The sequence below is a fragment of the Camelus dromedarius genome, chromosome X (assembly GCF_036321535.1).
Source record: "Camelus dromedarius isolate mCamDro1 chromosome X, mCamDro1.pat, whole genome shotgun sequence".
Classification (NCBI taxonomy): Eukaryota; Metazoa; Chordata; class Mammalia; order Artiodactyla; family Camelidae; genus Camelus; species Camelus dromedarius.
In genome coordinates this window covers 37,191,308-37,479,665 of record NC_087472.1, presented here as the reverse complement: position 1 = coordinate 37,479,665, position 288,358 = coordinate 37,191,308, and the positions used below count along the sequence as shown (strand labels likewise).

Below are 288,358 nucleotides of genomic sequence, written 5' to 3'. Positions count from 1 at the left end.
TTTTAAGTTTGAGAAAATTCCTCTAAGATACTGTCATTTGAAGAGTCATAGTTTTGAGATATCAATTTCGCTAACAATGATGGCATGTAGAGTATTGCTTTCATTGTACTTTCATCTCCTGACCTGTCTAATAATTATAAAATGAATTCCTCTCTCAATTTCCTTCTGTATGGGAAGAATAGGGAGAAAACTCACCTGTGTTCGGTGAAAGCTGGATTAAATAAATGCAAAGATGGACTCGATTTCTTTTATACCTTCTTGAAAGATAGTGTAATACTCTGGAGAATGCAGTAGAAAAAACTAAATGGTCATGTGATATTGATTACTTGTTTTGGTATTGCCTCATTCTTAATGAAATCTATTCCATCATTCTTGCACTTTCTTTTTTTTTTTTTTTTTTTAGTCTTTTAGTATAGCTGGGAATAATTAGCTAATAATAAAGTAACCCTTAGGATGATGAATAGCAAAATGTCTTAAGATATACAAAAAATAAGATCAATAAGATCCTGTACATTAATTTTACAAAAAAGTTCAATTGTCCCATGTCATGTGTGAAAGATAGAATGGGGTTTATTCTATTTAAAAATAAGAGAGAAATTTCTCCTTGTTCTTTGGAAGATTTCTAAGAAAGAATAGAAACCATAAAATAACAGTCCTTAAAAATACTTAGAAATGCTCAAAGAAAAGCTCAAAAACAAAAATTGGTCCCAGTGAAGCCTGATAGTTTACCAAGAGTTAAATGAGATCCCATCTGGGAAAAACAATCTGAGGCCTAAGATGAACACTCTGCTTCCCAGTAATTATGCCAGCAGTCAAACTGAAGCTATTATAGAAATCTGCATGATAGACGGTATAGAAACAATTTCCCCTAGGAAAACAGCATTTTTAATGAAGTATAGTTGATTTACAATATTGTGTTAGTTTCAGATGTACAGCAAAGTGATTTGGTTATACATATGTATATATATGTATATTCTTTTTTTCAATGCTTTTCTATTATAGGTTATTACAAGATATTGAATGTGTTTCCCTGTGCTATACAGTAAATCCTTGTTGTTTATCTATTTTATGTATGGTAGTGTGTATCTGTTGATCCCATACTCCTAATTTATCCCTCCCCCACTTTCCCCTTTGGTGACCATAAGTTTGTTTTCTATGTCTCTGAGTCTGTTTCTGTTTTGTAAATCAGTTCATTTGTACTATTTTTTTAGATTCCACATAGAAGTGGTATCATATAATATTTATTTTTCTCTGTCTGACTTCATTTACTATAATAATCTCTAGGTCCATCCATGTTGCTAAGAATGGCATTATTTCATTCTTTTGTATGGTTGAGTAGTATTCCATTATATATATATATACCACATCTTTATCCAATCAACTGCTGATGGACACTGTGGTTGCTTCCATGTCTTGGCTATTGTAAATAGCGCTGTTATGAATATCGGGGTACATGCATATTTTCGAATTAGAGTTCTTATCTTTTCCAGATACGTGCCCAGGAGTGGGATTGCTGGATCATATGGTAATTCTATTTTTAATGTTTAAAGGAACCTCCATACTATTCTCCATAGTGGCTGCACCAATTTACATCCCCACCAACAGTGTAGGTGTGTTCCCTTTTCTCCATACCCGCTCCAGCATTTATTATTTGTAGACTTTTTGATGATGGCCATTGTGACTGGTGTGAGGTGATACCTCATTGTAGTTTTGATTCGCATTTCTCTTTAGTAATGTTGAACATCTTTTTATGTGCCTGTTGGCCATCTGTATATCTTCTTTGGAGAAATGTCTATTTAGATTTTCTGCGCATTTTCTGATTGGGTTGTTTGTTTTATACTGAGCTGCATGAGCTGGTTTTTTATTTTGGAAATTAAGCCCTTGTCAGTCACATCATTTGTAAATATTCTCTTTCAGTCTGTAGGTTGTCTTTTCATTTTGTTTTTGGTTTCCTTTGCTGTGCAAAAGCTTATACATTTGATTAGATTCCATTTGTTTACTCTTGCTTTTACTTATTTTGCCTTGGGAGACTTACCTAAGAAAATATCGTTACGATTTATGTCAGAGAATGAGGAAAACAGCATTTTAAAAGAATATGCATTGATCTAAGCATGAGGCACAGGCAGCTTTTATTACAATCATCCAGGGTCTTAAAACTGCAACTTCTGAGATCTTACCCCAGATCTGCTGAATCCTTTCCCTGGGATTTGAGGCTCAGGAATCTGTATTTTGAACAATTCCCCTGGTAGCTTCTGATGTTTACTATAGTTTGAGAATTGCTGGAAAGATAATGTCCAAGATTTCTTTAAATATTTGATTACTGTGATCTCTGATTCCAATATCAGTTGGTTTCGCCACTTAACTTGAATTATCTGTTTTTGTTTGCTGAATGCTTGCACTTTGCTTGGCAGGTTGGCTGCAAGGCAACAAGATAGGAAAGGCCTCTCCCCTTATAGGGCTTACATTCTCTTTTGGATACACATAAAATAAAAACAACCAATGTAATTTCAGTGAGTGAAGAATGCCATGAAGAAAATAAAAGAGAGAAATGGGATCAAAAATAACATTTGCAGAGAGGGCAGTCAAGGATGTCCAGGGCCAACTAGTTTTACAGCTTCAAAGACCATTACTTAGACTACAGCATGCATGATGACCCCTGGAGCTGTGCCATGCTTTATCACTAGAGAAGGCCATGCTATGGACATGACTTTTCAGCTGAGACCTGGATGATGAGAGCGAGCTGTGTGTGTGTGTGTGTGTGTGTGTGTGTGTGTGTGTGTGTGTGTGTGTGTGTGTTTGAAGATATTTTGATATTAGCCTAAGGAACAGCACACTCTGAAGTGGGAGGGAGCATGACTTGTTTCAGAAAAAGACCAAAACCAATGTGGCTGGAGCCTGGTGGGAAAAGTGCGGACAGTTGTAGGAGACACAGCAGAAGGGAAGCTATTGTATGATATGGAGCAGTACTCAGGCCCAGCTGGCAATCTTACCACATTTCCATAGTCAGTATACTTTCTCCATATCTGAGACCACTGTGGCACAACATCTAGCCTCTGCACAAACCTTCGACATGCTTTCACACCTCAACATTCTCAACTGCTCTTTCGACTTCTTGCTTCCTTAGAAAAGTAGATGCTATCACAGAAGAGATTGTCTCTATGCTCCCACCACCAAACCTATCAATTTACCTGCCTCAGCACCCATGCTCCCTATTTCCCCTGCTGTGACAAATCTTAAGGTAGCCCCGTCTCATTGCAGTGGATCACCCACTCCAAGACCCTGATTGTGTAATTATCCCCATTGTCCCTTGCACCAGCAATATTCTTCTTTCTACTAGGTGAGTGAACATATGCATGAAGAAGCAGATGAACTCACGAAAGACTTGAGAATTGGATGGGGGGGGTAAAGAGGGAGGTGTTAGTGTGTTCCTCAGATGTTTCACCTAATTATCTGTGTCATAGGTAGTGATATTAACTGGGATGGGCAACACATGATGGATGCTTTCTAGAGGGAACACATGGGCCATCCTGATTTCTCAATACTTTTGTATACCCAAGGGGAAAATGTTAAGAATGCAGCAAGATATTTAGATTAGAGACTGAGCTAGAGAGAGAAATGCCAAAAACATATGTGGGTGGATGGTAATTAAAGATATTCAAGTATAGATTATATGGCTGCCTAAGAAGAGAATGTGGCAAGAAAGGGAAAGATGGCCAAAAATGGACAAGAAAGAACTCCCAATATATGAACTTCAAGAGTCTTCAGTGAGTACATGGCAGAACCCAGAATTAACAGCCAGGCTGTTTGTCTCCTAATTCAGCTGTGAACTTTCCTCCATAGGATGCTACCCCTGGGAAGAACCTCTTTAAGGTAGGCTCAGCCTTGGGTTTGACAGCCTCAAATAGAATCCTGTGGAGTAACTGTTTATGGGTTCTACCCACTCTGGACAAGTAACTTTCCCACTTCGTTGGACTTATCCCTCCTTTTGTAATGCTCTGCTCCTCTCTGCATACAACCCACTAGGATGTAAGCTCCTTAAGCACTTGGGCACTATCCTGTTCATCACTATGTCCTCCTAGCCCAGGGAAGATGAACACATCCTAAATGCCCAATATGGAGGTCTTGTTGAATACACAAATATGACAGAGTACATAGACACATCAGAACACCATGCAGTCATTTAAGATAAAGGTATAATTTTATACATGGCGCTGTGGAATTAGGTCTTAGATATATCATTATGTAAAGCAAATGCAAAGGGCATAGCAGTGTGTGTAGTATTTGTCTGTCTTCTCATTCTGATGCTGTGGAAAATGTACTAGTTAGGCAGAGCAGAAGTATTCCAGTTCTGGCTGCCAGGCATGTGAGTGAGCCACTCTGGATATTCCATCAACTGAGCCTCCAGATTGCTAAATTAACAAACAAAACCATAGGAACAGAAAAATTGCTCTGCTGAGCTCAGTCAACCCACAGAATCGTGAAAGATATTAATGTATGGTCTTATTTAAAGCTACCCCAAACTTTGTTGTGGTTTGTTATGTGGCAATAGGTAACTGAAACACCCTCGTTTAATGTTGACATTTTAGACACTCAAGTCAACGAGCCCAGCTGAGCTCCCTGCCAACAGTCAGCATCCACTGCCAGGAAAGCCAAATGATACTAGTCTTCAGATGCTCAAAACTCCAGCTGCGATTTAACTCCAACTTCATAAGAGATGCCATGGGAGAAACACCCAGCTGACCCAGTCAATCCACAAAGCTCCAAGAGATGATTATGGAGATGATGATGATAACAACAGTAATAATAAATTGTTGTTTTAAGCTCCGAATTTGGGGCTTTGTTTGATATGCAGCAGTAGATAACCAGCATGATATAGAACGTGAAACAAATTAGTGTGTAGACTTAAAAGTTTTTACTAAGCATATACTAAAACACACATATCATATGTTTCTATGTTTAGTGAAATCACATGATGTATACTGATCTGAAACATTTTTCACTTAAAAATAAGTCTTGGCTATAGTTTTTTTATCACTGAATATACAGCTACCTCTTGCTCTGAAATGTATGAAGATTATTCCATTATATTTTTAAGTATTCACATGAGATAAACATAACTGAGTCCACCTCCCTTTCTATTCACTCTGTCCTCTCCCCAGATGTAACCACACTCCTGAGCTGATGTATATCTTACCACATATATTTCTATACTTCTATTATATATATATACACACACTATATTTAAAATAAATAATACTGAAATATGTTATATAATATAAAATGTGGTATTATATATAAAATATTTTAAAGTATATAAAATTATTTTTGGACATGTAAAAATGTTTACATTGTCAAAGAAATTGACAAAAAATAGTCTGCTCTTCTCATGTAATATTATGTTTAATATTCACACATATTGCTATAGAGAGATGTAGGTAGGTCATTCATTTTAACTGTGCATAGTGTTCTGTTGTGTACATGCCCCAGAATTCTTTATTTCCTTATTAGTGATATTTCTTTATTAATAGATACTTCCATGCATCTTGGTTTATGGATTACATTATTATTTCCCACCTTGTCATTCTTGTCCAAGTCACCAATTCTTTTGGCTCCTGTCTGACATTCCCACCTCATTGTGTATATCTTCTTTTAAGGGAGATGATAATTATTAGTAGTAACATATCTGAATAGTGCTTATAATTTACAAGCATCTTTATGTATATTATGTCATACAATCTTTTCAAAAGCTATTAAACTGGACTTGAGAGAAATTAAGTGGCTTGTTCAGGTTCACAGAGATAGTGGCAGAGTTCTAGACTCAAGTTTAGGTTATTTTCCAAGTCATGCTTTGCCTATTAGGGGACAAGGAAGAATGCTGAAGGATATATGATAACTATATCTCAGGCATTTGTGATATGGAGAATTGAACTGAGAAGCTTACTTGTGTAATGAAAAATATACCGAATTCAGAGTTACGAAACTTGCCTTTCAGGCTCTTCTCTACAGTTTTGGCTGGAAAATAAAGTTGATGTTTATACAAAGTCAGCTAGTCATTAATAACATCCTCACTCCCAAAGTCTATGTGGTGTATTTCAAGTGGTAGAGCTCTGAGTTTTTATATACAAATCCTTCTTTCATTTTGGGTGTTGGTAATTTCTGGATAACTCCAGAATCTGGCTCATGGAGCAAGCATGTTTGTATAATGTGCTGGTTTCCATGTGATTGGGAGATGTTGTTGCAACACAAATGGTTTTTTTAAATGTTGCCAGGGCTAAGTTTATTCCCAAATGATGTCTTATGATCATTTTGGATCTTTTGTGATATGTAGTTATTTTTTTCACTCAGTTTTTTTCCTGATTATTTTTGAGAGATTTGAGGGATGAATTGTTCCTCTGAGCAGACATGATAAGAGCATGAGGTAAAAGGAAAAAAAAAAGTGTACTACTCACATTTTTAAACTTAAAATTTCTTTTGAACAGAAATCATTTTTCTAATTGAGAAGCACTCAAACAGTACCCAAATACTTACTACTCACAAGGGCAACAAAACTTAGCTTTTGGTATTTATCTATCATTTTTAACCTTGTACAAAACTTTTAAACATATTTAGAATTAAGAAATTTCCACAGCTGTATTCCAGAAAGAATGTTTTTTAATCAAGTCAAATATGTCAAATGTTATTTGTGACAAAATATTAAGCATTGTAAGTAATCAAATATTCTATTTAAAAATTCATAGAAGAAAGCAAGCATAATATTGTACTGCTCTCTTGGGATAATTGTGAAAAATAACTGTACATTGACATTACATTGTAGAGAATTTAAAAACATATAGAGAGAAGGTATCTCCAAAAATGGCAGAGTAAGAAACCCAAAGTTTCCATGCCAAAAACTGTCAGAATAAACGTTTGCTGAACTCTGGAATCTAATTTTAAAAACTACAACAAGCAGGGGGAAACTTGTTGAAGAGAGAGGCTCTTGCACTGCAGTAAGAAAGTGCTGTGGTGTTTTAAATTGCCAGCCCACCATCCTGAACACCCCAAATCAGCTGGTGAAAGTTGCCAGTACCAGAAGGTGCTTGATGGATTTTATTCTCAATGAATTGTGGCTATGGGTCTCAACCCATCAGGCAGATTCTCCTCAAGGATAGACACAAATGTCCCTCTTTGTTTTGCCTGACTCAGAGCCTTCCCAAGGAGTGGAGTGGTTTTTGCCAAAAGCATTGAAAGGCTCAGATATTAGCCACAGCAGCCTGGAGCAAAGGACAACACTCAGAACAAACAATAAACATAATGAAAAGCCTGGGAGGAAGAGGCTGTGAAAGGAGATACATGGGGGAATACAGGCTTTTAAAGGTTCCCCAGTATACAGGGGGATTGAGACATCCACACATGTACCAAGGATGGGATGCATTTGCTTTAAAGGCCTGAAGAGACCCAAAGCTTTCACCTCTGGCTGCCTTTCAGATTCTGGGCAAATAGAAAGTGAAAACTAAGGCAGAGTTGTAAATGGCCTGGTTAAGCATTGAGTTGTCAAAACCAGCTGACTGCTAATCTTAGGCAACACAGACTTCAGTGGACACACATGATAAAGAATACAGAGTTTACAAAAATAGTTTAGAAAGATCACTAAACAAACAATCAACCACAAACCACAACAGCCCCCAACAACAAATCCCAGGGAGAGGGAAGAGTATGATTTCCAGAGGTGCCACATAATAATATTCAAAATGTCCAGCTTCAACAACAAAAAATTATGAGGCATGCAAATAAAGTATGGTTTATTCACAGGAAAAAAGAAATTAAGAGAAGCTGCCCCTGAGGAAGCCCAGAGATTGGGCTTACTAGAAAAAAACTTTAACTACTGTTAATATGCTCAAAGAGCTAAAGGAAATAAATCATGGACAAAGAACTAAAATAAACCAGGAGAATGATGTCTTCCCAAATAGAGGATATCAATAAACAGGAAGAAATTATAAAAAGGAACCAACAGAAATTCTGGAGCTGAAAGGTACCATACCATCAGATGTAAACAGGCAGAAGAAAGAATCAGGGAACTTTAAGGTAAGTCTATTGAAATTATGCAGTCTGAAGAGCAGAAAGAAAAAGCAGAAATAGAGAAAGAAAAAAGGTTATTTGAAGAAATGATTGGTAAACCTATGAAATCTAAGGAAAATCACAAATACACACAAAGTAGAAGCTCAACAAACTCCAAGCAGAGTACATTCACCAAGACACATTACAATCAAATTATCAAAGCCAAAGACAGAGTATCCTGAAAGTAGCATTAGGTATAAGGTTTTATTTGGATCCTGGTCCAAACAAACTGTTAAAAAAAAAAACTAACAGAATTGGGAGTTTGAACACCAATTACACATAAAATGATATTAAGGGATGATTAATTGTTAGGTATGATAATGGTATTGTGATTATACATAAAAAATTATAGATGTTTACTTTGAAATACTTATTCAGAAAACGATATTATGTCTGGGATTTGCTTCAAAAATAATCTCTAAGGATGGGAAGTGTATAAGGCTATAGATGAAATAAGACTGGCTATGAGTTGTTCTCTGTGTACATTGGGTGATGAATGTATTGACTTTCATTATACTATTCTATTTTTGCATATGTTTGAAATTTTCAGTAGTAAAAGTTACAGTTAATGTAAACTATAAAGAGAAGGAATTTTTAACCAAAAAAAGAACAAAACAGAAAAGTGTTAAGAAGAATTAGAAACAATTCCGTCTCTTTGATTCATTTCCTGGTCCCCTCCTCCCATGCATTTGTGTATAGAGAAAACGGTGGGCATTGCTAGCAAGAAAGACAACAGCTTGGAAGTGGGGTGGGCGTGGCACTTTGCTCATGATAGATATTCTTGCATTAATTTTGTTTTTTTTGAATATTGCATAAAATGCGACTTCTGTAAGGGGGTTTTGCATCCCCTTAAATTTTGCTCCTGAAACCTGGCAGGTGAGGGTTGTACCCTGGGAGCAGAGGAGGGGAAAGACAAATCCCCAGAGAAGTGGGAACGGCTAACGGCCCTCCGAGAAGATACTGCCTTTCCGTGGCAGGCAGAGAAAAGCCCGGGAACCCACGAGGCCTGCCGGTGCCCTGAGAAGGGACCCGGGTGCCGGGGAGGTAGGGGGGGCGAGTGGGGGCAGGCGGGGGGGGGCGGGCGGGGGCAGGCGGGGGCGTGGCCGCTCGCGGTGACGAAGGCCCCACGTGACTGGCCGGCGCCGACTCGCACGCCCCTCACTATAGCCTCAGAGCTGACCGTCACTCGCTCCCTATTCGATCACTGCTCCCGGTGGCCCTGAGGGAGTGCGGGCCGGGGGCGGCCCCCAAGAGTAGGAGGCGGAGAGGCAGCAGGTAAGGGACCTGGAGGGGGTCCCCGGGAAGGGTCTCCGGAGGTGGCGCGGGCGAACGGACGCGGCTCGCGGACCGTCCCCCGGGGTCCGGCTGCCTCGGGGCGGAGACCGCAGCCCCCACTGCCCCGGCGGCCTGGCGTTCGGCCGCAGAAAGCCGTAGGCCTGCCCGGGGATGGGGGCGGGCTGGACGGCCCTGCGGCGACGACCCCTCGCGAACACCTGCCTCCCGCTGCACCGCGAGCCTTTCCGACACCCCCGCCCCGCCCCCGTTCTTCTCGGTGGGGAAAATGGTGGTCGGAGTCGGGGTTGGGGGTGGCCGAGGGTGGGGGCGCGGGCGGCCCGGGTTGGGGGCGCACGGCCGGGAGGGGGCCGAGCTCCCGGCTGCGGCAGCCCCCTGCCCTACCCTCCGACCCCGGCCCTCTGCAGGTCTGCGGGCCTAAGTGTCGCGGCGGCGCACTCGTGGCGAGCATCGGGAGAAGCAGGAGACAGCAAGGATAGGCCCAGGTCGGTGCGGGGGACAGCGGGGGAAGGAGGGGGTAGGGAACGGGTGGAAAACCCCGAGACCCCAAATGCTGCCCCCACCCAACCCCGTCCTCCATTTTGGTGCCTGCAGAGGCCTGGGCATGGATCGGCAGGGAAAATGGTGGGTTTTGGGTGAGGGAGGGGGGAGAGCTCGGACTGTCGGCCCCCTACCGGGCGTAGGGAGCCTCTCAGGTGGGAAAATGAAAATGTGAAAAGCCGTTGACATCCGGGGCTCCTTATCTTGAGAAGTGCGTAGTAGGGCCTCTGTCCTCGGTGCTGATCGGTCCACCAAGAAAATAGTCCCTTCTCTTGTCTGTTGTCTCCTAGGAGCGATGGCGTCCAAAAAGGAACAAGCAGTAAAAAATCTCAGCATGGAAAATGCCCCACAAGAAAACGAAGGAGAGGAACAGGCCCCTTTGCAGAATGGAGAGGAATCACGCGATTTGGGAGGGGGAGAAGGCCAGAAGCCTGGAGGAAATGTCAGGCTGGGGCGAGTTAGGCGCCTCGTCCCCAGTTTTCGATGGGCCATACCCAACAAGCATGTTGAGCACAATGAAGTGAGAGATAATGTAGGAAAGTCTGTAGGGCAGATGGTGGAGATCAAGAGAAAGACCAGGAAGCAACAAATGAAGCATCATGTGCGCTTCCAAACTCCTGAACCTGACAATCATTATGACTTTTGCCTTATACCTTGAATCTTAAGGCTTTCCCTGAGGTGAATAATGTGGCCTCTGCTCTACATGCTTGTAGTTTTGTGATTTACTTTTTCTGTAAACCTTTTGATGTTTCCACTTACCAGTTTCTAATCGAATATTGTTTTGTCTCAGCGAAAAACTTTCTGTCCAGCAGGGCGATTTCGTCCAGTTATGGGAAAAAAAATTCATTTCATAATATGAAATTAATAAAGCAGTTTAAAAAGCAATCTTCCTCTTCCATCTCATTCTTTATTTTTTGTTAATGTTACCTTTCTTCTCCTACCTACCTGGACTCAAAATCTCAATTGTCTTTGACTAGTTTCTCTTGTCCTCAACCAATTAGGAAGGATCATATTCATGATTCAATATCTAATATCACTCTAAGAATGCATGTCCTAGTTTTTTCAAGGAGTGTGAGTCCACCATCGGCATAAAAACACTTTGATGGGGGAGCTTTTTGAGAATGTAGGACCTCTGGCTCCTATCCTCCAGACCCACAGAGTGGGACTCCAGAATCTCCACGTATTAGTAAGATCTCCAGGTAATTCTAGTGTACATCAAAATCTGAGGACACTATTGTATGTATGTATGTTAGGTATCTGTGTACATGTGTGTATGTCATTGTGTGTATATATATTCCATGTACCTATGTGGGTATCGTGTCATACTACGTGTCAACAAAGTAAGTAGAAAAACAAGATGAATACTTTCCGAATTCAGTGGGCAAAAGCATTAATAAAAGTACAAGATCTTAAAATAGACTGATTTATTGTAAGAGTAGTAGGGACAGTGGCAGATGAGGGTACTGGAGTTTAGAGATGCTAAGTACTAAGGGTACCCTCTATTGTATATTTTAGGAGGGAGCATCTGACCTTGGCCATTTCTTATAGGACTTTGTAATCTGGAGATGGATAATATTTGACTTGTTACTGATAAACTGAGGAAGATCAAAGAGAGACTCAGCAAGACAAGTTGTTTTCTCTATTTCCAATGCAGACACTTTGATTTTTAGAATACAGCAGAAAGAAATCTTAAAGATCCTTCAATCCAGTGTTCTTCAAAGTGAGAATTACCACCCATTATGGCTATTGAAGTCAGTTTTGTGGGTTACAACAAGCAATTTAGAAAACAAAAAGTTCATCTCCCATGAGTAGTGTTAAGAATTATTTTGAGAAAATTGTTTCTGTTCTACATGTAAGAGATAGTCACCTTATAAGATGTATTTATAACAGTAGGTCACAGGGTAAAAAATTGAAAGTCACTTCTGTCCAGACTTCATTTCACAGATGAAGAAACTAGGTAGGAAAGTGATTTTTTTCAAGGTCACACAGTCAGTGGTAAAGCTGGGACCACAGTTCCCAGTTCAGAGTGCTTGTCACCTCACCACGGTGCCTTTATAAGGCATGATTTGGAAAATTTTGCAGAGTGTATTGATTGCCAGTGGTGTGTATGAACAAACATGTACAACTTATACAAAATCACTGTTTATTTGATGTTCACACTTCAGTCATCAGAGTCCCTACATGTTCAGTTAAGAAACATGTTTAAGGAGAACTCTGCCCCTTAATATTTTGAGACAGGAATGATCTTTCATTTTTTGTCTAGAGGAACGGGATGATAGGAGAGTCTGATCTGAAAATGCATGGTGGTGTGAACACATAGGCACTTCATAAAGGCTGGCTGATTGAGTGTTTTTCATGAATGGCCTTTCAGTTCCTCTGAAAATCAATACTGTGCCTTCTACAGCAATCCTAGATTTCCTGAGGTAGCCTCAATTGAAAAAATCCGGGAATGAAATCCGAGCTTGATTGGTAGAAGGAGAACTGAAGGAAGCCTCGCCAAGGTTTCTGGGGGATGGTGGGGATGAGAACAGACTTTCTGGAAGGGCCAATGTTGGGTTCAGAATATGGTTTTTTGGCGAACTGAAATAAATCCCATCCCCTTGGTGTTTCTGAGGGAGTGGGATGATGAGGTCAGAGCTCTCTAGAAGTGGTAAAGTTCAGAGAACAAGGTCATAATGTGATTGCTGAAGGAGAACCAAATTAAGACCCCTCTCTGGGGAGTTTCTCTGATGGTCGGGGATGAGTACAGAACTTTGGAGAAGCAGTAAAGTTCAGGAACCATGATCAGAACATGCGTGTTGAAGGCAAACTGAAGGACGCGCCGTTTCCTGGATGTCTCTGTAAGGGTGGAGGAGTGAGGACAGAACGTTCTGGAAGAAAGTAAAAGGGAGCCGAGTCAGTAGATGATTGATGGAGAACTGAGTTACCACATGAATGCTTCCATCAATTTATACATCCCATAGGAGAGTCAACTTTCCTGATAACGGTGAACAGTACAGTCTGACTTTTTAAGATTATAATAAAGAGCTATCAGTGGGCATGTGCCAAAAGAAGCCTGCAAGAAAATAAAATGAATCTCTTAAAAGAAAAATAGGTCAACCAGGAGCAACAAAATGGACTCATATTCATCCCTATCAGTCATTTATAGTTTCATTTTTGTGAATTTTTAGTATCTTGAGGATAATATGTATATTTTTACACATTTTGAAGCAAAGGTTGGGATAGAAGCTTAGTAAATAAGGAGAAAAAGAGGAATCTCTAAGAAGGGCCTTTCAGTAGCATATGCTGTTTTCTTCAAGTTACAGAAAATGGAAATATCACTCAGGGAGTCTTTAAAGAGGCCAGCAAAGGGGAAAAAATGAACTTACAATGGAAAAAGCAAAAACAAACAAAATGTCATGAGAGCAAAACAACAAAACAGGTTATCACTTTCATCCTTTTCTGTTAGTACCTACATGTGAGTAATTATTGTAGCTTTATTAAGGTATAAAGTTTTAAAAGTACCTGAAGTATTCAATTTGATACATAAATTTAGGCTAATGAAACCATGATCACAATCAAAATAGCAAACACTTCCATCACCTCCAAAACTTTCTTTCACCCCATTTGTAATCCATCCCTCCTTTCATCCCCAATCCCACACAATTTCTGATTGTTTTCTGTCACTGTAGTTTTCATTTTATAGTATTTTTAAATATAGAATGAATCATAGAGCATATACTCTTTTATTTTTATCTGGCCTCATTCATTAAATGTAAAGATTTTGCTTGTAATACTCTTTTTTATTCCTTTCTATTGGTGAGCAGTATTACATGATATGGTGAATGTTTATCCATTCATCTGTTGATGGACATTTAGGTACTTCCCAATTTTTCAGTATTACAAATAAAGCTGATATGAACATGCCCATACAATGTTTTGTGTAGATATAGGTTTTCATTTTTTTTTTCAGGTAAATACCTAGGAATGGAATGACTATGTTGTATAGGAGTTGTCAGCTTAATTTTTAAGAAACTGTCAAACTGTTTTTCAAGGTGATTTCACCATTTTACATTTCCATCAGTAGAGTTTTGGAGTTCCAATGTCTTCTCATTCTCACCAGCACTTAGTATGGTCAAGATTTTTTTGTCAATATTTTAAAATGTTAACCATTATAAAGGGTGTGTAGTAGTATCTTGTGGTTTTAATTTTCATTTCTCTGGTGACTAGTGATGTTCAGCATATTTTCACTATTCATATATCTTTTTTTGTGGAACAATTTGTCCAAATATTTTGCTCATTTTAAAATTTGGATGTTTGTCCTCATTATTGAGTTGCAAAAGTTCTTTATAAATTCTACAATCAATTTCTTTTACATATCTGTTGTGAATTTTTTTCACTGTCTTGGTTGGCGTTATTCATTTATTTAATGGTTTCTTTCAAAGAGCAAGTTTTAAATTTTTATGAGGTCTATTTAATCCACTTTTTCTTTTATAATTGTGTTCTATTTAACAAATGTGCTACCTAATCCAAGGTTATGAAGATTTTCTCCTATATTTTCTTTTAACAGTTTTATAGTTTTATGCTTTTCATTTTGGTCCATGAACCATTTCAAATTAGTTTTTATGTACAGTGTGAAGTAAACTCTGTTGTTCATTTGTTCCATATTGATATCCAATTAATACAACACCATTTATTGAAAAGACCTTCCTTTCTTCATTGCATATCCTTTCTACCTTTGTCAAAAATCAAGTACTCATGTACATGTAGATTTGTTTCTGTACTCTCTATTCTGTTCCATTGATCTACACGTCTATCTTTTCACCAATATTAAACTGTCTTGATTACTATAGCCTTACACTAAGTTTTGAAATTAGGTAGGGAAAGTTCTGCAACTTTATTCTTCTCTACTAAAATTACTGTGGATATTCTAGATCGTTTGAATTTTCATATACATTTTATAATCAGTCAGTTATCTATTTTTTAAGCTTGCAGGAATTTTTATTGGGTTTGCTTTGAATCTGTAGATCAACTTGATGAGAATAGCTATATTAACAGAGTCTTTGAACACATGAACATGGTGTAAACTTCCGTTTATTCAGATCTCATTAAATTCTCTCACACAGTGTTTTGTAGTTGTCATTGTTGGGATCGTGGATATATTTTGTTAGATTTACTCCTAAGTATTGTAAGTTCAGTTCCAGGTCAGCAATAAAGCACAATAAAGTGAGTCACACAAATTTTTTGGTTTCCCAGTGCATATAAATGTTATGTTTATACTATACTATAGTCTATTAAGTGTGTAATAGCATTATATCTTAAAAATATATATACATACCTTAATGTAAAAAGACATTATTGCTAAAAAATGTGAAAATAATTAAAATGGTAACATCAAAGATCACTGATCATGGATCACCATAACAAATATAATAACAATGAAAAAGTTTGAAATATTGCAAGAGTTACAAAATGTAATACAGAGACACAATGTGAGTAAATGCTGTTGGAAGAATGGCACCAATAGACTTGCTCAGTGCAAAGTTGTCACAAACCTTGTATTTGTAAAAAAAAAAATGCAATAAAGTGAAGCACAAAAAAGTGAGATATGCCTGTAGTATACAGCAAATCAAAAAAATAAGGGAGAGAGATGAGTATAGCTCAGTGGTAGAGTGCGTGCTTAGCAGACATGAAGTCCTGGGCTCAATCCCCAGTACCTCCTTAAAATTTTTTTAATTAAAAAAATAATAATAATGGAGACTTCTAATTAAATTTTGCAAATTGACTACAAGTTCTTTTGTCTTCCCTTCTTTGTGAGAGTTCACAAGAATTAAGTAAACCAATAATCTGTTTTTAACTTTTTATTTTGGAATAATTTTATATTCACAGCAGAGTTGCAAAGATAGTACAAGAATTCCTGCATACCTTTCATCCAGATTTCCCTAATATTAACATACTTCACCCAGTAAAATAAAAGAATTAACATTAGTTCAGTATTATTAACTAAGGTAGACACTTTATACAAATGTCCACATGTTTTCCCCAAAGTCCTTTTTCTCATCCTAAGATTCAATCCAGAAACCCGATTGTATTTAGTCATTATGTCTCCTTATTCTGCTACATTCTCCAACAGTTGCTTACTCTTTTATCTTTCCTTAATGACCTTGACACTTTTTGAAGATTACTGGTCAGCTGCTTTGTAAGATGTCCCACAATTTGGTCTTGTCTGGTTTTTTCTTATCTTTACTGAGAATGCTATGGGATTTAGGGAAGAATACCACAGAGTTGATAGCCCCTTTTCATTACTCATATCAGTGATATATCAACATGACTTATGAGTGGTCATGTTAACTTTGATCTTTTAGCTAAGGTGGTGTCTGCCAAGTTTTTCTTCTGTAAGATTCTCTTTCTCCAATTCTACACTCTATTTCTTAGAAATGAGTCACCTAGTCCATCCCACACTCAATAAAAGGAGAATTAAGCTTCATCTCTTGGAGGAGTAAGTATCAAAGAGTTTATGGGTATATGTGTTTTTTTAATGGCCATAACAATTAATTAAAATTTATAGGTGAAGTACTTTGAAGCTATGCAGATATCCTGTTTCTCCTTAAAATTTTACCCATTAAGTTTAGCATTCATCAGTGGATCCTACCTGCCGCAAAGGACTACTTTGGTGTTCTAATGATGATTTTCTATGCCCCTCATACTGTCTACGTTTATTACTTGGAATTATTCTGCAAGTTCTACCTTATTTATTTATTTAATAATTAATTTATATTAGTATGGATATTTTTATTCTTTGGTATATAATCCAATAATATTTTATTTTTCTCAAATTCATCCAGTTTTGGCTTTTAGAAACTCTTTGGTGTTGGCTCATGTCACCTTGACATGCCCAATGTATTAGGCAGACTTTTAAAGATATTCCTGATTCCTGTTTTTGCTTATTCAATAAAATGCTAATCTAGGTATTGCTGTAAGGGGATTTTTTTCAGATGTAATTTAACACTCAATCTGTTGACTTTAATATTGGGAGATTATCCTAGATTATCCTGATCTGCCAAGTAGAATCACATGCACCATTTAAGCATAGAAATTTCTCCAGCAGGTGGCAGTAGAGGAAGGCAGAAAAGAAAAAAGTGGAGATGGGGACATTCAAAGCAGGAGATGGATTCAATTTGTCATTACCAGCTTTGTAAATGGAGGTGGCCAGGAGTTAAGGAATGAAGGGGGTCTCTAGACGCTGAAAACAAACCTCAGCCAACAGCCAGCAAGGAAACAGAGACCCCAGTCCTACAACTGCATGAACTGAATTCAGCCAACAACCTAAATGAGCTTGGAAGCAGGTTTTTTCTCAGAACTTCCAGATAAGAGCCCAAACTGGTTGACACCCTGATTTCATCTTTTTGAGATGCCAAGCAAGGAACCCAGGTGAGCCCACCTGCACTTCTGTTTTAAGTCACTACCTTGGTGGTTATTTGTTATGCAGCAACAGAAAACTAATACACTTGCATATTCTTTTTAAAGCCCTTCTTTACTGTCTAGTACTACAAGATGTTCCATGTTCATTTTCTACTTTCCCTACCCTGAGCCTGGGATCAACTATTTCTCCAAGAAGCCATAGTTCCTTTAATTAGAAAATCGTATTTAGAAACCAAGATCTGGGTCCTATGTGTGTGCCTTGCTCATGGGGCAGCATTGTGTCTAGGCCTTTTCAGAGGACAGAACTAGTAAATATATGTATCTATAGTACTCTGTGTATACATACACACACATGTATGTGTTCATATTGCTATCTCTGACACTAAATCCTTTCTTCTTTGCAACTTCTTTCTCTGACAGTGAGAAACTTGGCTCCCACTACCTACAATATATTAACTTCTTGGTTTGACTCTCATGTACATGCAATGTATGGCTATACAAATAAGGAATTGCTATACCATACTCTGTGAGAAACGAATATATCAACTAGAGTACAGTTCGTTTTGTGTTTAGCTTTGCAGTAACCAGTCAAAATGCCATTGTCTGAAGTTACTTAGGTCAGCTCCATTACTCCCCACCCACTTCAGTGAAGTGATCTATACATTTTGCTATGGTCTGAATCTTTCTGTCCTCCCCAAATTCATATGTTGAAATCGTGATGCTCAATGTGATGATATTAGGAGGTACTCAGTCACAAGGGCAGAATTTTCATGAATGGAATTAGTGTCCCTATAAAAGAGAGCCCAGAGAGCTCCCTAGTCTATTCTACCATGTGAGGAGTACACAGGCAGAAACTGGCAATCTACAACCCAGAAAATGGCCTCCATCAGAACCTGACCATGCTGGCACCCTGATCTTGGACTTCCAGCCTCCAGAACTGTGAAAAATAAATCTCTGTTGTTTATAAGCTACCCAATCTGTGGTGTTTTATTACAGTAGCTCAAATAGACTAACTCACATTTGTAATTCAGTTAGATGCATTTTTTACAGGCTCTGCTCCTTCCTGGATTCTCTTGACTTTCTGGTTGAATTTTTAAATTGCCGTGTATCAGGGTTTCTCAACTTTTGCCCTATTGCCATTTTGGGCTAGATCATTCTATGTTTGGATAGCTGTCCTGTGCACTGTTGGATGTTTATCAGCATTCTGGTCTCTACCCACTAGATGCCAGTAGCACCCACCTCCACCGTGTGAGAACAAATAATGTCTACAGACATTCCTAAATGTCCTCTGATAGGCAAAATCACACCCAACTGAGAACAACTGGCATAGGGTAAAAGTTGCTCTATGGTGCATGGTTTTATGGGTTTGAACATGTATGTTAATCACCATAATAGCATATAAAAGAGTTCTATCACCCTAAAAATTCCCTTGTGCAGACTCTGTTGTTAATCACATCCATCATCTCCAACCCCTATGAGACACTGATCTGATTTTGATTCCATAATTTTGTCTTTTCCAGAATATCATATACATGTAATCATACAGTGTATAACTTTTAGTATCTTGCTTTATTCAACTAGCATAATGCACTTAAAATTTATCCATGTTGTTGCATAAAACACAAGTTTATTTCCTTTTATTGATGAATATTATTCCATTTTATGAATGTACCAAGATTTGGGGGCCATTTAAGAAATATGTGTGTATATACGCACTTTAATGGAGTTACTGGGGATTGAACCCAGGACCTCATGCATGCTAAGCACATGGTCCACCACTGAGCTCTACCCTCTCCCCCTTTAAGATTGTTATTCCACTAGCTCCAGGTTCAATTTTAGCATTATTTTTTTCCCATTTCTTGGTCATTGGCTGTTTTAAGTTTTACTTTAAAACTTTAGAAAGAAGCAAGGGATTTGAAAAACCATTCAAGTTTATGCTCCTACAAAGAAGTAACTTATCATTAACTATGGAACCATAATTCACTTCATTGTAAATGATACCTGAAAATTTTAAGGAGATCAAGAAAGAAAAAAGTTTTAATAGAGAATGTGGCTTTACTGTCACGACATTAAGTGACTATTAAAGTAGAAACAGATATTTCTGCCATCTCATATCCTCAACAAGCTGCATTTTTACCTGTTTGTTCCCAAATGTATATATGTGTGCAGCACACATATGCACATACACCAGTCCAGATGGATGCACTTTATTAATAGTGCAAGCCTTGGCACCAAGCCTCATATAGTCTCTTACACTGCTAAACTGAGCTGGCCAATCTAATAGAACTCCTCTAAAAAATAGCATTCAGCGTTGGCTCATCTCCACAATAAAAGCATTTATTAACTACACAATAATAGCTAGATGTAAATCATGCTTACACATGTGGATCTCCAAAATTACCGTCAGTGAAGTATTTGCTATGTACCAGGTACATTAATTGGATATTCTTCTCAAATCCCTATAAAATTCTTTGAGGTACACTATAGTTTTGCACCAATTTTACATCTAGAGAAACTTAGACATAGAGTTGTAAAAAATGTGCCCAAAGTCATATAACTATTAAGTGTGGAGCTGAATTTGAATCCAGATGTTTGACACCACCACTTGTGGTCATAGACATTAAGCTACATTGTAGACCCCTGAAATACTGGTATCCCTAACAGTTCTTTCAGACCTTGTTTTCATTCTCAAAATGTTTGTATTAGTTTCCTGTTGTTGTAACAAATTATCACAAATGTAGTGGCTTAAAATAACAGAAATGTATCCTCTTAAAGTTCTGGAGGCCAGAACTCCAAATTTTTAGTTTTACCGGGCTAAACTTAAAGTGTTGGCAGGACTGGTTCCTTCTGACGTCTCCAGAGGAGAATCCATTCCTTTCCTCTTCCGGCTTTTGTTGGCTGCCGGCAGTCCTTGGCTTGTAGTTGCACCACTATACTTTCTGTTTCTATTAGCACATCGCTTTTTCATCTTCTGAAGTCAACTCTCCCTATGCCTCCCTCTTAAAAGAACACTTGCAGTTGCATTTTAGGGGCTACTTGAATAATCCAGGATAATCTCCCCATCTCAAGATCTTTAACTTAATCACATCAGCAAAACCCCTTTTACTATATAAGGTGAAATTCACCTGTTCCAGGGATTTGAGACCTAGATATTTTGAGAAATATTATTCAGCCTACCACACTGTTCAAATAATCTTATGATTTTCATTTTCATATAAGCATTGACTCCCAAATCTGTGTCTCTAGCCTCTATATCTCTTTTGAGCTCCATATTATTTTATCCAACTTACTTTTGGACTTTTCCACCTAAAGATCCTACCTTGAACTGTTTTCTTAGTTATTCTCTCTCCACACCCAAAATCTCTCTCTGAGGTCTATATCTAAATTAGTGACACCAGGGTTCAACCACTTCCCCAAGCCAAATTTCCCTTAGTGTCCACATCCAGTCAGTCATTAAGACCTGCTGTTTATACCTCCCTTAAACTAGTGTAACAGTCTCCTTTCTGCTCTTTTGTGGATGAAAAATTAATCAGTCCATCTAAGAAAGAAATGGAAAATTTTATCCAAGCCAAATTGAGGGTTATAACCTGGAAACAGTCTCTCAGAAAGCTCCAAAAACTGTTCTGTCCATTAAAGGTCACAGCATAGTTACATAAATTCTTGAGACAGAAGGCTGTATGTAAGTTAAATGCCGTATTATTGACAGTTCAGAAAATCCAAATCTAAGGGTACAAAATGAATAGCGGATCATGGGTCATCATGGCCTCTTGCAAGATTAAGAGGGAATGTTATCTTTAAAAAGTTGTCTTATTGGTGCTAGAAGAATGCTGTGCTTTATGATTGAGCAGGTATTTCTGCCGCTAGGGAGGTCTGGTCAATGCATAATGCAGATACACAATGCACAGTAGAGGGGAGAGAAAGCCAGAGGGCAGAGAAAAAATTTTATGTTGAAATTTTTCTTGTCTTGCATAAAATAACAATTTTATTTCACACTCCCCACTGGAAGAATGGCCCCTGTCTCACGAAAGGATGATTCCAAAATTCCATATAGATGTCCCATTTAATAATCCTTAAAACAGCCCTACAAAGTCAGCGTATCTTTGGGAAATCTTCATTCTGCTTTTGCAGACTTCTCAAAGACAAGAAGAACCTGACATGTACAGGACATTTTCAAGTATTCTTATATCAGCTTTTAGCTGTTATTGGAGATGAACCCCACTTGTGTAATATTTAGAAAATTGGAGTAAAGTCTGGCTCTTGAGGGGGACAACTTTATGTCCCAAGAGCTCTCTATAGTATAGTTCTGGTATATTTCTAGTCTGAGCCCAGTTTCACCCTTGGCTCTTGTGTAAATACAGAATATTTCACTCTTGCTTTGGATTCTTTTGCTCTACTCCTATTCTTTTTTTTTTTTTAATAGAGGTACTGGGGATTGAACCCAGGACCTTATGTGTGCTAAGCACATGCTCTACCACTGAGCTATACCCTCCCCCAATCTATTCCCATTCTTGCTACATCCTCACTCTCTGTTACCCTATTCCTAGCAGTCCTATGTCTCCTTCCACTCACTTTCTGAGCACTTGCTCTGGGGTTCCTGATCACTGCTTTCATCTTGCAATGGATGGTGGTTGATTAAGACAGGGCCAACGGTCCTTGTGACTCTCTTTTTTTTGATACGTTCATTACTGGCAAAACAGCTCACATAAGTCTTTCCAAATCAAGATCTGATACAATACTGTAGGTTTTTCTTATTAAATTACATCCTTCTTTTTGTCTTAACTCCCTAAGGTTACTCCTAGTCCACCTTAATTGGATATTAAATGCTCTCAAGTCCCTAACTCTTTTCCTTCCTCAGAGGTCTGATCATATCCACAGAGTGTAGACATTGCTATTTTATTTTATTTTGTTTTATTTTTAACTAAACATTCAATTTATTAAAAGGGATCTATTAGCAGGGCTGGAGGGAAAAAAGGCTAATACTGATGCAAAATAGCAAAACCTTTTTAATACTGGGCACACAAGCAGCATCCCCAAATGCAACTGCAAGAACAGTCCTCCTGGAACGCAAAAGGACTTATGCCCCAAGGACTTATTAAACAGAATCTGGAAAAAAAAAAACTGCAAATGCAGTGAGTTGGGCAATGGCCCCATAAGATATTGCTATTTTTAACGCTCACAAAAAAGTCTTGGTGACATGTGGTGGTCTGATCCAACAAGTTGGCCTATGGAATAATTTCTTACACTATTGCAAAAGCAGAGTTCAGCCTGCAGACCCTATCTTTGTGTTCCTTTAAAGTTGTTTGTGTGGACACAGAATGTTGCCTGCCATTTCAGTAAACAAAGAGTGTTGCTTCTAGCAAGCCAACAGCAGCCACCCTGCAACAGTGAGCCCTGAGGGGAGTACAGGATGGAAAAAAAAAAACCCAGGATATTGGCCCTTGCTAATTATGATGCATATCTAAGGAATAATTTCAATGAGCACAGGCTTCTGCGTCTTCTCATATATAGGAGAACACTAAAATCATTAACTTGAGATGTCTGATTTTTTTGTGTGATTAGCAGTATCTTTTGATGTTCGACTACATGTTTTTGTTTTTGTTTTTCAGCAAACACTCCTATATATATAGGCTCCTCCCTTACCTCTTCAGAAAGGTTCCTCAGAGCTATCTGAGAGGCTTTCCCTCAAGCTATAGTTCTCAGTAAGATCTTTGAATAAAATAGAACTCATAACGCTCAGGTTGTGCATTTTTCTTTAGTCAACACACTTCACGCTTGAAGATAACCAAATTTGTCAATCTTGATTCTAGATACTCTTTCAGTCACCTTTTCTTCTGGAGGACTGACCAGGTATCTCTGTCTTTCTCCCACCACCACCAACTTTTTATTTTGAAAAAATTCAAACCTACAAAATATTTCAAGAATAGTAGAGTGAAGGTCCATATACTCTTTTATTTTATTTTATTAATTTATTTTATTTTTTATTGAGTTATAGTCATTTTACAATGTTGTGTCAATTTCCAGTGTAGAGCACAACTTTTCAATTATACATGAACATACATATATTCATTGTCTCATTCTTTTTCACTGTGAGCTACCACAAGATCTTGTATATATTTCCCTGTGCTACACAGTACAATCTTGTTTATCTATTCTATATATACCTGTCAGTATCTACAAATTTTGAAATCCCAGTCTGTCTCTTCCCACCCCAATCCCCACTGGCAACCGCAAGTTTGTATTCTATGTCTGTGAGTCTGTTTCTGTTTTGTATTTATGTTCATTTGTTTTTTCCTTTCTTTCTTTTCTTTTTTTTAGATTCCACATATAAGTGATCTCATATGGTATTTTTCGTTCTCTTTCTGGCTTACTTCACTTAGAATGACATTCTCCAGAGGCATCCATGTTGCTGCAAATGGCGTTATGTTGTCAGTTTTTATGGCTGAATAGTATCCCATTGTATAAATATACCACCTCTTCTTTATCCAGTCATCTGTTGATGGACATTTAAGCTGCTTCCATGTCTTGGCTATTGTAAATAGTGCTGCTGTGAACACTGGGGTGCAGGTATCTTTTTGAAGTAGAGTTCCTTCTGGATATATGCCCAGGAGTGGGATTCCTGGGTCATACGGTAAGTCTATTCCGAGTCTTTTGAGGAATCTCCATACTGTTTTCCACAGTGGCTGCACCAAACTGCATTCCCACCAGCAGTGAAGGAGGATTCCCTTTTCTCCACAGGCTCTCCAGCATTTGTCATTTGTGGACGTTTGAATGATGGCCATTTTGACTGATGTGAGGTGATACCTCATTGTAGTTTTGATTTGCATTTCTCTGATAATTAGTGATATGGAGCATTTTTTCATGTGCCTATTGATCATTTGTATGTCTTCCTTGGAGAATTGCTTGTTTAAGTCTTCTGCCCATTTCTGGATCGGGTTGGCTGTTTTTTTCTTATTAAGTCGTATGAGCTGCTTATATATTCTGGAGATCAAACCTTTGTCTATTTCATCTTTTGCAAAAATTTTCTCCCATTTCATAGGTTGTCATTTTGTTTTGTTTATGGTTTCCTTTGCTGTGCAAAAGCTTGTAAGTTTCATTAGGTCCCATTTGTTTATTCTTGCTTTCATTTCTATTACTTGGGTAGACTGCCCTAGGAGCACATTTTTGAGATGTATGCAGATAATGTTTTGCCTACGTCTTCTTCTAGGAGGTTTGTTGTATCTTGTCTTATGTTTAAGTCTTTGATCCATTTTGAGTTTATTTTTGTGTATGGTGTAAGGGAGTGTTCTAGCTTCACTGATTTACATGCTGCTGTCCAGTTTTCCCAACACCATTTGCTGAAGAGACTGTCTTTATTCCATTGTATATTCTTGCCTCCTTTCTCAAAGATTATTTGACCAAAACTTTGTGGGTTCATTTCTGGGCTCTATGTTCAGTTCCACTGGTCTATATGTGTGTTTTTGTACCAATAGCATGCTGTCTTGATGACTGTAGCTCTATAGTATTGTCTGAAGTTTGGGAGAGTTATTCCTCTAGCCTCTTTCTTTCTCTTCAGTAATGCTTTGGCAATTCTAGGTCTTTTGTGGTTCCATATAAATTTTATTATGATTTGTTCTAGTTCTGTGAAATATGTCCTGGGTAGGTTGATAGGGAATGCATTCAATCTGTAGATTGCCTTGGGCAGTGTGACCATTTTAACAATATTGATTTTTCCAATCCAAGAGCATGGGATATCTTTCCATTTTTTAAAGTCTTCTTTAATTTCCTTCATCAATGGTTTATAGTTCTCTGTGTATAAGTATTTCACCTCCTTGGTTAGACTTATTCCTAGGTATTTTATTACTTTGGGTGCTGTTTTAAAGGGGATTGTTTCTTTACTTTCTTTTCCTGTTGATTCATCATTAGTGTAAAGAAATGCAACTGATTTTTGAACGTTGATCTTGTAACATGCTACCTTGCTGAATTCTTCAATTAGTTCCAGTAGTTTTTGTGTGGACCTTTTAGGGTTTTCTATATACAGTATCATGTCATCAGCATATAGTGACAGTTTTACCTCTTCTTTTCCAATTTGGATCCCTTTTATTTCTCTCTCTTGCCTGATTGCTGTGGCTAGGACTTCCAAGACTATGTTGAACAGGAGTGGTGAGAGTGGACAGCCTTGTCTTGTCGCAGATTTTAGTGGGAAGCTTTTGAGTTTTTCACCATTGAGTACTATGCTGGCTGTAGGTTTGTCATATATAGCTTTTATTATGTTAAGATATGTTCCCTCTATACCCACTTTGGTGAGAGTTTTTATCATAAATGGGTGTTGAATTTTATCAAATTCTTTTTCTAATCTACTGAGATGATCATGTGGTTTTTGCCCTTTCTCTTGTTGATGTGATGTATTACACTGATTGATTTGCTTATGTTGAACCACCCTTGTGTCCCTGGGATGAGCCCCACTTGATCATGATGTATAATCTTTTTTTTATGTGCTGTTAGATTCTATTTGCTAATATTATGGTAAGGATTTTTGCATCTATGTTCATCAGTGATATTGGTCTGTAATTCTCTTTTTTGGTAGTATCTTTGCCTAGTTTTGATATCAGGGTGATGGTGGCTTCATAGAATGAGTTTGGGAGTATTCCCTCCTTTTCAATCTTCTGGAAGAGTTTGAGAAGGACTGGTATGAGTTTTTCTTTGTATGTTTGGTAGAATTCCCTGGTGAAGCCGTCCAGTCCTGGACTTTTATTTGTAGGGAGGTTTTTTTTGCTAATTCAATTTCATTTCTGGTGATCAGTTTGTTCAAGTGATCAGTTTCTTCTTGGTTCAGTCTTGGTGAACTGTATGTTTCCAGAAACTTGTCCATCTCCTCTAGGTTATCCATTTTGTTTCCATATAGTTGTTCATAGTATTCTCATATGATAATCTGTATTTCTATGTTATTTGTTGTAATTTCTCCATTTTCCTTTCTTATTTTGCTTATTTGTGCTCTCTCTTTTCTCTTCTTTGTGAGCTTGACCAGAGATTTGTCGATTTTATTTACTCTTTCAAAAAACCAGCTCTTGGTTTGATTGATTTTTTTCTATTTCTTTTTAATCTTTATTTTATTTATTTCCTCCCTGACTTTGATTATTTACTTCCTTCTGCTGACTTTTTTTTTTTTTTGCTTTGCTTTTTCTAATTCTTTTAGCTGGTGAGTTAGATTGTTCTTCTTTTTTGAGGAAGGCCTGTATCGCTATAAACTTCCTTCTTAGCAGAAGGCCCATACACTCTTAATCACTTCATCTAAATTAGATTCACCAATTAATATTCTGCCATTTGCTTTCTCTCTCTTGCTATATAGTTTTCCTTTCTTTTTTCAATGCTGAACTATTTTAAAGCTAATCACAGATATCATAATACTTCAACATTTTATCTTCTAACAATAAGAACAGTCTCTTAAACAACCCCAATACTATGATCACATTCAGGAAATTTAGCATTGATATAATACAATTATCTAAGCTACAGTTCTTATTCAAACGTTATATTTAGTTGCTATGTCTTTTAGTCTCCTTTAATCTAGAACAGTTCTCTAGCCTTCCTTCTTTCATGGCATTGATATTTTGGTGTGAATGCAGAGCAACTGAGATTCTCACACGTTGCTTATATGAGTACAAAATGGTACAACCAACTTGGAAAACTGGCAATTTCACATAAAATCAAACAATTGCCATTTCTATGCCCTGGCAATTTTACTCCTGGGTATTTACCCAAGAGAAATGAGAACATATATGCACCAAAAATTTATATAAGAAAGTTCATAGCAGCTATATTTATAATAGATTAAAAAATGGAAACAACTCAAATGTCCAAAACATATGAATAGATAATCAAACTGTTGTATATTCACACTATGGAATGCTAGCTACATAGCAATAATTTTAAGGAATAAACAGTCAATACACACAACTATCAGGATGAATCTTAAAAACATTATATTGAGTAAAATGAGTGAAATAAGCTAGACACAAAAGAGTACATACTGTATGATTCCATTTATCTGAAATTCTACAACAGATAAAAATAATTAAATTGATAGAAATAAGCCAAGTGGTTACTTGTGGGGAGAGGGAGGCTAGGAAGAGGACAGGAAACTTATTCGAGTAATGGAAATGTCCTATTTTACACTCATTTAATTGTATACACTTAAGATCTGTGAATTTCACTGTATATAAAATTTACCTCAATTTTTTAAAGTGCATAAATCAGAATTATAAGCATCATGAAGGCAGGGATTTTGTTTTGTTCACTGCTGTGTCTCAAGACCTAGCCAAGGACCAGCGTACTTAGCAAGAGGTCAATAAACATTGGGGAAAAAAGAAGCAGACCTTGGAAATCGTTTACATCAGTGGTGTCAAATGCATAATGGAGATTTTGACCCTCAACTTTAAATACTATAAATATATATCTTGGATTTGATACTTGATATTATTAATCCACTTCTTGCGTTACTTAGAATCCTTTTGATCAATTACAAACGTTTTGAAATAAGAAAATGGATATTTCAACAAAAGTTTTCTGACTCTAAACCTTTGCTTTTTCTGTTTAATTTCTACTGCCCCCAGTTTACATGGTGAGCCTCCAGGATTAAGGAATAAACTGGCTAAAAATGATGAGTATGTGTCCAGACAGAGTTATACCCCTTTAGTTGGATAATGTTTATCTTAGTCTAAGTGGTGAACATCAGCAAGCAGTTGAATATAGAGTCTCAGGAGAAAAGTCTACAATGGATAAATTGATTTTAGCTGACATATAGTAGACATCTAGTAAATATTTGTTGAATGAATAAATAAATGAAATGTATATTTGGGAATCACTAGCAAATTCAACTGAGGGTATATACTTCCAGTATTTTTCCATACCTGTGCATTTTTGAAGCAGAATTAGTAATCAGTTTCATAATGTTCCTTGAAAGTTATATTTATTGCTATTTTATTTTTGAAAAGTTAGTATCATTTTATGAGAGAATATTTAGAAAGTAATTATGAAATGCCACCTTGTGATCAAAGACAGAAATACAGCATAAATTTAGCTGACAAAGGAGAGTGGTAAGGATGTAGCATTAAGGGAGGAAGCTTCTCAGCCAGGACCCACAGAGGTCTGACACTTACACCAGTTTTCTCAGAAGAGGGAACAGAAAGCAAATGAGGAACTGGAAGAGCCAGCAGCCCCTATCTCAGTTAAAGAGAAAGGAGAAACAGAACTATACTATTTTTACCTTTTTGACTTTTTTTCTAATTATAAAAACTCCATGCACTCATTTAAAAAAAGTTAAAATTACAAATATAGAGAAGGATAAAGATGAAGTTATAAATTTCACCTAATAACACTATTTAGAAATATTCACTTCAAATATTTTGATGTTTATCCTTAACCTGTGTGTGTGTGTGTGTGTGTGTGTGTGTGTGTGTGTGTGTGTGTGTGTGTGTGTGTGTGTGTGTTTTGCAGCTGGCTTTTCCATGAAACAGTATGTAAGGATCAACTTTCCATGACAATGATATATTTCTAGATTAAATTTTGTAATTGATGACAGTAAGATTTTCCTCATGATTTCAAATTTTCTGGGAAATAACTAAATAAAATGGAATTGTGGAGGGAAATTTTTTTTTCTCATCCTGCAACACAGAAATGGCTTCAGAGTCCACATTATGTAAATGTATATGGAATTCAATTATTTCCTTTGTAATCCCAAATGAATCCCAAACAATTATTTCATTTAGTTTATGTACTATTTGTTTCTTTTAGGCAACGGAGAAGGTTGGATAAAAGGAATGAGCATAGACTTTTGCTTTAGAAGGGTGGTGCAGAGTCAAGGAAGTACAGACTTTTTGGGTTCTTATTTGAGTGTCAACATCAACTGATGATAACGATGATGATGATGGTGGTGGTGGTGGTGATGATGACAGTACTGATGACAATGATGGTCAAAGATCTAACATTCTCTGAAGGCCTATTATATGCCAGGAATTTCACTGTCTTCTGCATTTACTTCCCACAACAGTCTGGTGAATTATATTGAGCTATACTCATTTTACAGATGAATGAACCAATCTGGCTGCACACTTCTTATAAGCTGAGAATCCAATTCTAGCCAGTGTTTTCTGATTATACTGGGTCCACCCTTGGCCAAATACTATCAAAACTAGTGTTTCCAGTTAGTGAATTTTGAAGTCTTATATCTTCCCTATAAAAAGTTCCCATCAAGCCCCCTTGTGAAGGAAAAAAGGGGGAAAGGAAGTCTAGTGCTCTGATCTGCAATGAGACAGTGGAAGGCCAAGACAGCCCAGCCATCAGCCTAGAAGTCTGGTGTCTGCTGCAGGCTGGAGCAGAGAAGCCAAAGTCAGACCACCCTGGAGAGAGGTGTGGCGGGGGGAGCCCTTCCACGTCCACCCCCAGTGCCACCCCTGAGAGTACCAGGGGGTTGGATTCATCCTGTCCTATAAAACTGGCACAGGGAGTCCCTGGACCCTCATCTCACTCCAGCCGGAATCCAGCCTGACCAGCATCCATCAGGCTGCCATAACCTTGAAGAATGGTCTGGAAACATGAAGATCCTTCCAAATGGCATCACATAGTGAAAAAAGTAAAACAAGCAAAGCCAAAGAGCACAGGACTGGCTCACTGTTTTGTGAGCTGATCACAAAAAGAGAACTTAAATATATTTTACTCATACTGGAAGGAGTGAGTGCATAGCCAAACATGGTGTTCAGTCAAGAAGAACGCAACTTACATTAATTCCGTCCCTTGACTTTTTATCTTGTCTTTTTTTTGTTAAAAGGAATCTTTAAAATTTTACGAATAAACCTGCCAGTCTTTTCCTCTAGAAGTTCATGCTTTTAAAAAATGCTGTTATAGGCTTCTACTTCCTGAATTTCAATAAACATTCACCAGTATTTTCTTCTATTTTATGTTCATATTTGTAATAATGGAAAGTATACTGTATATACCAGTTGTCCTCATGCCTCGGTGTGTATCATTACCTGGAGGCGTTTGTTAACTGTCACTTCTACAGCCTACCTCTAGGCAGTCTTAGGTGGGGCCCAGAAATCAGTATTTTTAAAATGTTCTCAGATGATTCTGATGCAGGTGATTGTGCAAGACTTGGATAAAACACTTGGAGTGCAATTCATTCCATGAACTGTTTCTCTCTGGAATTACTTGTCATAATACTAGAAAAATAAAGACTTGTGAAAGGTAATTGAATCAGTCGCAGAATTTGGACAAACCTACTGGGTTCTAGTAATAATCAGTCAAGAAATCAATTAAATATTAAAATATGATGTGTCAGTTACACACAAGTATGTGGGGACATCAGGAAAAGATAGTCTTGTTCTGTAGGGAAAATATAATTTCTAACATTTATAAAGTAGCCAGTCTACTTCAGGTACATCTATAAAGCTCTTGTCTTTGCAAGTTTTTTTTCACATTTTAACTGGGGATGGAATGAAGTGAAATGGACTTTTCTATTAAATCTGATTCCTGTATGGCTTTGTGCAATTTACACATATTCTGAGTTTTCTGAACTGGTAGGGCAGACCTGAAGGCTCCTACCTAGCCTTCAGGTACAGATAATCTTACGAAACAATTTTTTAAAAAGACAAAATTTTAGTCCTTAGACCTAGGACAGCAATTCTGTCTACACTATGTTTTTCATTCAATACTTGCACCCTGGTCCAACTTCCAAAACAGACTCATGTCTGACTCCTGTGGAGGTGTCCTGTGACTGAAAACGGAAGGGGCTGTTTTACCAAGAACTCTGCAACACACTGTGGCCCAAGCAATCCTAGGACAGTTCCCATCTGTGTTAAGTGTCATTATAAAGCATAGAGGGAGAAGCTTTAGAAGACGTATTAGGGGTTCAACCCACTGGGGACTCCAGGAAACTTAGTAGGGACTGGCACTCGAGGACTCCAGCGCACCAGCAGCAGTGGGGGCCAGCAGAGAGCAAAGGACTCAGCAGAAGAGGCAGCAGGCTTGGCAGGACCCAGGGGAGCCCTGGGTAGGGCTCAACAGCAGAGGCCTGCCTTGGAAGCCCCCACCTCCCTGCCTATTGGCCTTGTTCCTGAGCACTGGTAGAGTGATGCCAGGGCCCTCGCCCAAGTAGCTGATGTTCTGCAGTGGGTCAGGGTTCTGTATGCCTAGGTGGGAACGACAGCCCACCCAGCACAGCTCAGTCACCACACTGCTTCCCCACAGCAGCTCTGAGGGCAAATGTTTTCCCCACGAAAAGATCGAGTCTTAAGCAAATGTATCTGTAATAATTGCCAGTTTTATTCCTCTGGCTAAGACATCCAGAGGTAATTTGAGGTTTACACTTTTTAATAGTTCTTTCATCAAGAGTTTAGGTGCCCCCATTGCCCTTATAAGCTGGTTGCAAATTATTTGACTCTTACTTATAAAAAAAAACTTTCAATTTTTGTGTGTGTGACGTGTTCATTTAAAAATACATATATAAGCAAAAAGAAAAAAACTCATACCACACAGAAATAAACAGTTAAATTTTTGATATATGTATGTATACACACGCACACACACACACACACACAATTTGAGATTTTTATCCTACATATGTGAGTTGATACTAAATATGCTGCTTTGTAACCTGTTACATTTTACTTTACAAGATGGAATGAACATATTTTCATGCATATGTGTGAAACTTCCCAATTGAAAAATAGACCTGGAGAATGTGTCAAAAATACAAAATCCAGATGCTGGTAACAAGGAAACTACCTAAAACCCAAACTCCACCAGATGATTAAAAATAAAACAGAAGTCAAAGATACATCAGAAAACCGCTAACTGAAAGAAAGCAGGGGCCAGATTTTAATATCAGACAAAAACAAAGAATTCAGGGCCTAAAGCACACAGGATAAGGACGGCTGCGTGAATGTCTTTGCTTCCAATGCATCATCACAAACTTGTTTCTTACTCTTCTTATCTCTTCCCTAAGCCTTTCCAACTCATCTACTCCTCTTATCATTTCTTCAGGGTCCAAATGCCTAACCGGAGTGTCCTCTTTATATCCCTGGCCAGGTTGAGTCAGCCCTCCTCTGAGGTTTCCTTCTGCTTCCTGGCTTACAGGAGCTGGAGGGTTTCTTTCCGCCTCCCGCGGTACATCTGCCAAAGGGCGGTCTTCCTCGGCCTTTGGCAAGGTCTGTGCTTTTCCTTCATTTTCTTCACAAGACTTTTGCATGTTGAGTATTTTTCTATTATTTCCTTTTTGAATAAGTTAATCCTAGAAAAGAAGGAAACAAAACGACTAGATGCCAGGAAAGTAGACCAGCGGCCAGAATACGGGTTTCCATAGAGACTGGCCTTTTCTCATTCAGGGTCCTAATTGTCATAAAAGTTTTCCAACTAGAGGAGGCTAGATCCTCAGGCTCAGAACTCCCCTGGCTCCGCCCCTTCCTTCCCCTCCCTGCCGTCCCCCTCCCGCTCCAGCTCCATCTTCTCTCCTCCAGCTCCAGCCCACCATTTCCCAGCAGGCCCTGCTACAGGCCTCTCCTAGCACCGAAACCGGAGCAGCGCGGAAGCAATTAACCCCTCCCTCGCCTCCGGTCTCTAACACTCCCGCCCTTTTGGGCTTTCCCAAGCCATCCCAACCTCCTGCCTCTCACCTGAGACCCACTGGTCCAGTCTCTGGCCTCCCCTCCCCCTTCCACGTCTCTCCCGCTTCCCCCGGCCCTCGCCCCCGCCCCATTTCCGCTGCAGCCTCTGCCCAGGCCTCTGGCGCTTCCATCTGGATGGGGGAGAGGCTGCAGCGACCAGGGATGGGCTTTGGTGTCATCCACACTCCCACCCCCACCCCCAGGGACCTGAGGCAATTGCACCTTTACACTGACCTGCAGGGATCCAGGGGATTTTCCTCCCTCTTCCCTCGCTCGATTTGGGTCGCTCCAAAAGACCAAGAGTCCTGCAGACCGACAGGAGTGCTCGGTGAGGTCAGTACCTGAATCACGGGTCCCTTTCACGATTCTAGGCCTTATTCGTTTAAAGTTTCCCCACGTCCTCATCCTCTCCCTCCTTTTAAGGTAACCCCGCCCTCCCTCCCCAGTGCCTACCGGTTCCCTTCAAGCAGGGAGTGGGAGACTCGAGTTTTATTTCCAGATTGTTTCTATGTCTCTCTCTCGGGACCCTCAATTGGCTACCCTTCTCCCCCTCCACCCCCACCCACTCTCAAACAGCCCCAAATTCCCTTCACAAAAATGGGAGTGTGGCGGAACCGTAGTGTTGGGAAAGCAGTGCCGGCCTCGTTTGATTTTTGCTCTCCGACTCCTAGACCCCAGGGTCCCGAAAGCAGCGCCCACCTTTATACTGACCTGAAAGGATCCGGGGCACTTTTCTCCTTCCCCAGCAATAAGGAGCTGCTACAGGGAAACAGGCCCTGGACTATAAGGACTTCTGCACACGTCGACTCCTGGTCACGTGAGGATCGCGTCATCAATGAGCTCGAGTCCCCGGTTACCCCTCCCATTTAACACTGCAGCCCGCCCCTTGCATTCCCTCCACTTGATACTGTCAATCTTTTTTCGTCTTTGCCAATCAGAGACAATAGAGCTGTTACCTTCTTCCTGCAGCTTCTATTCGTCTTTCTCGGGTTACCAGGGAGGATCAGGCCCTTGGGGTAAATCGACCATCTCTCCTTCTTTGAGGAATCATCTGCTTCCAGTGTCTCCTGCTTCCAGTTCGCCCACCTCCCCTCCTCCCCCAAGATCCTACAGTCCACCATTTCCCTTGGAGTCCTGTCTAGCATTAAAATGGGCGAAGGTGCTAGATGGGGGCGGGAGGGTGGCTAGAAAAGAATCGAGGAGTGGGGATGTGAGATTTTTTTTTTTTACTAGTTTTCTTTAATCGTTTTCTGTTTGGTTTAATCTTTTCAGCAATCAGCATACTTTAAAAAATAATATTAAAAAGAGGCCACATAAACAATGTTTGACACAGTATGGAGGACAAATGAGTTATATCAGTTTTTAAAACTTTGAAAAAGTTTTCTAATGGCTGCAAATGAAATGACAATTTTCACAAGCTATTGATATGTTAGAATAAGTTTTTTTTAATCTTATTAAAACAGTGCCGTTAAAAAGTGACCCCAAATTAATCTGTGGAAAGAGGCCCAGGTTTCTCTTATTAGCAATTTTATATACTTATAAACTCAAGTTATCAAGTGTTAGATGTCTGACCTTTTCCTGATGACTGCTGCTTGGCTTCCACTTGAGTTTCAGATGGAGGCTTCGGACAGACCTCCTCTTCTCATGTCCTCTGTAGGATCCGGTGCCTTGCTAATCAGAGGAGTCTATAGAAAAGCCTCCTTTCTGTGGAGTCAACTTTATTTTGGAACTCAAAAAATACCTTGGAAAATAACTCTCATAGACTCTTGAAGCACTCAGAAAGGAGAGACTTCCCTATATCTCACCATTTGGTGTGTGGCTTATTAGCAGGTGAAATTTTCATTCATTCATGCATTCTTGGGATGTTCTGGTACCATTCACTTTGTTCCGTTAAAAAGGAGAACTACCGACATGCATAACTGTTATGATCAAAAAGCAGCGAAAACATCATTGCTGTCAAAATATTAGTTAAAAGAGGAAACAGCTGGAGAATCAGGGGAAGGAGGCAGAAAAGGGTCTCTTATCTAGGAAGGTCACGGTGAGATGCGGGCAGCCAGCAACAGAGCCCACCATGGAGAAGAAAGGGTTGGAAAAAGGAAATATTTTTGCTGGCTTAATATTTTATAATTTATATTTAAGCATGAAGAATTTATTCTACAGTTGAGGGATACATTTTCTATTATTTGAGGGAGAGTTTTTAATATAAATATAGTCACTGAGTTATAAAGATGTAATCATTAATTATTTCCATTCCTTCAGATGTTATATTTAATGGGGGACAACTCTGATATTTTAAAAATTATTATCATATAGCAAAATTGACCCTTTTAGGATGTACAGTTCTACAGAATTTATTTAAGAAATGTATAGATTTGTGTAACTACCATCATAATCAAGCTACAAATCAATTACCTCCCCCACCAAAACTCCCTAATGCTACCTCTTTGTAATCATACCTTCCCTCTTTCCCTGAACTTCCCTGAACTCTGGCCACCACTGATTTATTCCCAAGTCCTATAGTTTTGTATTTTTAAGAATGTTATATAAGTGACATCTATAATATGTCACATTTAGAGACAAGCTTCGTTCACTCAGCATAATGCCCTGGAGGTTCATTTAAAATGTTTCACACATCAGTAACTCATTCTTTTCTTTTTACTGAGTAGTATTCTGTTATGAGGATGTTCCAGTTTATTTGTTCATTTACCCTCAGAAGGATGTCTCTGTTGTCTGTGTTGTTCCCAGTTATGAGGAATAATGAAAAGCGCTGCTATAAACATTTGTATGCAGGTTTAGGCCCCTGTTGCTTCAAACCTGACTATTAGGGTAACCACTTCTCTGACCTGTCTGCCTTCAGCGCCTCCCTCTCCCTCTTCAGTTTTTCTGGCACATTACCATCAAATTAAACTTCATTCCTCCTTATTTTCAATTTGTCATTCTCCTGCTCGAAGGCCCTGGGTGGCAACCTCACCATCTTCAAAGTAAATCTGACTTTCTGCATTGTTCCATTCAGCATTGATCAGAACTGAGCCACACTTGTCATCTACTTCCCTGCCCCGTCCAAAAAGAACTCTCATTCACTGTGCCCCCAAGTATGCCTTCTCTCTCTTTGTCCTTGCATGCCATTTGCTTCCTCCTGATTACCCTCCTCTTTCTCCAAGATCCTAGTCCTGCTCATTCTTAGGGACCTAACCTTCATCACCCAGCCTCTGAAGACACCCCAGATGGAAGTGATCTCTCCCTCCCCTGTTGATGCTGCCTGTTGGGTCTGCCTCCCTCATATGGCCCTTAGCAAAGCTTGCCTTGTACCTTTCCCCTTTCCTGTGTGTTGGGGGGGGGGTTATCTAACCAGACAGACGGTCAGGTATGTGTTGGGGATGGGGAGTGGGGGTCAGGCTCCAGCTCTCATGCTGCTTGAATGGCTCTTGTTATTTTAAACGGTGCATATCCCAGAAATCTCAGAGATTCAGGCCCTGTATGTCAGTTGGCTCACAGACAAACATTTCTGCTTGCACAAAAATTGGAGCAGAAGTTACATTGTCCCCTCCTCTACTTATTCTACTTACATATAGTCAGAACAACCCTAACACCATTTTTATGGAGCTATTGCCAAAACCTATTGCCCGGTTTTCCTAAATTCTCATAAGAGAGAGATCATTCAGCTCAGTGGTGTACCCCTGACAAAGAGCCAGATGGTACAGGCCCTCCCCTTCATCCTTGTCTCTGAGCAATTTCAGTGCATCCATATAGCATTAGCTGCCTTTGAAAATATGGTAATCACAGTAGCTTTTAAATGGAAGATTTTTGAAGACAATGGCATTATAGTAAATTAAAAGCTATTTTTCAAAAGGAGTGAAAAGGGTGCATGTATTAACTTTAACAATGAAGACTTGAGTTCTGAAAAGTAGACATCCTGAGCCTCCAACCCAATCAATACTCTGTTTTTGCACATCAGGAGGGCACTAGGGTTAGCTCCAAAGCCCAAAGTCTTCCAGGTGGTGTGAGGGGAGGAGAAAAGAGCTCCTATACAAGACCAAGATATCCAGAATATTGTTTTATACATTCCCATTAGAAGTCATGTCCCTAGTTTGGCGTTCTGAGGCTCTATGTTCAGCAACTCCTTTTGCATATTTCTTACTGCTGTTTCAAAGCTTATCCACAGAAGAGTTTGAGATGGCCGTTTCTCTCCCTCCCTTCTCTAGTGCACTATGGCTTGAAAACATCCCTCCCAGCGTGGCAAAATCTGCTCAGGTCCAAAGGTTTGGCTGCATAGCCTAGACTCAAGCAGCTGCCATCTGAGATGATTTGCCCCTTTAGAGTGCAAGCAGACCTGATACATTTCATCACTTTGCTCAACTGAGCGTAGTCCACTGATGTTCTGATGGGAGTGGTGCACACAAAGCCCAGGCTGATTTCCACTTAGATTGTGTGTATCTGCTTCAGAAAGTAAACTTTACTATCCCTCCTGTCACCGTGTTCCCTAACATTTGGAAATTTGGCATGGATAAGTTTCAAAAGATCCGCAGACCCTTCAAAATAGCCTTTGGCCACATCCAAGCAAATTAACTGATCTTGGAGCACAACTTCTCATCTCTTCTGGATAATTCTTCCCACTTCCTGAACTCATAGTTAAATGCTGCACATATTGTGGGTTATTGTGGCAAAGGGTTTCTAGTTATCTAGGGCATAAATGCTTATGAATTGCTGTGAACCTGATATGCTATGTCATAACCATTGCCATTTCAAATATCCCCATGGTGTCTATGTTGGCCACAGTAATAGTAATCCATGAGTTGATCTGCTTAGACTTCTAATATGTGACAAAATGCTCAAGATCCACCTCAGCTAGATTCTGCAGATGGCTTTGCTTAAGGCTTGAGGTTCACATCTACGTAGAGCATCTTACTGGGTTGCAGGAGGAGGCACACTTCGTCTGTACTACAGCTTGAACCAGGCAACTGTTTCTTGTGGCAAAAGCTGAGTTGTTGGGGAGAGAGTGCTGTTGCTGATGGCTGGATGCTTTTAGAAATTAAATTAATAATGGAAATAAAATTAAATTAATAATGATGTCCTCTTGATTCTGCCTTAGTTATCTGTGCTATGTTATCCTTTAGACACTCTATTTATCCATCCTAAGACTTTAACCCTGTTTTGTTGACTTTCTACTTTGTATCCCTCACTTATCTGTAAGTGCCCTAAGGACAAAAACCTTATCTGTTTCAACTTTGTAACCACTCCAATGTTGAAAGGTAAAGTTGGTGAAAACAGTTTGAATTTTCATTAATATGGGAATGGTTAAATGAACTATCCATACCATGGAAATTGTGCAGCTATAAAAAAGGAAATAATGTACATATAGTGACATCAAATTATATTGAAGTTGTATTTTTGAGTGAAGAGAGGGGCAGAACAGTATTAGAGAAGAGCAGTATTTAGAGAATACTGTTCCACATATATATATGTGATGCATACATATATATGCATGCAGCCAGTTTATTAAGTAGTTCTATTTTCTGGTATAAACATGGAATAACTTAATTTTTTCCAGTAATTGATGTCAACTGTGGCCTGTCAGATCTTCCCTTTCTCACTGAATAATGAATTCGTTTGATGACATTTCAATTTGTTTCCTCAACTACTCAATCACTTTCATTCATTAAGAAAGTTTTATTTGGGTTTCTTGAAGCTCAGCCTGGTTTTTTTTTTTTAAACTTTTTGTTTTAAAATAATTTTAGTTCTAAAGAAGTGTTTTAAAGATATTACAAAGCATTCTGTACACCCTACACCCAGCTTTGCCTAATAATTATGGTACATTTATAAAAACAAAAAATTTACATTTGTGCAATACTGTTAACTAAATTACAGACTCTATTCAGATTTCTCCAGGTTTTCACTACTGTACTTTTCCTGTTCCAGGATTCAGTCCAGGATACAATGCATTTAATTAACATGTCTCTTTACTTTATGACAGTTTCTCAGTCTTTCCTTGTTTTCTATGACCTGGACACTTTTAAAGAGTGTAGTATTTTGTAGAATTTTCCTCACTTTGGGTTGTCTTATGTTTTCTTATAATTTCATTGGGGTTATTGATTTGGGGAAAGAATACCACAGAGGTGAAGTGCCCCTTTCATCACAATGTCAGGGTTACATAATATCAACATGACATGATCATTGGGGATGTTTACTGTGATCATTTGGTTGAGGTGATGTCTTCTGGGTTTTTTCCACTTACAAAGTTACTGTTTTTCTCTTTTTGTTTTCTATTTGTTAGAAGCAAGTTATTAAGTCTAGCCCATATTAAGGAGGAAGGGACAAAACACCAAACAAACAACTCAGTCAAAAAATGGGCAGAAGACCTAAACAGACATCTCTCCAAAGAAGGCATCCAGATGGCCAACAGGCACATGAAAAATTATGCTCAACATCGCTAATTATTAGAGAAATGCAAATCAAAACTACAATAATGTATTACCTCTCACACCAGTCAGAATGGCCATCATCAAAATTCCACAAATAATAAATGCTGGAGAAGACGTGGAGAAAAGGGAACCCTCCTACACTGTTGGTGGGGATGTAAATTGGTGCAGCCACTATGGAGAACAGTAGGGAGGTTCCTTAAAAAATGAAAAAAGAGTTACCATATGATCCATCAATCCCACTCCTAGGCATTTATCTAGAAAAGATAAAAACTCTAATTCGAAAAGATACGTGCACCCTGATGTTCATAGTAGCAGTGTTTACAATAGCCAAGACATGGAAGTAACCTAAATGTCCACTGACAGATGACTGGGTAAAGGAGATGTGATATATATACACATACATATACATATATATACACACACACACACACATACACATACACACACACACATACACACACACAATGGAATATTACTCAGCCATAAAAGAGAATGAAATAATGCCATCTATAGCAACATGGATGGACCTAGAGATTATCATACTAAGTGAAGTAAGTCAGACAGAGAAAGACATGATATCACTGATATGTGAAATCTTTAAAAATGGCACAAGCAAACTTATTTACAAAAGAGAAACTGATTCACAGACATAGAAAACGAACTTATGGTTACCAGAGGGGAAAGTAGGGGGAGGAATAGATACAGGTCTGGGACTTGCAGATACTAACTGCTACATATAAAATAGATAAATAACAAGGTCCTACTTTTTAGCACAGGGAACTATATTAAATATTTGTAATAACTTATAATGGTAAAGTATATGAAAAGGAATATGTATGTGTATATATATATATGTGTGTGTGTGTGTGTGTGTGTGTGTAACTGAATCAAAATACAGTTACACCATAAACTAACAGAACATTATAAATCAACTATACTTCAATAAAAAAAAAAAGAGGAAGGGAATTAAAACTCTACCTCCTGGAAGGAGACGTATCAATGAATTTGTGGATATATGTTTGAAAACAACCACAGTAATTAAGAAATTTGGGGTCAGATAATTTGAGGCTATGCAAATATTCTGTGGATTTTGGCTGCAACAATTATTACTGTGACATTCTGATGGTAATTTTTATATCCCTCATTTTCTTCTACATTTAGTATTTCAAATTATTATGTAAGAAAGATTTTCCCCTTCCCCCATTTATTTATTGATACTATTATTTCTATCAGTATGACTCATGGATTTGGGGTTATGATACAATAAAATCATCTGGGTTTTTGTCCAAATTTTCCAGCCTTGGCAATTGAGAGCTCTTTCAGGTTGGCATATCCTTACCCTTTTTCTGCTTCCTTGCTTTCTGATATTACATGATGTTTCAGATTCATCTTGTATTATCCTTTTCCCAGTCCAATAATCAGCCATTTCTCTGAGAAGTCTTGGTTACTTTTACTGGATAATCAGTCATATTCAGTGATTAAGATCTGAGCGCAGAGTATTTTGGTTGCCACTAGGGTGTCTTTGCTTCTCAGACTTCTCAGCTGATAGAGCAGAGAGATACAGGTATGTATACTAAACTGTATATACACATACCTAGATTTATTTATCGTGTATCTGTAACTGTTTCCTTCCCTGAACATACTTGACTTGTTGATTGCTTTATTGTTTTTCACAATGCACTGAGGCATAAATTGCTCCACAGGTTCATAGAATTAAATTTGGGCTCCCTTTCAGATATAGTATTTGAGGTCATTTTTCCACATTTGTTTTGACCCCAAGAGGACTCTACATAGCTGTCTCTTTCCCTAATTCCCTAGTAAACTAGCTGGCCTAACATTTAGCTTATATCTCTAATGAATCTACTGACCTCTTAATTGTTTTTCACCACAACCTCCATTTTTTATAACACCTTTAGCCTTCAACTTCTTCACACTGTATGACAAATGAAGTCAGTTCCTTTGGAAAAGATTTGGGAAAAATCTCTAATACCAGGATCTGGAGCTAAAGATGGTGACAGTGGCACAATTCTCTCTAAGTGACGCTGCTGCTTTAGAAGCTGTGCACTTGACTCAGGATGGGCAGTACCTTCAGGTCATCTTGGCTTGCCTCTCCCAGGAGATTGAGTCCCCAGTATTCTTAGTACATTGTGCTGGAGGTAGAACCTCCTTCTGATGAATGGGTGCTGCGCAAAAGGGAGCCCCCACCTTTCAGCTCCACTCACCCGGAACTTAGCCTGAATGACAATTAACTCAAGGTGAGATGAGAAGTTCTGTCTCTTCTGGGAAGACACTGTGACCCTCCAGATGTGAGCTGTGGGGAGAAGGAGATCTGTAGTTTTGGCTTCACCCTTCTGGAATGGAGTTTCCATTATGCTGAGTTGGGAGTGGGAAGGGAAGGAGAGAATCGGTTCAACTACCACAGGTTCTCATTGTTTTTATTGTTATGGTAGGTTTTCTTAAAGAAATGTTTCTTCATTTGCTGCATGCCCTTAGGACTATTTCCAAAGAATTTAAATGGTTGTATTTTAAGAAAATAATTTTAACAATTTCACTGGGGAAGGGATCCTCAGAGTTCCTCATACTGCCTTGCCAGAAGTGGAAAATCAACCATAGTTATTTTTAATTTCCTGTCTGACAGTGTCAAGATCTGTGTCATTTCCCCTGTTCTCTTTCCCTTTGAAGTATGAAGGAGAATGTTGAAGTGATGGAAATAAAACTCCATAGCATAAAAATGTAAAGCATTGTCCTTTTCACCTACAACCTAGGACTGACCAGATAATTTTGAGTTTGAAGTAAAAGGGTGGAACCCTTCTCTCAGTGTCCAGTGAAATAGTACCCAGAACAATAGTGATGGGGCTGCATTTGAACAATAACCCCAACTAACCTTGCTCAGACTCCCAGAAAGGCATCGATGCTGCCTAGGCCTGTTTTGGTGTTTTTCTGGTGGCTTCAGTTCTGTATCTGCCTGGTGTGGTACTTCTGATGTTTAATTCAGCCCAGTCCCAAAAGTACAGGAGCCACCAGGCAAAGGGAGCTTGCAAAGGCCTGTGGTCCTCCAACTCAGGAGAAAACAGGTGTTACCACCTGTCTGAATACCCTCATGCACTGTAGACACAGCCCATGGTTTAGGTGCTAAGGCAGTCAAGCTGTGACTTGGCATTAAGTGCCTTTTTAAGGCATTAATGGTGGAGGAAGCAATGCTACTGTGAGCCTTGTTATTTAGATCTGTCATCTGAAGAACCATCACCACTATTCTGACATCCTAAAGGACTGGTTGGGCAATACTGCGAAGATAAAATTTCAATCCTTGGGTTCCAGTCTAGGCTCTTCCCCTTACAGGTATGGAACCTTGCATAAATCACATACACTCTTTGAGCCTCAGTTCAGTCACCTATATCAAAGCACAATAATACCTCTTTCAAAATTGCTTCTCAGAATTAAAAGAGCTAGAAATATGAAAAAATGGACTGTGAACATTGATGATTTACATCACTTGTAGACCACAGTGTAGAAGAATGAGTGTGAGAGCTCCATGTACTCTTTTTCCTCTGCTGCAGTGGTATCCTGATTAATTTGGATCTCTGGGAAACCTGGGGTAAACAACCTCTCCATCCCCAATCCTTATGAAGTTTGAAAAATAAACCTTTGTTGTGTGAAGCCACTGATGTTTGGAGGTTGATTGCTATCCTAACATAAGCTTGGCCTAACCTGACAAATGTATAAATGGTCCTCAGTGTTAAGCAACAGTATTACAGGAATGCTTGTTAAAATATACATTATATGTGGTAAAGCTATATTGGGAAGCACGACATTATGATAGTGGCAATTATGATGGTAAGAGAGTACTACTTAATTATCATATCAGAAAGTCAATAGATAGTGACTGAAGTTAACAAGTCAAGAAACAGCAGTTGTTAAGTCATCCATCTGATAAGAAACTCGTGTCCGGAATAAGCAAAAAACTCTTACAACTCAACAATAAAAAGACAGCCAACCTGATTTATAAATAGGTAAAGGATTTGAATACAGATTTCTCCAAAGAAGATACACAAGTGGCCAATAAGCACATGAAAAGATGCTCAGCATCATTTGCCAGCAGGCAAATGCAAATCAAGACTACAGTGGGACTCCACTTCATACCCACTAAGATGTCTACAATAAAACAATATAGGCAATGACAAGTGTTGTCAGGATGTGGAGAAATTGGAACCCTCATATACTGCTGATGTGATTGTCATATGCCACAGTTACTTAGGAAAACAGTTTGGCAGTTCCTCAAAAAGTTAAAGAGTTACCACATGACCCAGCAATTTCCACTTCTAGGTATATACTCAAGAAAACTGAAAACATATTTACATGTAAAAAGTTAACACTGCTGTATAATATATATGAAAGTTGTTAAGAGAGTAAATTCTAAGAGTTCTCATCACAAGAAGAAAATTTTTTTCTTTATTTGCTTTTTATTTTTATTGTATCTATATGAAATAATGGGTGTTAATGATACTTACTGGTAATCATTTCACAATGTATGTAAGTCAAACCATTATGCTGTACACCTTAAACGTATACAGTGATGTATGTCAATTATATTTCAATTAAACTGGAAAAAAATTTTAATTAAAATTTTATTATTGCTTCTTCCAGCAGAAATGATTAGTGTATCAAATACTACATATGTGTGTTTTCTTTAAACCAGAAACAAAACAAAAATAAATTAAGAGTACTTCATAAAATGAATCAAAATATTCAAATGAAGTTAAAGCAACTTTGGATTTAATCATTAGCATGCTCTGAGGTTATTTACATAATAAACTAAGGCAGAACCATCATTTCTATACTTGTAAATTTTGCATTTTGACTTCTCAATAAAGTTTATTTTAAAAGGCAAAAAAAGTACACGAGTGTTAAGTATTGATATATGCTACAATGTGGGTGAACCTTGAAAACATTACACTGCATGAAAGAAACTAGACACCAGAGGCCATATATTGTGATTCCATTTATGTGAAATGTCTAGAACAGGCAAATCCATAGAGACAGAAAGCAGATCAGTGATTGCCAGGTGCTGGGGAGAAGAGGGAATGGGACCACCATTATGTGCTAACGGGTATGAGATTTCTTTTTTAAGGTGATGAAAATGTCCTGTAACTAAATGATGATGGTTTTCAGAACTGTTAATATACTAAAAAACCACTGAATTGTGCACTTTCAAAGGGTAAATTTTGTGATATGTGAATTACATTTCAATAAAGTTGTTAAAAAAAGAAAAGGCAACATAAGAATATTCAGAAATATGGAGGTAAATACCAGAAGAAACCAAAAATGTACATGGTAGTTGCCTCTGGAGAGTGGGAATGTGGAATGATGACAAAGACTGCAGTTTTTAATAATAAATTATTTTACATTATTGGATTTTTAAATTAAAAATGGATTTAAAATGAGCTAAAAACAAAGGACATGTACACAGAGATATTTTGAGGACAAGTTAAAAGAGATTCTGATACACTGGGTCTGAAGTGGGAGCCAGGAATCTGCACTTTCAACAAGATAGGTGATTCTGATGCAGGTGGTCTGCTAGTAGATAGCAAACTTTGAGAAACATTACTATATCCAATGTTAAGATCATTTAGCAATGGACTGTAGTATAATCCCTCTCTTGCTATGATCCTTCTGGAGTGGCAAGTTTCAGTTGCTAAAGAATGAAATTACACGCTCAAAGCTATGTATTCGATCAGGGAGAGAACTGGGCCAAGACTTGAGGCCTCTGACTCGATAATTAATGTATTGAGTTTTTTAACCTTCTATTATGCATCGTGGTTACCAAAATGAGTAAGATAAATTCTTTGCTTTGAAAAGGGCAAGTCTAAGGAGCTAATTATATTGTCTGGAAAATACATTACTTAACATTTTACAAAGCATTTTTCCACATTTCATGTCGGGATTAATAAAACTGTATCATGAGAAGAGAGACCTCCATAGTCTAGGGAACATAGTGGAGTTTAACCTAGGGACTCTGGGGAAATCAAAGGGGCTTTGTTACCTTGAGGACTTCAGCTCACCAGCAGTGGAGCCCTTAGGAAGGTACAGAACCCATGAGAAGAGTCACAGTGCCCGAGTCATGGCATTACCCAGAGGAGAATGGCACCCACCTCTCAGCTGTCTGGACTTATTCCTGAACACACGTAAGACCTCCCTCAGCCCTCTCCCAAACATTTGTTGGGGTTCCAGTCCTGCTAGGGCATGGCAGAGGGTAGGAGCCAGCCCAACACAGCTCACGTACTCAGTACCTCATCTGGTCTTCTCCACAGCCGTGGAAGGCAAGATTTATCCTCAGTTCACAGATAACAAGACTGTTCCCTACAGCAATGGATCCGTAATAACTGCCAGGTTGATTCCTCCAGCTTCAAGTCCGAGAGATAATGGGAGTTTTACGCGTCACTTCACACCCTGACAACTTTGAGAGGCTCCACTGCCTTCATAAACTCACCGAGCCGTTATTTTGATTGCTTGGTACATATTTTCCTATTTTTAAAATCTTTTATTGTTTATTTTATGACAAATATAATCTGTGTTTTTCAGGGGAAAAGGTACAGATGAAAGGATGATCTCTATTGACATCACAGAGAGAAAACCACTATTTCTTTTAGTCTAGTCAGTTTCACAGTTTTCCCTGTGCATGGATGTAATATGTAACTTTTTTTTTCAAGAATGGGATGATGCTATCTACGTGGTTCTGAAAACTGGGGTTTTTTTAAATTATTATTTTACAGTGTACCATGAACATCTCTTCCATACACATGGGTGAAAATCCCCTACTGAAACACAGAGAGCACTGTAGTTGGGTCAAAAGGCTGCTGGTAACAAGAGTGACACCTAGAGCAAAGTATCAGCTTAAGGTTAAAGCACATAGTCTGGCAAATGCCTGCCAGGGAAAGCAGGGTCAGCAATATTTTCATCAGAGGAATTAAAATTGAAGGCCAAAGGCACTAAACATATGGAAGGTCTTCTAAGTCCTTCTGGCCCCTACCTCCGCCCCTCATTCCCCTGACACCCCGTTGCCCCCTTGGGGTGAAGGGATCCTGTACATCTCTTTGCATCCAATTAAAACCACCCATTTTCTGTTTTTTCCTTAGCTCCTCCTGAGCCCGTGACATATCTCCACATTCTCTCATCATCTCCTCACTGCCCAAATGCCTTTCCTGTAAGTCCTCCTGACGGTCCTTGGGGGAATCATCCGTCCCTCGGTCCGTTTTTCTTTTTGCTTTCCGGGGCACATAATCTTCAGCCGGGCGCTTTTCGGCAGCCCTCAGATGGCTTTCTCGCTTTGCCTGGGATTCAGGCTTGCCCTCACCATGTGGTTTTCCCTCATCTTCAGACTTGCCCTGCTTTTCTTGCTTCCCCTCACCATCTGGTGACCCCTCATCTTGTAGCTTTCCCTTGTGCCCTGTCTTCTGCTTTACTTCTGGCTTTTCTTCATCTGAATTTCCTTTATCTTCTGTATCTACTGCATCCACTAACTTGCCCTCATTTTCCAGGTTTCCTTCATTTTCTGGCTTTCCTTCATTTTCTTTATGGACCTTTTCCATGTTGAGATTTGTCCTCCCTTGCCTGTCCTAGGAGACAAAATGGAGACAAAAGAGACGAGGACTTAGCTGGTGAAATACAGGTCCTGATGGTACTTGCCGTTATGATTTAGGGTTTTCCTCAGCCTGTCCCAACTTCCAGGTGCACTCCCGCGCATATGTGTTTTCCTTTCCTTGCCACGCCACACGTTCACATAAGCCAACGTTGCAGAAACTTCTACAGGTGCTTCTCCCTACGTTTAAGTGGGCTGTGCTGATAAGTATATAAGAGCAGGTTTGTCTCTAAACTTTGCTCTGGCCTTGGCTATGCCCATATCGGTTTTAACTGGGTAGTCCCCGCTTAGACCCACCCACAAGAATCTGGGCCAGTTTCTTTTTCCCGTTGCCTACAGTTGCAAGACTTATAGAAGTGCAGATAAAACAGAACAGTGGCCAGTTCTCAGATTTCAGGGATACCCTAATATCTAAGGGGCTGCACAGAAGCCACGCCTCCCATTTTTCACTTCCTTGTTCTCCCCTCTTTCCTCCCCAACTTCTGCTCAGGCTTAAGTCACTCCTACACCCAGGGGTCCTGGGGCAGTTGCCCTCTCCCACTGACCTGCACCGATACTGTAGGTCTTCCCTTTCCTTGTGTGGGTTGGTACCTACAAGCACAAAGACCTGTAGAGAGACAGGAGAAAGACAGTGAATGAGGGCTTGAAAGAAAGAAGTGAATGACTGGCAATGGGAACACTGATTTTCTCAGACTCTAGTTGTCAAAATTTGCCAACTCCTTCCATCCCCTTGCCCTTTCCCTTGCTTCTCTGATCCCTCTCTACAGCCCCACCCTAACAAGCCTCCATTCTTCTACAACTGAGAGGTGGCAGAGAGAGGTTATTTCCAACATGTTTCTATGTTTCATTCCTCCATCCAAGTTTCTTTATCTTACTTTTTCTTGTACTAAAATGAGTGAGGTTCAGGACAGTGATCCAGCTGTGCTCAAGTCTCTGCCTTCCAAACCCCCAACCCTGGGGCACCCAGATAGCACAGAGAACATCACTTATTCGGAAAAAGGTGATGTCAGAGTCAGGGGGCCTGGCAGAAGTGTGCAGAGCATTCCTGCTACCCCCTCCCTCTCCACATATACAGAAAGAGCACATTTTCCTGCAATGCAAGAGACAAATTATTTCCAAACTCAGTAAAAATTTTGGTCCATGTTACCTCCTCTCAACCCTCCCTAGTTCAGAGGCCACTCCTCGCAATAGGGAGCTGGTCTCCAAACTGAACCCCAGTCCTCCTCTGTAGCACCTCTCCTCCCCATCTCGCCCCCCTGCAGTCCACCAATTCCGGCTCCAAAATGAACCAAAGGTGGAGAAGGGATACAGAGAATGCAGGCCTGGCCCATTTGCGAGGGAATCTGCCCTCTCCATCTCGAGCTCACAGGCTGTTCCCTCCTCCCACCGCCCCTCAAGAATCGGGCCATTTCCTCTCCATCCCCCTCCCCTGGCCTTCTCTCACTGTCGCGGATAACCTGCCTCTTAGGAAATCCCAACTAGTACCCATTGTCAACCCCTGGCCCCTCTTCATCTCCTCCCACCAAGCTCTCCTTTTCTTGCATCAAATGGATGGGCATCGGGGAACGGGTAGAGAGAATTCAGTCCTGGACCCGCTCTGGTCTTTGCCCTCTGCCACCCCCACCTCAGTGGTCCGCAGGCGGCGGTGAGTTTGTAGTGATTTCAGAGAGATGCCTCCTTCTCACATTTGTTGCTGCCATAAGCCAGTACTTATCCAGGGAAATAAGAGATGGTTCCCAGACCTCTCCCCCAACATTCACACAATTTTCTGCGCCAAAATGAATGGGGGTGGGAAGAGGGTGGCATCTGGAAAGCAGAGCGCATCCTGTGTAACCTCTGTCCATTACTACCCCTACCTCTGGTGTCCTCCTCCCCGCTCCGGCTGGTACTGACCTGCAGGGCTATAGGGCAGTTGCCCCCTCGGTCCCTCAGTCTGAAATCTATCTTCCTCCACGGAAACAGGGAGCTGATACCTGGAGGAGCAGGACTTCTGCATACGTCGGCTCCTGATCACGTATGGGAAACGTCACCAGTGGGCTCGGGTCTCTAGTTCTCCTCCCACCCGCAGAAAGTGCGTCAGGAGCCAGCCCACTTCTTCCTTTCACTAGCCCCCTTCCGCCTCCCCGCTCCCCCTCCCCGACCCTCCCCTCCCCTCTGCGCTTAAAGCCGTCACTCTTTTTGGTCTTGGCTAATCCCAGAGGTCACATGTGGCCCCTGGCCCGCGGTGGTATGTATTTGTTCTTCTGTCTTATCAGGGGTTGCATCTTCTCCTAGGGCTACTGGCCCCATTGGGACATCTCTGAAAAAAATTTTTTCTTTCTCCCCTTTGATCTCAAAGCACCTACCCCTTTGATCTATTTCTCCACTCAGACACTGATACTCCTTCTGCCTTCCAGACCTTCATGTAATAGGTACAGGGTGGATTGTCAGGTAAGGAAGCAGGTATTAAAATGGGAATTTTAATTTCCTCTAAATAATTTTTTCAGTTGTATTTAATTGATTGCCCTCAGCATGGGTTATTCTTATAAGCAAAAAGTTAAATAAAGCTATTTCCATTTGGGAAAAAGGACGTGTTTAAGATAGAGGAAAAAACCAACAAGATCCCGAAATTCTGAGGGGAAATTAAGTTCCTAATATTAATTTTTACTATATAGAAAATGGATTTGATTGGGTACATACAAAAGAATTTTTAGTTTTATAAATAGCTGGTTCTGTCATGTTCTACTGAAAATACATGTATTTAACATTCCCAAATAATTGCTGAGTGCTACGTGCTCTCGCTGGAATCTGATGGCTAATGTACTGTGTCAGTCTTGAAAATTTGACCCATGGCTATTTTCATTCGGAGGTTTAGCTGGGGACAAAGGCAACTGAGGATCTGAGGGATGCAGGCATGGTCTGATCTTCCCCGCTCTATCAGAGGAAAGGAATATGCTGTCCCCACCCAGTTTCTGGGTTGGGGCAATTTCATTTGAAATGTGGGATTAGAGTATCCTTTCCAAGTGGATATCCACTAGAGTTGATGTGATTCATGTTTTTATAACTTCTTGGTATTGTAAGGAGGGTGAGATGCTTGTAGAATTTGAAGGCTGTGTTGGTCCTGGGAGCTTGACTTGCAAATTTTTAAAAATTATGGTAAATTATCATAACATAAATTTATCCTTTTAACCATTTTTAAGTATACATTTCAGTGGCATTAAGTACATTCACATTATTGTGCAATCATCACCACCATCCATCTCCAGAACTTTCTTCATCTTCTCAAACTGAAACTATGTACACATTAAACACTAATTCCTATTCCTGCCTCCCTGCAGCCCCTTGCAAACACCATTCTGCTTTCTGTCCTTAGGAGTTTGACTACTCTAGGTATTTCGTATAAATAAAATGTACAATATTTGTTTTTCTGTCTGGTTTACTTCACTTAGCATAATATCTTCAAGAGTCATCCATATTGCCACATGTGTGAGAAATGCATTTTTTCAAAGGCTGAATAATATTCCATTTTATATATATACTGCATTTTGTTTATCCATTTCTCTGTCAGTTGGGCACTTGGACTTTTTCCACTTTTTTCCAGTTTTATTGAGAAATAATTGACATCGTAGTCATAACTGATTATAATCTGTAGATTACTGTGTAGATGTACATAAAAGTTATGTGACTTAATTTATCGCTGTCTAGGTTTAAGGTATACAGCATGGTGGTTTGATTTACATATATTGTGGAATGATAATCACAGTAGGTTTAGTTAACATCTATTATCTCATATAGATACAATAAAAAGAAAAGATAAATTTCTTTGTGATGAGATCTCTCAGGATCTACTCTCTTAACAACTTTCCTATATGTCACACCACAGTGGTAACTGTAGCCACCATGCTGTACATTACATCCCCATAACTTATTTATTTTGTAACTGCAAGTTTATACCTTTTGACTACCTTTCTCCAGTTCCCCCTTCCCCTTCCTCTCATCTCTGGTAACCACAAATCTGATCTCTTTTTCTATGAGTTTGATGGGGTTTGGGGGGGACTTGGGTGTTGGGTTTTTTTAAGAGTCCACATATAAGTGAGATTATATAGTATTTGTCTTTCTCTGTCTGATGTGTTTCACTTAGCGTAATGCCTTCAGGGTCCATCCATGGTGTCAAAAATAGTAGGATTCCCTTGTTTTTATGGCTGAATAATATTCACATATATATCACTTTTTATCACTTCACCCATCAATGGACACTTAGGTAGTTTTCATGTCTTGGCTATAGTAAATAATGCTGCTTCGAACATGGGGGTGAAGAGATCTCTTTGACTTGATGTTTTCATTTCTTTCGGATATGTTCCCAGAAGTGGAGTTGCTGGATCATATGGTAGTCCTCTTTTTAATTTTTTGAGGGACCTCCATACTGTTTTCTATACTGGCTGTAACAATTTACAACTCCACCAACAGTGCACAAGGACTCCCTTTTCTTCACATCCATGCCAGCATTTGTTATTGCTTGTCTTTCTGATAATGACCATTCTAACAGGCATAACATGATATCTCACTGTGCTTTTGATTTGCATTTCCCTAATGACCAGTGATGTTGAACATCTTTTCATGTACCTGTTAGCCATTTGTATATCATCTCCACCTTTTGCATCTTGTAAGTAATGCTGCTATGAACATGGGTGTATGAATATCCTTACTTCCCATATATCCTGGACTGGGCACTGCAGAAGCCTCCAGTCAGGAACATCCAACACTCATGGATAAGAAAAGCTCCAAGAAAAATCTATTTCCCTTACCAAGGACTAAGAAAATGATTATCTAAGAAAAGATAAAACATTTTTGGCAGTAACTACCATACGCTAGAAAAATGCCAAAGGAAAAACTGACTCCCAATCCCACAGTTTCAAGGGGGTAGGGCAGAGGGGTGATTTTCCACTTCATTCCACTTCCTACCATGTGGAAGCAGGTGGTGGCTACCTGATTCTCCAGCCCACATACTCTCTCCAGAGTAGTGTCAGACAGGTCCAGTGGTGAGCTGAGTCTCTATTTCTACCCAACAGGACCAAATTGACATCCAAGTCATCCATTTTTTTTCTGTTACCTGTGCTTTTGGTGGTATATCTAAGAAATCATTGCCAAATCCAATGTTATAAAGTGTTCCCCTTATGTTTTCCTCTAAAAGTTCTATAGTTTTAGATCCGATCATTAGATCTTTATTCTATCTTGAGTTAATTTTTGTATAGGGTATAAGGTAAGGGTAAAACTTCATTCTTTTGCATTGAATACTCAGTTTTCTCAGCACCATTAGTTGAAGAAACTTTCCTTTCCCCATTGAATGGTCTTGGCAGGCTTGTCAAAATCCATTTGACTTATATGTAAGAGTTATTTTGGGGCTCTCTATTCTATTCCATCGGTCCATTTGTCTGTCATTATGCCAGTACTATACTGTTTGATTACTGTAGCTTTGTAGTAAATTTTGAAATCAGGAAGTGTGAGTCCCTCTAATTTGTTCTTCAATTTCGAGGTTGATTTAGCTATTTAGGGTCCCTTGAGAGTTCATATGAATTTTAAGATAGATTTTTCTGTACCTGAGTAAAACATCATTGGGCATTTGATAGGGATTGCATTGAATCTCTAAATCGCTTTAGCTAGTTTTGACATCTTAACAATATTATCTTCCATGAACACAAGATGTCTTTCCATTTATTTGTGTCTTCTTTAATTTCTTTCAGCAATGTTTTGTAGTTTTCTTTTTTCTTTTTTTCCAGTTTTATTACAGTTTGACTGCACATACACATTATATTGCATGTAAATACATATATGCAGTATACTGCACATTATTTTTAGTTTTCATATATGTACTAATTATTGTTTCTAAGAGCAGATTAAATCTTTAGCTTTTTAAATTTACAGTTATCAAAGGAATAAAGCCAACTACAAAATAAGAATCAACAGAATGCGGTAATCCAATCATAAAGGACAGTCAAATGTGCTTACACATATTCAAGAAATCAAAATAATAATTAGTTCATTTGTGTCCTTATTATTATTGTTATTTTTTTTAGATTCTTCATATAAATGATGTCATATGGCATTTTTCTTTCTCTTTCTGGCCCACTTCACTTTGAATGACAGTCTTCAGGTCCATCCATATTGCTGCAAATGGCATTATTTTATTCTTTTTTATGGCTAAGTAGTGTTCCATTGTATATATGTACCACCTCTTCTTTATCCAGTCATCTGCTGATGAACATTTGGGTTGTTTCCATGTCTTGGCTATCGTAAATAGTGCTGCTGTGAACATTGGGGTACATCTGCTTTTTTGAATTTTATTTTTCTCTGGATACATGCCCAGGAGTGGGATTGGTGGATCACATGGTAAGTTTATTTTCAGTTTTTGAAGGAACCTCCATACTTTCCTCCACAGTGGCTACACCAATTTACACTCCCACCAACAGTGTAGGAGGGTTCCCTTTTCTCCACACCCTCTCCAGCATCTATCATTTGTAGACTTTTCAATGATGGCCATTCTGGCTGGTGTGAAGTGATATTTCATTGTAGTTTTGATCTGCATTTCTCTGACAATTAGTGATGCTGAGCATTTTTTCGTGTGCCTGTTGGCCATTTGCATGTTTTCATTGGAGAATTGCTTGTTTAAGTCTTCTGCCCATTTTTGGATTGGGTTGCTTGTTTCTTTGATATTAAGGTGTATGAGCTGTTTGTATATTTTGGAAATTAGTCCCTTGTCATTCACATCATTTGCAAATGTTTTCTCCCATTCTGTAAGTTGTCTTTTCATTTTGATGATGGTATCCTTAGCTGTGCAAAAGCTTTAAAGTTTAATTAGATCCCATTTGTTTATTTTTGCTTTTAATTCCAATACTCCAGGAGCTGGTTCAAAAAATATATTGCTGTAATGTATGTCCATGAGTGTTCTGCCTATGTTTTTCTCTAGGAGTTTTATAGTATCTGGTCTTATATTAGGTCTTTAATCCATTTTGAGTTTATTTTTGTACAAGGTGTTAGGGAATGTTCTAATTTCAGTCTTTTACAGTTAGCTGTCCAGTTTTCCAGCATCATTTATTGAAGAAACTGTCTTTTCTCCATTGTATGTTCTTGCCTACTTCTTCATAAATTAATTAACCATACGTGCGTGGGCTTATTTCTGGACTTTCTATCCTGTTCCATTGATCTATGTATCTGTTTTTGTGCCAGTTCCATACTGTTTTGATTACTGTAGCTTTGTGGTATAGTCTGAAGTCAGGAAGCATGATTCCCCCAGCTCCATTCTTCTTTTTCAATATTGTTTTGGCTATTCAAGGTCTTTTGTGTTTCCATACAAATTTTAACATTTTTTTTTTCCAGCTCTGTGAAGAATGTCATTGGTAACTTGATAGGGATTGCATTGAATCTGTAAATTGCCTTGAGCAGTATGGCCATTTTAACAATATTGATTCTTCCAATCCAGGAACATGGTTTATCTTTCCACTTGTTCATATTGCCTTCAATTTCCTTCATCAGTGTCTTACAGTTTTTGGCATACAGGTCTTCTGCCTCCTTGGGTAGGTTCATTCCCAGGTATTTTATTCTTTTTGGCATGATGGTAAATGGTATCATTTCCTTAATTTACCTTTCTGCTATTTCATTGTTAGTGTATAAAAATGCAACTGATTTCTGTACATTAATTTTGTATCCTGCAACTTTGCCATATTCATTGATGAGTTCTAGTAGTTTTCTGGTTGCTTCTTCAGGGTTTTCTATGTATAGTATCATGTCATCTGGAAACAGTGACAGTTTTACTTCTTCATTTCCAATTTGGATTCCTTTTATTTCTTTTTCTTCTCTGATTGCTACGGCTAAGACTCCCAAAACTATGTTGAATTAAAGTGGTGAGAGTGGGCATCCTTGTCTTGTTCCTGATCTTAGAGGGAATATTTTCAGCTTTTCCCCATTAAGTATGATGTTAGCTGTAGGTTTGTCATATATGGCTTTTATTATATTGAGGTATGTTCCGTATATGCCCACTTTCTGGAGAGTTTTGATCATAAATAGGTGTTGAATTTTATCAAAAGCTTTTTCTGCATCTATTGAGAGTATCATAAGGTTTTTATTCTTCAGTTTGTTAACGTGGTGTATCACGTTGATTGATTTGCGTATATTGAAAAATCCCTGCATCCCTGGGATAAATCTGCCTTGATCATGGTGTATGATCCTTTTAACGCATTGTTGGAGTCAATTTGCTAGTATTTTGTTGAGGAGTTTTGCACCTATATTCATAAGTGATATTGGCCTATAAGTTTCTTTTTTTGTGATATCATTGTCTGGTTTTGGTATCAGGGTGATGATGACCTCATGGAATGAGTTGGGAAGTGTTCCTTCCTCTGCAATTTTTTGGAATAGTTTCAGAAGAATAGGTGTTAACTCTTCTCTAAATGTTTGGTAGAATTCACCTGTGAAGCCATCTGGTCCTGGACTTTCGTTTGTTGGGAAGTTTTTAATTACTGATTCAACTTCAGTACTGGTAATTGGTCTATTCATATTGTCTATTTCTTCCTGGTTTAGTCTTAGCAGATTGTACCTTTCTAAGAAATTGTCCATTTCTTCTGTGTTGTCATTTTTGTTGGCGTATAGCTGCTCATGGTATACTCTTATGATTCCTTGTATTTCTGTGGTGTCAGTTGTAACTTCTCCTTTTTCATTTCTGATTTTGTTAATTTGGGCCCTCTCCCTTTTTTTGTTGATGAGTCTGACTAAAGGCTTATCAATTTTTTTTATCTTTTCGAAGAACCAGCTTTTAGTTTCATTGATCTTTTCTATTGTTTTTTTTTTTTAGTCTCTATTTCATTTATTTCTGCTCAAATCTTTATGATTTCTTTTCTTCTACTAAATTTGGGGTTTGTTTGTTCTTCTTTCTCCAGCTGCTTTAGGTGTAAGGTTAAATTGTTTACTTGAGATTTTTCTTGTTTCCTGAGGTATGCTTGTGTCGCTATAAACTTCCCTCTGAAAACTGCTTTTGCTGAGTCCCAGAGGTTTTGTATTGTAGTGTTTTCATTTTCATTTGTCTCAAAGTATTTTTTTTAATTTCCTCTTTGATTTCTTCCTTGATTCACGGGTTATGTAGTAGCATATTGTTTAGCCTCCACATGTTTGCAGTTTTTGCAGTTTTTTTCTTGTAGTCCATTTCTAACCTAATAGTATTGTGGTCTGAAAGATGCTTGGTACGATTTCAATTTTCTTAAATTGGCTGAGGCTAGCTTTGTGAGCCAGCATGTGGTCAATTCTGGATAATGCTTTGTAGTTTTCGATGTAAAAGTGTTTCACACCCTTCCTTAAATTTATACCAAAATATTTTATTCTTTTTGATGCTATTGTAAAGAAATTATTCCTTTAATTTCCTTTTCAGATTGCTCATAGTTGGTGTATAGAAACACAACCAATTTTTCTGCATTCATTTTGTATCTGCAACTTTTGCTGAATTCATTTATTAGTTCTAATGGTTTTATTGAGAATTCTTTAGGGTTTTTGACCTATAAGATCATATCATCTGTGAACAGAGATATTTACTTCTTCCTTTCCAATATGGGTACTTTTTTCCTTCACCTAATTGCTTGGGTTGGGCCTTCCAGTACTGTGTTAAATAGAAGTGGTGAAGGTGGCATCCTTCTCTTGATTCTGATCTTAAAGTAAAAGCTTTCAATCTTTCACCACTGAGTATGGTGTTAGTTGTGAGTTTTTCACAGATGGCATTTATTATGTTGAGGTAGTTTCCTTCTATTCCTAATTTGCTGAGTGTTTTTATCATGAAAGGGTTGAGTGTTGAATTTTGTCAAATGTTTTTCCTGTATCCATTGAGATAATCATGTATTTTTTCCTTTCCTTTTCTTAATGTTGTTTATTACAATGATATATTTTTATATGTTGAACAATCCTTACCCCCCAGGAATAAAGTCCACTTGTTTATGGTGTATACCCCTTTTAATGTGCTGCTGAATTCAGTTTGCTAGTATTTTTGAGTTAATATTTATATGGGATATTGGTCTGTAATTTTCAATTCTTGTAGTGTCTTTGTCAGGCTTTAGTATTAGTATATAGCTGGCCTGATAGAATGAGTTCTGAAGTGGTTCTTCCTCTTCAGTGTTTTGGAAGCATTTGAAAAAGATTGGTGTTAATTTTTCTTTAAATATTTGGTGTAATTTACCAGTGACACCATCCTGTCCTGGGCTTTTCTTTGTTGAGAAGTTTTTGATTATTGATTCAGTCTCCTCACTTATTATTGTTCTGCTCATATTTTCTGTTTCTTCAGTATTCCATCTTGGTAGGTTGTGTGTTTCTAAGAAGATGTCTGTTTCATCCAGTTTATCCAATTTGTTGACATACAATTATTCAGAGTCTTCTCTTATAATCCTTTTTATATCTGGGAAACTAGTAGTAATATTCCCTCTTTCATTTAATTTTAGGTATGTAGATATTCTCTTTTTTCCTAGTCAACCTAGCTAAAGATTTTGTTGATCTTTTTGAAGAACCAACTCTTGGTTTCATTGATTTTTCTCTACTGCTTTTCTATTCTCTGTTGTATTTATCTCTACTCTAATCTTTATTATTCCATTCCTTTTAATAGCTTTAGGTTTAATTTGCTCTTCATTTCCTACTTCCTTGAGATGTAAAGCCAGCTTTTGGTGTGAGATCTTTTTTCTTTTTTAATGTAAGTATTCATAGCTGTAAGTTTTCTATTAAGCACTGCTTTCACTGTCTCCCAGAAGTTTTAGTATGTTGTGTCTTCATTTTCATTTGTCTCAGATATTTTCTAAGTTCTCTTGTGATTTCTTCTTTGACCCATCAGTCAAAGTTTAATAAACTTTTCTTGAGTTCCTTTGGAACCCAAAATCTCTAGGTGGTCTGTCTTCATCTTTCAAGGTTTCCTATGCTTTTTGTTGTGATATGTCTATGGTTTTTTAATTGGAAGAAGAAAGTCATGGAAGGGATAGGGCTGCTCTACCTTATCCAGAACTAGAAATTTGCAGGTCAGATTTCTGCTGTTCAATAAAATTGGATCCAGCTTAGATCTGGCTATGGTCCTGCAGCTTCCCAACTGCATGACTTTCAGGCAAGACACTTGTACTCTCTGCATGTGTCTTTATTTATTGTTGTAGAGAGAAGTCTTGGGATTTCTACAAATTTGTCTCTATCCATCTCTGAGAATCCAAATGTCTTTTGACAAGAAAGGTTACATTTTGATGAAAGCTAATATACCAATTTGTTTTCTGTTAGAGTTTGGTTTTTTGAGTTCTAATTTAATTTTTTTTTACCAACTCAAATTCTCTAAGAGTTTCTTCTGTGTTTTCTTCTAGAAACTTTCAGTCTATGACAGTTTGAGTCAACATTTGTATATGATGTGAGGTAAAGTTATTCTAATTACAATGATGGTGGTCATGATTATGATTATCATCACTGATAAAGTTTCAACTGAAACCAGCTCTTCCAACACCGTTATTGAAAAGAGTGTCTATTCCCCCATTGAATTGCCTTGGAATATTTGTTAAAAGCGTATATGTGTGAGTCTATTTCTTGACTATTCTGTTCCATTGCTCAATTTGTCTGTATTTGTGCTGATACCACACTGTTTTGATTACCACTCTATTATAATAAATCTTGCAGTAAGGTAGTGAAAGTTTCTCCAAAACGTTCCCCTTCTCAAAGTCATTTGGACTATTCTCAGTCCTTTGGATTTTTTAATGTAAATTTTAGAATCAGATTGTCAATTTCTATTAAAAAAAAAACTACTGGGATTTAATTTATGCCATCGATGTTTTATAGTTTCAGTGTTCAGATCTTGCACATCTTTTGTCAAATTTATCCCTAAGTATTTCATATTTCTGATGCTACTGTAACTGATACTGTTTTAAATTTTACCTTAGCTGTTCATTGCTTGTAGAGGGCTGAATATTTTCCCTTTAAATTCATGTTCACCCAGGACTTCAGAATGTTAACTTATTTGTAAATAGGGTCTTTGCAGATATAATTAACTAAGAATTGAGATGAAGTCATACTTAATTAGGATGAGCCCTAAATCCAATGAACATATCCTTAGAAGAGACAGAAAGGACACACAGAGGAGAAGCAGAAATTGGAGTTATGCTACCACAAGCCAAGGAATGCCTAGGGCCACCAAAAACTGGAAGAGGTAAGGAAGTATTTTTCCCTAGAGCCATCACAGAGAACCTAGCACTACTGACACCTTGATTTGGACTTCTGGCCTATGGACTATGAGAGAATAAATTTTTCAGTTTTTTAAAGCCACCCAGTTTATGGTAATTTGTTACAGCAGGCTCAGAAAACTAGAAATACAACTAAATTTGTATATTGATCTTATATCTTGCAGCCTTTATAAACTCACTTATTAGCTCTAGTACTTTTTTGTATGTTACATAGGATTTTTTATGTAGACAAAGATTTGTCTATATTTTCCTTTGCAATCCTGTATGACTTTTATTTCTTTTCCTTATCTTATTGTACTGGCCTTGTACAACCTTGAATACAATGTTGAATCTAATTTGTGAAAGTGTCCATTTTTGCCTTGTTTGTTATCTTGGGGGAAAACATTTAGCTTTTAGGCACACATCATTACTTATGTTTTTCATAAATGTATCAGGTTAAGGAAAGTCTTTTCTATACCTGGGTGCTTAGTATTTTAGTTAATAATTCATTTTCAAAACTTTAGCAAATGTTTTTTCATTCTTCCTTGAGATGACCATATGTTTTTTTCTTTTATGTCAATGTGGTGAGTAACAATTTTCAAATATTAACCTTGCCTTGAATCTTTGGGATAAACCTTACTTGGTGATGGTGTATTGTAATTTTTATACATAATTGAATTAGATTTTACTAAAGTTTTGATAAGAATTTTTTGCATATATATCCATGAAGGAGGTTGGTTTGTAGTTATCTTTCCTTGTAATATAATTGTCTGGTTAGGTATCTGGGTAATTCTAGTCTTGTAGGGTAAGTTGGGAAGTATTACCTTCTTGTCAATTTTCTATGGGTTTTGCATAGAATTGGGGTTATGTCATCCTTAAATGTTTGGTAGAATTACCAGTAAAACCATCTTGACCCATAGGTTTCTTTGTAAGAAGTGTTTTAAATAAAATTTCCATTTATTTAATAGCATTAGGGCTTTCTTCTATTCTAATATAAATATTTATGCTACAAAATTTCCTGAGTACTGCTTTAGCCACATCCCACAAATTATATGTTGAGTTTTCATTTTCACCCAGTTCAAAGTCTCTTGTAATTTCCCTTTTGATTTCTTCTTTGAATTATTTACACTGTATTATTTGATGTTAATTCAAATATATGGGGATTTTTCAGAGATCTTTCTGTCATTAGTTTCTCATTTAATTCTATTATGCTCAGAGAACATACATTTTATTATTTGAATCCTGTTAACATTATTGAGGTTTATTTTATGATCCTGAATATGGACTATCTTGGTAAATATTCCATGTGCATGTGAAACAAATGTACATTCTACTATTGGTGGTAAGTTCTACAATTGTCAACTAGGTAAACTGGTTCATAGCGCTGTTCAAGTTTTATATGTACTTTTGATTTTCTGTCTACTTGTCCTATCAATTTTTTAGAGACGGTGTTGAAATCTCTGACTGTAATTGTGAATTTGTCTGTTTTCCCCTGTAGTTTTGTCAGTTTTGGCTTCATGTATTTTGAAGCACTGTAATATGTGAATATTTACGATTGGTATGTCTTCTTGACAAACTCACCACTTAAAATTATATAATGACATTCTATGACCATAATATCCTTGGTATTATTCTTTCTCTGAAATTTATTGTATCTGATACCAATATGGCCACTCAAACTACATTCTGACTGATGTTAAGATTGTTCATGTTCCTCCTACACTGCTGGTGGGAATGCAGTTTGGTGCAGCCACTATGGAAAACAGTGTGGAGATTCCTCAAAAGACTAGGAATAGACTTACCTTATGACCCAGGAATCCCGCTCCTGGGCGTATATCCAGAAGGAACCCTACTTCAAAATGACACCTGCACCCCAATGTTCATAGCAGCACTATTTACAATAGCTAAGACATGGAAACAGCCTAAATGTCCATCAACAGGTGACTGGATAAAGAAGAGGTGGTATATTTATACAATGGAATACTACTCAGCCATAAAAACCAACAACATAACGCCATTTGCAGCAACATGGATGCTCCTGGAGAATGTCATTCTAAGTGAAGTAAGCCAGAAAGAGAACGAAAAATACCATATGAGATCGCTCATATGTGGAATCTAAAAAACAAAAACAAAAACAACAACAACAAAAAACAAAACGTAAATACAAAACAGAAATAGACTCATAGACATAGAATACAAACTTGTGGTTGCCAAGGGGTCAGAGGGTGGGAAGGGATAGACTGGGATTTCAAAATTGTAGAATAGATAAACAAGATTATACTGTATAGCACAGGGAAATATACACAAAATCTTATGGTAGCTCACAGAGAAAGGAATGTGACAATGAATATATATATGTTCATGTATAACTGAAAAATTGTGCTGAACACTGGAATTTGACACAACATTGTAAAATGATTTTAAATCAATAAAGAAAGTTTTAAAAAAAGATTGTTCATGTTCTACTGCTGCTGGGAATGTAGTATGGTGCAGCCATCATGGGAAACAGTATGGAGATTACTCAGAAAACTAAAACTAGACTTACCATATGATCGAGCAATCCCACTTATGGGTATATATCTGGAGGGAACTCTAATTCAAAAAAATACATGCACCCCAATGTTCATAGCAGCACTATATACAATAGTCAAGACATGGAAGCAACCTAAATGTCCATTGACAGATGACTGGATAAAGATGTGGTATGTATATATATCTTGATAGAAGATATATATATGAATACTACTAAGCCATAAAAAAAATAAAATAATGCCATTTGCAGCAACATGGATGGACCTAGAGATTGTCATTCTAAGTGAAGTAAGCCAGAAAAAGAAAGAAAAACACCATGTGATATCACTCATATGTAGAATCTAAAAAAGAAGAAAAAAGGATGCTATGAACTCTACAAAACAGAAACAGACTCGCAGACATAGTAAACAATCTTATGGTTACTGGGGAAATGGGGTAGGAAGGGATAAATTTGGGAGTTTGAGATTTGTAAATGTTAGCCACCATATATAAAAGTAGGTTAATAAAAAAGATTGCTCTTGTATTTCCATTCTTTTGCTGGTAATCAGTTTGTATTTTTTAATTTAAAATAGGTTCTTACAGGCAGCATATATTTATGTCTTCCTTTTCTATACAATCTAACAATCTCTGCTTTATAATTGAGCTCTTTAGACCATTTACATTAATGTAATTATTGGTAATGATATGTTTGTGTTTTAGTCAACTATCTTGCTATTTGTTTCCATTTGTCCCATCTGTTCTTTGTTCTCTTTTTCCTCTAACACTTTTTGATTATTTTGAAGATTCCATTTTATCTCAGAGGAAGGGTATATATAGCTCAAATGGTAGAGTGCATTTTATCTCATATGTTGGCTTATTACCTACAACATTTTTCATGGTTGTTTTAAGGTTTATAACATAAATTTTTAACATTTCAAAATCTATGTTCAAGTGATATTAACATATAGAATAAGAACTTTAAAATTGCATACTTCCATTCCCTTCTCTCCTGGCCTTTATGCTACTTTTCACATACACTTTACTCCCACACATGTTATAAATCCTGCAATACACAGTAAGTTGTGGGCAATCAGAAAGCTCACATTGTTTCCCCTTTCTCAGAGAAATTTTTCCTCCACTGTCTGATGTTCAGTAACAGAAAACTGTTGCTTCATCTGTCTTGTCCAGATTTTCATTGTTTCAGTTAGGGAAGTAAATCCAGTCTCTGTTACTCGATTTTCATTTGAAGCATAAATGTGTCTTGATGTCTTAAATAATGGTTAATCCTGAAGGCATTATTTCACTTCTAACCAAAGTGCATTTCCTGTGCTATCTGGACTTCCTGGAAGAGTCTAGTGTGCACTCTTTCTGCTCTGCCTCTGGTTAGAAAATTCAAACTGCATTGCTTTCTTTGGTCACAAGGTGGCCCTTAAGTTTATTTTCTGAATTTCCCTTCAATGGATTTGAATTTTTTTAAGAAAAAAAAATCCAGTGGTTACTTTTATTCAAAAGTTATGAGATACTGTCTGCAGTATTATTTCAATTTTGTTACAAATATACAAAGATTCAAACATGTATGCTTGTTTATCATTTGCTAAATACCACTAAGTTTATACTTGTTCAGTTTTTCATTCATCAGATATCTACTAGATGTACATGATGTGCTAAAACTCCAATGGCCCAATCCATATCTACATTTCAAACCTTTCTTGAACATCCTTTTTCTTTGATAACAAAGGGCACACTCTTAATCTCACTGCCTTCTCTTTTCTAGACTTTTTAAGGCATTTATGGGGAAAAAAATGTCCATCTCTTTTGTGAAGAATGGCCACTCTGACAAAAGGAGGCTCACCACATAGAATGATGTCAATAGGCAGATGCAGCCAGATCTTAGATATGTCCTGTTCCCTTATTATCTTTTGCTCACTTTCTGCTGGTTATTTGTTGCCTGAGCTTGTTACATGGAGCCTGACCACTCACATACTACTCCCTCAGATGCCATTTCAGATCCAGACACTCTGTTAAGAACCAAGGGAAGCTGTTTAGCAGAAAGCATTCTGTCCAGAGACTAGAATTTTAAACTCATCCTTCTCTGAGGTTGACAGGGTATCTTGGATCTGCCTGTACATGGAGGAGATGTACATTTTTTCTGGGAATATGCATGTCTTATCTTCTATCAAGATATGCCAAGGATTCACACATGAGCTTATAATTTCTCTTCATGAAGGAAATACTGAATATCTTTAGGCCAATAAAGTCAGAATGTGTGTTTTCTATAGAAGCTTGTGCTAACATTGGCAACCGAGAGTGAGAAGTCTGGTAGGTCACAAGCATCTCTGTTCATCAGTTTTTCTGTCTTTTCAACTCTAGCCTTTCTCTTTATAAACTTCTGTCTTGGACAAACGTGTCTTGTGTCTCGAGCACCTGGAGGAGGGAGGGTTTTGGAATTGATTAGGAATCTGATTCATGAAGTCTGTTTGTTCTGTTACATGATATTTTCATCTGCCTATCCACTTTTCCCTTTGGTTTCATAAGGGCTACTGTGATGTTATATTCTAGAGCAGAGGTTGGCAAACTTTTTCTGTTATGACCAGATAATAAATATGTGGGCTTTGCAGGCAGGACATATCATTTCTTTCACAACTACTCAGTTCTGCCCTGTAATCCAAAACCAGCCACGGACAATGTGTAAATTAATAAATATGGCTGCTTTTCAGTAAAACTTTATGGACACCAGATTTTGAATTTCATGTAATTTTTACATCACAAAATATTCTTGATCTTTTACAACCACTAAAAAACGTAAAATTTATTTAGCTCAAAAAAAATAAGCAGTAGGCCAGATTTGGCTCATGGGCTGGTTTGCCAACTTATTCTAGAATCCTAACTTTGAAGTTTATTTCCACAGAAGACTCTCTTCATACCTAATATGTATTTCACCTACTTAGCACATTGCAAAGCAACTTTATTTCCCAAGTCCTATTGGGACACTTAAACCCAGTAGTCCTCCAATAGGTTCTCGTAAAGATCTCCACATTTGGGCATCCACTGACACAATCTCCTGGTATCCAACTCAATATAGAATTTTTTTTGCATTCATCAGGTTGGGAAAGTGGTGTGAGGAGGGACTGCCTCAAATTTTAAGTGAGCTTTTCCCTCACATATTTTATACAGTCTAATGAACTGGGGAGATTTCTTGATAAAGAATAACAACTAATAAAGAACTAGACAAACAAGGTCTTTCTGTGAAGCTAAACAGGGAGACAGGATTTATCCAGTTTATAGAACAGAGTGAGGATTCAATTCATTGAGAATTCCAGAGAAGTAAGTGGGACTTTCTCACCTTTATTCCTGAACATCAACAGCCCAGGGAAAGGATGGGAATGGGGCACAGCAGCAGGGGAATGGAAGTAACACCTTTGTCTATTGGACTTGTGAGTATAGGAAAGACCTGGGAGAACTTCCCCAAATAGCTGAAGGTAATATCTAAAGGGTCAGATTATGCATATGCCAGTGGGAATAAGAGCTTAAATAAAGCTCACAAATTTATTGCCTCATCAAGTGCACACAGAAGCCCTGGGAGGTGATTATCTTCATCTTGCTGATAAACTGATTTTTAAAGAGATTATGTCTCATCATTAGGTTTATACTTCTAAATAAGAGATCGAGGAAAGCTGAAACCGAGATTCTGTCACAAGTGCTTAGAAAGTGTTTAGTAAGTGCTCACAATGATTTCATCAGGTGATCAAGCTCTTTAAGTAATACTTGTTCAGTTTTGAAAAAATGAGAAAATAGAGATAAGAAAAATTATTGATAATTCTATCATAGATACCTTAATTTTTACTTTATATATTTTAGATGGTGTTCATATATAAAATATATATGACTTTAAGAAAAAAGAGAATGCTTTTTTAAACTGTTTTATTAACATCACAATATATAATGAACATCTCTTCATGCAATAGATAAAACTCTCCTGCTGACAGAAATTTATGGATTGGGTCAAAAACAACAATTAGAAGCTGGTAAGAGGAGACCCACAAGAAACAAGTAACATCAAAAGGCTTACAACAAAGATACATCACGAACATGTAAGTTTAGGAAGCAGGTGTGTTTCCCTATCAACTTCAGGGAAAACATCAGGATTCAAGGCATAAGGCAAAACTCATCATGATGGTCATGGTGAGGGGGATCAGTGCTAACTGCCCTCAGACTATGACTCAACTGCTTTTCCCTCAGCTTTTCCATCAGCTGTCTCACCTCCTCCCCAATCCTCTCCATATTCTCTTCTCTCATCCTTGCCTGTGGCTCTCCAACCCTCTGAGTCATGTCCCATCTATACTGCAGGATGGGCTGCCTAACACGGAACCGCCTACGATTTCCTCTAGGTACACGATATTCACCAGCTTTCAAAGGGAGGGCCAATGGCTCTCCTTTATTAGCATCTTGTTCCTTTTCATCTGTTTTTTCATTTTCCTCATTGGTGTTTTCCATGTTAATATTTTTCAGCATCTGTTCCTCTTTGGACGCCATCGCTCCTAGGAGACAACAGACAAGAGAAGGGACTATTTTCTTGGTGGACCGATCAGCACCGAGGACAGAGGCCCTACTACGCACTTCTCAAGATAAGGAGCCCCGGATGTCAACGGCTTTTCACATTTTCATTTTCCCACCTGAGAGGCTCCCTACGCCCGGTAGGGGGCCGACAGTCCGAGCTCTCCCCCCTCCCTCACCCAAAACCCACCATTTTCCCTGCCGATCCATGCCCAGGCCTCTGCAGGCACCAAAATGGAGGACGGGGTTGGGTGGGGGCAGCATTTGGGGTCTCGGGGTTTTCCACCCGTTCCCTACCCCCTCCTTCCCCCGCTGTCCCCCGCACCGACCTGGGCCTATCCTTGCTGTCTCCTGCTTCTCCCGATGCTCGCCACGAGTGCGCCGCCGCGACACTTAGGCCCGCAGACCTGCAGAGGGCCGGGGTCGGAGGGTAGGGCAGGGGGCTGCCGCAGCCGGGAGCTCGGCCCCCTCCCGGCCGTGCGCCCCCAACCCGGGCCGCCCGCGCCCCCACCCTCGGCCACCCCCAACCCCGACTCCGACCACCATTTTCCCCACCGAGAAGAACGGGGGCGGGGCGGGGGTGTCGGAAAGGCTCGCGGTGCAGCGGGAGGCAGGTGTTCGCGAGGGGTCGTCGCCGCAGGGCCGTCCAGCCCGCCCCCATCCCCGGGCAGGCCTACGGCTTTCTGCGGCCGAACGCCAGGCCGCCGGGGCCGTGGGGGCTGCGGTCTCCGCCCCGAGGCAGCCGGACCCCGGGGGACGGTCCGCGAGCCGCGTCCGTTCGCCCGCGCCACCTCCGGAGACCCTTCCCGGGGACCCCCTCCAGGTCCCTTACCTGCTGCCTCTCCGCCTCCTACTCTTGGGGGCCGCCCCCGGCCCGCACTCCCTCAGGGCCACCGGGAACAGGGACCAACAGGCAGCGAGTGACGGTCAACTCTGAGGCGAGGGGCGTGCGAGTCGGCGCCGGCCAGTCACGTGGGGCCTTCGTCACCGCGAGCGACCACGCCCCCGCCTGCCCCGCCCCCGCCCGCCGCCCCCCCCCGCCTGCCCCCATTCGCCCCCCCTACCTCCCCGGCCCCCGGGTCCCTTCTCAGGGCACCGGCAGGCCTCGTGGGTTCCCGGGCTTTTCTCTGCCTGCCACGGAAAGGCAGTATCTTCTCGGAGGGCCGTTAGCCGTTCCCACTTCTCTGGGGACTTGTCTTTCCCCTCCTCTGCGCCCAGGATCCGCCTCCTTCCACCTGCTGTCCTTTCTGCTACCAATGCTCTCCATTTTCCCTCCACTAAAATGCATAGAAGAAACGTGTCCGGAAGAGCCCGGGAGGGTGGATTTAAAAAAATTCTTAATGTCTCTCTGTTTTATTCCTTTTATTTTAAACTAAAACAGTCAATGTACTTTTTTTAAAAAAAGGAAATAAATAATTATTTTTATTTGCAAAACAGGAATAAAGTTGGGAGAAAAAAAACCCAACCACCTGTCTCTCTTGCTAAGTCATTATATAAATATAGACTACAGGCAGCTACGTTTTTAGAATTTGGAAAAGGACAGGGCAGCTGATGGCTCCTCTTGTGAGGGGCCCCTAGATATATGAGGCCCTTACATGAGGTGAGCCAGTAAATGTGTAGTGCCATAGAGTCTTGTTTGTTTTTAAAAACTAGAACAACAGAAATGCCTTCACAAATTTCTGGTTCAAAAGGCAATAACCATGTCTTTATTTGCAAGTCGCATGGTCATGTATTTATAGAATTTTAAGGGAGCTAACAATAAACCTACTACAGGACTAAAAATTTAATTTAGTACAGTTGTAGTTGTAGATAGATACACAAAAACTAAATTCTGTTCCTGTAGGCTAGCAATGAAAAATTGGAAATCGAAATTGTGTGCGTGTGTGTGTGTGTATGTGTGTGTGTGTGTGTATGAAATGTATGATAGCTTCCAAAAACATGAAATATTTAGGAATAAATGTAAGGAAACATAGAAAACTTACACACTGAAACTACAAAACTGCTGAAAGCACTGAAGATCAAAATAAATGTGAAAATAAACCATTATTCTAGATCAAGAAATTCAGTACTGTCAAGATATTAATTCTCTCCAAATTGATCTATAAACTCAGTGCAGTCAAAATCAAAAGGACAGCAGATGTCTGTATAAATTGACAAACTTACCTCCAAACTTTTATGGAAATGCAAAGAACCTATAATAGACAAAGTATTTTGAAAAGAAAACCACAAATCTGGAGAATTGCATTATCTAATTTCCAGACTTACAATGTAGTGTACAAGGTAGTGTAGCTGTGGAGTGTATATAGACATTGGATTTATCAAAATTAAAAACTTCTGCTCTTTGAAAGATATGGTTAAGAAAAGAAAGCAAGAAGCTGGGAGAAAATACTTATAAAATGTGTAACAAAGTGTTTGTATCCAAACAATATATAAAGAGCTCTTAAATTTCAAAATAAGAAGGCAAACTGCAATTTAAAAATGATCAAAGATTTGAATAAGAGTTTCACAAAAGTACATATACAAATTACCAATGAGCCCATGGAATGATGCTCAATCTCATTAATTGTCAGAAAAATGTAAAAAAAAAAAAAACTCAGTATGAATATCACTGTACACCCATCCCAATAGCTAAAATTAAAAAATCTGACAATCCAAAGTATTTTTGAGGACATGGAACAACTGGAACTCTCATTCATTGCTGGTCAGAAGTTCAACCACCTTGAAAGACTTCTTGACATTTTCTTGAAAAGTTAAATATTCCATAAATTCCACTCTTAAGAATTATCCCTAACAGAATTTAAAACGTATTTCCTCAAAAATATTTGCATGGGAATGTTCACAGCAGTTTCATTAATGATAGCTCCAAAGTGGATACAATTCAAATGTCCATCAAGAAATCAATAGACAAACAGATTGTGATGTGTTTATGCATTAGAATACTACTAAGCAGTAAGAAGGAACAAACTACTGGCACAAGCAGTAACAGGGATGCACTTCAAAAAATACTATACTCAGGAAAAGCTATCAGACACAAAAGAGTTCATTCTGCATGATTCCACTTATATAAAGTTCTAGAAAAGGCAAAACTAAATTACATTGATATAAATTTAAAAGGATCATTGTTTGCCTGACTTGAAGGTTATGATTTTTCTGACTGTAGAAGGGCATAACAGAACTTTCTCAGCTGAGGGAAATGTTCTCTCTCGATGGAGTGGTGACTTCACTGGCAAATAAATTTGTTGAAATCATTGAATTGTATAGTTAAAATGTGTATATCATATTGTATCTAAATTATACCCCAATAAAGGTGATTAAAAAATCAAATATCTAGGAATACATCTAATTAAATACTTGTAAGACCTCTACATTGAAAATTATAAAATAATTTTTAGAAACATTAAGGATCTAAATAAGTGTAGAAATATGTATTGGAAGACTCAATACTTTAAAGTCAATTATTCACAAATCGATCTAAGTTCAAAGGAATCCATATAAAAATCTCAGCAGGTTATTTTTTTGTTGACCAGCAGATTCCAATTATGTATACAAAAATGCAAAGAAAGAGTCAAATATAGCCAAGACAACCTTCAAGAAGAGCGCTTTAACACTTCGTACTAGATACCAAACTTAATACAATGCTATAGTGAATAAATAATATGACATTGTGTCAAATATTAACACATATGCATATCTACACACACACGGAACTGTGAAACATACATATCGTCACTTGATTGACAAAGATGACAGTGCAATGAAGAGGAGAAAGGTTTTTTTTTTTTAATCATAGCAGATCAGTTAAATATCCATGAAAATATCTGTTAACTCCACCTTAAGTAATACACAAAAATAACACAAAAATAAACTCCCAATGGGACTCTAAATGGAAAAGGTAAAAATGTCATTTTAATGCAAAATACACAGGAAATCATCTTCATGACTTGGGAGAAGGCAGTGTTCTTAAAGAGGATACAAAAAAGACTAATTACAAAGGATAAAAGAGATTATAAATTGCACTGTATTAACATCAGAACCTCCTGCTCACCAAAGACACTGTTAAAAGAATAAGGAACCAAGCCACAAACTAGTAGAAGATTTTTGGAACACATATATGTGAGAAATGATTTGTATGTATAATGTATAAATGAATAAGAAAAAGACAGACATTCCAACAGAAAAATGGGCAAACACCTTAAATTAGTAGTTCAAAAAACAGAATATCCAAGTATCTAATAAGTTTGTGAAAATATGCTCAACTTCATTAGTTTGCAGAGAAATGCAAATTAAAACTAAAACTGATACCACTAAACGCTACCCAGAATGTCTAAAATAATAAAGACGAAAAACATCAAGTGTTTCATGAGTACAAACAGAACTGGTACTACCACTTTAGAAAACTGTGGTAGTACCACAGAATATCTAAACTTGACAGAATGTATAAAGGTAAATACATGTACACCCTATGACCCAGCACTCTCACTCTAGATATACCCATAATAAAAATGTGTGCATTGGTTTACCAATCACCATTTACACATATGTTCATAATAGCACTTTTTAAGTTGCCAAAAATTAGCAAATACCTAAATGTTCTTCATCAGGAAAATGTATGAGTTAGTTTCATATTTACACAGTAGAATTTTATTCAGCAGTAATATGTACAAATTACAACTACACATAGTATGAATGGATCTCACAAAGATAGTATTGAGATAAAGAAGCCAGAGTGAAAAGAGTAATGTGTATGAGTTTATATGAATTTAAACATAGCCAGAACTATCTATGATGTTAGAATTCAGGGTAGTGGCAGCCTTGGGTGAAGTTTCTACAGTGTTGGTAATGTTCTGGATTTTTTGTTTCATTTTGTTTTGAGTGTTTGTTAAATGGCTTTAGTTTGTAGAACTTAACTGAACTACATATTTATGATTTGGGCACTTTTATATATGTGTGTGTGTGTGTGTATATATATATATATATATATACACATATAAATTACTCTATTTAAAAAATTCCCCAAATGTAAAACAAACTTACATCATTCTCCATATAGTAAATTGTTAAACTTAAAAAAAATTCTCACACTATTGAGGGTATGTAATTTGGCACATTCTTTCTGGAGAGCTATTTGACAATAATTATTAAAAGAAAAATTCATAGTATTTGATGTAGTCAATTAATTTTTTTATATTCTATTCTACAGAAAAAATTCATAAGTGTGTGGAAGTATTTAAGCATAAAAATGTTCACTGTAGTGAAACAAATAGAACAAAACGATACAAAAAAAAATATGCAAGTATATATTATTTGACTTAAACAAATTGTCTATCCACATAATTGGCTTCTGTTAAACAATAAAAATATACTGTGAAAGTGTATCTAATGATAAAGAAAACTTTTCATATTACATGTTATACAACATAAAAGTAAACTAGAAACAGTATACTCAACGGGATTCTAATATACATCTATATGCATATATATATACATATAAACAAAGAATGTAATAAATAAAATATAATCAATCCTTATTTCTGAATATTCTTATATGATAAGTATTAAAACCAAAAACTACTAGAAACAAAAATAGCAAATAACAAACTAGGGAATATATGCACAAATATATCATGAATTCTTTTTTTTTTTTTTATGGAGGTACTGGTGATTGAACCCAGCCAGGAACTGGGCATGCTAAGCATTCACTCTACCACTGAGCTATACTCGCCACCCCATGAATTCATTTTAACCTCATTTTTCCATGTCAGAAAAAAGTGATATGGAAAAAATCCTTCCTTTCCACATGGAAAATCTATTACTTCCTTCATAAGTTTATTTAAGATACAGGATAAGCCACTGTAATATAGAGAACCCCCAAAATATAATGGTTCAAACAAGAGAGAAGTGTATTTCTGTCATATAAAATAGTCCAGAGATAGAAAGGGACTTTTGGGCAGATAAATTCGTCTGCTGTATGAGGTCAGGTGCCTTTTATTCTGTTGCTCTGCCATCTGCTAGATGTTGCCTATATACTTCATCTGAGTTCTAGAATACAGGAAGAAGGAAAGAGAAAGTAGTAGGCAAACGATTCTCTTTTAAAAAGTGATACAGAAGTTGGATGCTCTACATCTGCTCATATTCCATTATGAAGAACTAACAAAAACCATACTGTATTTGGATACAAGGGAGGCTAGGGAATGTTAATTTCTAGCTGAGCGATCAAGAGTTCTTCTAAAACATTGGGAAAGGAAATTCTGTTACTTAGAGGAAGATGGGGAAAATTGTCACTGGGGACAATTAGCAGTCTTGGGTAAAAGGAGTGATGGCAATAAAGTTAACAATCATCAGCCAAACTTTAGTAAAGTTAATCATCTGGGATACTGCATCCACACTCAACTCCGTTTAGTGCAAAACAAAGTTTTCTTCATGTCTAAGAAAAATTAACTGGGTGAATATCAGTGTGGTGGAGACCTTGATCATCCATATTTACTATAACTTTGTCATAGTTAAAATTTTGTGAACATCATGATTATTTGCTTAGGATGGATACTTAGGAATGAATTTGTGGGCTCAAGGGGCACCCGTGTTTTAATTGCAAATGCCTGAATTCTACACAGAAAGGTTGAGAAATTCAGATTCTATTACCTAGAAATAAATGAGAAAACCCTTGGGGGAATTTGGAGCACAGACTTTCTGACTTTGTGTCATAAAGAGCTTGCATTGAACCTGCTTTGAGATCATAGACACCATCAGGAGACTTAAGCACGTCTAAAGGAGAACTAAGTGTGCTTTTACTCACAAAACAGCATAAGACAGGCCAGAGTAATCAGCAGTAAGTATACTGGGTCTGCGTCCAGTCAGATGGGTCTCCTCTGTTTCCCACGCTACTCGTAGGTCCTGCCGATGTTCTGAAGCTCAGGTCAAGATCTTTTTTCTCCTCTAGGCTTTCTCTATTTCAAGCCAACCTGGCCATTGCTATCTCCTAGCTCCTATTGGCCTGATAGTTCACCCTTTCCTTTAGCTTTCTCCAAATGGCCTCATGTGAAGGGGTATTTGGCCTACTCAGAGAGAGTATATCTTTCACCAGTGTAGTGTCCTCCTCTGAGACCCAGCCCTAATCATTCAAAGCACACAGGGCTAGATTTTTAAATTTTGTCATAGTATTAAAAAAAACTTTTAATTTATGGAATATTCCAAATATATTCAAAAGTTATTTGGAAAAATATGATGCAACCTCATGTACCCACCACTAAGCTATGATAATTTTCAGTTCATGGTCAGTCTGTTTTCTATTCCCACCCTCTCTTTTCCTATTGTATTATTTTGAAGCAAATTCCAGACAACATATAATTTCATCTGTTGATATTTCAGTATGTGTCTCTAAAAGATAAGAACTTTTAAAACTTAATCACAATATTACTACACCTAAAGTAACTTTTTAATATTAAATATCTGTTCAATGTTCAAGTTTTCATTTGCCCAATAAATATCATTTTTTTTAAATTTACATTTGTTTAAATGAAGATCCAATAACACACACACATTACCCTTGATATGTCTCTTAGATATCTTTTAATTCAAAGATTGCTGATTCATTTTTTAAATATATATTTTAATTATGATAAAAATACACACATAACAAAAAATTTACCACTTTAATCATTTTAAATGTATAGTTCATGGCATTAAGTACATAGTTGTGCAACCATCACCACCATCCATCTTCAGAACTTTTTCATCTTCCCACACTGAAACTCTGTACCAATTAAACAATAACTTCCCATTCCTCCCTACCCTCCCACAGTCTCTGCCAACCACTATTCTGCTTTCTATGTCTAAAAATTTGCTTATTCTAGGTACCTCATGAAAATGGAAACATACAATATCTGTCCTTTTGTACCTGGCTTATTTCACTTAACATAACATCTTCAAGGTTCATTTATGTTGTAGTATGCCAGAATTTCATTCCTTTCATTCTGTCTTTAATTTTGCCAGTTTGATTATAATGTGTGTTGATCTGGACCTCTTTCGGTTCACCTTGGGTGGGACTCTCTATGCTTCCTGGACCTGGATGTCTATTTCCGTCCTCAAGTTAAGAAAGTTTGCAGCCATTATTTTTTTCAAATAAGTTCTCTGTCTTTTTCCTTCTCTCTTCTCCTTATGGGACCCCTTTAATGTGAATGTTAGTGCACTTGATATTGTCCCAGAGGCCTCTTAAACTATCCTCATTGTTTAAAAATTCTTTTTTCTATTCAGCATGGGTGATTTCTACCACTCCATCTTCCAGTTTCCTGATCCATTCCTGTGTATCATCTAGTCTTCTGTTGATTCTTTCTACTGCATTTTGTATTTCAGTTATTGTATTCTTCAGTTCTGTTTGGTTCTTTATATTTTCCAGTTCTTTGTTGAAGTTCTCACTGTGCACATCCATTATTCTTCTGAGTTCAGTGAGTAGCTTTATGACCATCTCCTTGAACTCTTTATCAAGTAGATTGTTTATCTCCACTTTGCTTAGTTCTTTTTCTGGGGTTTTGCCTTATTCTTCCTTTTGGAATATATTCCTCTATCTCCTCATTTTGCCTGATTCTCTGTGTTCATTTCTATCTATTAAGCAGGTTGATTACATTTCCTCATTTTGATGAAGTAGCCTTATGTAGGAGATGTCCTATTGGGCCCAGTACCATACTCCCTTCTGGTCAACAGAACTGTATGCTCCAGAGGTGCCCGCTATGTGGGTGATGTGGGCTCTTCTATTGTGATGGGGCAGACCACTCTGGGTACATTGGTAGATGGGGTTGGCTCCCAGCTCAGTTGGCTGCTAGGCCCTGCCTCGTGTTGTGACTGCAAACCTGCTCATGGGCAGGGCTCGGTCTTGAGGTGGCTGGCTGTGGAGCTGGGGGGCCCAAGGCTGGTGCCAGTCTGCTGGTGGGTGGGTAGACCTCTGTTGCTAATAGGCTAGATGGAGGATTCCAATAAATGATGCTTGCTAGCACCAGCGTCCTTGTGGTAGAAGAAGCTCCCCAAAATGGCTGCTGCCAGAATCGATGGCCCCAGAGTGGGTCCCAGTTGCCTCCTGCCTCTCTGGGAGGCTCTCCAAGATCAGCAAGTAGGTCTGACTCTGGAACCGTTCAAATTACTGCTTCTGCACTAGGACTTGGAGCACGTCACATTTTGTGTGCTCACTTTAAGAGCAGGGTTTCTGTTTCCTACAGCCCTCCAACTTCCCCATACGCAAGCCCTACTGCCTTTCAAAGCAGACTTTCTGGGGTCTTGCCTTCCTGGTACAGGACCTCCAGACTGGGGAGTCTGATGTGAGGCTTAGACCTCTCACTTCTTGGGGACAACCTCTGCAATTGTGATTATCTTCCCGTTCGTGGGTCACTTACCCAAGACTGTGGGTCTTTATTATGTCTCAGCCCTGCCTACCTATCTCATTGTGGTTCCTTCTTTAAATCTTTAGTTGTAAAAAATCTTTTCTGCTAGTCTTTAGGTTGTTATCGTAGATGGCTGCTCTGTGAACAGTTGTAATTTTGGTGGGAGGAGGTAAGCTCAGGTCTTCCTACTCTGCTGTCTTGGCCACACCTCTAACCCAGTTTTGATTGTAGAACTCAGTGTCTTTTAGTACAATTACAGTGTTGTACAGTTATCAACTATAGCTATTTAGCTTCAGAATATTTTCATCAACCCAAAAGGGAACCCCAATCCCCTTAAGCACTCACTCCCAATTCTCCCCTCTTTTAGCCCTTGGAAATCATTAATTTGCTTCATGTCTCTATGGATTTGCCTATATGTATATTTAATATAAATGTAATCATACTATATGTGTATGATTTTGTATGTGGCTTGTAACTCACTTGTCACTCTTTGCCCTGCTTCATGAAGTTTCACTTTATGTATGTGCAGCTTAATATACAACAACAGGCTCAAGGGAAACTTTTTAAAGATTTTGGGAGAATGTTTTTCTACACTGATCCCTCATCTCTAGTATTCTTCCTCACAAACTTCAGCCACCTCTACCACCCAGAACTCCAGTCTCTGTCTTGTCAACTCAGGAAGGCAAACTTGCCCCTCCTCTCTATGCCACCATTCATAGGATGACTTTAGTCAAAATCCAAAGCATATGTATGTACATGTATGACTGAAACATTATGCTGTATACCAGAAATTGACACAACATTGTAAACTGACTATACTTCAATTAAAAAAAATCCAAAGCAGTCATAGGGCTCACCTTGATTGCTTCTCTTCTCTCAGGGATCACATCCTTGTGTCACCAATTGTCCAGAGTCTGAAAACATTTGTAGTTGTTTAATATATTTGTCCAGTTATCTAGTTCTTCAAGGTAGGAGGATATCCCTGATCTCAATTTGCCCATCATTTCTATAATTTGGTTTATTTAAAGTATATTTTGTACAATTCTAGGCCAATTTACTTATAGAGTCCCCTCACTTTGTGTGAAGTCATGTTGGAAAAGGAACCAGCAACTCAGCCTGGTGTGCACCTAACTCACAGGAAACTTCACTCATCCTTGCCATAGCAAAGGTGGAATATACTGTGTTTCTATCTTCACCTTGCTGTGTCTTATGGATCAACAGGATAAGCAGCAATCTAACTAGGAACTGAACACCAGTGCTCCCTTCTTGCAGACCTCTCTCTGTATGTAATTCTCTTATAGCCTCCACCTCCACTTGGTTGAAAAGAGGAAGGAACTACGCTCTTCCTTTTATCCATGAGAAAGAGATCGAATTGACTTTCACCATGTGCCAACCCTGGAGTCAGAATATCTTGGTTAAAATTATATCTCCACTATTTACTGTGTGATTTGGGGCAAGCTACTTAATCCCTCTACTCCATAGTTTCTTAATATTAGTATTGTGAGTTGTAATGAGTAATAATTCAGTTAGTATATGAAAAGTGCTTAGAAGAGTGTCTGGTACATGAGAAGAATTATATAAGTGTTAGGTACTGTTGTTGTTGTAATTGTTGTCATGATAAACAACGCTGAAGTCCCCACAGAGTCAATGGTTCCTATAATTCTTTACTTCTTACCATTACCCGTCTCCTTATACTGATTTGGGGGAAGGGAAACTGGGATGATTGCTGTAGCTATGCTGGTTTACATGGCTTTTGGTCAGCTCTTATGAAGGTCCCAATTATTGGAGGTTTTTTTTTTTCATGATCCATAATGCCTCTTTGTCCTCACCTATGAGTCCCTGCAGCCAATACCAGGGAGACAAATTATATCTAACTCAATATCTTACTTTGCTTACATTTGCATGTGTTTTATTGCCAGCTTTTACTTATAAGTGGAGATTCCTTATTTTGTGAAATGTTTAGGTAAACTAAAGATGTCTGTATGTAACAGAATTGTTGTAGGATGAAGTACAATAAGGCAGGGCAGTGACATGATCATATCTGTTGTTTAGAATCATCATTCTATTGGAAGGTGGCAAAATGTAAGGCAAAGGGACCAGGAAATGTCATAGTCGTCCTGGAGTTTATGGCCGCTTGCATTACGGGAGTGGCAGTGAAGCCAGAGTGGGAATTGGAAGGATTCCTGAGATCCTTTGGAGGTAATTACTGAGACCCCACCTGCTGGAGCACTTGGTATTTGTCAGTTAGGAAGAAAATGAAGAAAAAGACCACCAATCTTATAGAAGGTGGAGATGCTGGCAACAGGGAAGGCCAGAAAAACAGGCTTATTCAAAGGATGAACTAGGGTATCTACCAATATTTTTGTAATCTTGTCAGTTAATAAACAATGACTACTTTCATATTGAAAAAATAAAGACATCCAGCAACATAAGTCTAATTCTCTGCATGCAAAGCTGTTCATAGAGAATTCAGGAACTCTCCACCCCACCAACAAACCTTTTGCCTGTATCACAACTAACCATTCCTTAATAACTGTGATAACAATGTCTCACTTTTTAAATTATTTTTGGGGGGCAATTAAGTTTATTTATTATTATTATTTTAATGGAGGTATTGGGGGTTGAACCCAGGACCTCATGATGCACACAGTCTATCACTGAGCCATCCCCTCCGCCCCTAGTCCCACTCTTTTTAAGATCTCTTCTCTTTCTCCTCTTAAGTCTTTTCTGGAACCATTTACATCAAACTGGTTAGTGGCAAGTTTGTCTTTATAATAAGACATTGTCTTCCCAAAAACAAGTTTTAAGAACACATCCCTCTTTTTGTTGCATATATTTCAAGCTAACCAGTCGACAACAAATGCACTTAGATTAGGACCAAAAGCCTCAGCAACAAAAATGTTGTGTGATAAGTAACTAAATGAGACCCATTTCTGGTAGTGCTTCTAATTCCCCAGTGTGGCTGAATAAAGTCTAAGGAAACATAAATAGGATGGTGATGTCTGGGAGAAATGAAAAACTATTTGATTCTGAATAAGAGTGTTGAGGAAAAATGGGATCAAAACAGAGTATTGAAGGAAATAAAAGAGCATGATACTGAGATCGAACTAGTTACATTTTATGATTGACTTTTGAGATCTAAAAATCTAAGAGCAAGGTGCTGTAGGATTATGGACTCAGTGGCTCACCTAATGAAAGAACCTCACATCCCAGGAGCACCTCAAAAGGGGTAGCCCCAGTTGCCCTGTACATTTTAAACTTCCAAAAATGTGTCTGCCTGGAGGGTCTATATTTATTTTATGACTCAGCAACAGAAACAGGTGGCTGGGTCTTTTTCTCCTCCTATCTTGAATCTTTTTTCCAAATGTACATATCATTATCCTATTTCTGATTATTAAAAGAATATAATATGTTTATGGAAAAAATGGGAAAGAACAGGAAATTATCAGAAGAAAAATAAAAAACACAATCTCAATCATTACTCCCTTTTTAAATTTAACTCCCCCCCCCCCCCGCCAATTTGGTTGTAAGAACTGAAGTGCAAGGAAAATGATAGCTAGTAGTGACTGGGGAGAAGGTGGGTGGAGGGAAGACTGCAGCTTTCTGCTCTTTTTGTTTTGTTTTTAGTTTTAGTATTTTTTTAATTGAAGTGCAGTCAATTACAATGTGTCAATCTCTGGTGTACAGCACCATGTCCCAGTCATGCATATACATATGTATATTCATTTTCATATTTTACCTTTCTGTTCTTGCAGCTTAGAAGAGGATGAATAAGCCTCTCTAACACAACAACTAAAAAAGTAACAATTGTTAATATGACTATGGGAAGACACAACCCTTCTCTGGCAATCAGAGAGAGGCAAATTCCAACCACAGGGAGAAGGGGCCACTTTTGACCTCTGGAATTAGCAATGATGGACATGAGTGACAGGGCCTGGTACGGGGCGGGGGGTGGGGGTGGGAAGATGGAAAGCCATTCCACTCCTGCAGCACAGCTGGTGGGAGGGGAAAGTGGGGACCAGAGTTGGAGGATGACATAATCCTCACGTGATCAGGAGCTGACGTGAAGTCCTTATATTCCCGGGCTTCTTTCTCCTCTGGGTACCAGCTCCTTACTGCCCTGCAGGCGTTCGTGCTTGTGACCAAAAGGAGGACGTAAATTCTTTAAAATCCCAGCAGGTTGGTGTGAGGGAACCGCTGGGACCCCTGGGGTGGTAGTGGCTGAAGCTAGTGACTGGAATAGGTCCAGGCTTGCTTTCCCCAAACCCCTGCAAACTCTCGGAGATAATTGTATTTTTTGAAGGAGGGTGGGGCTGGAGTAGGTGGAAGTCTCGTGAGAGACACCCAGAGATTTAGTGATAGTTTAGAAATAATCAGGTTCTCTCAGACTGGCAAGATTTCCCTTTATCCTTCTCCTCTTTTTCTCGATTCCGTTGGAGGAAATGAAGTGTGGGCTGGTGTGTGGAGAACCGCTGGAATCCTGAGGTGGAGACAGAGAAATTTAGAGATAATTTTTAGTTCTTCTCATTCAGTGTTAGCCTGCGAGGGATGCGGTGGGCGGGGCGGGGGTGGGGGGGAGGGGACTGTGGCCCTGGCAAAGACTAGGCCTGAGGGTGAGGGGTGGGGGGTGGGAGCAGACACCTAGTAGGAAGGGATAGGACCAGGAGGTGAACCGGGAGGTTGGAAATCTGGGGCGACAACGGTGACGAGGATCCTGGATTCAAGATTATAACGTGTGTCTTGTCTTCGGGGCTGGTGGATCCACAGAGACCTCCCTCCTCCCAGCCCCCTTCCTTTCTGTCTGCAGGTCCGAGGGTCTGTGTTCACAGACATCTCCAGGCAAGAAGAGGAGGAAACTCTTCCGAACCGTCTCAGGTCAGTGTGAGGCAGGCACTTAGACCCTGGCTTCTGAGTGTGGGAGTTGGGAAGGGCCCTAGATGAGTAAAATTTGCGGCCTCACTGCTCAACTCCTTGTCTGCGCCCCTTCTCCCGCCCATCGGAGAGGCCATTAGCCTCGTCTGCTGGAGAAACGGTGGGTGGCAGAGGGAGGGGAGAGGAGGTGGAGAAACGGTGGAGGGGGGGGAAGGGGCGGCATCTCCAACTTCTGAGGGCTGGACCAGTGTGGCAGGGGTGGGAGACCAGGCGAGTATGGAGCTTCCAAGAGAAACTGACAATCTTGAATCAAAAGAAATGAAGCAATCTTACTCTATATTTTCTCCCTGAACTTAAGCAGGAAACAGCAATATCATGCAAAAATCCTGCAAAGAAAATGAAGGAAAGCCCAAGCGCCGCGTGCCAAAGAGGGAGGAAGAACACCCCTATGGAGAATTTGAACGCCAACAAACAGAAGGGAATTTTAGGCAAAGGCTGCTTCAGTCTCTCGAGGAATTTAAAGAGGACATAGACTATAGGCATTTTAGGGATGAAGAAATGACAGGAGAGGGAGATGAGATGGAAAGGTGTTTGGAAGAGATAAGGGGTCTGAGAAAGAAATTTAGGGCTTTGCATTCTAACCACAGGCATTCTCGGGACCGTCCTTATCCCATTTAATGCCTTTTCCCCCTGAATTCAACTATTTTGTTATTAATATTGCCAGCATTGGTTCTTTCTGTCTGCGTTTTCTTGCTAAATATTTGCTATGATTTTGCTACAATCCTTCAGTGTTCCTTTGATTTACATATGACTCTTGTTACCAACATTTCATCTTTTGACCCACTCTCACTCTTTAATAGTGTTGTTTCATTTCGTTTGCATGGGAAGATGCTCATTGTATATTGTAAAGTAAAAACAATACGTTGCAAATGCTATATATAGATAGATATACCTGTCTATCTATCTATGTACCTTATATGTACATTTATATATGTCATAATGCAAAAAAGTCTGAATTATTGTACACCAAAAGATTAATAGTGAATCTCTGCGTGATCTGTATTTTATTTCTTTTTTTGTCTATCTGCATCTTCTCAATTTCCAAAAAAAGAATTTTATATATATGTGTGTGTATTACTTGTGTCACCAAAAAACTAAAATAAACAGACCTAATAAAAGAACCTGTCAATCACCTTTGCAGGGCAGTGAAACACTTGATAAACTCTTAATAACAGAACTATAAAAAAGAAATGTAAACTTCAAATTACTTCTGGATATCTTAGCCAGAGGAATAAAACTGACAATTATTACAGATACACTTGCTTAAGACTTGACCTTTTCATGGGGAAGACATTTGCCTTCAGGGCTGCTGTGGGGAAGAAGTGTGTTGACTCTGAGTTGTGCTGGGTGGGCTGTCGTTCCCCCCTAGGCATACAGAACCCTGACCCACTGCAGAACATCAGCTACTTGGGCGAGGGCCCTGGCATCACTCTACCAGTGCTCAGGAACAAGGCCAATAGGCAGGGAGGTGGGGGCTTCCAAGCCAGGCCTCTGCTGTTGAGCCCACCCAGGGCTCCCCTGGGTCCTGCCAAGCCTGCTGGGCATTGCTGCCTCTTCTGCTGGGTCCTTTGCTCTCTGCCGGTCCCCACTGCTGCTGGTGCGCTGGAGTCCTCGAGTGCCAGTCCCCACTGAGTTTCCTGGAGTCCCCAGTGGGATGAACCCTTAATCTGTCTTCTAAAGCCTCTCTCTGTTTTATAGTGGCACTTAACACAGGTGGGAACTGTCTTAGAATTGCTTGGGCCACAGCGTGCTGCAGAGTTCTTGGTAAAACAGCCCCTTCCGTTTTCAGTCACAGGACACCACCACAGGAATCAGACATGATGAGTCCGTTTTGGAAGATGGACCAGGGTACAAGTTTGAGAGAAGAATGTCGTGCTATAGTCAGAGTTGCTGCTCTAAGTCTAAGAACTGAGGTTTTGTGTTCTTTCTCTTGTGAGATAATCTCTCCCTGAAGGCTCCTGGAAGGCCTGCCTACTGGTTCAGAAGACTCAAGGGACATGCGTACATTGCACAAAATGATTCAGGAAATAGATTTAGGAGAACAATCCCCTTCTCTCTATCCCTTCCAATCCTGAAACATATGTACGAATTCTTTGTGAAACTAATATATATATAATATATACGTAACACATATTACATATAAGTATATACGTATTTATAAAAATATATATATACCTTTTAGTGAATATATGCACATATATGTATTACATATATTTAGTATATATACACACACTTATATATTAAAATATATATACACATACATATATAAATATCTATATATATACACTTAAGCATTATTTCCTAACTGGCCTTTTTGCATGTTGCATTTCAAAGTAAAGGCTATTATATTTCACTATATTTTATTATTTCATATTTCTTTGATTACTGCTATCCTTAATAATTGTTTACTTAATTGGAATTCTGGTGTTCTTGGCCCAGTTTTATTTCTGATTGCATAAAATTGGAAATAATCTATTTCTCTAGAAACTATAACTTACATTTTCAAAAGGAACCCAACAGAAAAGGGATTATTCCTCAAACTCAGTCTAAAAAGACTACAATAACATTGTATAATTGTCTCCCAAAAAAACTCAAGTCCCTACAATATAATCATTTGGAGTGCTTATTAAAAATGCAGATTTCTGACAAATATCTCTCCTTACACACACATACTCTTACAAACACAGTGAGTCAGAATCTTTATGCATATGGCTCTGGAATATCCATTTTGGAGTTCCCATGAAATTATGCTCTCCGTTATTGCTTCAAAAACCCTCACTATAAACCCTGTTTCAGCTGAGCAGTGCAGAAGGAGTCTCCTTATAATCAAAGAACCTAATGGTTTACAATTCGTAATTAAGCGCTCCTGAAAGTTGAAATGGTGCTTATCATAGTCGGAAAATTCAGGGTAGCCACCAAGTAAATCTATGTGAAGAATAAGCATTGTTCAGCCTTAGCAGAAGACAAAAAGACAAAGAAAAATACATAAACTAAAAGCAAGTTATTACCTATCAAATAGGAAAATCCTTACTTACAATACTTAGTTTTATTGAGAATGTAGGCATTCTCATACTCAATGAGAGGGTAAATTGCAATATTCATTTTTTTTTGCTTCTATTGACAATAAGTGCCAAAAGCTTTATATTTTGCATACTCCATGACGCCCAAATTCTACTGCTTGGAACTTGTCCTAAGGAAATAATCATAATGGTGAGCAAATATTTAGCTATAAGCATTTTTATTTAAAAATTTCACCTATTTTCAAGGATCTTTTTTAACCTAAGAATCAAATATATGGACTTTCCTATCAGAAGAAAATGAATGTAGATTCCTACTCACCACATACACAAAAATACATTCCAAGTAGATTAAAGATGAAAATGTGAAAAAACAAAAATAAAATACTGCAATGAAAATTGAGTAAGAAAAACATCATATAATCTTGTGATGTAATTATCTTTTTAAGCATGAAAGAAAATCCAGATGTTGTAAAGGGAAAATATATAATATCCAAAGGCAAGAAATAGACAGCATGGGAGGAAAATATTTGCAATACCATGACATATAATGGGGAAATATCTCTAATACCCCAATAGATTTTACAAATGGAAGAGAAAAAATAAACAAACCAGTAAAAATATGGACATACATTACCCAGAATTCCACTCCTTTGTATTACTATAGAGATATATGTACATGCATGCACAGGAATACAGAGATGGATGTTTATTGTGATATTGTAAGAGCCAAAACATTGGAAATAGCCTAAGTCATCAAAAGGGAAAGGTCAAATAAACTGTGGTTTATCCATACCAAAAAAACTACACAGCAGTTAAAAAGAATGAGATTCTTCTACTGAAGCTTCTCCAGAAATATTGTTAAGTAAATACACTATATATCTTTATGTCGCTATTGTCACAAATCATGAATTACCTAGTTCATCTTTACATACTGCTATAACCACACTTTCAATTTCAATCTCCTTCCCACAGTTAAACACTTACCAGCTTTATGGATATTCATCTAGAAATTTATATAATTGTGTTTTGCATTTGAACTAAATATTATAATGTTACATTATGACTTTCAGGAGCTCTTAACCATGAATTATAAACCAGTAAGCTCTTTGATTATAAGACTACTTCTGCACAGCTCACCTGAAACAGGGTCTATGGTGAGTGCACATATTAACATAATGTTAAAATTATTGTTCTATGCTTTTGTCTAAGTCATCTAGAAAAAAAGAGGAGTTTTAAACCAAATATGCAAAATTACTTGCTTTAGAGGAGTTATAAACCAAATATGAAAAATTACTTGCTTTTATATTTAGCTACGCAGCTCCCGTTATCATTGTTGTTTATTTCTTCATGTGACTTTAAGTTACTTACTTATTTTGTGTCTCTTTATTTCAGGGTGAAAGTCTTATAGGACTTTCCAAAGGTCAGTAAATGCAAATACAAATGAATGAACTTTCTATACTATGAATACAACTTATGTTATTCAAACCATTCCCCTGTTAATTAACGTTCAAACTGTTTCTATGTTTTACTCACTACAAGAATTGCTGCCTGCAATTAACATGCTCACACACATACTCAAATTACTGGTGCTTTTTTTTCTGCAAAATAGATTCTGGAAAATAAGACTGCTTGGTCAAAATGTATGTGTTCTTCATTATTATGTATAAAATAGATAAACAACAAGGACCTACTGAATAGCACAGGGAACTATATTCAATTTCTAGTAATAACATGTAATGGAAAGGAATCTGAAAAGAAAAAAACATGTATAACTGAGTCACCTTGTTGTACACCTGAAACTAACATTGTAAATCAACTACACTTCAATGAAATTTTTTTAATGTACTTGTTCTTTTACATTTCCCAGCATCCCTTGCACATATGTTGGGGCCATCAAATGTAATATAAGGCACTTCTAAGGCTTATAAACAATGTTTGGTGATCTCTCCACTCTCCTTTCAGTAACCTTGGAAACCATACGTGCCATCTGGGCCACATAACTGTGAGATGAATGCAGGCCAAACACCCAAATAATCAGTGGAGCAGAACCATGCAGGCGAGCCAACAACTCTCACTGAACTGACATGAAGGAGTAATAAACCATTTTAGAGTCACTGAGACGACCTAGTTCATCTTAATATGCATCTTTAACCACACCTTAACACAATTTCAATCCCTTCCCCACAATTAGACACTTATCAATTTGATGGATATCCACCTAGAAATTTATATATTTCTGTTATGCATTTTAACTAAAAGCTATAAGATTACATTTACTGTTCTACTGTTTTTACTTAACAATATTCTTGGAGTTGCTTCAATATACAAATCTCATTCTTTTTAACTACTGTGTAATTTTCTTAGATAGATCACAGTTTATTTGACCTTTTCCTTTTGATGACAGGCTATTTCCAATATTTTGACTCTTATAAACAATTGTGCAATAAACATTCATCTATGTATTCCTGTGCGCATGTGTACATATATCTCTATGTTAATATAGAGCAGTAGAAGTGCTGGGTCATATGGTATGTATATAATTTTACTGGTTTCTTTATTTACCATAATGTATACCAGAAATCTATCTATCACCTCTAAAATACTGATGAATATTGATGCAAAAGTCCTCCACAAAATGCTAGCAAACTAAGCCAGCAGCATATTGAAGGGATTTTGCATCATGATGAATTGGGATTTATTCACAAAATGAAAGGGTGATTCAACATATGAAAATCAATTAATATAATATACATTCCATTAATATAAGAAAGGAAAAACACATTATCATCTCAATTGCATTTGATGAACTCCAACACCCTTTCATAACACAAACACTCAATAAACCAGTAATATGAGAGGATTGTCTTACATTATAAAGGGCACTTATGAGAAATTCAATGCTAAATTATACTCAACAGTGAAAGACTGAACTCTTTTCATGTGAGATCAGGAATAAGAAAAGGATGTCTGCTTTCACCAGTATTGTACTAGAAGTTCCAGCCAGGGAAATTAAACAAGAATAAGAAATTAATTGAATCCAAATTGGGAAAGAAGTATCTTTATTTGCAGATGGCATGATACTATGTATAGAAAATTCCAAAGGATATATGAGAAGGCTACTAGAGCTAATAAATGTACTTGGCAAATTGCAAGATACAAGATCAGCCATCCAAATTCTGTTGTATTTTTATACAGCAGCAATGAACAATCCAAAAATGAAATTAAGAAAACAGTTCTACATATAAAAGCATGAAAAAACCCCAGAATACTTAGGAATAAATTTAACCAAGGAAGCTCAAGACTTATACACTGAAAATTACAAAACTAAGGAAATTGATTAAATAAGATCTAAATAAATGGAAAGATACTCCATGTTCATGAATTAGAGAAAAATATTAAGGTGGCAATAATTCCCAAAGTTATCTATAGATTCAATACAATTCCTATCAAAACAAGAGCAGTCTATTTTTTCAGAAATGGAAAAGCTAATAGTAAATTCATAAAGAAATTCAAGAAATCCCAAATATATTTTAAGAAAAGAAAACTTTAGGAAAAAATAAAGTAAAAAAACTCACTCTTTCTTATTTCCAAACCCTACAAATTTATAGTAATCAAAATAGTATAATAGTGGCACAAGGCTAGATATATAGATAAAAGGAATAGAATTGAGAATGCAGAAATATATGCTCAACTGATTTTTGACAAGGATGACAAGTCCATTCAATGGGAGAAAAAATAGATTCTTCAACAAATGGTGATGAGACAACTGGGTATTCACATGCACAAGAATGACGTTAGACCCCTACCTCACATTATATTAAAAAATAAACTCAAAATGGATTAAAGACCTAAATATAGCAGTTGAAACCATAAAAATTTGGCGACAAAACATAGAAGCAAATTTTCATGATCTTATATTTGGCAATGGATTCATAAAAATGATACCAAAAGCAGAGCAAAAGAAAATAGATAAATTGGACTTCATCAAAATTAAAAACATTTGTGCATCAAACGACACTATAAAGAATGTGAAAAGGAAACCTTCAGAATGGAAGAAATATTTATAAATCTTATATCTGATAAGGGTCTAATATCTAGACTACATAAAGAACTCCTACAAGTCAATAACAAGAAGACAAACACCCTGATTTTAAAATTAACAAAGGACTTTAATTAACTTTTCTCCAAAAAAGATATACAATTGGTCAAAAGTAACATAAAAATATGTTCGACACTATTAGTCATTAGGGAAATGCAAATCAATACCACAGTGAGATACCCCTTACACCCACTAGGATGGCTCTAAACCATAAAACTGAAAATAACAAGCATTGGCAAGGACATGAAGAAATTGTAACCCTTATAGATTGCTGGTGAGAATATAAAATGGCACAGCCCCTGCAGAAAAAAGTTTGGCAGTTCTTCAAAAAGTAAAAGATAGAATTACTGTATGATCCGATAATTCCACTCTTAGGAATGGAACACCAAAGTATTTAAAATAGGTATTTAAACAAACAGTTGTACACAAATGTTCATAGCAACACTATTCACAAAAGCTAAGTTGGCAACAATCCAAATGTCTATCAATTGATGAACTAATAAATGAAATGTAGTATATCCATACAATAGACTATTATTCAGCCCTAAAAAGGACTAAAGTATTGATACATTTTACAATATGGATGAGTCTTGAAAACATTATGCCAAGTAAAAGAATCAAAACACAAATGGTCACATATTGTATGATGATTCCATTTATATGAAATGTCAAAATATGTAAATACATAAAGACAGAAAACAAATTCCTCTGAATTTTGCTGTGAACCTAAAACTGTTCTTTAAAAAAAAAGTTTTTAGCTTTTAAAAAAAGCATACACAAATGGAATTATACCCCCCCAAAAAAGTTAGTCTCCAGGACTTCTGGATTGATTAATTGCGTAGAATGAGAGAGAAGGTGTCAAGTTTGACAGTATGTTGGCACCAATCACTGAGATAGGGTTCACTAGAAGAGGAGGAACAGGTTAAAGCAAAGTTATAAGGTGGGGAAAGGTATAGCTCAAGTGGTAGAGCATATGCTTAGTGTGCACAAAAGTCCTGGGTTCAATCCCAGTACCTCCTCTAAAAATAAATAAAGTAAATAAATTAAACCATCCTCCTCCAAAAAAGAAGTTATCAGGGCAAGGGGAAGATTGCAAAATCATATTTGGATAGATTGGGTTTGAGATGTCTATGGTATATCCAGGTGGGACTATTTGACATATTGTAGACAGAAAAGTGAAAGTATCTTATAACGGGATCTTAGGAAAACAACATTTGGGAAGCAATAGAACTTAATGTCTAGGACCACATGCTATGTAGTCAGACAACCTGGATATAAATCCCAGATCTGACTCTTCATTTAGCTGTGCGAACTTAAGTATGTTATATAACTTCTGTGGACCCCATCTCTACATAAAACTTTGGCTAGAATGACCTCCCTACAAAAGTACATATAACCCTGCTTATAACATATGTGCAGACACACACACACACTCAGAGGCAACTTGGATGCAATTTTAGGTAGTCTACAGACTTCTTCAGTGAGAATATGCAGTCTAGGTTAATCAATCTGGTCAGAAGGTGAGAGTTCCTTGGAAACTGACCTGTCTGGTTCAGAAGCCACTGGGGAGATGGTCTGGTAGGAAGCAACACTGCAATAAGCCAAAGCTCCTCTTAGGGCTCTAGAAATGGTAATTTGAGGGTGAAAGGTGCAGCAGATTGCACCTCATAATCCAGATGGGATACAGTAGACGAAGTCTAGGGCAGCTTCTACCTGGGCTCTGTGAATTAAGGCAGAGAACAGGCAGACTGGCAGGGGATAGAAGCCGTAGTACAGAGCTTTCCTGGTAAACAGAGAATGGTAAACTCTGGGGGGTCACTTGTGGCTCCTTGAATTGGAAGATGGTTGAAAGGCCCAATGATCTAAGGGAAAGTGTGAGTGAGGAGGACAGTATACTCATATTCCAGATCAGAAGCATCTATTTTAAAAACCCAAAGCTTTTATTATGTACATAGCCAATCAAACACACTTTGTACTTGGTACAAATTATTGCATTAAAGGTAAAGTTGTATTTCTATTGAAACCAACAATTTTCTTTAGGAAATGCATTTTTTCCTACCTCGAGTGTTTTCTTTCATCAAATAAAATATCTTTATTAAATTTTCTGATTATCAGAATAAGAGAAGTTGATGGGGAAAAGGGAAAGAAAGAAAAAAATATTAAAAAGAAAAATCCCTCCTTAAATTCTATTCATTCCATCTTGACACCATGCTCTGTATTAATTTTACGCATGTTTAAAACACAGATAAAAGGAATATCAGTGAATGTTGAGAAAACAAGTAGACGTAGGAGATCGCTGCCTGGGGCGCGAAGGGAAAAAAGAGAAAATATGTCGGTGAAGATGTGCCAATGGCCAGTAGCCTAAGAGAAATTATAGCCCTTCTCGGGTAAACAGAGACAGGGAAATGAATGTTATAAGGAGAAGGGAACACTTTTGACCTTTCAGATTGGCAAAGACAAACATGTGTGATGTGCGTGAAATAAGAGGGCAGGGATAGAGTGAGGGAAAATTGGTGACTGGCATCCACTGGTGACATAACCTTCCCATAACGAACAACTGAATTATGTTGACGTAGTTCTAGTCCCATAAATTCTCTGAGGTACTAGCTCACTTTTGTCCCAGAAACAAGAAAAAGAATGGAAGGAGCAATTAAGTGCTGTGAAACTCTGTGGGTATAGTATGTCAAAATGTTGATTATAATAGTACACGGAAAGGATACAAAGAAACAAATCAAAATATTCACCGTTACTTGAACATTGTATTCAGAGAATAAATCTAATTAACTTATGTTTATGAGTGCTAAGACTCATAGGTTTTTCATATTTTAACATTTCTGAAATTGGAATGTATTTTACAGTGGATGTTTACATGGGATTGTTTTTCCTGAAAAGAATATTGAAATTAAGTGATATATCTTACAATTAAAAACGTTTTTGGTTCAAGGAAATATAAGATATTTTTTAATGAATAAAATAGACATAAAAATGACTAACTTTTTTGTAAGCGTGTTTGGAGATAAGCTGGTGAAATAAAATTTTTGTTTTCAAAAATTCAAATTGTGGAAATATAGACAAAATCAGCTACTTGTGATGGGAGAGGAAAAATAGATTAGGAATAAAGATCAAAGTTTTCTTTTGAGTATTTTTTTATTTTTAATAAAGCTAGAGTCATTTTGTAAATATTGTGATTTCCATTGGGATTGTATTGAATCTATACAACAATTTGAAGAGTTTGTCATCTCTTGGCTATTAATGCATTTATGTATTCTTTTATGTAAGTATTCATTAAGTACTCTCGTTAATATTTTGTAGTTCACTGTATAGAGGTATTGCACATCTTTGTTAGATTTACTCCCAAGTATTTGATAGTCTCTTACACAATTGTAAATGGTATATTTTTATTTCTTTTTCTAATAGTTTGTTAATGATACATACAAATATGATTCAATGTTGAATAGTGATATTGTACCCAGCTACTTGCTAAATTTACTTATTAATACTTACAGTATGCCTGCAAATTCTTTTGGAATTTGTATATAACAATCATGTTGCCTGCAAATAATTAACAGGTTTATTTCTTCCTTTTCAATTTTTTTTCTTATCTTTTTGTGTAGGCTACGACTTACAATACATTTTTTAAAATAGAAGTGATGAAAGGAATCTGTCTCCACCACACTATCAAGTGACAAACCCTCCATTTTGTACCATTAAAGTATCAAGGTTGTTGAAGATTTATTAATTGTTATTATTATTTAAGATTCTCTTTATCATATTAAAGAAGTTACCTACTGTTTTTAGTTGATAAGGAGTTTTTTTTTAATTATAAATGAGAGGGTAGCTTATTCACATTCTGATTGCCTTTGAAGCACAAAAGTTTTTAATTTTGTTGATGTCCTGTTTGCCTTATCTTTTCATTTGTTGCTTGTGCTTTAGACATTGTATCTAAAGAACCATTGCCTAGTCCAAGGTCACAAAGATTTACACCTATGTTTTCTTCTAAGAGTTTTGTTGTTTCAGCTTTTATATTTAAGTCTTTGGTCTATTTTGAGCTAAATTTTACATATGGTGTGATGTAAGGGTCCAATCTCATTCTTCTGGATATCTGTTCTCCAAGAATTGCTTGTTAAAAAGACAACTTTTCCCCCTTTGAATGGGCTTGACACTCTTATCTAAAATCAATTAACTATAGATGTATGGGTTTATGTCTGAGTCTTCAATTCTGTTCCACTGATCTCTGTGTCTATCCTTATGCTGGTATCACACTGTTTTGATGACTGTAGCTTTGCAGAGAATTTTGAAATCACGAAGTGTGAGATCTCCTACTTTGCTCTTTTTCAAGACTGTTTTGGTTTTGGGGGATCCCTTTAATTTCCATATGAATTTTAGGATCAGTTTATCAATTTATGCTAACTGGTAGCAGGATTTTGATAAAGATTGTATTGAAATTTCTTTCAAAAATACTATGTAGTTTTCAGAATATGAGTTTGCACTTCTTTTCCAAATTTATTCCAACATATTTTATTTTTTTTTCCATGAATGTTGATAGTAGGTGTAGTTTTTTGATGCTATTTTATTTTATTTTTTTAATTTTGGGGGGTAATTAGGTTTATTTATTTATTTACTTACTTAATGGAGGTAGTGAGGATTGAACCCAGGACCTCCTGCATGCTAAGCACATGCTCTCCCACTGAGCTGTACCCTCCCCACCTTTTGATGCTAATTTAAATGGATTTTTCTTAGTTTTATTTTCAGTGTTCTCATTGATACTGTATTGAAATATAATTGATTTTTGTTTCAAGTAAAATCTTACTCTATTCTCCTTTAAAACAGACATTCACTGCTTACTTAAATCTTCTCTAAGAAATAGCACAAATTGAGTATAGCAACTAAGAGAACTAATGGCCAAAAGTGAGTACAAATAAAAATTCAGTCAACAGGTTGAATACTGAGAGAAGCAACATAGTAACAACAGATTTTTAGATTGTCATTTCTGTATTTTGTGGGTTTTATTTTGGTAAAACATTTATAAAATAAAACTTTCCATTTAAACCATTCTTAAGTGTACAAATCAGTGGCACTGATTACATTTACAATATTGCGCAACTATCACTCCTATTTCTAAAACTATTTCTTCGGAAGGAGGAGAAGCGCTTAAAGCAGGGTGAGCGAGTGCGGGAGTGGGGTTGGACCCAGAGCTGAGGCCTCCCTCCCGCCTCAGTAGATGAAGCCCAGGGCGGCGGCAGCAGCGGATGGGCGGTGTTGGGGGAGTGACTGGGCAGTGCCGGCGCAGGAGATGATGTTTCCAGTTATGGCGACGCAGGGATCACAACCAACACAATCGCCACAGAAGCGCTATGACATTATCTCTCCCATCAGCTTAGCAGCCCCCTAGGAGCCTGACTGCCTGCTTACACGGAAACTAATTGAGACTCTGAAGCTCTTTGGGGTTTTTGAAGAGGAAGAGGAACTGTGGCGCAGGATTTTAAATTGGGGAAATTAAATAACCTGGTAAAAGAGCGGATACCAGAAATCAGTGAAAGCAAGAATCTTCCACAATCTGTAATTGAAATTGTTGGTGGAATTTTTTTTACATTTGGATCTTATAGATTAGGAGTACATTCAAAAGGTGCCAATATTGATGCATTGTGTGTTGCACCAAGATATGTTGATCGAAGTGACTTTTTCACCTCGTTCTATGAAAAGTTGAAATTACAGAAGGAAGTAAAGGATTTAAGAGCTGTTGAAGAGGCATTTGTACCATTTACCAAATTATGTTTTGACGGGATAGAAATTGATATTTTGTTTGCATGATTAGCACTGCCGACTATTCCAGAAGTCTTGGACTTACGAGATGACAGTCTGCTTAAAATTTTAGATATTAGATGCCTAAGTCTTAACAGTTGCAGGGTAACCGATGAAATTTTACATCTAGTACCAAACATCGACAACTTCAAGTTAATCCTGAGAGCTATCAAACTGTGGGCCAAACGCCACATCTATTCCAATATATTAGGTTTCTTCCGTGGTGTTTCCTAGGCTATGTTAGTATCAAGAACTTGCCAGCTTTATTTAAATGCAATAGCATCAACTGTTGTACATAAATTTTCTTAGTATTTTCTAAATGGGAATGGCCAAATCCAGTCCTACTGAAACAGCCTAAAGAATGCAATCTTAATTTGCCTGTATGGGACCCAAGGGTTAGTATATTATTTTTTTCCCCTACAAATTCACACTGTGCAGTAACAAAAATCATCTGCATAAAAAAATAAATAAAAATAAAGAATAAAAGAATAATAAAACTATTTCGTCAACTCAAGCAGAAACTCTGTACCCATTAAGCAATAACTTCCCTTTACCCTCCCTCCCCCTAGTCCCTGGTAACCTCCAGTCTCCTATACGTCTCTGTTAATTTGCCTGTTTTAGATATTTTATATCCATGGAATCATACATACGATATTGTCCTTCTGTGTCTGGCTTACTGCATTTAGAATTTTTTTTAATTCATCCATGCTGTCAGCAAGCTTCAGAACTTCATTTTATGAATGAATGCTATTCAATTGTATGTGTAGACAACATTTTGTTTATACATTCTTCTGTTGATGGGAACTTGAATTTTTTCCACCTTTTACCTATTTGAATAATGCTGCAATGGACATTCATGAACAAGTGTATGTTTGTGTTCCTGTTTTCAATTTTCTTAGGGATATACCTAAAAATGGACTTGCTGAGTCACATGATAATTCTGTTTAACTTTTTGACGAACTGCCAAAGTGTTTTCCATAGCAGCTTCACTATGTTACATTCCCACCAGCAATGCTCAAGTGTTCCAATTCTCCACATCCTTGCCAAGACTTGCTATTTTCCATTTTTTTCCCTTGATTATAGATATTCTACTGGATGTGAAGTGGTATCTCGTGCTTTTACTTTGCATTTTGCTATGATAAATGATGTTGAACACCTTTTCATGTGCTTATTGGTCAGTCTCCAAAGTTTCCAAATTATATCTTCTTTGGAGATTCAAGTCGTCTCACCATTCTTAATTTGCTTGTCTTCTTGTTGAGTTGTAGGGTTTCCTTTTGTGTTCTGAATATTAAGCCATTGAATTGTGGTCGGAAGAGATACTTTGTATTATCCTAATCTTTTCAAATGTATTGAGACTTGTTTTGTGGCCTAAATGATGTTCTATCCTGAAGAAGTTTCCATGTTCACTTAAGAAGAAGAACGTTTATTCTGCTGTTGTTGTGTGGCATGTTTTATACGTTTGTTAGGCCTAGTTGGTTTATAGTGTTGTTTAAGACTTCTGTCTTTATTGATCTTTTGTCTAGATGTGATATCCATTACTGACATTGGGGTGTTGAAGTCTCCAAGTAGTAGTTTAGAACTGCCTATTTCTCCCTTCAATTCTGTCATGTTTGCTTCATATATTCTGGGGCTCTATTGTTCCATATATATATGCTTTTAATTGTTTTATTGATGAATTTAACTTTTTATCAATGTATAAAGTCCTTCCTTGTCTCTTGTGACTCTTTTAAACTAGAGTCTATTTTGTTTAATAATCCTATAAATATACAGCTCTCTTTGGGTTACTATTTGCATGAAATATGTTTTACCAGCCTTTCAATCTATATGTGTCTTTAAATCTAAAGTGAGTCTCTTATAGACAGCTTGTATAGTTAGAGCATGGTTTTTATCCATCCTGGCAATATGTCTTTTGATTAGAGAGTTTAATACATTTACTTTTCAAGTAATTACTGATAAGGAAGGACTTCTACCATTTATTTCTGTATGCCTTATACATTTTGGGGGCCTCTTTCCTGTGCATGGGTCTCATGTTCCTGTTTCTTTGCATTGACAAGGACTCCCTTCTTGACCAAATTTTAATCAACTCCTTTGAGTGGTCTTCTTGACTTGGCCCTGTCCTTGGGCTGTCAAGAACAGTTTTTAGTAAAGAATCCTGTTGAGCCCAGTTCTAGCAAAAATCCTGCTAAGACAGTTTAGCAAGAATCCTCCCACACTTGAAATTCAATTAATTTCCTCTGCTCGTCACTCTAAATACCTTATCAATTTGCTTCTGGTAATTTTTAATCTAATGACTCCCTTTCCCTGCCTGCTGATTATAAATACCCTGCTATCACTGTTGTGTTCAGAGTTGAGTTCAATCTCAAGGAAAAAGTCTTCCTTTGATATTTAACTCTGTCCATTGTAATTTTTCTTTGACAGTATATTTTATATTTTTTGTTGAAATCTGTATGGTTTAGGTAATAAATTTTAGCATCTTTGGATGCTGATTCACTTCCCTCTTTTCCTTACTCCTTGTTTTGGTTGTTGTTTCCTCATTTGTTTTGTGACTGGGCTAGGCTATGTTAGTGAAGCCTATTTCCCCCGCTGTGTGAAACGTTTGGTATCGCTCTTCAAATGGTGCAAACTTGGGCACATGCACAGGCATCCTGGGATTACAAGTGGTTTTTACCAACACTCTTTTGACTATCTCTTTCTCTGATCTCCTTGTTAAACTGTCTGCTTCATTTGGTATTACATTTGGACTTTTAAGCTCTGCTAATTATAGACTGATTGCTCTGTTGTTTTCAACAAAGCCTTGGGGCATTATATGCTCAACAGTCTGATCTTATTAAATTCAGTCAGGAGTAGCTTTTGAGGCCAGTCTTTGAAGTTTATTCTGACCCCCAGCAAATTCTTCTTTACTGACTCGTTCCCTGATTTTCTCTGTGTACTAGCTGACCTATGGTTTAACTTATTGTTCTTAATGAAGGGAAGCATTTTGCTTTCTAGTATGTCTTTAAGCTTGATCTTCACCAGACTGTGCTTCAAATGGTCAGTTCTTTGGGGGAGAGCTTAGGAGCCCTCTGTTTTTAAGGACTGCTTCTTTCCCAGGGCAAAGACTCTGAGCTGCTTACGCTAGGTAGGGCAGTAGCCTCTGGGTTTTTTGGCTCGCTTCTCCTGATGTAGAACCTCTGCTCTAAGAGCAAGCTGGGATAAGGGCAATCAGGGCCCGTATGTTCTTGGTCTGCCACTGTTGGATAGAGCCTTTGCCCTATGTGTAGTGACTGGTTAAAAGAAGGGAATCCATGACCTCTTGGCCATAGTCACCAAGAACTTAGCCTTTTCAACTCTAATTTAGAGGGAATGAGAAATGCTGGGGCATGCCCTCCCAGTGAGATATCATATTTTTTGACTGGGAGCTGATGGGAAAGGGAACCCTGTCTTCTTGGCCAGGTCTGTCCAGAACAGAGTTTATTTTAAGCTGAGATAGGGGTGGAAAGGAAGGAGGAAGAAGGTCTTTGTTCAAATACCATAAACCCTTACTATTTTTGCCAAGTTTTAGTAGATTTTTCTTGAGTTAATATTTCTTCACTTGCTGTTTTCCCTTAGGACAATTTCTAGAGACATTAAATGTTTTTATTAGGTTTTTTTTTTTTTCTGTTTTGCTTGTTTTGCTCTCAAGTGGGTCTTCATAGATCCTTCTTCTGTCATCCCCAAAGTGGACATTATGTCACATTTTAAATTGCAATTCAAGTCATTTTGTAGATATGAGACTGTTCAGATTTTCTAGTTTCTCTTTTTTCCCGTTTGGTAAGCTGTGTCTTTTAATAAATCCATACATTTAAACTAAATTCTTAAATTTGATGATATGAAGTTGCTCATATTATCCTTTTATTATCTTTTTAAAATCTGTAGAATATGTACTGTTCTCTCTTTCATCCCTGACATTTATTTTGTGTTTTCTCTCTTTTTTTCTTAATCAATTTTTTAGAGGGTTTTGATTTTATTAGTATGTACATAGAATCAAATTTTGTCTGTTTCTTCCTTTTGTATGCTTACTTTCTCTTTGATTAATTTCTATTCTTAATTATTTCTTGCCTTTAGAATTGAGTCATAAGATTTATGTTGGTTTTTTCTCCAAAATGTATTGACAAGCAAACTTGGATCATTGATATTTTTCACCCTTTCTTCTTTTCTAATATATGCATTTAGAAACATAGAATTTATTACTAAGCACAGGTAGCTGCTTCCCACAAGTTTTCGTATGCTGTGTTTTCATTATCACTCAATTAAAAATAATGCTAAATTTGATTGTCATTTCTGTTTTTACCCATGAGAATTATACTGATTAATTTCCAAACACTTTGAGATTTTCTTGTTGTTATCCATTTATTAATTCTTAGCTTTATTCATCTGTCATCAGAGAACATATTCTGAATTATTTCAATAATTTGAAATTTGTTGATATTTGGTTAATGGATATAGTAGAAGGTCAAATTTTAGCAAATGTCCCATTTCCCTAGAAAAGAATTTATACTCTGCAATTGTAGGTTGTATTAGTCTATATATGTAAATTAGGTCAAATTTGTTAGTTTTGTTGCTTAAATCTTCAGTACTTCTACTAATATTTTTTCTGATTCTTCTGTCAATGTTTTGTAGAGGTATATTTGCATGTCCCACAATGATTTTAGATTTCTCTATTTCTTCTTTTATTCTGATATTTTTTGTATATATGTTAAAGCAATGCTATTAGAAGCATACAGATTTAGAATTTTAGTGCCTTAATATTAGCTTGACCATTTTATCATTATAAAAAATATCTCTTTATCTCTAGTAATATTTCTTGCCTTAAGGCCTGCTTTGTTGGGTATTTTCATAGCTACATCAGCTTCTCTTTGGTTAAGGCACAAATGCACTATTTTTTCCATCTTTCTGTGTCCTTACATTTAAGGTATGTCTAAGTGGCATATAATTTATTATTTTTATCCAGTCTGATTTGAAGTGTTCAGTCTGTTTACATCCATTCTAATTATTGACATATGTTTGTTTATGTTACTATTTGTTTTCTATTTGATCCTCTTGTTCTATGTTCCTATTGACTAAATTAGACCAGGAGTTCTTAATAGATGAAACTTGTCGACTCCATAAACTTGTGTTCAAAATTATGTGCACATAAGTGGGCGGAGGTGGATATTTTCATTTCTTCAAGGTATATGCATGGCTGAGGAGAGACTGTAGTTCACATTAGTTTCAGAAAGGAGTTTGCTATCATAGGTAAAATTTTGATGTCTTTACTGATATTTTTCTGATTGTACTATTAGTTACCAATAAACTCACATTATTCTTTCTCACCATAATTATGCATTTTTCTACTTGTCCCATTATTCTGATTTTTATTTTTTGCTTAGTGTCTTTAGCTGCATATAAATAAAGAATTATGATACCACCCTGGTAAATTGAGTTTTTTTCTTTATTAATGTCCCTCTTTACCTATATAAATGCCCATTGCCTTGAATTCCACCTTATCTGATATTTAAAAAGCAATACCAGTGTTCTTATAGATATAACTTTCATAGTATAACTTTTGACATTCTCTTAGGCTCACTCTTTCTCTGTTCTTATATTCAATGTGAATCTTATACAATTATCTTATAGTTTTATTTTTACTTGGAATACTGAGGGACAGAACGGAGATTTAGACCCAACTAGAACTGACAGGTTCCAACACCTGGACTCCTAGAGCCTGAGCTATATTGCTTCCCTAAATATTGCGAGTCCTCTCTCTTCTCAGTCTCCATGCTCTCCTTAACTGAGTCATTCACTTCTGCAGTTGTCACTACAGTCTTAGTGATAAGGACACCCAATTCCACATGTCTAGCCCAAAATACTCTTTGGCCCTACAGACTTTAATCCAACTCTCTAGTGGAACTCCCCTCCTAAATGTCCCAAGGGTAACTCCATCTCAACAGGTCCAAAATTTGTTCCACCATTAGTCGAGAGTAACCCTGTTTCTTTGTCCTAGGCTTTCCTGCTCAGTGATGTTTAAGCTGCAATGCTGGCTTTGGTCACAAGGTGGCCCTTTACTCTACTTTTTAATTTTCTTCAACAGACATCCAAGTCTTGTTAAAAGAGAAAAATGAATCTGTCATTATTTTAAAAAACAAGTTTAAGGGGGTATTATTTATCCCACAATATCTATTTGTTTTTGAAAATGTGTATGAATCAAAAAGATTGAAGAAATCTATTTGGCACATTTCTCTCCCATGAAACATGCATTCATACAACAAATGTCTATCTTCTCCCTTTGCTGACAGGTGTCAAATTTCTACCAGATGGCTTTTCTGTGTCCTTGCTTCTACTTCCCGATAGTTTCTTCTCCCTCCTAATTTCATCTTCCTTATAACTTGGGATAATTATGATGACCTCTCAAGTACTCAATGTTAGGGACTCCATTTTTTTCCCTTTTACTTTTTTTTCCTTTTTGGTTCCCAACATTAATTGCCTGATTACCTCCATGATGCCCAGTTTTATTCAATGTGAGGGAAAACATGATTCCTTTTAGAAGAAACAACAGGACTGGAATTTGCCACTACTAAAATGTTTTCAAAAAAACAACATATTTAGGCACATGAAAAAATGCTCAATCACTAATTATCAGAGAAATGCAAATCAAAACTACAATGAAGTATCACCTCACACCAGTCAGAATGTCCACAAATGACAAATGCTGGAGAGGCTGTGGAGAAAAGGGAACCCTCCTTCACTGCTGGTGGGAGTGCAGTTTGGAGCAACCACTGTGGAAAACAGTATGGAGAGTCCTCAAAAGACTAGGAATAGACTTACTGTATGACCCAGGAATCCTGCTCCAGGGCATATATCCAGAAGGAACCCTACTTCAAAATGACACTTGCACCCCAATGTTCATAGCAGCACTATTTACAATAGCCAAGACATGGAAACAGCCTAAATGTCCATCAACAGATGACTGGATAAAAAAGAGGTGGTATATTTATACAATGGAATACTATTCAGCCATAAAAATGACAACATAATGCCATTTGCAGCAACATGGATGTCCCTGGAGAATGTCATTCTAAATGAAGTAAGCCAGAAAGAGAAAGAAAAATACCATATGAGATCGCTCATATTTGGAATCTTTAAAAAAAAGACATAAATACAAAACAGAAACAGAATCATAGACATAGAATACAAACTTGTGGTTGCCAAGGGGGCAGGGGGGTGGAAAGGGACAGACTGTGATTTCAAATGTAGAATAGATAAACAAGATTGTACTGTGTAGCACAGGGAAGTATATACAGGATCTTGCGGTGGCTCATAGCGAAAGAGAATGTGACAATGAATGTATGTATGTTCATGTATAACTGAAAAATTGTGCTCTACACTGGAATTTGACACAACATTGTACAATGACTATAACTCAATAAAAAATGTTTAAAAAACATTAATTCAAAATCATATTTAAGAAAACAGGTGGCTGTCTCCAGTTGTTCCAATCATTGCTTTAGAGAATTTATTTGTCTTGTTCAGAGGCTGAGAGCACTGACTCTGGAGTTTGGGTTATATGCTGGTTTTACAACTTACTAGCTGTACAACTTCAAGAATTTTACTTAGCTTCTATGTGCCTCAATTTCCTCCTATGTGTAGTGAATACGTTGATAGTATAGCCCTCACAGATTTCTCCTGAGGAATGGATTGATTAGTACCTGTAAATAGTTTAGAACACTGACTCAAATTAGGTACACCCGAAAAATATGTTATGAATATTATTACATTAACATTATTTTCTGCATGTTCCAAATTAACATGATGAGATATATATATATATTCAGAATTGTTTTAATGGTAATACGATTGAAACTGTACAAAAATATATAAAAACCTGACATTGACGCAAATAACAATAGAAAAATTACCTTTTATCACACATCCATTCCCAAATGTCACTGGTGTTGAATTCCTTTCTGTCTTTTTCTGTTTGTGTATGCACATTCCCATATCTATTCATACACCTTACTTTCTTGATTATTAGATAACAGCTTCAGCAACATACACCATTAATTCAGTAACACCTTCGAGAAATAATAAAAAATCACATAAAAATTTTCACACTTATTTTATGATGTATCCCAATATGAGAAATGTTGAATGATTTTAAAAAATCGATCCTGACATAGAATAAGACAGTTTAGGTCATGCAATATATGCATTGCTAGGATCCCTGATATTTTGTTGCATTTCCTTGTAGTCTTTTTCTAGGCCTATTTGTACTTACTACAGACTGAATGTTTGTGTCCCTTGAAATTCATATTTTGAAACCTAATCCCTACTGTGGTGGCAATTGGAAGTTGAGCCTTTGAAAGAGGATTAAGTCCTGAGGGTGGAGCCCTCATGAATTGGATTAGTGCCATTATAAAAGGGGCCCTAGAAATCTTCCTTGCTTCTTCCACAATCTGAGGGCCCAGAAAGGAGATTGCAGTCTGTGAATCAGGAAGCACGCCCCCTCCAAAAAACAAATCTGCCGGCACCTTGATCTTGGACTTCCTGCCTCCAGAACAGGGAAAAATAAATTTCTGTGAATTAAGCCATCCAGTCTATGGTATTTTTGTTATTGCAGCCTGAATGCATTAAGGCAGTACTCAATATAATTGTTTCCACTGTACTACCAGTGGCTCTCCAGTGTTAGTACACATCAGAATCTCTCAGGGGAGCATGTTAATAATATATGTTTTAGGACCCAGTTGGAAGTGTGCTTGATTCATGTAATCCAGGGAAGGAGACCAAAGCCTACATTGTCAATAAGAGAGAGTGTTACTGAGTCCAAGCTCCTACTGCTCACCACAGGACAGGCCAATACATCAAGAGATGAGATGTTGGGGCAAAGAATAGCAACTTTATTGAGAAAACCAGCTGACCAAGAAGATGGTGGACTAGTGTCCCAAAGAATTCTTTTACCAGAGTTAGACTTCAGGCTTTTATACTAAAAGGGGAAAGAGTGTGGCTGGTTGTTGCAAGCTTCTTGGTGTGCACCAGACCTTGGAGGGGGTGTGATAGTCCTTTGTTCTTATAGCTGTCCAGGTAGATCTGGTCACAACGTTCCTGTAAACCTCCAACAAGACCAACTCTGTTCTGCAACTTTTTATCTCTATATAAATGAAAAGTGTTATACTTTTAAAGGTCAAGCCTGGGAGGCAGAACCTTGATAAAGGGCTATTATGTATATTCCAGGCTATCAGCAACATTCCTTTACAAAGGTACAGAGCCAGCATGACTAAGCACAGGCAACAGGCACAAAGTTAAACCTAAAGTAATAGATCCAATATGGGGTCAAGTTTTTCCTTCTACAATAGGAGATTCTAAAGCAGGCAGTCTGTGTGACACACTTTTGAAAATCTCACTAAATTTTATTCATGTTTTAATTTTGCATGCCATCTGTCCTCTACTGGGGTCCTTGGGAAATGCAAGTCTTTGCCTCTAGAGAAGTGAAATGACTTACCTGCTGTTCTTCAGCCAAGAGTAGAACTAGGGAAAGGACTTGAGGATCCCCACAGAGTCAAAATGGCCATATTGAACATTTATTCAATATTTATAATATGTCAAACATTGTAATAGACATCAAGAGTATAAGGTTAATAAAGAAACTGTATGTACTATGAGACTAGAACAGTTCTGCAGAGGAGTAATTGCTAACACTTTGAGCAATTTTTTTTATCTTACAAAATATTTTAAACTCTTTCATGTAGGGATAAGATCAAATTTGGGGAATGTTACTCAGTTTTGATCAAAGAAGATGAATATCTGTGTAATTTTTACACTTCATGTGTGTCTGTTGCCCTAGTGAGTAGGTCTGCCAAGAATTTTTTCTATGAGAGACTGTGGAGTGTCCTGAGAGAGAAGTCGTCTCTGGAAATAACACAGCAGGCAGAAAAAGCCAATGTTTTCACCATCTGAAGATTATTCCTATAAATTTTTACTAGTAGGAAAACAACATAATCTTTATTATAGTTAATATAGTAAGTGGCTGACTCTAACTGTTCAAGTCATCATTTTATTTTTTATCATTTATTTTATTAATGAAATCTCTTATTCATGTCTAGACTCAGCACTCTCCACCCAAAAGGAATCATGTCTGAGTCCCTGTAGAGCTGAGGACCTATAAGTAAAATAAGAGAGGCCTGTTTTTACTAAAATCTTGGTTAAGATGTTATTTCCTGAGGCACATTTATGTAGTACCCACCTTCATAAGTGTGACAATGGTTTCATAGAAATTAGAAAGGCTTTGTCATCTTGAGGACTCCAACACATCAACCTCTGTCAACATAAGGAAAAAGACAAAAGAGAAGTAACAGTAGTGTCTAGATGACATGGCAGCATTCAGAGGATGGTAGCACTTACTTCTTAGATGCCTGAAATTTTTCCTGGGCACAGGTTAGATATCCCTCAGCCCTCCTTGAATATCAATGGTGTTTGGGGTTCTGAAAGGGCAGGAGTCTGGGGTAAAGTCCCAGCTAACGAAGTTCACACATACAGTACCTCATCTGATCCACTCAGCAGCCCTGGGAGGTAAATAATATTCCCTTTTGACAGATGACAAGGGTGACCTTTTAAAGTAATGTCAGGGTAATGAATACTAGGGTTATACTGATAAACAAGAAATTCTAAAAAATAACTTGAAATGCATTTTTGTTCTTTAAACAAGTTTTATTAAAGACACTTTTTTAAAAGACACTTTTTATTTAAAGACACTTTGATTACATTTAATGGTAAAAGTAATAAATACAAATTTGGGGGAAAATACAGCTATCAAAAAGAAAGAAATTAAATCATTTACAAAAATGACATCTAAAGATAAACACCCACATTTTAGTATGTATACTTTAAGACTCATTGTTAATATATGTAATATATAAATACATATGCTTTAAAAAGAAACAACAATAAATTTATACACTGCTTTCTAACTTTTTTTTTTACTTTCGAAATGTATAATGAATATCTTTCTATTCAAATAGGGGAAATACCTCTGCTTACAATGAAAAACATGTTGATTTTGGTCAGAATGCTATATCCAAATAGATGCTGGCGATACTGAAAGTTTTAAAACAACTGAATGAGTAAAATCACATCAAGAAAAGGCAAAGAAACAGAAAGCAGGGTTGAAAAGTATTAACCTCAAAAGAAACCTCAGTTTTCAAGGCATAAGGAAAATTCATCATGGTAGTAATGATAAGGGTGATCCTACTAAGGCCAGATGGACTGTACCTTAACTTCATTGCCCTCAGTTTAACTTTCTCATCTCTTCATTGAACCTTTCCATATCAACAAGCCTAAAATTCTGGGAAAGTAGAGCCCAGTCCCCTCCAGTAGTGCCTTCAGGCTTCTGGTTTTCATTCCGTCCCACAAGGTGAGATTTTCTCTCTATTCAGCACAGAGGCCAATTCCCCTCCTTCTTTTTCCTTTCTTTTTTATTCCTGGGGGGCATTTTCCATGTTGAGATTTTTTCCCCCCTGCTTATCCCACTTTGGACTCCATTACTCCTAGAAGACAAAAGGCAAGTGAAAGGGCTGAATGTTTGAGGGAAAGATCAGCACCAAGGACAGAGGCCCTACTACGCACCTTTCAAGATTCAGATATCAAAGGTTTTTGAAATTCTATTTTACCCACCTGAAAGGACTCGTGCGCCCTCTAGGGCCGCCAGCCGGAGCTCCCCTCCCCCACTCTTGCTTCTCTCTCTTGTCTCCTTTAAAGCACACCATTTTTTCCTGTACGTAGATCCTTCCCCAGTTCTATTCAGGCACCAAAAGGGAGAATCTGAAGGCGAGCCTCAGACTGAGCTCCGTTCCCGCCCCCAAAACACTGTTCCTTGCATCGACTGCGCCTATCCTTGCCGTCTGCTCCGCCGCCGCCTCATTCTCGCCGCTAGGTGCGTGGCCCTGACCCGATGACCATTAGATCCTGCAGATGGTTGGGGTTTGGGGAAGCGGGGACTGCTGCAGAAAGAACTCAGTGCTGATCCGCGGCCGCTCAGCCCTTCCTGGACCCGCGCGGCGCCTCCCAGCACCATATATTCCAGCTTTGTCCCTCTTTATCCAACGTCTTTCTCCATAGTCATCCTCAGCCTTTGGTATTCCTCCTCTTTTAAATACACACAGCGGTGGAAGAAGGATGACTATTTAAAATCAAAATTTTACTCTCCATGTCTCTTTGTTTCCTTCTCCTGTGATTTGTGTCCACACCCTTACTTCCAAAATGTTTTGCACCCAAATGGGCATGGACCATCGGGAGTAGGGGGTGAGTGGAAAGCTTTCCAGCATATACTCGAGTACCCATATTCATATACTGGTGACCCCAGGATCACCCAAAATGGACTTCAGGTGAGGAAAGGGTGACCAGAAAGCAGGCACTTTTTGAAGGTTCTGCCCTCAGTCACCAGCCATCTCCCTGCCAGAGTTACCGAAGGCTGCTTCAGATGGAACACAAACTTACAGCGTTCAGGACCACTGCTTTTCCCACATTTCTTGACCAGAAGTTTTTCCTCCTCTGCAAAAGGAATCATTGCTAAGAGAATACAAAATACAGGGATTTGGGCCCAGGTAGACTCCCGACAAGTGATGGCCACATCACCAGGGGAGTTCAGGTCCCCATCCTCCCTCCCACTCAAGCAGGGCAGCGGGAACCCTCAACTCCTCCTTGTCATGTCACCCTGTATCTGGAATGTCTCTTTTCCTACCTTCACTTTCAGGAGGCCAGATATAGTGTTTGGCTTTCTCTAATCATAAGGGAGAGGCAGCATTTTCTCTTGGAGTTATTGTCCATTTAAAATTTTTGTGGAATTAGCCCTTTTCCTTATTCTAACAGCTCCCTGACCTGCTCTTTCTCCCTGTCTCCACTCCTGCTAACCATTATTTTCCCCTGAAGCCCTTACCTGCACCAAAATGGCCAGAAAGCTAGGAATCAGGAAAAGAGGCTGGGAGTGGAAAGTGGAACATCATCTCTCTTCTATGTACTTTTATGTTCCAATTTGTAAATTTAAAATGCTTTGTTTTTAAATTACAGAAATACAATATTTACATTTTGTGGAGGAAGAGAATGGGTATTTATTCTAAAATTTCTCTTTTCATTGGAGTATCTTGTTATTTGGCTAAATTAGCATGTATCAAATAGAAAATATTTTCCATCATAAACAAAGAAAAGAGCAAATTTTTAAAACATGAAAAAAAATTTTAAACATGCTAATTGTTCACAATCTTTAAGACACACTCTTTGGGGAGAAAAGTAACTTAAAATAAAAAATAAGATTAAATACTAAATAGTAAATCCTTCATAACTTGGTCATAATTATATTTTTCATTTAGGGAATGCTTCTAGTGACATTTCCCAAATAGCTTTTAAAAAACAGGCTAATTAGTTTAAAAATGGTAAACCTAAATTTTTCTAAAACAAATCAACATTTTACATGTTCAGCAAATGAATCCTGTAGAGCCTAGTAAGTATCTTATTTTTGTCTTGTTTTAGAAAAATGATCTATCTTTTCTACATTTGGGCTTCTTTTAATCTTCATAAATACTAATTAGTTCAGTTATGTTCTGTTAGAGGGATGCAGCCTGCTCTGGCCTCTCTACCTTTAGGAAACTCAGGAGGGGCCTAGCCCTGCAACAGAATTGCTGCCTGCCGCTCCATCCCCACCCTGGTGGCCCATCTGCTAGGCTTAGGCCAGTTTTCAAGGAACTCTTTCTTACCCACCGACCATATTAATTAACCTAGACCAGATGTTCTCAACCAGGGAAGTTTGTGGACCTCCTGAAAATCAATGCAAATTTGTGCGGGTTTGGGGTTAGTGGGGTACATGCATTTTTGTGGGAAGAGTGTTTGTACCTTAGGAACTTGAGAAAGCCTGATACATGAGCAGGGCAACGTTGTGAGGACCTGAAGCTATGAAGTAAAGACGAGACAAAGGAGGGGGCTATGACAGGAAAGAAGAGTCTGAGACAGCAGCTGAGCCAAGTTAATGGCAGAACACTGCAATGCTCAGGTCCTGGCTCCTAGAGGTCCATTCAAAACTGGCTGTCAGTTTTTAGAGTCCCTTAAGATCCTAGTCTTTTGGTGACTGAAAAAAAGCAGCACAACCTAAAAGTTGAGAATTATGTTTTATTCAGTGAAATTGCGAAGGACTTAACCCTGGAAGAAAGCCTCTCAGATTGCTCTGAGGGACTGCTAAGAAGAGTTAAGGGAGGAGCCAGGATATACAGGAGTTTTTGCAACAGAAACCTGGTAGTCAGAACATCAAAAGATTACTGTTAATTGGAGAAAAACTGGACATCTCAAGTTAATGAATTTGGTGCTTTTCTCTATATGGGAAGATGCAAGAATCTGGGCTCATTTAAATTATTCCTTTAATATGCACCTGAACTATCTAGGGTCATTGTCCTGCTTTTCTCCATCCTGAGTCTCTTCAGGGTACGCCTTCAGGGCAGCTGCAGTGGCTGTTGGCTTGATGGCCACAGCATCCTTTGTTTACTGGTGTGGCAGGTGATATGCTTCATCCACATCTTCTTTACTGTGTCATCAGTTTTCACATACATTTCCATAAATGGAGCCTACCTAGCTGAGCTGGCCTAAGTCTCTATTCCTTACAACCAATGAGATGAATTGAAACAATAGGTAATCTTTGGGAGGAGGGTACAGAACAGTGGTAGAGTGTCTGCTTAGCATCGCACAAGGGCCTGCAAGATAACCCATCAAAAAATAATAATTTTTTTAAAATAAAAAATAGTAATAAGTAAAATAATAAATACATAAATGAATAACCTAATTACCTCCCCCCAAAATATTTTTAAAATCTGTAATAAAATGTTTCTTACAAAAATTAACAAAATAACAGTAGTTATCACTGCCTTAAAACTGGTGAAAAGACATCAATAGACTATTGACCAAAGATGACATCTATGTGGAGAATAAGTTATTCAGCTTCACTAGTATTCAGAATATACAAATTAAAACTTCAAGATACTCTTATTCCCCTGTCAAATTGGGGAATTTTTTTTAAAAAATCATACCTGCAATTTTATATGAGAACATTCGCATGGACTGTAAGTACACATTGTAAGTCTGTTAATTTATCTTGAAGGCCCATTTGGGAATACACATTAAAAAAATCATAAGATTTTTCAGACTTTTAGAAATATTTTGTTAGGAAATAATTATGTTGTGTGCAAAGATTTTAGTGATGGCTGGGTTTATGATAGCAAAAACAAAGAGGCAACTTAACATTAAACAACAGGGAATTGACTAAATAAATTATTGTTAATTTTAACATGATGTATAATAGTTAATAGCATGGAAATATTTACATTACATTGTTAGCTAGAAACTATAAATAATACAATGACCCAGTGTAGTAAATATATATAATCTCTTCCATCCCAGTTATAAGCAGGGTGGCAGGAACTGGAATTCCATTCTCTTCCACCCTGAATCTGGGACACCTATATTTCAATTTTAAAATTGTATATATTTACATACAGTCGTCCCTCTGTTGCCGGTGGATGCAACCAGTATTCCAGGTTCTTGTCCTGTCCTAGAAAGAATTCAGAGACAAGATGTAGTGGTTAAGAAAAATAAAGTGAGGATTTATTAAAGGAAGGATAATACACTCTAAAGAGGAGAGTGGGCAGGCTCAGGTGGGCGGCTGCCCTGTGTTTCCGTAGCAAGCTAGTTACATAGGGTGTAAAAATGAATGGGTGGAATATTCACTGGGGAGGGAAGGGCCTGGGTTGTATTCCCTGATTATCATCCCAACTCCACCTTCCCAAAGGGAGGAAGGATTTTTGTCCTTATTTAGTCTGGATCGGAAGTGTCATGGCATCGGTGCATGATGGGTACATCTGAATTGCAAGGCTAATTTTATTGAAATGAGGGCATAATGAGCAAAAGGTTACATCAGACACTGGAAGTTCCTGCCTTTTCTCATCTTTCTTTGTTGGTCTCCAAGCCACTCATCACCCCAAAAGGTGTGACCCCTTATCATCCCAAAGTTTCCTGCTTTTCCCTCTCTGCCCAGGGACTCCTGGTGCCCACATGACATATGGTTTTCTGTGTTTGGCTTGTGCCCCTCCTTTCTGCCCAATTCCTGCCATTTGGTCTGTGCCCCGTTTCTCTGCTCATATCTAGCTATCTGCCTGCTCTAACACCTCCATATCCTCAGGGGGATTGGTTCCAGGATCCCTCACTGATACCAAAATCTTCAGATGCTCAAGTCCCTTACATAAAATGGTGTAGCATTTTCATATAACCTTTCACACATCCTCCTGTATACTTTAAATAATCTCTAGATTACTTACAATACTTAATACAATGTACATGCTGTAGACCTTATGTAAATGGTTGCCAGCACACCCTCAGAAAAGTCAAGTTTTGTTTTTTAGAAATTTCTGGAATTAGTTTTTTTGAATACTTTTGGTCCACAGTTGGGTGAATCTGCCAATGTGAAATCCATGGATATGGAAGGCTGACTGTATGTGCTCTCTCTCTCTCTCTATATATATATATATATACACATATATATGTATTTGTATTACATATGGGTGACAACAGTGAGTAAAATGGGTTATCTTAAAATGTGTATTTCATTGTTCTGTGTATGTAATTCAAGTGAACTGCAGAAAATTTTGAAAATATTATAGACATGAAAATTTTTAGAAACCCAAACTCCCATAAAACATCTAGGTACTTATAAGTTTAAATACTTTTATATGATTTTCCCCCACTAACATTACAGCTTATGTTAATATGCTGTAAACTAGAGATCTAAATATGTCAGAGGTAAATTTGACTAGGTGGGATTTCACTTTATATGCTGACTTTAGAATATAGCCCCCACTTAAGATGTAACTCCACAGCACTAACACATCCAATCAGGAATGATAATTGAGAAGAAAGGTCTGAAAGACACATATATATGTAGGTTGACGACACCTAGAAAGTGCCTAATTAGTATCTGTTGAATGAACAAATGGATGAAATGTATGTTTGAGAGTCATGAAATAAATGAAGTTGATTGTAGATTTTGAGGATTTTCTTTCCTTCTATATGTATTTTTAATTATAACTAGGATAATTTGCACAGTGTTTATAACCTGCTTTTAAATAGTAATCACTGCCTTTATTTGCAAAAGCAAAACATTTTCACTGAAAAAACGTCAAGGAACTGTAGATAAATGTCATTTGTCAAGCAAAGCCAGAAATACAATCCTTTCTTGTTTTATATATATATATAGCGTTGAATTGATAACTATTTTATAATATGCTTAAAATATCATATTATTGCCAACAATATTACTTTTCCTAGCAAGAAATTTTCCTAGAAGAAAAGATCTCTCATTGGCTAAAATTTGGAAAGAATTACCTCCTGTCCCATGTATGATTAGTACTACAGATTGACTCAAACTTGGATTGGAAGGAGGCATTGTCAGAGCATGGGGAGGAGAGCCTTGTTTTAATGGATACTAGTCACTAACGGGGCAAGGGAAGCAAATGTGAGGTATTCAACCACAAGGACCCCATACCTCCAACAGGAAGTCGAGGCCTTGAATCAATCCTGCTCAGCTACAGAGAAATATATATGTGAAATATGTGTCATAAAAAAAGATCATACAGTTTGCAGACTATTCTTTATTGTAGAAGTTATGCATACCCACTGAGAAAATTTGGAAGAATCTATAAAGAAGTATATAAAAGAATATATAAATCAACCATAAATGCACCAAACACCCAATCATACCTACTTTTAATATTTGGATGTATAAATATAAATATCTACTCATATATATTATTTTTAATGGGACCTTCTGCAGGTTACCATTTGTAACTTGCTTTTTTCATCTACCAATATATTATAAAAACACTTTCATTTCAATAAACATATGAATATCTTTTATTTGTCAGCTATTTTATTTCTCCTGCATATTTTCAAAGTTTTAGTTCAATCATTTTTTCTGAATGTTATTAATTAAAGATAAATTTTAAATACATTAATGCAACATTTAGAAAGTAAAAGTTCTCTTTATATTGAATACTCATTTCAAATACAACCTATGGGAATAGTTTAGTATATAATCATTCAAATTTCTAATAGGATAGAGAAGTACAGTCAGATGCTACAATAACTTGACACTGGAGATAACATGTTTGGTGATGGGCATGGGGAGAGGGGAAAACGTAAGGATGATGTTTAAGCTCGGGTGCTGAGTAAACAACTGTTATGAGGTGGCATCGAAACACAGCTGAGTCTCCAATGGATTTGGGTTGTGCAGTGAGCTAACCAAATAGGCTCACATCAGTAATTCCATTCATCTCTCAATAATACAACCCAGAATTTTACAGGAATGAGTTTTGTAGATCGTATTAATCACGCTATGGTAGAATTTCATTATATACTATGTTTTAAATACACAAAAATAAATATATGTATGCTGTGACAAAAATGTACTACCACATGTGTTAACTGTCAATTTGCCTTCTTTCTTAACAATATATGTTGGACATTTTTTCATCTGAGTAAATATAACTCCACATTAGTATTTTCTCATCACTGCATAGTATTGCATTATTCAATGCTCAAATCTTTCTTAAACCAATCCCCTTTTAAGAATATTTAGTTTTTTCTTTTTTTAAAAAAAAATATCTATTACCACAACTACTACAATGACCATATTTAGCATGGGAGTATTTCTGTATGATAAATCACTAGAAGAGAAATTGATGTGTTCAAAAGCATGTATATTTTAAGGTTTGATACTGCCAAAGCGACCTCCAGAAATGCAGTATTTTACTCTATTTTTTATTATTTTTTTGCATCTTGCTTGTAATTTTATTTTTTAATTGAGGTGTAAATGACATATAACCCATTGCACTAGTTTCAGGTGTACAACAGTGATTCAACATTTGTCTATACTGTGAAATGATCACCACAAAAAGTCTAGTTCACATTTGTATACTATTTTACATTCTCAAAGTGCATGTGAATGCCTGTTTTCCATACCCTCACCAACTCTGAGTATCATCAGTATTTTTCATCTTTTCTAATTGTATAGGTGGAAAATTAACTCTCACTTCTGTTCTCAGTAGATCTCATTTTGAGGGGGGAAGGTATAGCTCAAGTGGTAGAGCACTTAGCATGCATAAGGTCCTGGGCTCAATCCCCAGTAGCTCCTTTAAGAATAAATAAATAAATAAACCTAATTACCTCCCCCCACCAAAAAAAATTTTTCAAAAGAAATAAAAAAACAGATCTTACTTTAATTCTATGATATTGTTGTTACAGAATTAAATTAACTTGTTCCTCATTGTAAGACATTTAATTTCCTTCTTAATTGTTCCTATTATAAAGAATTGTGTTGAATATCCTAACAGTCATTTTCCACTTCTAAATGGTACATACCATTGGTGCACTTTGAATTGTTTTAACAGAATTACAAAGTTTACTTTCTCTAACATGTAGCAAAATCATCTGGGAGAATCGTTGGTTTATGAGAAAATGTGTGCACACATGTGTGAATTGTAGGTGCAATGTGTACATGCTTGGCTGCACATCTGCTATTTCCTAGAACAATTCTCTTTCCTTCATTGCTGCTTTTCACCTGTGGCTTCTCTTTGTATATTTAGGTCCTAGTCAAAGAACTGATGCCAGGAATTCAGGTCTACAAATAAACCGTGTGGTCGTAAATCATTGTAACTACTGTTAAATATTTTCTCAGGGTGAATACCCAAGAATGGATTTACAAGCTCAAAAGGGAATGCATATTTTAAATACTTTGCAGTTGCCTAAGTACTATCCAGAAAGGTTGACCAATTCACATTCCATAACCTGGAAACAAGTGAGAAAGTCCTTGGGGGTAGCGCAGAGCATGTCAAAAAGTGTTTGCCCTGAACCTGCTTTCAGACAATAGCCACGTCAATAGACATAAACACCAGTAAGGAGGAGCAAGTGGACTTGACCCACCAGGGCAACAGGAGACAGGCCAGGTAATGGTAAGGAAGACACAGGGCCTAGTGTCAGTCAGACTGGTCTCCTCTTTCCTTCCCACCCTCCATCTAGGTCCTGCCCACCTTCTGAAGCCCAAGTCAAGGTCTTTTACTTCCATGAGGCTTCCTCTGATTACATCAGGCTAACTGGCGTTTGCCTCCTCTGAGCTCCCGTTGGCCTGGCAGTCCACCCTTTCCTTTAGCTCTTTCTCCAGATGGCCTCATGTGAAAGGGGCCCTTCCTCTCCAGCTAGATCATCTATTCCAATCCTAGGGTAATCCCACAGGGGATGTGGCTCACTCTCAGGAGGATAGACCTGGAGAAGAGGCAGGAGCAAGCCTTGGATTGGGGTCCCAGGTTCTTTGCGCAGGGTGTTCTAGGGTCCTGGGAGTCCAGAATGTGGTGCAGAAGGATGGAAGTGAAAGTTCCAAGTCAGCACATCTTCTTGCCTCACTGACCCCTCAGTACCTGGGGAGAGAGCATCCAGAGGACCAAACACTGACCCTTCTAAAAGTGGGACCTTGGGTGGAGGACTTTTCTGCTCAGATCTAAGGAGATAATGTCTTTGTGCATGGTGCTTAAACCCTCTGTTTAGCTTTTTTTCATATATAAAATGGATATGACAATACCTTCCTTGCAGTTGTTGTTGGTAGTATACAATCAGATAATGGCAGCAGAGCACCTCTCCCTTTTCAGGACCTTCTAAGCATTTCTGGAACCCTTTCCATTAAGCTGGAGAAAAGCAACTGCTATTCAGGATGCTTCAACCTTTTTAAGGACAATGTATTCAAATGTTTTACTAATCACATGCTTCTTTCTATGGTCCTGAGAGCTGGCCCGAGCTCTCCTGTTTTAGAGGTAAAGCCAGGACAGGGAGAGCAACTTACTAAGTGTCCCAGAGTCAGTTCTAGGTCGGGCACTGGGACTAACACCACCTCCTGTCTTTCACACCAGTGTTCTGTCCAGCAGACCCAAATCATTATATCTTGGGTTTTCTGGTGCTCAGATACACATGCTTCCCAGAAGATAGAACACGGTGATAGAAGAGCAAGTGAAATAAAACAACATGGGGTGAGAGTTTTTTTCCTTTCCACATAATCCATTGAGCTCTTTATTCTGCCTCACAAAGGGGCACCAAAACTTATACAAAACAAAAATAAATGTTTATGCCTCTTCCTGTTATTTTTCAAATCTTAACCCTGAGAACTATGTGGTTTTTATTGGCAAATTTGTGACTTTTGTCAAAGACTGAGGGGAAGTTGAAAGGTAGCCAATGTCTGTTGAAAACTTTATATGATCTGAGTGCTTTGAACCAAGTGTTATCCAGAATTCCCAACAGATATGGTGGGGAGCAGGAGAATGGTGGGAGGAGGGTGGTATAGCTCAGTGGTAGAGTGTGTGCTTAGCATGCATGAGGTCTTCAGTTCAATCCCCAGTAACTCCATTAAAAAAAAAAAAAAGAATTCCCAACAGTCAATTCTATGAGGGGTTCGTTATTAGTCCCCTGTCCCAGATGAGGAAACTGGCTCACAGTGTGTACCAGACAACTGAGGATGCTGCAGGCAGCACAGCTTCCTGGCAAATACCACCACCAATACTCTGGCATCAAACATTACTTAGTTTCATTTTGAATCCTTTTCCCCAAATGAAATCCTAATATAATAAGAGCTTACATTTTTAAAGCACTTACCATATGCCAGGCACTATTCTCAGGACTGTACACCTACTAACTCATTTAACTAATTTTATTTTTTTCTTTTCCGACTATAAAAAGATGTAAGTTCGTTAAACAGAAAACCACAGGCCCAAAACCCAATCTCTGGTGCTAAAGCCTGTGATACCAAACCTAGACTTAATACCTGACCTAACTGCAGTTTCAGCCTCTCCCAGAAATGTAATCTTAAATCAACCAGTCTGGAATTTTCTGGTCAAGCAACAGTAATCTGTCACGTAGGCCCTCTCCATCCCCTAGAGGAAGAAGCAATCTGTATGATAAAACCCTTGCTGATCCCTTCCTCCCCATCCCCCCGCAAAAGGTGTTCTAACATAAAAATAATCCTTTCTTTTATTTCGCTAATAGCTCCCTTGCCCCACTCTCCTAACCTTTCATTTTGCACAGCCCCTGGGAACACCCTTCTAGCTGCTAGATGGATGGGATGCTGCGGGAATTGTCGAATAAAGCCAATTAGAGCTTCACATTTACTCAGTTGAAATTTGTTACTGTTTAAAAATACAAAATACATAAAAGTATTAAGTATAAAATCTAAAACTACATAAAAAAAAATCTTACTCTTGTCCCAGGCTCGTTTTCTTTTTTTTTTTTAACAACCTGCTGCCAAATCAACCCTGTTCCACAACAAGCAAGGACCAGATTGCAGATGAAATGGAGGCTGGGGGAGGGGCGATGGATGTAGGTTGAAGTTCTCAGTCCTGGGAGCGGAAGGCAGGAAAAGACAATTCTTGAAAGAAGTAAGAAAGTTTAGCTCCAGAAAAAGATGCAGCCCCTCTCTAGTAATCGGAGAAAGGCAAATAAAAATTTTCCCTCTGGGATAGGCAAAAAAGACGGACAGGGCCAAATGAATAAGGGGGGAGGGGGCAGAGGGCCGGCCCACTTCTGCCGCGCTTTTGGTGGGAGTGGAAATTGAGGACCCGAGCTCACTGGTGACGTAGGTCTCACGTGACCAGGAGTCGACGTGTGCAGAAGTCCTGCTAGTCTGGTCCTGATTCCCGTCTGGGTACCAGCTTCCTTCAACAGCGTAGACGGCGGGGCCCGCGGCTAGGGGAAGGAGAAGGAGTCAGTTTGCTGGAATTTTGAAGGTTGGTGGCAAAATAGCTGCTGCCCAGGGATTTCTAGGGTGGGGGTGGCCAAGAGCAGATACTTGAGGGAGTCCTGGTCTAGTCCATCTCTCCACTTCCCACCTCCAGATCTGCCGGGAATGATAACCCTTGGGAAACGGACTAGGGGGGGTCTCGGGAAAAGGACAAGGACACCTGGGATAGTTTAAAAATAATCATCCTCCGCCACCTCAGACCAATTTCCTAACACCTCCCCTCCCTCCAGCCCCCCACCTCTGTCTTAAAGATAGTTTGGAAATAATCTGCTTTTCCTACTCCCTGTCTGATGGAAAATTCGAGCTATCTGGCATTGTGGAGAGAGGGAGAAATGGGGGAAGAAGAAGGTGGGAAAGTTACCAAAGCCGAGAACCTTAATGGAGAAAAAAGTGTGGGGTGCTGGTCGGCCCACCAAGCGCTCGCCCCACCCCATCCCACTCCTCCTCTCCCTTCCCCCTCCCATTTCCCGTTTGTCCGCAGGTCTGCAGGTCTGTTGTTCATAGCAGTACGCAAGGCTAGAAAAGGCAAGGAAGAAAGTGACCGGATCAGTACAGGTAGGTGAGGGAAATATTAAAAAGACCCCCAGGGTGGAGGTGGGCGAGGGAGGGACTGGGGTTGTCGGCCCCACTGCGCCTCCCCCTTAACCCCTTCTCCCAGCCTACTCTGTCTAGGAAGCTCTTGTGTTATGCCTAGTGCGGGAGAAATGGTTGAGGAGGGCCTTGGAAAAGGCTGGTGGGAGGGACAAGAGAGAGGTGAGGAGGTGGAAAGTGAAGGTAAGAGCGGCAGGCTCAGTGAATCCCTGATGGCTGATTGAGTTTCCCAGATGGAAAATATTTGATGATACCTCTGAATCAATAAAAGCAAATACTGAGACCTATGTCTGGAGCACTGTTCCATTCACCAAACCTTTGACTTAACGTCTCCTTCTTGTTCCCTAGAAATAATTGTTTTCAAAGAGGAATAAGCGGAGAAACAGTAAGGAAGAGGGAAAGGAAGAAAGGAAGAGAGGCAGACAAGATGAAACCCTGTCAAAAAATGGAAGGAAAACCAGAAGATGAGAGTGAACCAAAGCTTGAGGAAGAGCCAAAGCCTGAGGAAAAGCCAGAGGAGGAGGAAAAAACAGAAGGAACTTTTAGAGAAAGGCTGATTCAGTCTCTACAGGAATTTAAAGAAGATATACACAACAGGCATTTAAGCAAGGAAGATATGTTTAGAGAAGTGAATGAAATAGATGAGATAAGGAGAGTAAGAAACAAACTTATCGTGATGCGTTGGAAGGTTAATCGAAACCATCCTTACCCCTATTTAATGTAGTTTACCTTGATTTTTCTTTTTTCTGATGTTAACATTGCTTTTGATTTGCGTCCTCTTGATTTACCTTTGGCCATCTTTCTACTTTTAACTTGTTGCTAATAGTGGCTTTAGATGCGTCTCATTGTTTATTGTATTTCAAACCAATCTACAAATCTCTGCCTTTTCATAGGAGAAATCTACTCACTTGTACAAAAAGAGGTTGCTGAATAGATATAAAATGAAAAAAAGATTACTAAGTAATATGTGAATATCATATTTTTGAAAGGGGAGAGTACATTTGTATATTACATATATGCACAGAAGAACATGTGAAGGATGAAAGACAAAAAGTACAATCAGTGGTAGGATTATGAGTGATTTTTTAATTCAGCTTATTTGTATTTTTCCTTATTCCTAGAATGTACACACGTTATTGTTAGAAATAATAAAAATTTTATAACAAAAAAGAAGTAACCAACAGCACTTAGTGTATTTCTAAAGGCATTGGGACACATAGTATTTATTGGCAGAATTTGAGAAGCAAATGTAAATTCAAATTACCACCAGACCACTTAGCTAGAAGAATAAATTTTACATCTTCTCTCATCTGTAAAATAGAGATAATGATCTCTTAAGGATCTTGTGGGGACCAAATAAAGCAATGGGTGTGAGCTCTATTTGACAGCTTTTGTCCCCATCTGCCCATGCAGGATCCCAACTCCCAAGAGGTTTTAGATACTTTGGAGGCTGGAGAAAGTAGTTCTCACCTGTGCTTAAGAACAAATTCAGGCAACTTTTAGGTGGGTACCACCCTTGTGTTTTCTCTCCTGCTGTGCCTGCCCAACCCTCCATCCTCTTCCCCTTAATATAACCATGTATATTGGGTATATATGTCCCTCCATCCAGGTCCTGTACCTCTCAGGCACCTAACATTGCTGATATGCTAGAAATCTCTAATGAAGCTCAACATGTTTCTTTTGGGCCCCCCTACAATGGGCTGACCGCCCCCCTACCAGACTGACCTCTACAGAAGTGGGGAAAATGCCCATCTCTTCAATTTAGGCTATGCAGGGCCACTTGGGCCATGATATCTTATAGATACTTTAGCAACTTTGGGATTTTAATCAGAGATCCATTCTTCCCCTTAAGACTCAGACACAGTGGGTCTGTTTGGGGGTTGGATCAGAAGACAAGTCTGAGTAACAGACACTATGCTTTAGTCAGAATTGATTCTCTGAGTCTAAAGATTGGTTTTACCTTCTGTCTCTTATTTCCTTAGGGTGAGTGATCTCCCAAAAGACTGGTGGCAGGCCCTCCTCACCAGTTCAAAAGATACCCCTAGACTGTAAATTTTAAAGGGAGTTTCAAGTCAGATTTGGGAGATATATCCATTCTTACCTGGAAACATGGAAGTGCTGTGTAAGACTTACTGTTCATCTATATTTATATCCAAATCTTCATAACTATGTATGTTTCTGTATGTGTATATGTGGCCGACAGCTGTGCCAGTTGTGTCTTATTTTTCCTCTGTGATGCTCTTTTTGGGACAATCTCCAGACTATTCAGGGTTATGGCAGCCTGATGGATGCTGGTCAGGCTGGATTCTGGCTGAAGCGAGATGAGGGTCCAGAGACTCCCTGTGCCAGTTTTATGGGACGGGATGAGTCCAGCCCCCTGGCCATCTGAGGCGTGGAGCTGGGGCAGGACGTGGAAGGTCTCCCATCCCAGGCACACCTCTCTTCAGGGTGGTCTGACTTTGTCGTCTCTGCTCCAGCCTGCAGCAGACACCAGACTCTTCTAGGCTGATGGCTGGACTGTCCTGGCCATACATACCTGGAGGACAATGACTGTCCCATTGCGGGTCAGAGCACTAGACTCCCTTTCCTCCTTTTTTCCTTCACAAAAGGACTTGATGGGAACTTTTAAAAGGGAAGAATATAAGACTTCAAAATTCACTAACTAAAAATATTGGTTGTGATACTCTTTGTCCCAGCCACGACTACTCTGGATGTAATCAGGTAACTTGGGAATAAAGTAGAAGGGCCTGGTGGTAAGTGGAGATGATTTTAGATAGTCCACAAATATTTTAAGTTGTAATACCCATGTGTTTATTTTAATATGTGTTAAATGAATACTCTCTTTAACACAAAAGATGATAGTTTAGATTTAAGGTGGTGTTATAAAGTTTCTTTTTCAAAAAAGTACCCATATTTCCTTTTCAAAAAGTATTCAAATTTAATGAGTCAGTTGGAAGACAAACATGAAGTAGAATATAATATTTATAGCAAAGGTGGTACATAGTGATATGGCAGAAATCATTCTAGTGGGAAACATTGCCCTAGCATAATTGATCTAGGGATAATGTCATGAAACACCTGTCATACAGTCTGAGATTTTACCCTACTTACAAATTAACAAGTTAACCTGCTACTGTTAAACTCATGCTATGGCAGGAGACATCAGAATCCTGGGTCAGAAACGAAGGACATTATTACTCATGGCAAAAGCAGTAACCACAACTTCATATTGGTTTGTACAGTTCCTCATGATCCTTAAGTCCCATAGGGTGACACAGCCCACTATGGGTGTGTTATATCCAGTGTACTGTATTCTAGGGAAGATACTCTGAGTTTGGAGAATTCACTCATGAGCAGAAGCAAGCCTGCTCTGTGTCCAGGAAAAGACGTTACCTCATCCCTCAAAGTTGCTTGCTGCAGACACAGCCCTCAGAAATGGCCTGTCTATGTGAAGAGTGGTCAGGGCCCTACCTTCTTGGTATACCCAGAAAGAATGTGCAGGGATGCTCAGAGCCCAAGGTAGATTGCCTCTCCCAGTAGTAACAGTTTTTTTCCGGGCAATAAATCTTAATGTGCATGGCAAGCCTTTCCTAACATCACAAATTTTGATTTTATAATTAAAATTTAAATAAAGTTGATAATGCATTATACTGTAGAGTGTAAATGGAATTTGTAACTCTGTCTAGTTTTTACTTAAATACATAAAATTTGGAAGGGGGGAAGGATATAGCTCAAGAGGCAGAGTGCATGCTTAGCATGCACAAAGTTCTGGGTTCAATCCCCAGTGCCTCCTCTAAAAATAAATAAATAAACCTAATCACCCCCCCAAACTAAATACATAGGATTTTGAATGAATCCTAATTAACTGAATGAAAAGAACATCAACTAAGAACATAAAAGTAAATAATCTATGAGGAACTTTGAAGTTACAGTAAGACATAGCTACCATGACACACAAAGTTAAAGAAGTAGAGGAGCAAAACCAGTGGATTTATCAGGATGCTAAGGACAGGAGTAATCTTATGTAAAATTTTTCACTGAGAAACTGCCAGGAGTGTGTGCACGTTTGAAAGTCAGCCCCAGATCCCATACACGTGTAATCACCACTGCCTCTATAAAAGGAAAAGGCAAAAGCTAAGAGAAAGGCTGGTCTGTTGCCTCTATAAGGACAGTTCAAGGTAGAGTAAGGGTTGTGGGAGGGGGGCTTTTCACATATAATGGTATCCAAAAGCAATTATTTGATATTATGACACCAGCGTTTTGTAAGAGCCATTGCAAAAAAAGCTGCATCATTTTCCGGATAATTTAATTGGGTATGGAGCATCTTTTCATGTGCTTATTGGCCATTTGTACATCTTACTTTGAGAAATGTCTATTCAAATATTTTGCCTAAACAATCCCTTAATATTTTCACTACAGTGTAGGTAAAAAATCTGTTTAAAAGAATGAGGTAGATCCATATGTACTACATATTCATCAGTAAAAGAAAAATGAAGGACAGTATTACACACACACACACACACACACACACACAAATATTAAGATGAAGCCCTTTAGCTCACAAAGGGGAGGGATTGTGTCTTTTAAAGTGACATTTTGATATCTGATGAGGCTTCCTGCCATCTGGTTGTTTAAGAAATAATTATTTTTTTAAAAAATTCTCCTAATACGTAATTTTATTATCCTTGAATTGCAACTGTCAAAAAAGTTTCTTGGACTTATGCAGAGCCCTTCTTCCCTTCCATGAGATCTGAGTCTTTTTCCAGATGTTATGTCATTAACCTACTATTTAATTGAAAAGGAAGTAAGGCTTAGAGAGATTAAGTGTCTTGGCCAAGGTCACCCATCTATTAAATGGCATGCCTGCCTAAGGTCAAAGCCCCTTGCTTCTAATCTCTGCTCTGCAACAGTTGGTATATAATAAATAGTAACAACAACAACCAACAACCATTTGTGCTAAATGGACTCCTATCAATTCCTTAAAGCTCCATGCCCTTTCAAGTCCTGATCTTTGTTCCCACAGTTTTCCCTGCCTGAAACATTCTCTTAACCACTCCTTACCCACGTAGCCTAGATAACTTCTACTCATTTATCCCAGAATTAATGTTACTTCTTTTTTTAAAAATAGCTTTTTTGAGATATAATTCACCTACCATACAATTTACCCACCTAAAGTGTTCCATTCAGTGGTTTTTAGTTTATTCACAGTTATGTGCAACTATCACCACAGTCAATTTTAGAACATTTTCAAGTCAAAAAGAAACACCATACATTAGCTATGACCCCTCCCCCATGCCTCTATCCCTCCAGCCCTAAGTAAATACTAATCTACTTTCTGTCTCTACAGATTTCCTTATCTGTAACATTTCGTAAGAATGTGCTCATATAAAATGTGGTCTTTTGTGACTACCTTCTTAGCATATGTTTTCAAGGTTCAACCATTGTGTAGCATGTATTTCTTCATTTCCTTTTATGGCTGAACGATATTCTATTGTATGGATATGCTGCATTTTGTTTATCCATTAATCCATTGATGGATATTTGGGCTGTTTTCATCTTTTGCTTATTATGAATAATGCTACTATGAACATTTGTGTACAGGTTTTGTGAGGGCATATGTTCTTATTTCTCTTAGGTAGATATCTAGGAATTGAATTGCTGGGTCACAGGGTAACTCTATGCTTAATTGTTTCAGGAACTACTATACTGTTTTCTAAACTGACTGACTTTTATACCTTCCCACCAGCAGGGTATAAGTTTTCCAATTTCCCCATATTCTTGACAACACTTTTTATTCTCTGACTTTTTGACTGTAGCCATATTAAGAGGGGTGAAGTGATATTGTGGTTTTGATTTGCATTTCTCTGATGGTTGATACTGAGCATCTCTTCATATGCTTAATGGCCACTTGTATATTTTACTTGGAGAAACGTCTATTCAAATCCTTTGCCCATTTTTTAGTTAGGATATTTGCCTTTTTATTATTGAGTTGTTAGATTTTTTATATATTATGGATACAAGTCTCTAATGAGATACATGATTTGTACATATTTTGTCCCATTCTGTAGGTTATCTTTTCACTTTTCTGACAGTATACTTTGACATCCAAATCATTTTAGTTTTGATGAAGTTCAATGTATTTTTTCTTTTGCTGCTCATGATTTTGGCATCATGTCTACGACTCTTTTGCCATATCCAAAGTCATGAAGATTTTATCCCTGTTTTTTCCTCTAAGAGTTGTATCATTTTAGCTCTTAGATTTAGGTCTCTGATCTCTTTCCAGTTAATTTTTTTGTATATGGTGTGAGGTAAATGTCTCATTTCATTAGTTTACAAGTGGCTGTCTAGTTGTTCCAGAACTACATGTGAAAGGACTACTTTTTTCCCCATTGAATGGTCTTGGCACCTTTGTGGAAATCAGCTGACACATGGTTTTATTTCTGAACTCTCAATTCAGTCCTATTGACCTATATGTCTATCATGTGCCAGTATCATACTTTCTTGATTGCCATTGCTTTGAAGCAATTTTTAAATCAGGAAATATGAGTCCTCCTACATTATTCTTTTCAAAGATCGTTTTGGCTATTTAGGGTCCCTTGCAATGCACACAAATTTTATTTACATCCCCACCCTCACATATGAATTTTAGAATCAGCTTATCAATTTCTACAAAGAAATCAGCCAAGATTCTGAAAGGGATTGCACTGAATCTGTAGATCAATTTGGGAAGTATTGCCATTTTAACAACGTTAAAATTTTCAGTTCATACACATGGGATCTTTCTCCCATTTAATTGCATCTTCTTTCATTTCTTTCAATAATGGTTTGCAGTTTTCAGAGTATAAGTTTTGTACTTCCGTTATAAAATTTATTTCTAAACATTTTGTTCTTTTTGATACTATTATAAATAGAATTGTTTTTTAATTTCTTTTTCAGATTGTTCATTGCAAGTGTAGAGAAATACAACTGATATTTGTATATTGATCTTGTATCCTGCAACCATGCTGAAGTTGTTTGTTAGTTCTATTAGTTTATCAGTGGATTCCATAAGACTTCCTATATATAAGATCAAATCATCTGTAGAGATAGTTCTACTTATTATTTTCTGATATGGATGCCTTTTATTTCTTTTCCTAGCCTAATTGTCCTGGCTAGAGCATCCAGTGTAATGTTGAATAAAAATGGTGAGCGCACACATCTTTGTCTTGTTCCTGTTACTAGGGGCAAAGCATCCAGTGTTTTAACATTAAGTATAATGTCAGCTGAGGGTTTTTTGTAATACCTTTTATTACACTGAGGAGTTCCTGGTTTGGGGATGTTAAAGCAACCTTGCATTCTGGGATGAATCCCACTTGGTCATGATGTATAATTGTTTTTTATATGTTGCTAGATTTGTTTTCTTAGTATTTTATTGGGGATTTTTGCAACCATATTCATAAGAGATACTGGTCTTTTTTTTTTCTTATATCTTTGTCTGGTTTTGGTATCAGGACAATACTGGTCTCATAAAATAAGAGGAGAAGTGTTCTGTCCTTTTCTATTTTTTTGGAAGAATTCTTGAAGGATTCTTGAAATATTTGATAGAATTCAGCAGTAAAGCTATGTGGCCTAGAGTTTTCTTTCTAGGTAGTTATAGGTCTATTCAGATTGTTTATTTCTGAGATGGTATTGATAGTTTATGTTTTTCTAGGAATTTGTCCATTTCATCTGTTATCTAATATAATGGCATGCAATATTTCATGCTATTTCATTTATAATCCTTTTTCATATCCATAAGGTCAGTTATATTGGCCCCTCTTTCATTTCTGATTCTAGTAACTTGACACACCTCCCTCTCTCTCCCTCTCTCTCCCTCCCTCTTCTTCTCTTTCTCTTCCTCTCTCTCTCTCAAATCAACCTAGCTAAAACTTTGTCAATATTATTGATCTTTTCAAAAAACCAGCTTTGGTTTCACTAATTTTCTCTATTCTTTTTCCATTCTCCATTTCATTAATTTCTGCTTTAATCATTATTATTTCCTTTCTTCTGCTTGCTTTATTCTTAGTTTACTCCTCGTCCCCAGTGTTTTAAGGTAAAAAGTTAGGATATTGATTTGAGATCTTTCTTCTTTTTTAATGTACGCATTTACAGCTATATATTTTCCTCTAAGAATAAGTTTAGCTTCACCCCCATAGGTTTTGGTATATTGTGTTTCAACATACCAAAGTTCCATGCCATAAGTTCTCATATGCTGTATGTTTTGTTTCATTTTTCATTCTTCTCAAAATATTTTCTGATTTCCATTTTGATTTGTTCTTTGATGCATTGGCTATTTAAGAGTGTTTTGCTTAATTTCCAGATATTAGTGAGTTTCCTAATTTTTTTGTTATTGATATGAAATTTTATTCCACTGTAGTCAAAGAAGTATCTTATATTATTTCTAATTCTTTAACTTTACTGAGGCTTGTTTTATGGCCTATCACATGGTCTACTTTGAAGAATGCTCCACATGCCCTTGAGAAGAATGTGCATTCTACAGCTGTTGGGTGGCATATTCAGTGTCTATTAGGTCTAGTTGGAGCATAGTGTTCTCAAATCTTCTGTTTCCTGGTTGATCTTCTGCCCAGCTTGTCTATTTTCCCAAATAGATGTTCTTCTACTTAATATATGCCCTTAAGACCATTTCTAAAGACTTTAAATTTTTGTTTTTATAAATTTCACTAGTTTCACTGGAAAGCAGGTCCACAGAGCTCCTCATGCTGTCATGTCAGAAGCTGACCTCCTAGACATTGCTTCTTCCTGGATGACTTCACTGGAAACTGGGTTAAGTCCTCTTACTCAGTGCTCTAATTGCCCCTTCATTACTTACCACACTCTCCTTCTGGTTTCCTCCCATTAAGCCATGAGCTCCACAAGAATATGAAGGCTTTATCTGTCTTACTGTCTTTTATATCTCCAGGGCTTGCCTAGCACATAGTAGATATTCAATAAATTATGGATTGAATAAAAAGTGTACTTCTTATATTTTTATTAAGTGGAAAGTGCTATGTCCTGGGAATCAGAACTCCTAAATATAGTACTGAGATTCAGATGTGGAATGGGCAGGCAGTGCCTATCACAGAAAACAGCTCTAACAACAGATGGATAAAAGAACGAATGAGATATAGATTTGGGATTTATTAATAAATGAAACTGAGTAGACAGTAAGAGCATGAACTTAGGAACTAGACTATATGGTTTTGAATTCCTGCTCTACCACTTCCTATCTGTTGCACAGCCTTGTTTTCCTCCAATTCTCTTATTTGTAAAATGGGGGATAATATAAGCACCAACCTCATAGGTTTGGGGGAGGATAAAATGCAATAATGAATATACATACACAAAAATGCTTGACATATACAGCATTTATATAGGTGCTATTATATTTTATCACTGTATATTTAAGAAAAGTAGGATAATTCTGTACATACTATCTTATAACTTGAATTTTAAAAAATAATAATTAATGATTTTTTTCCTTCTACTTGCAAAAAGGATACATTTTCCTTGGAGACAATTTAGAAGATAGGGTTAATTACCATCTGATGTCCAGTATTAGAAATGCATCTTTAATCTCAAAGATGAGGTCAACTATATGGGAGGGGATGAGGGAGGTACAGGGAGACACCTAAGTGTAAAATATGGCCCAAGATACTATCATGCTGCTAAGTCTCAGATTCCTGGTGGAAGAGGTAGACCCTGACTCTGAAGCTGGGGTAGAGGCATAAAGAGAAGAGGAGGAAGAGAGGAAGGGAGGAAGGGAAGAATGTATGTGTGTCTGTGTGCCCTGGTGGGGGGGAAAGAAGGAGAGTTTACTCTTCAGTTAGATAAAAATCATCTGCACTAAAAACACATAAAAATTATCAGTTTTACTAGTCTTTAAAAACAATTTCTTGCATATTCTCATATCTACCTAATTTATCACAGAATATTTAGAAAATGTGGAAAATCATACATTGGATTTATGATTTTGGCCTATCTCCCATCATCACAAGAGCCAAAAGCAATTATAAATGAAATGTTACTGTATTTCCTTTGATTTTATATACAATATGTATAAACCTACAAGGCTAATTAATTAATGAGTAAATACATTTAAAAAAACAGTATTAGCTAAGAAAGTGTAGATGGCCCTATTTATAGTTCTGCCACTGTCTTGTTTGGTAACCTAGCCAAGCCTCTTAATTTTTCTGTCTCAGTTTCCCAATTTGTAAAATAGGCTCTTGGATTAAAATAATTCTAGGGTGTTCCAGTTTTGACAATACATGATCTGTGAAAGCTTAGGACTGCTAGTGAGATCATAAATCATACCCTATAAATCCAAAATTAAGCAAAGGCACAGAACACATGACTGTAAAATCCAATGTTCTATAACCCTGCTAATCCATTCTTTTAGCCTCACCATTTATTTTGTTCTCCTATTTCCAATTCTTTTTGGTGCCTTTGCATATCATACCCAATCAGTACACAGACAGATAACTGTGTGTAGACAAATATTCAAATATGCTAAACATTTTTTAGTAAAAATTAATTTCTTAGAAATCCTTAAGATAGGAAAAATATGAGTGGAACAAGGCTGGGGGACTTCCATTTTAGGTCCTATTCTAAAGTTATTTTGTACTTAACAATTGTAACCAAACAAGTGTCACTAACATATTGACTGCCTTATCTAGCTGGAGGGAAAGAAATTGTAAGAGGTACCTACCAGTAAAGTGTGTGATGGTTTTAAAATTCGGCTCCAGATTATTTGGCATTCCTTCCATCAAGAGTTGGAGTCTATTGTCCCTCTCCTTGAATCTTGGCATAGGACTTGTAACTGTTTCAACCAATGGAGTATGGCAGAACTTATCTTATGTGACTTCTAAGGTTAGGTCGTAAAAGGCCATATAACTTCCACCTTGTTCACAGGGAACATTTGCTTTTTTTTTCCTTTCTATTTAATTGAGTTACAGTCAATTTACAATGTCGTGTCAATTTCTGGTGTACATCACAATTCTTCAGTCATACATGAATATATATATATATATATATATATATATATATATATATATATATATATTCATATTCTTTTTCACCATGAGCTACTACAAGATATCGAATATATTTCCCGGTGCTATACAGTATAACCTTTTTTATCTATTTTATATATACCAGTCAGTATCTACAAATCTCCAACTCTCAGTTTATCCCTTCCCACCCCCCTCCCCCCTGGTTACCACAAGTCTGTATTCCATGTCTGTGAGTCTGTTTTTGATATAAGCTCACTTGTCTTTTTTTTTTTTTTTTTTTTTTTTTTTTAAGATTCCACATAGGGAACACCTGCTTTTAAAGCTCTGAGATGGCCATGTTGGACAGGCTACACGTGGGAACTCTGGCTGATGGCCCTACTTGAGTCTGTTCTTCAGCCATTTCAGTCTCAGCTCGTGCAGGACTCAGCTGTTTGAGTCATCTACAGCCTTTCAAGTTACCCCCGGTCATCCAAGCCATGCCAGCTGAAGCCCCAGATATCCTGGAGCAGAGAAAAGTAGTCCCTGCTGTGTACTTTCTGAACCTCTGACTCAGAATCTGTGAACATAGTATCAGTTATAGTTTACACCAGTGAATTTTGGGATGGTTTGTTACCTATCAATAGGTAAATGGAAGAGTTAATGTGTCATGCTGAAGGTGCTAGCCATAGGCATACAATAGTCATGAAGCCAGTGTGTTATCAAGTCAGCCCAACAGAGTTGGATAAATGTGAGAAAAGGTGAGAAAATGAATGCAGAGACTGAGTCTACTCTTCTATTATTTCAGGGTAAGAGCCATCAAACCAGTTCACCCTCTCTCTGTCCCCTCAGGGCACACGAGTCCCAAACTAAGACTCTTGTGTCCTAACTCAGCCTTAGAAATTTAAAATTTTTTCTGCTCAACAGTTTGTTATCTATCTTCAACTCCTCAGAAAACTCCAAGGACAAGAGAAGTTCTCAATCAACACCTCATAACATTTTAGTGAAGGTAACATTTCTAGGACAATTTTCACCTATCTTTAAAACATCACTTTGTTTTAAAGATCACTTTAAACAACACCAACCTCTTTTTAGCATGACATCTAATCTGGAAAAATACACAAATGTATTTTTTCATCTAAGAACATTTTGTAGTTTCAAACAAAATACTTATTCAAGATGAGTCAAAAAGAGGACTAAAAACTCCACTTCTTAAACTTCGTATTCAATGATTTGTTATGTCACAGCAGTTTCTTTACTTTCAGGGGGTTCTTTCTAGATAATTCCTAATTTTCATAAAAGCTTTTCCATATTGCTCTAAATACAGACCTCTGAATGAAAAGCAACCTATTAGCCTCAGTAGTGGATGCATTCAGCCAACAAGTATTCACTAATCAGCTACTGGGTACAAGAAATTCTATAAGTCACTGGGTTTGCAAAATAGAAGACAACAGATGTGTTTTGGGCCCTCACAGATTTTAAAGACGAGTGGATCTAGCTAAGGACAGAACTATGTTCTGCCTACTCTTCAAATCTTGTTAGAAACCATCTAATAATAGTACAAAATTAATGAATCAACCTTCATTGACGATTCATCGGTCTCTGTGGTAAGTAGTTGATATATGTGATTTACTTCTTCTAACAACCCCTGTTTCACAGAGGAAGCACAGTGACTTTGCTAAGTAATCAACCCAAAGTCACACATCAAGTAAGTAGTAGAAACAGGATTTAACCCCAGACATTTCTGATGCCACAGCTCATGATGCTAATCAGCACCCTTCGAGTCTATATCACTAATAGAGATACCTGTATGAAGAGTTATTAACTGTGAGACAGAATCCAGGAATTACCAGCATTCTTTTAAACGACAATTATTTTGTAATTTGAGCTTTTGGAGCTATATATCAATATCTCTATGTATCTCTAAAAGCATGTGTATATATACATACATACACATATGTGTATACATTTAATTTTATATATTTCAAACTACATATGCACTAGGCGTATACTTTTCTTCTATTCAATATTTCAGCTAGTTTAGCAGGGTAGGAGATTACATAGGAGTTTGAAGTCAAAACTAGAGGCAATAAGCATTTGCCTAGCCTGCCTTGCCTCAGTACAAATAACTCTTTTGGTTCCTTTATCACAACCAACACTTACTAAATTTTTTTTTTATAATAATGCCACTTTCCTAAAGACATCTCTATTTTCTAGCTGAGATAGGATTTTTTTAGTTACTTCAAGTTAAAGAAAGGAAAAGTTACACTAAAGATGAGTTTCAAGTTTAGTTGCTTAACATACCCCCTGTTTATTTCTAATATCTTTTTTCTCCAAAGACTGTGTCATCAAAAACATCACATAAATTTACATAAAATGTCCAAGAGCTGACAACCGGACTTCTTCCTGAAGATTTACTTTACAGATCATTTTCAAAACACCAACTGTATTCAGGAAGATGCCTCTATTTTTAAAAAAAATTTTTCTGAAGTAAGCTAGTATGTTTCAAAAGTGATGTTGATATCGTGTGGAGCCCAGAAAAAATATTTTCTCGGTGGTACAGGTGAACATAAACTATAAGGCTTTTCCATTCCGCAGGATGAAATATTTCCTTCAAAAATGAAACCTGGTAATTAAAAAAATTTTAATGGCATGTTGATTTTTTTAAAACAGGAAATAAAGGGAAATTATCAGGAAAGATATGTACAGCCTACTCCATTCCCTTGCTTCTCTTTCTGTTAAGTCCCTTGCTCTCTCCTCACTCCACCCCTCAATCTAAATTTCCCAGAAGGGTATGAATTCAGGGAACGTGGTGGACATTGGTGACTGTGCACATGCAGGGTGTGTGTGGTGACGGGGGGGGGGGGTGTCACGGCCAGCAAGAATAGGAAAAAAAGCAGAAAAAGCCAAAGCCAAGGCCTGGAGCGGGAGTGGGAGGGGTGGAGGGTGTTGCAGACCCTCCCTGGTAACCAGAGAAGGGAAAACTCCAACCGCAGGGAGGTGATGCCACTTGTAGGCCCTCAGATTGGAGAGGAGCGAGATGAGTGACAGGGCGGTGTGAGCTGGGGCCCCGCGCACAAACAGGAGGAGGGGTTTGTACGTGTGCACTAGGCGGGAGGGGAGCGCTCCTGCTGCACCGACCGCAGGAGTTGGGGGCGAGCTCGGCGGTGACGCGAATTCCTCACGTGACCGGGAGCTGCAGAGCGACGCAGCCTTCGGTGCAGTCGTCACTCCTGTCTGGGTACCAGCTCCCCACTGCCCTGCGCGCGGCGGGCTGGCATCGGGCCCAGGGAAAGCGGAGCAGGTAAGGGCCCTGGGGCCCGTGCGCCGACGCCAGGGAGGCAGCGGCCCGGGAACGCCAGAGGCCGGCGCAGGGGATCAGCGCAGCGAGTCCCGGCCAGCTCTCTCCACACCCCAGAATTCGCGGAGCACAAATACGGCACCCCCTGGGGTGGGGTGCAGGGGCCATACGGTTTCAGGGAGGGCAGCAGAGCAACTAAGAGCGATGGGAAGTCATCCCGAGTTCCTGCAGGGAAATGGTGAACCCGGGAGGGGGGTGGGGGTGGGGGCGGGGGACGCAGGGCGGGGGGCGGCCTGGGTTGGGGGCGCACGGCCGGGAGGGGGCCGAGCTCCCAGCTGCGGCAGCCCCCTGCCCTACCCCCCGACCCCGGCCCTCTGCAGGTCTGCGGGTCTAAGTGTCGCGGCGGCGCACTCGTGGCGAGAATCGGGAGAAGCAGAAGACAGCAAGGATAGGCCCAGGTCGGTGCGGGGGACAGCGGGGGTGGGGCGGGTGTAAAGCCCAGTCTGAGACCCCTCCTAACGCCCCCAGGCCCCATCCCCGGTCCTCCATTTTGGTGCCTGCTGCGCTCTGGGAAAGAATCCTGGGCAGGGAAAAATGGTGGGCTTTGGGTTTGGGGGAGGGAGGTAAAAGGAGAGAGCTGGGGAAGGGGCTCGAACTGGAAGCTACCTAGAGGGCGCCCGAAGCTCCTGAAGTGGGGAAAAAAAAATAAATTTAAAAAATCTTTGATATCAGAGCTCTGAATCCTGCTGGTCAGTGCACCAAGCATTCAGTCTGTCTCCTTGCCTTTGTCTTGCTTGTTGTTCAAAGAAAAACAACCAGGAAAAAAAAATCTCATCATGGCCAATATCCACCAGGAAAACGAAGAAATGGAGCAGCCCGTGCAGAATGGAGAGGAAGACCGCCCTTTGGGAGGGGGCGAAGGCCACCAGCCAGCAGGAAATAATAGACGGGGACAAGCTCGCCGACTTGCCCCTAATTTCCGATGGGCCATACCCAATAGGCAGGTCAATGATGGGATGGGTGGAGATGGAGATGATATGGAAATGTTCATGGAGGAGATGAGAGAAATCAGGAGAAAACTTAGGGAGCTGCAATTGAGGAATTGTCTGCGTATCCTTATGGGGGAGCTGTCTAATCACCATGACCATCATGATGAATTTTGCCTTATGCCTTGACTCCTGCCATTTTCCGTGAGATTGATACTGTGATTCCCCACTATTGTTCTTTTCCCTTGCATTTTCCTGATATGCCTTTACTGATCCGTTTGCTGTGAACCTTATGTAATTTCCATGTGTCAGGTGGGTTCTGTGTTACCAGCTTCTAATTGGAGATTGCCTTGGCACCCAATCTAAGTTTCTGTCAACAGTAGTTTCACCTATTTGCATGGAAAAATGTTAAGTTAATAAAGCAATTAAAAAGCAATCTGTACATTTATTATTGTCTTATTAAAATATACATATATAGTATACGAACCCTCCAAATATCTGAAATCAAATACCCTAGGATGTTAATTGGGTCACCTGTTTCTGTGGTTGGATAATATGTGACTTTTTTTCCCTTTTATTATTTGGAGTTTCAGAGGCAGTGAAAACAATTTTTCAGTAAGTCTGTGAATGTACATAATTACTGGTTCAACAACCTTAAAGAAGAGTGAACTTCACATGTTTTCCAGTCTTAACTGGAAGAATAAACCCTCCCTTTAGTAGATACATGCGTTTAAAGAGTCAGTCTTCTCTTCTGTGAAATTGGGAGTAATGCTTACCTTACAGGGCTGCTGAGTGGAATAATGAGCTGTGGAACTGTTGGGCTGCCTCCTATGCAAATCCCCAGCATTTGACAGGACCCTGGCCCTCATCAGGTACTTGGGAAGTACTAAAGGGAGATTTCATGTAGGCTCACAAGTCCAGAGGGCAAAAAAGGTGGGTTCCACCTTGTCATTCCTCTCATATTTGCAGTACCCCTGCTCCCCTGATTACTGCCTTGTCAATTGGGCATACTTTCCCTTCTGCTGGGTGCTGTTTCTGTTCCTGTTGCTGATGTGCTGGAGTCCACAAGGTAACAGAAATCCACTGATCGCTTTGCAGTCCCTGGTGAGCTAAATCCTCCCTCCACCTTTGACTTCTATAGAAATGTGCGGAATGCCTTTATCCCCGCTTTGGAGTTACATTTACCCAAGTGAGTACCATTCCCATGGTTCTTGCCCCTACAATGGTTCTGAACAGAATAGTGCTTTTTGGTTTTATTTTTATGCCCCTCCTTTTGAAAGAACTCAGATATGAAAGCACTGGGTCCTAGCTCAGGAGACACATCTCGATGTCTTACCATGGTGTGCCCATAATTGCACTACTGCAAACCTCCAAAACACAAACAGGCTGAAGATTTATTTTGCCTGTGTTTGTACCCTATGTGGGGGGTTTTCTCTTAAAAGAGTCTGGGCCGGCCTGCCTAACCAGTTTAACACAGCCAAAAGACATGTAAATTACATTAGAGGAACACATTTTAAAGCTGAAACACTTCTTTCCCATTTCTATCCCTTCTATACCTGAAACGTGAAATTGCTTTGTGAGTTCTTAAAAACTTCATTAAGTATTTGGCATTGTCATGTTTATGTGATTGTGTGCCCCCCTCAAGACAGTGATTTTGTTTTAATAATCCTGGAGCTCGGTTTCTAGTTAGTGTCTGACATACTAGATATTAATTATTTTGATTGATATAATTAACTGTAATGGAGTTCAATACTGTTCCTGACTGTTCTTAATTAAGTGGCTCAAGCAAGTAACTTTACCTGGAAAGCATGAGTTTTAATTTCCAAAGGACCATAGCAAAAAAAAATCTCTAACCTAAAATCTGTAATCTTTTAAAAAAAACTTCGTATGTGCCAGTGTTTACATAAACATAGACCCCTTACTTGCATCTTAACTACCTAGAGGAAATGTTAACAATGCCGACACTTGGGTGCCTTTCCCAATCCCAACTCCCCTTGTCATCCCTTGAATCACCCGATTAGGAATTACTGTTTTGACAGCCCCTCAGGTGATTCTGATGCATTTGAGTTTTGCCAGCATAGGCGTGGAGAAAAGCTGATGGTGATCACACCATTTTACAAACATTGTGATCTAAATTACCTTACTTACTTGATTTTGCAATGAATATACCTTCCTGAAATTTGATGTATCTAAAATTGGATTGCATTAAACAATCAATGTATGTCTATCTTTAAATGACTACTGTTTTTTAATCTTCCCAAATATCCTGTTAATAAATGCATTATTATGAATTTATTACTAATAAATTTATAAAAATTATAAAATTATTAAATACATTAGACATTCTCATTTCTATGCAAGCCTGTGCCCTTTTACAGCACTGATTTTGTCTTAATCACCATGGAGCTCAGTTTCTAGCAGTCTCTGATACAGTAGATATTTAATAATAATGCATTTGATTATTACTAAAGATTTTAGCATTGTAATTTATCTAAAATAATATATAACAACAGTTAATATTGGGTCTTTGTGGGTGGTTTATTTCTTTACACTCTCATGTTTTAAAAGTTTCTATGAGGAACATTTTTAAATGAAATATTTTTTATAATTATGTAACACAAGGTCATTAGACGTACTTAGATTATGCAGAAAATATAATGAAAAATATAAACAAACCATAATCATCCAAAGAAAGCACTCATAAAATTTTTATCATCCCATATTTAGTCATGATTAAACGAGGCTCAGAGCCTCTTAAGAGGAATACTGCCTCTTTCAAAGCCCCTGCCAAGGAGACATGTTTAGCTTGTTTATTTTTTCTCTCTCTTATCCACTCCTTAAAGCTAATTGGATCACATTTGACCAACTTTCATTTAGGTCCAGTTTTTCAAAACTGTGAAAATAAGAGTCATCACATTTCAGCAGGTCCACTCCCAGTTGTCAAATGTGGGAACATTAAATGAATACATTTACTTACTAGAAAAGAACTATTTATGAAGCTTAAAAGTTGTCACATTAAGTAGAAAAAGGGCTGGAAATGGTAATAAAATGGGCTAAATTATATGTCTATTCGTCTTCTTCCATGAGATCACATATTTCATGTAATAAACATGCTAATTTTGTTTAGAAAGATCCCATTTAAAAAATTTCAAGCATATTGCATGTAATGTAGTTGCTATCTCGTGTACAGTCGGAATGCTTTCTAAGTAACATAAATATACATAACCAAATAAGTAAGTCATCCCTATAAATTAAAAAAATCTTAACATTTATTTGTATTTTTTATTTCCCCCCAAACATTGTTTAAAAAGTTACAATTAGCCTGTTTAGAAATTTGCTCTTTCTCTTGTAGTCGATGGAAATATTTTCTATTTAGTAAAAATAAACTTTGGTGAATTTTATATGAAGAGAGAAATCTTCAGATCAATGCCAATTAAAAAAATTATTTTCCCATAAATGAAAAGAGCTGGTGTTTCTGATTGTAAAATAGGCATCCTAAAGTGGTTTTGTTGTTGCTGTTGCTTTGGAACAGAAGAGAAAATGTATTAAGAAGAAAAATTTTGAATCTTACTTTCAACACCCTGTTTCCTTTACTGAGATCACATGAGTGTAGACTAATTTTAAGTTTTTATCTGTTTTTCCTAAGTTAACAAGTATTACTTAATCACTAATTATATTAAAGTTTGAGTTTTTAAAAGAGGATGCAAACTGAATGGGTCAATTAACTTAAAGACAGTGAAAAACTTGATGGAAACTTGTTAAAAAAGCAAAAACAAACAAGAATAATGAATTTCAGATTATTTTTGAATCATTTAGCTAGTAATATAAACAGTGGTTATTGTCATGACAATGCCTTAGTTCATTTTACTCTGTTCATTGGTAAAATGGAGGTAATTTCCAGGGCTGCTGTGAGAACCAAGATAGGTAAAGAGTGTGTGAGCTGTGTTGAACTATTGTACTCAATGGTGAAAGAGTGAATGGTTTCCCCCTAAGATAGGAGCAAGACAAGAATGTCTGCTCTCTCCTCTCTTGTTAAACATAGTTCTGGGAGTCCTAGCGATTGCAGGAAGGCAAGAAATTGAATGAAAGGCATACAAATTGGGAAAGAAGAAATAAAGGAAGAAGTAAAACTGTTCCTATATACAGATGACATGATTGCCTAGGTAGAAGATCCAAAAAAACCTACATTTTATCTTCTAAATAACTCCCACATGAACTTGCAAAGAAATGTGTTTCAAAGAATATCTTAAAAAATAAAATAAGAGCATTATTTGCTGATGTGTAGAGTCTCTCTACTCTCAACCATTGTGACATCAGACTACTTATGAAATGCTGGTAGGCTTGGCTCTCCTGACTCTCCACCAGGCTACAGTCTAAAAGGAGTTCATGTTAAGCTAAGGGAAAATTGAAGTGACTGGGAGAAATCATCCCATCTCACCAAGTTGTACACCCAGGACCACAGAAGACTTGTCACTCTCTGCCCACCAGGGAACATCATAGGGGTTGAGAGTGAGAGTCTAGCGGTCACATAGGCTCAAGGGGTTTGAGTCCCAGCCTTGTCACTTTTAATTAGCTGGTGCTGCAGACAAATCCCTTCAGCTTCCACTTGCTCTTTGGTAAAACCAGTGTAATAGTGGTAGCTACCTCATAGACTGGTGCTGAGAATTAGATGATGCAAGTAGAGCACTTAGCACAATCCCTGTCACGTAGTACAGGGTATTTACGGTAAAGGTTACTTACAAAACCTGTACAAAATGAGAAACTTTTCGGTAGATAATGACAAAAATATGCAGAGGCAGAGACAAGGAAGTTTGCTGAGCTTTATGTGTCCTGCTCTTATGTCACATGGCATGGAGACCCGTGGTTCGTTGAGCAAAGCCAGAGCCAGCTATTCAGTACCAAAGGCGATAGTAAGGGACTCCACCATCTTCTCTTTTAGTGTATTCTGTTATTTGTTCTTTTCTTCTGAGAGCTGCCGACGCCAACGGAGTCTGAGACTCTTTCATCTCAGGGAGGCTGCATCTCCTGGCATTAAGTTGTCCGACGTTTTTTCCAAATTTGAAAGGCCATGCGGGACACTAATGTGATGAGGAGCAGAAGAGAGAGGATCAGCTGCAACATGAAACAGTGGTAGGGAATTGTGTCTGACCAACCAGCCATTGTGACGGACAGATTTCTCACTCAAAGAAGGCCCTCTTCACTCTGCCAACAGCACAAGTCCATAATTTTGAAGTGTAGGAAGTGAGCCTTCCCACGTCACAAATTCTCTGGGTTGTCCTCTTTCACTCACTCTAAGTTCACGGGGATGTGTGACTTGGGCAAGAGGCTTAAAGGGAGTCTGACCACAGGGGTTCAATATCTGTTGACCTGGCAACAGGCTGGCTTCATTATTACCTGCCTATTTTTCTCCCCTCTGAAACTTCCTTTATTACCCTAGCATTCAGGGCTGCTCATCAGAGTCTTGGTTTCCAGTTCAGCCTTGGGTAGAGGAGCTATTCCTAGTTTTCTTAGAAAATTTATTCCCTGGCTAATTTATTTAGTGTTTCCCATTTTGTATTGAAAAAATGACTTGTGATTCTTTTCTGCCAATGTATTGGGGGGCGGGGGCAGAAATGCTGCAGCATCACCAAGTGTCCAGTCACTGCTTTGTCACATGCGGTCATCTCCTTCTGGGCTTACTCTTGTTTTGGGTAGATTATGCTGGACATGGGGTTCTTCCCCCAGGGCCCTCAAGGAAAGAGCTCATCCAGGGGTTCTCTTTTCACCCTCCTCCTCAATTAGTCTCAGGGAGTGGAGGTCATTTCTCAGAAGCACTTTGCCTGACCCTCACTGGAGGCAGCACCCCTCACTTTGCTGGGGTTGGGGGGGGGCTAAATTAACTCTTTTAAAAGAATCTACTCCATGAACGACCTTACTCTATGACTAAATCTCTCCACATTTAAAACTGCTGGAACTAAACAGAACATCCCTCACAACAAAGAGCTCCCTGACCCAAAATGTCAACAGTGTTGAGGTTGAAAAACTTGCTCTAGAGCAAGGTAAACATTACTATCCATCCTGTGTGCACAGATTCGAGGGTAGAATCCAACTTTAGAATCCAACAACCCTGGATTAGAATAACCATGCTGCCTCTTAACAGGCATGTGTTCTTGGGAAATGTATTTAACCTCTATGAACCTTAGCAGAATGTGCTTTGGGGGGAATGTGTTATAACAAGGAATACTGGTATTTGCATGGACTTTACACATTTTCTAAATGGACAATGGGTTACTTGCTAATTAAGAGATAAAGCCCACTAGAGCTTTATTCATGTCAAATATGTTATAACTCAGACTTTTTAAAAAGTATAGTAAGTACTATAAAACGCAAACATGGACACAACCAAGGTTATGAAGTAAAACATTACAGAAAGTAGGTGCCCCTATGTAACTCACTGACTGCCTCACCCTCAGAGGGAACCACTATCCAAAATTTGTCATTTACTCACAAATTCATCCATAAATGAAACATGTCATTGCTTTACACATTTTTAGCTCTAACTATATAAGTAATATATTCATGTATCATATATTGACATTTTTTTCTCTGAAAATCGTGATCTTAAGATTTCTCTAATAAGGTGACTTTGGGACTGTTTTGATACTTTTAGCCATGCTACCATGAGCATGCTTGCACATATGCGCGAGAATCTACAGGCCAGACCTAAGAGTGCAACAGCTGACAGGACCTCACTTCTTTTTCTCATAGATGTTGCCAAATGTCTCTGCAAAGAGATTGTACCAGTTTGTCCTCTCCCAGCAGTATTTGGAGTTTTCGTGGCTCTACAATTTCAATGTAAATAGGATGCAACATAGATACAAACTCAATAGTCAGGTTTTCTTTTCAAACTCAAGAATTACTTCAAGATATATTCTGAAGCATAAAGTAAGCATAAAGCTGAACATTTAGAAATAGGCATGTGAAATGTACCAGTTATAGGGAAATATAATAGAGAAAAATAAGATGTACTCTAACATTCTAACAAGATCATATTGGTAAATATTAAAAACATCATGAAATCCATTGTTTGCATGGATCTTGAAAAACAGGTGCTCTCATCTTGAAGTGGGTTGGGATACCCATTAGTAATGAGATTTCGAAGTTCGACTAGACAATAAATATTTTTAAATATTAGATGATCATGCTCTTTAACAAAGCCTTCCCACTTGTGGGAATTTATCCTCCTGATGTAACCAAGCAGGACTCTATGGGGTCTTCCCGGGACAGAACCCACCCCCACCATGTCCTCTGCCTGCCTCTTGTTTGTAGAAAAACTTCAGCCTCCTAGGCCTTCCCCGGGTTCCAAAGAATAAATTTATTCAAAGAAGTGAGAAAATGCAGAAACAAAGGAAAATGGTCAAGCAAGACAAAATGATAATAGTTTAGCCATCAAATTCAAGGAACTTAAGTTCCTCCTTAAAGGCTATAGATAATATTCTGAGCCATATCCTTTGAGATGTTTTGCAGATACTGAAACCCCACCAGGTGGAAGAAGTTAACTGTATGTTGCCCACAAGCACACAGTCCCCAGACTGCGTGGAACCAGACTCCTGATTACCTCACCACCAACCAATCAGAAGAATGTCCATGAGCTGATCACGCACCCTGCAATCCTTTCCCTCACCCTGTCTTTAGAAATCTTTCCCTGAAAGCCTTCGGGGAGTTCAGGCATTTTAAGCATTAGCTTCCCATACTTCTTGTTTGGCGCCCTGCAATAATGCTGCACTTTCCTTGACCACAACCCGGTGTCAGTAGATTGGTTTTATTGTGCATGGACGAGTGAACCCAAGTTCGGTTCAGTAACACTGATGCAGTCAGGGGAGGCCCATACATCATCACTCATATTTACACTAAAAGAGTATTGTTTATCTGAAATTCAAATTTAACTGGGTTAAATTCAATCTGGCAACCCTACACATGGAGGGTAGAACCAAGGTGCTCCAGACAACAGCACCAGCTGAACTAGCAGATGCCAGCACCAACACTCACTCATGTGAGTGAGGGCTCCTGGATGTCCCAGCCAAGTGGAGCCTCCAGCTGACGGCAGTCCCGGGTGACAGACAGCATGTGGAGCAGAAAAACACCCAGCTGAGCCCAGTCAACCTAGAAAATTCCGAAAGAGAAAAAATGGGTATTGTTTTAAGGTGTTTTGTTTAACAGAAATAGATATACAAAACATGTGGCTTTGTTAAATCTCCCTCTTTTTCTGTGGTCTGTTATCATTGGATATGATAGGGATTCTTTTATTATCCTTCCAGGCTCAATAGGACTTTGTTAAAAATTTGGCTATAGTCCATGTTTAAGTTTATGTGTGTGTACAGATTTTCAAACATTTCCTCAAATTCTTCTTGAAGAAATCTCCAAGGGAAATTTTCTTAATATGTGATTTTCACCCTATTCTTGGAATTTAATCTAATTCCACCTTTCCTCCATAAGATGTCTCCATGCCACTCATGCCTGTTAAGTAATAAAAGGCTGTTGCTAAAAACTGTTCAATGAGCCACATGGAAAGCTATATCCTCAGAAGGCTACTTGGTGAGTACTCAAACAGAACAAGGGGAATTTATTCACTTTGAGAAGTATTCCTCAAAGAAGTTGTCCTGAAACCCTTTCTTTTGCTACAGGGACAGCTTTGTAAGGGAACTTCTTTTGTTGGGCACATGTAGACAGGGCTCCTCCACCAGACAGCTGATAGATATGCATTGCAGTCCTTGGCCTTTGTGACTATTCCATTGTAGCACTGTTGGGTAGATAAGTCTATCCAATTCTGGGGTTCATTAATAGGAAATGCCTTGCCTACAGATCTAAGCCACTTTTCTCCAATATGACTTTTATAAGGAGTAAAGTTGATACATTGTTCTCTGTATTCTTTTTTCGTATTTCTTAATTGATTTAGAGCTCAAATGTGAAGCAGGGATGTATTAGGGGTTGGGGAGCCCTTTAAAGCCTAAGCATTTTGGAGCAAGACCATAGGGAATAATTGGGAGCCAGCAAGACACAGAAAGGGAAGACTATGGGCCAACTGTAAGACCCATCTCTGCAGGCAGAGCAGGACGTGTGCTCCATAGGGGCAACTTACACCATGAGTCTTGAAGTGAGCAGTCCTGGGCTGTGTAATTAGTTTCTTCTTCCAGCCTCACTAATCAGGTGAGTCGTTCCTGTGACTGAGAAGTGAGTGTATAGAGAGGCTAGGAGTGTTTTGGTCATGGATGCCCCTTCATATGGAAGAAATTAACAGGAATGGATGATCAGAATTCCCCAGGACAAACCATTGTATGACCCAACTGACTAAGTTTCTGCCTACTAAATAACTATAATGTTCTAGGCCTGCTTCCTTTAAATAATTACCAAAAATTGCTTAAATAATATTTATCTTGTGTGTTCCTAGATCATCCAGTCACTTGATTACAGTCTCTTAGTTTTCTGCCACGGATGTCTAACTACTTAGCATGGGCTGTGATTTTAAATGTTCATTCTCTGAGAGCTAGTTCATGTCCAAGGACCCTAAGATACCTCCTTTGATTTCTTTATACTGGTAATACTTCCCTCCTGCCTCACTTTAAAGAAAACAAAATTCCTGAGGACAAACACATGCCTTATTACAACAACGTGGGCAGAGTTCCACCAACCGCCCGGGTCCCAGTCTAGTGCCTCTGTTTCTCCGGTGGCAGCCTGAAGGGCAAAGATGCTCGGCTTTCAGCGAAATCCAGGGGGTGGATCGCGGTAAGGAGGCATTTCCGGTGTGGAGAACTTGCCCGCGCATCGCGGTTGCCATAGAAACCTGACGTCATTTGGGCGACCGTGGCGTATTTTTAATGAAGATGGACGCTGCCTGGAGAGAACAGCAAGTCCCGCCTTCAGGTGTTTGGGGCTGAGCTGAGGGTGTGGGTCCCCGCGGTGGGGGCTGGGCCGCCCTGGGGTGTTGGGAGACAAAGAGACCCACATCCAAGTCGCTTCCTTCCCGCTTTGGGGCTCGGTGCCCCGGCTGTCTCATAGGTGAAGACATTGGGGTCCTCCCGGCCCCCTGAGTGCGGTGTCCTGCTGCAGGGGTGTCCTGGAGCCACTTTCCTTCTAAAGGCAGAGGCGCGGGAGGTGAGACCGGTGACGATTCTCTCTGAGCCTCAACTTTCCCCTCTGTAAATGGGGATAAGAATGCTTTACCCACAGGATCGCTGTGAACGTTCAGTGGTAACACAGGAGTAAGTTGATGGCTCTGGTTATTGCGGGATCATGAATGTTTGTATGAATTCAGGACACTCCTTATTCCTTTTCAACTTTTTTTTAACAGAGGGGGGAAAAAAAAACCCTGATGAGAAGCCCGTTGTAACATCTGGTTGTTAGGATCACTAACCAATCGTATCAGTGTCATTGTCACTAACCCAGTGCCTAGCATGGTGCCAGGCACACAGTTACAACAGTAAAGCACAGCGATTGCTGGATCTGTCTCTCCCTGTGCAGCTCCTCATACCGGTGGCCCAGCTCATATCAGGTGTCTGAAGGAGGCAGGTTCTGAGGATTTGTGTTCTGATGGCTTCTGAAGCTCCTACTCCAGGTTCAAGGGCAGCGGCTTCCAGGAGACCCCAACACTTCACATTTTTGGTGGCATGACTCCTGGCTCAAGTGAGTTCATAGATCTGAACAAAAGCATGTTGTGGAATAGCTCCTGTGAGGCTCACAAACTAGCCTAGAAGTAGAGAAGCTACTTTGACCTCAACATGGGAGAAGAGGTGTAGCAGAATGGAATTTCACTCCATCAGCAGTTACCTGCTTTGTAGTAGCCCTTGAGGCCCATCAGAGATGCTTTTTTTGTTTGAAAGCAATGAATTGTCCAGCCTGATGAAGGAACTTGATCTTTAACATGCATTTGGAATAAATATACCTAAATTGTTCTCACTGGGTAAATATTATTCAGTGATTCCCATGTTTCTTTCAGATGGTTGTTGAAATATGCATTTGGTTAGAAAGTCTTCCCAGCAATTTGACATTGTAGTATAGTTTCTTCCCTGGTAGCCACGTTTTTATCCATTCTATAATGAAAAATTTTAAGAAGCCAGAACATTTCCAAATGTTAGTTTAAAATGTTTTAAGAGTTTATGTATTTTTAAAAATAATTACTTTAGACTGTTTTATTAATCTGTTAAAATAACTAAATACTCTTAAATATAGTTCTGTTTACTCTCCCAGTACATAACAGTTTCAGCTCTTTATTACCTGGCCTTTCTACCCCTCCCCCTGCAGTGTACTCAGGCAACCACTGATCTTCTCTCACTACAGATTAGTTTTCATGTCCTAGAATTTTATTTAAATGGAATCATAAAGGGATTTCTGGTTGGTTGGTTTTGGTCTGACTTCTTTCATTCAGCCTATTTATTTTAGATTTATCCATTTTGTTGCATGTATCAATAATTCATTCTTTTTTATTGATGAGTAGTATCTATAAATAGATATATTGCAATTTGTTTGAAATTTGTTGTTTTTTAATTAAAGCTCCAGTGAACATTTGTGTTTAAATTTTTGCACAGACATATGCTTTCTTTCTCTAAGGTAAATACTTAAGAGTGCAATGGCTGGATCATATGGTAGATGTAAGATTAACGTTGTTAAGAAATTGCCAAACTGGTTGCACCATTTTTCATTTTCTTCAGCACTGTACAAAAGTTCCATCATCCACAATCTTGCCAATGCTTGGTATGGTGAGTCTTTTTAATTTCAGCCATTCTCATGTGGATGCAACGGTATCAAATTGTAGTTTTAATTTAAAATTCCCTAATGATGTTATTGAGCACATTTTCATGTGCTTATTTGCTGTTTCTATGTCTTCTTTGGTGAAATGTCTATTTAGAATTTTCCCACATTTATTTATTGTAGTGTCTTTTTCTGCCTAATTTACTTTTCATAGATTTTCTGTATTCTGGATACAGATCCTTTGTCAAATATGTAACTGGCAAGTATTTTCTCCTACTCAGTGCCTTGACTTCATTCTCTCATCAGTGTCTTAGGGAGGGCAGTTTTTAGCTTAGAAGAAGTCGAATTTATGTATTAGTTTACTTATGGATTGTAGTTTTGATGTCTCATCTATGAAATATTCACCTAATCCAAGGTCACAAGGATTTTCTCCTGTGTTTCTTCTAGAAAGTTGATGGCTTTAGGTTGTATTCAGGTCTGTGATCCATTTTGATGGGCTTTTGTGTATAATGTGATATGTGGATCACAGTTTATATTTGTATATATGATATCCACTTGTCCCAGCACTTTGTTGATAAGACTATCACTTCTCCACTGAATTGCATTGCCTCTTTTTCAAAAATCAGTTCTCCATATATATGTGCATGTATTTCTGGACTCCTTATTCTTTTCCTTCAATTTACTTGTCTACCTTGATTCCAATACCATACACCCTGTCTTGATTACTGTAGGTTTATAGTGAGTCTTCAGATCTGAGAGTGTTCATCCTCCAGCCTTATTCTTCTTTTTCGAAGTTGTTTTTTTATAGTCCATGGCCTCTGCATTTCCACATAAACTTCATAATTGGCCCATAATTTTCTTTAAAAAATATTTCCTAAGATGTTTGTTGGGGTTGCACTGAGTATATAGGATCAACTTGGGGAGAAGGGACATCTTAACAACATCTTAACAATACTGAATCTTCTGATCCATAAAGACAGTTCTCTCTCTGCTTATTTAAGTCTTTAATTTTTCTGAACAATGTTTTGTAGTGTTCAATGAATAGGCCTTGCATGTTTGTGGACAGATTATCCATAAATATTTCATACCTTTTGATGCAATTGTAAAAAGCATTGTTTTGTAAATACAGTTCCCAATTACTATATTTTCACTGAACTATCAGCAAGCAAATGTTTAATAATAGCCATTGCAGGAAATTTTTGGTGGAATGCACAGGCTACTTTAGGATGGAAAACTACTTGATGCATAACGTGCTTTGACTGTGTTTCTATATCAGCTTTTAGGCATTATTGGCACTATACTGAAACTAGGGAGGGAGATATCACAGAGATTCTACAGGACATCTCCCAGGAAGTCCATCTCAATGAATTCCTGGGTTCTTGGGGGGTGAGACAGATAGAAGGAGAGAGCATGTGTGTATGCGAGCACATATGTCTGTATGTATATGTATGTTGAGGCAGCTGCAAGGAATCTTTATTGTAAGGAATACTTGAGGTTAATACTGTGGTCATGTCAGCCCTGTTCACTTCCTGCCACATAACAGGAGCCGAATCACAGTGGTTGCTGTTTGTTTTTTTCCAGCTTCACTTGGCTAGCATGGTTACCATGGTGACTCAGTGACTGCTGTGGGATTTGGTGCTGATTGAGAATCATGTTATAATTCTAACCTGAATTTATGACTGTGATAGTTGTCAAGTGTTGCTTTTCTGATTTGCTCATTCCTCTCAGGTTTATTCATTGAAATTTGCCTAGAGATAGAGTTTTCTCTTCTCCCTATTTATTTATTTTTTAATTTATATCAGTATGGCTCATAGATTCCTATTTTGCTCAAAGGGCTACTGTCTGATTGCATAATTATTTTGTTGTCTAAATTGTTCCAGAACTGGCCAATAGAAGCCCCTTTAAGCTGGCTTCTGTGTCCTTAGAATTCTTTGAGCATATACTTTGTTCTTTGAGCCTGAGTATCTCCTAATCTCTAGAAAGAAAATTATGATGCCCACCTCAGAGCATCGCTTTGAGGAACTGAAGATAAAAAGTCTGATAATTACAACCTTCAACCTGTGGCATCTAGTAGGCCCACAGCAATGTTCGTTTCCCAATCCAGCTTTGCCCACTTCATCCTGTCAATGTGATGCCTCTGACATTACCATAATAGCATGACCTCCAGGGAGAACACTTGGGCATGTGACACAAGCAAGGATAAGCCCACATGTCCATGATGTGACAGCTTCAGTGTCACTGCTGTGTGTGGAGGGGGCGGTGTGGGGGAGCTGGGGGAGGGGCAGAGCATCACTGCACAGCTTCCAGTGAACTGAGTGGGGACGGGCAGAACATCCTCACCCCTTCCCCTGCATTTCATGTTCTTTACCATCCTTTCACTTTTCTCTCTATTCCATGTGCTGTCTGATCCCCTGTCTCTCCCTTTTAGTGGAACATCTGAGGAGGGTGAAGACCCTAAGCCCCAGAAACAAGAGCTGATAGAGAAGAACCAAGTATGATGTTGAGCCTGCTAGACAGGTTCCTGGAGCAGGAGTGAAGAAGGGGTCGGCCTATCATTGGGACACTTTAGTTAAGTCACTACCCTTTCTGCCATTGTCTTCTATACAGCAGGTTAACAGTACCCAGTGCTCTGGACCACCCAGGAGTATTGTGGAGTTTAGGTATGATCCCATGTGAGAAAGCAATCTGTGCTCATAGGTGGGAGAGAAGAACCAGTGCACTTTCCAGTATTTACATTAACAGACACACCCCAGATATCATAGAATTCTGCCTGGCAGGCATTAAATTAATGCTACACAAATGTCAGCTGTTTGGGCCAAGATTTCTCCAAGTGGAAGCCTCAGAGGACTTTATTAAACTCACTTGGGGTGCTTGTTAACATTCCAGATCCCTGGGCCCACTCTACGTCTACCGAATCTAAAGCAGGGATGTGGAATGAGAGGTATCTACATTTTGAGTAATATCTCCAGTGTTTCTGATACTTATTCAAGTTTAAACACCTCTGCTGTGGATTTGCAACAAACACATCTTAAATTTTTGAATCCTTTAATATCTAATTTCTTTTTCAACCTCAGCCTTAAATATCTGTCTCTGCTCCTGCATGTCAAATAGGTTAACAGTTCCTTAATTTAAGTAATATTTATTCAGTGATTTATATGTGAGGCATTGAACAAGACACTGGGGACACAGCACAGAGAACAAGATAGGCAGGGTCCCTGAAACTTTCATTCCAGTTTGGGAAAACTGGCCGTAAAGAGGTGAATCAATAAATGGGGCAATTTCATATGGGGATTTGCACTTTGATGAAAACAAACACATAAAAAGAATACAAAATGATGGGAACAGGGATTATTATAGATGAGGCTGTCAGTGAAGCTCTTTCTCAGGAAGCGACATTAGAGCTGAATCCTGAATGACAAGAGGACACCTGGCCTGGGCAGGCCTTTGGGTCATTCGCCCTGTGATTTGTGTGGCTCTGGTGGTTGCAGGAGCGGACGACCACTAGCTCGCGTGGGTGGGGCCTGGCAGACGAGGTGAAGGTGGTGGGAGATGAGGGCAGACAGGAGCCACATGGTCCGGGCTGTGTCAGGAGTTTGGAGTTCATTCTTAGGGCAGAGGGTTAGCGTGTGGGGGTGACAGGCTCTGATTCACGTGCTCACAAGCTGACTCTGGCCGCTGTGTGGGGAGTGGACTGGACAGGGATGGGATAGCTGTGGGGATAACCCTTATGAGAAGCTTGCAGAGTCCAGAGGAGGGACGAGAGTGGATTGGCCCTGAGCTGCAGCAGTGTGCAGAGGGCGGGGTGGCCTGGACAGCGGGTGTAGGAGGTAGGACAGGTGGGACCTGCAGTGGCTGTGGGGGGTGGGTGTGTGAGGATCAGACAGGATCCAGGATGACCCGTTGGCTTTACCTTTGGTCACGTGTAGAAATGGTGGTGTGTTTCCTGAAGTCAGTTGTTCCAAGTGCTTTTGAGAGGTTCTCAAGATAACTAGGTCATTCAGCAGTGGTTTGTGAAAGTTAATGATACACACAATCTATCATTTGATGAGTAGGATTCAGTTATAAGACTAATTAACTTTATTGAACATACATGCAAACTATAAAACTATAAAAATATATTATAAGTATTTGTTTAAAGCATCTAGTGTTTATTGCGCTGTTATTGTGTGCTTAGCACTGTTCTAAGGGTTTTCATGTATTAACTCAATTCTCAAAACAACATCCCATGACATAGGAATGGTTGTTTTCCCCATTTTACAGAATATGTAAATGAAACACAGAGTGGTTCTTTCAGTTTCCTAAGATCACAGAGAGCCAGTAGAATTTTAAAAATATTGCTGTTTAGGACCAGTTATCTTTGTTAAGACCAAAACATGGAATATTATTTGTTTTAAAATGGTTTGTCTTTTACAGTAAATACTGCATAATCCCAATTTTATACATGAGGCAATTGAATGACAGTAAGGTGAAGTGAAAGTATTCATACTCACACAGTTTATAAATGACAGAACAATGGTTTGCACCTGGTCTATCTCCAGAACCCACACTTCTAGCCAATACACTTAGGAAGAAGGAAAAAAAACATAACTATATCAGCCCACGATGGATGATGTTAGGTTAGAGCCATCCGTATCTCTTTGGGTGGAAACTATGCTTCATTAGGCATTTTGCCATGTACCAGATGGTATTTATTTAACAAAAGGACAAGGGTAATGAATACAGGAAAAAAAAACGTGTTAAAGATGAACAAACCAGACCCTAGTTAAAGTGGTAAGGACAGATTTTTAATCAGTAATATACTGTTGTGACAGGGAAAAGAGTCTAGCATGAACTGACCTCAACTTCCATTTGTACAAAGGTGACTAGGCTTTTTAAAGGGAGTATGAGGGAAAAGGGAGGGGGCTGAGTAGAAGCTCCATACAGTCAGGGAAGGAAAAAGAACAAAAAGCAGGAAGAGTGTGTTCATCCATGTGAAAGCCATCTGGGTTTGCTACCTGGCACTTATTCAAGTTAGATTTCTACCTCCCACAGAGGCTGGGAGACGCGGTCCTCTCTTCAGCAGTAAATTGTGCTGACAGCCTTGAGTGTTCTCAGGCGATCACTTTAAAGGAATTTAGGATCATCTTAGGCATGAGGCCTTGAGCTCTTAGAAACTACGTTAGTATTTTGTACAAGACTATTGGCCAGGTTGAAGCCTGGTTGGAAAGAGAGCTAGGAGGAGTCTGACTAGAGTGTGGTCAAGGAGAGAATCTTTGTCAAGGGCAATATTTATTAAAAAAGAAACCACAAACAATAAAAGGGAATAATTATTATAGTTCCTATGCATTAGACAACTTGGTTGTTAAAATAATTCCTTGGACTTCCACGATGAATTATTTTCTCTTTTATGAACTCAAAGTGCTTTTCAGATGGGAATCACAGTACCCTGTGCTTTAGGCTTCAGTGGTTTGGAGGGATGGTCTGACCCCCTTTGATAGGTAAGGCCAGAGGAAAAATTCCTAGAATCATGCAGCATGTACTTTTGAGTATGGCTCCTTTCAGTCAACATGATGTGTGTGTGTGTGTGTGTGTGTGTGTGTGTGTGTGATTTAAATTATTGTCCACAGTTGCAGGTCATTCATTTTCATTAGTGTATAGTATAATATGACACTGTGTGGATATTTCACAATATATGTATCTGTTTTGGGGATTTACATATTTAAAATTTTTTACTTATGAATTATTGTACTATGAATGTTCTCTTACATATCTTTTTGATGGACATTTATTTTCATTTCTCTTGGACATACACCAAAAAGTGTCATTTCTAAGTCGTAGACTATATATGCTAAGCAGTTTTTCAAAGTGGTTGTTCTGATCTACGTTCCCACCAAAGTGTGAGCGAGCCCTACCTGCTCCAAATCCTTGTCAGCACTTGGTGTTTTCCATCTTTTTCATTTTTGTTGTTCTGGAGGGCATGGAATGGTATGTTGTTGTGGTTTTAATTTTAGTTTCTTTGTTTTATTTCTCTTTAACTCCTTCTGAAGTGTTAAGTCTCTTTGAGTCTAAGGAAGGCCCATCCTCATTTTTTTAACCTTCTAATTTATTTGCTGAAGAAACTGGATCTTTTCTCCTATAGAGTTTAAAATCTGTTTATAAAAATTATGTCTTTTCATTGGGAAAAAAAATAACCTGTAGAAAATGGAGGAGGATGCTCCCTGGTGATCTCAGTCAGACTTGCAGATGTGAAAGTCTCATCAAGGGGGCTTGGCAAAGGGGGTGGTGATGAGAAGGAGTAAGGGAAGTGAACGGATTCTATTGTATAGGCCAAAGCTTTCTGAAATTCCCTACATGCTGGTGGTGTCCAGCTGTTTTCCTGACTGTTGGGAAGAGAAGCCTCATGTGTACAGTCTTTCAAAACCCCACTGAAGCACATAAGTGTGGGTCTTGGGACTGGTACACTTCCTTATGAAGAGGCAGAGAGCCCACGCAGCCTGGGCCAGGCTTGTCACCTTGTGTGGGAGTATTTCTCTCTATTTCAGATTCAGTGAATATTCCTTTGTTTTGCTTAAGCATGTGTGCCAATGGCGCTCAGGCATGCCCCTACCTTTCAGTTTTGTCACATTACCAATTATTTTGTTGTTTAAGACATATCAGACAATATCAAAATGTATATTAGAAATTAAAATTGTTCTGTCTCTCCTTTTTGTCTTTGCTATATCCCCCTTCATAATACAAAGTCAGTCTTTGTGAATTTATTGATACCTATTCTCCAGATTTTTTTCCTGTGTGACACATTAACTTATATTTAATCACAAACACACATATATATATAAACCTATGTTGATATATATTCTTCTGCATAATGAGACTGTATTCTACATTTTATTTTATGACTTACTTGACAGACTAAATATGATTTTTTTCATTTTATTTATTTGCTTTGGTGTGTTTCCAGGTATTTATATTGTTTTTTTATGTGCAGTGTCTCTTTTTTTAACTGAGGTATAATTGACATATAACAGTTTAATAGTTTCAGGTTACAACATGATGATTCTATATCTGTATATATTGCAAAATGATCACCACAATAAGTCTAGTTAGCATCTATCACCACACACAGTTATAAATCTTTCTGTTTTGTGACAAGAACATTTAAGCTCTGGTCTTTTGGCTTTTCTAAACAAAATGTAGTATTGTTTTGCACATTTTCACTATATACACATATAGTTATCCTCCAGCTTGCTGATTTATTTAAATATATGATATTATATAGTATATTATATATAGGATCTAATTTTATACATAATTATATATATAATGTTAAATAAATTGTATGTTGTATACATCACCTGGTCCTTGTGAGGAGTTTAAAGGCAAAACTTCATCAAGATCCCAGCACAGTATTGGGCGCATCATCCACAATGCGAACGTTTCCTGCCTTCCCATCCTAACTCTTCCAGTCTTTTAACTGGCAGGTTGCTTCTTAATCTCAGTAGAATTTTAGTGAGTATTTGGGAATATCAGAAGATGGGAACCACACACACTCCTTTATGTAACATAGGAGTTGCACTGCCATCTCTGTGATATGCAGTGTAATGGAGCTGGGCTAAGGGAAACGACTCACCCTTCGCATGGAGTAATCGTGCTTTTCCTCTCCTTTGTTGGTGCCCTCTGTGTTCACATTAGGCATACACATGACCTGAGAGTCTGGAACCCACTTGAAGTTCTAGGAAGAGGTGACTGGTGGGGGGTTGACAGGAAGGGACACTGTAGCAAGAACTAGGAGCTCTTTCTGGGTCCCAGAGCCTAAGCCATCCCAGGGTGAATTCCTTCTCCTGCTATGACTTGCACTGTCACACGGGTCTTTACTCAGCATCCATCACTCTTCACACCTCCAGTGACCCAGAGAGTACAGAGGTCACAGTTATGGTTTCACGCAGTCCAGGTCCTTGTGGAAGTTGTGGTCGCCTCTGTAGATCCCCCTTAATTTATAAAGAGGAGGACATGATCAGAGACTCCTCAAAGAGGAGCTGGGCCTGGGACAGTGGGCAGGATTCATGGGGCTGGATGGGAGGGAGGGCACGGGGAGTCCATCCTGGCTGGAGTGAAAAGTGGGGACTCCCAGGGGAGCATTCAGGGCTCAGAGGTGGGACACTCCAGGGGCATGAGGCCGTCCAGGTGTAGGACTGATGGGGGAAGGAACACATTTGCTTCCGTGGGACGCTGCATAGTATCCCCTGGATACACTGAAATGGCACAAATGATGGGAAGAAGGACAGTGCCCTGCTCGTCTGTCTCTGGTCCACGGGGGCAGGTTCAGAACCAGGAGCACTGACAGTCATAAAGCTGAGTTGATGCTCGGTTCCCTCAACCTCCCTTAAAGTAGGAAGCAGACATCAAGGGGAAGGACTTATGATTAACGGATCCCCCACACCGTCTGGAAACCATACACCCTCTTTAGTTTCTCTCTGACCCCAGGCCCCGGGGACTCCCATTAGTCAGTGAGGTTCTCTCTCCCTCCTGGAGTCACATTCTTAGGCAGGACACTCTGTCCACATGTTCGCTCTCTCTACTCTCTCGTTTGTTTCATCTCAGCATTGCCCCAGAGATCACTCAGGTTTTTCTTCTGTGTTACCTCAACTCCTTTCATCAGCTTAGTGAGGTGTATCACACCACACTGCTTTCTTTTTCACTCATTATGATTTATTCCCTATAATAAGCTTCTTTAAAGAGTTCAATGATTTGCACTCAGAAGTCATATAGCCAAGAGGCAGCCAAGTATAATAACAAAGATTGATCTGAATTCTTTGCACTGAAGGCTGTCCAAAGTCTCTTGCTTCAGGGGAATCACAATGAAAATGAACAAAAAGAACACATGGCTCCTTTTGGCTCCGGAATCTTAACTCTTAATAGAAAATACCATCAACAATTGGTGAAATTGTTTGTGTTAGCATATCATTGAAAACAGATCTTATGCAAACATTAAAATTAATGCCCATGACTTTTATATAGATGACTTTTATTATAAACAGTAAAATATATGTAATGTCTCAACTACAAACCTTTCATGTTGAAAGGGTCTCTAGCATGAGTTGCTTTAATATTTTGAAGTGAAAAAGTTTAAGAACCTCACAGTGGGAACAATCCAATACTGACAAACTCTAATGATCAAAGATATCCTCTTTCAGTTAATGTAAAACAAGGATATTATGAGGCAAGACAACTTTCTAGACTGAAAGGCAGTCACAGCTAGGGAGGAAATAATCTATGATTCAAACCAGCCAAGTGGGACTGGCTTTTGCTTTTTTTACTCTTTAAAACTAAAAACACAACTTAAACACAACACACTAACTGACCTTTTTGACTGTGTTTAGTAGAATCTGTACATACGATTTCCTCTGGGATGTGATGCTTTATTTCTGGATTTCAGCTGTGTTATCTGAACATATTACCACATACACATTTGGCCCTATCACTTTCATGGCTTTAATGCTACCAAAACAGGTGAGCCCATAACACCCCTTTCATTTGTCTCTAAATTCATCTCTCTGCTAACTTCCTGAAGGTTGGGATTAACAAAGATGCAAAGGATAATTCCTAGGCTTCCCTGAATCCTTTGACCTTACAGAAGAAGTATTTAATGACTAGGGAATTGATCTGGCAAAGTGAGATAAGGATTGTTAGTACAGTTTAGAACATCTGGAAAGCGTTACATTCCAATAGAGATAATTTTTTAAGAAAGAGAAAAGATCATTGAAGCCAAAGTAACCAAATGGCTAAGGAGGTGATACTCAATTCCTGTCTATTTAGAATATGGGGTAAATATATACCCTTATCTCAGGACATCTCTCATTCATTCATTGATTCATACATTCATAAATAATAGGTGCCCAAAACAGCAGTGAGTGCCTGCATGCCCAGCTCCCTCTATTGGTGTGGTCTATAAAGTCCTTTTACCATCCACCATCTGTGGAAGAATAGACTTAAAAATTTCCTCTACATACACTGAGAACCACATCAGTCAGTTTTATACTTTTTGTTTCAAATATCAAACAGAATTTGGAAATTTCAAGGGGAAAAGGAAAATATTTAACCATCTTTTTTGTGCTGCTGTTCTTTCTTCCTTCCAGATGTTCCTAGAGTTCTTCTTTTATCAATTCCTTTCTGTTTCTTGTAGTCATTCTTTAGGGTGTATCTGCTGGTGAAAAATTTTCTTAATTTTTCTAATGTCTTTTGAAATGTCTTTTGATAATCCCCATTAATTACTGAAGGATAATTAAGCTGGATATAGAATTTGAGGTTGATACTTCCTTTATTTTGGCACTTGGAAAATGCTGTGGACTACTTGATTTCTGTTGAGAAATATGCTGTCCTTTATACTGTTTTTCTCCTGTAGGTTGTACATTGTGTCTTTCTTCCTGATTTCAAGATTTCTTTTTTGTCTTTACTATTCTGAGCTTTGACTGTGATGAATTTCTTTGGGTTTCCTGAATTTCTTTGGGTTTACTCTGTTTTGGGTTCACCTAGCTTCTTAAAAATACAGGTTTAGACACATGTATGGTCAATTAATTTATGACAAAAGGAGCCAAGAATATACAATGGGGAAAGGACAGTCTCTTCAATAAATGGTGTTGGGAAAATTGGACAGCTGTATGCAAAAGAATGAAACTTGATGACTGTCTTACACCACACACAAAAATCAACTCAAAATGGAATTAAAGACTTGAACATGAGACTTGAAACCATAAAACTCCTAGAAGAAAACAAGCAGTATGCCTTCCTGTCATAGGTCTTGGCAATGATTTTTAAAATCTGACGCCAAAAAATATGCAACAAAAACAAAGATAAACAAGTGGGACTACATCAAACTTAAAAGCTTCTGCACAGCAAGGAAACCATCAACAAAATTAAAAGACAACCTACTGAATGGGAGAAAGTAATTGCAAATATCTGAAAAGGAGCTAATATTCAAAATATACAAAGAACTCATTTAGCTCAAAATCCAAGCAAAACAAAACAAAAAACCAAACAATCTGATTTAAAAATGAGCAGAAGATCTGAATAGACATTTTCCCAAAGAAGACATACAGATGGCCAACAGGTACATGAAAAGATGCTCAACATTACATTATTAATCATTAGGGAAATGCAAATCAAAACCACAATGAGATACCACCTCACACTTGTTAGAATGACTACTATAAAAAAAGACAAGAAATAACAGTTGTTGTCAAGGATGTGGAGAAAGGGGGATCCTTGTACACTGTTGGTAGGAATGTAAATTAGTGCAGCAACTATGGGAAACAGTATGGAGGTTCCTTAAAAAATTAAATGTAGAACTACCATATGATCCAGCAACTCGACTTCTAGATATTTATCCAGAGAAAATGCAAACACTAATTCGAAATGATATATGCATTCCCATGTCCATTGCAGTATTATTTACAGTAGCCAAGATATGGAAATTTTGCTCGATATTTTCAAATTCCCCTCCATAGTGGGTATGTTATTTTCCTATGGCTACTATAACAAGTTAGCACAAACTTAGTTGTTTAAAACAAGAGAAATTTATTTCCTCATATTCTAGAAGCCACAAGTCTGAAATTAGTTTCACTGGGCCAAAATAAAAAGTGTCGGCAGAGCCATGTTCTCTTTGGAGGCTCTGCAGGAGAATCTGTATCTTGCCTCTTCCAGTTTCTGGTGGCTGCCAACATTCCTTGGTTTGTGACTACATCACTTCAGTTGCTGCCTGCACAGTCATACTGTTTCCTCCTTTTCTGTGTGTGTCAACTTTTCTTCTGCCTCCCTGTCTCAAGGGTACTTGTGACTGCACATAGGGCCCACCCAGATTATCTAAAATGAACGTCCTGTTTCAAGACGCTTAATCACATCTGCAAAGCCCCTTTTTCCATTTAAGGTAAGATTTATGTTCCAGGGATTGGGACCTGATGTCTTTGGGGACCATTATTAAGCTTATTACAGTGATCATACCACTTTGAATCCACATGAGCAGTGTATGAAAGCACATGTTGTTTTGCATCCTTACCAACTGAGTGTATTGACAAACTTTTGGAACTTTGCCAGTCTAATAATTTAGAAATGGTATCTCATTGTAGTTTTAATTGCAGTTCTACTTTACAAGCAACTTTGAACCTCTTTTTGCATATTTAAAGACAAGTTACATTTTTCCCTTTAACTGTTTATTGTTTTTACATGTCTGTATTAGGGTCATTGGTTCTTTTCTACCTCTCAATTTATAAGCTTGTATATAGATGGGAAATTAGTACTTTTTTAGAGATGTTAGTTGTGGATATTTTTCTCAGTGTGTGTTTATTGGCGATCATGCTTTTTTTTTTGCCATGCAAAATTGTTATTTTTTATGTAGTCAAATTTATCAATTTTTTAAATTATGCTCTTGAATTTTGATCATAGTTAGGAAATCTTTCTCCACTTCTATTATAGGTGTTAGCAGGGCTGTGCTCCCTTTGGAGCTTCAAGGGGAGAATCTGTTCCATCCCTCTTTTGACTTCCAGATTCTTATAATACTTGAATGGTTTTATGTTTTTACACTTAAATCTGAGACATTTGGAATTTATTCTGATTTAAGACATAAAAATGGATCTGTTTTTAAACGTTTTTAACCCTATAGTTATCAACCTATTGCAATACCACTTATTAAATCATCCATCCTTTCTCCAATGATTTGAAATGCTACCTTAATCATATTCTAACTTTCCAAATATAATTTAACATATGGCAGTATTTTCTATTCTGCTGCATTAGTCATTCTGTCAATTCCTGGGCCAATACCACACGCTTATATTGTACAAGCTGTATATTCTGTTTTAATATCTAGTAGGACCAGCTGCAACCCCTTCCACCAACCGTCACTCTTTCTCTTATTCTGACTTTGACTGAAATATTATATTTCAGAATATGCATAGAATCAGAGATAGACCACACAGCTTTAAGGAACTGAGGCTGACTTTATGGAGCCAATAAAGCCCCTTGGAAAACCAGAAGTCTGTTGCCTTGCTTGCAGTATTCCCAGCAGCTTTCCCAGGTAAGTGAGGAATATCTCTTCCTGCAGGCCCAGAAACCTCAAGACATTTGAGGGACCTCGAGAAAAAAGGAATTAACCTAAATCTATAGGTATTGTAGGTAAAGTTTGATGGCAAGTCCTAGCCTCAAGAAGCTTTTAAAGGTCCAGTTAAGATTCCTTATGAAAAGCTCCAGCAAAGCATATTTTAAAAGACCCTCTATGGTCAGCCACTACTCTTGCTACAGTTATGTAAATAACAGGCCAAGTTTAATGGGACTAGACTTATTTTGCAAACAAATAGTCTAACTGTAATTTATCTTTGATAGAAGTGAGAGTGGTTTTAGAGAGAAAAAGATGTTTAGTAAAAAACTATAACACATCCTTGTGGATATTAGATTCTAGTCCTGTTCATCATCTTTGAGGTTTTGTTGTCTACCTGTGAACTGGACTGGATACTGAATGCAAGTTTCTTTGGACACTGGCTACAACTATGCAAACAAACACTTCCAATTTTCTCCCACCCTTCTGATCTAAAATCAATAAGAGCAAAGACTTCCCTTGAGCCTCCTCAAAAGGGACCATACCAGGTCCTCCTCACTACCCAGATGGAAGCCAAGCTTCAGACACTTCAATCTTGAGTCCACGTCTCCCAATTAAAGATCACTTCTAGACTCTTAGAACTGCATACTAGCTGGAGATCTAAAATTAAACTTGACTAGGGAGATTGCTCTGTAGAAGCAGACAGCATCTTGAGATGGTCAGTTCTCCCAAGGTTGCGGATCAAGATCTTTATCTCTAATATGAAACTTTTTTTCCTTTTGCCTTTTTGGTACTTGCTTTTCATTCTGTTAATGCATGGAAGATGGTGCCCCTTAACTCTAGCAACTATTGCTGAATCTAAAAAAAGACTATAGCTACACAACAAAAGTCCCTAGGCTTTCTTGCTGTGGTAGTTTTAAATAACAGAATTGTTTTAGATTACTTACTGGCTGAACAAGGAGCCTGTGCCATAGTAAATATTGCTGTAAGTGAATCAACACCTCTGGTATTGTAGCAAATTAAAGGACTTAACAAACAAGATACTTATCTAAAACAGATAATGCCTTTTCAGGTACATTCTTTGATTTATTCGATGCCAACTGGCTTGGTTGATGAGGGCATTAGCTAAAGAGTACATGTTACTCTCTTAGTATTATCCTCCTGATAGTCATCATTGTAGTCTCCCTGGTGCTCTGTGTACTTTCAAAGGTTTTAAATGCATGTTCACAGCCATCAGATGGTCTCACTGTGCTTGAAGAAACAGGAACAAGATGAACAATGAGATAAATAGCAAAAGTAATTCTTCTATAGACCTGATATCATAATCTACAAGTTTTCATGGTGAGACAGGAACAACTTTAATGGCAGCTGAGACTGGCACAATTACCAAAAGGTGGAATTGTTAAAGTAATTAAACAAGGAGATCATTAGACTGAGGTGGCCCTAATACCACAGTGGCCTATGTAAGCAAACCAAAATCTAAGCCTGTAAATGACTCAAGTTTACAAAATTATATAAGGACAACCAACCACAAACAGCCAAGTGGGCTTTAAGCCATTGCTAGCCATATAATTTCTTCTCTTTGCTTCCATACCTTCCTTAAGTAAGTCATTCTCTGAGCTCCTGTCAGTGGAGCGCTCCTAATCACTTCCTATTTGGTGCTCAGTCAGAATCAGTCTTTGCTCACCTAAACCCTCAAAATTCTTAATATGCTTCAGTTTATCTTTTAGCAGAACTCAACAACAGTCTATTATATTTACCTAGATATTTACCATCCTGTTCCTTTTCCTCTGCAAGTACAGTCATATTTCTGTCTAAAAATAAAATGTCGTCTTCCTCACAATGTTATACCCTACCTTTCTTCACTAGCAACACAAATTGAATGTCATTCAATATCAATAAACAGCCATCTGCATCATAATTTCCATGCTTACAAGAATACTAATGACCCATAAAAATAGGAAAGTTTTAAAATTAGTTAACATTTGTTTTGGGTCAAGTAACATTTATTTTCAGAATTGCACTATGATATTTTTCATCCTTATTTTACATATAAAGATAATAAAGAGCTGGGAGGTTAGATACTTTGCTTAAGCTTGTACACTTAGAAAATGACACATCATGGATTTGAACCTAAATAGCATGGCTCCAGAGCTCATAAATATTTAGGGGAATAGAACTTGAGACACAGAAGCACACAGATTAATTATCAAGTTTCAGCCACAGAAACCCAAACTGAGACACACTTATGCATACAAATGTTTGTCTTGACTGAAACCTGGTAATAAGATATTTGAAAGGATTTCTTTTTAAAAGGAGCTCTATGGTCAGAAGTTGGCCAAATTGGACACTGATGTTAAATACCTAATAGGAACTTTTTATGGACATCTCTCCTAAGCTGAAATAGAGCTGTGTACCCAGAGAAAAAGAAATATGCTGAAACCTTTGTGGAGTGATTTGCTAAAACATTCCACACACACAGCCCTAAATCTAGAACATGGGAATCTTTTGATTTCCATCTTGGTTGGAAATCTCCCTGATGTAAAGAAGCAAATTGAAGATAATATAGTTGGATGGGCAGGTCAGCCCCTTGATCACTTTCAAGCTGTAACCCAGTTCTTTGAGAAATTAAAAGACAACTGTCCCTTTCCTGCAAATTGAATCTTTACAAGAACAGAAATCTAGAAGTAATTCAAAGCCCACATATCCTTACTGATATTCAGACCTCTGCTAGTCATCTTAAAACACTTACAAATATCGTAAAAGACTGGAACATCAGAGTCAGAACTGTCCTGCATTTAAGGGAAAAAAAGGAAAATTTAAGAAGTAATTATCCTAGGACTTTGATAATAAGCAAATATGCTCCAAAACTCATTCTTGGAGAAAGTTTACATCATTTATCAGTGCCTTTGAGATACAAACTTTCAACCCTGTCTTTTCTAGGGCCTGAGAGCCATCTCTTTTAAATGCAGACTTCAAGGATATGGTTCTTGTCAGAAGTTAAATAAATAAAAAAAGAACTATTTGGAAACTAGACAAATAAAAAAGTCTTAAAAGTCTTCTCTACAAATATTAGTAAAAAGCTTTAGCCATCTGAGCAGATAACCTTAACTTTTTCCATCTGCCAGAAACACAATTTGGATCCAACCATTCTTTTATAAATTAGTGAGTTTTTAAAATTATTGTACCTATATCATTGCTAATACTTTAAAATGAACGTTATAATTTCTCTATTTGTCTGTATGTCTAATGCATATGTTAGAGATGTGTGATATTTCTCTACCTCCAGATGGTAAGAGATTTATAAAAGATCTCTATTTAATTGGCTTAAAGAAAAATAAGTGCTTAAATAAATTGTGTTCCTAAACTCTCAGAAATAAGATAGAAACTAACCCAAATATTTTTCAATTTCACATGATCTGAGATAATCTTCAGTAAGTAAAAGCTAGTTTAAGTTTGTTGGATTAATTAAGACATACATATGGCTTCAGAGTTATCAACATTAAATATAATGCAGATACAACTTTCATTCTGTCTAAATGTACTAGTCATAAGTTCATATTACCTCTTAAAATATTTGTTAGCAAGAAAAGTAAGAAGATTATGGATAGCTGTTTAATGTCTGTTAAAACTTCATGAGTGATCTAAATATAATTGTTAAAAGCAAGTGAATTAAAAAAATATACATAAGACAAAAGTTTATAAAATAACTTTCAAACCATAATTATGTTTTATAATGTCATCTTAAAAATAGTTTCCCAAATATTTTTAGTAACTTCCAACCTTAGAATTTTGCAAAGTTAATTTAAATGTTGGATATTCTTGGAATATTGATATCATTTCAAAATAAGTTAAGGTACTGAAACATTAATTGTTAAACACAAGTCTAGGTTTACCTACTTTTATCCTCTTGTTAAAAAGGAACAAAAGATATTTGGGTTTGTTAGTAAAAATGTTTTGTGCCACACTGAAAGATTGTACTATAAGGAAGGATATACTTTTAGAAATTATCAAATGGATTCATAAATCCACCAATTTACAGAATGTAGGGATAGAACAGACAGTTCACAATTGCTTACCTCCTAGTTTTCACTGTAGACTATGGTTTGTAAGCATTAAGAATTCTAATTAATACACATAATTTAAACTACTAAATATACTATGGGAAATTATTTCATCTCTGTAGGTAAGAAAAGGTATGAGATATGGAGATGTATTTTTGGTAGAGGAAAAGGTAATTTTGCCCTAAAGTAGAATGACTTTTTCAGAATGAGAAAGAAGAGAATACAGGACACTCTAAATAGTTATAAAAAGCAGAGGGGAGAGAGAGAGAATTTTACCTTGTATGGTCTAACTGACTAAAATGGAATGAATTTATTATAAAGGTTTAAATAATATGCTTTAATATAAATAGTATGTTTATGTTAAACTAAAACTTAATTTTCTTTTATCAGCTGAAAGGTCAAAGTTTCACTGTTGGTCTGCTCTTGAGAAGAGATTGGGAAAAGTTTTTCTGTGCCTTTTAAAGTATTTGCCTAGAAAGGTGATATTTTTTGTCTTTCTAAAATAATTTCCTGTCCTTCCTTGTTTTTATCAGGTCATTGATTACATAAGAAAATTGAGTCTTTTCAATTTTTAATTAAAAGAGCTAAATTTTGCTCACAACTGTGTAAACTTTTATATTTGCCTTTAAAATGTTTCATTGTCACTTAGGTTCAATAGATAATTAGATATTGTTCCATAACGATCTGTGGTCCTATTTAGTCAAATGTCCTTTTAAATTATCTGTAACCTCGTGTTATTTTGGAATCCTTAAAAGATAAAAATTCAAGATAGAAAAAAATCATTAGAAACCCTTAAAAGTCTACTATTTATGGTTAAGTACTCTTAGAGTTGAGTGTATATTTGTTTTCAGAAATTTTGTTATGCAAATACAACCTGCATATTTAAGATGAACAATGAGATGATACCCAACATACAGTTTTGTTAACTGCTTTTTTTTTCTACAAACAAAATATTATGGAGGTCAGAACAAGTAAATCAGTATAATCCCACATAATAATAAAATGGCCTTATAAACACTCATGGTCAATTTAGGTATGATAATGATAAGAATGGTTATTTTTTGACTTCCTCTGTCCCTACAATGTTGTAAGTGCTAAACCTATACTTGCTTATTTAATCCTCACCACATCCAATGAGGAGGAGCTATGGTTGCCTGACTTTAAGCATCAGGGAACTGGGGCACAGTGAGGGCAGGGCAGGCAAGTCACAAGACTAAGAGATGAACAGATTCCGGGTGGCTACTGAGCCCCACGTATAACTAGTGTCTGCTAGTGCTTTTCATCTGGTAAGACCCTCAACCTTACTGTTCATCAGGACACAGCAAACAAACCAAACTGAGATCCCATGTTTTCCTTTCTCAGTTAACTAGGTAACAGTTTAAACAACTGATCTTAATCAGTGTGGTTTGGAATTTGGGAACCTGTGTCCTATTACATTGTAAAAGGGGCTCCTCCAACATTCTGTCCCCCTTCCTGTGCCTCTGGGATATTGCCATTCTAAAGTGGATAGCTTTCCTGTGCTTGGGTCAGAAAATGCCTATGTTTCTCCAGCCTTTTTAATATTTTGTATAATTGCAAGTACAATAGGAATTTATTTAGTTAAAAATAGATGACATACAAAGAGAAATAAATAATACCTCAATGCCCACCACCCAAAGAAAAGCCCTTCTAATGTTTTCATCTGGATTATATTCCTCCAGAGTGATTCTTATGCAGATATCATATATTTATAGAGGGATGCATACATTTATATGTTTACACACAAAACATAGGATCTCATTTTACATTTAATTTTATAACTTGCTTATCTCACTGTTGTGGGTTGAATTGTTTCCAAATCATGACACTCCCATGTCTTATTTGGAAACAGGGTCTTTGTAGATACAATTAAGTTAAAGATCTTGAGAAGAGATCATCTTGAATTTAGGATGGTCCCTAAACCCAGTGACCAGTGTCCTTATAATAGAAAGGAGATGGAGCTTTCACACACACAGGGAAGTAGGTCATTTGAAAATAGAGGCAGAGACTGGAGTTATGCTGCCAAAAGCCAAGAAAGCCAAGAGCTACCAGTAGTTGGAAGAGGAAAGGAAGGACTCTCCTCTAGAAGCTTCAGAGGAAGCTTGGCCCTACCAACACCTTGATTTCAAATTTCTGAGCTCCAAACTTATAATATAATGAATTTCTGTTGTTCTGAGCCACAAAGTTCTTGTTAATTAATAAAGACAGCCCTAGCAAACTAACGTACTCACTAACCATACACCTCAAATGTCACTGATTGTGAATAAACATCACTCTGTATCCTATTTTTTAATGCCCGTGAAGATAGGAATACCAATAAAACTATATGAGAGAAATAGGGGCTTCAAGATGGCAGAATCGAAGGGCTCGGAGCTCACCCTCCCCAACAAATACATCAAAAATACATCTACATGTGGAACAGCTGTCACAGTACCTACTGAACTCTGACAGAAGATCTTGTACAAGTGGATCTAAAGGAAAATCTTCACAAAACCAGATAAACAAGAAGGTCTTTCTGTATAGCACAGGGAGCTATATTCAATACCTTGTCATAGCCTGTAGTGAAAAGAATATATATGTGTACAGCGTATGTATATATATATACACATATATATGTATACATATATATGTGTATGTGTGTGTGTGTGTATATATATATATATATATATATATATATGCAGCTGAATCACTATGCTGTACACCAGAAAGTGACACAGTATTGTAAATCGACTATACTTCAATTAAAAAAAAAAAGATATATAAGAAAAATAAATAGGCTAAATTCTTAAGTCCTAGTGATTTTCCTGTATTGATTCATTTAATGTTCCCAGCACTCCATAAGATAGGTACTGTTGTTCATCCCCATTTTGTAGACAAAAAGCTGAGGGACACAGAGAACTTGGCCCAGGAGTGCACAGTCAGGGAACGGGACAGTTTAGGTTTGTACCCAGCACCTCATGTTCCAGAGCCTGAGAAACTGTCAAAGATTTGTTGTAGAGTGACTGAAGCAGCTGGCAAAGGCATGCATAATTTAGGAGGTCATGAAGCAATATTCATATATTACATATTTATACAAATAGCTGGATGTAGTGACCTTGGTGAGAGCACGTTCCTTGCAATCACGGGGACAGGTTCAAATAGTGCAGTGAGATAAGAGGTCAGTGGGAAGTGAAGAATGTTAACAGGGAATGCCGCAAATGCTTTCTGGGACTTTGATTTTGTTGGGTGGGGGAGAAAGGGAGAGAAAAGGAGAGAGAGAGAGAGAGAGAGAGAGAGAAGGCCTGTGACCGAATGGGGAAAAGGGGTGCAAAGATGAATTTTTTTTAACATCTTCAGTTCCTTAAAAGTATAAAAGTTGATGTGCAGGAGCCATGTCATCTCAGGTTTAACCTTTGAATTTTCTCATACTTCCCTCTTATTTCCACTTTAGAGTTAATGAGATGCCTCCAATGAACAGTATGAGTCTTTGAGCTCAATATATATTTAGCCATGAGTGAATAGAAGAATGAATAATTGTGTGTCAAAGAAATGCTAGTGGAATTTTGCTTCTCAGGGAGGCAGCAAATGGCTCAAATCCTGGTGTGATGTGGCTAGATGATGCATGATCTGAGGACCCCTGCACAGGTGACTGAGATGGGTCTAGAATTTTCCTATAAATATGTTAACATATGGAGCAGTCCAGGAGCAGCAGTTAGGTAAACACCACAGCTTGCTGCCCTGGTGCCATCTCTCACTGAGCTCACCAGGTGAGTCAAAGGCAGGCCTGTCTTCCCAGCGTGGGGAACTGGATTAGGATCAGCACACAGGCATGATGTTGGCAGCTCTTATTAGCTTCTGAATCCCCCAAGAACCTAGAGCTCCTTCTGTCTTTAAAACTTTGAACTAAAGGCTTATCAAAGCGATATTTGCTTCCTTCATAAAGATATCTGTCTCATTAGGAGAAACTATGAGAAATGACTTTTCACAGTGCCTGTCTTAGCACCCATGGCTCAGCCAACTTGTACAGCTATATATCAACATTTAAAGGGCCCATGAAATCCCACCAGGTGTCATATACTCTGGGCAGGCTTTCTCATTCACCCCTCAGGACACTGTGACACAGGTATCATGAGTCCCACATCATAGATGCCCAAGTCAGAGCCTCAGTCACCTCTTTAGATAAATGACCCCTCAGATATTGGGTGCATATCCACAATTTGTGTAACATCCTTACTATCAAACAGAGAAATTGACAAGTAATTTAAACTAAGAATTCACATTAAAATATACAGGAACAATCAACATGTTAAAATATGCCAAAAATCACAAGAGCTAATATCATGAAAATATTTTAAAGATCCTGAGAATTAATATTAAGTCAAGACAAGACAAGATATGAAAGAAGGAAGAAAATGTGAAATCTCTTGGAAAAGGCCAAGAGCCTGTGCAGGTGTCTATGTTGGTGTGCCCTCACCTACAGGGACATGTCTGGATAAGAGGCACTGTTCTATGACAACAGGCCCCTTTGGGTAAGGGAATAGGAGTAAGACTTGAGAGACGCAGGACAATTTCAATTTATAAGTATACTTGCATACAATGTTTAGAAATACTGTACTCAGGAAAAACAGTACTTTGGTAAAACTTTGAAAACAAAATAATTGCGAACAGATTGGCAAAAGTAATTTGTATTCATTGTATTGTATTTCATGGGGAAATGAAGTAGATAAAAAAATTGAATTGACTGTGTGTGTGTGTGTGTGTGTGTGTGTGTGTGTGTGTGTGTTTCTATGTCCCTTCTGACTCTACCACCTCAAATACATGCCCGCAGTTGAAGCTTTACCCTTAGTTAATACCTAAGATGGACTTCCAGCCTCATGTTTAGATATCCTAGAAAATGTATTTCTTTATATCCTAGAAAAGTGATGGAATACCCTGCTTTTGTATAGGCTGCCCAGCCCTCCTCTCACACACGGTGTCATCACCTGTCAAGACACAAAACACTACTGTACAGGCTGCCCACACCACGATCCCAAACCTCACACTCTCTCAGTCGCCTCCTTCCTGCCCTTCACCTGCCCACTGACTGCCAAGGTGCGCTGCTGCCACTTGGCATTTCATCAAGCTGTGGAATATATGTGTTTACAGTCTTCTTTTACACCTGTCAGATTTTTTCAGATAGAATTAGAATCGTTCTGTACATAGATCCATAGGCTGGATTTTAAGGGAAGGTACCGTAGTTTTGTTGAATTAACTTGTTCGTAAGAAATTTTATTTTTTATTTCTTGGGGTGGGGAATTAGATTTATTTATTTATTTTTAATGGAGGTACTGGGGATTGAACGTAGGACCTTGTGCATGCTAAGCAGGCGCTTTTCCACTGAGCTATACCCTCACCGAAGAAATTTTAAAATGGCGATATGTTCGCGCCACCTCGTGACCGAAACCTGAACTGCAGCTTGAACATTGCAGAAAAGGAGAGTAGGAGGGAGGGGCTGTGGCAAAAACCCAACACCACAGACCTTTTGGAAGTCTGGGTGTAAAGGGTGGAATTCCTTGGGTACAGCTATACTGATGGCCTCTTTCTGGACATTTCATATAAATGGAATCATACAATTCGTGGTATTTTGCATATTCGGCTTCTTTCCATTGGCATATTATTTTCAATGTTCATCTATGTTGTAGTATGCATCAGTAATTCATTCCTTCCTATTGCCAAATAGCTTACCACGTTTTCATTATCCATTCGGTAGTTGGTGGATATTTGGGTGGTTTTTGCTTTTGGCTATTGTGAATGATGCTACGTACATTTGTGTACAAGTGTTTATGTAACTGTATGTTGTCATTTCTCTTGGCTGTGTACCTAGGTGTGGAATTGCTGAATCATCTGATAACTCTGTTAAACTGAGGAACTGCCACACTGTTTTCATGACCCTGACAGCCTTGAGGAGTATACACAATTAGTTTACTTGTGATTAGACTGTGGTTATTGGCTTTGAGAAAGGATACCACAGAGTAAGTGTCCTCGTCATATCATATCTGGGAGGTCATGATACTCAGGTGAAATCACTGGGTCACTGGAGATGTTGACCTTCATCACTGGGTTAATGTGGTGTTTGTTGAGTTTCTCCAGTGTACAGTAACTGTTTTCCATTTGCTTCCTCTGTTCTTTAGAAATGAGTAACTAAGTCTGCCCTGACCTCAGCAGTAGGAGGGGGAAGGTTCACCTCATGGAAGGAAGGTATATATATAGATTTTTTGGAATTATTTGATAAACACAGTTTGATGTCACCAATTTCTTTTGTTAATTCAAAATTTTATTTAATCAGTATGGATTCATGTATACTTACTTTGTGGGTTTGTTCTTTTATTTCACTTAATGCATACAGAAGAAAGTCTAGCATCATGATTTCTGTGCTGTGATAAAAGAATTTTGACTTAACAGTCAGGAAACTGCAGAAGAGTTCCTTATTACCACAATTATATTGTCTGAATATGACATAATAGATAATGCTTTTAGAAAATATATTTAATCATGGCAGAGTTGGAACAGCAATATAATTTAAGGCTATTTTATTTCATACATGGCAATCCCTTGAGAAAGAAATGAAAACCAGATAAGGTTATTGAAGTGACCACAAATAATTATTGCTAACTTGCACTAAAAATATTTACAAAATCCGTTTCAGTAAAGCGTTATGTCAGAGAAAAAGTGTGCTTCATTTGAAAGCCCATTATTCAGACCACCGCCTATACATTATCTGACTCTGTCTCCATGGAAGGTATTTCACAACCTGAGCTTTTCAGTGACTGATCACACTCTAGTATGATCCTGTCTATATCCAAACAATCGAATTCTTGGGGGGAAGGTAATCCTTTCCTCTTGGAGAAATACCTGTTTGTCTGTATTTAAACAATCATTTCAACATTCTTGATGTATAGTAGAAGTGACAAAGAGGTGGTTGTTGAGTTGGCAAGTGTAATTTCAGTGGAAGTGTTGGGGGAACCCAGCCCCATTAATGAGGGATAGAGACAGAGCTGGAGGGGAGGTGCAGGGAGATGTGAATTGAGTGTGGAGAATTCTTTGTAGAACTTTGGTGAAAGGGGAGACAATATATACAGAGGACAGTAACTAGAGATGTGAAGAGAGGCTTAGGGCTTAAAGCAAAGCATATTTTAAAATCATTTATTATAAGAAACTTGAGCAGGTTGAAATCTTAATGGGAAGGAGCCATCTCTTCTTAGATTTAATATCTGAATTTAGGACACCAGACTTTCCACATGTTAATTCCTTATTTCCATTCTGGAGAAGCCTGAAACTTAACAAAAGGGATGGTGTAGAGTTTGGTTTTAATGCCTGTTAACTGGAAGAATGGATAGATGGATGTCAAACTTGTGCTGACTATTCACGGATTTATATGTCCCAGTGCAGAGCTCTTTATGCAGATGACAGAACCTGTGCCGTTGGGAGGCTGAGAGGAGGCAGCAAATGATCGCAGGTAGGAGGCATTTCCGGTGTGAAGGTCTTGCCTGCTCATCGCGGTTGCCATAGAAACCTGACGTCATTGGGGCGACAGTGAGGACTTTTTAACACAGACTAACATAACCCTAGGGAAAGAGAAGGACCCGCCTTCAGGTGTTTGGGGCTGAGCTGAGGGTATGGGTTCCTGCGGTGAGGGCTGGGCCGCCCTGGGGTGTGGGGAGACAAGGGGATCCATATCCAAGTCACCTCTTTTCCCGCTTTGGGGCTCAGTGCCCCGGCTGTCTCATAGGTAAAATCTGGGGTGCCTTCCGGCCCCCTGAGTGTGGTGTCCTGCCTCAGGGGTGTCCTGGAGCCACTTTCCTTCTAAAGGCAGGGGCGCAGGAGGTGAGACCAGTGACAAGTCTTTATGAGCCTCAGCTTACCCCTCTGTAAAATGGGGCTAAGAATGCTTTACCCACAGGATCACTGTGAACATTCAGTGATAACACAGGAGTAAGTCCATGGCCCTGTGGTTATTGAGGGATCATGGATGTCGTATGAATTCAGGCCATTGCTTATTCCTTTTCAACTTTGTTGCTAAGGGATAGATGAGGAAAAGAGAAGAAAAAGGCTCTGATGAGAAGCCCGTTGTAACATCTGATTGTTAGGATCACTAACTAATCGTATGAGTGTCACTGTCACTAACCCAGTGCCTAGCATGGTGCCAGGCACACAGTTACAGCAGTAAAGCACAGCGATTGCTGGATCTGTCTCTCCCTGTGCAGCTCCTCATACCGGTGGCCCAGCTCATATCAGGTGTCTGAAGGAGGCAGGTTCTGAGGATCTGTGTCCTGATGGCTCCTGAAGCTCCTACTCCAGGTTCAAGGGCAGCGGCTTCCAGGAAACCCCAACACTTCACATCTTTAGTGGGATATGACTCCAGACTGAAGTGAGTTCATAGATCTGAACAAAAGCATGTTGTGGAATAGCTCCTGTGAGGCTCACAAACTAGCCTAGAAGTAGAGAAGCTACCTTGATCTCATCATGGGAACGAGGTTTAGCAGGTGGAATGTCATTCTGTCAGCAGCTATGTGTTTTATAGTAGCCCTGAAGCCCATATTAGAGATGTCCTCTTTTTGCTGAAAGCAATGAATTGTGTAGCTTGACAAGGAACTTGGCCTTTGACATGCATTTGGAATAAACACACATATATGTTTCTGACTGTATAAATAATAATTGGTGAATCTTGTTTCTCTCAGTTGGATGTGAAAATACAGTTCGTTAGGTCTTTCTAGCAATTTGAAATTATAGCATGGATTCTTGCCTACTAACCATGTTTTTATCATTTCTATAATGAATTTTTAAGACCTGAAAATGTCCAAGTATTAAATAAAAATTCAGTTGTAAGAATGTAGAATTTTGTAAGTTAATAATTACCTATGTGTTTGCCCTATTATGACACCTAGTAATGTCCCTTATAATAACCAGATATTCTTAAATATATTATGATTATAATGTCAGGACATCACCTTTTCACTTCTCTAATCACAGACCATCCTCTCCCTCACCAGACCCTGTCCCCAAGAAACCAGTGATCATCTGTCAATAGAACAGTTTTAATTTCCTAAAATTTATGTAAATGGAATCATACAGGTTGCATTTTATTTTCATCTGGCTTATTTCATTCAGTCAGTTTCTTATTGTTTATCCATAGTTTTAAACTTATCTTTTCTTTGACATGAATATATGAAATATATTTATGAACACTGGAAGATACTTTCTTGAATATTTAATATCTAATATCTCCCAGAAGATGAGTTGTGTTTGGGAAACATATAGATTACCAGTTCTTTTGTGATCATCAGATTATCCATTTCATATACACTGAAGTAGAAAAATCTCCAGAGTTTTATCTTCAGATTTAGGGTTATGGTAAATAATTAATAAATTAGTGTAAAAAAATAGAGTTATTAAATGGTCCCAAGAAGGGACAATAAAAATATTAGTATTTTTTCCAGCTATAATTCAAAATTTTGAGCTTTAATGATGATAAAAACCAAAGCACAGGAATGCATTGTTTTTATTTCCTACTTACATATTTAACACCCAAAATAGAGTAGTAGGAACATAATAATCAGATGAATGTTATTAATTTCAGAAATTTATTTTATAGTCATTTCATATAACACCTATCTATAGATATAATTTCTTGCATGTATGTGGGCTAATAAATGTAAAAACATTTATGCTACATCATAATTGTTGTATACCTGTGTAATGTCAATCAGCTGTAGAAGAGACTCTTACTACCTCTTGTAGATTAGTTTTTGTCAGTCTTCTTTTTTGGATCAGAATTTACAAAAATATATTTTATATACTGATGAAGTACAAATATACATATATTTTTTAGCCAAAAGCAATAAAAATACCTGTGTCACAGTATATATTTTATTCTATTTATCTTTAAACTCTCATTTAGTTCACGTTTTAAAAAATGCTGGTAATGCCTACTGAATTGATGTTACAGCCCACTAATGGGTTTCATCTCCAATAGGTTAATTTCTAGGACAGAGATCAGAGTTCAGCGGTTGCTAATTGATAGACCCTGCCTTCCTACATATACAGGTGAGACTGATGATGTAAGGGCTTATTTTATTTTATTTTATTTTGTTTTTTAATAGGCTTTATTTTTTAGAGCAGTTTCAGGTTTATAGCAGAATTGAGCAGAAAATGCAGAGTTCCCACATAGCCCTCCCCACCCACACATATAAGGGCTTCTTTTATAGGGGTATTTAATCCCACTTATGAGAGTTCCATTCTTATAACCTAATCACCTCCCAAAGGTTCTGCCATCACATTGTGGATTCATTTCAACATGTGAATTTTGGAGGACCACAGACATCGATCTGTGGCTTAGTGGTTTCATCTATTTCTCTTTGCAGTTCTATCAGATTTTGCCTCATGTATTTTGATGGTCCTCTGTTAGGTGCATACACATTAAGGGTTTTATGTCTTCTTGGAGAATTGACTCCTTTATCATTATGTAATGCCCATCTTTCTCCCGGATAAATTTCCTTATTTTAAAGTCTGCTCTATTTGAAATTAATATATCTACTCCCACTTTCCTTTGATTAGTGTTAGCGTAGTATATCTTTCTCCATGCATTTACTTTTAATCTAGATGTTTCTTCATATATGTTTCTTGTAGACAACATATAGTTGGGTCTTATTTTTTGATCCACTCTGACATCTCTGACTCTAGTGTATTTAGACCATAGATGTTAAAGTGATTATTGATATAGTGGGATTAATATTTATAATATTTCTTATTTTAAATTGTTTTCTATTTATTGTCCTCATTCTCTATTTTTATTTTGTCCTCTACTCTTTCTCTGCTATTTATAATTTAATTGAACATTTTATATGATTCCGGTTTTCCTTCTTTCTTAACTATTAATTATACTTTTTTTCTTTTTAATGACTGCCCTATAGACTGCAATATACACTTACTAAACCAAGTCCACCTTCAAATAATGCTATGCCTGCTTCACAGGCAGTGCAAGTACCTTATAATATCAAAAAATCTTCCTTCCTTCCTTCTGTTCCATTCCATATCATTACTGTCATTCACTTCACATATACATAAGTATATATAAGCATATATATTTATGTAAAAGCATATACAATTGAATACCTTGTTGCTATTATAATTTTGACAAGCTATTATCTGTTAGCTCAATTAAGAATTTTAAAAAATTTATTTTACTTTCATTTATTCCTTTTTCAGTGCTCTTCCTGGTGTCTTTAGATCTGAATTTCTAACCAGATCATTTTCCTTCTCTCTAAAGAACTTCTACTAACATTTCCTGCAAGGCAAGTCCACTGGCAACATATTCCCTTAATTTTTGTTTTTCTGAGAAAATCTTTATCTCTCCTTCACTTTTGATGGATAATTTTGCAGGGTGCAGATTTCTAGGTTGGTAGGGTTTTTTCTCTCAACACTTCAACCGTTTCACTCCACTCTCTTCTTGCTTGCACGGTCTGAGGAGAGTTGGATGTAATTGTTACCTTTACTCCTTTATAGGTAAGGTGTTTTTTCCCTCTTGCTTCTTTCAGGACTTTTTCTTTGTCTTTGATTTTTTTTAGTTTGAAAATGATGTGCCAAGGTGTAATTTTGGGGGTAGGGCTGGGGGTTTATATCCAGTTTGGTGTTCACTGAGCTTTCTAGATCTGTGGTTAGCTGTTTTCCATGAAGTTGGGGAAATTCTTAGTCATTGTTTCAAATATTTATCTGTTTCTTTCTTCCTGTGGTGCACCCATATGTGTATGTTACCCCTTTTGTAGTTGGGTAGTTTTTGTAGTTATGTAGTTTTTACATATTCTGCTCTGGGTTTTTTTTTTTTTTTTTTAGTCTTTTATCTCTTTTCTTTTCAGTTTTGGAAGTTTCCATTGTGATATCTTCAATCTCAGAGATTTTTTTTTTCACCAAAGATTTGGATCTACTAATAAAGTCCTTCAGAAGCATCTTCATTTCTGTTACAATGTTTTTGATCTCTAGCATTTCTTTTTGGTTCTGTCTTCAAATGTCCATCTCTCTGCTTATATTGCCCATCTGTTTCTGCTTGCTGTCTACTTTACCCAGTGATGCCCTTAGCATAGTAATCATAGTTGCTTTAAATTCCCAGTCTGATAATTTGAACATCCCTGCCATATCTGAGTCCGATTCTCATGCTTCCTGTGTCTCTTTCAACTGTGTTTTTTTTTTTTTACCTTTTAGTATGCTTTTGTACATGATATACTGGATAAATGAAACTAGTGTAAATAGGTAATTAGTCCTGTAGAGGTAAGGTATGGGGGGAGGGTAAGCATTTTCTAGTCCCATGGTTAGGTTTGAGTCTTATGGTGAGTCTGGGTCTCTGGACTGTGTACTACACATGTATTACTTCTCAGATTTTTATCTTCCCCTTTGGTGAAACAGGATAGCTTGAACCAATTGGAGTTGGGTATTTCCCTTTCCCCGAATCAGTTAGGATCTGATAAAACCTCAGCTTACAGGCTAAGGTGAAATAGTTTCTCCAGATGGCCGACCTTGCTTGTTAAGAAAAGAACAATCTGGCATATTTCAGAATGGTTCCTTTTTGCCTCCTGCTGGAGGCACAAGAGGATTTTCTCCAATATTCACTGTGAGAACCTAGTAGAAATCCAGGAGGTAAAACTCACAAAAGGGACCCCTGATGACTATCTCTCAGGAGTTTTTAGCTCTCAGGCCTGTCCACACTGAGCCTCCAAAAATAGATCACTTACATTTCGGGTTTTCCTACCCTGATACTGGTTCCTGCTGATGGGTTTCTGCTCTGAAAAGTTGTGATTCTGTGCATTTGCCTGACTATTTCTCCAATTTGGGGGGCAGCAATTTGCCTTGTGTCCTCACTTCTCTGCTAGATCTGAGACGAGTTGTTTTTTTCAGTTTGTTTGGCTTTTTACTTGTAGGTAGGATGCAGTACTGACTTCTAAGCTCCTTACATGCCAGACCAGAAACTGAACACCTATTTATTTTTGGATTTATCTATTTTGTTGCATGTGTCAATAGTTCTTTTTTTAAAATTGCTGAGTAGTAATCTGGTATATGGGTATACCAGTTTGCTTTATTCATTCACCTCTTGAGGGACATTTGGGTTGTTTCTGAGTTGCATTTCTCCTAAATAAAGCTGCTATGAACATTGGTGTATAAGACTTGGAATGAACATATGCCCTCTTTCTCTAGAATACATCCTTACCAGTGCAACATCAGGATCATATGGTGGATGTAAGGTTAATATTGTAAGAAACACACAAAATATTTTGTAAGGTGGTTGCACCGTTTTCATTTGCCACCATTAGTGTGTGAGAGTTCCATCCACTACAACCTTGCCGAAACTTGTTTTGGTCAGTCCTTTTTCATTGTGATCATTTTCCCTAAGGTGTTGTTGTACCTTATTGTAGTTTTCAGTTACATTTCCTTACTGATGATAATAATGAGCAGATTTTCCTGTGCTTCTTTGCCATTTCTATGTTTTTTATGAAGTATTCTTTTTTTTTTGAAGTATGGTCAGCTTACAATGTTGTGTTAATTTCTGGTGTACAGCACGATATTTCAGTCACACATATACATACATATATTCCTTTTCATATTATTTTTCATTATAGGTTACTGCAAGATATTGACTACAGTTCCTTGTGCTATACAGAAGAAACTTGTTGTTTATCTATTTTATATATAGTAGTATCTGGAAATCTCAAACTCTTAACTTACCCCTTCCCACCCCCTTTCCTCCATGGTAACCATAAGTTTGTTTTCTATGTCTATGAGTCTGTTTCTGTTTTGTAAATAAGTTCATTTGTGTCTTTTTTCCCTTAGGATTCCACATATGAGTGATATCACGTGGTATTTTTCTTTCTCTTTCTGGCTTATGATGAAGTATTCTTGAAATCTTTGTCAATTTATCTATGAGAGTGTCTGCTTTCTTCTTATTGACTTTTGAGAGAGTCTGTATATAAGGTTATCAGACATGTGATTTGTAAATATTTTCTTCCGGTCAGTGGCTTGTCTTTTCGCAGGATGAGGTTTTGCATTTGAGTTTTAGCAGTCTCTGCCCTGTGGCTACAGGAAATAATGATCTTCTTCTGGGCACAAATAGAAGCTTACAGATCACTTGTGAGGTGCTCGAGCTGGGAATTCCATTCCCTGAGCTCATCCTTTTCTTTCTCCATTTCATCTAGAGATAATAGGAGCAATCAGCCAATTTCATTATATTTGTTATTTTGCAAAAATGTTCTAAAGTATCATATACACAGTTATCCACATCCTTTCTTCTTATAAGTGGTTGATTAGGAGTACCCAGTAGTGACATTTGTGTCATATCTATTCCCAGATCACACCATGGACTATCAGAGCTTTCTTAAACTCCTGGAAATACAGTCCATAGTACCTTTAAATCTTAGCAGATTAGAGAGCCAATTCCAGAAACCCCAGAATCAATTCAGAATACTCATCCTTAAATTTCTCTTCCTTTAGAAACACTTGGTACCAAAACCTGCTGATTGTATCCTTATTGTGTTGTTAATGTTCTTCTGTTCCCCCTCTCCCCATTTCTATTACATTGATGATTAGATTTAGATCCAATTCAGATTTTTGGCAAGAGTACCTCAGATGTGATGTTGTTTACTCTTTAAAGCCTTACACCAGGAGGCTCATTATGTTCGATTGTCTCTCCTCTTGTGACACTAAGATTGATCACTGGGTTTGTCAACCAAAAAAATGCAGAAGTCTGCAAATAAGAAAATAATTTATTTGGGACCTTAAGAATTGTAATTTGGGATATAAAGACTGGGGTAAAACTGAAATAGTGTTCCAGGGAAGAGAAAGAGTCAGGGACTTATAAAGGCAAAAGCCGTGAGGCTGTACTCTGACACAAGAAAGGAAATATTTGTCCTCAAGGGATGGCCGTCACAAGTTGTTTTAGGGTACAGGTCTGACAAGTATCTTTAGTTTCTGGCAGATATTCTGGATGCCTTCCCTAGAACAATAATTGGTGCATAATCAGACCACCCAAGAAAGCTGTTCTCTTGCTCTGTGTACATCGCCTGCTCCCCCTCACCCCACTCAGAAGACTGACCTTCCCTGTTAATCGTAGAGCCTAATCAGTAAATGCCTACTACTTTCCCCTGGCCCCAGCTAGTGATTGTTCTAATCTTTAGATCAGAACTGCTCCACTAAGATAGTTTATCAAAGGGAATATATCTACCCTATGAAGGTTGTTAGCCCAAGGGGCTATGATGAACTTGCCTCTCTGCTGGTTTCCCTGGTAAGCAATGAGCCAACCTGACGTCAGTTACCTCTAAAACTGGTAACTGTCATGTGACAAGGCAGGCTGGTACTGCGGGCAGTAAAAGAATTTACCAGAAACAAGGAAAACTGAAAGAAAAGTTTAAAAGAAAAGAAAAGGTTAGATATGCTGCTACAGGCAACAGCGGGCAGACAGACGAGAGGTGTCTGTGCATCGAGGGTTGATTGCTGAAGTCTTTTGTAAGGGAGGGTAAACTTTTGTTACCAAGTCCAAACTTGTTCTGCTCACCACACAACAGGCCAATAAACCGGGAGACAAGGTGTTGGGGCAAGGAATAATGACTTTATTTGGAAAGCTGGCAGACCAAGAAGATGGCAGACTAATGTCCTGGAATTCAGGCTCCTTTTATACTAAAAAGGGGAGGAGGGGGTATGCTTGGTTGCTGCAAACTTCTTGGTGTAGGAATTCTTTGTTCTTGGAATCCTTTGTTCTTGCAGCTGTCCACGTGCGTCAGATCATGGTGTCCCTGTAAACCAACAAAACAAGCATTATTTTCTATTCTGCATCTTGCTATCTTTATATGAATGGAAAAGTGTTAATATCCTTAAAGGTTAGGGCCTTGAGAATAGACTATCTTGTATATTTCCGGCTACAGGCAACATTCTTTTACAAAAGATGCAGAACCAACAAGACTAAGCCTAGGAAACAGAGCACAGTGTTAAAGCCAAAGAAACAGATCTAATATGGAGTTAGATTTGGTCTTTTCTATTACGCTTTAACTCCTTGTGCTTATGTGACATCAGGCACAAAGGGAGTTGCAGGGTATGTGATCAGTTGCGCAAAATTCTCTGATTGATTTATTTTGTGGTAACAGTCAAGGAGGATGTTGTGAAAGGGTAGGGCTAGGGATTTTGGTAGAGCATTTAGACCAGTTCTGGAGGTCAGGCTTCCAGGCATTGTATAGATGATCATTCTCTCTGCTAAGTCTTTATTATCTTTAAAGGGCAGCAGCTGGGCACCTGAGGGGCCTTGGAGCAGGGATCTGACAGATGTCTATGGACCCCACAGAAGCTAGTTCCCAAGCTATTACTTTACATGTTGGGAGAGGAATGTTCTTTGTGTTTTCTGGTTTATGTCTTCATGATGTGAGTGGGGTGCAGGCAGACGTCTTGTGACTGGCGCCCACTTTGGCTCTCTATGGGGCCTCTTTCTTGTCCTCAAACTCCACAGTATTGTCCCCACCACTTCCCTGTAGTGAAGACTACTGCCATGTCCTGCCTGCCATCTGCCACCTGCAGTGGGGTGTTGCTCTAGGACCTTGCTTCAGACATCTAAGATTCCCTATTCAAAAAAACCATTGATGTCTCTGTCACTGACTCTGGGCTTCTTGTCTTACAGCTGGGCAATTACAAGGTTTGTGGGGTGCAGCCCAACAAATGGTCAAAAGGTCAGATTCCATTCAGGCTGAGATGTGCATACATCACACTTCCTCAGTGTCCTCCCAGCTCCATTTTAGAGAGCTCTCTTGGCAATACTGATACCAATTTGTTTTTTTCTTTCACAGGTTCAGGTGTTGTCAGCCTGATCCATCCTTTATAAAATTTCACCTATGCTTTTCACCTCATGTTTTTTGCAGCCTTTGCAGATGATTGCCTAGATCTGCATTTCATTAGAGTTTGTGTAAATCAGGGAATGTTGCTAACCATCCAGTTCTACAAAAACTAAGTCATTAGCTACTACAGTTGCAGATCTACAGTACATCCCTGAAAGGAATTCAGGACTAAGAACAGGATGAGGCACTCTGTGCTTTGGAAACAGGCCCTTTAGAAAGTTAGGTATATTTCAGGAAAAAACTTTTATGATCTTGGGATTCTTGCATATTCCCATACATGGTGTTGACAAAAATTCAATTAACAATCAAGAAAAAAAGAGAATTTTATTCATGCTAAACTGAGGATTATAACCCTGATGACAGACTCTCAAGCTCTGAGAGCTGTTCTGCTTTTTCAAAGTCAAAGGCACAGTTAAACATTTTTGAGACAAAGGATTGTACATCAAAATGACATATTGACATTTTTATGTAGAGTTTACCAAAGGTACATAATCCAGATAAGCATGTACAAATAGAGCAGCAAGTCACCATGACCCCTTACAGAGTTGGGAAAGAAGGCTAATTTTTAAAGAAATTACACTGTTAATGTCAGAAGAATCTTTACAGTCAAACAGGCATTTCCACATTTGAGGAGGCCTGGTTAATATGTAATGCACATGCACCTTGCACACTAAAGGGGGAGGCAGGAGGTCCAAACAGGCACACAAAGAGAATGTTATGCTTAAGTTAAAATATGAATTTTACTTCATCAATAGAAAAGCACTGAAATCATCAATTGAGATACCTGTTCCTTGTGACTAGCAGTGACCTTCTACCGAGATATGTACAGGACTACGTGTATTCCTTAGCCAAAATCATACATATACTGGCCTCTCTCCCTACCTCTTCAGAGCAGTTCCTCAGAGCTGAGGAGAGTCTATCTCCCAGGTTATCGTCCTCAGTAAGACTCTGAATAAACTGAATAAAATTCAACTCACAGCTCTTACATTGTACGTTTTTTTTTCAGTCAAAAGTTTCAAAGGGATTATGTTAAAACTGTACATTTTCTTCTGCATTTATTTCCTGGAATTCTTCTATTAAAGGAACTTCCCCATATCAGCTATTAAGTTCCACTGAGGTATGGTTTGCACAGGAAGGATAGGATGAATGTTTATTTCTTTAGGGGAGCAAAAGTTGCCCCCCCCAAAATGTGCCTCTTTGGCTTGAGGATTATTTGAGGCTGATTATTTTTAGGAAACAGAAGACTCGGGAAGTCTTACTTTTTATGTCCCCCTTAGCTGCCTAAAGAATTTAGATAAAGTGCCTGTTTCCAAAATAGAGCTATTGCCCGAGATGTCTGGAAAGAGGATGGGCTAGATGTGGTGGGGGAAAGTCTAGGCAGGCCCTAGAGATCAGAGTCCTCTCTGTGTCTCATGGTCTCTGCATAGCCCAGCAAACATTTCTTTACCAAACATTCGCTTTTCCATCTCCATGTGAATTGCCTTCTTTCTCTTTGAAATCCCAAACCACTACCCCCAAAATCCTCTTTAGTCTTTAGCTGAAGATGTGTTTAAGATGAGGCTTTCAGCCATTTTGGTGAGTTTACTCATTTACTCATTTACTCAGTTTTCCTGGGTTTCTTCCATGTGTACATGTTATAAAATTTTGTTTGATTTTCTCCTGTTAATCTGTCTTATGTCAATTTAATTCTTAGACCAGTCAGAGGAACCTGGAAGGGTAAAGGAAATTTTTTTCTATGAATGAAAAGTATTGCCTGTCATCCACTACTGCAGCCCCTGATGGTGAGCCCGAGGGAACTCAGTATGGAGACAAAGGGGCTGCCCACTGCCAGGCCCCAGCCACTGAAGCCACCCCTAATATGCACCCTGAGAGGACTCAGGATGGGAAAGAACAGGATACTGGCCCTAGATAGCTAAGTGCATATCAAAAGAAGGATTTAGGTAAGCCCAGACTCTTGCATCTTCCCCTACACAGAAAAGTGTTAAATTTATTAACTTGAGATGTCTGGTTTTCTGTAATTAACAGTCATCTTTTGATGTTCCAACTACCCATTTTTTCTTGCAAAACTCTTTATATATCCTGGCTGCTCCCTTACCTCTTCGGAGCAGTCCCTCAGCACTATCTGAGAGGCTGCCTCCTGGGCTGGAAGTCCTCAGAAAGTCTGCCAAATTAAACATAATTCTCAACTTTTAGGTTGTACATTTTTTTTCAGCCAACACTTCTTCCCTGACAAGTCTTTGGTAATATTTCCACATTTCAAAATAATTAATTGCTTCCTTCCAAAGGTGATTAAGAGTTGGATTTGTTGGGTTTTGTTTTTTCTTTTAGAATATCATCATGAACTCCAGCTTTTCCTACATTTGATGTTTTAATTCATTGCACTCATTATTTTATTTGACACTCAAATTGTTCTATCTTTGGCCAGTGGAGCCTATTTTAGTTGGCTTATGAGTCTTTGGCATGCTTTCTAATGTGAGAGTTCAGTCCAGGCTTATCTAGTAAACTCCTTACATAGACCTGGAATCAACTGTTAGTGGATAGAAAGACCTCCCCCTCTCCAGAATAGGGGAAGCCCGCAAAAGAGTGGGTTCTTGCTGTGGACTTTGAAAGATTTCCCAGCAGAGCAGAAGGACAAAGTGAAAAGCTGCTTTATTGCTCAGAGGGAGAGAAGGCACTTGAGTGAGGCAGCCATAAGCCAAGTAGCTTAACATAAGAAATCCCACTTTTGGGGTCTCAACTGGGTCCTTTTATTCATCTTCTTGTGGTTTCTTGTCTCCTCATTGACTGCCCCTTTTTGTGCTTATTCCTCCAGTTAGTTCTGCTCTGTGAAACAAACAGTTTGAAAAAAGCAAGATTAAGCAACCTGGACCCTCAAACATTGTGGTCATATAGATTAGATCAGGTCAGGGCTTTCTGTTCCTTTAGGATAGCTTTTTCCATTACTTAAGCAAAAGTGTTTCCTGAGCCTGGTTGTTAATTTTGAACAGGTTAATTTTAAACCTTTAAAGAAGTCTCTAGACAATAGGTCTGGGTTTCAGTTCCCTTTCTCCCTGCCTCCCTCCTCAATCATTTCTCCAAGGAAGTTGGTTTCCTTTAGTGGGAAATATGTTTAGGAGACTCAATCTGAGGACTAGAGTTGCTCATTGCTACTGTGTTGGTCATTGTTTCTTGCCCTTTTTGGTACACGGAACCTATAAGTATGTAATATATTTTTTAATGAGGTTATATATCATCTCTTTCCATCCAGACTGCTCCTCTGTCACCTTAGAGGTAATCATTTTGGTCATTTTTTTGGTTTTAACTTTCCTACACTTTTCAAAAATACAAGCAACTATAACACATATGTTAGTTTTCTTCCCCTTTCATAGGTAAAAGATGGCATATTTTACACCAGTACTGGGCAACAGAAATTTCTACGGAGATGAAAATATTCCATGTCTTCATAATCCAACACAGTAGCCACTGACTACTTGTGGCTGTGGATCATCTGAAATGTAGTGAATGTGACTGAGGAACTAAAATTTTTATTTCATCTAAATTGAATTAACTTAAATTTAAATTGTCATGTGTGACTGGTGTCTACCATATTGAATAACAGCTGCTCTACACATTTTTCTGCACCCTTGCTTTTCACTTAACAATATATCCTGGCGATAACTCTACAGCAGTCTGGAGAGGGAGTCTTCACTGCTTTTATAGGTGCATAGTTGTCTAGGATGTAGATGGACCTTAGGTTATTCAGCCAGTCCCTCATCAGTAGACATCCGTCTTATTTTTGGCCTTCTGCTGTTACGATTTGTTCTGTGAGAAATGGCTTTGTACTTCTGCCTTTTGTCTTTATGGCATCTCTTGAATAGAGTCTTAGGAAAGAGATTCCTGGTTCCAAGAAAAAATACCTATGTACCATAGAAGAAAAGATTTGAAAAAAGTGCACCTGGAAATGTAGCCACAAGAAGTGAATACTGGTTCTATCTCATTATTCCATATGTTTTCTGGTCTCTTATTTTCTTTCTAGTTTGAGATGGGTGAAGCAATTTCTTATTGAGCCCCAGGAAGAAGAAATAGTACAGAAGAGAAAAGAATAGGAACGGGTCAGCTAGACAGAAGATGGGAGTCATGAAACTTGTGTCCCGGTTGCTGGATCCTTTAACTGACCACAGGGCCTTAGGTGAGTCCCTTCCTATTGTTGGCCTCCAACCCAATGCAGAAGACACTCAATGTATAAACAGTGGTCTTAAGGGTCAGAAGGACAGGGATGTGATGCTGGGAAATATTACTTGCTGGTTGCATGATCAAAAGCAAGCAATTTATCTGCTTATATGCCCTTTAATTTTTGGTATCTTTTATTATTGTTCAATATTAATAAAAGTTATAATATTATTACTCCTACCACCACTGAAAGGGTGATTTATAGGAGTGAGGATTAAATTGCCAGGTATTACAATGTTCCATTATTTTTATAATTTTATAAAGTTCGGATAAAGTGGTTGAAATACAGATTAAAGGAACTGTATAGAAAACTAATGAGCAGACCCAGACATATTATTTACTATGCTACAGGTATGGCTTTTCCAATCAGATGCATTGTTTAAGAATCAGGGTTGGGTCAGCTGCTAAAGGGTACATTAAGAAGCAAAATTAGGTCATATTTATCCTTGTCATTTAATCATAATAATTCATCCACTTGTTAGTTTTTAAGATAAAAGTTAAGGTCAGAGAAAAACAAAAAAACAACCAAAAACCACATGATCCTAATCTGTACATATAGTATGATAATAGTTATATGAATTGTGTATGTAATGCACATATACTACATGTACATACATTCATGAACAAAAAAACAGTGGAATGAAATAGCACAATGTGAATTTCAATCATGATGAAATTGCTGGGTATTAATATTTTTAACCTTTGCACTTGGCTTGATATTAAGCATTTTCTAAAATGAGTATGAATTATATTTATGATAAAAACTATATCCACTAAAAGCTCTGCTACTTATGAAATATTTCAGTTAAAAACATATAGAGCTATCAAATTAATCTAGGTTAAAAAAACTTTACTCTTTTTCTTCCCTAGAGATAATCCTTATTCAGAAGGAGATGATTATCATTTCCAGGCATTGCTTCATTCTTTTACACTATATGAGAATTTCTCTAAACAAAATATAATATTGTTTTGCATATTTTCACTGCACACACACAGACTTAGTCATAAACACAGTAGGTGTCATCCTTTATTTGCTAATTTAACATTGTGTGTATACATACATTCATATATATACTATGTGTTTTATTTGCTCTCTTTTCATTTAGTATTTAGAATGGTTGTTTTTTGTTCTAGTGGTACTTTTATACTAAATCCCTAATTAGCCTACTTAATATCCTGGATATGGAATGAAGTCTTACTAATGAATAGAGAAATAGTCAAATGATATGAACAGATAATTCATATAATAATTAATATACATCCTGAGTTAACATTAAAAGATGTATCAAATTACTATACAAATTAATATCCTAGGCTATCATGCTGAATTAAAAAGACAAGTTGCTTAAAAATAAGTATAATGTAATAATTTGGGGAAAGAATATATGTAAAGGAACATATTTTCTCCACATGAAAGAAAACATCAGGAATGGAGGCTGAGAATTCCCCAGGAAAAACCAATTGACATAGGTCTCTGCCTACTAAATGATATTTTAGGTCTGCCTCCCTGAAATAACTGAATTCTTAAATGACATTTTTGTATATATATCTATAGATGATTCAGTCACATGACTATAGACAGTCTTTTATTTCTCTACCACAGATGGCTAACTGCTTAACATGTCCTGTGATTTTACAAGTCCACCTTCAGGAGGGCTAGCTCATTGTCTAGAATCCTAGGATATTTCCCCATTCTCTGTACACTGATAATACTCCCTGACTGTCTTTTTTCAAGTAACCAAAGCTTCTGAGGACTGGGACTTTCTTTGTTCCAGCAAATTAAGCACAGTTCCACCAACTGCCCAAGTCCCAGTTTAGTGTCTCTAATTAAAATGCTTTCTCACGTGGCAGCCTGAAGATGTAAGGCGTTTTGCTTTCAACTAAAGGTGTGGCGGTAGAGAAGTATGAGGAGGTATTTCGCATCTGGAAGACTTGCCGGCGCCTGGCGGTTGCCGTAGAAACCTGACGTCAATACGGCGACCGTGACGACATTTTAAAGGAGACGGACGCTGCCTGGTGAGGAGCCAGGTCCCTCCATCAGGTGTTTGAGACTCAGCTGATGGTTTAGGTCCCTGCGGTGGGGGCTGGGCCGTCCTGGGGTGTGGGGAGACAAAGGGCTCCATATCCAAGTCTCCCTTTCCTGCTTTGAGACTCGGTGCCCCGGCTGTCTTGTACGTAAAGACGTTGGGGTCCTCACGCCCCCCACCCCCACCCCGGGCACCAGTGAGTGCGGTGTCCTCCTCCAGGGGTGTCCTGGAGCCACTTTCCTTCTAAGGGCAGGGGCGCGGGAAGTGAGACAGGTAACGACTCTGAGCCTCAGTTTCCCCTTCTGTAAAATGGGGCTGAGAATGCTTTACCCACAGGATCAGTGTAAACGTTTCAGTGATAACACAGGAGTAAGTCGATGGCTCTGTGGTTATTGCGGGATCATGAATGTCTGTATGAATTCAGGCCACTTCTTATTCCTTTTCAACTTTGTTGTTGGGGGATAGACAAGGGAAAGAGAAGGAATGCTGATCCTCATGCCGGTGGCCCAGCTCATATCAGGTGTCTGAAGGAGGCAGGTTCTGAGGATCTGTGTCCTGATGGCTCCTGAAGCTCCTACTCCAGGTTCAAGGGCAGCGGCTTCCAGGAGACCCCCAACACTTAACATCTTTGGTGGAATGTGACACCTGACTCAAGTGAGTTCATAGATCTGAACAAAAACATGCTGTGGAATAGCTCCTGTGAGGCTCACAAACTAGCCTAGAAGTAGGGAAGCTACCTTGATCTCATCATGGGAACGAGGTTTTTAGCAGGTGGAATTTCATTCTATCAGCAATTTTTTAGTAGCCCTTCAGGTCCATCTTAGAGATGCCTTTTTTTTTTTTTTTTTTTTGAAAAGCAGTAAATGGTTCAGTTGGAGAAGGAATTTTGATTGAACATGGATTTTCAGTAAATATCCCTAAACTGTTTTCACCATGTAAATAATATCAGGAATTCCATGTATCTCATAGGTGGATGTGGAAATATGCAACTGTTAGATCTACTTAGCTATTTGACATTGTAATGCACATTCTTCCCTTGTGCCTATAGTGTTTTTCTGTTGTATAATGAGATTTTTAGAGTCAAACATTTTCCAGCTGTTAGTTTAAAATGTTAGTTACTAGAACTTAATATTAAAAAAAAAATGTTACTCTGGAGTTTGCCCAATTATAATAATACTCACCCTTATTCACTAAAATATCTACTTGCTCTTAAATATCACTATGATTATTCTCCTAGGATTTAATATTTTTATTTCTATACTTCAGAGGAAATGGACATCAACTTTCTATAGGTATTTGGATATATTTCATTACAAATGATTATTTCTATTTTGGTTGGGGACCAATTTGATAAAACGTAGTGTGGACCTGTTAATACTACATTAGCATAATCCTGGGAATATTTCACCTGATTAATTTCATTACATCAGAATTATGTATATATAAATATATTTCAAATACTTTGTTGAGGTATAGTTGACATACAATACCCTGTGCGTAATTAAAGTATGTGCTCTAATGTTTTGATATATATATGCACCTATAAATCTAATACTACAGTCAAGATAATGAACAAATCCGTCACCTCAAAATTTCTCTATGCTACTTTGTAATGCCCCCACCTACTCTCTCCTGCCTCCCTCTCCAAGTCACCCTACCCCATTCCCAGGCAACCACTGGTCTTCTGTCACTATAAATTAGTTTTCCTTTCCTATAATTTTATATGAAAGGAATCATACAGTGTGTACTCTTATTTTGTCTGTCTTCTTTCTTTCAACTTAATTATTTCTGGATTTATCCATTTGTTGCACATACAAATAGTTGCTCTTTTTTGTTGTTGAGTAATGTTGCATTATATGGATATACCATAGTTTGTTCTGTCCATTTACCTAGTATTGGATATTTGGTTTATTTCCAATTTGGGCCACTTGTAAATAAAGCTGCTATGAATATTGGTGTATAAATCTTTGCTTGGGTATATGCTTCCTTCTTTACTGGTGAATACTTAGGACTTTAATGGCTGGGTCATATGGCAGTTGTAAGATTAACATTGTAAGAAACTGACAATCTGTTTTTCAAAGTGGCTGCAGCATTTTTCATTGCTACCAGCAATGTGTGAGACTTCCATCCTCCACAATCTTGCCAAGACTTGGTATGGTCAGCCTTTTAATTTTGGCCTTTCTTAGAGGGGTGTAGTGGGATTATGCTTCCCCAATGACTAATGATGTTAAGTATCTTTTTGTGATTATCTGACGTTGTAGATCTTTGACCACTTATTTATTAGAGTGTCTTATTTTTTTCTTATTGACCTTCTGAGATTTTAAAGTTCTGTATACAAGTCTTCTGTCAGATCTATGATTTGTAAATATTTTCTCCCAGTCAGAGACTTATCTTTTAATTCTCTCAACTGTGTTTGGAAGAACAGTTTTTTTCTTTAATTTTGAAGAAGTCTAGTTTATCAGTTTATTCATTTATGGATTTGATTCTGCTTTTCATGTTGTGTTTAAGAAGTGTTCACTTAAGCTGGGATCACAAGAGTTTTCTCCTGTGTTTTCTTCTAGAATTTTTATAGTTTTAGCTTTTGTATTTAGGTCTGTGATTCATTTGAGTTGACTTTTGTATATGATGCATTATATGGATTACAGTTTTTATTTGGGCATATGGATATGCACTTGTCCCAATACCATTTGTTGAAAGGACTGTCCTTTCTCCACTGAATTTTCTTTGTAGCTTTGTCAAAAATTAGTTGTCCATATGTGTGTGGGTCTATTTCTGGACTCTTCATTTTTTCCTTTTATATACATTTTTACCTTCATTCCATACTCTCTTGGATACTGTAGACTTATAATGAGTCTTGAAATAAGGTAATGCTAATTCTCCAAATTTGTTCTTCTTTTTCAAAGTTAGTTTTTCATAGTGAAAACCCTTTGTATTTCCACATGATGTTTAGATGTTTGTCAGTTTCTTTTTGAAAGATGTATGCTGTGATTTTTATTGGGAATGTACTGAATCTATAGATCAGTTTGAAGAGAATAGACATCTTAGCAATGCTAGCACTTCTGACCCATGAAGATGGTATACCCTTTCATTTATTTACACCTTTAATTTCTCTCAGCAACAAAATGACAAGTAGTCTGTCAGTACGCATATGTTGCTAGGTAATCTTTTTGCTAGAAAGCACAGATTATTCTAGGATGGAAAAAATACTTGATGCTTCACTCTTGTATTACAGTTCTCCAGAGAAACAAAGCCAATAGGATGTTTATATATAGATAGAGATTTATTTTGAGGAATTGACTCATGAGATTGTATAGGCTGGCAGGTACAAAACCTGATGGGGAGGCTGGCAAGCTGGAGACTCAGAAGAGAGTTAGAGTTGGAGTCTGAAGGCAGTCTGCTGGTGAATGGAAAGCTGATATTGTAGATGAAGTCCAAAGGCAATGTCCTGGCAGAATTCCCTCTTGCTCAGAGAAGGTCAGCCCTTTGTTCTATCCAGACCTTCAACTGACTGGATGAAGTCCACCCACATTATGGAGGGCTAAGTGCTTTTCCCAAATTTTACCTATTTAAATGTAATCCTCATTCAGAAGCACTTTCACAGAAACACCTAGAATAATGTTTGATCAAATATCTGGGCACTGTGGTCCTGCTAAGTTGACACATAAAACTTACCGTCACAATATTCACTTACCTAGATTTCCATGTCAGCTTTTAGGTGTTATTGACAATGTACCAAAACAAGGGAGAAAACTCTCACAGAGATTATTATAATTCTATAGGTCATTTCCAGAAAATCAGTCACTAAAATGAAATAGTTTTGTAGCTTTATACTTTATGTGGTTAGGATTGAATTGTGGAGTTTTCTTCTTTATCCTCAGACAAATCCACCTTGATGAATTCCTGGCTTCTTGGATGGTTAAAAAAAAAAAAAGAGGGAGAAAGCTTGTATGAATGTGGGTGTGTTTGAATGTATGTGTGTATATATTGATGAAGCTATGAGGAATATTTATTGTGAGGAATGTTTGAGATTAATTATTGTGTGTTATGTCAGTCCTGCTTAGTTCCTAGCACATATTAGGAAACAAATCAAGATGGTTGCTGTTTGTTTTTTCCCTAGCTTTCCTTGTCCAGCATGGTTACCATGGTGACCCAGTGATTGCTGTGGATTTGGTACAGACTGAAAATCCTTTCATGATTCTTACCTGAATCTGTCGTGACTATTTTAGTTGTTAAGTGCTGCTTTTATAATTTTGTCATTCCTTCTAGATTTATTAATTGACATTCAGATGTTGGTAGAGTTTTCCCTTCTCCCCTATTGTTTATTTATTTATTCATGTATTTATTTCATAGGTGTGACTCATAGATTCCTATTTTGCTCAAAGGGTTACTATCTGCCATTGTAATTATTTCCTTTCATGTCCCAGTTGTAACAGAATTGGCCAGTATTAGCCTCTTCAAGTTGGCTTCTGTGTCCATTTGACGCCTCCCAGAAATTTAAATAGCTAAAATTTATTTAGTGCTAAGCATTTTTATATATTGAATTATACACTCTTATGAGGTAGCTGCTGTTCCTAATCCCCATTTTATGTATTAAAAAATGAGGGACATTCCAGTTGGTTCTGGAATAACTGGCTATCCACCTGCGGGGGAAAAAATGTAGACCCAAACCTTACATCTTTCACAAAAATTAATTCAAATGGAATTAATTGGAATTAATTAATTAATTAATTGGATTGGATTAATTAATTCAAATGGAAAACACAAACCATAAAACTCCTAGAAATGAACATAGGAGAAAACCTAGATGACATTGGGTTTTTAGATACAATACCAAAAATGCAATCTATAAAAGAAAACATTGGTAAGTTGAACTTAATTGAAATTAAAAACTTCTGCTCTGTGAAAACCACTGTTCTGAGATTGAAATTACAAGCCATAGACTGGGAGAAAAAGTTTACAAAACACATATCTGAGAAAGGACTGTAATTCAGAATATACAGGGAACACTTAAACCTCAACAATGAGAAAATAAAACAATGCAGTTTTTTAAATGGGCAAAGAACTTAACAGATGCCTCACCAAAAAAAAAAAAAATACAGATGGCAAATGAGCATATAGAAGAGATATTCAATAGCATCTGTTATTAGGGAATTGCAAATTAAAACAATGAGATACCACTACACATCTGTTGGAATGGCCAAAATCTAAAATACAGACAACACCAAATGCTGGTGAAGATGTTGTGCCAACCTTGGAAGCAACCAAGATCTATTTCAAAAGGTGAATAGCAAGACAAAGTGTGGTACATCTATAAATTGACTATTTTTAGCAATAAAAAGGAATGAGCTGTCAAGCCATGGAGGCAGCATAAATGCATATTGCTAAATGAAGGAGGATAACCTGAAAAGGCTACATACTGTGTGGTTATGGTGATATGACATTCCGGAGAAGGAAAACTATGGAGACAGCAAAAAGATCAGTGGCTGCCAGGGGTTCAGAGGGGAGGGAGAGAGGGATGAGTAGGGGAGCACAAGAGATTTTTAGAGCAGTAAAACTATTCTGTATGATATCATAGTGGTGGATATGTCATTATACATTTGGCAAAACCCATAGACTATAAGGCACAAAGAGTGAACCTTAATGTAAACTGTGGGTTTAAACGCTATTAATAGAAGTATATCAATATTGATTCACAAGTTGCAAAAAATGTAGCACACTAATGCAAAGTGCTGACAATAGGGGAAATGGGAGGGAGTTGATGGAGTATATGGGAGTGTATGTTTCACTCATTTTTTTGGATACCTAAAACTGCTCTAAAAAATAGTCTATTAATTAGAAAAAGACCCCTGAGAAACAGGGAGAATACGGACTTGGCCCCGGACTGCACTGTTAGGGAGCAGGACAGCTTGGCTTTGTACCCAGCAGTTCATACTTCAGGCCTGGAAACTGTCAAATATTTGATGTTAAGTGACAGGAGTGATCTGCACAAGCATGCTTATTTTATGTGGTCATTAATAGTATTCATATATTGATATATTTATACAGAATATCTGGACTTAGTGACAAAAGGGTAGCTTGTGACCTTGGTGAGAGCACGTTCATTGCAATCATGACAGCAGAAGCTACAGTGCAGTGAGATAAGGAATCAGTGGGAATGAGGAATGTTAACAGGGAATGCAGAAATCACTTTTTGGAACTGCATATTTGAAGGGGGAGATACACACACACACACACACACACACACACACACACACACACACACACACACACACACAAACTGAGAGAGAGAGAGAGGAGCAGAGACAAATAAATCACTGTGGCTGAATGTAGATAAGTGGTCCAAGAAGGAATTTTTTAAAATCCTCAATCCTTGAAACTTAAGCAAGTTTAAACGTTAATATGAAGGAGGAATCTCATCTCATTTTAAGCCCCAAATTTGCCATGTATTCACTTCCCTTCTTACCCTCTTATTTCTCCTATAGAGTTAAGGAGACAATACCAATGCAATAGTATGGACTTTGAGCTCAATATATGCTTAGTTATTAGTGAATGAAAGAGTGGACACTTGTGCATCAGAGAAATGGTAATAATTCTTGGAATTTTTGCCTCATAGGGAGACAGCAGTTGGCTGAATCTTATTGTGACGTGGCTGGATGATGAATGATCTGAGGACCCCTGCACTGGTGACTGGGGTAAGTCCAGAATTTTTCTATAAATATATTAACACATAGAGCAGTCCAGGAGTAGCAGTTAGGCAAACACCACACTTTGCTGCCCTGGTGCCATCTCTCACTGAGCTTATCAGGTGAGTCAAAGACAAGCCTGTCTCTGCAGTGTGGGGAACTGGATTAGGATCTGCTCAGAGGCACATTGTTGGGCAGCTCTTATGAGCTTCTGAGTCTCCCAAGAACCTAGAGATCCTTCTGACTCCAAAACTTTGAACTCAAGGCATATCAGAGAGACATTTGATTTCTTCATAAAGATCTCTATCTTCTCATTAAGGGAAACAGTGAGAAATGACTTTTCACAATGTCTACCTCAGCCCGAGGCTCCGTGGGCTCCTACTGCTGAGTCTCGGCTTTTAAAAGGTCATTGAAGTCCTGCTACACCTCATATACTCTGGGCAAATCATCTGGAGGGAACGAAAGTGACATGTAAAGAACTGCTTTTAAAAATTGTACTTTATATTTCATTTCCTTTAATCCAAACTACTATTCAAGCTACCCTTCATTATGACCAGCATTCATACCTGGGTACTGACCTTAGGGGAGCTTATGTAAATCAGGGAACACTTTTCATCATCCCCCTATCAGCAGCTTAGTCTGGAATTACTCTAAAGTTCTTCCACTTTATTTTTATGCGTCCAGGACTCTGAATGCTTTAACTTCCCTATAGGATGCCATTACATTCTCCTGGGGCTGTTGCCAACTTTTTAAAAAGTTATTATTATAAAGGTTTTTGCAAGTTACAATATTTTTTTGAAATTAAAAAGCAAATTCTAAATTTAAAAATGCAAAGAATTGTGGTGACGACTTCAGGTAAAATATTTGCAAACTACACTTCAGATATTGGGTTAGGATCCATGATTTGTGCAAAATCCTTACTATCAAAGAAATTGGCAAATAATTTCAACTGAGAGTCACATGAAAATATACAGGAATAGTCAACATGTTAAAATACGCTAAAATCACAGGAACTAATATCATGAAAATATTTTTTAAATCCTGAGAGTTAACATTACGTGGAAAAGGCAAGATGCAAAAGAGTAATGTGAAGTCTCTTGGAAAAGACCATGAGCATGTGCAGGTGTCTATGATCACGGGCCTTCACCTACAGGGACACGTCGGGAGAGGAGGCACCAATGATGACAGACCCTTTTGTGTTAGGAGTGGGACTAGTGAGAGTTGCAGGACAATTTCAGTCTATAAATATACTTTCATATATTGTTTGAAATGTACTCAAGAAAAATGGCACTTAGGTAAAATGTTGAAGACAAAAAATACTTGTGAACAGATTGACAAAAGCACATACACTTACTACTTTGTGAAAGTATTCAATTTAATGGGGGAAATTAAGTAGATTTTAAAAGTTAAATTGACTCTGTGTGTGTGTGTGTGTTTTGTGTGTGTGTCTGTGTGTGTGTCTGTGTGTGTGTTTCTATGTCCCCTCTGGCTCTACCACCTCAAGTACATGCTCACAGTTGCAGCTTTACACTCAGTTCAGACTGGAGATGGACATCTAGTCTCACGTTTAGATGTTCCAGAAAATGTGCATTTTCCTATCCTAGAAAAGTGATGGATACAGAGGATTACTCCAGTTAAGTGAAAATCCAGAAAACCCTAACTGATCCCATTAAGTCAAGCTCCCAACCTCCATGCTTCCCTCCTCCCTCCTGAGCGCTCTGGTCTGAGACTCTCAGAGCTGCAGTCTTAAATGCTGGTGGATCTAGCCACCAGGTGACATCACATTCACCTCTGTTTTTGTTATTCTTTTTTTAAGGAAAAATTGTACATTTTGCAAAGAGTAAAACTGTCATGAACCTGTTTGTTTACCATGGTACCAATTCCGTTTGGAACAATCATAAATATATTAAAGCAGTTCCATCTGCTGTTGACCCCAAATCTACACCATGCTCACTGAATTACCTCTTCCTTCATCACTGTTGGCCGATTTGCAGTGTAGACTGTACAGAGTGTCCCTATCAGGAAACACAGCATTCACCCTCCATTACCCACCCTACTCTTCTACAGGCTTCCCATCTGACTCCCAAACACTCCTTCTGTCAACCCCTGTCCAGGACACTGAACAGAGCTGCCCAGACCTTGTTCCAACTCCTGTTCCAACTCTCCATTCTCTCTAGTCACCTCCAGCCTGCCCTGAGCTGCCCTTCACCTGCCACCATCAACTACCAAGGCTCACTGCTGTCACTTGGTGTTTCACCATGTGCAGGCCCCGGAGTATATGTTTTTACAATCTTCCTTTACACCTATCTGTTTTCTCAATCTGAATTCGAATCATTCTGGGTAGGTCCACAGGCTGGATTTTAAGAGAGGTTATGTATTTCTAATTTCTTGAAGACTCTTAGTATACTGAGACTTGGATGATGGTGGCATGTTGGTGCCACCTGGTGACAGAAGCTTGAACTGCAGTTTGAACAGTGAACAAGAAGGTGGGTGGGCAGGACTGTGGCCCAAACCCATCAGACGGAGCTTTCTGGAAGTCTGGGTTGAAAGGAGGGGCGGAATTCCTTGGGCACGGCTATACTGATGGCTTCTTTATGGACATTTCATATAAATGGAATCGTGCAATATCCATTCTTTCCCACATTTGACTTCTTTCAGTTGGCATGATGGTTTCAAGGTTCATCCATATCTTAGTATATATCAGTATTTCATTCCTTTCTATTGCCAAATAATATACCATATTTTCTTTATCTGTGCATTAATTGGTGGACATTTGGGTTGTTTCCACTTTTGGCATTTATGAATAACGATGCTGCATACATTCACGTACAAGTTTATGTGTAGATGTATGTTGTCATTTCTCTTGGCTATGTCCCTAAGAGTGGAACTGCTGGGCCATGTGGTAACTCTGTTTAACTGTTTGAGGAACTGCCACACTGTTTTCATGACCCTGACAGTCTTGAAGAGTACAGGTATAGTCTATTCTTTTTCTCGTGATTAGACTGTGGTTCTGGGTTTGGAGAAAGGATACCACAAGAGTTGAAGTGTCCTTCTTGTCACATCATATCTGGGAGGATGGTATCCACATGATGTCACTGGATCATTGGAGATGTTGACCTTCGTCACTGGGTTAATGTGGTGTTTGTCGAGTTTCTCCAGTGTACAGTAACTGTTTTCTGTTTGCCTATTCTGGTCTTTAGAAATGAGTAACTAAGTCTGCCCTGACCTCAGCAGTAGGAGGGGGAAGGTTCACCTCATGGAAGGAAGATATCTATATAGATTTTTGGGGAACTATTTGATAAACATAGTTTACTGTCACCCATTTCTTTATTAATTCAAAAATTCATTTATATCAGTATGGATTCATGTATACTTATTTTGTGGGTTTATTATTTTATTTCACTTAATGGATACAGAGGAAAGTCCAGCATCATGATTTCTATGATGTGGTAAAAGAATTTTGACTTAGCAGTCAGGAAACTGCAAGAGTTCCCTAGACCCACCATTATATTGTCTAAATATGGTATATCACATAATGCTTTCAGACTATATTTAATCATGGCAGAGTTTGGAACACCTATTTTATTTCATACTAGTAATCCCTTGAGAAAGGATCCCTTGAGAAAGAAATGAAAACCAGATAAGGTTATTGAAGTGACCACAAATAATTATTGCTAACTTGCACTAAAAATATTTACAAAATCCGTTTCAGTAAAGCAAAAGTATGAGCTATGTCAGAGAAAAAGTGTGCTTCATTTGAAAGCCCATTATTCAGACCACCGCCTATACATTATCTGACTCTGTCTCCATGGAAGGTATTTCACAACCTGAGTTTTTCAGTGACTGATCACACTCTAGTATGATCCTGTCTATATCCAAACAATCGAATTCTTGAGGGAAGGTAATCCTTTCCTCTTGGGGAAATACCTGTTTGTCTGTATTTAAACAATCATTTCAACATTCTTGATGTATAGTAGAAGTGATAAAGAGGTGGTTGTTGAGTTGGCAAGTGTAATTTCAGTGGAAGTGTTGGGGGAACCCAGCCCCATTAATGAGGGATAGAGACAGAACTGGAGGGGAGGTGCAGGGAGATGTGAACTGAGTGTGGAGAATTCTTCGTAGAACGTTGGTGCAGGGGCAGAAAGTATGTAAAAAGGACAATAACTAGATGTAAAGAGGGGTTTAGAGCTTAGGGCATATTTTTAAATCATCTTTTATAAGAAACTTGAGCAGGTTGAAATCTTAATGGAAAGGAGCCATCTCTTCTTAGATTTAATATCTGAATTTAGTACAGCAGACTTTCCACATTTTACTTCCTTGTTTCCACTTTGGAGAAGCCTAAAACTTAACCAAAGCGATAGTGTAGAATTTGTTCTTAATGCCTGTTAACTCCATGAATGAATGGATGCAGGATATGTCAAACCTGTGCTGCGTATTTATGTCTGTACTGATTTTTTATGTCTTAGTGCAGAGCTCTTCCTGAAGATGACAGAACCCATGCTGTTGAGTTTTTCCCCTGCAAAAACTATCATTGGGATTTTGACAGGGATTACTTTAAATCTATAGATCACTTAGGGTAGTATCGACATCTTAATATTACATCTTCCAATCCATGAACACAGGATGTCTTTCCATTTGTTTTTGTCTTCTTTAATTTCTTTCAGCAACATTTTGCAGGGTTTCTTAAAATTGAAGTATAGTTGATTTACAATATTCTGTTTCAGATGTACAGCAAAGTGATTCAGTTTTATATATATATATATATTATAGTTTTCAGATTTCTTTCCATTATGTACTATTATAAGATATTGAATATAATTCCCTGTGCTATACAGTAAATCCTTGTTGTTTATCTATCTTATATATAGTAGTGTGTCTCTGTTAATCCCATACTCCTAATTTATCCCTCCCCTCCTTTCTCCTTTGATAACACTGTTTGTTTTCTATGTCTGTGAGTCTGTTTCTGTTTTGTAAATAAGTTCATTTGTAATTTTTTTTAGACTCTACATATAAGTGATGTCATATGGTATTTGTCTTTCTCTTTCTGACTTACTTCACTTAGTATGATGGTCTCTAGGTCTATCCATGTTGCTGCAAACGGCATTATTTCATTCTTTTTATGGCTGAGTAATATTCCATTGTGTGTGTGTGTATGTATATCTCACATCTTCTTTATCCAGTCATCTATTGATGGACATTTAGATTGCTTCCATGTCTTGGCTATTTTAAAGAGTGCTGATATGAACATTGGGGTGCATCTATCTTTCTAAATTAGAGTTTATGTCCTTTCCAGATAAATGCCCAGGAGTGAGATTGCTGGATCATATGGTAACTATATTTTTCATTTTTTAAGGAACCTTCATACTGTTCTCTACAGTAGCTGCACTAGTCTACATTTCTACCAACAGTGGGAGGGTTCCTTTTTCTCGACACCTTCTCTAGCATTTACCGTTTGCAGACTTTTTAACGATGGCTATTCTGACTGGTGTGAGGTAATAATCTCATTGTAGTTTTGATTTGCATCTCTCTAATAAGTAGCGATGTTGAACATCTTTTCATGTGCCTGTTGGCCGTCTGTATTTCTTCTTTGGAGAAATGTCTATTTAGGTCTTCTGCCTATTTTTTGACGGGGTTTTTGTTTTTGTTTTTTTGGTATTGAGTTGTGTGAGCTGTTTGTATATTTTGAAAATTAAACCCTTGTTGGTTGAATCATTTGAAAAATACTTTTTCCCAGTCTGTATATTGTCTTTTTGTTTTGTTTATGGTTTCCTTTGCTGTGCAAAAGCTTATAAATTTTATTAGATCCTGTTTGTTTATTTTTGCTTTTATTTCTTTTGTCTTGGGAGACTAGCCTAGGAAAACATTACTATGATTTATATCAGAGAATATTTTACCTGTGTTCTCTTGAGGGGTTTTATGCTGTCATGTCTTACATTTATAAGGCATTTTGAGTTTATTTTTGTGTAAGGTGTGAGGGAGTGTTCTAACTTCATTGATTTACATGCAGCTGGGCTGTCCAGCTTTCCCAACACCACTTGCTGAAGAGACTGTCTCTTCTCCATTGTATATTCTTGTCTCTTTTGTCGAAGATTAATTGACCGTAGGTGTGTAGGTTTATTTCTGGGCTCTCTATTCTGTTCCATTTATTCATATGCCTGTTTTTGTGCCAATACCATGCTGTTTTGATTACTGTAGTTTTGGAGTATTGTCTGAAGTCTGGGAAGGTTATTCCTCTAGCTTTGTTCTTTTTCCTCAGGATTGCATTAAATCTGTAGATTGCTTTGGGTGCTATGGCCATTTTGACAGTGTTAATTCTTCCAATCCACGAACGTGGGATATATTTCCGTTTCTTTGAATCATCTCCAGTTTCCTTTATTAAAATGTTTTATAGTTTTTAGCATATAGGTCTTTCACCTCCTTGGTTAAGCTTATTCCTAGGTATTTTATTTTTCTGATGTGATTTTAAAATGGTTTTTTTTTCTACTTTTTCTTTCTGATATTTCATTTTTGGTGTAAAGAAATGGAACAAATTTCTGTATGTTAGTCTTTTATTTTGCTACCTTGCTGAATTCTTTTATCAGTTCTAATAGATATTTTTGTGTGGTTTTTAATCTGCAAGTCTTTTGCCTCCTTGGTTCTGTATTTCTAAATATATTATTCTATTTGATGCTATTGTCAATGGAAATGTTTTCTTCATTTCCCCCTCAAATTGTTCACTGCTAGTGTATAAAAATGCAACTTATTTTTATGTGTTCATTTTGTATCCTACAACTTTGCTGAATTAGTTTATTAGTTCTAACAGTTCTTTTGTGGAAACTCTAGGTTTTTCTGCATATTAGATTATGTCATTTGTGAACAGAGATAATCTTACTTCTTCCTTTCTAATTTGGATGCTCTTAACTTATTTTCCTTACCTAAATGCTCTGGATAGAACTTCTAGTACTATGTCGAACAGAAGTGGCCAAAGTGGGTATCCTTGTGTTGCTCCTGATCTTAGAGGAAAAGCTGTTAGTCTTTCACCATTGAGTATGATGCTCACTGTGGGTTTTCACGTTTAACTTTTAAAAGTCTCTTTATTATTATTATTTTTTTTTATCCTGAGGCTAGGAAGAAAAGCCAAGAAACTCTGTCCACCAGAATTCACCTGCAGTATGTATAAATTGGGTGAATTCCTTTTTTTTAAGTTTAGTAAACTATCTCAGAATTCCTGGCCTGCCAGTAAATGACCTTCCTTTCTCATCAATAATGATGGAGAGCCTGTGAGCCAAGTATCAAGCCAGTTTTCCTCAGTGGGCTTCCTACCATCAGCCTTAATTCTCTGAACTGTAGCTGGATGACCAGATTAAATTGTTGACCCCTCCCCCAACTCCCCCCCAGAAGTCTGCAAATAAGAAAAGAGTTTATTTGGGGTCTTAGGAATTGTAATCTGTGAAATACAGATACAGGTAAAACCAAAAGAGTGTTCCAGGGAAGAGAAAGTGTCGGATTTATAAAGGCAAAAGCCACAAGGCTATACTGTGACCCAAGAAAGGAAATATTTAAGAATGAGACACAAAAAAGTTCTGTCTCAATTATTAGGACTTGTGGATTGGTGAGCTTCACTGGGGAGTAACTGGGCAGAAATTCAGTCTTTTCAACAGGAGACCCCAAATATCAGTGTCTGTAGGCCTTTACGCTTGTGCTGGTCAGCTTCTCCAGAATCCTCCAATCTCCTGCTCAGCTGAGAGTGTCTTAGAAATCAACTGACAGAAAGGTTGAGGACAGTCTTATTATTTAATAAATAGAGATTCAATCCCTATTTTCATTAAAATTCACAGTCCAGCCCTCAGCTATGCCTATTGCTTCCAACATTAGAGCTTCTTTTCTGGAAAGATGTTTCAATTACCGTAGAATGTAAAACTTGAATCTTTTGTTCGAATGGATAAGGAGCTTTTGGGATCTAATTTCTTTCTTATACATACTTTTGATCAATCCTTCTCTTTTTAGTGCTCCCTGCATCCTGTAGCTGAGAGATACCCAGTAACTTTAAAAACTGAACCCGTCACCACCAGCCTTAGGTTTCAGCTTTTTCCAGTTTGTAAAGTAAGCTTAGCATTCATCTCATCTGTTGCTTTCCAGCTTCCAAAATTTTTTCGACATCACTTGTCTGCTGTTGTCTTCTCTTCTGTTCTCTCTGTCCTTCTTTATTTACATCCTTTTAAAAAAAATTCCTTTGCTGTCATTTTAGTGGAGCTTCATGCAGCAGCAGAGTTGGATGCATGTTTCTAATCTGCCTTGTTTAACTGGAAGTCTTATAGCACACTCTGTGTGGAGAAATAATACAGTCCAAAGTCAATAACATTAAAGGTGGGAGACTAAGAAACCCACTTGCAAAAAGAAAGAAAATCTGTTTCTGGGAAACATAGAATAAGCAATGCTGTAATATGTAAGTCATATATATGACTATTCACTGTACTGTGGGAAAGTAAAAGATATCTTGTTACAGAAAATTGAGTTACATCAACTTTCAAACACTTAAAAATTATAGGTAGTTTAACTTGATGCATAAACATAAGATATACGGGCTTGTTCAGTGTTTTTTGGATACAGAATGCATTTTTAAATAGACATTAGATAGAGAAATGGACATTAATTGCCTCATTGAGGAACCTTAAGAAGCATGCCATTTCCTGCCTACTTGGAACGCTCCTGATTGGAGGGGTGGAGCAGGGAGTTTAATGTAGATTTTGTGAAAAAGGTGAATTCAAGACACTTTTTTTTAACATTTTTTATTGATTTATAATCATTTTATAATGTTGTGTCAAATTCTAGTGTAGAGCATAATTTTTCAGTTATACATTAACATATATATATTCATTGTCACATTTTTTTCTCTGTGAGCTACCATAAGATCTTGTGTATATTTCCCTGTGCTATACAGTACAATCTTGTTTATCTATTCTACAATTTTGAGACACTATTTTTAAAAGCTTATTCAGGCAGACATTAAGTATTAAAAAAAGAGTCTTCCTGATCCTCCTCTATTCCAACCCTGACGACATACCCTGCCTATATGTAAACTGAGGAAAAGAGGTCAAGGTAAGAGCAAAGAAGTGATATACGAGTACAATAATAATACAAATTGCTGACATTTATCAGCCTTTACTGAGTGTTTACTATGTGTTAAACCCTTTTTGTGATTTATTTCATAGTACGGGGTTACTGATTATTTGACAAGTGAATTTAAACAGTAAAAAAGGAAGGACAAATCGGTAAGGAGGAGGAGAGGGGGAAGAATGCCACCAAATAATATTCTCATAATATTCATAATATTCTCATTTCCTTTCCCTTTCCCATCCCTCCCCTTCTCGAGTACTGCTCTAGACTTACTTATATTCATAGCATAGCTTTTTACACTATCCCTGCTTTTTGCTGTTCTTTCAGCACGTTAATATTAAATAGTTCATCTTAGGTACTTGAATTTGAAGGTTAATGATTTGGAACTTCAAGCAGGAGTTTTGATTCCAATAGTTCACTGTTTTGCAAAATATACCATCAAATACTTTGTGAGAGAGGATATGGAATAAAAGGAGAAAGAGAAGAAAGGGTAACCTGTCAAGACATTACTATAATTTTAGACATGTTTTTTAAAAGCAATATAGCTAATGTTTCCAATTGCTCAAGCTTTTACAAAACTCGTAGATAATAGTAACCTGTAATGATTTCATACGCGTTCAGTCAAACAAACTACCAAGAATGCATAGGTCTGCAACATGTATAAAATTGGTCTAGGATTAAAGGAAATAATCTGGAGAAGAAAAGAGAATTTAAATAATTAATTCTCCCAAAGATTAGTAAAATATATTTCAGCCTGCCATTTATTTAAGATTGAAAAATTTGCATTTGTTATTATAAAAGGACAAGGTAGATTTCTTTCTTTTTTTACTTGATTGATATCTATTGAATACCTACTCTATGCAAGGCATTGTGATAGGCATTATGAAAGAAAGGATATAAAAATGCCTAAAATGCTGTGTTCATTTTATAAAGAAGCTCATAATCTAGTGTTGAAGATAAGACATATACAAAATAACTGCTATACCCCATATGGTGTTATGTGACAAATATTAAATAAGTGTTGCAAAATATTTTGATGTTTCTGTTTTTCCAACTTGCAATATAGAGTGAATTATGTAGCTAGCATTCCAAATATGTGTTTCTTTGTATACTGTTCATACATGCTAACCTTTGACAACTGCTACAAAACATCTTTACTACCAGTTCAGGTACAGCAAGTCTAAAGAAAGAGCTGCCAGCTAAGGCACACTAGGGGGAAAAATGACTGTTTTCAAAGAGATGTGTGTGTATGTGTTTCTTATAATGGAATATATAACTTATTGATTATTTACTAAAATCTATTCTGCAAAGTACGTTAGGTATATATTTCGTTTAATTTTCACAAAATCCTATGAAGTCAGTGCTATTTTTATCCATCCCCATTTTACAGATGAAGAAACTGAGGGTCAGAGAAGCGAAGTAATGTGTCCAAAGTTAACACAGCTGGTAAATGATGGAATCAGGAGTTGAACCCAGTCTGTTTAACCCCAAGTCTGCACTCTGAACCATTTAGCTCTGCTGTCTCTTTTGTGGAACATGCTAGTGGAGATGCCTGGGAGATACTTAGATATCTGAGTCTGGAGTTCAAGAGAAAGGGTTAGGCTAGAGATATCGATTATGTAGTAATTAGCATGTGTAATAGATCCTCAAAGATAAGGAGGCCTCAATAAGAAGACACTCAAAAGTTTTTCTTGTCAACTGGATTGTAAAAATGTTTAGGGATATAAACAAGAGTTAAATATCTACTTAGGTCATTTAATATTTCAATTTAGTAAAACAATTAAGTTCCATTATGTAAATATATTATTTTAGCTGTATTGCTTCTATCTCCTCCTATTTAATGAAATAACTAATTCTTCACATGCATTTTCAACATTAGTATTTGGATTATCAGAGTCTATTCTTGTCATCTGTTTTCCAGAGCTCATTGTCCTCACTTCTACATACAAAACTATTTGCATCATCTTACTGTAAAGGAAATTTTATTGAAGTCACAGATACCAATTCACATAACACCACATTTACAGTTGTGATGTCATAGTTCCAGGAGTAGACATTATATTTGTATTACATTTCTATTGATATTTTATTTATCAATTTTATTTATATGTATGTATTTGCTTGCTCATTTATTTATTTTTTATTAAGTTATAGTCACTTTACAATGTGTCAATTTCTGGTGTACAGCACAGTTTTTCAGTCATACATGAATATACATATATTGATTTTCACCGTGAGCTACTGCAAGATCTTGACTATATTTCCCTGTGCTATACAGTATAAACTTGTTTATCTATTCTATATATACATGTCAGTATCTATAAATCTTGAACTCCCAGTCTATCCCTACCCACCCACCCCCTGGCAACCACAAGTTTGTATTTTACGTCTCTGAGTCTGTTTCTGTCTTATATTTAAGTTCGTTTGTCTTCTTTTTTTTTTTTTTTTTAGATTCCACATATGAGCGATCTCATATAGCATTTTTCTTTCTCTTTCTGGCTTACTTCACTTAGAATGACATTCTCCAGGGACATCCATGTTGCTGCAAATGGCATTATGTTGTCATTTTTATGGCTGAATAGTATTCCATTGCATAAATATACCACATCTTCTTTATCCAGTCATCTGTTGATGGACATCTACGTTGTTTCCATGTCTTGGCTATTTTAAATAGTGCTGCTATGAACATTGGGGTGCAGGTGTCTTTTTGAATTAGGTGCATTTATTTTTTAAACTAACTTTGATGTAGGTTATTTCATGCAAACATGGTAGTGTCAATTGAAACCTTCAGAGTGTAAAAGTAAATAGGGCTCCAGTAAAAACAACAACAATGATAACAAACAAAACACTTCTCATACTTAACTGAGATGTATTAAAAGTCTATTTGGTAGGTACCTTCATCCCTATAACAACCCAGTACTATCCTTATAGTATCATTTCTCCTACTTTTTCTTACAACTAAGGAATGAGTCTCAGAAAACAAATTTATAAAGGAGAAATAACTTAAAAACAACAGAGAGAATTTTAATCCTAATCCAAGTCCAAAGCCCATGTTCTTTTTCACCTGTTCTCCTTTGTGATCAATAAATAGAATGTAGTTGTGAGATGGGTGGCTAATGGCCATGAGGGAGAAATCAGTTAACTAACTAGCCTATGTGTAAAAATAGACCAAGTAACTGTGGTTTCATGTCACTGTTTTCAGCAAATGGCATGCCTTCTAAGGGATAGATGTCATATTTCAGTACATGGGAGATCACTTTTGGAGGGTTCCGTTATGGAAAAGAAGGAGAGAATAGTAAAACTAGAAAACTTGACTAACGATATCTTTATCAGCAGTCATTTTATAACAGAATAAGTTAGAGAAGGAACTGTTTATAGTGGCATGTAAGGTAATCCCCATGGTAAGGCTGTTAGGTAAAGACATACTTAATATCAGAGTCACTTTAACATTTAAAACAGAACCTATGTGATGTCATAGTTCTTACTCCTAGACATTTTAAAATATAAATGTAACAAAATTTTGTTTAGCAAGAACTTGCTAAATAAAGCTACATTTATTACCTTTTGAGTCCTCTCTCTTTTTTTCTTGGTCAGTCTAGCTAAAGGTTTGTAAATTTTGTTTATCTTTTCAAAAAACTCTTAGGTTCATTGATTTCTTTATATTGTCATTCTAGTCTATTCCATTTATTCCTGCCCTGATTTTTATTATCCTTTTCCTTCTGCTAACTTTGGGGTTAGTTTGTTCTTTTTCTTATTTCCTTGAAGTGTAAAGTTAGGTTGTTTATTTGAGATATTTCTTTTTTTTTAAGGTAGGCATTTATTGTTTTAAACTTCTTCCTTAGACCTGCTTTTGTTGCGCCCCATAAATTTTGGTATGTTGTGTTTTTGTTTTCGTTTGTCTCAGGGAGCTTTCTGATTTCCCTTTTGTTTTACTCTTTGACTCATTGGTTGTTCAGGAATATGTTATTTAATTTCCACATATTTGTGAGCTTTTCAGTTTTCCTCCTGCTATTGATTTCTAGTTTTATACCTTAGTGGTTGCAAAAGATACTTGATAGGATTTCAGTCTTAAATATGTTAAGGCTTGCTTTGTGGCCCAACACATGATGTATCCTGGGCAATGTTCCATTTGTGCTTAAGAAGAATGTGTATTCTGGTGCTGTTGGATAGAATGTATTGTAAATGTCTGTTAGGTCCACTTGGTCTATAGTGTTATTCAGGTCCACTCTTTCTTTATTAATTTTCTGTTTGGATGATCTATGTGATAATGAAAGTGGGGTATTAAAGTCCCCTACTATAATTGTATTGCTATTTCTGAACGGACCCCTTTATCACTATATAGTGATCTTCTTGTATCTTGTGAGGGACTTTGAAAGTCTGTTTTATCTGAGTATAGCCACTCTTGCTCTCTTTTGGTTACTATTTGCACGGAATATCTTTTTCTATCCCATATTTTTTACTTTTTAAATCCGAAGCTTTAGTATACTTGCTTTTCTGGCCTTTTATCCTCATATTTAAGTTACAAAAAACAAGCACCTATCCAGTGCAAGTCACAAAATGGACATTTAATCAATGTTAAAAGAAACCAGGTGTTTTCTAAAAGTGGCAGCTTTCAGCTTTTGCCCACGTAGAAGAGGATTACTCTGCTTATACCTATAAATGTTGTTAGCTTTTAGTTAGAGAAAATCCACCAGGTGGCAACCTCATCTGTATGTGAAGCGTGATGTGCAATCCTCTGCAACCCATTACGGGTCCCTTGAGCCAATTGCTCCCTGATTAATGGCTGATTGCTGTAGTGATCCCAGTAAATGGATACTAGGTATTCACTTGGCAGTGATTATAGGAAGGTGGGGGATGTGCAAATTTAAGATGTATTTAGCATCAAGTGTGAAATATTTTTAGTAACAGCATTCTTTTTAAAATTAACATTGAAAACAGAAATAATAGTATCCATTTCCATGTTGCCCTCTAAACATATTTCTAATTTGAAGCTAAAGGGAACCATATTCATTTCTCCAGTGTATAAAGCTGCAGACAGTATTATTTCCCCACAATCACAATTTATTGAATCACAGGTTATTCTGATTGGATCCTTTGTACTTAATGGCAATCTGGTAGCTAGCTGGTTTACTGCTTAAAATGCAAACTGTCTTCTTTATTTCTAAACCTGATAGTATGCAGAGTACTGCTGGGGATATTTAACGTGTCACTTATTGTTTTCTGTTTATAAACAACCTGCCCTAAGGTACTAATTAGGTGGAAGATATTGCATATACTTAGCAAATACTGTTGTGTTTTTCCATACAAATAAATGTGTGGTCAAAGTGAAAGTCATTGATGGGATGGTTACATGAGCTGCACATTTCTGAAAATATACATGATAGTAAAAGTTCTAGAAAAAGGGGAAAAAAGGATTTGTTGAAAACTTTACTCCTGAATAGCTGGATTTCTAATTGCTTCAGACATTTCATTAATACATTCATTTCTAAAGTGGCATGTTTCAGTTACATTAAAATGCAGCTGTGTAAGACATCTGCTTGAATTAAATATCTATAATACCTAACAGATTGCCTTTTTCTTATGATTGTAATTGACTTTATTTTTCATCTGTATATTTTCCAAAATCCATATTTGAAAAATATGTTTTTTTCTCAGTCTCCTGTGTATTTTTAATAACATTATTGAGGCATATTTTACATATCATATAATTCAGCCATTTCGAATGTACAATTGAATGATTTTTAGCAAATTTAAGTCTCCTGAGTATTTAAAAAATGATATAGATGTACCTAGGTGCTATTCCTCATGACATGATAAGTACTTAGCATTTTGGCATCTCATCTATCTTTGGCTCCTAGCATGCCTGCTTTTAGATATTGTTTACATAAGTGAAGGTCAGAAAATCTGACTCTTGTGTCTGAAATTTTGTTAGTGTCAGTGTCTCAGTGCCCCATCTTCTGGACTGAGGAGGATACACTCACATTACATTACAGAGTAGGAATTTTGGCTTCATTGTCATACAGTACTAACAAATCCAGCCTTTAGTACTACCTAGACCATTGGAGCTAGTGAATATTATTTTAATTTGAACACATATCCAGTACTAACATTTATATTAAAGCATTTTACAACACATGAAAGACTGTTTTTGCTTTTGAGTGATTTATAAAATAATTGGAAAATTGATTTGGGTATAAAGAGTCCTTCAGAAAGATCATTAGACTCGTTTCATATTTCCCCCTCTCTCTTTCTTTTCTAATTTCTCTTTCTCATCCCTCACACAGAAGACCTTCTGTTTGCTTTTTCTGCCATCTCAATTTGTCCACATGGCTCCAAGTTCAAATCACATCAGCTAAGTGTACACCAAAACTGATAATCCATCTTCTATTAAATATTAGTTCCTTTCTTCATATGTTTGGATCAAAGGCTGTATGGTAAAACAGTAGAAAAATCTCCAGGTCGGTATTACTACTGTATCTTGCCTTGATGGTGGTCAGGGACTGATGTTTCCCTCAGTTGGAATGATTTCTTTGAGCTTGATGATGAAAATCCTCCTGTATTCGAGTAGATAAATTCCTGAGTTTAGGGAACTTATGCCTATGTGCATAGCAACTAAAAAGCTGAACAAATTGTCAGAAACAACCATTTAAACACTCTGGAAATTGATCCAAGGATACAACAAACTGAGAGGTTCTGAACTTTGGATAAGAACATAGCAAATCTATAATGTACTTGATGGTTAATTTTCTTTGTCAGCGTGGTTGGACTAAAGCGTGCACAGATAGCTGATAAAACATTATTTCTGAGTGTGTCTGTGAGGGTGTTTCTGGAAGAGATTAGCATTTGAATCAGTAAAGTGAGTAAAGAAGATCTCCCTTACCAGTGCAGATGGTCATCATCCAATCCATTGATGGCCAAAAAGGCAAGAGGAAGGGCAAATTTGCTCAGCTTGAGCTAGGACATCCGCCTTCTCCTGGCTTCAGATGTTGGCACTCCTGGTTCTCAGTCCTTCAGACTCAGACTGGGACTTATACCATTGGCTCCTCTGGTTCTCAGTCCTTTGAGTTTGGACTGGAACTACACTATCAGCTTTCCTGGACCCCCAGCTTGCAGACAGCAGAACATGGGACATCTCAGCCTCCATAATCACGTGAGCCAACCCCTCATAATAAGTCTCTCAATCTAAAATGTCCAGTATTCACCAAAAAATTATGACATGCAAATAGACAAAAAAAAATTAAAGAAACTGATTCAACAGTTTAAATCTTCATGTGCGTGCGTGCGTGTACACACACACACACACACACACGCACACACACACAAAGCCTAGACTCATGTGACTTCTGTGGTAAATTGGATCAAATATTTAAAGGAAAAAAATCATACCAATCCTTTACACTCTTTCACAAGTTGAGGAGGAGGGAGTGCTTCCCAATTCCTTCTGTGAGGGCAGTATTACTCTGATACCAAAGACACATATAAAGACATCAGAAGAAAAGAAATCTTAAAACGCATTAACACGCTGAATTCAGCATTATATAAAAAGGATTATAAAACACGACAAAGTAGGATTGTTTCAGAAATGCAAGTTGGTGTGATATTAAAAAACAATTAAATACACCGTATTAATAGAATAAAGGACAGAAACACATAATCATCTCAATAGACACAGAAAAAGCATTTGATAAAATTCAGCACCCTGTCATGATAAAAGCACTGAACAAATTAGTGTTAGAAGGAAACTTTCCTAAGAAGAACATCTATGAAAAGAACATCTATGAAAAACCTTTAGCTAATATCATATGTAATCATGTAAGACTGAATATTTTTGCTTTAAGATCAGAAACAAGAGCAGAGCATCTACTGTCATCACTTCTAGTCAATGTTGTACTGGAAATTCTAGCCAGTGCAAAAACAACAACAAAATTATTTTACAACATTCAGATTAGAAAGGAAGTAGTAAAAACTGTCTTAACTGCCAGACAACATGATTTATATTTAGAAAATCTGAAGGAATACACACACACAACTACTAAAATTAATAAATGAACTTAGAAATGTCACAAGACACAAAATCCATAAGCCAAAATTATTTATATTTCCATACACTAGCAATGAACAATCCAAGAATGCAATTAAGAAAACTATTAGGAAAATGCTCCTAATAACATCAAAAAGAATAAAATACTTAGGAGCAAATTTAACAAAAGAAGTACACAACTTGTATACTGAAAATTAACAAAAGATTGCTAAGATAAATTTTAGAAGATCTAAATAAATGGGATAGACATTCCATGTTAATGGATGAAATCTTCAGTATTGTTAAGATGGCAAGTTTCCTTAAATTGACAAGGTAATCTTAAAATTCAAATGGAAAAGCAAAGGTCCTCAAATAGCCAAAATAAATTTGAAAAATAATAACAAAATTGGAGGATTTACACTACCCTATTTCAGATCTTTCAAAAGTTAGTAATGGAGACAGTGTGATATTGGCATAAGGATAAGCATACAGATCAATGGAACAGAATTGGGAGTCCAGAAGTAAACCCATATGTTTATGATCAAATGATTTTTCACCAAGGCTCTGAGACAATTCAATGAAAAGAAGGTAGCTCTTTTAACAAATGGTTCTATATCAATTGAATATCCATATTATGCCAAAAAATGATTTTAGACCCTTACCTTACACTTTAAACAAACAAAAAATAAATCTAAAGCATAGACTTAAATGTAGAAACTAAAACTAAAAAATTCTAGAAGAAAATATAGGAGAAAATATTCATAACCTTTGGCTGAACAAAGCTTTCTTAGATATGATTCCAAAAGCACCAGCAACAATGACAGAAAAAGTAAATAAAACAAAATTCATCAACATTAAAAACCTTCATGTTTCAAAAGATACCATCAAGAAAGTGAAAAGATAACCCACAGAATGGGAGAAAATATTTACAGCTCATTTAACTATTAAGGGACTTAATCTAGACTATATAAAGAACTTTTACAACATATTACTAAAGCTATAAATAAAAAATTGTGCAAAAGATCTGAATAGTCATTTCTCCAAAGAATCTATACAAATGGCCAATAAGCACTTGATAAATTGTTCAACATAATTAACCATCACAGTGATGCAGTTAAAACCATAGTCAGATACCAATTCATACCAACTGGAATGGCTTTATCCAAAAAGAGAAACAGTAAAAATGTTAGGATATGGAAAAACAAGAATCTTTATACATTGCTTGTAGGGAGGTAAAATGGTATGATTTCTTTGGAAAATAATTTGGAAATTTCATAAAAAGTTGAACATATACTTACCATGTGACCCAGCCATTCCACCCTTAGGAATCTACCCAACAAAAATGAAAATATGTCACACAAAGACTTGTATGCAATTATTCATAGCAGTATTATTCATAATAGCCCAAAACTGAAACCAATTCAAATGTGCATTGTTGGCAAATGGATAAACTATCTGTGATATATCTATACACTGGAATACTATTCAGCTATAAAAAGAATGAAATAATGATGCATGCTCCAACACGAACTTCAAAAACGTGCTAAGTGAAAGATTTCAGACACAAAGGCCCCATATTGCATAATTCCATTTATATAAAATTTCCAGAAAAGACCAGAGTCACAAAGCAGGTAAGTGATTGCCTGCGCTTGGTGGGGGAGTGGAAATTGACAGCAAAAGGTCCTGAGAACATTTTTAACGGTTATGGAAATATTCAAAAACTATATTTGGTGGTAGTTGCACAATTCTATAAATGAACTGAAAATTATTGAGTCAGTATATAAATGATAACTCAATAAAGCTAAAAAAATTAATACCCATCATATTCCAAGGAAATAACTGTGATAAGATTCCCTCATCTGTTCATTCATGCCTATATAATTCTTTTTTTAATTCTTATTTTTTATTGAAATGTAGTCAGCTTACAATGTTAGTTTCAGGTGCACAGGAAAAGTGATTCAGTTATGCATATACATACATACGTCTTTTTTTTTCCAGATTCTTTTCCATTTCAGCTCATTACAAGAAATTGAATATAGTTCCCTGTGCTACACAGTAGGTCCTATTGTTTATCTGTTTTATACATAGTAATGTGTATCTATTAATCCTAAACTCCTAATCTATCCCTCCCCCACTTCCCCCTGGTAACCACAGTTTGTTTTCTATGTCCGTGAGTCTACTTCTGGTTCGTAAATAAAATTTGTATCTTTTTTTTTTAGATTCCACATGTAAGTGACATCATATGATATTTGTGTTTCTCTCTCTGACTTACTTCACTTAATATGATAATCTCTAGGTCCATCCATGTTGCTGCAAATGACATTATTTCATTCTTTTTTATGACTGAGTAATATGCCATTGAATACATATTGTATCATATATACCATATCTTCTTTATCCATTAATCTGTTGGTGGACATTTAGATTGTACTGTATTTTGGAAAGACACACACATCCCAGTGTTCACAGCAGCACTATTTACAATAGCCAAGACATGGAAACAGCCTAAATGTAATTAATTCTTGTTCCACTTGTGTCCATTGCATCTTGGATGAGCAGTTTGCCTTCATGAAATACATCTATTTCTAGACTACCAAGAGCCCTGGAAACTGACTCACTCCACTCATTCATTCTAAAACCTATCTAGAAGCTCAGAAGCCTGTAACCAGGAGTCTATTCTTAAAGTAGCAATATAGTCAGAGTACCTGATCTAGTCCTATCCACAAGCCTCTGCAATGGTCCTCCTTTGTAGTAGACACAAATTCCAGCCAGTACCTTACAGCAGAGACTTCAGGCATGCATCAGGAGGCAGAAATCTGTTTGATAATGATACTGAGGCTATGGTTAATTTGTTGCAATCACCAATAATATTAGAATAGAGGAAAGTAAAATTCTCTATTGGCACACAGTACAAAACTTTTTCATAAGAGTTTGATCAGTGTTCCCCTGAGTGTAAGAACATGCTTAACAGTAAAGGCATTGACAAGTTTCCAGTACCTTTACATAAATAGTACAATTTCTGAAATATTTACATGGGTACACCCAAAACAATACTTGGTTATCAATTTAATCAGAATGAAAATGAAATGTATTAAAATAGGCATAGAGGAACACGACATGGTTATAAGAAAACATAGGTCTTCCACCTTTGTTCTTTGTACCTTTGGAAACATTTTTTTTTAAATTAAGGACATGATAAAAGCAATAAAATATAGATAAAATTATTATGATATGTGAAATTTCTGCTATCAAGCATATTACATGGAATGTAAATATAACCTCATTATCCCTTGATAATAGCTTGAAGACCAACTTATCATCTTTACATTTTTTTTTTACTTTGCAATAATTATAGATTCACAGGAGGTTGCAAAGAAATATACAGGAAAGTTCTATGCACTCTCCTCTCAGCTTTTCTCAGTGTTAACAACTTACAGAACTATAGTACAATATCAAAACCAAGAAATTGAATTGTTACAATTCATAGAGCTTATTCAGATTGCAACAGTTACACATGCACTCATTTATGTGTGTGTGTAGCTGTATGTAATTTTCTCGTGTGTAACCTGTGTAACCACCACCACAATCAAAATACTCAACTGTAACATCACCACAAGACTCCATGTTACTCATTTATGTCACACCAGTCTCTTCCCCTTCTATCCCTAATTCCTGGCAACTATGAATCTCTTCTCCATCTCTTTAATTATGTTATTTCATGGTTGTTACATAAATAGAATCATGCAGTATACGAGCTTTTAAGATTGGCTTTTTTTCACTCAGGATAATGCCCTTGAGATCCATCCAAGTTGTTATATGTTTCAAAAACTTATTTTTTTTACTACTGAGTAGTATTCCATGGTATGAATGTGCCATAGTTTATTTAACCATTCATCCATTGAAAGGCATTTGAATAATTTCCAGGTTTTGACTATTATGAATAAAACTGCTGTGAACATTCATGTACAAGTTCCTGCATGAAAATAAATCTTCATTTCTCTGGGATAAATGCCAGGAGTATGATTGCTGGATCATATATTAAGTCCTTTTTTAGATTTGAAAGGAATTGCCAAATTATTTTCCATAGTGTCTGTACCATTTTACATTCCTACCAGTAATGTATGAGTGATCCAGTTTCTCTACATCCTCATCAAAATTTGGTATCATTACTGTGTTTTATTTTAGTTATTCTGTTAGGTATGTAGTGATATCTCTTTGTATTTTTAATTTGCATTTCTCTAATGACTAATGTATATATTTTGCATATCTTTTGTTTGACATCTGTATATAATCTAGGGTAAAATGTCTGTGCATGTCATTTGCCCATTTTCTTTTTTTAAAATTTTGTTTTAAAAATGTTTACAATGTTGTGTTAATTTCCAGTGTAGAGCACAATTTTTCAGTTATACATTCATATATATACATATATATATATTCATTGTTACATTCTTTTTCACCGTGAGCTACCACAAGATCTTGTATATATTTCCTTGTGCTATACAGTATAATCTTATTTATCTATTCTATATATACCTGTCAGTATCTACAAATTTTGAACTCCCAGCCTGTCCCTTCCCACCCGCCCCCCCTCCCCCGGCAACCACAAGTTTGTATTCTACGTCTATAAGTCTGTTTCTGTTTTGTATTTATGTTCATTTGTCTTTTTCTTTTCTTTCTTTCTTTTTTTTTTAGGTTCCACATATGAGCAATCTCATATAGTACTTTTCTTTCTCTTTCTGGCTTACTTCACTTAGAATGACATTCTCCAGGGACATCCATGTTGCTGCAAATGGCATTATGTTGTCATTTTTATGGCTGAATAGTATTCCATTATATAAATATACCACATCTTCTTTATCCAGTCATCTGTTGATGGACAGTTAGGCTGTTTCCATGTCTTGGCTGTTGTAAATAGTGCTGCTATGAACACTGGGATGCAGGTGTCTTTTTGAAGTAGGGTTCCTTCTGGATATATGCCCAGGAGTGGGATTACTGCATTTGCCCATTTTCTAATTGGATTTTTTATTGTAATACTGAGTTTTGAGAATTTTTTGTATACTTTAGATGCAAAGTCTATACACATATTGAATATGTGTTTGCAAATATTTTCCCTCAGACTGGAATTTGTCTTTTTATCCTCTTCACAGAATCTTTCACAGAGCAAAAGTTTTTCATTTCAATGAGGTCCAGATTAACAACTTTTCATTTTATCAATTGTGGTATTTGATATCAAGTCTAAGAAATTTACCTAATCCTACCTAGGTCCCAAAGATTTCTTCCCATATTCTTTTCTGTAAGTTTTGTAGTTTTACGTTTTACATTTATGCCCATATCCACTTTGGGTTAATTTTCATATAAAGTTTAGGTCAAGGTTCTTTTTTTTTTGCCAATAGTTATCCAACTTCTCTAGCACCATTTATTGAAAAGGCTATACTTCCTCCGTTGAATTCCTTTTGTTCCTTTGTCAAAAATTATTGGATGTATTTGAGAGGATCTATTTCTGGGTTCCATATTCTATTCCATTGATGTATGTGTCTACCCCTCTGCAATTTATCATTTTAATAGAGAGTCAAATTCTAGTTTTTCATTAATATAATATTGGCATAAAATTTTCACAAGCTCTTTTTTTTTATGAACAAATCCATCAAAACTGAAGCAAATCTTGCCAAAATTTAACACATTTCATTTGCTTCTTTTTAGATTCAGTATAATAAACCAAGGCAAAAGAAAATTCCCTTTCTGAAAATCTTATGCAACTTTGTCTTTCCCTGTCTTCTTTTACATTCTGAAATAATCGGGTGCTTTAAAGAAAAAAAAGAAAAACTAGTCTCTTTTTACCTTGATTTAAAAAAAATTCAAGCATTACCTTATATACTGAGGTTTATTTCTCTGTTACTCTTGTTCCTAGTATATTCATAATAATTATAGCTTTTAACCAAAGTAACTAACTTCTATTTGACAGAAAAAATGGGAGGAATTGAGGACTGTTGTACACTGGAATTAAGCAGAACAGCAAAGCTTATGAGTACACAACTTTCTACAGCCTCACATATCTCTTTTACATCTTAAAGTGTCAAAAGTGAACATGTCTGTTAACATGACCAAAGACAACCATCCTATAGCATATAAAAAATAAGCAAATGTTTGCTGTTTGAAATTATGCTTAATAATAATTTTTTCAATATTCCATTTCACTTAGAAATTATCTAGCAATCAAAGATAATTCCTTAATTAATTTGACTTGATATTAATCCAAGTGTTGAGTTTACCTAAGAATCTTGAAAATTATGTTCAAACTATAAAATATAATTACAATTGATGTAAAAAGTTTGTCAGAATAATGATGAAATTTAGAAAAAGACAAATTTACATTTTTCACAGTCTTGAAAATTATGAGTTACATTAGCTTGTTTGATTAGTAAACCAAAATAGGAAGTTTAAGAAATTCACAGTAAGTAGTCTTTTCATAAAAGACAAAATTTTATAAAAATAAAATGTGCACTTTATTATACCTAATATATATTTGAGAAAGAGACCTAGAGCTTTTCTTCTCTTTCTAAAACCTAAATTAACAAACCAATCGAAACTGTCCAAGGATTCTTAATTATGTAAACATGAATTCTTAAAATGTTCCTGAGCTAGCCATTTCTGTAAGGATTTTACAAACATATAACACATTTAAAGTATTGGAAGTTAATTAAAAATTTTTCTGTCGTTTATAGGAATATTAGATTTTTATAACTGCTTATATACATAAATAAATTACAATTGACCTCCTTAAAGAGGCATTATAATGTAATTTATTATTATCCTTCATTGGTAGGAAACTGTTTCATATTCACATGAATAGATCTTTCTGATTTACAGAAAAACAGGTATATGGAAAGCTAATAGCTTCAATTCTGCAACTTCTGCCACAGGTCAAGCATAAACACATAACCTCAAAAACTCACAGGGCTAGATATGAAAGAGCTGTTCTCTTTCACAATGGGAAAAAAGTTCTTAATTGATTTGATTTTGTAAATAGACAAAAAGCCTAAACAAGGCAGATACGCTGTTTCTCATCCAGCAGAGAATAGCTCTCCACCATCCATCCAAAAGAAATCACCAAATGATCAGACAATAAAAACAAATTCCCAATCATTACTACCACCAAGGGGGAATAACTTTTTATCGTGTGCAAAAAAGAAATAAAAACAGAAAAATCACTAGGGAGGAGAAAATAAAATCTGTAGAAACAGAAAGAGCAATGTTCAAGTTCTGTTGCTCCTTGGGTTCACCCTGACTACCAAGAAAAATGTATTTGGGCTTAAACAGCCTATGAGGTACATTTCTCCCATAATGCAGTTTTTTTTCCCTCTATCGAGTGAGTCAATTTGGGTATCGCCATGGAATCTCCAAAACTGTCTAAGCATAATTTTCAAACAAGTGAAATCATAATACTCAGGCAAATATAAAATAAATACATGTCAAAGGTTTTATTTAATTCATTAATTAATGAAGGAAGTATTAAGGTGTCATGACTTGGTAAAACACCATTTTAAAATAGACTGTTGATAGGAATATAAGATTTCTGGGTTAAATACAAACTGGGTAACGTCCAACTTTGGAGTTACCTGTCTACAGACAGAAATTATTTGCATTTAGACAAGATGAAAATCTACAATTTAACCTACAACTTCATTAAATCCAGAACCTTAAATAAATAGTAAACAGTGAGTTGTACAAGTCATTATCCTTGGTCCCCCAGATCAGGGGTTGGCAAATTATAGCCTGTGGGCCAAATCTGGCCACTTACTTGTTTACATATGGTGTATGGCTGCTTTCATGCTATGGTGACAGAGTTGAGTATTTGTGAGACTCTATGGCCCACAAAACTGAAAATATTTACTATCTGGACCTTTGCAGAAAACACTTTCTGATTGTTGCCCAACAATCCTTGGATAGCCTTCACTTTCTTATGACATTGAAAATATATAGCCCCGATCTTTTTGCAGCTTCTAAGTTTTGGATACTTCTAATACTGCTCTGATTCTGCCATGGTGAAAATGCTCTTTTCCTTTTTTGTCTTCATATATTTATTTGTATCTTTCTTATAATATTATCTGTGGTATTATGATCTTTCATGAGATTTAAGCTTATTGAGAACATCTCATTCATCTTTGTATCTACATGTAACACAATGCTTTGCAAACAGTAGATATTCAATAAATCTTCATTGAAATGAATTGAATAAAGACTAAAATGTGAATATGAAAGCTCAGGAAAGGTTTCCCTGGTGGTTGAGATTGCTTAGGGAGGATTAGGGATGGGTGGCAGAGAGGTGAATGAAATCCTATGTAAAATTACATAAATGCAAAATATTATAAATTCTGCTGAATTTATTATTTCCAAGGACCCAATCACCTATCTATTATGTACCATAATTTCTTCATCTGTATGATATGGATACTATTTGCCAGTTACAGAACTATTTGGAATGTCTCAGACCCAGAATAAATAACTTGCAGTTTATTAGCATTTGTTCTTATGAGGAATTCACACATTTGGTCAGTAAAAGTTTATCCAGTATTGACAGTGACAAAATAGTTGAAAACCATAGTTTTATGTAATAAACATGCTGTGACAAAAGGGTTTTTTTGTTACCTTCATGTGTAACATGTAGTCTAGAAGATGTAGTCTGAATGATGAAATTTTGGGGTTTTCAGGACTTTGGGGTGATTTATGCAGACCAGCAGACTGAATGTTACTTTGTCCTAAATTCCCGGTCACCATGCAAATTGTACTCAGTAAGTATCATCTGAATTAATTTGAAATGTGGTTTTATCCTATCATGGAGGGTTAGGAGGTGGCTAGGCAGCATATGCTATTATTTTTATCTTATAAATGAGAAGTTAAAGTATAATCTTATTGCCATTAGCAGGCCTTGATCCTGGCTCATCTGACATTAAGCTAAATCTTTCTGCTAAGAAACCCTCAAAATATGATACATAGTATTTCATTCTGAGATATTTGTAAAAAGTATGATTTTCTAAAGAAAGTAACTTTAAGTGTAGTTAAAATATTCTACTGCCTGATCTCAAAGTTTACCTGAGCCTGTATTTTCATCTGAAGTCTTTAAATTTTTTTTGTCCTGAAGGATTGTTCAATTAATGTCAGATTACTGGCTGTTTTAAAAAAAGTAATTAAATGAGCCAATCATTTCAAATATATAAGTGAGAATATGATTTAGTTGATTTCACAGTTAACAATTTAACTTCAGTAAAAAGCAGTTCCTAGTTTTCTCCTTGGGCTTGTCTAACACAAGTGAATACCAGTTAAAGTACAATCTTTCCACTGAGGTTTAGACCATCATTTTTCTAATTATGGTATAAATACCTCAATGGAAAAAAAAACCCTTCATCTGCAAAGAAGTAATTCCCAACAGAAATCTTTTATATTGTAGAATACCAATTGTTACGCATTTCTCAATACCTTTGCCAAAGGAGGCATGCACCAGTCAGTACATTAAAATGATGGAGGTTAAGGGAAAGATAACTACACTGGGAACAAGTAAAAGCATTGAGTATATAACATAACTCATTTCACTTTATATAATCTTGATTTTACTTCACTAAGTTTGGAGTGTTTTAGAATCTGTTTTCTGCTATCGGGTAAAATTAAGTGAAGTTTCTCTATTTCATGAAGAATAATGCACTCTTACTCAATCCTTTTAGTTTGCTGTCTGTATAAAATGGATTTATTGCTTCATGATATCATTTGGGTGGCAATATAATCTAAGCCCCCCAGACTATTGGCTAGGTTTACATGTGATGATTTAACCAGACATTAATAAAGCCATTTCATTAACTAATCATAATGGCTCAGTTATTTGTGTGGTGATTTGTAAAAATTAGTTAGTTGGCTGAAATGAATTGATTTCCATGCTGTAATCAATTTACCTCATTCATTTAGAGATAGAGCATGAGTTCTTCATTAGAATGAAGATATGTCAATTAATTTTATCAAATTACTTTGAATAATTACAAATACAATTTGTATTAAAAATATAAAGTCACATTCTAAATACAATAAGTATAAACAAAATTTATTGACTATTAGGTAAATGATGATTGAAAACTCCAAAAATAGTAATTATCATATATCTCTTCTTTTTTAAGTCAATGTTTGGCATGTCACCATTGCAGACAGTTATTAATTCAACTTATACATGCCACTGTACTGGGTACTATTCACAGGCAGTAAAACAAGATGATAATTGCCCCAAGATGTTTATTAGCTATGAAAATCACCGCTGACACAGACCTGAATGCCTCTTTATATCAAAATGCTGTTGTAACATCAGAGTTGGAAGAGAATTCATCTAGTCAAATTTCCTGCTTATTGTGGAAATCTCACCGGTAATTCCTGGAGTTACAAGACCCAGCCTTATCTCCTTGACCCAGATCATATCCAACTTCAATTCGGATACATAAACTGAGATACTGGCATACATATGTGTATCTCTGGCATTTTGACCCTGGACATGTTCCTGAGAATTGATTGCAATTCAATCTCGTAACAGCTCCACCTTATTATAAGGCATAAATTCAACAATATACAATTTCACTTACTCTCATGACTATTTTTAGATTTTCAGATGCATGTAATATGTTTTAATTTTTTATTATTTACAATTATGCACTGAAGTTCCAATTGTAAATGCATGTAAGAAATCTTTCCAGAAGGTAAAAAGTTGAAGAAAAGCTAACTGATTGAAATATACTTATAATCCTCAGATACTCTGAATCTCATGAAATATACTTGTAATCCTCAGATACTCTGAATCTCAGAAAGGTCTAAGATCGATTTTTAAACTTTTTCCCCAAAGTTACTAATTTCGCTCACTCACACGTTTTTTAAAAGGGTGACAAAATAATTTATTAAGGATCTACTAACTGCTAGTCATTCTTACTTATATATTCTACTTAATGCTAGCAGAATTATGAGGAAGAATTTGTTATCACTCTTATATAAATGAAAATTGTTCAAAGAGGTTAAATTAATTATCTAAGGCAACATAGGGAAAAAAGATAGGTTATAATTCTTTGAATTCAAATCTAGTTGTCTTTTTTGTGTATCAGGGAGTGAGGTAAGATCGCTGTCCAACAGATAGCTTCACCTGTGCAATATGGGGTGGTGGGGAAAGAAAGTGAAATAACATAAGGGAGTTTGCCTGTCCAGAGACAGAAACTAAACAACTAGCCAGCTGAGCATGTGCTATCGGGATAGGGTTGTCTAACTGGGGAGCAAGAAACTAGAAAGGATAAAATAGGGGTTTCACATTGATAAGTAAATGAGATGGAAGTCACAGTAATATTTGTAAGTGTTAGAGCAGAGATTCAAACCCAAGGCCTTCCTTTTTACCTCTAGGCTTATACATACCTTTGTTCATATCTTTTCTTATGTCTAGAATGTTATTTCCCTCCAGCTTTTCCTGCAAAATTTATCAAGTTCCCCTCTAAGGCAACTACTAAATGAAGCATTTCATAATCCACTTCCTTTTCCCAGCAGGTGGGATCTTTCAGCTATGGGATATGGTATTGAAAGGCATTAGTGCTGGGATACAGGAGAGTGTTGCAGCTCTGTAATGGGATTGGAGTTGCCTTTGGACATCTTCTTTGGCCAGCTCTCTTGATCAGCTTTTCTGAGATGCCAACAATGGCATCTGGAATGGTCCAGAATTCTTGCATTGACCCTAGGCTAACCTGGCAGAACCAAGAGAAGGTTGGGCGAATATCATCTGTACAGTCAACCATCAGAAACCAATGCAATAGCCTCACATCTCTTACTATATCTATTGCTGAATGTAAATGTTTGTATAATTCTTAGAGAGAGAAAAAGAATCAAAAGCTTTGTTGATTTGTGTCAGTTCACCTCATACTTTGATGTTAATATCTGTGCTCAAATGCACTCAGATTCCTGAATACTAATCTCATTTAATACTTACCTGAAAGAAGAAATGAGAAGGTGAGGAAAGGAAGTGTCATAAATACTCATCCAGATGCTCCTTTTGGCTCCTACATGGAAGGGTTAGTCCTGCACTATCCACTATGATAGCCAATAGCTAACTGTGGCTATTGAATGCATGAAATATAGCTACTATCAATTGAGATATGCTGTAAGTGTAAATTAAAGACTGGTTTCAAAGGCTTAGTATGAAAAAAGGAATGTAAAATACCTTATTAACCATTTTAATATTAATTACATGATAATATTTTTGATATTTTGAGTTAAATAGGTTATTAAAATTAATTCCACCTATTCTTTTTATATTTTTAATATAGCCACTAGAAAATTTTAAATTACATATGTGGCTCACATTTTTGGCTTGGAAACATTTGTATTGTGCAGTCCTAGTTTAAACTCTTGCAACTCAGTGTGGTTGAATGAGCAGCAACATTAACATCATCTGAGAGCTAGCTAGGGATTACACCAGATCTACTGAATCAGAATCTGCGTTTAGTATGACCCACAGGTGATTCCTTTGTACTTTAAAGCTTGAGAAGCACTGCTCTAGACACTGCACAAAGTGACTGATTTTTGCCTCAATTGTAAGTAATATGAAAAATTTTGTGCTGTGTGATGGTTAATTTTACATGTCAACATTACTAGGCTATGATACCCAACTGTTTGATGAAGTCTAGCTGTTACTGTGAAGGGTTTTTTTTTAATTGATGTATATAGTTGATTTAAATATTATATAAGTTACAGGTATAGAACATAGTGATTCACAGTTTTTAAAGGTTGTACTCCATTTATAGTTATTATAAAATATTGGCTTTATTCCCTGAGCTGTACTTACTTACCCTTGTAGCTTATTTATTTTATACATAGTAGTTTGTACCTCTTAATTCCTTATCACTATCTTGCTTCTCCACCTTCCCTATCCCCACTGGTAACCACTAGTTGGTTCTCTATACCTGTGAATCTGTTTCTTTTTTGTTATATTCATTAATTTGTTTTATTTTTTAGATTCCACGTATAAGTAACATTATACAGTATTTGTCTTTCTCTGTCTGACTTATTTCACTGAGCATAATATGCTGTAGGTCCATCCCTGTTGTTGTAAATGGCAAAATTGCATTCTTTCTTGTGGTTGAGTGATATTCCATTGTGTGTGTGTGTGTATCACATCTTTTTTATCCAGTCATCTGTTGATAGATACTTAGGTTGCTTCCATATCTTAGCTATTATAAATAATGCTGCTGTGAACATTGGGGTGCACATATCTTTTGAAATTAATGTTTTTGTTTTCTTCAGATATATACACAGGAGTGGAATTGTTGGGTTATATGGTAGTTCTAGTTCCATCTTTTTGTGCCATCTTCAATTTCTTTCAGCAGTGTCTTATAGTTTTCCAAGTACAGGTCTTTTACCTCCTTAGGTAGGTTTATTCCTAGGTATTTTATTCTTTTTGATGTAACTATAAATGGGATTATTCCTTAATTTATCCTTTTGATATTTCATTGTTAGTATATGGAAATGCAAAAGATTTCTGTATATCAATTTTGTATCCTGCAGCTTTGACAAATTCATTTATGACTCTGGTAGATTTCTAGGGGCATTTTTATACAATTTTCTGTGTATAGTATCATGTCATCTGCAAACAGCAACAGTTTTACTTCTTCCTTTCCAGTTTGGATTCCTTTTATTTCTTTTTCTTGACTGATTGCTGTGGATAGAACCTCCAATAGTGTGTTAGATAAAAGTTACAAGAGTGGGCATCTTTGTCTTGTTCCTAATCTTAGAGGAAATGTTTTAAGCTTTATACCACTGAGTATGATGTTAGCTGTGGGTTTGTCATATTTGGCCTTTATTATGTTGAGGTATGTACCCTCTTTACCCACTTTCTGGAGAGTTTTTATTATAAATGGATATTGAATTTTTGTCAAAGATTTTTATGTATCTATTGAGATGATCATATGTTTTTTATTCTTCAATTTGTAAATGTGGTGTATCACATTGATTTGTGGATATTGAAAAATCCTTGCATCCCTGGGATGAATCCCACTTAATCATGGTGTGTTATCCTTTTAATGTATTGTTGGATATGGTTTGCTAATATTTTGTTGAGGATTTTTACATCTGTATTCATCAATTATATTGACCTGTAAGTTTCTTTTTTGTGATATCTTTGTCTGGTTTGGTAGCAGGCTAATGCTGGCCTCATAGAATGAGTGTGGAAGTGTTCCTTCTTCTGCCTTTTTTTTGGAGTAGTTTGAGAAGTATAGGTGTTAACTCTTCTGTAAATGTTAGGTAGAATTCACCTGTGAAGCCATCTGGTTCTGGACTTTTGTTTGTTGGGAGTTATTTATTACTGATTCAATTTCATTGCTGGTAATTAGTCTGTTCATATTTCTGTCTTGTCCTGGTTCACTCTTGGGAGATTGTACATTTATAAGAATTTGTTCATTTCTTCTAGGTTGTTCATTTTATTGACATATAGTTGTTCATAGTAGTCTCTCATGAGCCTTTGTGTTTCTGTGGTGTGAGTTGTAATTTCTCCTTTTTTCATTTCTGATTTTATTGATTTAGGCCCTCTTTCTCTTGAGTCTGGCTAAAGGTTTATCAATTTTGTTTACCTTTTCAAAAAACCAGCTCTTAGTTTCATTGATATTATCTATTTATTATTTTTATTTTCTTAATAAACATTTATTAAGAAATATTTATTATTTTGTTTCTTCTACTAACTTTGGGTATTATTCTTCTCTTTCTAGTTCCTTTAGGTGTAAGGTAACTGGATAAGGAAGATGTGGTGTGCATATACATACATACATACATACATACATACATACATACATACAATGGAATACTACTCAGCCATAAAAAAGGATGAAATAATGCCATTTGCCGCAACATGGGTGGACCTGGAGATTATCATTCTAAGTGAAGTCAGCCAAAAACAAGTACTGTTTTTGAAATCATATTTTGTACCTGATTGTTTTATGTATTCCTTAGCTGCTTATTATGGTTATAGATGATATTTTACTACTTTTCCCTTTTAACCTTCCTATAGCTTTGTGTGTGGATACTTTACTACCTTTATATTTGCCTTTACCAATGAGTTTTTTCCTTTTGTAATTTTCATGTTTCTGGTTGTGGCCTTTTCTTTTTTGCTTAGAGAAATCTCTAACATTTGTTTCTTGTAAAGCTGGTTTGGTGGTGCTAAACTCTTTTGGCTTTTGCTTGTCTGTAAACATTTTGATCTCTCTATCAAATCTGAACAAGAGCCTTGCTGGGTAGAGTTATTTTGGGTTGTAGATTTTCCCCTTTCATCACTTTAAATATATTCTGTGACTCTCTTCTGGCCTGCAGAGTTTCTACTAAAAAGTCAGTTGATAGACTTACGAGAGTTCCCTTGTATGTAACTTGTTGCTTTTCCCTTGCTGCTTTTAATATTCTTTATCTTTAATTTTTGCCATTTTAATTACAGTGTTTCTTGGTATGTTCCTCTTTAGGTTAATCCTGTTTGGGACTCTGTACATACTGCAGTTGGATGTCTGTTTCCTTTCCAAGGTTAGGGAAGTTTTCAACTATTGTGTCTTAGATATGTTCTTAGCCCCTTTGTCTCTCTCTTCTCCTTATGAGAACCCTATTATGTGCATATTAGTGTGCTTGATATTGTCCCAGAGGTCTCTTAAACTGTCTTCATTTCTTTTCATTCTTTTTTTTTCTATTCAGCATCAGTGATTTCCACTACTCTGTCTTCTAGCTCACTGATCCGTTCCTCTGTATCATTTAGTCTACTGTTGATTATTTCTAGTTTTTCATTTCAGTTATTGTATTCTTCATCTCTGGTTGTTTTTATATTTTCTAACTCTTTGTTACAAACTCAACTTCTTGCTCTGTGTATCCATTCTTTTCCCAAGTTCTTTGATCATCTTTACAGTCATACCCTGAATGCTTTCTCAGGTAGATTGCCTATCTCCATTTCACTTAGTTCTTCTTCTGGGATTTTATCGTGCTCATTCATTTGAAACATGTTTCTCTGTTGCCTCATTTTACCTAACTTGCTGTTTTTATTTATATGTATCTACTAGATTGGTTACATTTCCCATCCTTGGAGAAGTGGCCTTTTCTAGGGTATGTCCTATGCATCCCAGCAGTGCACTCTGCTCTCATCACCAGATCTATATGCTCTAGGGGTGCACCCTATTGGGCTGCCTGGATCCTTTTGTTGTGGCAGGCTGACTACTGTGGGCAGTAGGCTTAGTTGGCCTCCAGTCCTATTGCTTGTCAGGCCCTATCTTATGTGGAGACTGCTGGCTGCTGATTGGCAAGGCCAGGTCATGATATAGCTAGCTGAAGAACCCTGGTGGGCTCTGAGGCTAATGCTGGCTCACTAATGGGTGGAGTTGGGATCCAGGTGACCCCAGGGCTGGTGCCTACCCACTGGTGGGTGAAGCTAGGTCCTGAGCCTAGGGCCAGTCCACTGGTGGGCAGAGCCAGATCCTTGGGTCTGGCTGCATGGCCCAGGAGTTCCAGAGCTGGTGTCAGACCACTGGTGGGTGGAACCAGTTCTTGACACAGCTGATTGCAGAGTCCAGCATGTCCTGACACTTGTGTTGGCCTGCTAGTGGGCAGGGCCAGGGCCCAGCCAGTCCCAGGCCTGCTGTTGGGTGGGCTGGGTCCACAGGCTATAGAGCTGTGTTTGTCATGTGACTGGTGTCCACCTGCAAGAGAGGGAGTCTAGAGCAAGCTCACTGGCAAGTAGGCCAGGAATTCTGGGCCTGGTGCCTTCCCACTGGTGGATAAAGCTGGTTTCTGGGGTCTCTGGCTGCAGGGCCCTGGGGGTCCTGTGTGTAGTGCCTGTGCACTAGTGTGTAACACTAGGTTCTGGGTCCTCTGGTGGGCAGGGCTATGTCCATGGGCAGCTTTGGGCTCAAAGGATTGTAAGGCAGCCTGTCAACTGGTAGGTGGGGCTGTGTCCCAACGCAGTAAGTTTCTTGGCATGAGGCATCCCAGTACTGGTGCCTACAGGCTTTTGGGTTGGAGCAGGACTACGTCCTGAGGTTCATAAACTAGAGGGAGGATTCCAAAATAGAACCTGCCAGCAACAGTCTCTACATGTTAGAATGAGCTCCCACAGATGGCTGCCACCAGTGTCTATGTCCCCAGGGTGAGCTGCAGTTGCCTCCTGCCTCTCTGGGAGACTCTCCAGATCAACAGGTAGGTCTGACTCAGGCAGGCTCCTTTCAAGTTACTGCTTCTGCCCTGGATCCTGCAGCATGTGAGATTTTGTGTGCATCCTTTAAGAGTGGAGTCTATTTCCCCCAGCCTTCTGGGACTCCCAAAAGTAAGTCAAAAAGTAAGTAAGGCCTTCAAAGTCAAATGTTCTGGTGACTTGTCTTCCCAGTGCAGAATCCCCAGTCTGGAGAGCCCATTGTGGGGTTCAGACCCCTCACTCCTTTGGGAGAACCTCTGCAATTATGATTATTCCCCCATCTATGGGTCCCCACCCAAAGGTATGGGGCTTGACTATATTGCAACTCCACCCATCCTACCCGTATCATCTCATTATGGTTCCTCCTTTATTTCTTTTAGTTGTAGAAGGTCTTTTCTGGAATGGCTTTTTCATTGATGGATATTACATAAATAGTTGTAATTCTGGTGTGCCTATGAGAGGAGGTGAGGTGTGTCTTTCTACCATCTTGGCTGATCTCCTGTGAATGTATTTTTTTAGTAATGATTAATATTTACAATCAATAGACCTTGAGTAAAGCCAAATTACCCTGGATAATGTGGATAGGCCTCATTCAATCAGTTGAAGATCTTAAGAGCAAAACTGAGGTTTCCCAAAGAAGAAGCCATTCTGCCTTAGATTGCAACATAGAAGAAACCTTGCCTGAATTTCCTCCCTGCTGGCATGTAGATTTCAGACTCAAGACTGCAACATTAACTGTTACCTGAATTTCCAGTTTCCTGCTTGCCCTACACATTTCAGACTTGCCAGGACCCACAGTAGTATGAGTCAAATTAAGTTCCCCCTCTATTTGCCTAGAGAACCCTGACTAATACAGGCTGCTTCACTTATCATGGTCCTAGGTACCAAATCTCAAGTGTGTTGTTTTGCTTCACTCTTTAGTTCTGGCATATCGCTCACCTGGATTTTTAATCAAGTCTCATTCCTTTATCTTGTTCTACACTAGAGTTGGATTCTTGACTTCCCCAAAGATAATTAGTGTTAAAGGGTAATTTCAAAAATATAAAATCATGATTTATACAAATATAAAATAAACACACATCAAAGGTTTTATTTAACTCACATTAATGATTGAAAAAGTAAGATACTGGTTCAAAGGAGAATCCAAATAATCAGCACATGTATAGGTAATCAAATGGATTTCCTGAAAGATGCAAAACTGAGCAGTACTTACAGGGAAATAAAATGTGCTGTGTGGAATCATCTTTTTTTCAATCAGTTGCATCCCCAACCAGAAAAAAAATTCATTTGCATCTCTCTAGATAAAAAAATAGTTTGCATTATTATCAGTTTTCTACAATGTACAGGATTATAACATAGCCCAAAGAGATTGCAAAGCATAGATCTTAATAGAATAGGATAATCCCTGGAGGTCTGCTAGACAACATCTAGCATTCCATTGAAAGGACACCTAGTAATCTTTTGCCTATTTTTTTAAAGTGTTTCACAATTTTTACAGAACATCCTGTTGATCAAGCAATATTAAGTTTGTTAAACTTACTGCAGTATAAGAGAAAACTTCCTTGACTGTTTCAAAATGGAGAAATTAAGGAAGGGTGTTTATAGGGTCATTAGGGGTTTAGAGCCTGGAATGGATGATTTTAAGGTGATTTTCAAAACAAGAATCTGCTACAGGTTGGGCAGAGTTTATGATGGAATGGCTTGGGATTGGTGAGCACAGCAAGGATGAGAATCTTGAAGTGAATCTTGACAATCTGACTATTTTAGTTGGCTTATCTTCTAAGAGCAAGTATTTCCTGCAGTGAATAGCTAAATTTTTATGCCTAGTCCTAGTTTAAGGACCGGAAAGCATTCCTGGTGTCAGTATTACTTAACAGAGGGACAGGAAAAATACGCCAGAGATAGGAAATTACATTGGTTTCAGTTCTCACGAGTATCGGATACCCAATTATGTGTATACATCCTTGCTTTATTTGCCTATTTTCAAGCAAAAATGCCTGCTCTGGCTTTTAATACTTGAACACACTCCATTCTAAAATGGTTTCTTGCTCTGTGTTGGGATACACTCAGAACCCCATAGTTGGTATAAGGATTATTTTAAGCTGAAGACATTTGAGATTCAACAGATACAGAAAGGAGGCATCTCAGTATTTCCCGTATCTGACTAAAAGCAGAAACTTCTGAGAAATGAAGACTGCCATAAATTCCCTCTTGGAGGGAGGCTTCTACTCCCAGGAGAGAGCGACCAAGAGTAAACCTACCATAAATCTCTCTGGGCGAGTTTCATGACCACAAAGAGGACAGAAAGACCACTCACAGCTGCATAAACAAAATTATCACAAACTTTCTTATCTCTTATTTGTTCTTCTAAAACTCATTTATCTTTCCTAAAGAAACCTATTTGTTCTTCCCATAGAAGCCCTTTCCCCTCTTCCTTTCCCCTACTAAGTTAGGTATATAAGCCCCAAATTCTAACTACCCTTTGAGTGCATCAATAAGCACTCCCTCATCTATGCACTTTGCACATGTAAATAAACTCTGGTTTTTTTCCTCTTGCTAATCTGTCTTTTGTCAGTTTAATTCACATGTCCTCAGACAGTAAGCTCAAGAGGGTAGAGCAAAAGTTTTTCCTTCCCTACACCTGCAAACTGCAACGTGCTGTTACCTATATTGTATGAACCTACCTTTCTCTTAAAATTCTAAGAAACTTTTTTGAGTAAATGTGTGCTTTGTGAATTCTTACTCCTGCAAAGAAAGAAATTAAAATTAAACGAGTTTGAACTTTTTCATTTACCCTATCTCATACTTGTAGTTATATCTACAGGTAAACCTGTCTACAAATTTTCTTAGGCAATTAAATTTGCAATTGCTTCTCAGTTCTGTGGTGCTCTAGAAAACAAATCTATCTTAGCTGCACTTTTAGGCTAAATTCTCTAAAACATCACCTGAGGAATTTGTATAAAGTGCAAATTCCTGTGTCCCTCCTCCCCTCTCCATATATTCTGATTCACTAAGCAGGAGTCCAGGGGTTAGAATAAGCCCCCACAGGTATGAAATTTAAGCATGCTACACTTTAGAAAGGCTACCCTAAAAAATACCAAAAATAACTAGACCAAATCTAGACATTTGGGAAAAAAAGTCATCTTTTTTTTTAAAATCTCATTTGATGCTCTTTTGAAATATTGGGGAAATTTATAATATGGTTGTAACCTTGGAATAAAATTTTTTCAGATCAGCATTTGCTATATTCACATTAACATCTTTTTGAAATACTAAAGTGGCTATAGCTAATCCTGGTTTGGAATACATACCTGTTTAATTTTATATTCACGACATAAAAGCATCTTGCCTATAGACCTGCTGAAACGGGAAACCAAGTTTATCACTTTATGTCAAGGTGCTAAAGAAAAGGTGTATTTTTTGTAATGCCAATGAAAGAAAATATACATTTTTTTTTGTCATGTAAAAGTTGGTGTACATATATTTTACTAACTCTTTCTGACAATAATGCCCCTTCCTTCTTCTTTGCTTGGTAATTCTTTCAAAAGTCACCTCCTGCTACCTTCTTCTTTGACTTTCATTCCCTTTCTTTGTTTCATCATAATCACTTCTTTATTTGTACTTTTTCATAGTACTCTGTGTTTGCATTATATATTTTATATTGTAATTAATTTGTTATATGTCTGCCTTCCCTGCTAGACTGTAAACCTCTCCAGGGCAGAAATCATGGTATAATTATTTTTGTGACCTCAGTCCCTAACTTATTATTCCATTCAGGAGACATTTCATGATTTGATATCTCTATACATAAGCATCTCTACAGAACGCCAAACCAGCTTTGTGAATATAACCCTGGACTTCATCAGGCACCTTCCCTTAACAATGATAAGCTAAAGATCTTTGCATCCTAATAATTTCTGTTGATGACTGGATATGTGACTGTTTCATTGCTAGACTTCTTTGAAAATTGGTAAATTCTAAAAGACAATTAAGTTCCTGTTTTCAGATTGTAAGTTACTAATGAAGAAAATAAACAAAACAAAAAGCACCATATAACAACTACCTAAAATAAAGGGATGATTGAGTGAATCATTTGTTTTCTTCTTCCTAATAAGAAGGTGTTCAACAATATGGTGTTTCTGTCAGCTTAAATTTTCTAAAGGCTGCTTTGTCTGATTCTGCTGGCTAATGTTAGTGTTCATAAATTAGGCAGTGCTATTGTTGCTAGGGAACATAGTTACCTTCTGTTACTCCAATCAATTTTAGAAAAATAACCCATCCAGTATTAAATTTTACTTGTGAATCCATGTTCTACACATTTCAAGCTGAATAAAATCATAATAAATACTATGTAAAACATTATGATTGTGACTAGTATATTTCAGGATGTGTGAGTCTGCATTACTCGGTCGTCACTCCAATTTACTGCTACATTATGTTATGGGAGAGGTCAACCAGGAAATGGGCCAGGGCTTTTTAAAAATCCAGTGTTCAGCCAATTCTATTAGTTCCAAGTGCTTTGCTCTTTTCCTCTGTGAGGATATATCAGCTTAGCATAATAGGTCCAGTTTTCAAAAAGCTGCATTTGATTTATTTCTTTTGGAAATTCAGCTTTCAGCCTGAAAAAAAAATAAGGTGCTTATATTTAAATACCCTACACCAAACTGGAAGGTAGAATTATGGAATCAGAAAAGACTTCTCTTGGAGCCTGATTACTGAAGCACATTTTAAATAATAAACTGTGAAGGAGAATTAACATTTTCTTCCCATTATCTTGATGTCAAGAAGTAAGGGTACAGAATCTTAGGGGACCAAATACTCTGATTTCTTGAAAGCCTGCCTTAGAGGCTTTAATGCAGTCATTACTTCACAAGTGTGACTTCAAGTATATATGATTCAAGAATTTAAAAAAGGAGTAGGCAGTTTTAAAATGTATCAATCAAGGAAGTAGCAAAATACTTGTCATTAAAGAGATAATCAGCATTGCAAAAACTGGCTTATGACATGCACAGAAATCCTATGCTATGGCCAAATAATATCATTGCCCAAACTGAACCCACTAGCATTTTTTTTTAATTCTCTGAAATTTAAAAGATAGTATTAAAGGATAATTTTACATGACTTTCATTCAAATGTAAAATGAACATGTGTTGAAGATTTTATTTAACTAATAAAAGAGAGCCAGAAAGATGTTATTGATTCAAAGGCAAATTTGAAGGATAGAAATAGCTTATGAAATGGATTTACAAATAGCTTTAAAACTGGCTTTTTCCACAAGGAGAGGGAAATCAATTGTCTCTCCTCTGGACAGAATTCACTTGCGTATGGAAAAATCATTTGCAGTGTTTTCAGTTATCTACAACTTAGAACTGTAAAATAATTCAAAGACAATAAAAAGTAGAGATGATGCTGATGGGTAAACTCAATAGGATACCCACCAATATTTTTTTTCCTGACAATAGAATCTGTATATGCAAGAAATGGTTACTTTCATTAAGGTGATTTAAGTTTTCCCTTCTTCAAACATAGTCTTATAGATTGCTATTGTAATTCATAATTTTATTGTTAATTTGTGTGTGTGGTTAATTTACAGAACATGCTCCAGTTCTTCCTGTGAGTGAATTGAAGACTAACTAGGAGAGCTTCTTATAATCCTTTAAAGAAGAACATTTTTGTGGTAGGTGGAATTCTAAGATGGCCCCTAAGATTCCCACCCTTTGGTGTGCACACCCTGTACAATAACTTCCCCTTGATTGTGGGCGGGCTCTGTGAATATGATGGCAAAGGGATTTTGCAGATTTTGCTTCTGAGTTAATCAAAATAAAAATTATCCTGAGTAGACCTGACCTAATCAGGTTAGCCGTTAAAGGAGGTAAGAAGCAACTGTTGACCTTGAAGACAGTAGTATATCTAAGTTGAAAGTGTTTTCCTTAAAATGTATATGGTCCTTACAATAGAATATTATTAGGCAATAAAAAGGAATGTGGTACTGATACGTGTTACAACACAGATGAACCTTGAAAACGGCATACTAAGTGAAAGAAGCCAGCCACAGAAAGCCATGTGTATAATTTCACTTAGTCATTTATATGTAATATCCAGATAGGCAAATCCCTAGAAATAGAAAGTAGGTTAGTGTTTGTCAGACACTGGGGAGAGGTAAATGAGGAGTGACTGCTAATGGATACAGGGTTTCTTCTGGGGGTGATGAAAATGTTCTCAAATTAGATTATGGTGATGGATAGTTGCACAGCTCTGTGAATATATTAAAGAACACTGAATTATATAATTTAAATGGGTGAGTTTTATGATATATATATATATATATAAAATATCTCAATACAGCTGTTAAGAATGTATAGAGGTAGGCAGGAATTTGATTCTGTCTAATTAAATATAGTGAAATATAATTCTCCTGAAGGACAATTTTTAGAAAAGTTATAAATATTGATTCAAACATTAACCAAATTTTTAAAGAGCTTTTTGTTTCTCATATTTGTTTATTTAAATTTTTACATGAAAAAAATATGATTACTGGTGAATTCCATCAAACATTTAAGGAAGAAATAATATGAATTCTACAAAAACTCTCCCAAAAAATGGAGGGGAGGTACTTCTTTCCAATTCATTCTGTGAGGCCAGCATTACTCTGATACCCAAACCAGACAAAGACATTAGAAAAAATGAAACTACTGACCAATATCCCTCATGAGCCTAGAAGCACAGTCTTAAACAAAACTTCAGCAAATTGAATACAACAATATATAAAAAGGATAACATATCACAACAAAGTTGGGCTTATCCCAGGAATACAAAGTTGATTTAACAGTCAATAGAAATCAATGTAACACCTCATACTAACAATTTAATACACACACAAACATACATGATCTCAATAGATCCAGAAAAGTCATTTGACACAATTCAACATCCATTCCTTATTTTTTAAAACTCTCAGCAAAACGGGAATCAAAGGAAGCTTTCTCACCCAGATGAAGAACAACTATGAAAAACATAGGTAGTATCATATTTAATGGTGAAAAACTGAATGATTTCCCCCTAAAGTCAAGTATAAGACAAGAGTGTTCATTCTTACCACTTCTTTTTGACATCATACTAGAGGTTCTGGCCAGTGCAGTCACGCAGAAGTGAAGGAAGGAAGGAAGGGAGAGAGTGAGAGAAGGAAAGGAAGGAAGGAAGGAAGGAAGGAAGGAAGGAAGGAAAGAAGGAAGGAAGAAAAGGCATCTGTACAGGAAAGAAAAAAGTCAAACTGTCTTTATTCATAGACAACATGAAGTCTATGTAGAAGATCTGATAGAATCCACAAAAAAACTGTGAGTTTATCAGGTTGCAGGCTATAAGATCAATATACAAGGAGCAATTTTATTTTTATATGTTAGCAATGAACAATCAAGAATTTAAATTTAAAGATCAATGCCGTTTGTGATAGCACTTAGGGATCAAAAGCACTTAAGGATAGTACTTAGGCATAAATAGGAATAAAGCTGACAGAATATGTGCAAGACCGAAAACTACAAAACATGGCTGAGATAATTGAAGACCTTTAACTAATACACCCTGTGCCTGGGTTAGAAGGCTCAATATTTTAAAGAGGTCAATTCTCCCAGAATCTATAGATTGGTTCAATGCAATCTTAATTAAAATCCCAGTTGCTTTTCTGAAGAACTTGACAGGTTGATTCTAAAATGCATATAAAAATGCAAAGGACCTAGAATAGCCAAAACAACTCTGAAAAAGAACAAAGTTGGTGACTAATGCTATCTGATTTCAAGTCTTATTATAAAGCTACAGTAATTAAGACAATGTGGTATTGGCATCAAGATAAACAGATCAGTGGAACAGAATAGAGTCCAAAAATAAACCCACATATATGAACAACTGATTTTTGACAAAAGTGCAAAGGCAATTCAGTGGAGAAAGGATTTTTTTTAAATAAATGATGCTGAAACAAGTGGTTATCCATATGCAAAAAATCCCCAAACCCAAAACTTCAATCTAAACCTCACACCATACACAAAATTGAACTCAAAATGGATCATAGACCTAAATGTAAACCTAAAGCTATAAAGCTTTTGAAAGAAACCTATGAGAAAATCTCTATGACCTTTGGTTAGGGAATAGTCTCTTAGATACAACACCATAAGCACAACTCAGAAAAAAATAAAAGACTTCATGGAAAATAAAAACTTTTGCTCTTCAAAAGAGACTGTTAAGAGACTAAAAAGACAAGCTACTGGGAGAAAATATTTGCAAAGCATATTTCCCATAAGAGACTTACATCCAAGATATATAAAGAACACTCAAAACTTAATAATAAACAAACAATCCAATTGAAAAAAAAAGCAAGAGATTTGAGCAGACATTTCACCAAAGAAGACACATGGTTCACAAATAACCACATGAAAAGATGGTCAACGTCAGTAGTCATTAAGGGTTTTATTGCAAATTAAAACCACAATGAAATACCACTATGTACCTATTAATGTGATATGTATTGGCAAGGATGTGAAAGAACTGGAATTCTCATAACCCTGATGATGGAAATGTAAAATGATACAGCCGCAAATGAGTTTGGCACTTTCTTAAAAAGTTAAATGCACAGATGCCATATGATCCAGATATTCCATCTCTCGGTATTTACCCAAGATAAAAGAAAGTGTGTGTTCTTACAAAAATTTGTACATGAATGATTATAGCAGCTTTATGTGTAGTAGCCAAAAAGTGGAAACAACTCAGATATCCATCAACAGGTGAATGGGCAAATTTGTATATATTCGTACCATGGAATACTACTCGTTAATAAAAAGAAACGAACTGTTGCTGTAACAAAATGAATGAATCTCAAAAGAATTTTGCTGAGTAAAAGAAGCCAACCCAAGAAGAGCACTCATGATTCCATTTATACAAATCTTAAGAAAATACAAACTGATCTGTATTGACAGAAAGCAGGTCAGTACTTGCTTGAGGAAGGGGAGAGTAAAGAGGGGTAGGAGAGAGGGATTACCATGGGGCAAGAGAACATTTGCCGGGTGATGGATATGTTCACCATCCTGATTGAGGGGATGGTTTCACATGTGTATATGTATGTCAACATTTAACAAATTGTATGCTTTAAAGATGTACAGTTTATATCATTTTCTTCAATAAAGCTGTTTCAAAAAACCTCACTGAGTGAAAAGTGTAATTATCTTCACCATCCTTATTGGCATCTGCTGTAATAAAAATCTTATTTTACAATGGTCTGTTGATCACAAGGCAAAGTGATTTTTTTTTCTTCTTCCTTGGAATAGCTGAACATATAGGAGAATCAATAAATTAGGAAACTTTAAACATAGAGCCACAGGCCTTAAAGAATTTTAACCTGGAATATTCCTTGTGTTAATGATGATATTAATGTAGTTAAATTGAGCAAAACATTCCTAATCCTGAAAGCTTAAAATTAGGGTTCTTATCAAAATACACATACATGATGTCAGTGCAAATCCCCCAACCATTTATGAAGTTATTTTGACATATACCAATCTATTTTTCCATTCAGACATTTTAAGTAAGCCCTTTTAGTGTGGGGAGGGTTGTAACTTTTTCTATGAGGTGAATGGAAGCTATTCCATGGCTACATTTCCTACTAGCGAAGAAAAGAATTTTGACGGCAAATGGATAATTCAAGAAAATACGTTTCATTTGGTAAATGAATATCAGATTAGTAGGGTTTAATATGGATGTTTATCTTTGACTTTATTCCTCTTTGATTCTAACATTCTCAATATAAAGTTTAGCATTTTAGTCGTGATTCTACTTCAGGCTAATTATCTAGGTTGCAGAGTTCATGATTGATTGTCCTATTCAATTACTGTATTGTGCTAGTAGTGAGTATATTGCAGAAGTAACCAATCACACAGCTCTTATGTATTCAACAGCTTACAAAGGGGGGCTTCCTAATTTTTTAGGCAGGGAATACTTAAGAGCAATTTTTCTCTGGAAGCCCTGAAATATGGTGCTTTGGAGAGGTGGGAATAAGTGATCTCAAATTTAGACTTATGTTTTCCTGTATATTTAAGGGTTACATGAATAAATTACATATATTTAAAATCCAGGAAATATGGGGTTAGAAAACAGTCAGTGTGAGTACATACTTAGGAATTGATAGTGCTTTTTAAATTTTTATTTTTCCTTCCAGTTTCATTGAGATCTAATGGACATACAGCACTATATAAGTTTAAGGTGTACAGCATAATGATTTGATTCACATACATCATGAAATGATCACCACAATAAGTGTAGTGAACATCCATCATCTCATAGATACAACATTAAAAAAATAGAAAGAATATATTTTTTTCTTGTGATTAGAACTCAGGATTTACTCTCTTAACAACTTTTATATATAACATACAGCAGTATTAATTATATTTATCATGTTATACATTATATCCCTAGTATTTATTTATCTTATATCTAGAAGATTTTACCTCTTGACTACCTTCAGCCAATTCCCCCTCCTTCTACCCCTAACCCCTCTCCTCTGATAACCACAAATCTCATCTCTTTTTCTATGAGTTTGTTTGTTTATTTGTGAAGTATAATTGACCTACAATTCGTGTTATACAACATAGTGATTTGATATTTCTATACATTTCAAAATGATCACCACATTAAGTCTAGTTACCATTGTGATGTATTTTTTGTACCAGAATATATTCACTGAAAAGTTTGTTCTCAAAAACCAGAAAACTTGGGCCAAGACAGAAGGAAAGGATTCCTTGCATATTTCCCCAGTTACACTTTGTATCCTTTAAGCATAAGATTTATGGGAAAATCTTTTACTTTGTTCTGAAATATAAACATCAAGTTTATGTTGTTATCATAGCACCGATAAATCAAGCAAATTCCTATTTTTATCTGCAGTCTAACTCAGGCAAAATCAAGGTTTTCTCTTCATTCAGATTTTTGAGAAAAATTTGGCTGCACAAACCTGTGCAGATTGTTGTGGGCTGAAGAGTAACATAGATGGTCTTTTCTACAGACTTGATGTTGAAGTAAAGGAGAAAGAGAAAGCAGGAACCTTGATAGGAAGGTAGAGGTGAAGGATTTGGGATAGAAAGAAAGCAGACAATGGAGAGGAGACTGAAAATAGATTGAACAACAGCAGTGGAGCCAGGTCCTGAAAAATCCAAGAAATGGAATCAAACTTGTAAGAGGCTTACTTTGAAAAGAAGTAAAAACAGCCCTTCCCCTGAAACAGGAGGGAAAGAAAAGTTCAGCTATGACAGATACTGTAGATGGCTCATTCAACACCCACCCTTACACACTTCCCACTGAAATCTTTCTCATCCTTGGAGCGAAGGTTCTGCATGTAATGAGACCTGGAAGAAGGAAGTGAGCAATGTGTGACATTAGCCACATGTAGCGAGACTGGATTATTGACAAATACACTGGCAAAGGAATTTCATTCTTCTGGAGTCGGCCATGGAGGCAGCTGCCTGGATGAAGCAGCATGCTTCTGGGGCCTGTGTCAATAGCAACTCCCTTAAGCCAGTTCTGTAGTTAGGTTTAGGGAGTTGTTTCTAGAAATGTAGTACACATTTTGTTCCTTCAGGTCTCCCAATGATTCTCAGGATTATCTAATAGCCTTTAATAAATTCAGCTGAGTTTAATTATTAAACTGTCTAGAATGAAATCTTTGATCTATTTCTAAGAATCCTTACCTATACAGTAATTGGGATCAGAATGGTGCTGCAAGCGACAGTATCTAAAATGTGTTATTGGCTGAATGGAGACAATGGAGAAATAAATATTAAAGATGCAACTGTATCAGTCTGGAAAGCTTGTGACTGTGGTCAAACTTGCCTGCTTTTCCTCAGGGTATAAACCAAGTGTCAACCAAGGCTGTAGGATTAAGAAAAGTGGTAGGAAATTTCAGAAGTTGCCTTCTTGTAGTTTTTACAAAAGCTCCATAAGAAAGTGATGAACTCATGCTGAGAAATGGAAAGAAAAATAAAGGTACTAAGAGGGGGTGCTTTTAACCTTTGGCCTGCAATTTAAGTTTACTGAAATTCCTGTAATTTGAAGCCTTGCAGGGTTGAAGAAGCTAAAGCCTTCTATACGCCAGAGGAAGCCATCGACAGTGGTGAGAACAAAGCTGCAGCCTTAGCAGTAAATAAGATTGATGCTCTGCTAGACACATTCTCTGATCAAATTAATAGTGTTTTCTTCTCAACAGAGCTTATTGTTTCACATTTCCTGAAGGTAGTGGTCATTAAGTTAAAGAGAAGAGGAAAACGGATAGAGTGCAAAGATAAGCAGCTGAAAGCCCCAAATTCTCAAGCTTAAAAAATTTGTCCAGACCAGTGGTCCTCCAAGTTTAGTCCACTGACTGGCTGTCAGTTCAGGAATTTTTGGTACTGGTCTGAGATGAGAAAAGGAACTTGAACCAGAATGTAGATTAACTTTGACACTAAGATCACTGTTTAATTCAGCTGACTTTTTTTATGTGAAGACTCTCAGTGAAGGAAGCAGTGTGTTCATTTACATTTTGATGTAAGCACCTCACCTTGTCACAGTCTGGAACCTTGAGTAGAACTAGTTTAGGAAAGATCCTTGGCTGAGGTTATTCAGATATGGATAGATTAGAAGTAAATTGCTAAAAATCTACTACATTTTGAGGGACTATATTGCCAACAATATCTAAAACCTGTGCCAACAAGAAGCAAGCTGCCCAAAGCTACGTGGCTTTCAGAAAGGACATCCTTGACAAAACCCAGCTCAGATGTAACCAGGAGGAAAATGTACAAGGAAGAACTATGAGAAAGCAGAATCAGGGAAAACAGAGGGCAATGGACAAGGGAAATCCTCCCAGACAATTTCAAAGATTTCAAGGGCCACCAGATGACCTAACCAAGGAATTTATTCTACTGCTGAGGCAAGCAAACTTCACTATTCCTGTTTAGGATTTCTTAATAATTTTGAGGATTTTGAGTTCTGCATTCTCTTTTTTCTGATGGGAATTTTTGCTTTGGTATCTTCTGCCACATTCAAACATGATGGAGAGGACTTCACATCACCCAGAAATCCTGAGTTTGTTCCTGGATCTAGGAATTAGATGAGATTACTCCCTCTCTTGGAAGGAAGAAGGTAAGTGTGTTCCATAAATGGGAAGAAGGATGTACTTAGATGTTCATTAAGTAGAGGAGTAGATGGAGAGAATACAAATTCCTTACCCAATATCCATTTCCCGTTTTTTTTTTAACTAACAGAGCCCCAACTTGGGGGAGCATTTCCCAACCTCCCTGGCAGATAGGCATGACTATATTTCACACTTCTGATCAAAGGTATGAAGGAGAAGCTGTGGGATACCACTTCTGAGGATGTTTCTTAAAGGGGTGGGAAAGCTGACAATACAGCCATACACTAAGGATGGTGGTGAGCCATACCACCATCCTGGACTGCCCCTCTCTGGGCTACTACATGGGAAAAATAAACCCCCAATTTGTTTGAGCCATGGTTTTCCACTTTCTGTAACTATCAGGCAAATGTAAATTTTTAACTGGTACACTAGAGGTGTAAGTAACTGTGTTCTCTATTTACTTAATGAATCTTAGTGATCTGTGTTCACTACTTACTTAGTGAAGTAGGTAGAGGTCCAGGTCTGTTGAAAATTTATTATTTGAATCAATTCAGTAAGATTTTTATTGGAATGCCTATTGTGTGCTTGGCATCAGTGTTCATTGAGAGTAATCTTACTGACTATACCACAGTTCTTACACTATAATTCCTGTTTTTAGTACAGTTTTTAAGGTCTGCACTCTGGAGTTCATCTCCTTGCCTGCTCTTCCTGCTGGATTAAATCTTGGCAGATTTTATGTCTGCAGACTGAAAACTTGCCAGGTTGACAACCTGTATTCTGCATTTTTATACCTCAAAATCGAGCACTTTAAACCCCCAAGATAACACATTGCATTTAACTTGCATCATGTATAGTCCTACACTCACCTGAAAATATAATGTTTTTCATTATGAATGAGATTTATTTCATAAGTTGCCCACATTCATTTGCTGTCATGAATATTAGTTAGCTGCCTACCTGGCATCCATTTCCCCCTTCTTTCCTTAGGGACTCACATTTCTGACCAAGTAACTGCCCCTCTTCCATTCAGCTAATATATGCATGCACAAATTCACATATACATGCACATATTTATGCTTTCCATTGTATATGAGCTAATGGCTATGAAGTGATTTTTCTCGTCATACAACTAAAAGGCCCTTGCAAATAGTCAATAAAGAGGTTGCAAAGGGAGATATTTTGTGTGGAAAACAGATGAGTAACAGACTGCTCGGAAACAGTACTGGTGGGTGATAGTATCCTCCCCCCAAATTGGTAATTATCTGATGTTGACTCCTCAGAGACCAGAGCCATACAAAGGGCAGGTCCTGAGAGTGCTTGGCTGCACTTACCAGGACTGATTGTAACAGGCAGTTAATGAGAAAGAATCCTGAGGCCTATCCAGAAAGGTCAGGTCCCCAGTAAGCATTCTGAGCAACCTGAAGTCAGAGAGAGGGTCCAGGAGACAAAGTAGGCCAGATGCTAAAGAAGCAGTAATACCGAGGCACCAGAGAAGTGATAGGAACTAGAGTCAGTAAGAGGGTGCACATATCAAGGTGAGCATCACGCAACAGAACTAGCTGGAATGGAGTGTGTTATGTGGTGGATAGGATAGTTCAGGAACACATCTTGAAGTGGGAGTGTAGTTTCAAGCCCCTTTTATGAATGTTTTGCTTTCTCCCACCAGCAGGGGTGAGTCTTAAAGGAAAAGATTACAACCAAATAGTATTTCATTGAAAATGAATATCATGGCACAATGGATTACTTAACACTTTGTTTTTAACTTCATGACCTTATCATATAGGAATGTTTACTACTTACCACTATGTGGGACCATCATGTGCCAGGCACTCCTAAGAGAATGTAACATGAATTATTTCATTTGAGTTTTAAAATAGCCTTATGAGATAGATACTGTAAATATTCCCAGTTTGAAAATGAGGAAACTAAGGTTCAGAGATGGTAAGTCATTTGCCCAAGATCTCCCAGCTAATAAATGGTCCTGCTAGACTGCAAGCCCGAATGTGTCAGATTCCAGAGAGTATCTGCTCATAAGTGCATGTTACACTGCAGCCTGATATCTCCTGTACTGTTTTCAGAGATAGGCCATATGTTTTTCTTTATTAATCATTTACTTAGCATGTAGATGAAGGTGCCACTTCATCCATTAGCAGTGAGGGAGAAATACATCTAGAGTACAGAATGAAAAGGTTCTTTCAGGAAAGCAAGAAATAGCTGAGCTTAGGCAAGGGCAGAAGTCCCTTCCATTCCACAGGATTCATAGCATCTGTAATTAATTGCATGCCACCGGGACATTGTGTTTTAGTAGACCAAAGATACATTATTTTCTTGAAGAATTGTTTTCTTGCTGATGTAGTCTCTTGTAATGTCACCATGTTCAGGAGGCTCCATGGTATATAAACACTTGAAATTCTCTACACAGTTTGTGATCTGATGTAGGATGCTCTGGGAACTTCTGTCTCTGAAGAAGCTTCAAACTACCTGTCACAAAGTTTAAATGACTTTCATTTCTATGTTTTGTAAGCTTCTCAAGATTTAAAAGTTAAAATGGTTTATTGTAACACCAACTAATGGTGGTTATTCCATAGACAATACCATTTAAGGTGCCTAATAGGTCAAAAATGAAGAGTAAGGTAAGTTCAGTTACACTTTAAGGCAGCTTAATGAGAAGTCAGTAGTGAAACCTTGTACTTCAGCCACCTGCCACTTGGCCAGCTGCAGTTGGGAACAAAAGGGGAAATAAAATGGAATTGGAAAAAGACTTTTATCTTCCCCACTTCTGGATATAAAGTTACTGTTCATTGACCTTAAAGTACACAGTTTTTGCCTAAGTACCTTTGTCGTTCTCCTAATAGAAAATTGACTGCTGTTAATAATAATAATACTGAAAATAATAGCAGCAAATCATTATATACAACAAATGTCATTTTGCTTAATCCTCACGCCTATTAATATCCCCATTTTACAGATGAAGAAACCAAGTGACAGACAGGTTAAGATTCTTAACCAGGGTCATATGGCTAATAACTGATGGAGCTGGAATTATGAACTCAGCAAACTGGTTCCAATATATGTGCTCTTAACCACACTTCTAAGAGGACAATTTGGTCAGAAGAAATCCATAATGAAGAAAAGCAAGAAGCACATTTGATAAAATAATGGTCTAAAGTCTGGAAAAGATTCAGACTGATAAAATGTAGTCAGATGTAGCTTATCACAAAGAGAGAGAGCAAGGTTACAGAATATTTGGAGGGAAAAAGAAACATTTTCAATTTTTGATTTTGTAACATATTACAAAGATATAGTAATCAAAACAGTATGGTACTGGCATAAGCACAAACATATTGACCAATGAAAGAGAATAGAGTGGTCAGAAATAAACCCTCATATATGATTCATATATGGTCAAATGAACTATGACAAAGGTACCAAGAATAAAAGGGTTAAAGAATAGTCTCTTCAACAAACAGTGCTAGGAAAACTGGATATGCACATGCAAAAGATTGAAGTTGGATCCTTACCTTACACAATATACAAAAATTAATGCAAAATTAATTAAAGACCTAAATGTGAGACCTGAAACTATAAAACTCCTATAAGAAAACACAGTGGAAAGCTTCATGACATTGGATTTGACAATAATTTCTTGGATATGACAAAAAAAATCACAGGGAACAAAAACAAAAATAGACAAATGGGACTTTGTCAAATTTAAAAACATTTGTGCAGCAAGGGAAATAATCAAGAGAGTGACAAGGCGGTCTGTGAATGGGAGAAAATATTTGCAAACCATGTATCTGATGAGGGGTTAGTATCTAGAATATATAAAGAACACCTTCAAACAACAAACAAATAACTCAGTTTTTTAAATCAGCAAAGGATTTGAATTAACATTTCTCCAAAGAAGATATACAAATGAAAAGATGTACAACTTCACTAATCATCAGGGAAGTACAATTCAAAACCACAATGTGATATTATCTCATATCCATAAGGATGTCCATTATCAAAAAATAAATAAAACAAAATAACAAGTATTGGTGAGGATATGGAGAAATTGAAACCCTTCAGCACTGTTGATGGGAATGTTAAATGGTGCAGCCACTATGGAAAACACTATGAAGGTTCTTGAACAAAAAAAAACCAATTACATATGATCCAGCAACTCCACTTCTGGTATATATCCCAAAGAATTGAAAACAAGATCTGAAAATGATATTAGTTGTACAGCCATGATCATTGCAGTATTCACAATAGCCAAAAAATGGAATCAACCTAAATGTCCATCAGAGGATGAATAGATAAAGAAAATGCAGTATATGCATACAATGGAATATTATTCAGCCTTAATGAAGAAAATCCTGTTACATATCACAACACAGATGAACTTTGAGGACATTATGCTAAGTGAAACAAACCAGTCACAAAAAGACAAAACTTCATGATTCCACTGTGATATAAGTATTTGATGTAGTCAAGTTCATAGAAACAGAAAGTAGAATGGTGGTTTCCAGGGGCTGGGGAGGATGGTGAAGTGGGGAGTTGTTGTTTAACAGGCATGGAGTTTCAGTTTTGCAAGATTAAAAAGTTCTAGAGATCTATTGCACAACAATATGCATATAGTTAATAATAATACTCTTTACTTAAAAATGGTTAAGATGGTAAATATTATGTGTTTTTTTACCACAATAAGAAACATGTGGATTGTCACTTACTTAATTGACTTTATAACTGACTAGTGGATCACAGTCTAATTTTGAAAAATCCTAGCTTGGATTAATTAAGATTGAACATCTGTGATATGACTAACCTGGGGGTATGATATTTAACCAAAACCAGGGCTCTGTTAGCAAGCAAAAGGTAGGGGGGAGATAGAATATTATTTGGCAATAAAAAGGAATGAAGCACTGATACATAGTACAGCATGAAGGGACCTTGAAAACATTATACTAAGTGTAAGAAGCCATGTTGTATTATTCTATATGAAATGTCCAGAACACGCAAATCTATAGAGACAAAAAGTGGATTCATGGTTGCCTCTGACTCAGGTGAGAGGTTTAGGAAATGGGGAGTGACTGCTAATGGGTATAGGGTTTCTTTTTGGAAGGACAAATGTATTCTGAAATTAGATTGTGATGAGGATTTCATGACGCTCTAAACATACCAAAAAGCACTGAATTGTACATTTTAAATGGCTTAAGTGTATGGTATGGAGTTATATTCCAATTAAGCTATTTAAAAAGAGGAACAAAGTGGCAAATAGAGAGTTTATATTTAATGAAATAAAGACAGTAAGCACATGGAAAATGTATAAATACAAATGCAGACAACTTTCAAATACTCATATATCTATGTAAACAATTTCAAATGGAGGAAATCAACATCAGATTTATATGGAAATAGGAAGAATTTATTCCCTGGTGATATTGTAGATTCATTATATCAAGGCAATATGTGGCAAGAAGTAGTATACTTAGTTTTGAACTAGTAAAAAGAAAAGATAGGAAGAAAAGCTGATGAGTTAGCAAACAACAGTGTCTGCACAGGAGATACTTTGTTTAGAAATGTCCTTTGTTCTATATTTCCTTAATTCTTCAGTTTGGTTTTAGAATGTAGCCCTTCCTAGCCCAACTATTTTTCTACCTGATTCAGAGAAGTCTGTTCTTTTTTTTTACTTTTTTAAGTTGAAGTATAGTCAGTTTACAATGTTGTGTTAATTGCTCATGTACAGCACAATGCTTCAGTCATACATGAACATACATATATTTGTTTTCATATTCCTTTTCACCATAAGCTACTACAAGACATGAAATATAGTTCCCTGTACTATACAGTATAAACTTGTTTATCTATTTTATATATACCAGTCAGTATCTGCAAATCTGGAACTCTCAATTTATCCCTTCTCACCCCCTTCCCCCTCTAGTAACCATAAATTTGTTTTCTATGTCTGATTCAGAGATGTCTGGATTCTCTTCCTAAAAGAATCTTTCTTACTCCTAAGCCGTGCTTGAACTGTCTCTTTAGTTAGCTCTTTGCTGATTTTGTCATACTTATTTGTCTTCCCCCATTAGATTATTAATTTCTTGAGTCAGAATGTTATTTCCAGGAGTGGCATTTTATTAGAAAATTAACCTGAGGAGGGGGAGGAGTCGTCAAGATTTGACTACTGTCACTTAATCAGCTGTGTGACTTTATCTGCTCTGAAGCTTGGTTTCTTTATCTGTAAAATGGGAGTCAGTCTATTTCAAGGTGTTGTTATAAGAATTAAATGATATAAAGTTATATGAAGTATCTAGCATGGAACTTCGTATATGGTAGGTTCTCAATAAACATTAGTTTCTTTCACCTGTCTCTCAGTGGTCCTCAGTTCTTTTGTCCCAGTTCAGGTGAAATGGTCTATTTGCCCTAATTCTCTTCATTCTGTAAGCCCAAAGACACTACTAACTTCAAAATTTACAGGGATTTTACCTGGCTTCTAGTTTTTACTTCCCACCTGGTCCTTACTATTTCTTTCATTTTATTCACTTTTATCCTGTCCTTGTGTATTGTTGGAGCCCAAGATAGGCCACCCCAAAATGTGCCTTAATAGCATATTGATTATTTTGAATTAAAGTTACTTAAGAAACAGCCACCTCAAGAGGGACAGTCTGACTCTCCTGTCTCCCTGAAAGAAGGAATAAATCTTTCATATGAAAGGTACACTCCCTGCATCTGGGGGTAGAAGGAAACCCCTATCACCAGAGATAGGGAATTGGGGGCCAAGAAGCCTATTTAAATAAACATTGTTACTTCTTTAATTTACTACCTCAAGCCCAAATTCTGTTTAGATTCTTCACTACTTGAGCATCCAAAACCAAAATTTCTTTGTCCTGTCAATTCCTCACGACTTTATTGTTTGTCTAAATAGTATAAAAGCTGCCTGCTTTGGCCACTTCTTAGCTTCCATTTCTATGAGACTTCCATGTGCATGAATTAAAATGTGTTTCTTTTTATCTTGTTAATCTGCCTTGTGTTAATTTTATTATTAGTCCAGCCACAAGAGCTCAAGAGGAGTAGAGGGGGAAAGTTTCTCCTCCTGGACAATATGCAAAGATCTCTATTAATTGTGTAATTTTCTCCAAGTCTTAGTAGGTAGTGGATATGATGACAATTTTACACTAACAAACAGTGACACTTACATAAAGCATTTCACGAAAGATTTCTTGACTACTATGGAAAAAGGGGGTTTCTTTATTATGAATACAGTGGAAAAGAGCTATTAATCAGAAGTAACTGCTGAATATGAGAAAATAGTTATGGCTTTATAACTAATTTTTATTTACTTATTTTTTGAAGGGGGAGTTAATTAGGTTTACTTATTTATTTAATTTTAGAGGAATAACTGGGGATTGAACCCAGGACCTTGTGCATGCTGAACATGCGCTCTACCACTTGAGCTATAACTTCCCTCTGTAACTTATTTTTAAATAGATAGAGTTATCCATCAAATGCCCTTCTTCTTAATCACTAACCCCAGACATCAATCTGTTATGCAAGTAAAAAATCAGGAAGCTACAGCAGAGCTCAGTGAAGCTTTTGAGTATCTTCTGTACAGATTAAATAACCTGATCTATCTTAATAATATTTAGATTAAATGCAGTAAGTCATTTTAAAAAGTGTGTGTTGAGGGAAGAGGGGAAAGGAACTTATATTGAAAGACAAAAATGAAGGTGTTTTTGGTTTATTCAGACCTTGGAGTTGATACCACATAATCAGTTATATCAGTGCCCTCCAGCCAAACCCCACTGGGAACACACTTGTAATTGGTTTTACTGCTTGTTGCAGGGAGGGAGAATGCACATCATGGGGAGCCATGGGGCACCTCATTAGAAGAGTATAAAAGGACTTAGTATATAGGATTTGGGTTCATGTTAGGTAATTTAGGGGAGGGTTCAAGGAAGAGGTCTTTTCTCTGGATATAGATGCTGTCAGGAAGTAGGGGTTATTTCATGACTGGATATCTCAATTAATCTTATCCAGAAGAGAAGACTAGTCTGAGGGTAAAGCTGTAATTGGTATAGAAGCATCAGTCACTAATATTAGGTAGGATAGGGAAAAGAAAGTTAGTCATTTTTCTGGCTTGGACCATGTTCACATTTTGTCTGTGTTCAAACATAATTACACAGTAGCCTTTTTTCTTTTTTTGGACTCACACATTGTATTTACAGACTGGCCTTGTTTGATGTTCATGATCTTTAAGACTGTTTAGGTTCAACAGGAAAATACCAAGATCTAGTTGTGAATGCTTGAGTGTGCTTCTCTCTTTCTCAGAAACATTATCTGCTCCTACCTTATTCCTCTGTTTTCTTGTTGAGTTCTTTCTGTAAAATCAAGCATTTTCTATGATTATTGTTATAAGAGGGAAGGGAAGAGAAACTATCATTTATTGAGTACGTATCTGAGGCACTGTTGTATCTATAGTGATACATAATATCATTTAAAAATAATAATAACCCTGAGGCAAATAGCATCTACATTTTACAGAGGAAGAAACTGGGACTCAGAGAGAATACATAACTTGTTCAAAGTCACATAGCTGGTAAATAGAGGCAGATTCTGAATCCAGATGTGTCTGCAAAGCCTTGTGTACTTTCTGCTCTAACATGTTGTCTTGCAGTAGATTTAGGAATACAACCTATTTATGTCTGTATTATTTATTTAAGGAAATACATTCAGAATTTAAACTTGGAGAAAGAATAATTCCTTGAATTCACAGTTTTAGTAAATTTTTAGATTAGATTATATATCAGATAGCAGAACCTATATAGGAAGTATATGATGATATAGTCCCATTCTACTGTTACCAAACTCAGGTTTGACTGCTCACCACTCAAAAGCCAATAATCGAGAGGCAAGTGTCAGTAGAAAGGAAAGTTGCTTTAATCAGGGAAGCCGGCAATCTGGGGAGAAGTTCAACTCATCTACTGAGACCAACTCTGAAGATTCTACTCAGCAATGACAATGTTTGAAGGGAAAAAGTGGAAACAATCTCAGTTAATCATTAAGGTAGGAGGTCAGACTCTTCATCATTTTTCCATTGTGTGCAGACCTGCTGACTTCTTCTGATCTTCCTTTGGATGCTATCTTGCCCACGTGGCCTGCCTGCATATTTGCTAAAGGGGAAGCTGGGAGTAGAGAGTGAGTCATTCTTTTTTTTTTTTAAATTTTTTATTGATTTATAATCATTTTACAATGTTGTGTCAAATTCCAGTGTTCAGCACAGTTTTTCAGTTATTCATGGACATATACACACTCATTGTCACATTTTTTTCTCTGTGAGTTATCATAACATTTTGTGTATATTTCCCTGTGCTATACAGTGTAGTCTATTCTACAATTTTGAAATCCCAGTCTATCCCTTCCCACCCTCCACCCCACTGGTAACCACAAGTCTGTATTCTCTGTCTGTGAGTCTATTTCTGTCCTTTATTTACGCTTTGTTTTTGTTTGTTTTTTGTTTTTGTTTTTGTTTTTTAGATTCCACATATGAGCGGTCTCATATGGTATTTTTCCTTCTCTTTCTGGCTTACTTCACTTAGAATGACATTCTCCAGGAGCATCCATGTTGCTGCAAATGGCATTATGTTGTCGGTTTTTATGGCTGAGTAGTATTCCATTGTATAAATATACCACATCTTCTTTATCCAGTCACCTGTTGATGGACATTTAGGCTGTTTCCATGTTTTGGCTATTGTAAATAGTGCTGCTATGAACATTGGGGTGCAGGTGTCATCCTGAAGTAGATTTCCTTCTGGATACAAGCCCAGGAGTGGGATTCCTGGGTCATATGGTAAGTCTATTCCTAGTCTTTTGAGGAATCTCCACACTGTTTTCCATAGTGGCTGCACCAAACTGCATTCCCACCAGCAGTGTAGGAGGGTTCCCCTTTCTCCACAGCCTCTCCAGCATTTGTCATTTGTGGATTTTTGAATGACGGCCATTCTGACTGGTGTGAGGTGATACTTCATTGTAGTTTTGATTTGCATTTCTCTGATAACTAGTGATATTGAGCATTTTTTCATGTGCTTTTTGATCATTTGTATGTCTTCCTTGGAGAATTGCTTGTTTAGGTCTTCTGCCCATTTTTGGATTGGGTTGTTTATTTTTTTCTTATTGAGTCGTATAAGCTGCTTATATATTCTGGAGATCAAGCCTTTGTTGGTTTCACTTGCAAAAATTTTCTCCCATTCCGTAGGTTTTCTTCTTGTTTTACTTGAGTCATTCTTTACTTAATTCTTCATTCTTACTCCTTTTCTTCCTCCTTACTTCTCCATTCTTACTCCTTACTTCATTCTTACTCCTTACTCAAGGAAAGGAATCAATAGGTTAGGTAAGGCATTGTGTACATTGAGTAGAGCAGAAGTCAGGAGTTAGGCTAAATGTTACCTGTGGATCTCATTTTTGTAGTTAAGGTTTAAGGGGAACAGAAATAGACAAACAGAAAATGGGCAAAGGAGCTGCTTACAAATCCCCACTAATTGGACATCATTCTATTTCTATAGGATTAGAGACGTAGATCTGTCTTCTATAACTTCTTCATGCTGATAAAGGGCACCGTATTCTTAGAGTAGAAGATGTTGACATGAGTCAAGTAGCATCTCTTTGCTGACAACTTTAGTTACCTACTTACATATACAGGTAATAAGCTACAATTATTTTGATGTCCACAAAGATATAGATTATTAAGAGCAATAGTGTTAATGCCATTCTCTTAAGGTCAGTTCTTGGAATGGTGTTAACCACAGATTCAGTACTGCTCAAGATGGAGCACGTTATGTCATGGCTGCAGTTTGGTCATCATGCAGTTAGCTTTGTCTGTCTGGTGGCAGTTATTGTATCTGTAAAACAACTCAGGAATGTGCATCAGACACTGAAAGATTCTGTGACTCTATTGTCCTTATCATTAACTGCTAGAGATTGCTCTTTTGTGACTCAAAGAGGCCTGAGAGATTTCAGCTTTTCTACAAACAAGAAGCAGGGGACGTGGAGAAGGCCTTTGTACTTGGAGGGGAGGCTGCAGGGTTCTGCTTGGTTCCACACCAGACATTGTAAATACCCAGGAGGAGCCAAGCAGGAAAGAACTAAAGTGTTGGGGGCCACATGTGTGGATTCTCTGCCCTAGGAGAAATTTAGGAACTGATCATTTAGAGAAAAGTGTTTCCAAAAGTGAGCTTCTAGGTATAAGGATCAATTCCATTTTAGTACCTATAGCTTCTGCCACTTGGTGAAGCCATGAGGGCTCAGCCTTGGCCATCTCTAAGAGCCATCTGACTGTCAGGCAGAGGGAAATGTTAAGGACCCTGGATTCGCAGCTTAGTCATCACTCAACAAAAGTCCGCCTTCCTACCACTCCCTTTCTAACCTAATATTCTAGTCTAATAAATGAACTCTTACTGGTTTCTTATGAATAGGTTTCTACTTTATAACCCACTCCAGTAACTAAATCCTTCTCAGGAGGAGTCCTCACATTACTTTTCTTTTCCATGACACTGAGATGTGGACAAAGAACGCCATTTCAGTAAGCAAAGTATAGTGCAGTCATAAAGCCATTAGCCACTGCAGTCCCCGACAGTGCACCCTGAGGAGAATACAGGATGGAGAAAAACAGGTTACTGGCCCCAAATAGTTAAGGCCCCATTTGCTTACTATTGCTTTTATTTCAGTTGCCTCAGTAGACTGCCCTAGGTGAACATTGCTAAGATTTATGTCAGAGAATGTTTTGCCTATGTTTTCTTCTAGGAGGTTTATAGTGTCTTGTCTTGTGTTTTCTTTTGATGCTTGACTGCATGTTTTGTTTGGGGGTTTTTTGAGGAAAAACTCCTACATGTTCTGGCTCCTCCCTTATCTCTTTGGAGCAGTCCCTCAGAGATATCTGAGAGACTGTTTCTCAGGCTTAAGTCCTCAGTAAGTCCACCAAATAAAATACAATTCTCAACTTTTAGGTTGTACTTTTTTTTTTTGATTGACTGGTGAAGAAAGAAAGTTTCAACAGTCGTATTCCGCTGTTCATAGTTAGTTAAATTGCTTTAAGGCTTTACATCTAAGTGACTGACCACCCCCTTTATGGACTTCTATAAATGTTCAAACCTGGAAGTTCAAACCTTGGAATCAGATAAACTTAGTTTGAATCCCAATTTTTCTATTAAACTAACTTGGCCAAAACACTTCACTTCACTGAACATCAGATTCCTCATCCTAAAAATGGAGATAATAATGTCTATCTCACAGGGTTGTTGGGAGACTTAGATGCTATATGTTAAGGCCAAAGTGCCTGAAGCAAATGTTCAAGAAGTGGTAGCTCCATTTTGAGTTTATTTTTGTGTATGGTGTAAGGGAGTGTTCTAGTTTCACTGATTTACATGCTGCTGTCCAGTTTTCCCGACACCATTTGCTGAAGAGATCAAAGACTTAAGCATAAGACAAGATACAATAAACCTCCTAGAAGAAAACATAGGCAAAACATTATCTCACATACATCTCAAAAATGTTCTCCTAGGGCAGTCTACCCAAGCAATAGAAATAAAAGCAAGAATAAACAAATGGGACCTAATGAAACTTACAAGCTTCTGCACAGCACAGGGAACCATAAGTAAAACAAAATGACAACCTTCAAAATGGAGAAAATTTTTGCAAACAATGAAACCGACAAAGGCTTGATCTCCAGAATATATAAGCAGCTCATACGACTTAATAAGAAAAAAACAACCCAATCCAAAAATGGGCAAAAGACCTAAACAAGCAATTCTCCAAGGAAGAGATACAAATGATCAATAGGCACATAAAAAAATGCTCAATATCACTAATTATCAGCGAAATGCAAATCAAAACTACAATGAGGTATCACCTCACACCAGTCAGAATGGCCATCATTCAGAAGTCCACAAACGACAAATGCTGGAGAGGCTGTGGAGAAAAGGGAACCCTCCTACACTGCGGGTGGGAATGCAGTTTGGTGCAGCCACTGTGGAAAACAGTATGGAGATTCCTCAGAAGACTAGGAATAGACATACCATGTGACCCAGGAATCCCACTCCTGGGCTTATATCCAGAAGGAACCCTACTTCAGGATGACACCTGCACCCCGATTTTCATAGCAGCACGATTTATAATAGCCAAGACATGGAAACAGCCTAAATGTCCATCAATAGATGACTGGATAAAGAAGAAGTGATATATTTATACAATGGAATACTATTCAGCCACAAAACCCGACAACATAATGCCATTTGCAGCAACATGTATGTTCCTGGAGAATGTCATTCTAAGTGAAGTAAGCCAGAAAGAGAAAGAAAAATACCATATGAGATTGCTCATATGTGGAATCTAAAAAAAATGAACATAAATACAAAACAGGAACAGACTCATAGATACAGAATACAAAGTTGTGGTTGCCAAGGGGGCAGGGAGTGGGAAGGGACAGACTGGGATTTCAAAATTTGTAGATACTGACAGGCATATGCAGAATGGGTAAACAAGATTATGCTGTATAGCACAGGGAAATATATACAAGATTTTGTGGTAGCTCACAGTGAAAAAAAATGTGACAATGAATATATGTATGTTCATGTATAACCGAAAAATTGTGCTATACTCTGGAATTTGACACAACATTGTAAAATGACTGTAACTCAATAAAAAATGTTAAAAAAAAAGAAGTGGTAGCTCATTGTTTTTTTCTAATTCAAGTAAAATTCACATAACATAAAATAAACCATTTTAGTGTACAGTTCAATGATATTTAGTACATTCACAATGTTAAAGATCCATCACCTCTATCTAGTTCCAAAAATGTTTTCATCAGGGCCAAAGAAAACCTAGAGTGGTGGCTCCTTTATAGCTGGTAAGGGAAATTGCATCACAATGAGGATATTAAGATCATTATTCTAAGGCTGATTAAGTATAACACCCCATTCATTGTTCTCTGATCTCTGGTGTGATGCTATCTGTAAATTTCAGCAAAATACAGATATAATTCCTAGCCTACTTGTTTTAAGGGTCACTTTCAGGATTTTCCATCTCACAAGGTCAGCCTACAGGAGTTTTAGAGCTCAGTTGCCCTTTCTATCCACCATCATACCGTGAAGTTTCACTTAAGCACGTTACTTAGCTAGCTTCTATGCCAATTGTCTTCTTGTAACACAAGTTATCATTGACCCAGACTAGGTATTTGCTAATTCACTCAGAATTAATTGTGCACTTTAATCATTTTCATTGAATCAGTTCCCATATCTATAGCTTTTATAACCACAAGTACTAGCTGCATACTGATTAAAAATTGCCCATCAGTTGTGTATAAAATATGACTATAAATTTTCTTTTTAATTTTCCTTCTATGACTCATAAACTGGCTTAGGAGCAATTTCAAAAAGGAGTAAAAGGTTTGCAAATGATAGTTGTGTCCATGGAATACATGTCATTTTCCTCTTAGGAGGCTACTCAGATGTATATACACTGATTTGTTACAATGGTCTTGTTACACTGCAGTCACAATAGTCTCCATTTTAACATCATTGTTAGAATCCTCATTTTCTATGAGAATTTTCAGCATTTTTTTGATTTTCAGAGTATAATAAGATATAAGCTTTTTTACATCAGTTTTGTGTTTTGGAAAAAAGTTTTTAATGATGCAGTCATGTTGCAATGAGTAAAATATTCTTTACAGGTAGATAGTGAGAAGAGCAGTTACTACCATTTATAATCTGTGTCAAACGCTTGTTTTGGCATAGTGTTAGAATGAGAGAACACAGAAGTAGAAGTCTGTTAGGAAACTTGGGCTCTAGTCCTCAGTCTTCAACCAAATAGCTCTGTAATTTGGGGCAAGTCACAACTTCATACAGGGACCACTGTTTTCTTAACTGTCACATCGTTATGTTTCTTCTATGTACCTTATTAGGATGCTGCAAAGACAAACCCAACATCTTCCAAGTTTAGCTGATTATCTTAACCATCTCTTCTCCTAACTCTTCTTCCCAAATCTTATCTTTTATGCTCCTAATTATCTCACAAATCTTTCTTCTTTATTCCATTCTCATTGTCCTAGGTCAAATCCTATTCATCTCAGTCTTCTGGACATTACAATAGACCGGTCAGCCTGCCCCAATTCTTACCCTTCTCCAAACCATCCTCTACCTTACAACAGTTATATACTGAAAACACAATCTGACTGCCATTCCCTGGCTTAAAATATGAAATGGCTTCCCATTGCAAAGTGATAAAGTTTACTTTTTAAGTCTGGTATACAAGGTTCATCAGATACAGCAACCTTACCAACCAACAATGAGCCCATAACACACCATAGGAGATTACTTGTATCATTCAGATCTTCAGTAATTCTACCTTAGCAGATGCTTAAGATGCACCATGCCAAATCCCTGGATTCACTTGATTTCACCTCAACATGGTAGAAGTTCAATGTATCATTGCCAATGTTCTGAACCAAGCATGAATCACAGCATTTCTCTGCTCTTGCTTTCTTGGAAGCTAAACTGTGTGCAGATGCAACCTAAAAGTCTGAGGAGTTAATGCCCTAGGGATGAAGAACACCTGTCAACCGAAGGAGTATAGAAGTCAGTGGATAAATGCCCCATCTTCTCTGTTCTGTGCTGGAACAGTTCTGAGGCCTGTTCTATACAGGTACTCAGAGAGCTCCTGGAAGGATTGAACTCCAGTTGCCCACAACAATTGCACCCTGTTTCTTTGGGGGGTGGTTCTTGGGATCAATTCCCAAATACACTCCCCATACCCAGTCCTTGTTTCAAAATCTGCTTTCTGGGTAACCCAAATTAAGATAGCTCCTTGTTTTTGTCTACTTGATCTTTTCACCATTAAGACAAGTATGCTAAAGACTCCTATTATGATAGCGATTTTGTAAATTTCTCCTTATATTTCTGTTACATCTTGCTTATATATTTCAAAACTCTCTTGTTAGATGCCTAAAAGTTCATGACTATTTCATCTTGTTGGCGATAAAGCCATCATAATATATCTCTCTTTGTTTCACTAATTTATTCACCTTGAATTCTATGTTATATGATATTAATATTGATATATTTGCTTTATTTTCTTAGCATTTGCCTAGTATATCTTTTTCTATTTATTTCTTTTTATTTTTTTTTTGTTTCAGTGGGTATCTTATAAACAAAACATAAGTGTATAGATGGATTAAAATTTCCAGTCTGATGGTGAAAATGAAAAGTATGCCCGCACATTCTATTAGCAAGACTATAGGGAAACAGTCACTCTCATACACTATTGGTGTGAATGCAAAATAGTACAATCCTTTTGGAGGGAGATCTGGAAATATCTAACAAAATTAAGACATATGCATTTGTCTTTTAAACAAGTAATCCTATCCGTAGGAATTTATCCTGTAAATAGACCTACAACAATATAAAAATATGTATGTTCAAGGTTATTCATTACAACATTGTAATTTCAAAATACTGGAAACAAACTAAATTGTCATGCAGGAGAGTGTGAATAAAGTATAGTTTATCACACAGTGGAACACTATGCAGATCCAAAAAAAAAAAAATGGGAAAGAACTCTGTGAACTGACATGGAGTGTTTTCCAGGATACAATGTTAAGTGAAAAAAACAACGTCGAAAATAGTATGCAACCTTTCATTCATAAAGAAACTTGAAAAGATAAACTAGAAACTCATGAGATTGGTTGCCTACAAGGGTAGGTGGGAACAAGGCAGAAAGGAGGGGATATGGAAAAAGAGTAGAAGAAATATGGAAGGGTGACAGTACTTTTCTAAATACACATTTTGTATAGTTCTGACTTTTAGAACCATGTTACTGTTCATATACTTAAAAATAAATGAAATCAATAAGGATGGGACAAGGCAAGAGAGATGTAACACAGAAACAAATGAACATAACTTTATTTCGAATAAATAATATAACATAGTGAATAATAAAGTGTTTGTATATGTGTAGATGGAGTCCAAGACTTAACATCAGTAACTGAAATATAGTATTTTGACTCTAGACCTTATGAAGACCCCAGGAGAGAAACTTGGACTCCCAATGATGTATGATTTAGAGCCAGAAACCTCTGAACTTTATTTCCTGTCTTTGTCTGTAACTTCCTGCAACATTCTGATAAAGCCTCCGCCTTCCCCTGACACATTGTACAAGATCATACCTCACCTTGCTGCCTTTCTAAAATCTTGCATTGGACAAGAGCTTCTTTTAAATTTTGTGCCAGTGGGACTTTCTCTTTATAAAATTCCTGCACACTGCTATTAATTCTCTCTCAGTTCTGGACTTCTCCCACCGAATCATTCTCCCTGGCCCTTGTCTTGAGAATTCCTCACCTGTTTGAATAATACAGTTTTGTTTTTTTCATATAAAAAGATGACTGTCATGAGTTTCAATATTTGAACCTAACATTTGACCTTCCCCATGACACACTAAAGTTGCTATAACATAAATTAAGAATAAAGATGGAACTGAGAACAAATATTGTACTCTCATTGATAGGTTTGATTTTCACAGTGGTATGGGTTATCAGCTCTGCAACTAATATATGTATTCTGAGATTGAGCAAATAAGTAAATATATTGACCATAATGAGATCCAGGTTTCTCACTGATGGAGATGGGAACTACAAATAAGAAAAGAAGGAAGCCTAGGACAAATCCTACGGTGTTGGATTTGAATTAGAGATATCAGTGTTAATTTGTGGTTTTTGAAAAATTGATAGATACAGAAATATGGATATGTGTATGTGTGTATACATGCATGTATATCCTATTTTTGTCCACTAAGAGGTCATAGAAGCAAATGATACTCTAGTACCAATGAGCATACCCAGAGCCCAGATCTTGGTTTCTACATATGATTCTACAATAAAGGAACAAGGGCTCCTTAAAGAAATGACTGATTCCAGTGCTAGGGCAGGTAAAATATAATTCTGGAACATCTTGTGGTACTAGAAAATAAAATTCTCTAAAAAAAAATCATGGAGAAGGTAAGTTACAGACAGGATGCTCTTAAGTATCCACAGTACAATTATCAATCAATGATATATTATTATCTCAATGCAGACTTTACTCAAATTTCACCATTTGTCCCAATAAGGTGGTCCTTTATAAGATTATGTAAGAGCATCTTGTCTGCAACTTACTCTGAAACACTTCAGGGAAAAGTTAGAGACAGAAAATGAGAGTGGTTTAAATGTTAACATTTGGGGAATTTTGAACAGGTTCCCAGATGTGACTGTTACTGCTGCTGCTGGTCTGGGCATTGCACTTTTGGAGCCATGACTTATAAGAACCTCAGAGTATGATAATGGGTGGTCGCAGGACAGCTATTGGTGGATGGCGGCCAAGATGGCAGAGTAGAAGGAGCCAGAGCTCAACTCCTCTCATGAACACACCAAAATCACAACTTACTGCAGATCAACCATCAATAAAGACTTCAATCTACCAGAAAGGATCTTTCATAACTAAAGACATAAAGAAGGAACCACAAAGAGATGCATAGGAGGGATGGACTTGCAATATTACCAAATCCCACCCCACACCCAGGGTGGGCGACCCACAAACTGGAAAATAATTATATCGCAGAAGTTTTCCCACAGGAGTGAAAGTTATGAGCCCCACATCAGGCTCCTTGGCCTGGGGGTCCAGCACTGCACTGGGAAGAGGAGTCCCTAGAGTATTTGGTTTTGAGGGCCAGCAGGACTTAACTGCAGGAGCTCCACAGGACTTAAGAAAATAGAGAATTCACTCTTAGAAGATGCATACAAGATCTCATGCTTACCGGGACAAAGGGCAAAGGAAGTAACTTCATAGGACCTAGGCCAGACTTACCTGCTGGTCTTGGAGGGTCTCCTGGGGAGGTAGTGGGTGGGCAGCTTTGGCTCATCCTGAGGACATAAATACAGTGGGGGACATAGGCATGGTGGTGAACATAATGAGGAGTATTTATCTGCATGAACTGTCCTGGAGGCTGACATCTTGCTTAAACTCAAAATGAATTAAAGAACTAAATGTAAAACCAGATACTATAAGGAGGAAAACGTAGGCAGAACACTCTTTGACAAAAATCACAGCGATATTTTTTTGGATCCATCTCCTAGAGTAATGGAAATAAAAGCAAAAATAAACAAATGATACCTAATTAAACTTAAAAGCTTTTGCACAGCAAAGAAAACCATAAACAAAATGAAAAAACAACCTACAGAATGGGAGAAAATATTTGCAAACAATGCTACTGACAAAGGCTTAATTTCCAAAATATACAAATAACTCATACAGCTTAATATCAAAAAAACAAACAACCCAATCAAAAAATGGGCAGAAGACATTTATCCAAAGAAGACATCCAGATGGCCAACACGCACATGAAAAGATGCTCAATATCACTATCAGAGAAATGCAAATCAAAAATGCAGTGAGGTATTACCTCACACCAGTCAGAATGGCCATCACTAAAAAGTCTACAAATAATAAATGATAGAGAAGGTGTGGAGAAAAAGGAACCTTCCTACACTGTTATGGAAATGTAAATTGGTGCAGCCACTATAGAAAACAGTATGGATATTCCCTAAAAAACTAAAAATAGAGTTACGATATCCATCAATCCTACTTCTGGGCATTTTTTCCAGAGGAAGCTCTAATTCGAAAAAATACATGCACCCCAATGTTCATAGCAGCACTATTTATGATAGCCAAGGCATGGAAACAACCCAAATGTCCATCAATAGATAGATGGCTGGATAAGGAAGATGTGATATATATATATATGTATATGTATATATATCATGGAATACTACTCAGCCATAAAAAGAATAAAATAATGACATTTGCAGTAACATGGATGGACCTGGATATTGTCATACTAAGTGAAGTAAGCCAGAAAGAGAAATATATCATATGATATCACTTATATTTGGAATCTAAAAAAAGACACAAATGAACTTATTTACAAAACAGAAACAGATTCACAGATATAAAGAACAAACTTATGGTTACCAAGGGGGAAGAGGAGGATGGATAAATTAGGAGTCTGGGATTTGCTGATACTAAATACTATATATAAAATAAACAACAAGGTCCTACTGTTTGTTACAGGGAACTATATTCAATATCTTGTAATAACCTATAATAGAAAATAATCCAAAAAAGAATATAGATTATATATTTGTATATATATATAACTGAATCACTTTGCTGTACAACTGAAACTAACACAACATTGTAAGTCAACTATACTTCAATTTTTAAAAAATGGGTATCATTGAAAAATAAAAATAAAAACAAAACAAAACTCAAAAAAATTTAACATTTGGGAAATCTGGGTGAATGCTATACCAGAATTATTTAACTAGTTTTGGAACTTTTTGTAATTTTCAGATTATTTCATAATTAAAAGTTAAAAAAACTCATTCTCAGAGTCTTCTCTTCATAGAGTAATTTAATCTATTAATATTTATTGTAATTACTGGTACATTTTCCTTTAGTACTGCTATCATATTTTATGTTTTCTATTTGTCATTTTTCTTGTTTCATTTTCTTTTCTTCTCCTTAGCTGGATTGATGATTTGACTTGTTCTTTTATTTTTCTTCTTGTAGTTTGCAACGTGAATATGCTCTTTCTGTGCACCTAGTTGGTTTTCAATACACACATTTATGTATTTTTTTTAAAAATCAAAGTCTAAATTGTGTTAAACTCTATATATTGCCCTGTATTAGACAATAACCTTTGCAACTTTACAGTTTCTTTCCTGTTGTATCCCAAGTTGAGATCTCCCAAGATTTTAGTACTGAATAATTTATTATTTTGACCTTATGCATTTACAGTAATTTAAACTTAACTACAAACTTCAGTGGTTTTGTTGCTCTTATCTTCTTTATGGAAGCTTTTGGGATCTTTTTAATCCTTTTTTCAATTCTTGGTGTTCAGAAATGTCACCACAATGCATTTTATACATATCTTCTTTCTTTACCTTGTTTAGCACTTGATCTCTTTCCATCTGAAGATTAGTATCTTTTATCATTTAGGGAGAATTATCTTGTATTATTGATATATTAACTACTTCTTCTCTATACTTTCTGTCCTTTTTGAATTCCTGCTGCATGTATGTTGAACTTCTGAGTCTAATCTCCATGCCTATTACTGCTTTCTCAAAATTTGTTTCTTTTTCGTTTTGCACTGTTCCGTGAGAATATTTTGGTTTGCTATTATAACACACATTTTTTCTTCTTCTGTTGTTTCATAATGCTATTACAGATATACACTGCATTCTTTATTTTGATTCCCTTTCATTGATGTAGTTTCCAGGACTTATCATTGGTTTTATTTTATGTCAGCATTTTCCTTGTTTATGGGTTTGATGACTTCTCTTATTCTTCTGAGGACATTTCTTGTAGTTATTTTTAAATCTTTTTTTCATTTGCTGTTATTTATCCTGTTTCTTCCAATGCTAGTTTTTCTGTTTATTAATTTTGGTTTTTCATATAGTATCTGTTTTTCAAATATTAATTGGTGTTTCTTTCTTGTGTGCTTATCTTTGTTTTTGAGATTCCTTATTAGCCTGTCTATAGATGTTGTTATTGTAAAGTAAATATTGCCTCTGGTAATTGTGGGGAAGAATCATAACATGTTCTAGATGGAGTGTACCAGTGGTTTATCTTTTAGATGTAGCAGCTAACTACTGTTTACACTTATTCTGAGCAAAAGACAGCAGCAAAATTTGTACCCAGACTAAAGCATTGTATAAGAACTGACCCCCAGAGGCATAGTTACCCAAAATGCTCTGAATACAGCTCTTCATTAATAATGCTGAAATTCCCAAAGGCTCCTTGCTCTTTACATCATTGACACTGGCCTTGAAAATCTATGAATCATTCTTTCACTCTTGTTTACACAGTGGTCTTCACATATATTTTGGATTGTGGTTTATTCTAGTTTTGTTTTTCTAACTACAATAGGTATTATTCTCAATCTAAAAACTCATGTGTGAGGGAACTATCACATTCTTTGTTTCCTATATATCAACTACCTAGTTCTCTGAACCCTGTACTCCCTTGGTAATTATAGTGTGTGTGTGTCTCTGTGTGTGTGTGTTTGTGTTTGTGTGTGTGTGTGTGTGTGTGTGTGAGAGAGAGAGAGAGAGAGAGAGAGAGAGAGAGAGAGAGAGAGAGAGAAAGAGAAAGAGAGAGTGTATTATAATGCTAAGCCCCAGAGCTGGTCATAACATCTTATCAGTACCAACACATAAGGGCTGCCAACATTCTAGCAAGTGTCACTATATATAATCAGGGTCAATATTAGGGTTTCCTAATTTATGTGTTTCTAAAACCTACTGCTGGAGGTAAACATAATATCAACAAAAGATGGTTGCCTGATTCACATATATGTAAAATCTATACCAGAAGGATGGCAATATCAGAGCTAGTTGTGCACTCAGTCAGCGTACCTAAGACAAATATGTTAAAGTTTCTAAGCAGAAAAGCCCTGAGGATGCAGAGCTTGATGGCATTTATTTGCACTGCAAGACTGTATGCGGGCCCTCATTCTTCTAAGGCTCTAATGTTGTCTTTGACTGGACACTCATTTTTTTGAGGTAACGTTGGTTTATAACATTATATGTTTCATGTGTACAACATTATATTTCAGCTTCTGCATAGACTGTAGCATGCTCAACACCAAAAGTTTAGTTTCCATCTATCACCACACAGTTGACCCCCTTTATTCATTTTGCCCTTCCTCCTTCTAGTAACCACTACTCTATTCTCCATATCTATGTGTTTGTTTTTGTTTTTTTTTTATTTGTTTTTAAAATTTTATTTCATTTTATATTTTATATTCTACACATGAGTGAAATCGTATGGTATTTGTCTTTCTCCATCTGACTTATTTCACTTAGCAAAATACCCTCAAGGTCCATTCATGTTGTCCCAAATGGCAAGATCTCATCTTTTTTATGGCTAAGTAGTATTCCATTATATATACATATATACCCCATCTTCTTTATCCACTCATCTGTCAATAGGCACTTATATGGTTTCTATATCTTGGCTATTGTAAATACTGCAGTGAACATAAGGGTGCATATATCTTTTTATTTATTTATTTATTTTGATTTTTTTTTGAAGGGAATGGTAATTAGGTTTATTCATTTATTTATTTTTAGAGGAGGTACTGGGGATTGAACCCAGGATCTCATGCATGCTAAGCATGCGTTCTACCACTTGAGCTATACCCTCCCTCTTATATATCTTTTAAAATTAGTGTTTTTGTATTCCATGGATAAATACTCAAAGTTGAATAGCTGGATCACATGGTAATTCTATATTTTTGAGGAATCTTCATACTGTTTTCCATAGTGGGTGCACCAAGTTACGTTCCCACTAACAGTATATGAGAGTTCCCAGTAAGGCAGCAAGGCTTACCACCCCAAAATATCTCTTTGGCTTGCGGATTACTTTGAGCTAAAAACATTAAGGCTCAAAAGACTCAAGAAGAACCTTTGACCGTCTCCCTAATTACCTAAAGAATGTAGATAAAGGATCTGTTACACAAAGGGAGCTATCACCATAGATTACTATAGTAAGGACTAGGTGTGTAGACAGGGAGGAACCCAGCAAAGCCTGTTTGTTAAAATTCTTCTCTGTGTCCCATTGTCTCCATATGGCCCAGCAAACATCTGTTTACCAAACATTTGCTTTTCCATCTCCATATAAATTGCCTTCTTGCCCTTTGAATTCCCAAACCAATACCCACAATGTCCTCTCTTGTCTTCAGCTGAATATGGTATTTAAGGTGAGGGTTTCAGCCATTTTGGCAAGTTACACCGTTTTCCTGGGTCTCTTCTATGTATGCATGTTATTAAACTTTTGTTTGATTTTCTCCTGTTGATCTGTCTCATGTCAGTTTAATTCTTAGACCAGCCAGAGAATCTGGAAGGGTAGAGAAAAATTTCTTTCCTGACATCCCTTTTCTCCACATCCTCTCCAATATTTGTTATTTCTTGCCTTTTTGATAATAGTCTGTCTGGAGACACTTAAGCTTTCTTTGAAAAGAGTCTTTGTAGCAGAGCACATCCACAGTGATGCCCTAAGTAACCACCAGAGAAGGAGAATACATCTATACCTACAAAGCAATTAATGGACCATTGCAGGCACCACCTCCTAAAGGTTAAGGTACTGTGTGTGGCCTTCTTCCTCTACCCCTAAGATATATACCTGATTGTGATGTGTATTAATAGGAAGATTGATTTAGATTAGACTTTATATTGGAAAATCTTTTGTTGTGTTGAGTAATTCCATAATAAATATAAGTAATTTGAAAAAGCTCCCTGTTTAGTTTCCCCTTTGTTATGTCAAAGCCAGTGGATAGATGTAATAGGGCCCACTGTAGGTCTTAGACATGGTACCCTCCGGCTGTGACAGTTATGCTTTGTGTACTTATTATTTAAGTAATTGATAGTCTTGTGAATTATTCAGAGTGTGGGTTTTAGAGCTGAATAACTTGAGTTCTAATGTTAGCTCTGCCACTTGTAACTATGTGACTTTGAGCAAATTATTTAACCTCTTGTTTAAACCTCTCAATTTCTCAATTTGTTCATTTGGATATTGGAGAAGATAATAGTGCCTAACCCATAGTTGTTGTGATGATTAAAGGTATTGTTACATGTAAAGCACTTAGAAAAGCATCGAGCACACATAACCTTTCAGTAAATGTTATCTAATGTGGCTATTATTTGATCTTTGTTTTTGGCAGCCTTCGCTCTAGGGCTGCCATGTCCAATACAGTAGTCAATAGCCACATGTGGCTATTTTAAATTCAAATTGATTAATATTAAATAAAATTAAAAATTCAGTTCCTCGGTCAACAACTGCAGCCAAATTTCAAGTGCTCAGTAGCCACATGTCACTAGTGGCTACAGTGTTGGACAGGGTAGATACAGTCCTCTCTTATATTCAAGGGAGATTGGTTCCAGATTTCAGAACCCTGTGGACACCAAAATCTGCGAATGCTCAAGTACCTTTGTTTTCAAGTCTCTTTTATAAACTGGCATAGTACTATCAGCCCTCCCTATCCATGGGTTCTGCATCTGTGGATTGGGAGGACCGATTGTATAGAACATCATTGCTGCAGGAGAGGGGAACATCACGTCCTGGGACCTGCAGGAGTCCTTACGGCGGACGGCCAAGTGAGGGTTCTTGCCTTAGTGTAGGAAAGAAATGAAGAGTGAGCCAAAGAAAAGTGAAGGTGAGTTTATTGAGAGATACACACTCCATAGGCAGATGCACACTCCATGCGGACTGTCTCAGAAAGTGAGAGTGGCCCCCGGTCATGGGGGTTTTCATGGGCTAAGTAATTTCTTAGGCTAACAAGTGGGAGGAATAGTTTTGCCATTTCAAGGGAGGATGGGGATTTCCCCGGAATTGGGCTACTGCCCGTTTTTTGGCCTTTTATAGTCTGCCTTGGAACTGTCATGGCATAAGGAGGAGTGACTTTTAGTATTACATTGAAGATATAATGAGCTAACAGTAAATGACCAGACTATTCTCAAAGCCACCTTGGTTTCAGCTTGTTCCAGCCAGTCTTTAGCACATCCCAACAGCTGTTCCCCTTCTTCATTTATCTAGCATTTGTGTCCTGCCCTTTTCCCTCCTGTCTCATCTAGATCCTTTCAGAAAGCTCTATTTGGCAGCATTGCTCTAGAACAATGGTTCTCAACATTGCCTTCACATTAGAATCAACTGGAAAGCTTTAAAAATCCTGCAGCCCTGGCCATACAAGAAACCAATTAAGTTAGAATCTCAGCTTGGGACCCATGCATCTATAATTTTTTAATGCTTCCCAAGTGATTCCAATGTGTTGCCAAAGTTGAGAACTACTACTCTCCACCAAGGAACAGCAAACTTTTTCAGCAAAGGACCAGAAAAGAAATATTTCAGGCCTTGTGGGCATATCTATTTTTTGTCATGTATTCTTTTTTGTTTGTGCTACAACCCTTTAAAAATGTAAAAATCATTCTTAGTTCACAGGCCACATCTGCTCTAGACTATAAACTCTGTGAAAGCCACAACCATGGCAGATTTTTTCACTATCACATTCTGGAACCTAGCACAATATCTGCCATAGAATATATACTCAATATATATTTGTTGAGTTGGCTGAACTCTTAGGAAACCTTCCCTGACTCCCAGCACCACCCCAGATAGAATTCCTTCATCAATGTTCTGATAGCATCCTTTATATTGCCTCTTTATAATACTTATCTACAATGTATTTAAATATATTGTAGATAAATATTCAGTGTCCTTCTCAGGGATACTGTTTTAATCATCTTTGAATCCTGGGGATCAAATACATTGCCTGAAACATATTAGCCCTGTGTTATCTTGCTGAATTAAATGCTAGGTTGAGTCTCCAGGTAAAGTAAAAAGTGCTTTGAAAAAGATAAAAGTGTTAAATAAATATGATTTAATGATAGTAGGGCAGCCAGCGACTGTAAATAGTTGTGAAGGCACCATTGTTTTGAGTACTTGGTTATATTTGACATGCTGTCTAAAAATTGTGCTGTTACTTTAGATTAAAGCAATGATTTCTTAGATATGACAACAAAAAAGTACAAGTGACAAAAGAAAAAAATAAATTGGATTACACCAAAATTAATACCTTTTGTGCTACAAATGATACTATCAAGAAAGTGAAAAGACAACCCATGGAATGGGAGAAAACATTTTGAAATTACATATATAATAAGGTACTTGTATCTAGAATATATAAAGAATACTTACAAATCAATAATAAAAAGAAAAAAATTCCAATGAAAGGATCTAAATAGACATTTCTCCAAAGAAGACATACAAATGACCAATAAATAACCACAAAGATGCTCACTGTCATTAGTCACTAGGTAAATACAAATAAAAACCACAGTGAAATATAACTTCATACCTGCAAGGATTGCTGTAATAAAAAAAAAGTGTTGGTAAGAATGTGGAGAAATTAGAACCTTGAAACACTGCTGATAGGAATGGTACAGCCACTATGGGAAATAATATGGCAACTCCTCACAAAGTTAATCATAAAGTTACCATATAATCCAGCAATTCTACTCTGTGGTATATACCCAAGAGAACTGAAAACATATGTCTACACAAATATTTGTACACAAATATTCATGGTAGCATTATTCATATTAATCAATAACTGGAAACAGCTCAAATATTGATAAACTGATGAATAGATAAAGAAATGTGGTATACACACACACACACACACACACACACACACACACACACACACACAAAATGGAATATTATTTAGCCATGAAATAGAATGAACTGCTGATACATTCTAGACATGGATGGACCTTGAAACATAATGCCAAGTGAAGAAAGCCAGACACAAAAGACCATATATATGATTTAACTGATATAAAATGTCCTGAATAGTCAAATTCATAGAGACAGAAAGTAGACTAGTAGTTGCTTAAGGCTGGGAGGGGGGTTTTGAAGAGAAATGGGAAGTGACTGCTAATGAGAACTGGGTTTTTTTCAGGGCGTCGAAAATATTCTGGAATTAGAAAATGGTGATGGTTGCACAATTCATTAAATATACTAAAAAATACCGAATTACATACTTTAAAAGGTGAACTTTATGGTATGTGAATTATATCTCAAGAAAGTTGTTTAAAAATCATGCTGTTTATTAAAGCTTATACTTCCTCTATAATAATTCATTTTTCATATTTTATTTTTAAAGACCATGTACACTAACAAACTAACCAAATAATAATATAAAAGTTATCTTCTTTTTAAAAGTGAAATACTGTAGTTGGCTCATGGTATGGATGGTCAAACTGTTCTGATGTGAAAATGATTCTATTACTGTTTAAAATGATTCTGCTATTGGTTAAAGTTGTTAATCAATTAAACCAGAAAAATGCCCCAAATTCACCATCACTTTTCAGGACACATTTCTATTACATCACACTCTGATGATTGATATCCTTATCTCTCCCTCTCCTACTAGGCTATGAGCTCCTTTAGGAGGTGGGTTCTATTTTTGTATCCTTAGGGCCTAGATCAGTGCCTGAAGCATTAAAGACATTCATTAAATACCTGTTGAATGACTGAATGAATAAATGATTAATTACCAGCTCTATCTCAGTCAGTGAAAATTTGCAAATTTATCAGTTCTTTTTTCTTTTTTTTAGAAATAGCAATCACCAATACTTCCTGATTCATAAGAATTCTTCCAGTTATCCAAAAGTCATAGCAATGTAAAGGTAGGCAATTTTTGCAGAAAATAATCAATTGAAATATATACAAGGCTGCCTAAATGCCTTAAAATTCCAACTAGGAAATATTAGTTCTCTAAATATCTGAAAGTAAAATTTCCCTTTCTTTCTTCCTTTTTCAAAATGCATACGTCACCTGCAAAGTGTTCAGCTGTTTAAGCTACTAAATGAACAAGCTGAGAGAGATTGAGGTCATAGCACGTGTATGATAAGAAAGGCTATATCCTACTCAGATTCTCATTTCAATCTATGACCATTTAATTTGGGGCTCAGTTGCCTGGTTCTTTTTAATACAATCAGTGACAAGCCACGGTCTATGCCCTAAATGGGTTCACAGTCTAGTCAATTGGAGCAAATTCCTTCATTCAGTGTTTATTGAGTACCTGTTGGGTGCTAAGCTCTGTTCTAGAGCCTGGGGATATAGCAGTGAACAGAAATAGCCAAAAAGTCTTTGCCTCACTAAGCTTTCATACCTGGCTACATCTCATGGTTTACTTCCTTCACCTAAATCATATTAAATTTTTTTCTACCTTTCTAGCCAGCCTGCTTCCAAGTAGGGCCCTGAATATTAATTCCTTTAGTGATTAGGAATTGGTAATAGAGTTTCCCTTTTGAAACAAGACCCCTCTGCCTTTTCCCTTGATGGTACAAACAAAAAATTAGATTAACTTCTCAACTAAATACTAAGGAGTAAGTATTTGTTTTAGGAACCTTTTCTTTCTCCTTTATTCCCCCCCTCCTAACAAATATGGCTCATCCGTAATCCACACAGATGGTGAACTTTGCCATTGCTCTGATGTGATGGACTGACAACTATGATCCTGGAATCATTTTCACAAAGATTGGTGACATGGAGCTTAAAGCACAGTCTCTTCTGATTGTGTTTGTGGCTGCTCTCCTAACTGCAGGGAAATTAATGAAGATGATGAAAGAATACCATCTTCACTATCCTTTCCAGTCCAATATGCTAAATTAGAGATAAAATATTGGGATATATGGAAAATGTAGTGTAGATACTGCAAGTTGTTTTGCATGTCAGGTAAAACACACACACACAACTATCTTTTATGGTCAAAATGGGACTATGATCCTGTTGTCACTAATTATGCAGAACTGAGGATTTTTATTATTTCCAACATTTTATTACTAAAATGTTCAAACATACAGAAAAGATGAAAGAAATTTACAATGAACATTCATATTTTCACCATCTATATCCTATAATTAACATCATATTTTACTTACTTTATCACATATTCCTCTAGCTATTCATCCCGCTATCCACCCATCAATCTAGAACTGAGAATTTAAAGTAATTTTCCCAGGTTTACTCAAGGGATCAGGTGCACAAATAGACCTCCTAATTGCTAGACCCTTGGCCTATGCTCTGTCTTGAATTTAATCTCTTTCATTTGTCAAAGTGAATTTGGTTTTGAAATACTGATAGCTCTGTAAAGACTGATTTTTTTTCTATTAAGCTCTTGCCTAATTAAAGGGGATTAACTTGGGTAGAAGACTTCTGGTGATTTATTTATTTAAACGTTCCTGTAATTGCTCAGTATGTGTTCAGAAACTCAGATAAAACATGAGTTTCATTCATCTTAATAATAAGATATGCTTATAATCATAATTCTATTAAATGTCATTTCTAATCCCTGAATTCTCTTGATTTAAACCAGGAAGGTTCTATTGCTGCCAGCATCATTTTGTGGACTGTACACGTTAAATTAATTATAAGATTTAAAATGTGATTATCTCTATTCATATTTGACTTGATCTTTGTCCTTTTCACCCTTTCAATCTTCTTTTATACAGTCAATTCTTATTTACCTCAGTGATATCATTGAGTGTGAGAGACATAAATAAAGGATTAAACATGGGAAACTTTTAAAAAGATTATCAACTTCACATCCCAAAACATACTTATGATTTTTAACACATGAAATGTAAAATTTATGTGTAAAAGTAGTGAAGGAAATTGCATGGGCTTAGAGCATCTCTTGCTCCCTTAAATAATTAGCATGGTTTAAAAAAAGCAAAATAAATGAGCAAATGGATTGGGCCAAAGACTTTTCCCTGAAGAATTTAGACCTTTAATTGTGGGGTATTTTGTTTTGTTCCCTACTGTAATGAAACCATAATATCTATAGCAGAGCTAAGTGTTCAGTTGCATCAGAAAAATAATAAAAAGCCATCCCAGTGAAAGGGTCTCAGAACTTCCCAAAGTGCTCCTTGAGAGCAAGAACTACATCTTGTTCCCTATTGTATATCCGGCACCTAGCACATGCAGGCATACAGTGGGCACTTAGAAAATATTGCTTGAATATTTTTGAATAAACAGAAAAGTGTGATTCCTTCATATTCATGGTTTTTCATGTGGAGCAAATTCAGCCACAATGACTATAGCTCTAGGTAAGGAGTCTGAAAACTATGGCTTGTGGATTAAATCTGGCTCAGCACTTCTTTCTGTAAATGAAGTGTTACTATAATACAGGCATGCTCATTTTTCTACATATTACCTATGGCTGCTTTCATACTACAACAGCAGGGTTTAATTTATTTTGAAAGAGACTATATGGTCTGTGAAGCCTAAAATATTTCCTATGTGTCCCTTTATAGAAAGTATTTCCCAAATCTGCTCTAGGGGGTATGTTTAGGCAAAACTAAAGGGGAAGACACCACTTCACACCTTCAAGGATAACTATATATTTCTTTTAAAATACAAATAACAAGTTTTGGCAAGAATGTGGAGAAAATGGAACTCTAGTACACTGCTGGTAGGAATGTAAAATAGCACAAGTGCTGTAGAAAACAGTTAGGTGGTACCTCTAAAAGCTACACATAGAATTACCATGTGACCTAGCAATTCCACTCCTAGGTATATATACCCAAAGGATCTGAATGCAGGAACTCAAACAGATAATTTGTATGCCAGTGTTCACTGCAACATTATTTACATTAGCCAAAATGTTTAAACAACTGAAGTATCCATCAACAGATGAATGAATAAACAAAATATGGTATATCCATACAATGGAGTATCATTTAGTCAAAAAAGGAACAAAGTTCTGATACATGCTACAACATGGATGAATCTTGAAAACATTATGCTAAGTGAAAGAAGTCAGACACAAAAGGATAAGTGTTGTATGATCCCACTTTTATGAAATATCTAGGTTAGGCAAATTCATTGAAACAAAGTAGATTAAAAGTTATAGTGACTAGGGGCAGAAGGAACAGGGAGTTATTGCTTAATGGTTATAGAGTTTCTTTTTGGGATGATGTTACCGAAAGACCTGCCCCCGTCCCTGATGAGCCAAATTGAAACTCAGAGACAGGGTCTTAGAGCTTAGAAGAAAAGAGACAGCTTTATTACTTTGCCAGGCAAAGGGGACTCACACCAGGCTAGTGCCTTCAACACTGTGAACCCACCTTGGGAATGGGGCAGGGTGATTATATAGCCATAGCTCAAACAATAAAACATTGATAACCATCAACAGAATCATTTCCTCATCATAAGACTTAGAGTGGCGTCATGATGCCTCAGGAGACCAATTCTGTAGAGGCTAGCAGTTGTCACTTCTCCCATCTCTTTATCGCCTAAGTATCCAAGGTGTGGTCTTCTTGGTATTTAGCCTGCTTTGTAAGGTTCCAGTTCTGTGACCTTCTCCCTGGAGAACAACTCAGAAACCAAGTATGATTATTACTTTTGATTACTGGAATAAAGCAGAAACAGTAAAACTAATAGCTTTATTTTAATAATGGTCCTGGAGCTGTGAGTAGCAACTGGTCAGTTGGGTCAGTTGACCATTTTAAGGGCAAACATAAGAATAAACAATCTTTTAGTCTAAGTGTGACCATTTTGTTAATTCTCCTTCAGTAATTAGAAAGATTTGGAAATACTGTTGTTGCATAACATGTGAATGTAATTAATGCCATTAAATTGTACAATTAAAATTTAAAGTGGTTATAATGACAAATTTTATGTTTTATATATATATATGTATATATATATATATTTCACCATAATTTTTAACAACTTAGTGTAATATACCAATAAACATTGAACTGTACATTTTAAATTGGTGAATTGTACAACATGTGAATTATATCTCAATAAGGCTGTTAAAAAATAAAACTAAGGCATGGGAGAATAATAAGTGCTTGAGCTCCTAGAAACTCAGATAAGTCTGATTACTCAAATCACACATTTTATTAAATCAATTTAATATTTACAGTATGACACTAGAGGAGAGAGATGCAGTATGTTAACACACTTAGGATCAGATGCCAGCAGGCTGAACCACACCTGGGTTATGCAATCTTTGTATGTCCTGTTTCTTTTGTCCACATTAGCCTTTCCCACTGAGGATATGGTTGGGAGGACCAGAGATGAGGTTTGAACAAAGGAGCTTTGTGGATGAAAGAAGCCTGAAACCAGTTATACATACGTGCTTTATCGGAAGTTGTAGGGACAAGTGCGCTTGTCCACAGCTGAAGCTTGCCATAGCCCAGTGAGCAGCTAGGAATTTTTATTTGTCATTTCCTGGCCACAGGATACATGGGCACAGAATACATGACACACATGGGTGGCTGATTTAGGTCCTCATGAATACTGAGTGCCTCATATATTTACTGTACCATGAATATTTGGTGCCTCAGAGGCCTGATGTATATTTGATATATCATGAATATTAGGTGCTTCCTGTGCCTCATGAATATTTAGTGCCTACCTGGTTCTTCTATCCCTTCTGATTTATGTTCTGCATATATATATATCAACTTTATGTCTAAAATGTCCCATGGGTTACTAATCTACTTGTCTCTGCTTAACATATGTATGAATTTCATCTCCCACTTATTTTCTTGTTTCCTATGGCAAAATTGAATTAGTCAATATAGCAAATGCATATCATAATAGTTTGCAACATTCCTATTTTACAAATGAGGAAATTGCACAGAGGAGATAAGCAACTTGTAGGACTTGCCAAGGTCACAGGTAGAGTCAGAATTCAAATTCTGGCAGCTTGACTCCAGAGCTCATGCTTTTAACTGCTGTGATCTACTGCCTCTGAGGATCAGTGTGAGGAAAGGGATTCTAAGAGTATAAGGTAGGCATCTTAAGAGATGTTCTAAGTGCTATGGAAGCTTACTGGGGCTTAATGAAATACTTTTTGGAAGTATCATCTGAGATGACCTGGGAAGAATGAAAGGATAATTACAAGCAGAAATCAGAGCAGAAGTGTGAATTTAAAATATTTTAGCATGGACAGTGTGACATTGTGCATCTGTATCAGTTGAAGTTACAACCCAGGTTCAACAAGTTCATGGTCCTGATGCACAGTGAGACCAAACTGAAATGTTGGAGTTTGGAGCACAGAAAGGTTTATTGCAAGGACCATGCAAGGAGAATGGGTGGCTTGTGCTCAAAAGACCCCAACCCTCTACCCGTCCCCTTATGGTTTTCAGGAAGAGTTTTTATAGGTAAAATTTGAGGAGAATGGCTACAGGTTGTGTGACCTTCCTCTGATTGGTTGGTAGTGAGGTAACGGTGGTGTTCCAGGGATCTCAATCATTGGCCTCTGGTTCCAACTGTTGCTGAAAGATCGGCCCCTGTCCCTGATGAGCCAAACTGAAACTCAGAGACAGGGTCTTAGAGCTTAGAAGAAGAGAGACAGCTTTATTACTTTGCCAGGCAAAGGGGACTCACACCAGGCTAGTGCCTTCAACACTGTGAACCCACCTTGGGAATGGGGCAGGGTGATTATATAGCCATAGCTCAAACAATAAAACATTGATAACCATCAACAGAATCATTTCCTCATCATAAGACTTAGAGTGGCGTCATGATGCCTCAGGAGACCAATTCTGTAGAGGCTAGCAGTTGTCACTTCTCCCATCTCTTTATCGCCTAAGTATCCAAGGTGTGGTCTTCTTGGTATTTAGCCTGCTTTGTAAGGTTCCAGTTCTGTGACCTTCTCCCTGGAGAACAACTCAGAAACCAAGTATGATTATTACTTTTGATTACTGGAATAAAGCAGAAACAGTAAAACTAATAGCTTTATTTTAATAATGGTCCTGGAGCTGTGAGTAGCAACTGGTCAGTTGGGTCAGTTGACCGTTTTAAGGGCAAGCAAAAGAATAAGCAATCTGTTAGCCTAAATGTGACCATTTTATTAATCCTCCTTCACAACCTTTTTGGGGTCTGTTGTGTGCACAACGTGGCGGCCCGTTGGTGACATTGTGACGTGCACAGTTTCAGTGAAAGAATTTATCAGAGAGTATGGGAATAGAAAGGAGTTTATTAGGGTGCACTGCCATAAACAACAGCGGACCACACAGACGAGAGGTGCCTGTGTGAGCACTGAAGGCCAGTTGTTGGGGTCTTTTATAAGGTAGGGTCACAAGTGCCTGACTGGCTTGAGCACAAGTCTCTGATTGGTTGTAGGTGAGGAAAGAAGTTTAGGGTCTGTGAAGGGCGGTGGGGTTTATGACTCTGATAAACTGGGCTGAAACAAGCCAGCCTGAGCTATTGTGAGATTAAGCATTACCTAGGGCTATTAGTTTGTTAGGACAAACACACCCAGTAAAGCAAAGAAAAGACCAAAAAAAGACAAAACAGAAAGCACTTCATCTGTGGAGGGATCTGAGAGCCCAGAAATGGGGGTCGTTGGATTCTGAAGGATATCAGTTGGCCGGAAAGTTACCATCCTCCACCTGGGTGGGGGCCTTAGCTTCTGTGAAAAAAACTCAGAGCTGTGTATCAGATTGTTATGTATATTCCTCGAGGAGGAACCAGGATCCTGCCCCAAGGCTGCGCTATTGTTTCTTGACTCCCTTTCCTGTGTTTTGGCATTCCCTCACTCCTCTCATTAGTAACTGTTTGAATCTGCCCTTTGGAACTCAGGGAAGGTCTGGAAGGCTGAAAGCCTTTTTCCTACAAACAAGAAAAGGACAACAGAGAAAGGCTTCTGTAGCCAGGAGGGCCCGACAGGGTCCTGCTTGGTTTCATACTTAGGAATTCACATTCCTGAGAGCCAACTGTTATTTTAGTTAGGAGAGATCTACCATAAAGTGGCAAGTACAAGTGCTTTCTTTATTTATAGCTAACACTATCTATAGCAATATCCTATGCTTTATTAGTTCACATTGTGAATGTTGGAAGCTGGTTTTTATTGGTGAAATTTGTGGCTTGTTAATTAGCATAATGAACATTAGAAATGAGTTCTCATTGTTGATATTAAATATATTCAAAATATGTGACTGGCTAAAATATTTTGAATACATACGTCACTCTTATATGAGTAGAGCAAAAAATCCAGTGTAGCCCATGGCCTTTACCATTAGGAATACCCAGACTCAAAACTAAATGTGGTCTAGTGGCCAGCTTTTGGTTTGGAAAATTTCTGGTTGCCTAATGCAGACTATAGGCTAACACAATTCTGCCTCTAGAATGTAATTACATCTTTTTTTTAGTAGATTTTATTGATTGAGAGGACATTTATGTGCATATGAATTCCAGAATCACAGTAACTGCATAGGGTCCCAGGGGTCCAAAGTTTGCAATTTGAAATCACTGTTGTGTATATGGGGAGAAGGGAGGTTTCACATCATTTTAGGAAGAAAGATTAATCTGACTTTGGAATGTGGGATGAATTGAATTGCTGGAAGAATACCCCAGAGAAATAGTAAAAGTGTGGTGTCTGTGAGAATGGAATAGAGAAGTTGGATTGGAGAGGCATGGTAGAGACAGAATATGCTTGGCTCAACAACTAAGTAAATACAGGGACTAGAGGGAGAAGGAATGATATTTATAACAATCATGTATTTAGAGCTTATGTGCCAGGCAGAGTCTGAGTAGTTTGTATATATTAAGTCATTTATTCCTCACAGAAACCTTAGAGTTGGATATTCTACAGATGAAGAAACTGAAGTACTGAGAGTATAAACGCTCTGCCAAAGGTCAGAGAATTGGGATTTAAACCCAGGCAATCTGGCTACAAAATCCTAACTGTTCAACCATAGTGCTTCAAAGAATTAAATATAACCCCAAAGTTTTGAGCCCCTGTGATTAAGAGAATGATGAGGTCATTGACTGAAATAGATAAATCAGCAGAAGTATTTGGGGTAAGGGGAGAAAACATATATATGCATGTATATTGGTCAGTCTACTTTGTTACTATTACTGAAGGCAAGATGATGTGCCCACCACACCATGAGGCCAAATGAACTGAAACTTTGAAGTCTGGAGCAGAGAAAGGTTTATTGCAGGGCCATGCAAGGAGGACGGGGTGGCTCATGCCCAAGAAAAACCTCGAACTCCCCGAAGGGTTTCAGCAAAGCCTATTTAAAGACCAGGTGAGGGAGGGAGTCACAGGGTACCTGATCAGCTTGTGCACAATTCTCTGATTGGCTGATGTTGAGGTAACAGGGCCGTCAACACTAACAACCCCTAAGTGCCAGAAGGTCTGGGAGCTATGCATTCTCAATCATCAAGTAGTTAGTTTCTTCCCTTTGTGATAGTTTTAAGCATCTGAAAAACTCAGGAAATATACACGATATACTATTCTCTGAGTGATTCAGAGAGGAGCTACAGCAGAGGATATGAGGGAGGGGTCTGACCCTGGAAGGCCCTCCAGGGTCCTGCTTGGTTACATTTCTCTGTTTATTTAGTTATTTATTTATTGATTGATTCTTTCAGTTTTATTGAGATATAACTGACATATAGCACTATGTAAGTTTAGGGTGTATATCACAATGTCTTGACATACATATATTGTTAAATGATTACCACAATAACTTTAGTTAACATCCATGACCTCATATAGTTACAAAAATTTTTTTTTCTTTGTGATGAGAATTGTTAAGACTTGCTGTCTTAAACAACCCAATCAAAAAATGGGCAGAAGACCTAAACAGACATTTATCCAAAGAAGATGGCCAGCAGGCACAAGAAAAGATGCTCAACATTCCTAATTATTAGAGAAATACAAATCAAAACTGTAATGAGGTATCACCTCATACCAGTCAAAATGGCCATCATCAAAATGTCTACAAATAATAAATACTGGAGAGGGTGTGGAGAAAAAGGAACCTGTTGATGGGAGTTCTCTATAGCCACTATAGAGAACAGTATATATATGTATATGAGTATTACTCAGCCATAAAAAATGAAATACCATTTGCAGCAACATGGATGGACCTAGAGATGGTCATACTAAATGAAATAAATCAGACAGAGAAAGACAAATATTATACGATATCACTTATATGTGGAATCTAAAAGAATGATACAAAGGAACTTACTTACAAACCAGAAATAGACTCACAGACATAGAAAACAAACTTAAGGTTACCAAAGGGGAAAGGCGGGGAGGGATAAATTAGGAATTTGGGATTAACAGATACACACTACTATATATAAAATAGACAACAAGGACCTACTGCATAGCACAGGGAATTATATTCAATATCTTATAATAACCTATAATGGAAAAGAATCTGAAAAAGAATATATATATATATTTTATATATATATTTTTTTATATATATACACACATATATATATAAAACTGAGTTACTGCTGTACACCTGAAACATTGTAAATCAACTATACTTCAATTAAAAATGTTTAAAAATTTAAAAAAGACTTAGTCTCTTACAACTTTTTTTTTTTACTTTTTATTGAAGTACAGTCAGTTCACAATGTTGTGTCAATTTCTGGTGTACAGCACAATGCTTCAGTCATACATGAACATACATATATTCATTTTCATATTCTTTTTCACTGTAAGCTACTACAAGATATCAAATATAGTTCCCTGTGCTATACAGTATAAACTTGTTTATCAACAGCTTTCAAATATACCATACAGCAATGTTAACTACAGTCATCAAATTGTACATTACATTCCCATTGCTTATTTATCTTATAATGGAAGTTTGTACCTTTTGCTACCTCCATCCAAATCCCTGACCCCCAACTATAGTAACCACAAATCTGATATCTTTTTCTATGAGGATTTTTTAAAGATTCTACATGTAAGTGAAATTGTGCAGTATTTGTCTTTCTTTGACTTATTTCACTTAGCATATGCCCTCAAAGTCTATCCATGTTTTCATGAATGGCAAAATTTCATGCTTTTTCATGACTGATTAGTATTCCATTGTGTATATATACTGTGTATATATACCACATTGTCTTTATCAATTCAGGTCAGACACTCTGGGGTAGCACAACTAAAATCTCTGAGATTCAAAGGTGCCAAGAGTGGATAATACTTTTAAATTTCTATTAACTGTTACAAAGCATACCTTAAATGAGCCATTCTAGTGCAAGTTAATGATAACACTTGGAGAATGAGAGAATGTTGAAGGAAACCAGAATATATGACTCCAAAATATGCTTCTTTGACATAAAATTTATTTTGAGCTGAAGGCAATTAAGAAGCAGTAAACTCTAAAAAAGCTACCGCTTTTCTGCCTAAAGGCAGGAAATAAATTTTCCTTTTGCTAAAGACAGACTAATGTGACCAGAGATGGCACCAGAGAAATCTGTATAAACAAACCTTGTTAAACTAACCCTTATCTTCCTAGTTACTCTTCACCATTAACAACCCTTGCCCAAACCTCTTTGTCTTATCACAGATTTATTGTTTTTCTAAAAGATATTAAATTGTCCTGCTCTGGTCACTTCTTCAGGTCTTCATTTTCTTTATTAAATGTAAAAATTTAATAAAACTTGTGTGCTGTTCTCTTCTTAATTTGTCTTTGTCAGTTTAATTTTCAGACCCAGCCAGAGACTCTATGACAGTTGAGAAAAGCTTTTTCCTCTCCTACGGTGTCATGACACAAGCAAGCCACTAAGCTAAGAAATGAAGGAAAACATAGCCCTGATGTTCCTATAGCTGCATTGGCCCCCTTTTATATATCTTATCACAATATATCTTAATTATGTTGGCTTTTTCTCTGGTTTATCACCTTTCCCCCTAATTAGATTGTGAGTTTCTTGAGGGCAAGGATCTTGTCATACTCATTTTTTTACCTCACAACACACATTACATCTCATGATGTTCAGTGGTGCTCAGATATTTTTTGAATTGAAAAGCACTTGAATGAAAAGAAATTATCAAATTAATACATCAAGGCCTATGTCTCCTAAGCTGAACTTCTACTACTGTTTGAAAGGGCTTGGTTATCCTGTATTAATATGATAATGATGGCACTAAAACTAGGCATGTTATCTTTGCTACCCTGATAGTTTCTAACTATAGTGATAAATTGATAAAACAGAAGAGAAATTTAATTCTTGTCAATTCAGTGATTTCTCCTTTATTTACAATAATTTACATAATTAGGTCAACCATGATTGCACAACTCCAGGAAACAGCATTCATATGGACCATGATCTGGCAATTTTTTTTTTTTGTAAAGTAAATATATTTGGCTTTTCTGATAGGGTCTGTTGCAACTAATAAACTGCCATTTTAGTAGGGAGAGCAGCCACAGGGCAGTATGTGAATGAATTAGCATGGCAGTGTTCCAATAAAACTTTATTTATAAAAACAGGCTATGGTCTGGATTTGGCCCTTAGACTATTGTTTTCCAAACCCTGACACAGAATACAGTATGAATGGTACCCCTTGGAGTTGTGCAATGTGGTAGTCATGTATACAATTAATATAGACTAAATGAACTCAAGAATTTTTCCTCTTTCTAGAAAAGGCTTGAAGGATTACCTGCTTCCTACTCATTTTACAGATGAAGAAACAGATTCTGAGAGGCTGAGAAAGAGAGATATGCTTAAAGTAATATAGTTCACTTGTGTCAAAGCTAGCTATGAAACCCGGGTATCCTGACCCCTAGTCCAAGGCTCTTATTGTTATGTCAGCCCATCAAAGATGAATATTAAATTATTTCTCATATAGTTATAGTTTAAAATATGCTTTATTATATTCTAATTCTTTGCAAATTGATATGTTAAAGATAGTTACTCATACCACAGAGCAATTACTATAAAGCAGTAAAATAAAAATATACACAGCCGGAAGGAAGCCCTTGCCATGATGTTAAGTCTTACAATATATTGGCAAATAAGTTAGCACAGTACTGGCAGTAGGATAGACACATAGAACAATAAAACTGAAAAAAAAAAAAAAACAAAAACAGAAATAGATCCACACAAGTATACCCAATAAATTTTGAGAAAGGAGCAAAATCAATTCAATGGAAAAAGGATAGCCTTTCTAACAAATGTTGAAGAAGCAGTTGGATATCCACAGGCAAAAAATAAAGATCCTTCACCTAAATTTCATATCATATACAAAAATTAAATCAAAATAGATTACAGATTTAAATGTAAAACTATATAACTTTTAGAAAAATACATGGTAGAAAATCTTTGGAGACTAGCACTAGGAAGACAGTCTTTAGACTTGACACCAAAAACATGATCCATAAAAGGAACAAAAACATATATTGGTCCATCAAAATTAAAAACTTTTGCTCTGTCAAAGACCTAAAAGCAGTGAAAAGATAAACTACAGAGTGGAAGAAAATACTTGCAAACCAGATATCTGACCAACAGCTAGTATCTTAATTATATAAAGAACTTTCATAACTCAACAGTTAAAAAATGGGCAAAATAGATGAAGAGACATTTCTCTGAAGAAGATATACAGATGGCAAGTAAGCACATGAAAACATGTTTAACATTAGCCATTAGAGAAATACAAATTAGAATGGCAATATTACTACATGCCTATCAGAATGGCTAAATGAAAAGAAAATATTAATAACACTGAATTCTGGTGAGGATGCAGAGAACTTTGACTTCATGCCAGTGAGAAGGTAAAATGGTACACCCATTCTGGAAAACTGGCAGTTTCTTAAAAAACTAAGTATATAACTTACAACTTGGGTATTTATCCCAGAGAAATGAAGACTTATTATGTTCATATAAAAACCTTTATATTAATGCTCACAGCAGTTTTATTCATAATAATCCAAAACTCAAAAAAGCCTAGATGTCCTTCAAAGGGTGAAAAGTTAAACAAAGTGTGGTACATACACACCATGGAACACTACTCAGCAATAAAAAAGAATGGACTATTGAAACACATAATAATTTGAATAAACCTCAAGGAAGCTATGCTTAGTGGAACAATCCAATAACAAAAAGATAGTACATGTTTCCATTTATGTAACATTCATAAAGTAGCATAATTATAGAGGTAGAGAACTGGTTGGTTGCCAGGTGTTAAGGATAGGGAGGAAGGGGACGAGTATGCCTATAAAGGGGTAACATAAGAGAGTCTTGTGGTGATGATACAGTTAGTATCTTGATTGTGGTAGTGGTTACACAAGGCTATACATGTGATAATATTCCATAGGGCACCCCCACCCATACACAAATTAGTTCATGTATAACAGTTGAAATTTGAATAAACTCTATGGATTGTGCCAAAGTCAGTTTCTTGGTTTCAATAATGTATTATAAGGCTATAAGATGTTAACACTAGACTAGGCTAGGGAAAGGGTTTATGGGAATTCCCTGTACATTTCTTTTGCAACCTACTGTAAATCTATAATTATTTCAAAACAAAAAGTATGCATATTAAAATATAAAATATATTTTATTATAAATTATATAAATGTATACATGAGAGAGATGGAGAGAAGTGAATGAGTGTTATCTTCAATTTAATAATCATTTATTGCATGCATTCCATAGCCAAGATTCTGGTTAATGCAAAGCTGAATAAGTACATTTTCAAAGACCATCCATTCCATTAAACAGAGTCTTCTTGAGAAGTTTCAATCAAAATGCCCTTAATCTTTCAATATGAAACTTACCAATGAGTAACATAAAGTAATTGAAACCTATTAACTTCCTTTGAAGTTAATTAATTCCTTTGAGTTAATTATGAACATAAACTATTCTTCATTCCAACATTCTTCTAAACTATTTTTGCTAAAACCACCAAGGATGTCCTAATTTGCCAAATGCAAGCCCTGGTTGACTGCTCTGTAGCATTTGTCCTTGTTAACCAATTTTTCCTTTTTCTTTTTTTAAATTGAGGTAACATTGGTTTATCCTTAAGGGTATTATGCTAAGTTAAATAAGTCAGATGGAGAAAGACAAATACCATATGATTTTACTCATATGTAGGATATTTTTAAAAATAATTCTCCTTTTTTAAAGTGCTCTACTTTTTTAACTTTTGTGACATCACTTTTTCTGTCTCTCCAGTCGTTTTTAGTTTTCTCTCTTGTTTTATATGTTCTCTCATAGCTTCAGTAATAAACCCATGCTAATTGTTCTCACATCTCTTTTTTCAATATCATCTTCTTTCTTGAATTTCAGAGCCATATTATCAACTGCTCATTAATTGTTCTACTTGAATGTCCTCCAGGAACTTCCCATTTAATGTAACCCCCCATTCTTCCTCCATATATGTGTTCTGCACATAGTAGTTGCTCAATAAATATCTGAATTAAAATCAAAATATTCTTGATATTTTGAATGATACATAATTGTATTATTCTTGAAAATTAGAAACCTCAGTGCAATTCTTGGCTTTTTACCATTACTCGTAAATCTAGCTAATCACAAAATGCTATTGATTTTACCTCAATGTTTTTTAACTTAGGCTGTCCCCATTCTTACAGCAACTTCTTTAGTTAGAGTCCTCATCATGTCTCACCTGGACTGTTGACGTAGGCGCCAAACTGGTTCTCACAGATTTATGTCTACAAGTGAATGACTAGAGATGTGCATGTGAGTGAGAAAGATGTGTGAAAAGCTAACTACAATGTGAAACCACTGTCCCCAACTGTGCAGCTTAAGTTACCAAAAAAAAAAAAAAAACCAAACTTCGGATGGACAATTTTTGATTGCAGAATCAAAGACCTTGTGAGAAATAGCAAGCTAAGAGAAATGAGCTTGTAAATGATGCTATGGAAGTTTTTATTTCAAATGCTGGCTCCCTAAACATCACCAAAACAACTGTGGGAGTAGATGGTCTCAGTTTTCATATAAAGGAGACCATAAAAAGAAATTAGGAAAGGCACTGAAAGTTAATTGTACATTAAATTAATAATAGTGAATATTGAGCAATTAATTTTTATTTATTATCATATCTTTGCTGTAATCTGACTTAAGCCAGTTTGGCCTTCACAAGTGTTGGGTTTGAATGTCTGCAAATTGAAGACTATAGGTCTTCAAATGCACAACTTTGTTACTGCATGACATGTTACAGTAAATGGAAATCTTAAACTGAATTACCCCACACATGCATTTATTAGTTAATAGGAAAAAGTAAGTCTTACAGCCTGTTACAATAAGCTTTGAAATTTCACTTCTCCATCTATTTGAGCACTTTAACAAACATCTTGCATGGATGTTTCACTCCAAAGCAAGTGTTCTGACAGTACGTTTAGCTGATCTATTTGGGTCATGGGACAAAATTCTTTCTTATTAGAGTATGTGTGTGGTGGTGGGTGGGTGGGGTACAGAAAAGAAAGAAGTTCTAAACAGTGAAACACAAACAGTGAAAGACAAAATGCACCAGACAATTAAAGAGATTATTTTATTTGGACTATTGCATTAATGAGGAACATCTCAAAGAAAAGGAAGGGAGCTTGAGGTTTTGTAGAGGCAGATAAACAAGGGAGTTATCCATGAGGTATATGAGAGTCATAGAGGAGTATAAAGATGGGTCTTATCTGAGAAGATATGAGAACAGAGTAATCCTTTGAGGTTAGCCAGAGTATAAAGGAGTGGGCAAAATTCTTAACTGTTGCTAATGATGGGCTTCAGAACACATTACGTCCAGAATATGGTGCATTGGCATACTGAATATTTTGAGCTGAAGGAATTTAAGAAATGGTAAGTGCAGGAAGAATTCTCCAACATTTTCACTGAAGCAGATCATAAGACCCTCATGTAAGAGGTGCCCACCCTATACCCAAAGGAAAGGAATACCTTATGCCTAAGACAGAGGGAATTTGACTGAACAAGATTTGCTAAGTTTCCCCATTTACTGTCTAACTCACCCTTTTATCCTATCATGTGTTTTTCGGTGACTCTCTACTCTTCTTCAAACCTAACATAAACATATTCAGGTTTAACTTTTTTTTTTTTTTGGAGTGGGGTGGTTCATTTCCTTAGGATGGCACCCATGTCATGTAAAAATTATATATTAAATAAATGTGTATGCTTTTCCCTTGTTAATCTGTATTTTGTTACAGAGACTCAGCCAAAAGTCTAGAAGGGTTGAAGGAGAAAGATATTTTTCTTCCCTCATATTACCTTCTGGGAGCACAGGGTCAGATAAAATTCATTATTGGCATAGGTACTCCTTACAAGGTGTTAGATTGCTGGGCTCTTCTGGTTCTTATATACCCCTTTTTGTGCAAGGGTGGAGCTGCCTATAGAATATTTCTAGTCAATACATATTTTTTGAATATCACCAATTAGAACCAGTTGTTTTGAGAAGAGTATTTTAGATAGAATAACCAGGAAAGTACTCTCTGAGTAAGTAATTTTGGAACAGAGACCTCAATTCATTAAGTGAGCAAGCCATGCAAAGCAGAAGGGTGTTCCAGGCAGAAGGAACTGAAAGTGCCAAGACCTTGAGGCACAAATGAGCATGTTGAAATAAATGAGAGTACCCAAATGAGAACAGCAAAGGGCTATTTATTCAGAGCTTGTTGTAGCAAGGGAGTCAGCCACCATAACTTGCACTTGGCAGAGACTCAAAGGCAGAGAGTAGGGAAGCTTCATTGTGGAAAAAAGGGGCAGCTTCAGGTGTGACTTGATTAAGGAGACTGTTGGCATGGCGAAACTATAGGCAGGCTAACTAGAAGCAGGGCATCCTATGTGAGGGGTGCATATTTGGCTTTCTCTGGTTGGTCCTAAGTTGGGAGCTGGGACAAAAATTAGGGAAGCTGTCTGTTATTAATCAAGTCCTGGATGTTTGAGGCTGATTGTTATAGGGAGTATTGTTGGCTTCCTGGATTGGTTACTAGAGATAATAGTCTAACTTCCTATAAGTCTGACATCTAGAAAGTAAATTTATTTCTTGAGTGGTTTCTGCAGATTGTGGATCAGAGTTCTAGTTTTATATATGATTTGGCCATTGTCTGTCTGCGTATTCAGTCTCTCAAGTGTGACATGTTTGAAGAACACCAAGAAGGCTAGTGTGGCTGGAGTGGAAAGAAGGAGCAGAAAGTGTTAGGAGATGAGGTTAGACAGATAGGCGGGAAATAGGTCTGATAGGACCTTGAAATCCATTCTAATGAATTTGATTTTACTCCATTGTAATAGGAACCCTTTGGAATATTCTTAACAGGGGAGTAAAGTGAGCTGATTTCTAGTTTTAAAAGTTTGCTTTGGCTGCTATATAGACAGCAGAGACTATAGAGAGACAAGAGTAGAAGGAGAGAGGCCACCAAAGAGGTTATTGCCATAGTTTAGGTGAGAGAAGTGAAAGAGTTTGAAACACGCCCCACAAAATATACCACTCTAGCATACGGATTATTTTAAGTTAAAGGCACTTGAAAAACAGCAGATGCAAGAAGGGCACTCTGACCTTTTTTCTTTTAAAAACAGGAGATGAAATTCCCATGTGAAAGATATTGTAGGGGAGCAAATTTTGCCACCCCAAAATGTGTCTCTTTGGCTTGAGGGTTAATTTAGGCTGATTATTTTTAAGAAACAGAATATTCAGGAAGTTTTTCTTGTTATCTCTCTTTTAACTGCATAAAGGAATTTAGATAAAGGGCCTGGAATAGACCTATCACCAGAGATAAAAGAGTATGGGCTAGGTGAGGTGGGAAAAATTTGGCAGGGCCTGAAGATCAGCATTCACTCTGTGTCCCATTGTCTCTGCATGGCCCAGCAAACATTTGTGTCCCAAACATTTGCTTTTTCATCTCCATGTGAATTGTCTTCCTCCCCTTTCAGGTCCCAAACCACTATTCCCAAAGTCCTCTTTTGTCTTTAGCCAAAGATGAAGATGGTATTTAAGGTGAAGGTTTCAGGCATTTTGTCAAGTTACACAGTTTTCCTGGGTCTCGCTCATGTATGCATGTTATTAAACTTTTGTTTGATTTTCTCCTGTTAATCTGTCTCATGTCAGTTTAATTCTTAGACCAGCCAGAAGAATCTAGAAGGGTAGAGAAAATTTTCTTCCTCCCTGACAATGATCTCCCTATACCAGAAGGGAAGAGACATTCTATCTCCAAGGATGGGAAGTTGAGGCTGAGAGAAATCTGTACAAATAAACCTTGTTAAACTAACGTTTATCTTCCTAGTCACTTCTCCGCCTAATTAAATGCACTAGCCCAAGCCCCTTTGCCTTGTGACATTTTCACAATTTACTACTCTTTGTCCAATTCAGTACATTATTGTTCAACTGCTTCTTTGGGTCTTCATTTTTCTCATGAGGGCTCCCATGTACATGTAAAAACAAGTTAAAACTTATATGCTTTTCTTATGTTAATCTGTTTTATGTCAGCTTAATTCTTAGGCCCAGCTGAAAACTCTAAGAGGATAGAGGATAAGTTTTTCCTCCCCTATAGGTGATAAGTGGTCTAAACCAGAATAGTAGCTGTGGAGGTGGTAAGAGATAGTGGATTCTGGACACGTTTGGAAGGAAGAGAGAACAGGATTCATTGATGGGTTGGACGTGATGGTGAGAAAGTAATCAAGAATACAGTATCTCTGGGATGTGCTCAGAGAAGGGGGCCTGAAGAAATGACTCCTCTGTTTACAACACACCCAACAGGAATCTGGGTTCATTGTGACAAATGGCACAAAACTTGGGGCCTTCCTATGAACACATACCCTACACATGTCCCCCTGCACCTCCACATGGCTGCTGGGCAAGACCAGTGGGACAGGGCTCAATACTGGAAGAAAAACCGCAGTATTTAGTGGGGGAATTTGCCACCTAGAGCCTGTCTGGTCCATGAATGGGTGGGCTATGAGTGGTCTTATAGACATGAAGGCTTTGAACTTCTTTTCAAGGGAAAAAAGAGATTCCATATGCCATTCTGGAGTAGCGAAGTTTTTTAGAGCAGTGAAAATACTTTGTATGACATTATACTGATGGATATCTATGTCCTTATACTTTTGTCCAAACTAAGGTGAACTGTGGACTTTGGTGATTATGATGTGTCAACATACGTTCATCCTTAATTAAAAAAAAAGTACCACTCTGGTAAATAAAAATAATGACTATGCACATATGTGGAGAGCAGGTAGGTATATGGGAAATTTCTGTACCTTCCTGTCAAGTTTGTTGTAAGCCTAAAACTGCTTTAAAAAGTCTTAAAAACAAGAAAACTCAGGGTAGATATTTTTGGCAACACAGGTTTCAGTTATATACATATATGTGTGTGTTTGTTGGATTGTGATGTAAAATGTATTTTTCAGGTCAAAAAAGTTTGCAAGCCACTGTAGTTAAGTTACAGTGGGCAAATAAAAACAAAACTTAAACTCAAAAAAAAAGTAAAAAAGAACACAGTATCTCCATTGTCTCTGAGCTGAGCAAATGGTGGTGCCATAAATAAGATGAAGAAAGTCTTTGTAAATGCCTTATGCTCCTTCATTAAATCATGTCTACTTATCCAGATGACATATGTATGCTTCTTGAGGATAAGGATGGAGCCTTGTCAAGTTTTCTTTCCACTATGCTTATTAAAGAATTATATACCCAGGACAGACTTAAGTGAATATTTCTGATTGATTCTGCTAAATAAATTGAAAGAAATGTTTTTGATGCTAGGCCAGCAGCCGTTTCTAATTGGGGTGCCTCTATTCTATTCCTTTCCCCACCTTCTTGATACTTAAATAAAAGAAATGCAGAACACTTGGAAAATCTACATTTTTCTTCAGGAGATAAATTGACCTGCTTATTGATGTAGTCATTCTAGGCAAAGTGGCTAGCTGCTCTAACTGGATCTGAAAGAATCCAGATATTTACATTCATTTGAATGCAGAAATAAAAAAAAGTACTTTGTGCATTTTACTCCTGGAGAAAAGGAGACAGATCAATACCCACCAGAGAATTATAGCTGAATTGTAGATAAGACATAAATCTGTTAGTTGTATTCTCATCCAAACTATTTTTTAAATGCCCGGGTAAGGAAGAGCCTCTGCTATTATTTAAATCTGGATTTTTTTGCTTCTTGTAAATTTGTAAATGCAACATAAGGAATTTTTCTCCCTTTATTCTATCATGATACTCCTATCAGCTATAGTGCTATATAGAAATACAAGGGAACAGTAATGCTCTGTTAGTAATGGAATTTACATATGAAAAGAAAGTGATGCATATTCAATTGCCCCTGTTTTAGAATCTCATCATTGTCACATTAGTCATTACTGTGTAACTACCTTGTTTTGATTGATTATATACATGATTTCAATATAAATGAGCATAGCTGTCATGAAAAACAATTTCCTTCCATTAAATTATAAAAAGTCATCAGTATGTTTAAATTTTGCTTTTTAAAAATTTCATGTTTCTTTAATTATCATATATATTTGAATGGAAGCAAGCATTTTTCTTTATTATCTACATTTTCATTTTTTCTACCTTCAAAATCATGCTACAATGCTGAGTTTGCAACATCACTACTATTTCTGTAACAACCCACTTTGATATCAGTCACACATATGCAATTTAATAAATGATCAAGCAAAATGAAAAAATTCTGATTAAAAATAAATGAGAAGACATGGAAGCAACCTAAATGTCCATCGACAGATGACTGGATAAAGAAATTGTGGTATATTAATACAATGGAATACTACTCAGCCATAAAAAGAATGAAATCATGCCATTTGCTTAGATGGACCTGGAGAGTGTCATTTTAAGTGAAGTAAGCCAGAAAGAGAAAGAAAAATACCATATGATATCACTCTTATGTGGAATCTAAAAAAAAATTAGAAAGAGAACACTAATGAACTCATCTATAAAACAGAAACAGATTCACAGACATAGTAAACAATCTTATGGTTACTGGAAGAAAAGGGGGTGGGAATGGATAAATTTGGGAGTTTGAGATTTGCAAATGTTAACCATTACATATAAAAATAGATAAAAAACAAATTTGTATAGCACAGGGAAATATATTCAATATCTTGTATTAACCTTTAATGAAAAAGAATCTGAAAAAGAATATATGTATATGACTGTGCACCAGAAATTCACACATTGTAACTGACTATACTTCAATAAAAAAAATAAATGGAGCCATTCAAACCTAAATTCCTACTAGCAAATAAAAAAGATTATAAAGTGCTACTAGAAGCATATGCTAGAAGGAAGCATTAGTTTTATTTCAAAATTATTATATCCTTAGTTTCCTCATGTAAAGTAAAATCCCACTAAATAAATCAGAAATTTTCAAAATTCAACATGTGAAGAACAGTAAGGAAAAGGTGTGATAAGTAAATGAATATATAAAGAACAATGTTAGTATCATGTTAGCCTGTGTAAGTGAACAACATGTTTACTAAAAGCAAACTCCCATCTATTAAACTAGATTACACTGTCTTCCAGTAATGACAACTAAAATGTTCACAGTGTGTTTAACCAGGATTAACTACACCTGGTTGGAACAGAGTAGGTGGGCCAAATCATGGAATTGCGTTTTCCCACTGAGCAAATTCAGCTACAG

The 288,358-nt window shown here is 37.3% G+C and overlaps 6 protein-coding genes, 1 long non-coding RNA gene, 1 other non-coding gene and 2 pseudogenes across 13 annotated transcripts; 7 read left to right on the top strand and 3 right to left on the bottom strand.

Annotated features, from left to right (window-relative positions):
• Nucleotides 1-9,216: 9,216 nt before the first annotated feature.
• On the top strand, nucleotides 9,217-10,812 carry BEX4 (brain expressed X-linked 4). The gene is made up of 3 exons (XM_031446700.2): nucleotides 9,217-9,369; nucleotides 9,795-9,872; nucleotides 10,218-10,812. Exon 3 carries the CDS (start codon nucleotides 10,223-10,225, stop codon nucleotides 10,583-10,585), a length of 363 nt encoding a protein of 120 aa, XP_031302560.1. The 5' UTR covers nucleotides 9,217-9,369; nucleotides 9,795-9,872; nucleotides 10,218-10,222; the 3' UTR covers nucleotides 10,586-10,812.
• Nucleotides 10,813-31,601: 20,789 nt separating this feature from the next.
• Nucleotides 31,602-33,810, bottom strand: TCEAL8 (transcription elongation factor A like 8). Its single transcript, XM_064482947.1, has 3 exons — nucleotides 33,675-33,810; nucleotides 33,198-33,268; nucleotides 31,602-32,590 (listed from the first exon to the last, which is right to left on the bottom strand). The coding sequence occupies exon 3, from the start codon at nucleotides 32,546-32,548 to the stop codon at nucleotides 32,204-32,206; it is 345 nt and encodes a 114-aa protein (XP_064339017.1). The 5' UTR covers nucleotides 32,549-32,590; nucleotides 33,198-33,268; nucleotides 33,675-33,810; the 3' UTR covers nucleotides 31,602-32,203.
• A 12,608-nt stretch (nucleotides 33,811-46,418) lies between these two features.
• Nucleotides 46,419-49,081, bottom strand: LOC105102090 (transcription elongation factor A protein-like 5; annotated as a pseudogene).
• A 16,534-nt stretch (nucleotides 49,082-65,615) lies between these two features.
• LOC105102088 (protein BEX2) lies at nucleotides 65,616-67,216 on the bottom strand. The gene is made up of 3 exons (XM_031446677.2): nucleotides 67,098-67,216; nucleotides 66,595-66,672; nucleotides 65,616-66,249 (listed from the first exon to the last, which is right to left on the bottom strand). Exon 3 carries the CDS (start codon nucleotides 66,242-66,244, stop codon nucleotides 65,858-65,860), a length of 387 nt encoding a protein of 128 aa, XP_031302537.1. The 5' UTR covers nucleotides 66,245-66,249; nucleotides 66,595-66,672; nucleotides 67,098-67,216; the 3' UTR covers nucleotides 65,616-65,857.
• Nucleotides 67,217-79,717: 12,501 nt separating this feature from the next.
• Nucleotides 79,718-81,810, top strand: TCEAL7 (transcription elongation factor A like 7). Of its 4 annotated transcripts, none has more exons than XM_010995353.3 (3): nucleotides 79,718-79,812; nucleotides 80,441-80,508; nucleotides 80,864-81,810. In XM_010995353.3, exon 3 carries the CDS (start codon nucleotides 80,881-80,883, stop codon nucleotides 81,181-81,183), a length of 303 nt encoding a protein of 100 aa, XP_010993655.1. In that variant the 5' UTR covers nucleotides 79,718-79,812; nucleotides 80,441-80,508; nucleotides 80,864-80,880; the 3' UTR covers nucleotides 81,184-81,810. The 4 variants fall into 4 exon arrangements, with proteins under 4 accessions (XP_010993655.1, XP_010993654.1, XP_031302534.1 ...); XM_010995352.3 differs by having other exon boundaries at nucleotides 79,721-79,812; nucleotides 80,867-81,810; XM_031446674.2 differs by having other exon boundaries at nucleotides 79,725-79,812; nucleotides 80,401-80,508; nucleotides 80,867-81,810.
• An 11,167-nt stretch (nucleotides 81,811-92,977) lies between these two features.
• Nucleotides 92,978-94,046, top strand: LOC105102086 (poly(A) polymerase alpha-like; annotated as a pseudogene).
• Nucleotides 94,047-116,168: 22,122 nt separating this feature from the next.
• TCEAL9 (transcription elongation factor A like 9) lies at nucleotides 116,169-118,103 on the top strand. Its single transcript, XM_010995351.3, has 3 exons — nucleotides 116,169-116,321; nucleotides 116,817-116,890; nucleotides 117,275-118,103. Exon 3 carries the CDS (start codon nucleotides 117,354-117,356, stop codon nucleotides 117,648-117,650), a length of 297 nt encoding a protein of 98 aa, XP_010993653.1. The 5' UTR covers nucleotides 116,169-116,321; nucleotides 116,817-116,890; nucleotides 117,275-117,353; the 3' UTR covers nucleotides 117,651-118,103.
• Nucleotides 118,104-131,158: 13,055 nt separating this feature from the next.
• BEX3 (brain expressed X-linked 3) lies at nucleotides 131,159-132,652 on the top strand. Of its 2 annotated transcripts, none has more exons than XM_031446672.2 (3): nucleotides 131,159-131,233; nucleotides 131,611-131,688; nucleotides 132,038-132,652. In XM_031446672.2, exon 3 carries the CDS (start codon nucleotides 132,067-132,069, stop codon nucleotides 132,403-132,405), a length of 339 nt encoding a protein of 112 aa, XP_031302532.1. In that variant the 5' UTR covers nucleotides 131,159-131,233; nucleotides 131,611-131,688; nucleotides 132,038-132,066; the 3' UTR covers nucleotides 132,406-132,652. The 2 variants fall into 2 exon arrangements, with proteins under 2 accessions (XP_031302532.1, XP_031302531.1); XM_031446671.2 differs by having other exon boundaries at nucleotides 131,211-131,233; nucleotides 132,085-132,652.
• A 9,403-nt stretch (nucleotides 132,653-142,055) lies between these two features.
• Nucleotides 142,056-231,495, top strand: LOC116150943 (uncharacterized). 2 transcript variants are annotated; one of them, XR_004134785.2, is made up of 12 exons: nucleotides 142,056-142,116; nucleotides 142,714-142,875; nucleotides 156,856-156,985; nucleotides 166,928-167,075; nucleotides 167,235-167,301; nucleotides 168,488-168,559; nucleotides 169,308-169,471; nucleotides 171,077-171,147; nucleotides 181,975-182,127; nucleotides 184,020-184,184; nucleotides 190,809-190,887; nucleotides 230,794-231,495. It is a non-coding gene; the product is annotated as an uncharacterized LOC116150943 (long non-coding RNA). The 2 variants fall into 2 exon arrangements; XR_010379438.1 differs by lacking the exons at nucleotides 142,056-142,116; nucleotides 142,714-142,875; nucleotides 156,856-156,985 and adding an exon at nucleotides 161,471-161,546.
• A 53,899-nt stretch (nucleotides 231,496-285,394) lies between these two features.
• LOC116151111 (small nucleolar RNA SNORA11) lies at nucleotides 285,395-285,524 on the top strand. Its single transcript, XR_004134893.1, has one exon. It is a non-coding gene; the product is annotated as a small nucleolar RNA SNORA11 (small nucleolar RNA).
• The last annotated feature ends 2,834 nt before the right edge of the window (nucleotides 285,525-288,358 follow it).

What these genes read in the sequence shown, in the direction of transcription:
- TCEAL9 (XM_010995351.3), top strand. Translation starts at nt 117,354, where the DNA reads ATGAAACCCTGTCAAAAAATGGAAGGAAAACCAGAAGATGAGAGTGAA.
- LOC105102088 (XM_031446677.2), bottom strand. Translation starts at nt 66,244, where the DNA reads ATGGCGTCCAAAGAGGAACAGATGCTGAAAAATATTAACATGGAAAAC.
- BEX4 (XM_031446700.2), top strand. Translation starts at nt 10,223, where the DNA reads ATGGCGTCCAAAAAGGAACAAGCAGTAAAAAATCTCAGCATGGAAAAT.
- BEX3 (XM_031446672.2), top strand. Translation starts at nt 132,067, where the DNA reads ATGGCCAATATCCACCAGGAAAACGAAGAAATGGAGCAGCCCGTGCAG.
- TCEAL7 (XM_010995353.3), top strand. Translation starts at nt 80,881, where the DNA reads ATGCAAAAATCCTGCAAAGAAAATGAAGGAAAGCCCAAGCGCCGCGTG.
- TCEAL8 (XM_064482947.1), bottom strand. Translation starts at nt 32,548, where the DNA reads ATGCAAAAGTCTTGTGAAGAAAATGAAGGAAAAGCACAGACCTTGCCA.